Source organism: Panulirus ornatus, chromosome 41 (genome assembly GCF_036320965.1).
Source record: "Panulirus ornatus isolate Po-2019 chromosome 41, ASM3632096v1, whole genome shotgun sequence".
Classification (NCBI taxonomy): Eukaryota; Metazoa; Arthropoda; class Malacostraca; order Decapoda; family Palinuridae; genus Panulirus; species Panulirus ornatus.
Genome location: NC_092264.1, coordinates 13,624,775 through 13,829,774, shown reverse-complemented (window position 1 = coordinate 13,829,774; position 205,000 = coordinate 13,624,775). Strand labels below are relative to the sequence as shown.

The window sequence follows — 205,000 nt, the reverse complement described above, 5'->3', positions numbered from 1 at the left end:
CTAAAATTTACTGATATATATATATATATATATATATTCTTCTGTTTCCCATTTTAGAAAGTTAAAAAATACAAGGAGGGGAGGATTTCTGGCCCCCCGCTCCCGTCCCCTCTAGTCGCCTTCTACGACACGCGAGGAATGCGTGGGAAGTATTCTTTCACCCCTATCCCCAGGGGTAATATATATATATATACATACATATATACATACACATACACACGCACATATACACACACACACACACACACATATACATATATATACATATGAAAAAAGTAAGAAATAATTTAGAAAACTGAAACTTCTAGCTTGAAATGAAATGAGAAAATGAATGTCACATAATGGTTCAACCTCTGGCTATGGAAAAGGGAAATGTATAATTCATTTACACAAATGTCAATAGTAGTTCTCATCAATTTAACCACTGTATCAATAAGCTTCAATGTCTAAGCTACACTTTTTTTTTCAAATTTCACTATTTTCTTGTCAAAGCACCATGTATGAAAACTATCACTCCAGTAACACAACTATAAACATTTACTTCCCCTTTAAAAAAGTTCTGGGGAAGTCTGTCTCAATACACTGCGGGACACTCTACCACCTGGCGAGGTTTGTGTTGCAATGGTTCTTGATTCACAAATGTAGTAGCATCACTGGTGGGCGGAAGAACATTCTTGTAACCACAGCAAGGATCACAGTCCGTGCAACTCCATTATGATGCTTCTTCTCCTGCTGGCCAAATCCTGCTTCAGCAATGCTTGTTCACTAGACTTCCTGTGAGTGGCATCGAATCTGTTGAAGATATCTCTCGCCATCAGCAGTGAGCGGCGGAGGAGGAGTTTGCTGGTCGCTGAAACCATCCAGATAGCGTTGTGCAACCTTGAATACTGCATTGTTGGGGAGCATTTGGTTCTGAAGCCGTTGTAGGTAAATGGGAGTGAAACGTTTGGGCTGATTCCACCTTGCGGGAGTTGAAGTGAGGCAGACGACGGCGGGGGTAGGTGGATGGGGTTGTTAGGGAGGTGAATGCAAGAGTTTTGGAAAGAGGGGCAAGTATGAAGTCTGTTGGGGATGAGAGAGCTTGGGAAGTGAGTCAGTTGTTGTTCGCTGACGATACAGCACTGGTGGCTGATTCATGTGAGAAACTGCAGAAGCTGGTGACTGAGTTTGGTAAAGTGTGTGAAAGAAGAAAGTTAAGAGTAAATGTGAATAAGAGCAAGGTAATTAGGTACAGTAGGGTTGAGGGTCAAGTCAATTGGGAGGTAAGTTTGAATGGAGAAAAACTGGAGGAAGTAAAGTGTTTTAGATATCTGGGAGTGGATCTGGCAGCGGATGGAACCATGGAAGCGGAAGTGGATCATAGGGTGGGGGAGGGGGCGAAAATCCCGGGAGCCTTGAAGAATGTGTGGAAGTCGAGAACATTATCTCAGAAAGCAAAAATGGGTATGTTTGAAGGAATAGTGGTTCCAACAATGTTGTATGGTTGCGAGGCGTGGGCTATGGATAGAGATGTGCGCAGGAGGATGGATGTGCTGGAAATGAGATGTTTGAGGACAATGTGTGGTGTGAGGTGGTTTGATCGAGTAAGTAACGTAAGGGTAAGAGAGATGTGTGGAAATAAAAAGAGCGTGGTTGAGAGAGCAGAAGAGGGTGTTTTGAAATGGTTTGGGCACATGGAGAGAATGAGTGAGGAGAGATTGACCAAGAGGATATATGTGTCGGAGGTGGAGGGAACGAGGAGAAGAGGGAGACCAAATTGGAGGTGGAAAGATGGAGTGAAAAAGATTTTGTGTGATCGGGGCCTGAACATGCAGGAGGGTGAAAGGAGGGCAAGAAATAGAGTGAATTGGAGTCATGTGGTATACAGGGGTTGACGTGCTGTCAGTGGATTGAAGCAAGGCATGTGAAGCGTCTGGGGTAAACCATGGAAAGCTGTGTAGGTATGTATATTTGCGTGTGTGGACGTGTGTATGTACATGTGTATGGGGGGGGGGCCATTTCTTTCGTCTGTTTCCTTGCGCTACCTCGCAAACGCGGGAGACAGCGACAAAGTATAAAAAAAAAAAAAAAAAAAAAAAAAAAAAAATATATATATATATATATATATATATATATATATATATATATATATTTTTATGGATATACATATATGGATTGAACCAGGGCATGTGAAGCGTCTGGGGCAAACCATGGAAAGTTCTGTGGGGCCTGGATGTGGAAAGGCAGCTGTGGTTTCGGTGCATTATACATGACAGCTAGAGACTGAGTGTGAACGAATCAGGCCTTTGTTGTCTTTTCCTAGTGCTACCTTGCGCACATGCGGGGAGGGGGTTGTCATTTCATGTGTGGCGGGGTGGTGACGAGTATGAATAAGGGCAGACAGATGAAGTATGTACATGTGTATATATATGCATATGTCTGTGTATGTATATATATATATATGTTAAGATGTATAGGTATGTGTATGTGCGTGTGTGGACGAGTATGTATATACATGTGTATGTGGGTGGGTTGGGCCATTCTTTTGTCTGTTTCCTTGTGCTACCTCACTAACGCAGGAGACAGCGACAAAGTATAATAATAATAATAATACTAAAGATGATTGGGAATACCTGGTTTAAAAAGAGAGATATACATAAGTGTACGCATGTAAGTAGGAGAGATGGCCAGAGAGCATTACTGCATTACATGTTAATTGATAGGCATGCGAGAGACTTTTGGATGTTAATGTGCTGAGAGGTGCAACTGGAGGGATTTCTGATCATTATCTTGTGGAGGCGAAGGTGAAGATTTGTAGAGGTTTTCAGAAAAGAAGAGAGAATGTTGGGGTGAAGAGAGTGGTGAGAGTAAGTGAGCTTGGGAAGGAGACTTGTGTGAGGAAGTACCAGGAGAGACTGAGTACAGAATGGAAAAAGGTGGGAACAAAGGAGGTGAGGGGAGTGGGGGAGGAATGGGATGTATTTAGTGAAGCAGAGATGGCTTGCGCAAAAGATGCTTGTGGCATGAGAAGCGTGGGAGGTGGGTTGATTAGAAAGGGTAGTGAGTGGTGGGATGAAGAAGTAAGATTATTAGTGAAGGAGAAGAGAGAGGCATTTGGACGATTTTTGCAGGGAAATAATGCAAATGACTGGGAGATGTATAAAAGAAAGAGACAGGAGGTCAAGAGAAAGGTGCAAGAGGTGAAAAAGAGCGCAAATGAGAGTTGGGGTGAGAGAGTATCATTAAATTTTAGGGAGAATAAAAAGATGTTTTGAAAGGATGTAAATGAAGTGCGTTAGACAAGGGAACAAATGGGAACTACAGTGAAGGGGGCTAATGGGGAGGTGATAAGTAGTGGTGATGTGAGAAGATGGAGTGAGTATTTTGAAGGTTTGTTGAATGTGTTTGATGATAGAGTGGCAGGTATAGGGTGTTTGGTCAAGGTGGTGTGCAAAGTGAGAGGGTTAGGGAGAATGATTTGGTAAATAGAGAAGAGGTAGTAAAAGCTTTGCGGAAGATGAAAGCCAGCAAGGCAACGGGTTTGGATGGTATTGCACTGGAATTTATTTAAAAAGGGAGTGACTGTATTGTTGACTGGTTGGTAAGGCTATTTAATGTATGTATGACTCATGGTGAGGTGCCTGAGGATTGGCGGAATGCTTGCATAGTGCCATTATACAAAGGCAAAGGGGATAAAAGTGAGTGCTCCAATTACAGAGGTATAAGTTTGTTGAGTATTCCTGGGAAATTATATGGGAGGGTACTGATTGAGAGGGTGAAGGCATGTACAGAGCATCAGATTGGGGAAGAGCAGTGTGGTTTCAGAAGTGGTAGAGGATGTGTGGATCAGGTGTTTGCTTTGAAGAATGTATGTGAGAAATACTTAGAAAAGCAAACAGATTTGTATGTAGCATTTATGGATCTGGAGAAGGCATATGACAGAGTTGATAGAGATGCTTTGTGGAAGGTATTAAGAGTATATGGTGTGGGAGGCAAGTTGTTAGAAGCAGTGAAAAGTTTTTATCGAGGATGTAAGGCATGTGTACATGTAGGAAGAGAGGAAAGTGATTGGTTCTCAGTGAATGTAGGTTTGCGGCAGGGGTGTGTGATGTCTCCATGGTTGTTTAATTTGTTTATGGATGGGGTTGTTAGGGAGGTGAATGCAAGAGTTTTAAAAAGAGGGGCAAGTATGCAGTCTGTTGTGGATGAGAGAGCTTGAGAAGTGAGTCAGCTGTTGTTCGCTGATGATACAGCGCTGGTGGCTGATTCGAGTGAGAAACTGCAGAAGCTGGTGACTGAGTTTGGTAAAGTGTGAGAAAGCTGAGAGTAAATGTAAATAAGAGCAAGGTTATTAGGTACAGTAGGGTTGAGGGACAAGTCAATTGGGAGGTAAGTTGGAATGGAGAAAAACTGGAGGAAGTGAAGTGTTTTAGATATCTGGGAGTGGATTTGGCGCTGGATGAAACCATGGAAGCGGAAGTGAATCATAGGGTGGGGGAGGGGCCAAAAGTTCTGGGAGCGTTGAAAAATGTGTGGAAGTCGAGAACATTATCCCGGAAAGCAAAAATGGGTATGTTTGAAGGAATAGTGGTTCCAACAATGTTATACGGTTGCGAGGCATGGGCTATGGATAGAGTTGTGTGCAGGAGGGTGGATGTGTTGGAAATAAGATGTTTGACATGTGGTGTGAGGTGGTTTGATCGAGTAAGTAATAATAGGGTAAGAGAGATGTATGGTAATAACAGGAGCGTGGTTGAGAGGGCAGAAGAGGGTGTTTTGAAATGGTTTGGTCACATGGAGAGAATGAGTGAGGAAAGATTGACTAAGAGGATATACGTGTCAAGAGGTGGAGGGAATGAGGAGAAGTGGGAGACCAAATTGGAGGTGGAAAGATGGAGTGAAAGTTAGGACTGCTGGGTTTCTAACTTTCTGTCTCATCAAAACGGGACTACCAAGCTCATCCTTCCATCTTCTCCTTACAAGCACTATACACCTACTGAAACCTTACCAACTCCTGTTCACTCAAAAATTTTAGGTTTTATCATGACAGAGCCTGACAAATCTATTGCCTCTATTCCCCAGCATTATGGGGTGCTAAGAATCTCCGGGTTTCTGCCTGACTCTACTGCCAATGAGAGGGAGGGCTCTGGCTGTAGTAGCACCGGCCCCTCCCACGACCTCTCCCTCTCAGTCAGACCTTCCTCTTTTTCTGTTTACTATACCAACAATTGTCGTTTCTCTAGTAACCTATCCTCAGTTGACCACCATCTGTTGAGTACCTCTCCTAACATCTTACTTCTGTCTGAGACAGAGTTGTCTAGTCCCTCTTTTACATCCAACATCCAACTGTTTGTGCTAATTCCAGTCATCAACACACCTGTTCCACGCCTCAAGGACCTTGAGTCCCCAAAACTTTGACGTTATGAGGCTCATAATCTGTCTCCTAGCTTATACACTTTTCTTGTTTCGCCTGTTGCTCTCCAAAGTCTACACATTTCATATCTTTCTTCGACTTTCTAAACTCCTGCTATGAGGCTGTGACATCCTCTCACCTGCAAGCAGAGATCTTTTACTTCGGGGATTTCAACTTTCACCGTAGGGAATGGTTGAATTCCTCCCATACAGATGGTGGAGGGATCGAAGCCCTCACGTTCTCCATTCTCAATGATTCACAGCAAATGATCTACCCTATCTATTGTTCCTGACTGCTGTGACCACTCTCCAAATATTCTGGATTCGTTTTTTCACCTCTAGACTACCCCGCTGTACATACACACTTCTCGCCCCCCAAATGGTTCATGTGATCACACTCTCAAAAATGTATCAATTCTAATAGCACCTCCCCCTCCCGCAGCTCCTTCAAAACGTAAACATTTGCACCTGCACAAAGCTTACTGGAATAACTGATATAACTTCTTTTTGACTTTCCATGGGTAAATTACTCTCTTATGTGGTGATACTTCTGTCTCCACCAAACACATAGCAGAAGTTATTCTTCATTCAATCCATGGTTCAACCATTCCTGTTCTGAGGCCATTCAGGCAAGGGATCAGGCATATTGGGCTTGGAAAACTCCTTCCTCAGGCTCCCATTCTAGCTTTTATCACTGCCCATAATCACTGCAAGCACATTATCCAAGAGGCAAAGCGTTCCTTTATTCAAAGGAAGTGCGGTATTCTCTCCTTGTCATCCACTGGTAGGTCTTTCTGGTCTCTAGCTAAGGGTATCTCTAACAACTTCCGTCGCTCTAACTTTCCTACACTTTTCCGTTCTGACGGTACTATAGCTGTCTCTGCCATAGACAAAGCATTTCTCTTTGGTTCCCATTTCTCCTCTAATGCTACCTTGGATGACTCTAACATTCCTTCATCCCTTCACCCCTATGTCTCTTCCCGTAATCTCCTAATGATCCTGACGGCATCCATGCCTGTGTACTAATAAGTGGGTCTCTGAACTTGCACCTGTGCCTGCCCATCAGTTCCGTTTCTGTTTACGAGCCAAAATTTTTCCTTCTATCTAGGAAGGGAGACCGTTCTGACCCCTCTGTTGTATTGCTTTGACATCCACCATTTCCAAAGTCTCTGGATGCCTCCTCAGCTCCCATACCCTTAGACACCTTGAAAATCAGCCTTCTCTCTGATCACTAGTATGGCTCCCTTAAGGCTAGATCCACTGGTAATATTCTTTCCTATCTTACTAATGTTTGGTCATCATCCTTGAAAGGTTTGGGGAAGTCATGGGTAGTTGCCCTTGACATACCTAAAGCTTCTGACTGTATGGCATCAGGGTCTCATCTCTATGTTCCCCTCTTTTGGCTTCCCTCCCTCACTTTGCTCCCTCATATCTACCTTCCTCTCAAGCCCTCTGTACTCCCCTATTTTGGCTTCCCTCCCTCACTTTGCTCCCTCATATCTACCTTCCTCTCTAGCCAATCTATCGCAGTGGTTGTTAATGGATCGGCCTTCCCCCTTTCCTCCATCAACAGCGGTGTCCTTCAAGGTTCTATTCTGTCTCGTACACTTTCTATCTTTTTTTCAACGATTTCCTCTCCTCTACAAATAATCAAATGGAGTCACGCTGACGACTCAACACTGCATTTACTTACATCCTTAATTTCTGTTCCCTCTCTCACTTGATCTGCATCTCATCTTGACACAGCTTCCTCGATAAACTCAGGCTTGGACAGGATATCTTAAGAGGGGTAGACGAAATCTAGTTAAGTTTAATGCCTCTAGAACCCAGTTTCTACCCATCTTTCTGTTGAAAACTCCTCAAAACTCTAGTCTCTCCTTTGACTGTTCTGTAATTCCACCTCTTGACTCAATGAACATATATGGCATTACTGTAACACCCAATCTTTCTTGGAAACCCCATATTACGGGAATAGCTAAGTCTGCCTCTAAAAAAATGGCAATTCTGTTTAGATGTCGAAACTTCTTTTCTTCCGAACAGTTGCTCCGTTTATACAAAGGATTGATTCTTCCTTGTATGTACTGCTGTCCATCCTTACTTGACAGAGTTGAGTCAAAAGCAGTCCCTGGCTAACTTTAAAACTTGACGCTCTTACTCTACCCTGCAATGTGTTTCACTTTCCCTCTTCTTATTGGCATTACTTTGATTTTTGCTTCCAAGAGTTAGCTGCTTGTGTGTCCCCACCACTAGGTAGACCACACAATACTCGTCAAGCTGGTCCCTTATATGATAACTGTGTCGCCATCAGTAACTCAAGGGTGGGCCATTTTTATAACTGCTTCTTTTCCTACACGTCAAAACTTTGGAACACTCTACTTTCTCAATTTATAAGTTTTTCACTTCCTCCAGAATTTGTAAATATTTTCCCTTGTCTTTTCTTTTTCCCTTTCATTATACTGTCTCACTTCCTCCAGAATTTGTAAATACTTTCCCTTGTCTTTTCTTTTTCCCTTTCATTATACTGTCTCACTTCCTCCAGAATTTGTAAATACTTTCCCTAGTCTTTTCTTTTTCCCTTTCATTATACTGTCTCACTTCCTCCAGAATTTGTAAATACTTTCCCTAGTCTTTTCTTTTTCCCTTTCATTATACTGTCTCACTTCCTCCAGAATTTGTAAATACTTTCCCTTGTCTTTTCTTTTTCCCTTTCATTATACTGTCTAGATTGCAATTAAGGCCCGCCCTTGATGTGCACTTTCGCTGTGAATGGAGTCTTCCACCTAAGAGTCTTGGAGTGAGGGGAGGGTATGCATGCAGTCTGCCACGGATGAAAGGGCCTGGGAAGTGAGTCAGTTGTTGTTTGCTGATTCAGCACTGGTGACAGATGCTAGTGTGAAACTGCAGAAGTTGGTGACTAAGTTTGAAAGGGCGTATGTGTGAAAGGAGGAAGTTGAGAGTAAATGTGAATAAAGGCAAGGTTATTAGTATTAGATTCAGCAAAGATGAGGGACAGGTAAGTTTGGGGTGAGCGTTTGAATGGAGCAAAATTGAAAAGAAGTGTTTTAGATACCTGGGAGTGAATATGGCAGTGAATGGAAACAATGAAGCACAAGTGAGTCATAGGGTGGGTGAGAGGGGAAGGTGGTTCTGAGAGCACTGAAAAATGTGTGAAAAGAGAAACCGTTATCTGGGAAGGCAAATATGGATATGTTCAAAGGAATAGTAGTCCCAAAAATATCATATGGATGCAAGGCATGGGCTATAGGTAAGACTGTGAGGAGGAAAGTGAGTGTGTCAGAAATGAAATGTACGAGGCCAATGTAGTGTGATTTGATCGAGGAAGTAATGACAGGGTTAGAGAGAGGTGTGGTAATAAAAAGAGTGTGGTTGAGAAAGCTGAGAGGGTGTGTTGAAAGTTAAACATATAGAAAGAATGAGTGAGGAAAGGTTGACACAGAGGATATATGTGTCAGAGGTGGAGGAAACAAGGAGAACCGGGAGACCGAATTAGAGGTGGAAGGATAGAGCGAAAAAAAAATTGAGCAATCAGGGAATGAACATGCAGGAGGGTGAAAAAGCGTGCCTAGATTAAGAGTGAACTGGAATAATCCAGCGTAGCAGTCAGCGTCCCTAACCATAACACATTCACGGACCAGCCGGGGTTGAACACATAGGTCCAAATCCTGGTTGTTGCAATCGGTCCACAATCAACACAGCTGCTCATCTACTCCAAGGGGTTGGTCGATAAAATGGGTTACTGGCTCAGGCTAGGGTACATATATAACGAGATGGCCTTGATTGGGGCCTCAGTTGTCCATGCTGTCTCAGAAAAGAAAAAAAAAAAGTCAATGGATTTAACTAGGGTATGTGAAGCGTCCAGGGTAAACCATGGAAAGGTCTGTGGGGACTGGTAGTGGATAGGGGACTGTGGATACACATGACAGCTAGAGAATGGATGTGAACAGATAAGGCTTTTCTTGGTCTGTTCCTGGCGCTACTTCACTAACATGGGAAACAGCAATCAAACATGAAAGCAAGAAAGAAATGTAACCAAATAGATAGACAAACAGACAGATAAGACAGATCTTGCCAGAGGAACTAACCTGACTGTGGTGGCACTGGGACAGAAGGCTGGAGTGACAGCCAGTTCCAAGCAGCATCTACCCTACACTCAAGAAGAGAATATTAGGATGCAGCTGACTGGAGCCATGCCCTTTGAAATCTTCCTGCTGCAAAGTCTCTCACATTCTAGGCTCCCATGTGGAGTGGAGCCTCGAGTTGTCCCACACAGACATCCCAGACCATAGGTCATATACCCTGACATCTTGCTGATGATAAAAAAATAGGGGCCATAATTGACTCAGATGAAAATTCAGTGAATTTGCAGAGGGACTTAAATAGACTATCAGAATGGGCGAGTACATGGAAAAAGGAATTTGACAAAGATAAATGCACAACACTTAGTGTGGGTAAAGGCAGGAGCACTGATTACAAACTGGACAATATTACTATTGGTAAAACAGAGTGTGAGAGATTTAGGGGTACTAGTGAGCGAGGATCTTAAGCCATGGCAACAATGTATTAAAGTTGCCATAAGGCTAATAAGATGTCAGGATTCATTGATAGGACTGTTAGCAATAAAACTCTGAGAGTATTATTGCAACTTTATCTTGCAGTGGTGAGACCACATTTTGATTATGTGGTACAATTTTGGGCTCCATACTATGCAGTTGATATAGATTGTTTAGAGTACATAGGCGAATGACAAAAATTAACCCGGGAATTAGAATCCTCCCTTATGAAGAAAGGTTAAAAGGACTGAATTTACACTCACTTAAGAGGAGGAGGGGTACAGGGGATGTGACTGAAGTTTTTGAATAGGAGAAGGGTGTTAATAAAGGTAACATGAATAAAGTTCTTCGAATGGCACCACCGGATAGGACAAGAAATAATGGATTTGAATAAGAAAAACAAAAAGATTCAGGTCAGATAAGATTATTTACTGGTTCAGAAGATTTATGGAACCTAAGTGCAGTAGTGCAAGCTAGGTCTATAGGGGGAACAAAATACTTTAAACGAAAGTTGGATGTGTTTATGGGTTCAGGCAGTCGGTTGTAAGGTGGACAGACTCAGGACCTGCCTAGCATGGGCCAATAGGCCTCTTGCAGTGTCCGCACTTCTTATGTTAATTTTACACACATTTCTCCACTACTTGATGATGATGGCCCCATCATCATCATCCCTTCTACTAATGCAAACCAGAGACATTAAATGTGACCCTGGACTTCCAGCACACCACAGTGACAAGTGACTAACACCAAAAGCACTACGCCATCAGATGCTCCTTATGCGCCCAGTGGTATCACCTCCACTGCACATGACTGTCATCAATTAAAGATGACTAAGAACACTGGAAATGCAGCAATCACTTAGGAAGGATCAACCCCCCCCCCCCCCCCCCCCCCCCACACACACACACACACACACACACACACACACACACACACACACACACACACACACACACACAAAACAAACACCCCACAAACAAAGATCAAAGATCGCATGATCTTCAGCAAACAAATCCTTCTACCTCACAGATCCCCATTGACAAACAAACATGTTGCAACTCGAAGCCAATGACATCAGAATAAGTAAGCGAACTCAGAGACTATAACATCCACTTGGCCCTCATCCAAGAAATCAGACTCACCCAGATCTACTCTCCCACATTTCTATAGCTACATAACTGTTAGAAAAGAAAATGACAGCCACCAAGGACAAGGACTCATAACATTCATCCACCAAATCAAACCTTTCCCAACACCACTGACACTATAAAACAGCTCCTAGACACTGACAACATTGTAGAAATACAAACAATAAATATGTAACTCCACAGTACCAACTACAACCTAATCAACATCTACATACCTCCAGTTTCACACTCTCCTCCCACCCAAACCCCAACACCTGAGCCTAACCATCATGCCCAACACCTGCCTCTGGAGATTTCAAAGTCTCCCATTCCATTTGTCTCAGTGCTTACACCCATGATCCCCAAGGTGAATTACTTGTAAACAACTGCAGCTTTTCAATGTTCTCAACCTATGCAACCAATCACCAAGACTCCCTTCCCTCCATGTCCAGCAGCCAATCTTGCCAGCTCCAAAATTTAGATACTGATGATTTCTCGTCACTAGATCATGCAATCCCACACTTCATCAGTGTCTTCAACCAAGGCAGCAAAAGGCATAAACTAAAAGGGCACAGAAAGAAACCAGCTCTGGTGTAACCATTCACCATCGACAGAAATCAGAGAACAAATCCAGACTCTAAATAACATCACTTACCTAATCACTGAAAGACAAACAGAAAACTGGCACTCCTTCCCGAATACAATGAATCACAGAATCCAAAGCAACCAACTCTGGCACACAAAAAAGAAAATCCACTCATTTCCCACCAGTCCAGACCCCACTTATGAAGCCCTCCTGACTTACTCTAATGAAATCCCTTCTCCAAAGAACACACAAACATACTCTTTAAGCATTATTCAAAATCTGCCACAAACCAACCTTACACCAAAACAGAAAAATCACACACACAAAAAAAATCCATCCATAAATAACTGCCCATCCAACATTCACTCCAACTGATACAAGTAGAGCAATAAAAACCTTCAAGAAGTCTCCTGCTACAAGCCCTGACAAAATATCAAACTTTCGCATAAAAGACTATGGCCCACTTGCAATCTAAGCACTTACAGATACCCTCATATATTCATGGCTACACAGCAAGATCCCTAACATCTGAAAACCTGCCAACATAATCCTCCTCCTACAACCTCCCAAACCATCCAACTACTACTGCCCAATATCACTTTTATTCTCGGTATCCAAACTCTCTGAAAGTTAATCTATAACATTAAAAAACAATGCCAATTTCACTCACACAGCATGGCTTTAACCTAAACACTCTACCACCACACTACACACTGACCTCACAAAACATATCCTAGATAGTTCTGACCAACACAAACCCACTCCCAAATAGAAGTGATGAGAACAATTGGTTGACCAATTTCATAGCTTCAGGGCTTCATCTCAAAAACACAAACTCTAAAATGGAGTTCCACAAGAAGCAGCTCTTTTCCCAACAGTCTTCAATCTCTTCTTACATGACCAACCATTACCTTAAGCACATGTTAAGATGAAAGTCCTTTCATATGTAGACAACCTCAAAATCATATCACAAAACCTTGACACCAAAGTAACATAATCAAAAATGCAATACTACATTACACAACTGGAACAATGACTCTCCCAGATCAGAATGCCTGCAACTCCACAGATGTATTCAATCACTCTTTCAACCCCAGACATACATGAGGCCAGCTCACACCCACCAGTCATACTAAATGATCACTTACTCCCACTAAACAAAACACCAACCATCTTGGGCATCATTTATGACACATATATGACAATTAGTCCCCACCTCAATAACATCAACACAAGAACAACAAACTAAATGCACTCCAAACACTAACTGGCACCTGATTTCGACAAGAGAAAGAATCCCTCAGTGTCCTCAACAAACATTTCATATGCTCCACTTTAAACTATTCCTCACTTGCCTGGTCTTCCATCCTATGAAAAACATATATAATAAAGCTACCAACCACACAAAATAATGCATTCAGAATAATCACTGGCTGCCCAGCAGCCACAAACACACACCTTCAAATGAAAGAACGATCCTCCCAATACAATTCCACCTCAACATGCCTGAGACTCAGTTCTATGCAACAACACTAGACCCCTCCCATCCAAACCACTCTATAACTAACCAACAACCCCCAAGTAGAAATCAAAAGCTTATGCCTGCCTCACATTTCAATAACCTCTATTCACAGATGCCTCCTATCCCCAACAAACATAACATTGACAAAACACATGTAAAGTGAAGAAACCCGACATGTACTAAACAAACGACTTTCCAACTAAATCATAAACTCCAACCCATCTGAAACCAACTCCACAAACAAATGAGTCACTTTCCTACCTGTGCTCTAGACATCACTCATCACTACAAAGACTGTTTCGACATATCTCAAGGCCTTCATGCCTATGATGCAACTACTATAAGGAAAACAACTGCCCTGCACTCTCTGCATATAGACATATACACAACATACACAGATTTCCTAAAGACAGTATGTAGTTACACTGCAAGAGAAAAGTTACCTTCAGCAACACTGGAGTGTATAATCTCATCAAGGAGCTTTTCAGTCCAAAAAAGTCCATTACAGTATATCCCTACTGGTGGAAGTGAAGCCTAAAATTTGTAGGAGCCCTATAAAAGGGGTCTTGGGGATAATAACGATCATAATAACAATAATCCAGCTCATGGATTATTATTGTTATATAGATGACAATGTACAGAAGTGCATGAATGTGTTGGAAATGGAATGTTTAAGGACAATATGTGGAGTAAGGAGGGCTGAGCTAGAAAAGTATGGTTGAGAGAGCTGAAGAGGGTGTACTGAAATTGTCTGGACATACAGAAAGAATGAGTAAGAAGAGGTTGACAAAGAAGACGTGTTTCAGAAATGGAGAGGACAAGGAGAGGGGGTGACCAAGTTTCTGGCAGAAGGGTGGAAAGATAGGAGTTTGAGTGTTCGGGACCTGAATATACAGGAGGGTAAAAGGCATTCATGGGACAGAGTTATCCGGAGTAATGTGGCATATAGGGGGCAGTGTTCTGTCAATGGAGTGAACCAGGGAATGCGGGGTAGCCAGGGGAAACCATGGAAAGGCCTGTGGACCAGGTTGTGGTTTTGGTGCAGTATATATGACAGCTAGACAACTGACATGAGCAACTAAGGCCTTTTCTTTGCCTGTTCCAAGTGCTATCTCAATAATGTGAAAATGGCAAACGTATCAAATAATAAATGAAAATTAATAATAATAATAATAATAATAATAATAATAATAATAATAACACTAATAATAACAATAATAATGATAATAATAATAATAATAATAATAATAATAATAATAATAATAATAATAATAACAATAATAGCAATAATACATGATTATCTACTTGAAGTGAGGCTGCATTCAATGATACACCTATGGGGAGGATGTTCTACACTTGTACGGGACCATCTCTTGAATTTTATTGTCCTATGACATTTCTAACTTCTGTATGCTGTTCACATTCACAGTCTCATATCTCAGTTTATTTCATTTATCCACCACTCTTATACAGTGCTTCTTTACATCTTTTCTAACAAGTTCCTTACTAAATATCATGTCATGATATCTGGTTGCTGTATCGTTGCATATTTTGAACTATTCACTGTCTCCATCATCAAAATAGTGCTAAAACTTCATGTGTGTTTTTCCTCATGCTTCAACCTTTTCAAAAACATTTATTAGATTGTAATATAACTTAAATGCATAATCTAAATTTTTTTTACAAGCTAGTATCTGAGATCTCCATAGGTTAATATATTCTAAATCACAGCAATTAATGCATTGCATAAATACACAGGATGAGTATAACAGGTTTAATTTTTTGTTTCTGAAACCATGCCTGATGCCTGCTCTATACAGAAATGTGGTTTTGTATTTGGGACAAAGAACTTCATCTATTTCTGCTTTACAGAGTGAAAGGGCTTGGTTAAAGAACAAAAAAATTTCAGAAGAATCATTAAAAAAAATTGTAACAAATCATTTTGCTGTGAATCAAACTTTATCTAACTGCCAATCCACAACTCAAAAGCAATGAGGATACTACATTATAGTAATTTTGAAGTTTGACAGGTATTATCTAATACTGATTCACATTATCTAGAAACTGTATTCTTGATGATTTTTTGAATTCACAAAATGTTTCTTGCAATGAAAAACAACCTTTATTCTTAATAATAAATGCACCTTTGATTATGCAGCAACCCATGGTGGGTCTTCCCCTTTGAGATCCTGGAGGTATTCACTTACCAACTGATGTGGCTGGCTGCACTCACCTACTGTCCTATCCTGGCACCTAAGGGTCTACTGGCTACGATGACTGGTCTTGCTGGCTCCATCCATTACTCTCTAGGTTAGAATGTATTCCTCTCCAGAGTACTCTACTCTGTTGATTTGTCTGTCAAAATAAAACAGCTACTATTAATCTTCTCAAACAGTGTAATTTTCTCTTTTTTCTAGCATTCACGAATATGTTGAAAAACAGATGGAGCAAGTTTCTTGAAGGACTGCTGAATGTGTCAGGTTATATGGCAGCAGATGTGTATTTAGGATGGAGTGACATGCAGGATGAGAGTACCAAACAATGGTTTGGTGAAAAGCTAGAACGTAGTGAAAACCTTGTGTAAGGTGAAGTGTGGCTAAGCTCTTAGAGCAGATAGGATTGTAGTTAGTTTCTCAAGAAAAGGAGTTGAGTAGTTCAGGCTATTAAGTGTTTGCAAGCTCCAAGATGAGGTACCTGTTCATTGTGAGGCAGCACTGGGGACAAACAATGATATGGCTTCATTTCCTCACATCCACTCTCAAACTATCATGTGTAATGCATGGAAACCATAGACTCTTGTCCAAAACCAGGTCCCATAGACCTTTCTGTGGTTCCACCTAGCAACTTTATATGCCCTGGTTCAGTAAACTGATTGCACATTACCCCCTGTATACCACATTGCTCTTATTCACTCAATCCTGCGCCCACTTTCATCCTCCAGCGTGTTCAAGCTCCAAGCACTCAAAGCCTTTTCTGTTTCATCCTTCCATCTCCAAATCAGTCTTCCCCTTCTCCCTATTCCCTACATTTCTGACATATATCCTCTTTGTCAACTTTTTGTTACTCATTCTCTCCATAAGTCCAAACCATTTCAACACACCTTCAGTTCCCTCATCCTTACTTTTCTTATTGTCACACCCCTTTCTTACCACCCCCCTCTTACTTGATCAACCCTCCTCACACCAGGCATTGTCCTCAAACATTTAATTTCCAACACAATCATCCTCTTTAGGGCATTCTTACCTACAGTCCATGCTTTGCATCCATACAACACTGCTGGGACTATTGTACCTTCAAACATTCTTCATTGTTTCATCCTTCCACCCCACTATATACATGAAGGGAGGAGGGTGAGTATTTCCCAAAGAAGGCGGGTCTGTGTCAAGGATGCGTGACGTCACATGGTTGCTCAATCCACTTATGGACAGGGTTATAAATACTAGGGTCTTAGAGGAAGGGACAGGTTTAATGTATAGTTGGGTTTGGAGTATGGGAGGTGAATCACTTGCTGTTTACAGATGACACTGTTTTGGTGGCAGATTCCAGAGAGAAACTCAAGAAGCTAGTAACAGAGTTTGGCAGAGCATGTGAAAAGAGAAAGGTGTGAGTAAATGTGAACAAAAGAAGGTAATAAGGTGCAACAGGGGGATGAGACAGAAGGATTTCATTGCCAGTTTCAGTGGGGAGGACTTACAATCCTTTACGTACATGACAGCTCATGAGACCATGGAAGATGCAGTGAGTTAAAGTGTGGGAGATAGGGCTAAAGTCCTGGATGCACTGAGGTGTGTGTGGAAGGAGAGGAAAGTGACTGTTAGAGCCAAGATGGGTATGTCTGAAGTCCCAACAACATCATGGACACGAGTCTTGAGCCATGAATGCAGAAGAATGAATGATATTGAAAATGCTGAAAACGATATGCCCAAGGACAATGTGCAGTGTGAGGCAGGTTGGCCATTAAAGGAATGACAATGTTGGAGAGAAGTGTGGTAGAAAGTGCAGTACGAGTGACCAGGTTGTGCCAAAATGGTTCAGACATGTGGAGATGATGAACAAAGAAAGACTTGACTATGAAGATCTATAGTATGTGTTAGAAATGGAGAGGAAAAGGAGACCAAGAAGGGGATTGAATGGAGCAAAGGAGGCTTTTGTATATTGGCAACTAAACTTTCAGGAGGGTGAGAGGTTTGCATGAGACAGAATGGGTTGGAATGCTGTGGTATATCAGGAACAGTTCTGTTTGTAGGCTGAACCAGCATGTGAGGCATTCATGGTAAACCATGAAATAGTGTCTGAGGCTTGGCTTTGGATACTGGGCTCTAACATTGGTACAGTGTCCATATGTTTTCATAGATGATACACAGAGATGATAAAATAACTAACATATAAGTGTAACCACCTATGAAAATGTATGGGGAGGCAGAAAAGTTTTTTGCAGACACAATATAGTATACATCACGGATGTGTGCAAATGAGGCCCTTGTTTGTTCCTGATACAAGCTTGCTTGTAAGGCAGGGTAAGCAATTATAGAAAAAATTACATTTTTTTTTTTTTTGAAAAACAATCTTAATGTTACTCTTCATCCCATGTAAAAGTCTAATTATGGTTGGGTTGGTAGATAAATTAAGATATGACAATTAATGTTCTATATGTTGTGCCCTGGGCTAGGTCGTGGAGTCGGGTCACTACTTGGTGGCTTTCTCATTGCTTCATACGGAACATCCAAATCCTTCAGAATATTTGCTTACATCTCCATTGGCTGTGGTTTCTTCTATATGATCATCCACTTCTTTTATCTGAAGCACATAGTAGCAGAAAGAGGTGAGTATAGATGTCATGTTTTCTTATTGATTTCCACTGGAGTATTGTGTTTGACATTGTAGATGAGGCTATATTGCTTCCTTTGCATCACAATAATTTATGGTGCCCAAATTAGTATCAAAAAGAATTCATTATACTAAAAATTCTGACAATTATTCTGTTCAAATATCTTACACTCATATTTCCTTTCCTCAGCATAAACTGTTTTGCTTTTGTCATAAGTAAATGTACTGACGTCTATAGCTGTCCACATATCATATTCCTGGGAGATGGAATACAAAGGGTAACTACGAGGAGCAGGACTGGAAGGCCAAAATTCTCTGCTTTATAATAAAACTTTCTCAAAGTAGGTTCTGCCATCTGCTTCTTGCACAAACTTGCAAAAGCAGGAAAGGGGATAAAGTACAAAAAACAAAGAAAACTTATCTTTAACTTGTTCCAATTTACGTGGGACAGCATGTGTGCACAGCCTCTTAGTTTACTCATACTCACTTTTAACCTTTACCCACAGTATCAATATGGAATATGGACTTCAGCACTGCTGTAAGCAGTTCTTACTAGTCCACCGTGGAAACTAAACTGATGGATTACACGACACTTAAAACTACACCAAACTTCTTGCAAAAAGGCAATCCCTATTAAAATCACAAATTTCTTTGGCATCTCCGACTTATATATCTCTAGCTGCACTTGCTAAGCAACCACAAGCAGGGAAGTATATTACTGGTACTACCTGCCAGAATACTGGGAGCGTTAGTGATAACTGTGTAGTGCGCCTGCACTTCAGTGTTTGTTAAGTTGCATTCCTTTGCCCCAAGCAGCTGTCTTTTCTTTCTGCCTCACCCAAACATGGATTGCTCATATTCTACCCACAAACATACTATCTCTCCTTGTCACATATAACACTGGAAAACACTTAACTCAGCTCATTCTTTGCAACTCTAGATCTTTCTGCAGAGGACTTTGCACTAGCCCTGCCTTTTGACAAAATAGTAGGTGCAATAGATAGAAGTAGTAGGTAGGAACACTAGACTGGAGCTTTATGTAGAAGTAGTAGGTGGGAGCATTAGGTAGTAGTAGTAGGTTGTAACATTAGACGACAGGATTATTTCTTTTTTTATTTTTTATTTTTTGCTTTGTCGCTGTCTCCCGCGTTTGCGAGGTAGCGCAAGGAAACAGACGAAAGAAATGGCCCAACCCACCCCCATACACATGTATATACATACGTCCACACACGCAAATATACATACCTACACAGCTTTCCATGGTTTACCCCAGACGCTTCACATGCCCTGATTCAATCCACTGACAGCACGTCAACCCCGGTATACCACATCGATCCAATTCACTCTATTCCTTGCCCTCCTTTCACCCTCCTGCATGTTCAGGCCCCGATCACACAAAATCTTTTTCACTCCATCTTTCCACCTCCAATTTGGTCTCCCTCTTCTCCTCGTTCCCTCCACCTCCGACACATATATCCTCTTGGTCAATCTTTCCTCACTCATTCTCTCCATGTGCCCAAACCATTTCAAAACACCCTCTTCTGCTCTCTCAACCACGCTCTTTTTATTTCCACACATCTCTCTTACCCTTACGTTACTTACTCGATCAAACCACCTCACACCACACATTGTCCTCAAACATCTCATTTCCAGCACATCCATCCTCCTGCACACCACTCTATCCATAGCCCACGCCTCGCAACCATACAACATTGTTGGAACCACTATTCCTTCAAACATACCCATTTTTGCTTTCCGAGATAATGTTCTCGACTTCCACACATTCTTCAAGGCTCCCAGAATTTTCACCCCCTTCCCCACCCTATGATCCACTTCCGCTTCCATGGTTCCATCCGCTGCCAGATCCACTCCCAGATATCTAAAACACTTCACTTCCTCCAGTTTTTCTCCATTCAAACTCACCTCCCAATTGACTTGACCCTCAACCCTACTGTACCTAATAACCTTGCTCTTATTCACATTTACTCTTAACTTTCTTCTTTCACACACTTTACCAAACTCAGTCACCAGCTTCTGCAGTTTCTCACATGAATCAGCCACCAGCGCTGTATCATCAGCGAACAACAACTGACTCACTTCCCAAGCTCTCTCATCCCCAACAGACTTCATACTTGCCCCTCTTTCCAAAACTCTTGCATTCACCTCCCTAACAACCCCATCCATAAACAAATTAAACAACCATGGAGACATCACACACCCCTGCCGCAAACCTACATTCACTGAGAACCAATCACTTTCCTCTCTTCCTACACGTACACATGCCTTACATCCTCGATAAAAACTTTTCACTGCTTCTAACAACTTGCCTCCCACACCATATATTCTTAATACCTTCCACAGAGCATCTCTATCAACTCTATCATATGCCTTCTACAGGATTATTAGGTAGAAATATTAAGTAGAAGTAGCTGGTATGAACAGAGGTATGTCAGAACCTCTGAAAACACCGCACTAGTGAGGGACTAAAGACTAGGAAACAGCAGTGGAGCTCAACCATTTTGGAGACTTTTGCTGTGGCCACCCCCTTGAGGGAGTTCCCAAGGGGAACAGGCATCAGAAATATAGGCAGAGAGATAGTGATGAATTCTCGAACTGAACCTATCCATTTCTTCTGAAGTCTGCCTCTCTTTATACCCTCAATAATATACCTGCATATCATGTACCACACATTCCTTGTGACCACATCGTCATTAAAGATTCTCATCTAAATGCCTTTTCATGTTTTTCTCATACTGACTTTACTGTCTATTCTCCTAACCTCAGCTATATCATGTAAGTTCATAATCTCTGCTTTTCTGCTTTTAGTAGTGGTGGTGATGTTAGCAGCTGCTAACAGTATAGTATTTTGTGGTTAATAGTATTAGTTAGTGCATTATATATGACAGCTAGAGAATGAATGTTAGCAAATCTATTCCTGGAGCTACCTTGTAACAGGAAATGGAAAACAAATATGAAAAAAGTAGTACAGTAGTAGCAGTGGTGGTTAGCAGTTAGTACTAGTGGTAGTGTAAAGCAATTATTTGTGGCAAGTAGTAGTGGTAGTGTGTAGCAGTTATTTGTAGGATGGAGCAGTGGTAGTCCATAGACAAGGCTGTTTATTCATGTTTTTCTTACTGTCAAAGAGTGCAGAATATAGGCTAACACCCAGTCAAGGTTAGTGTCCATGAGAGCAGATATGTATTTGAGGAGAGAGAGGCATTCATTTGGTTCCTTTCTTTGGATGTAGACCTACAGGTGAAGCTCTTTGTCTCCATCTGAATGCCCTTTCACCAATCTGTCTGACATTCAACAAGAGGCAGTGACTACACTTATTCCAACAGCAGTTTGAAAGTGTTTAAACCAGGTCCAACTCCTTATCCATTAAATCTCATTGATATATTGCTCCCCAAAAGTGTTTAAACTTTCCAAGTTTAGTGATTTTGTATCCACAAGTGAGAGGGACATTTTTAGTGCCAAAACTACTTTAGTTGTTCAAATCCCTTTGGCTGATTCCTCCAGTGCTCCTAGGCTACCAAACCTGGAGTCAGTATCCCAATTCTGTAGCACCAGGTTTTGGTACTTCCATAAAAGGATTTTCTCAAATACTTCTAATGTTATAAATTTGGGAAATGAGAGATGGCAACTTGCTTTACAGTGTTTATGTGTCTGCTCAATGTCAATCACTTTGAAACCTTTTCAACTGTTTCTTAAAGATTCAAAGTCCTCTGGGATTTCTGAATCCCTCTGTTTCGTGTTGTTGCCATTCCAAGCTGCAGGGAAAAATTAGTCATACATTTGCCCCATACAAGAGCACCATTGGGTCCACGTCAGTGGCTTTGGGATTGGCCTGTTTGGGACCTCCCTAGGACAACCTCTCAGGTTGCATGCCCTATCATTCTATGCAACCAGAGTGGGAATTGACAAAGAGCTTGTTACTGTTGCAGTCAAGCATTGCATTTCTATGGCTGTCTAACCATAAGATTTTCCTGATTTGCTTATACCATATCTTGGGCTAATATCTCTCCAACCTGGAGATTTGGCAAAATTAAACATAGCAACCTCAAATACTCAAGTTGGTTCTTTAAAGACGACTACTGAAGAACTTCATGCCTTACATCCAGCTAGATTTCTTTGAAAAGACACTGGGATCCTCAGAGACTAACAAGGTAACTTATTCCATTAATTTCATCTAAAAGTAAAGGACCACTTTTGTTGGCTCAACTTAGCCTAAATGTCAGGACCATGATGTCTGAAGGGTGCTTCTACACTAGTCTTTCAAAGGAAGCTCTTCTTGGAGGTGATTTACACAGGTCTTTGACATTCCTCAGCACATCTGTCAAGCCATACTTTGGTAAAGATGTAATGGATCACTTCTGTGGACATTGGACTTGCCTTCTGCTGGGTGAAGGATTGCTGCTATACCACTAGATAATCTTAAAGTACTTTTATGTTTATGATAATATTTTCTCTTGGTTAACATTTTGTTTAACCCTAATCCTCTAAGCTGTTATGATTTCATAACTCAGTGGAAAAAAACATGAGAGAGATATAAGTAAATTCTGAAGAGTGCAATACTTTCTTTTAAGGGCAGGGTCCTACAAGCAAGTTTTCCATTTGCTGTTTCTAATCCTATTTTCCCCTCTCAAAAAAACTTTCTTTGAATCACTCCATCAGAAGTTTTTTCTTTGCAGTTTAGCCATATATTTTCATTTCAGTTTCAACCATTCAAAGTTCTGGTGACTTACCTGGTTTTTTTCCTTCACGTCTCATAGATCAGGCCTACAGAGCAACTTCATGGTTCCAATGACCACTTCATATGCACTAGTTCAGCTGGTTAACAGCATGTCACCCTCAAGTATCATATTACTCCAGTCTATTCTATCACAGTGACATCCTTTTTCATAAGAAATATGAGGTGGTCAACCTAATTCAGCCTGATGGGGCCAGAGATGATGACATCATCACTGTGTGAGTAGCTACTGACAGGTGGGAAGTGCACCTAGTCAGCAAGCTGGTTAAGAAACATTAGCCTAGCCAGAAGGTAGGGGTTTGAAGCTTCTTGCTCCAAAAAGAATCATGGACATCCTTTCATAGTTCCCAGGTGATATGATGATCTTAATTCACTCCACTGTATCTAGTTTCTGATGGGCTGGTGATCCTAGTATACCCCAATGTATCAGTTTCCTGGTGGACTTCAAAACTACCTTTTTAATACATTTCTCTGTATTTGGTTGTTAAGAAGGAATTTCAGTTTCATAATTTTCTAGCTCATGGTGAGGTGCCTGAGGATTGGCAGAATGCGTGCATAGTGCCATTGTACAAAGGCAAAGGGGATAAAAGTGAGTGCTCAAATTACAGAGGTATAAGTTTGTTGAGTATTCCTGGGAAATTATATGGGGGGATATTGATTGAGAGGGTGAAGGCATGTACAGAGCATCAGATTGGGGAAGAGCAGTGTGGTTTCAGAAGTGGTAGAGGATGTGTGGATCAGGTGTTTGCTTTGAAGAATGTACGTGAGAAATACTTAGAAAAGCAAATGGATTTGTATGTAGCATTTATGGATCTGGAGAAGGCATATGATAGAGTTGATAGAGATGCTCTGTGGAAGGTATTAAGAATATATGGTGTGGGAGGCAAGTTGTTAGAAGCAGTGAAAAGTTTTTATCGAGGATGTAAGGCATGTGTACGTGTAGGAAGAGAGGAAAGTGATTGGTTCTCAGTGAATGTAGGTTTGCGGCAGGGGTGTGTGATGTCTCCATGGTTGTTTAATTTGTTTATAGATGGGGTTGTTAGAGAGGTGAATGCAAGAGTTTTGGAAAGAGGGGTAAGTATGAAGTCTGTTGGGGATGAGAGAGCTTGGGAAGTGAGTCAGTTGTTGTTCGCTGATGATACAGCGCTGGTGGCTGATTCATGTGAGAAACTGCAGAAGCTGGTGACTGAGTTTGGTAAAGTGTGTGAAAGAAGAAAGTTAAGAGTAAATGTGAATAAGAGCAAGCTTATTAGGTACAGTAGGGTTGAGGGTCAAGTCAATTGGGAGGTGAGTTTGAATGGAGAAAAACTGGAGGAAGTGAAGTGTTTTAGATATCTGGGAGTGGATCTGGAAGCGGATGGAACCATGGAAGCGGAAGTGGATCATAGGGTGGGGGAGGGGGCGAAAATTCTGGGAGCCTTGAAGAATGTGTGGAAGTCGAGAACATTATCTCGGGAAGCAAAAATGGGAATGTTTGAAGGAATAGTGGTTCCAACAATGTTGTATGGTTGCGAGGCGTGGGCTATGGATAGAGTTGTGCGCAGGAGGTTGAATGTGCTGGAAAAGAGATGTATGAGGACAATGTGTGGTGTGAGGTGGTTTGATCGAGTAAGTAACGTAAGGGTAAGAGAGATGTGTGGAAAAAAAAAGAGCGTGGTTGAGAGAGCAGAAGAGGGTGTTTTGAAATGGTTTGGGCACATGGAGAGAATGAGTGAGGAAAGATTGACCAAGAGTATATATAGGTGTCGGAGGTGGAGGGAACGAGGAGAAGAGGGAGACCAAATTGGAGGTGGAAAGATGGAGTGAAAAAGATTTTGTGTGATCGGGGCCTGAACATGCAGGAGGGTGAAAGGAGGGCAAGGAATAGAGTGAATTGGAGCGATGTGGTATACCGGGGTTGACGTGCTGTCAGCGGATTGAATCAGGGCATGTGAGGCGTCTGGGGTAAACCATGGAAAGCTGTGTAGGTATGTATATTTGCGTGTGTGGACGTATGTACATACATATGTGTGGGGGTGGGTTGGGCCATTTCTTTCGTCTGTTTCCTTGCGCTACCTCGCAAACACGGGAGACAGCGGCAAAAAAAAAAAAAAAAAAAAAAAAAAAAAAAAAAAAAAATTCTAGCTCTATTTATCTATTATATTTGTATATTATAATTTGTGGCTGTCTCCCACATTAGCAAGGTAGCGCAAGGAAACAGACGAAAGAATAGACTAACCCACCCACATACATACGTATATACATACACGTTCACACACGCACATATACATACCTATACATTTCAACAGATACATATATATACATACACAGACATACATACACATGTACATAATTCATGCTATCTGCCTTTATTCATTCCCGTCGCCACCCTGCCACAAATGAAATGACAACCCCCTCCCCCTGCATATGTGCAAGGTAGCGCTAGTTAAGACAACAAAGGCCACATTCATTTACACTCAGTCTCTAGCTGTCATGTATAATGCACCAAAACCACAGCTCCCTTTCCACATCCAGGCCCCACAAAACTTTCCATGGTTTACCCCACACGCGTCACATGCCCTGGTTCAATCCGTTGACAGCATGTCGACCTCGGTATACCACATTGTTCCAACTCACTCTATTCCTTGCACGCCTTTCACCCTCCTGCATGTTCAGGCCCCGATCGCTAAAAATCTTTTTCACTCCATCTTTCCACCTCCAGTTTGGTCTCCCACTTCTCCTCGTTCCCTCCACCTCTGACACAAATATATCCTCTTTGTCAATCTTTCCCATTCATTCTCTCCATGTGACCATACCATTTCAAAACGCCCTCTTTGCTCTCTCAACCACACTCTTTATTACCACACATCTCTCTTACCCTTTTATTACTTACTCAATCAAACCACCTCACACCACATATTGCCTCAAACATCTCATTTCCAACACATCCACCCTCCTCCGTACAACTCTATCTATAGCCCATGCCTCACAAGCATATAACATTGTTGGAACCACTATTCCTTCAAACATACCCATTTTTAATTTCCAAAAAGTTTTCTCCTCTTCCACACATTTTTCAATGCTCTCAGAACTTACGCCCCCTCCCCCACCCTGTGACTTGCTTCCGCTTCTATGGTTCCATCCGCTGCCAAATCCACTCCCAGATATCTAAAACACCTCACTTCCTCCAGTTTTTCTCCATTCAAACTTACCTCCCAATTGACTTGTCCCTCAACCCTACTGTTAACTAGTAACCTTGCTCTTATTCACACTTACTCTCAGCTTTCTTCTTTCACACACTTTACCAAACTCAGTCACCAGCTTCTGCAGTTTCTCACATGAATCAGCCACCAGCGCTGTATCATCAGCGAACAGCAACTGACTCACTTCCCAAGCCCTCTCATCCACAACAGACTGCATATCTGCCCCTCTCTCCAAAACTCTTGCATTCACCTCCCTAACAACTCCATCCATAAACAAATCAAACAACCATGGAGACATCATGCACCCCTGCCGCAAACCAACATTCACTAAGAACCAATCACTTTCCTCTTACTACATCCTCGATAAAAACTTTTCACTGCTTCAAGCAACTTTCCTCCCACACCATATATTCTTAATACCTTCCACAGAACATCTCTATCAACTCTATCATATGCCTTCTCCAGATCCATAACTGCTACATACAAATCCATTTGTATGTAGCATCCATTTTCTAGCTCTATCCTCTAATAAATTGGTGCACATTAATGTATCACTGTATATGATCAATTAAATTTTCTTTAGATGCAGATTTCATATACTCCAGGCATTTTTTCATTATCATCTAAGATAAACAGATCACCTGTGTGAAATATAAAATGTCATGAAGGACATGATCAACATGGCATTTACTTAAAAAAAATAGAGGAGGGTGTTTCATGGTATACTTTTGTCACTTGCAATGTAACATTGTTATTGGGTGTGAAATATGAAAAAGTGGAAATAATGAATGGAAAATTTCAAAAAACATCAGTAAGAAGGTCATGGCCAAAAGTGGAATTTTCTAAAGTTATGTCATAAACTAGGTTATAATCCTGGTGAACCATTTTTATAAGGGGCCTTACTCTAGCAAAATCTTATCTAGGGGTATGGGCCTCCTGCCATTATATTTTTCTAGATGGTGGTAAATAATCATTCAAAGTTTCATAAGTATCTGATTTAGACTATCAAGTTATGGGCTAAGTTAAATTGCAGGTTTAACATTTTCATAAGTCCAAATTCAGACAAAATCCAAGCTAGTGTCATGGAATCTAATGTCATTAAATTTCTACGATTCTGGGGTGACAACTATATGTATTTTATGATTATCTGAATTTTGACTTTTCATTTATGAATACGGTTAAGATAAAGGTTTGATAGACTCCTGACAAAAAGCATTTGGAGGATGGTGATGGACAAAGCAATATGTCGGCCACAATAAAAATGAAAGCAGGGAAACTATAATTAACATTTCCTCTTTTGATCAGTTGAATAAACATTCTGACATCCTATAGGGTACTTGTCATTAAAATGAAAAGATAACCGTATCAAAATAACTTCAGTTCTGAAGGATTCCCTATTACAAGCAACTTCTTTCACAACACTGTTAAGTATTTGTGGTACTAAAAGTAGAAACATTAATGGTAAGAATAGTAGTCAAAAGTATTAAATGTTGTTGTGTAATAGTAGTAGCAGCAAAAGTGGCAGCAGATGTATTTCTTATGAGAGCAATGGTTCTAGAATGCTATCATCAACAGCAGCAATGACATAAAATATTATAAAGGCAGTGTCATCATTAGCAGCAAAATGTCTGGTACTAAGGTGTAAGTATGAGCAACAGCTACAGCACAATAACAGAAGCAGCAGTCGTGAAAGCAGTAGCAGCTTCAGCAGCAGTGATAATGACAGCAGTAGGAATTGCAACGGTGGAAGCAGAAACATAAGAAAGGCAGACATGGCAGTAGTAATGGCAACATCAGCACAGGTACCACAGCATGAACAGTAAGTGTAGTAGATGAAAAGGTAATAAAATCATTACAACCTGTGATAATCTTCCAACAGAGGCCCAGCATCAGGAAGAAGCACAGCTGGAGAAACCAGAGGAGGAGAAATCCATGTTGGAGGAGCAACCCCTAGGAGTCATCGTCAAAGACACCACTGCTGGCAGTGGCAGGAAAGAGTCGTCCCACTGAGACGATGTTGTTAAGTCTCGTGTGTGAGCCTTTGAGGAGTATCATCACTTGGCCCCGTTCTCTGTTCCTTATTTTGGAAAAGCAAAACACGGGAGGGGAGATTTTCAGCCCCAAGCTCCCTCCACATTTAGTCGCCTTCTACGACACGCAGGGAATACGTGAGAAGTATTCTTTCTCCCCTATATATAACATTCGTCCACGCTTAGTTCTAGCATCACCTAAACACTATAAGTACTTCTAATATATACATGTATAAAATACTAGATTACGATAATACCTACCACAGGATTAATGATTCATAAAAGAAAATCATATACAAAAATAGATACTGGTCAACACTGGTTTCTCCATATAAATGGTGTAATTGCCATAAGGAATTATATGACTGTGTTGCTGAGGGGACAGTTTTAGTTACTAATAATGGGCAAATAAGGGATAAATCTGGCACATTTTCCATTACAATGACCTTAGACACAAACTACAAAGGGAGAAAATGTTGAATTTTTTATGTATGATTACTGAAAAAAAAAATCACCAGAAAATATTGGCCTAGCGGAGCTCAGTCGCCAGGTCAAGCAGACGAAAACTAAACTTGTCTAGTATGGTGGTCATGGCAATTTGGTTCCTGTCTGTCTGAATGTACTACCACTGTCGTGCTTCCCTTGTATATTGCTAATATAAAATGTAATTGAAAGTGTGATGAATATACTACAAAGAAGTAAATACTAAGAAATGGAAAGTATACTTCTAGCATACTAGATTTATTACCAAAATTGTCCTTCCCATTGACACAATACCAAATGTACAGTTTTATGTCACCAAACTGTTTCTTCATTACAAATTTGTTTGTACCAAGTTCGTAATGAAAATGAGCAGTAAGCTACTGCACTGAGGTCCTTACTGTATAAACATTCCTCAGCAAACCAGTATCACTCATAATGTTCCCACGAGTTGCTCACCTCTTGTATGCTTCTGAAATAATCCATTCGATCCAAGATCACCATTAATACTCCCACATGATCAGCTTCACACAGGGTATGACTGAAATATTCCTGTGGGGTTTTTACTTTTACAATCCTACATGACTGATGCCGTAGACAAGTCGACTGAGAGATCCTCTTGAGGATGTAGACCAGGGTTATTCGACTGGCGGCCCGCGGGCCAAAGCCGGCTCTCGAGTGGTTTTTCATTGGCTCTTTGACAGAGTCAGAAGAATTAAAAATAAGTTAATGAAAGTTATATATTCAAGTACTTACGAAGTTTTACGTAGAATTTTTTTTTTTTATCGTGACTCTCAGTATTAACTAACTGAATGAAACGTGATCATTTGTAATGTTTCGTTTCTTTCTATGTATGTTTAGAAAGAAAAAAAAATGGAGGTAAAATAATTGTATGGCCCTTCCATCAATTTGAGTTTCATGATCCGGCACTACTTCTAAAGTAATTGAATAGCCCTGATCATGAACAACCTTGCACATTTCTACAATATATGTGCCAATCTCAATATGACTTAAACATTCCTAGGAAGTTTTTAACCCTCGTTCTGTCATACACGAACAGCGTGATTTATATCAATTGTAAAATATACACTGAAGTCCTTCATTCACAAATATCATTAATCACTTATCTTGGCTCTTACAGAACAGTGTTCTTATGTATATAAATTTTTCAATAACGCACATTAACCTCATTGTACTTGGCTTGAGGATGTAATCATATATATATATATATATATATATATATATATATATATATATATATATATATATATATATATATATATGATAGAGTTGATAGATATGCTCTGTGGAAGGTATTAAGAATGTATGGTGTGGGTGGCAAGTTGTTAGAAGCAGTGAAAAGTTTTTATCGAGGATGTAAGGCATGTGTACGTGTAGGAAGAGAGGAAAGTGATTGGTTCTCAGTGAATGTAGGTTTGCGGCAGGGGTGTGTGATGTCTCCATGGTTGTTTAATTTGTTTATGGATGGGGTTGTTAGGGAGGTGAATGCAAGTTTTGGAAAGAGGGGCAAGAGTGAAGTCTGTTGTGGATGAGAGAGCTTGGGAAGTGAGTCAGTTGTTGTCCGCTGATGATACAGCGCTGGTGGCTGATTCATGTGAAAAACTGCAGAAGCTGGTGACTGAGTTTGGTAAAGTGTGTGAAAGAAGAAAGTTAAGAGTAAATGTGAATAAGAGCAAGGTTATTAGGTACAGTAGGGTTGAGGGTCAAGTCAATTGGGAGGTAAGTTTGAATGGAGAAAAACTGGAGGAAGTAAAGTGTTTTAGATATCTGGGAGTGGATCTGGCAGCGGATGGAACCATGGAAGCGGAAGTGAATCATAGGGTGGGGGAGGGGGCGAAAATCCTGGGAGCCTTGGAGAATGTGTGGAAGTCGAGAACATTATCTCGGAAAGCAAAAATGGGTATGTTTGAAGGAATAGTGGTTCCAACAATGTTGTATGTTTGCGAGGCGTGGGCTATGGATATATATATATATATATATATATATATATATATATATATATATATATATATATATATATATATATATGATAGAGTTGATAGATATGCTCTGTGGAAGGTATTAAGAATGTATGGTGTGGGTGGCAAGTTGTTAGAAGCAGTGAAAAGTTTTTATCGAGGATGTAAGGCATGTGTACGTGTAGGAAGAGAGGAAAGTGATTGGTTCTCAGTGAATGTAGGTTTGCGGCAGGGGTGTGTGATGTCTCCATGGTTGTTTAATTTGTTTATGGATGGGGTTGTTAGGGAGGTGAATGCAAGAGTTTTGGAAAGAGGGGCAAGAGTGAAGTCTGTTGTGGATGAGAGAGCTTGGGAAGTGAGTCAGTTGTTGTTCGCTGATGATACAGCGCTGGTGGCTGATTCATGTGAAAAACTGCAGAAGCTGGTGACTGAGTTTGGTAAAGTATGTGAAAGAAGAAAGTTAAGAGTAAATGTGAATAAGAGCAAGGTTATTAGGTACAGTAGGGTTGAGGGTCAAGTCAACTGGGAGGTAAGTTTGAATGGAGAAAAACTGGAGGAAGTAAAGTGTTTTAGATATCTGGGAGTGGATCTGGCAGCGGATGGAACCATGGAAGCGGAAGTGAATCATAGGGTGGGGGAGGGGGCGAAAATCCTGGGAGCCTTGGAGAATGTGTGGAAGTCGAGAACATTATCTCGGAAAGCAAAAATGGGTATGTTTGAAGGAATAGTGGTTCCAACAATGTTGTATGTTTGCGAGGCGTGGGCTATGGATATATATATATATATATATATATATATATATATATATATATATATATATATATATATATATATATATATATATGATAGAGTTGATAGATATGCTCTGTGGAAGGTATTAAGAATGTATGGTGTGGGTGGCAAGTTGTTAGAAGCAGTGAAAAGTTTTTATCGAGGATGTAAGGCATGTGTACGTGTAGGAAGAGAGGAAAGTGATTGGTTCTCAGTGAATGTAGGTTTGCGGCAGGGGTGTGTGATGTCTCCATGGTTGTTTAATTTGTTTATGGATGGGGTTGTTAGGGAGGTGAATGCAAGAGTTTTGGAAAGAGGGGCAAGAGTGAAGTCTGTTGTGGATGAGAGAGCTTGGGAAGTGAGTCAGTTGTTGTTCGCAGATGATACAGCGCTGGTGGCTGATTCATGTGAAAAACTGCAGAAGCTGGTGACTGAGTTTGGTAAAGTATGTGAAAGAAGAAAGTTAAGAGTAAATGTGAATAAGAGCAAGGTTATTAGGTACAGTAGGGTTGAGGGTCAAGTCAACTGGGAGGTAAGTTTGAATGGAGAAAAACTGGAGGAAGTAAAGTGTTTTAGATATCTGGGAGTGGATCTGGCAGCGGATGGAACCATGGAAGCGGAAGTGAATCATAGGGTGGGGGAGGGGGCGAAAATCCTGGGAGCCTTGGAGAATGTGTGGAAGTCGAGAACATTATCTCGGAAAGCAAAAATGGGTATGTTTGAAGGAATAGTGGTTCCAACAATGTTGTATGTTTGCGAGGCGTGGGCTATGGATAGAGTTGTGCGCAGGAGGGTGGATGTGCTGGAAATGAGATGTTTGAGGACAATGTGTGGTGTGAGGTGGTTTGATCGAGTAAGTAATGTAAGGGTAAGAGAGATGTGTGGAAATAAAAAGAGCGTGGTTGAGAGAGCAGAGGAGGGTGTTTTGAAATGGTTTGGGCACATGGAGAGATTGAATGAGGAAAGATTGACCAAGAGGATATATGTGTCGGAGGTGGAGGGAACGAGGAGAAGTGGGAGACCAAGTTGGAGGTGGAAAGATGGAGTGAAAAAGATTTTGAGTGATCGGGGCCTGAACATGCAGGAGGATGAAAGGCGGGCAAGGAATAGAGTGAATTGGATCGATGTGGTATACCGGGGTTGACGTGCTGTCAGTGGATTGAATCGGGGCATGTGAAGCGTCTGGGGTAAACCATGGAAAGCTGTGTGGGGCCTGGATGTGGAAAGGGAGCTGTGGTTTTGGGCATTAGTGCATGACAGCTAGAGACTGAGTGTGAACGAATGAGGCCTTTGTTGTCTTTTCCTAGCGCTACCCCGCACACATGAGGGGGGAGGGGGATGGTATTCCATGTGTGGCGAGGTGGCGATGGGAATGAATAAAGGCAGACAGTGTGAATTGTGTGAATGGGTATATATGTATGTGTCTGTGTGTGTATATATATGGGTACATTGAGATGTATAGGTATGTATATTTGCGTGTGTGGACGTGTGTGTATATACATGTGTATGGGGGTGGGTTGGGCCATTTCTTTCGTCTGTTTCCTTGCGCTACCTCGCAAACGCGGGAGACAGCGACAAACCAAAAACATACATACATATATATATATATATATATATATATATATATATATATATATATATATATATATATATACATACATACATATAACTATATCCTCAAATGCTGTTTTCCCTAAAAAAAAATCTTTATTCTACATGAAATAGTTATTCATTTCTGCAAGTCAGAAACTGAAGACTTAAAATTTCAGTGTGTCTGTTAGCGAGTTAAATATTTTGCAAGTTCAAATTAAGATTAGATGTGTGTGTATCATATGGATCCAATATTATTGTCCTTTCAAACCTACATGTACTATTCGTGAAATAAAGTTTATCAACTATAATACTGTATCATAGACAACCATGAAGACTTTTCACTGTAATGTGTAATATCATGAACAATTGTACTATTATTTTTTTATTAATGTTTGCTAGTCTTTAAATTGCACCCCATGTGCAGTTTGACACAGCTCCCAGAATTACATCATATAAAAAGTTATGTATATAATCTATATTGTAACTAGTCTTGAAATAAATTCAAAACAACAGCTGTGTGTTACGTCAAATTCTTATTTTGAATTAAGAAATCTTTCACTTGAGCTTGACCCCTCATATTAAAACACTATGTTCATTCAGTTACTTCTTGAGTAATTTATTAGAAAGATGGCGCGCTTGTTCTTATTTTTGCAGTCTTGTCTTTACTCTGTTGGATTCCTTGTTCCTTCCATGAATCAATAATTAAGATTTCTTTTTACGCCAACTCTCATACATCTTTCAAGATCAAGTAATCCAACATCGTGAAGGGTTATTCAGGGAAAATGTGAAGTAACAGATGACAACAATGTCTTGTTCAAAGTATCAATACCTTTTTTATGTTGTACCCGCAAAAAAAAGGGTGTCTCTACTATTGTTGATACTTTGATGAGTGATACCAATCAATTATATGAATATTAAACTGTTGGTGTAGCGTGGTTTTAATCCAGAATATACCTCTAACCCTACGTATTTCAGCTCTTCTGTGAATGGAATTAATTGATATCTCGTCAATACTATATACAGTACGCACGTCCGCTTTTAGATATTTTACCTTTATTTTTTTCAAAAATGGTCATTGTAACTGACGTTGTTGGCCGAATTGATGTCATCCGCTGTGCTGGGGTGGGAGGGGTTGAGCGCGGCGACTGCCCGGTGGGGTTAGGGTGAGTGAGGGGTTGAGCGCGGCGACTGCCTGGTGGGGTTAGGGTGAGTGAGGGGTTGAGCGCGGCGACTGCCTGGTGGGGTTAGGGTGAGTGAGGGGTTGAGCGCGGCGACTGCCTGGTGGGGTTGGGTGAGTGAAGGGTTGAGCGCGGCGACTGCCTGGTGGGGTTAGGTGAGTGAAGGGGTTGAGCGCGGCGACTGCCTGGTGGGGTTGGGGTGAGTGAGGGGTTGAGCGCGGTGAATGCGTAGCAATAGTCGGGAGGAATGGATTTGAAGGACTACCGCTTCCTCCGCCTCCTCCTGGCACTTGAGCGTCTTTCCTAGACCCCTACACCGTCAGCCCACCTGTAGACCAAAGTCTTTGGCTGTAGACACGCTCCTTCAGATCGGCGTCAGCGTCACATGACGCCCTGGGCGCAAGCAGCGCCGTAAGTTGTGTCCTGCACTTGGGTCGTTGTGTGTGTGTGACCTGGTATACACAGTCGACTATACTAAGTACCGTCATAGTTTTCAGAACCTTTCGTCCTGATGGCGACATTTGGTAGCTATTCGATAGAGAGGCATTCGCTAATGGTTGGTAGTGAAGTAAGTCGATGTGTATGTGTTCCCTTCGAATTATTTTCCATATGACACTATAAAACATAATGTAATGTAATATAATAAAAGTATAATTATTACTCATTCATTTTAGAAATGCGATGATGAATGTCCATTTGTTTTTTCTCTAAACTTTGACAATGACGCGGTGACACCAGTCTCATGAACTGTCCATTAAACTCGATAAATTATTTTCTGGTCCAAGGCTTTCTCCACACCATTAACTATTTACTCTGATCATTAAAATAACTAACTACACACTCTCCACACCACTGACTATTATCATCAAAATAAGTAACTACACACTCTCCACACCATTAACTATTTACTCTGATCATTAAAATAACTAACTACACACTCTCCACACCACTGACTATGATCATTAAAATAACTAACTACACACTCTCCACTCCATTAACTATTTACTATGATCATTAAAATAACTAACTACACACTCATGAATATTCCTTGTGATGAAAAATATAAAAAAAAAACTTTTTTTTAGGAAATTGTGTATGGTCGTTAGACAAGCAGCAGAAAAGAATTAAACGTCTTTTAACTCTTCGTGGCCTATCAGTCACCAAGTGTCCAGAGATAAGGCCGTACCGACATTAATCTATATTTGTCTACTACAAAAAAAAAAGATAAATGAATAATATCGGCAATATAGACTACAATGCCAATACTACATTTTCACACACACACACACACACAAATATATTACCATGCGAAGCCTAGCTGCTCCTCTATGGTTTCGTCAGTCACGAACAGCTTGTTAGCAGGGATACTGTGATGGGAGTCCAGTAATTTGTGATATATTTCTCTTATTATCTGGAGACCAAACCGACCTTCTGTTCTGTTTTTGGAGTTCTACCGTTGTGGTAAAGGGGGTCTTCTTCGCCTGGCTTATGTTGTGGATGACTATTCTACGTACGTTTCCTCTTATGGGTGTCTTCTACCCTCTTCACCCAGTGGTAAACTGTCCTTTGGCTTCTATTCAGTATGCGTGATATCTCTCTGATGGTGGAATATCCGCAAATATGAAAGCCTCGATAGATTGTCGCTGTTCAAGGGTGATTTCACTTCCACGGCCGTGTCTTGCCTCGTCAGCTGAAGATGGCGCTTGATAAGGTCATCAAACGAAGGTTTATGTGTCGTCATTATTATTCATCTTCCTCATAAACAAAAAGCTTTAGCATTTTAAAAGCATTTTTTCCCGTCAAATTGAATACTAATTTCCCCGAATGATTAAATAATAATTTTTAAATACAATATAATGTTTCGAACGACTTGGAACTGTTCTTGATTAAAATTGAACGATACGAAAAATTCCGCCAGAAAGTTTCGACAGGGCCTAGAATAATATCCTAATTAAAGCGTTATCGACATAGATACATGATACATTTCTATAATATAAATCATATAGAGTGCATCTGTAGTGACAAATCACAATAGTCCCAATTCGATAGGATTTAAAGAAGTTTTAAGTCGCGGAGGAACTGCCAGATGTCGCTCTCTGAACGAAACTTACTGGAAAGCAAGACAATACATAGTTGAATAGACTGCACGTAAGTCTTCCTCACCTATACGCCTATTGTTCATAAGAAAAAGAAAAGAACACATTCTCTTTTCTGCATCAGAAAGCTAGTCCTAATATGTGGAAGCACAAAATGCTAGTTGTCATGGCAAACGCGGAATAGACTTACCTGTTAGGCCTGATTCACACTAGCGGTTTGACCCGCGGCGGTTCCAACCGCTAATGTGAACGGAGGAGGCAGTTTCACCAGGCGGGAGCCGCGACACTGATCAGCTGGGCAGGAGTCCTGCCACTGTATAGTATCAACATGGACGTAGAGGAGGCAGCATGTCTCTGGCTCTTGCATAGGTGCAATTGACGGGAAACATGTTAGACTAATCCAACCTTCAGGCACAGGCTCCATGTATTATAATTACAAGAAGTTCTTCTCCACTGTCTTGCTGGCTATGTGTGATACAAATTATTCATTTACAGATACCAGATACAGATGCCCAGATACCAATAAAAAATAAATAACAGTCAACTTGCACTTCCGTAGGTGTTGCCATACATCAGGATCATACTGCACGTGGATATCTGTGCTGGTTGTCATGACAACAGACCAGCGTTCTTCTGACTGGCTAGAAGCACGGGGTAAGCTAGCCAATGGAAAGCCATTCTGGCCTTCAAACCGCCTTGAAACCGCCAAGTGTGTACGCTCCCATTGGAACACATGTAAATCGACCCGCCGCGGATCCGCAGCGGGTGACTTTAGATCTCGACCCGCCGCGGTTCCGCCGCGGGACGCGGTTGTGTGTGAACAGCTCCATTGACTTACATAGATATATACCCGCCGCGGTTCGAACCGCGGCGGGTCAAACCGCTAGTGTGAACAGGCCCTTACGTTTGATCAGCGAGACTAAACGACTGAACGTATCTGACTGTCCATTGGACTCTCACCAGTTTATATCTTTACTGAGTTTATATGGAGGCAAATTCATGCAAGGAAATAGACGAAAAACGGCCCACCTACTCATATACATATAAACGTTCATATATATATATATTTTTTATTATTTTTTTTTTTTTTTTGCTTTGTCGCTGTCTCCCGCGCTTGCGAAGTAGCGCAAGGAAACAGACGAAAGAAATGGCCCAACCCACCCCCATACACATGTATATACATACGTCCACACACGCAAATATACATACCTACACAGCTTTCCATGGTTTACCCCAGACGCTTCACATGCCTTGATTCAATCCACTGACAGCACGTCAACCCCGGTATACCACATCGCTCCAATTCACTCTATTCCTTGCCCGCCTTTCACCCTCCTGCATGTTCAGGCCCCGATCACACAAAATCTTTTTCACTCCATCTTTCCACCTCCAATTTGGTCTCCCTCTTCTCCTCGTTCCCTCCACCTCCGACATATATATCCTCTTGGTCAATCTTTCCTCACTCATTCTCTCCATATGCCCAAACCATTTCAAAACACCCTCTCCTGCTCTCTCAACCAAGCTCTTTTTATTTCCACACATCTCTCTTACCCTTACGTTACTTACTCGATCAAACCACCTCACACCACACATTGTCCTCAAACATCTCATTTCCAGCACATCCATCCTCCTGCGCACAACTCTATCCATAGCCCACGCCTCGCAACCATACAACATTGTTGGAACCACTATTCCTTCAAACATACCCATTTTTGCTTTCCGAGATAATGCTCTCGACTTCCACACATTCTTCAAGGCTCCCAGAACTTATATATATATATATATATATTTTTTTTTATACTTTGTCGCTGTCTCCCGCGTTTGCGAGGTAGCGCAAGGAAACAGACGAAAGAAATGGCCCAACCCCCCCCATACACATGTATATACATACGTCCACACACGCAAATATACATACCTACACAGCTTTCCATGGTTTACCCCAGACGCTTCACATGCCTTGATTCAATCCACTGACAGCACGTCAACCCCGGTATACCACATCGCTCCAATTCACTCTATTCCTTGCCCTCCTTTCACCCTCCTGCATGTTCAGGCCCCGATCACACAAAATCTTTTTCACTCCATCTTTCCACCTCCAATTTGGTCTCCCTCTTCTCCTTGTTCCCTCCACCTCCGACACATATATCCTCTTGGTCAATCTTTCCTCACTCATCCTCTCCATGTGCCCAAACCACTTCAAAACACCCTATTCTGCTCTCTCAACCATGCTCTTTTTATTTCCACACATCTCTCTTACCCTTACGTTACTCACTCGATCAAACCACCTCACACCACACATTGTCCTCAAACATCTCATTTCCAGCACATCCATCCTCCTGCGCACAACTCTATCCATAGCCCACGCCTCGCAACCATACAACATTGTTGGAACCACTATTCCTTCAAACATACCCATTTTTGCTTTCCGAGATAATGTTCTCGACTTCCACACATTCTTCAAGGCCCCCAGAATTTTCGCCCCCTCCCCCACCCTATGATCCACTTCCGCTTCCATGGTTCCATCCGCTGCCAGATCCACTCCCAGATATCTAAAACACTTCACTTCCTCCAGTTTTTCTCCATTCAAACTCACCTCCCAATTGACTTGACCCTCAACCCTACTGTACCTAATAACCTTGCTCTTTTTCACATTTACTCTTAACTTTCTTCTTCCACACACTTTACCAAACTCAGTCACCAGCTTCTGCAGTTTCTCACATGAATCAGCCACCAGCGCTGTGTCATCAGCGAACAACAATATATATATATATATATATATATATATATGTGCTGGAAATGAGATGTTTGAGGACAATGTGTGGTGTGAGGTGGTTTGATCGAGTGAGTAACGTAAGGGTAAGAGAGATGTGTGGAAATAAAAAGAGCGTGGTTGAAAGAGCAGAAGAGGGTGTTTTGAAGTGGTTTGGGCACATGGAGAGGATGAGTGAGGAAAGATTGACCAAGAGGATATATGAGTCGGAGGTGGAGGGAACAAGGAGAAGAGGGAGACCAAATTGGAGGTGGAAAGATGGAGTGAAAAAGATTTTGTGTGATCGGGGCCTGAACATGCAGGAGGGTGAAAGGAGGGCAAGGAATAGAGTGAATTGGAGCGATGTGGTATACCGGGGTTGACGTGCTGTCAGTGGATTGAATCAAGGCATGTGAAGCGTCTGGGGTAAACCATGGAAAGCTGTGTAGGTATGTATATTTGCGTGTGTGGACGTATGTATATACATGTGTATGGGGGGGGGGGGGGGTTGGGCCATTTCTTTCGTCTGTGTCCTTGCGCGACCTCGCAAACGCGGGAGACAGCGACAAAGTATAATAAAAAAAAAAATAAATAAATATATATATATATATATATATATATATATATATATATATATATATATATATATATATATATATATCTTTTATTTTTATTTTGCTTTATCGCTGTCTCCCGCGTTAGCGAGGTAGCGCAAGGAAACAGACGAAAGAATGGCCCCAACCCACACACATACACATGTATATACATACACGTCCACACACACAAAAATATACATACCTATACATCTCAACGTATACATATATATACAAACAGACATATACATACATACACATGTAAAAATTCATAATGCCTGCCTTTATTCATTCCCATCGCCACACATGAAATAACAACACCCTCCCCCGCATGTGCGCGAGGTAGCGCTAGGAAAAGACAACAAAGGCCCCATTCGTTCACACTCACTCTCTAGCTGCCATGTAATAATGCACCGAAATCACAGCTCCCTTTCCACATCCAGGACCCACACAACTTTCCATGGTTTACCCTAGACGCTTCACATGCCCTGGTTCAATCCATTGACAGCACGTCGACCCCGGTATACCACATCGTTCCAATTCACTCTATTCCTTGCACGCCTTTTACCCTCCTGCATGGTCAGGCTCCGATCACTCAAAATCTTTTTCACTCCATCTTTCCACCTCCAATTTGGTCTCCCACTTCTCGTTAGCTCCATCTCTGACACATATATCCTCTTTGCTAATCTTTCCTCACTCATTCTCTCCATGTGACCAAACCATTTCAAAACACCCTCTTCTGCTCTCTCAATCACACTCTTTTTACTACCACACATCTCTCTTACCCTTACATTACTTACTCGATCAAACCACCTCACACCACACATTGTTCTCAAACATCTCATTTCCAGCACATCCACCCTCCTCCGCACAACTCTATCCATAGCCAACGCCTCGCAACCATACAACATTGTTGGAACCACTATTCCTTCAAACATACCATTTTTTGCTTTCCGAGATAATATTCTCGACTTCCAAACATGCTTCAACGCTCCCAGAATTTTCGTCCCCTCCCCCACCCTATGATTCACTTCCGCTTCCATGGTTCCATCCGCTGCCAGATCCACTCCCAGATATCTAAACCCCTTCACTTCCTCCAGTTTTTCTCCATTCAAACTTACCTCCCAACTGACTTGTCCCTCAACCCTATTATACCTAATAACCTTGCTCTTATTCACATTTACTCTCAGCTTTCTTCTTTCACATACTCTACCAAACTCAGTCACCAGCTTCTGCAGTTTCTCACATGAATCAGCCACCAGCGCTGTATCATCAGCGAACAACAACTGACTCACTTCCCAAGCTCTCTCATCCACAACAGACTGCATACTTGCCCCTTTCCAAAACTCTTGCATTCACCTTCTCTAACAACCCCATCCATAAACAAATTAACCATGGAGACATCACAAACCCTTGCCGCAAACCTACATTCACTGAGAAACAATCACTTTCCTCTCTTCCTACACGTACACACGATTTAATCCTCGATAAAAACTTTTCACTGCTTCTCACAACTTGCCTCCCACACCATATACTCATAATACTTTCCATAGAGCATCTCTATCAACTTTATCATATGCCTTCTCCAGATCCATAAATGCTACATACAAATCCTTTTGCTTTTCTAAGTATTGCTCACATACATTCTTCAATGCAAAACACCTGATCCACACATCCTCTGCCACTTCTGAAACCACACTGCTCTTCCCCAATCTGATGCTCTGTACATGCCTTCACCCTCTCAATCAATACCCTCCCATATAATTTACCAGGAATACTAAAAAAAACTTATACCTCTGTAATTGGAGCACTCACTTTTATCCCCTTTGCCTTTGTACAATGGCACTATGCAAGCATTCCGCCAATCCTCAGGCACCTCACCATGAGTCATACATACATTAAATAACCTTACCAACCAGTCAACAATACAGTCACCCCCTTTTTTAATAAATTCGACTGCAATACCATCCAAACCCGCTGCCTTCCCGGCTTTCATCTTCCGCAAAGCTTTTAATACCTCTTCTCTGTTTACCAAATCATTCTCCCTAACCCTCTCACTTTGCACACCACCTTGACCAAAACACCCTATACCTGCCACTCTATCATCAAACTCATTCAACAAACCTTCAAAATACTCACTCCATCTCCTCACATCACCACTACATGTTATCACCTCCCCATTAGCCCCCTTCACGGAAGTTCCCATTTGTTCCCTTGTCTTACGCACTTTAATTACCTCCTTCCAAAACATCTTTTTATTCTCCCTAAAATTTAATGATACTCTCTCAACCCAACTCTCATTTGCCCTCTTTTTCACCTCTTCCACCTTTCTCTTGACCTCCTGCCTCTTTCTTTTATACATCTCCCACTCATTTGCATTATTTCCCTGTAAAAAATCGTCCAAATGCCTTTCTCTTCTCTTTCACTAATTATCTTACTTCATCATCCCACCACTCACTATCCTTTCTAATATACCCACCTCCCACGCTTCTCATGCCACAAGCATCTTTTGTGCAAGCCTTCACTCCTTCCCTAAATACATCCCATTCCTCCCCATCTCCCCTTACCTCCTTTGTTCTCACCTCTTTCCATTCTGTACTCAGTCTCTCCTGGTACTCCCTCACACAAGTCTCCTTCCCAAGTTCACTTACTCTCACCACTCTTTTCACCCTAACATTCTTTCCTCTTTTCTGAAAACCTCTACAAATCTTCACCTTCGCCTCCACAAGATAATGATCAGATATCCCTCCAGTTGCACCTCTCAGCACATTAACATCCTAAAGTCTCTCTCTCTTTCGCGTACCTATCAATTAACGCGTAATCCAATAATGCTCTCTGGCCATCTCTCCTACTTACATATGTACATTTATATATATATATATATATATATATATATATATATATATATATATATATATATATATTTTATTATTATTTTATTATACTTTGTCGCTGTCTCCCGCGTTTGCGAGGTAGCGCAAGGAAACAGACGAAAGAAATGGCCCCTCCCCCCCATACACATGTATATACATACGTCCACACACGCAAATATACATACCTACACAGCTTTCCATGGTTTACCCCGGACGCTTCACATGCCTTGCTTCAATCCACTGACAGCACGTCAACCGCGGTATACCACATCGCTCCAATTCACTCTATTCCTTGCCCTCCTTTCACCCTCCTGCATGTTCAGGCCCCGATCACACAAAATCTTTTTCACTCCATCTTACCACCTCCAATTTGGTCTCCCTCTTCTCCTTGTTCCCTCCACCTCCGACACATATATCCTCTTGGTCAATCTTTCCTCACTCATCCTCTCCATGTGCCCAAACCACTTCAAAACACCCTCTTCTGCTCTCTCAACCACGCTCTTTTTATTTCCACACATCTCTCTTACCCTTACGTTACTCACTCGATCAAACCACCTCACACCACACATTGTCCTCAAACATCTCATTTCCAGCACATCCATCCCCCTGCGCACAACTCTATCCATAGCCCACGCCTCGCAACCATACAACATTGTTGGAACCACTATTCCTTCAAACATACCCATTTTTGCTTTCCGAGATAATGTTCTCGACTTCCACACATTCTTCAAGGCCCCCAGGATTTTCGCCCCCTCCCCCACCCTATGATCCACTTCCGCTTCCATGGTTCCATCCGCTGTCAGATCCACTCCCAGATATCTAAAACACTTCACTTCCTCCAGTTTTTCTGCATTCAAACTCACCTCCCAATTAACTTGACCCTCAACCCTACTGTACCTAATAACCTTGCTCTTATTCACATTCACTCTTAACTTTCTTCTTCCACACACTTTTCCAAACTCAGTCACCAGCTTCTGCAGTTTCTCACATGAGTCAGCCACCAGCGCTGTATCATCAGCGAACAACAGCTGACTCACTTCCCAAGCTCTCTCATCCCCAACAGACTTCATACTTGCCCCTCTTTCCAAAACTCTTGCATTTACCTCCCTAACAACCCCATCCATAAACAAATTAAACAACCATGGAGACATCACACACCCCTGCCGCAAACCTACGTTCACTGAGAACCAATCACTTTCCTCTCTTCCTACACGTACACATGCCTTACATCCTCGATAAAAACTTTTCACTGCTTCTAACAACTTTCCTCCCACACCATATATTCTTAATACCTTCCACAGAGCATCTCCATCAACTCTATCATATGCCTTCTCCAGATCCATAAATGCTACATACAAATCCATTTGCTTTTCTAAGTGTTTCTCACATACATTCTTCAAAGCAAACACCTGATCCACACATCCTCTACCACTTCTGAAACCACACTGCTCTTCCCCAATCTGATGCTCTGTACATGCCTTCACCCTCTCAATCAATACCCTCCCATATAATTTACCAGGAATACTCAACAAACTTATACCTCTGTAATTTGAGCACTCACTCTTATCCCCTCACCATGAGTCATACATACATTAAATAACCTTACCAACCAGTCAACAATACAGTCACCCCCTTTTTTAATAAATTCCACTGCAATACCATCCAAACCTGCTGCCTTGCCGGCTTTCATCTTCCGCAAAGTTTTTACTACCTCTTCTCTGTTTACCAAATCATTTTCCCTAACCCTCTCACTTTGCACACCACCTCGACCAAAACACCCTATATCTGCCACTCTATCATCAAACACATTCAACAAACCTTCAAAATACTCACTCCATCTCCTTCTCACATCACCACTACTTGTTTTCACCATTATGTGACATTCATTTTTTCATTCATTTCAAGCTAGAAGTTTCAGTTTTCTAAATTGTTTCTTACATTTTTCATATGTATATATATGTATGTGTGTATGTGTGTATATGTGCGTATGTATGTGTATGTGTGTGTATGTGTATATGTATGCATATATGTATATTATCCCTGGGGATAGGGGTGAAAGAATACTTCCCACGTATTCCTCGCGTGTCGTAGAAAGCGACTAGAGGGGACGGGAGCGGGGGGCCAGAAATCCTCCCCTCCTTGTATCAACTTTCTAAAATGGGAAACAGAAGAAGGAGTCACGCGGGGAGTGCTCATCCTCCTCGAAGGCTCAGAGTGGGGTGCCTAAATGTGTGTGGATGTAACCAAGATGTGAAAAAAGGAGAGATAGGTAGTATGTTTGAGGAGAGGAACCTGGATGTTTTGGCTCTGAGTGAAACGAAGCTCAAGGGTAAAGGGGAAGAGTGGTTTGGGAATGTCTTGGGAGTAAAATCAGGGGTTAGTGAGAGGACAAGAGCAAGGGAAGGAGTAGCAATACTCCTGAAACAGGAGTTGTGGGAGTATGTGATAGAATGTAAGAAAGTAAATTCTCGATTAATATGGGTAAAACTGAAAGTTGATGGAGAGAGGTGGGTGATTATTGGTGCATATGCACCCGGGCATGAGAAGAAAGATCATGAGAGGCAAGTGTTTTGGGAGCAGCTGAATGAGTGTGTTAGTGGTTTTGATGCACGAGACCGGGTTATAGTGATGGGTGATTTGAATGCAAAGGTGAGTAATGTGGCAGTAGAGGGAATAATTGGTATACATGGGGTGTTCAGTGTTGTAAATGGAAATGGTGAAGAGCTTGTAGATTTATGTGCTGAAAAAGGACTGATGATTGGGAATACCTGGTTTAAAAAGCGAGATATACATAAGTATACTTATGTAAGTAGGAGAGATGGCCAGAGAGCGTTATTGGATTACGTGTTAATTGACAGGCGAGCGAAAGAGAGACTTTTGGATGTTAATGTGCTGAGAGGTGCAACTGGAGGGATGTCTGATCATTATCTTGTGGAGGCTAAGGTGAAGATTTGTATGGGTTTCCAGAAAAGAAGAGTGAATGTTGGGGTGAAGAGGGTGGTGAGAGTAAGTGAGCTTGGGAAGGAGACCTGTGTGAGGAAGTACCAGGAGAGACTGAGTACAGAATGGAAAAAGGTGAGAACAATGGAAGTAAGGGGAGTGGGGGAGGAATGGGATGTATTTAGGGAATCAGTGATGGATTGCGCAAAAGATGCTTGTGGCATGAGAAGAGTGGGAGGTGGGTTGATTAGAAAGGGTAGTGAGTGGTGGGATGAAGAAGTAAGAGTATTAGTGAAAGAGAAGAGAGAGGCATTTGGACGATTTTTGCAGAGAAAAAATGCAATTGAGTGGGATATGTATAAAAGAAAGAGACAGGAGGTCAAGAGAAAGGTGCAAGAGGTGAAAAAAAAAGGGCAAATGAGAGTTGGGGTGAGAGAGTATCATTAAATTTTAGGGAGAATAAAAAGATGTTCTGGAAGGAGGTAAATAAAGTGCGTAAGACAAGGGAGCAAATGGGAACTTCAGTGAAGGGCGCAAATGGGGAGGTGATAACAAGTAGTGGTGATGTGAGAAGGAGATGGAGTGAGTATTTTGAACGTTTGTTGAATGTGTTTGATGATAGAGTGGCAGATATAGGGTGTTTTGGTCGAGGTGGTGTGCAAAGTGAGAGGGTTAGGGAAAATGATTTGGTAAACAGAGAAGAGGTAGTGAAAGCTTTGCGGAAGATGAAAGCCGGCAAGGCAGCAGGTTTGGATGGTATTGCAGTGGAATTCATTAAAAAAGGGGGTGACTGTATTGTTGACTGGTTGGTAAGGTTATTTAATGTATGTATGACTCATGGTGAGGTGCCTGAGGATTGGCGGAATGCGTGCATAGTGCCATTGTACAAAGGCAAAGGGGATAAGAGTGAGTGCTCAAATTACAGAGGTATAAGTTTGTTGAGTATTCCTGGTAAATTATATGGGAGGGTATTGATTGAGAGGGTGAAGGCATGTACAGAGCATCAGATTGGGGAAGAGCAGTGTGGTTTCAGAAGTGGTAGAGGATGTGTGGATCAGGTGTTTGCTTTGAAGAATGTATGTGAGAAATACTTAGAAAAGCAAATGGATTTGTATGTAGCATTTATGGATCTGGAGAAGGCATATGATAGAGTTGATAGAGATGCTCTGTGGAAGGTATTAAGAATATATGGTGTGGGAGGAAAGTTGTTAGAAGCAGTGAAAAGTTTTTATCGAGGATGTAAGGCATGTGTACGTGTAGGAAGAGAGGAAAGTGATTGGTTCTCAGTGAATGTAGGTTTGCGGCAGGGGTGTGTGATGTCTCCATGGTTGTTTAATTTGTTTATGGATGGGGTTGTTAGGGAGGTGAATGCAAGAGTTTTGGAAGAGGGGCAAGTATGAAGTCTGTTGGGGATGAGAGAGCTTGGGAAGTGAGTCAGTTGTTGTTCGCTGATGATACAGCGCTGGTGGCTGATTCATGTGAGAAACTGCAGAAGCTGGTGACTGAGTTTGGTAAAGTGTGTGAAAGAAGAAAGTTAAGAGTAAATGTGAATAAGAGCAAGGTTATTAGGTACAGTAGGGTTGAGGGTCAAGTCAACTGGGAGGTGAGTTTGAATGGAGAAAAACTGGAGGAAGTGAAGTGTTTTAGATATCTGGGAGTGGATCTGGCAGCGGATGGAACCATGGAAGCGGAAGTGGATCATAGGGTGGGGGAGGGGGCGAAAATTCTGGGAGCCTTGAAGAATGTGTGGAAGTCGAGAACATTATCTCGGAAAGCAAAAATGGGTATGTTTGAAGGAATAGTGGTTCCAACAATGTTGTATGGTTGCGAGGCGTGGACTATGGATAGAGTTGTGAGCAGGAGGATGGATGTGCTGGAAATGAGATGTTTGAGGACAATGTGTGGTGTGAGGTGGTTTGATCAAGTAAGTAACGTAAGGGTAAGAGAGGTGTGGAAATAAAAAGAGCGTGGTTGAGAGAGCAGAAGAGGGTGTTTTGAAATGGTTTGGTCACATGGAGAGAATGAGTGAGAAAAGATTGACCAAGAGGATATATGTGTCAGAGGTGGAGGGAACGAGGAGAAGAGGGAGACCAAATTGGAGGTGGAAAGATGGAGTGAAAAAGATTTTGTGTGATCGGGGCCTGAACATGCAGGAGGGTGAAAGGAGGGCAAGGAATAGAGTGAATTGGAGCGATGTGGTATACCGGGGTTGACGTGCTGTCAGTGGATTGAATCAAGGCATGTGAAGCGTCTGGGGTAAACCATGGAAAGCTGTGTAGGTATGTATATTTGCGTGTGTGGACGTATGTATATACATGTGTATGGGGGGGGGTTGGGCCATTTCTTTCGTCTGTTTTCTTGTGCTACCTCGCAAACGCGGGAGACAGCGAAAAAAAAAAAAAAAAAAAAGTCTTTGTTACTTAATAATAGAAAATTCAATGATACTTCTCGTAATAGAGTTAGCTAATAACAGATGGCATTACTCCATCTAATACAATGATCATAGTTTTTAACGTGATTATACAAGGCATTTGATTCTTGTCCCGTTCTACTATATTTATGTTGCTAGTGTCAAGTCTAACAGAATGATCCTTACCAGTCTGCCCAATATAAAACTTATCACAATTTTTACATGGCACTTTATAGATGCACCCAGAAGAATTTTCTGGTGAATTCCTGATTAAGATATTCTTTATAGTATTATTGTTGCTGAAGGCAACATTTACGTTAGAGGACTTCAGCAACACGGGAAGTAAAGTAAAATTTTTATTAAAAGGGAGAACTAAAAAATTCCTGGTGTCAATGGGAGGTTTGGGCTCAACTCTATAAAATGATTTCTTTGCTAAATTAGGGATTTATCAATGAAAGATCTAGGGTACTTTAACTTAGATCCAATAGATAATATCTTCTGAAATTCATCATCCATATACTCTGGACAGCAAATACATAATGCCCTACGGAACATAGATTGAAATGATAATTCACCTCTTGTCATGATGAGTAATAATGGATATATGAACATACATAGGTAGGTTTTCTGTATATGCTGACAAACTTGTTTCCTTGCCTATGGATCATACAGTCTAAAAATGGTAACACCATTATTTTCATTTTCTACGGTAAATTTGATGGAAGGTACTAAATTGTTAAGGGGAGAAATATTTGTAAATTTCCATTTGTTGGGCAGACACAAAGAACATCTACATTCCTAAACCAAATTGCATTAGAAGGAAAGATATCCTTTTGTAATTTTGTCTCAAAAATTCCTTATAAAGATGAAACAGGGTTACCCATTGCTATACCAAATTTTTGAGCATAATTATCTCCATTGAATTGAAATACACAGTCTTTTATACACAATTCCATCAGTTGAATGAAAACATATGTTGAAACAGGTATATGAATATCCAAGACATCAAATGAATATTCTAAAATGTCATCAACTTGAACTTTTATGAAAAGTGAGGAAACATCAAAGCTAACAAGTTTGAAATAAAAATTAACATTGATATTGTCAAGCTTGTTAACTAAATCTAAACTGATCATGATATTAGAATTTGATATCTTACCCACTAAGGGCTTAATAAAGATACTAACCATTTTCACAATTTATATGTGATGGAGCCTACTGAACTCACTACAGGTATTGCTGGAAAACTTTGTGTGTTTTGATAAGTCAATACATATATGGCAGTGAAGGGGGCAAAGATGACAGACTCTTGATAAGAAAACCATTACCTTTCAACAACTTCAATTCTTTCTTGAAATGGGAATTAACTGCTTCTAAGGGATTCTTACTGAGTTTAGAGTATGTTGTGTCATCATTTAAAAGATCATTCGTTTTAGATAGTTACTTCTGTCCATAATCACAACACTGTTAGCCTTATCTGCTTTAGTAATATGCATATCATTGTCTTTTTTACCAAATGGCATGCTAATTACGTCTCTTGGTTGTATATCAACTGACATATTTCTCTCGTGTCTCCCCTGATGATGTGATTATTACACGAGAGTGCACTTGGGACCTTATCGTGTTTCATTTTCCTTGTGGACTCTTAAGAATATATATACACACATATATTGGAACGATGCGGTATACCAGGGTCGACGTGCTGTCAATGGATTGAACCAGGGCATGTGAAGTGTCTGGGGTAAACCATGGAAAGTTCTGTGCGGCCTGGATGTGTAAAGGGAGCTGTGGTTTCGGTGCATTATTACATGACAGCTACAGACTGAGTGTGAATGAATGTGGCCTTTGTTGTCTTTTCCTGGCACTACCTCGCACACATAAGGGGGGATGAGGTTGTTATTCCATGTGTGGCGAGGTGGCGATGGGAATGAATAAAGGCAGACAGTATGAATTATGTACATGTGTATGTATGTATATGTCTGTGTGTGTATATTTATGTATACATTGAGATGCATAGGTATGTATATTTGCGTGTGTGGACGTGTATGTATATACATGTGTATGTGGGTGGGTTGGGCCACTCTTTCGTCTGTTTCCTTGCGCTACCTCGCTAACACGGGAGACAGTGACAAAGCAAAATGAATAAGTACATATATTCCAACTATATTACTTGGCTCCGAGGCACGGGCTACAGATAGTGTTGTGCAGAGGAGTGTGGATGTGTTGGAAATGTTTAAGGACAATATAGGGTGAGATGGTGTGATCGAGTAATTAATGAAAGGGTAAGACATATGTAAGTATATAAAATGTAGTTAAGAGAGCATAAAAGGGCGTGTTGAAATAGTTTAGACATATGGACAGAATGAGCAAGGAAAGGTTGATAAAAAGGATATACATGCCAGAGGTGGAGGGAACAAGGAGAAGCAGGAAACCAAATTGAAGGTGGAAGGATGGAGTGAAAGAGGTTTTGAGCGGCCTGGCCTGAACATAGAGGAGGGTGAGAGGTGTGCAAAAGGAATAGAGTAAATTGGAACGATGTGGTATACCGGGGTCAATGTGCTGTCAATGGACTGAAGCAGGGGATGTGAAACACCTGGGGTAAACCATGGAAAGGTCTGTGGGGCCTGGATGTGTATAGGAAGCTGCGGTTACGGTGAATCACACATGACAGCAACACTGAGTTTGAATTAACGTGTCCTTTTCTGTTTTTTGGTGCTGCCTCGCTGAAGAAGTGGGGAGCGATGCTGTTTCCTATGGGAAGGGGTAGCGCAAAGAATGGATGAAGGCAAGTATGCACATGTACATATAATACTGATTGAGAACAGTGCAGTGATCAGCATCAGTCGCATGTAGTGAGCAAACAGACCATAGTTGTACTTTCCTGTGCATGATAGTATCTCAAACGTTTTTGTTAGAGGATGTCTCCTCGCCCAATGTTATCCATAAATTGTACTTTGCAGTTTCCCAGTTTGGGGATGTTTCCTCGCCCAGTGTTGTCAATTGCGCATTACTGTTTAGGTAGGACATTAAAGGGTCACTGATAGGTAGGATTAGCTATTTGTTCTTTGTGTAACAAACGTTGTAATCATAATACTTGACAATCGCATCATGCAAACACTCTGCAAATGCTCAGGCACTTTACCATGAGCCATACAATGAAAATCCTAACCCGAACCAGTCAATAACAATTATCCAATTTCTCAAAATAATCAACTGCAACTCCATTCATTCCAACAGCTCTGCAACACAACATTTTCAGCAATCCTTTTAACATATCTTGTCACCAAATCACTTTCAATCTATCAAAACACTCAATCTTTTCTCATTTCCACATGCTAACTCTTCTTCATTTGTCCTTCATTCATATTCCTGTTAGTTCTCACTATTAACCTTCCATAATGTATTCTCCCTCAAATTTAGCAACATTTCCTCACCTCAATTTATACTTGCATTCCTTTTCACCTTCCTTTTGACCTTCTGCCACTTTCTCTTGTAAATCCAATGTCTTGCACTTTCTCCCTCCAAAGAATGCTCTACATAATTTCCGCTTCACATGTAACTTTATCCCTATACCCACTACCCTTCCTCAACCAGTCCAGCTCTCACATTCAGTATGGCATAAACTTTTCAAAAATATAAGCAGTGATTCCCTTTACACATCCCATGCGGATGACCCCAAAATCTAACAAAATAGCAACAATCTTCTCGCACTAATCACACAGTTGGAACATTAACTCACCCAAAACTGAATGTCTACATATCTACAGAAGTCTTCTCACTCTTGTGAACACAAATTAACATGAATTTTTCGTCCTCCATGGAACTTGAATGGAAAACCACTCACACTGAACAAAACACCAGCTGTTCTAGGCATCACAAGAAACATCAATGAAATGCCCTCAAAATACTGTCAGGTACAACATAACAACAATAATAATAAAAACAGCTACTTTCAACTATTGTTCACCTGCTGGTCTTTTAAAATGCAGATATAATAAATGCTGCATACTACACACAAAATGGCACCTACAACAATCACTGACAGCCTAGGAACTACTAACACAACATTTAGACAGTGAACCAAAGATGCTCCCAATATTATACCTCCTCAACGAACGTGGCACTCGATTCCAGGCAACCCCTCCCACCAAAACTACTCCATAACAACCCATCAAACCCTAAAGAAGAAAAAGAAAGCCTACTCCTGCCTCAAACTTCTGTAACATATACTTATACAACCCCCTACCCCTAACATATCTAACCGACAAAACACGTAAACATTGAAATAACCCCCCCAAAAAAACACTATATACCTGCCTACCCAACTCAATCATATTGAACACGACCCTCCACACATCATCTGACAAAACACACACACACTGAAATAATCCAAAAAGCACTAAACACCTGCCCTCCTAACTCGAAGTCTTGTATTCCTACCCTCCACACATCCATCAAAAGCCATAATTTCCCATCTATGCTCTCTTGATCACTCTTTCCTACAACATTACAAGCACCATTTTAACATAACTAAAAACCTTACATGCTCTATAAGCAACTACCATTGAGGAAAACATGGAGCACTTACTTATTAATTACCCTGGACTCTATAATAATCGCACTTAAATATCACAACAATTTATGACTTATGGTTCCCACTGGTGGATGTGGTTGGCTTCCTGAGTGCTGCAGGAGTCTTAAAGACAGAGGTGACTTCTGGAGTAGGCAGAAATAAGAATATAAAAACTAATTGAAATTGAGTGGGAGATGTATAAAAGAAAGAGACAGGAGGTCAAGAGAAAGGTGCAAGAGGTGAAAAAAAAAGGGCAAATGAGAGTTGGGGTGAGAGAGTATCATTAAATTTTAGGGAGAATAAAAAGATGTTCTGGAAGGAGGTAAATAAAGTGCGTAAGACAAGGGAGCAAATGGGAACTTCAGTGAAGGGCGCAAATGGGGAGGTGATAACAAGTAGTGGTGATGTGAGAAGGAGATGGAGTGAGTATTTTGAACGTTTGTTGAATGTGTTTGATGATAGAGTGGCAGATATAGGGTGTTTTGGTCGAGGTGGTGTGCAAAGTGAGAGGGTTAGGGAAGATGATTTGGTAAACAGAGAAGAGGTAGTAAAAGCTTTGCGGAAGATGAAAGCCGGCAAGGCAGCAGGTTTGGATGGTATTGCAGTGGAATTTATTAAAAAAGGGGGTGACTGTATTGTTGACTGGTTGGTAAGGTTATTTAATGTATGTATGACTCATGGTGAGGTGCCTGAGGATTGGCGGAATGCGTGCATAGTGCCATTGTACAAAGGCAAAGGGGATAAGTGTGAGTGCTCAAATTACAGAGGTATAAGTTTGTTAAGTATTCCTGGTAAATTATATGGGAGGATATTGATTGAGAGGGTGAAGGCATGTACAGAGCATCAGATTGGGGAAGAGCAGTGTGGTTTCAGAAGTGGTAGAGGATGTGTGGATCAGGTGTTTGCTTTGAAGAATGTATGTGAGAAATACTTAGAAAAGCAAATGGATTTGTATGTAGCATTTATGGATCTGGAGAAGGCATATGATAGAGTTGATAGAGATGCTCTGTGGAAGGTATTAAGAATATATGGTGAGGGAGGCAAGTTGTTAGAAGCAGTGAAAAGTTTTTATCGAGGATGTAAGGCATGTGTACGTGTAGGAAGAGAGGAAAGTGATTGGTTCTCAGTGAATGTAGGTTTGCGGCAGTGGTGTGTGATGTCTCCATGGTTGTTTAATTTGTTTATGGATGGGGTTGTTAGGGAGGTGAATGCAAGAGTTTTGGAAAGAGGGGCAAGTATGAAGTCTGTTGGGGATGAGAGAGCTTGGGAAGTGAGTCAGTTGTTGTTCGCTGATGATACAGCGCTGGTGGCTGATTCATGTGAGAAACTGCAGAAGCTGGTGACTGAGTTTGGTAAAGTGTGTGAAAGAAGAAAGTTAAGAGTAAATGTGAATAAGAGCAAGGTTATTAGGTACAGTAGGGTTGAGGGTCAAGTCAATTGGGAGGGGAGTTTGAATGGAGAAAAACTGGAGGAAGTGAAGTGTTTTAGATATCTGGGAGTGGATCTGGCAGCGGATGGAACCATGGAAGCGGAAGTTGATCATAGGGTGGGGGAGGGGGCGAAAATTCTGGGAGCCTTGAAGAATGTGTGGAAGTCGAGAACATTATCTCGGAAAGCAAAAATGGGTATGTTTGAAGGAATAGTGGTTCCAACAATGTTGTATGGTTGCGAGACGTGGGCTATGGATAGAGTTGTGCGCAGGAGGATGGATGTGCTGGAAATGAGATGTTTGAGGACAATATGTGGTGTGAGGTGGTTTGATCGAGTAAGTAACGTAAGGGTAAGAGAGATGTGTGGAAATAAAAAGAGCGTGGTTGAGAGAGCAGAAGAGGGTGTTTTGAAATGGTTCGGGCACATGGAGAGAATGTGTGAGGAAGATTGACCAAGAGAATATATGTGTCGGAGGTGGAGAGAACGAGGAGAAGAGGGAGACCAAATTGGAGGTGGAAAGATGGAGTGAAAAAGATTTTGTGTGATCGGGGCCTGAACATGCAGGAGGGTGAAAGGAGGGCAAGGAATAGAGTGAATTGGAGCGATGTGGTATACCGGGGTTGACGTGCTGTCAGTGGATTGAATCAAGGCATGTGAAGCGTCTGGGGTAAACCATGGAAAGCTGTGTAGGTATGTATATTTGCGTGTGTGGACGTGTGTATATACATGTGTATGGGGGTGGGTTGAGCCATTTCTTTCGTCTGTTTCCTTGTGCTACCTCGCAAACGCGGGAGACCGGCAAAAAAAAAAAAAAAAAAAAAAAAAAAAAAAAAAAAAAAAACTAATACACATATAATCTTAAAGGCTGTATTTTAGTTCAAACTTTCATAACCAACGGTACAATAAAAGTCAACATACATGAGGGAATTTATTTAGAACCGAAGCTTCTGGAACAGCCAGAGATTCTTGCCACTCTTGTATCTGAAAATGAAAAATAATGGTTAACAAAGGTGAATTGCAGAAAAGAACAATACATATTATTTACGTACTGTTTCACATTATATATTCAAGTACTGTAAAACAGTAACTCTACCTGCTGGTCTGAAATGAACTTTTACTGTTGTTTAATTAAATACATGCACCTAATTTCACTCATGGGAAGTTCTTGCACTATCATGTTCCAGTGCATAAGAGAAATAAAATGATCCAAACCCATTAATGAATTTCGGACAATACACCATCACTTTTATGATTGTGACTGCCTGCTAAAAACCATAATACCAGTCTCACAATCTTACATCTACAAACATGCTTATATAAAGCTGGGGAATAAGCACAAGATTACACAATCTTAAACAAAATCAACAGACAAGGAAAGATGCATTGGACATTCTTCCTGAGTTACAAACAACTTTGTTTAAGAACCCTTTCTTAAAAAGGACACTTTGCTTTCATATACACCATCACTTTTATAACTGTGACTGCCTGCTAAAAACCACAACACCACTCATGATCTTACATCTACAAACACGCTTATATAAAGCTGGGAAAAAAAGCACAAGATTACACAATCTTAAACAAAATCAACAGTCAAGGAAAGATGCAGTGGACATTCTTCCAGACTTACAAACAACTTTGTTTATGAACCCTTTCTTAAAGGGACACTTTCCTTTCATATGCTTCCTGAAATCAACACTAACACAAAAGGGGAGAAGAGTGAGTGGGTGATTGGTGCAGGGTACAGCCAGGAAGTTTTCTACCTAAGAGTACCTAAAACAAAACTTTGTTATGGTGGCAGGAATAGTGTGTTGTTATATTTTTTTTTTTATTATACTTTGTCGCTGTCTCCCGCGTTTGCGAGGTAGCGCAAGGAAACAGACGAAAGAAATGGCCCAACCCCCCCCCAATACACATGTATATACATACGTCCACACACGCAAATATACATACCTACACAGCTTTCCATGGTTTACCCCAGACACTTCACATGCCCTGCTTCAATCCACTGACAGCACGTCAACCCCGGTATACCACATCGCTCCAATTCACTCTATTCCTTGCCCTCCTTTCACCCTCCTGCATGTTCAGGCCCCGATCACACAAAATCTTTTTCACTCCATCTTTCCACCTCCAATTTGGTCTCCCTCTTCTCCTTGTTCCCTCCACCTCCGACACATATATCCTCTTGGTCAATCTTTCCTCACTCATCCTCTCCATGTGCCCAAACCACTTCAAAACACCCTCTTCTGCTCTCTCAACCACGCTCTTTTTATTTCCACACATCTCTCTTACCCTTACGTTACTCACTCGATCAAACCACCTCACACCAAACATTGTCCTCAAACATCTCATTTCCAGCACATCCATCCTCCTGCGCACAACTCTATCCATAGCCAACGCCTCGCAACCATACAACATTGTTGGAACCACTATTCCTTCAAACATACCCATTTTTGCTTTCCGAGATAATGTTCTCGACTTCCACACATTCTTCAAGGCCCCCAGGATTTTTGCCCCCTCCCCCACCCTATGATCCACTTCCGCTTCCATGGTTCCATACGCTGCCAGATCCACTCCCAGATATCTAAAACACTTCACTTCCTCCAGTTTTTCTCCATTCAAACTCACCTCCCAATTGACTTGACCCTCAACCCTACTGTACCTAATAACCTTGCTCTTATTCACATTTACTCTTAACTTTCTTCTTTCATACACTTTTCCAAACTCAGTCACCAGCTTCTGCAGTTTCTCACATGAATCAGCCACCAGCTGTTGTTATAACCAATCAATTCAAATGTTGGCAAGTGACGTTTCTCCTGACTGACTTGCCTTGTCCCCTCACTTGCCCTGCTTTAACTATTATGATCTTGTCAGCAGCTAATCCTCTGTCTTGGTTACCTAATCTAAGTATTGCTTTCAAACCATGAGTATAAATTTCTTGAAAATTTCTGTATTTGTACCATTTAAATTTCTTGGATCATCCGGTATTGCACTGAATAACTTCCAAATTCCCTGCATTGTTGTCATGTTTCCAGGAATTACCCTTGACTTAATGATTCTGTATTGTCCATTTTAGGTTGCTTTCAGGTTCATAACATTGGTCTCCATTCCCTCTATTTGCTAGCAAATGTTCAAATCCATAAAGTTCTAGTTCTTTAAGGTGTGCATGGTAATCCATATAGCTTCAAAATCCCAGACATGCTGATGACACACATGTGACTGGTGGTCCCTCAAAATTGTTATGAAGACTCAATGTCAGTAAATATTGAAAATATTTCTGTAATGGCCTCAAAAATATTCAGAAGATTTTAAGAAGCAATCAGAAAACTGAGGAGTTTACAGATATGTTTACACTCAACTCTACATGGTAACGGGTCTTCTTTGTATGAAGATGATGGGACTTTGTTGGTAGTCATGATATTGTGCAACATGAATACCTGACAATAAAGGAAGGTGCTACTGTAAGTCTGTTATGATTCAGAGCAGTCCTAGAATACAGAAAAGGGCCAAATAAAGATCCAGCTTCAAATAAAGAATGTTTTTAAGTACTCATATTATGCAAGGAGGTAAAAGTTACATCAGATTTGTTGTCAGGGAAGTTTAAAGCATTAGGCACTGTGCAATAGCTGTTTAATCTATTGTGCATAAATCATAGGACTATGTGCATCTAATTTGCCAAGTAGGAGGTTTACTGTCTCAATTTGGTTTCATGGAAACCAGAGTCTTCAGGTGACTGTTACCCTGATGTGTGTATGGGATGAGCCAGCTCTTCAACTCTGTCTTTGAAGGTCACACCAAAAATGCAGAGGCCAGCCACCTCGATAGGTTAGCTTGGAAGGAGCTTGCTTGTATCTTTGTAAGGAGTCAAAGTTCTTATTATTTTGTTGGCCTCAATAATTTTTATGTTCTGACTATTATAACTTAGGAATGTCTTAAAAATTTATAAAACAGGAAACTGACCAACTTCAGTTAATTTAAGTAGAATGAGCCATTAGTGAATTTGGATCTTCACCGGTTTTAGACACTGCTCAGGCTTCATAATTTTTGTTGCATTAACTGTAAAAGGTTGTAATTTTGCAAACTGCTGAACCTTTTAATTCTAGACAATATGCACATTTTGCAAACTAATCAAGAATTCAAAGGGCACAGTCTTCACAAATTTTGTAATTTTTAAAGATTTTCAAATTTCATAAACTAAAGCAGAATAAAGCACAGTATTTGGAACAGCATAGTATCAGGAAATGTTGAGTAATGCTTGATCAGTAAAGCTTACTGAACTGTTTTATACCTCTGGAACTGAAGCCATGCCAAAACCTTAAGTGTCCCTTAGGTCAGTAAACTTGTGAGTACATTTTCTATTTATAATATGGTACAAGTAGCGGCAAGGCAGCAGGTTTGGATGGTATTGCAGTGGAATTTATTAAAAAAGGGGGTGACTGTATTATTGAATGTGTGGAAGTTGAGAACATTATCTCGGAAAGCAAAAAAGGGTATGTTTGAAGGATTAGTGGTTCCAACAATGTTGTATGGTTGCGAGGCGTGGACTATGGATAGAGTTGTGCGCAGGAGGATGGATGTGCTGGAAATGAGATGTTTGAGGACAATGTGTGGTGTGAGGTGGTTTGATCGAGTAAGTAACGTAAGGGTAAGAGAGATGTGTGGAAATAAAAAGAGCGTGGTTGAGAGAGCAGAAGAGGGTGTTTTGAAATGGTTTGGTCACATGGAGAGAATGAGTGAGGAAAGATTGACCAAGAGGATACATGTGTCGGAGGTGGATGGAACGAGGAGATGAGGGAGACCAAATTGGAGGTGGAAAGATGGAGTGAAAAAGATTTTGTGTGATCGGGGCCTGAACATGCAGGAGGGTGAAAGGAGGGCAAGGAATAGAGTGAATTGGAGCGATGTGGTATACCGGGGTTGACGTGCTGTCAGTGGATTGAATCAAGGCATGTGAAGCATCTGGGGTAAACCATGGAAAGCTGTGTAGGTATGTATATTTGCGTGTGTGGACGTATGTATATACATGTGTATGGGGGTGGGTTGGGCCATTTCTTTCGTCTGTTTCCTTGCGCTACCTTGCAAACGCGGGAGACAGCGAAAAAAAAAAAAAAAAAAAAAGACTAATGGTGAGGTGCCTGAGGATTGACGGAATGCGTGCATAGTGCCATTGTACAAAGGCAAAGGGGATAAGAGTGAGTGCTCAAATTACAGAGGTATAAGTTTGTTGAGTATTCCTGGTAAATTATATGGGAGGGTATTGATTTAGAGGGTGAAGGCATGTACAGAGCATCAGATTGGGGAAGAGCAGTGTGGTTTCAGAAGTGGTAGAAGAAGTGTGGATCAGGTGTTTGCTTTGAAGAATGTATGTGAGAAATACTTAGAAAAGCAAATGGATTTGTATGTAGCATTTATGGATCTGGAGAAGGCATATGATAAGAGTTGATAGAGATGCTCTGTGGAAGGTATTAAGAATATATGGTGTGGGAGGCAAGTTGTTAGAAGCAGTGAAAAGTTTTTATCGAGGATGTAAGGCATGTGTACGTGTAGGAAGAGAGGAAAGTGATTGGTTCTCAGTGAATGTAGGTTTGCGGCAGGGGTGTATGATGTCTCCATGGTTGTTTAATTTGTTTATGGATGGGGTTGTTAGGGAGGTGAATGCAAGAGTTTTGGAAAGAGGGGCAAGTATGAAGTCTGTTGGGGATGAGAGAGCTTGGGCAGTGAGTCAGTTGTTGTTCGCTGATGACACAGCGCTGGTGGCTGATTCATGTGAGAAACTGCAGAAGCTGGTGACTGAGTTTGGTAAAGTGTATGAAAGAAGAAAGTTAAGAGTAAATGTGAATAAGAGCAAGGTTATTAGGTACAGTAGGGTTGGGGGTCAAGTCAATTGGGAGGTAAGTTTGAATGGAGAAAAACTGGAGGAAGTAAAGTGTTTTAGATATCTGGGAGTGGATCTGGCAGCGGATGGAACCATGGAAGCGGAAGTGGATCATAGGGTTGGGGAGGGGTGGAAAATTCTGGAAGCCTTGAAGAATGTGTGGAAGTCGAGAACATTATCTCAGAAAGCAAAAATGGGTATGTTTGAAGGAATAGTGGTTCCAACAATGCTGTATGGTTGCGAGGCGTTGGCTATGGATAGAGTTGTGCGCAGGAGGATGGATGTGCTGGAAATGAGATGTTTGAGGACAATGTGTGGTGTGAGGTGGTTTGATCGAGTAAGTAACGTAAGGGTAAGAGAGATGTGTGGAAATAAAAAGAGCGTGGTTGAGAGAGCAGAAGAGGGTGTTTTGAAATGGTTTGGGCACATGGAGAGAATGAGTGAGGAAAGGTTGACCAAGAGGATATATGTGTCGGAGGTGGAGGGAACGGGGAGAAGTGGGAGACCAAATTGGAGGTGGAAAGATGGAGTGAAAAAGATTTTGTGTGATCGGGGCCTGAACATGCAGGAGGGTAAAAGGAGGGCAAGGAATAGAGTGAATTGGATCGATGTGGTATACCGGGGTTGACGTGCTGTCAGTGGATTGAATCAGGGCATGTGAAGCGTCTGGGGTAAACCATGGAAAGCTGTGTAGGTATGTATATTTTGCGTGTGTGGACGTACGTATATACATGTGTATGGGGGTGGGTTGGGCCATTTCTTCATCTGTTTCCTTGCGCTACCTCGCAGATGTGGGGGAAAAAAAAAAAAAAAGTAGCCAGAGGGAAAATTCTGTAGGATCTCTAAAAAAATTGCACTAGTGTTACCCTTTGCCACAGTCCTGTTAAGGGTGAGGCACCAAAGACTGAGTGGCAATGTAGTTCACCAGTGAAACTCTTTTGCCGTGGCCAACCCCTTGAGGGAGTTCCCAAAGGGAACAGGTATCTGAGACAGATATTTACCTGTGAAATGTTTCTGTTTTCTCTTTACCTTGTTTTATTGGTTATCATACAAGACTGTAGTACTTAAGTTTACTTCTTGTATAAACAATCATTTCCATAACATTTTGTCTCGTTGCAAATATTCTAACTATCCTTGGCTTGAAAGAACCATCTTTTCAATATGAATCTTGAATTCATGTTCAATCATTTTCATAACAATTTGTCTCATGTTGCAAATATTCTATCTATCCTTGACTTGAAAGACCTATCTTTTCAATATAAATCTTGATTTCATGTTTTTTCAATGATAACTGCTCCTAATTCTTTGACATTTGCTTCAATCTCTGCTTGTTGAGGGAGAAGTCTATGTAGGATGTGCCATAGCGTTAGCAGTTCCAAGAAATCTGAATTAAATTTCTCTTCATTAAATTACCTAAGTTCTTATCTGTCCATCTGTAAATATTATCCTGGTATCACTTCAGTTTTCCTCAGTCTTCCACATTTTGAATTCTCTTAGGGACTGAGCTTTATACCATGGAGGCATTGGAAATGTTCCAGTTTCACACACACTGAGAATGTGATCAGCTAATTCAAAAAGGAGTTTATCACCCAATTTTTCCGTTTATTTCTTTTTCTTTTTTTTTTTTTAAACTATTTGCCATTTCCCGCGTTGGCGAGGTAGCGTTAAGAACAGAGGACTGGGCCTTTTTTGGAATATCCTCACCTGGCCCCCTCTGTTCCTTCTTTTGGAAAATTAAAAAAAAAAACGAGAGGGGAGGATTTCCAGCCCCCCGCTCCCTCCCCTTTTAGTCGCCTTCTACGACACGCAGGGAATACGTGGGAAGTATTCTTAATCCCCTATCCCCCGTTTATTTCTATCTTAAACATTTGATGTGCTATGACACCATTTATCGAATGCTTTAGAAAAGTGTCTAACTCATATTAACATTTTACTTGTTTTCCTGCCATGACATGATATCCAAGGAAGGGGAAATGGATAAAAAAACAATAAAAGATATAGATAAAAAGAAATGTTTCATGTTTTTCATCAGCAGTAAATCAAAATCAATTCTTATAAAAAAATTAAGTATATAAACCAACCTTTCTTCCAGCTTGGCCTTTACCAATCTGCGCGCTTTCCTTCTTCGGCCAGGGTCCTTCAAGATTTCCTTATTGATCTTCACTTTATCAAAAATGATGTCAGAGGCAGTATAACGAGTTGGCATCACATGCTTTAAATTTATTATCTGGCATAGTGGGAGTAGAAAACAACCATATCAATAAAAACATTCCTCAGCTGTCTTTATGTGAACATTTGTATAATACATCAAAATCAATCTTCTGTCCATAACATCGAAAACACCGTGACAAGTATTCATCACTTACGCTAGCTTAATAACCATAATTTAAAAGTCTACTTTGAATTTCAGAGATGCAAGACTTGAAAAATTAAAACACACATATGACAATATTATCTATTTGGGCATACAAAATAATAAACATGGCATCAAAAGTCTAAAAACTCACACTTTGTCAAAAAGCATGATGTGACAAATAAATTCTTTTTCCTATTTTCAGGGAGGGAGAGTGGAGGGAGGTAATGCAAGCTCAGTCTCTGAATGTGGTTTGCACAGCTACATCAAACAACTTCAGTTTATTCTAGAAATCAATGGGAATTGTTGAACCTAACAAACGCAAGCCATACATGCATATGGCATATGGGGAGAAAGAATACTTCCCACGTATTCCCTGCGTGTCGTAGAAGGCGACTAAAAGGGAAGGGAGCGGGGGCTGGAAATCCTCCCCTCTCGTTTTTTTCCCCCCCCCCCAAAAGAAGGAACAGAGAAGAGGTCCAGGTGAGGATATTCCCTCAAAGGCCCAGTCCTCTGTTCTTAACGCTGCCTCGCTATCGCGGGAAATAGCGAATAGTATGAAAAAAATATATATTTATATATATATATATATATATATATATATATATATATATATATATTCTTATATTTTTATGTTGGTCTCCCGCGTTTGCGAGGTAGCACAAGGAAACAGACGAAAGAATTGGCCCAACCCACCCCCATACACATGCATATACATACACGTCCCCACACGCAAATATACATACCCATACATCTCAATGTACACATATATATACACACACACACACATATACATATATACACATGCACACAATTCACACTGTCTGCCTTTATTCATTCCCATCACCACCTCGCCACACATGGAATAACATCCCCCTTCCCCTCATGTGTGCGAGGAAGCACTAGGAAAAGACAACAAAGGCCCCATCCGTTCACACTCAGTCTCTAGCTGTCAGGCAATAATGCCCTAAACCACAGCTCCCTTTCCACATCCAGGCCCCATACAACTTTCCATGGTTTATCCCAGAAGCTTCACATGCCCTGATTCAATCCACTGACAGCACATCGACCCCAGTATACCACATCGATCCAATTCTCTCTATTCCTTGCCCTCCTTTCACCCTCCTGCATGTTCAGGCCCCGATCACTCAAAATCTTTTTCATTCCATCTTTCCACCTCCAATTTGGTCTCCCACTTCTCCTCGTTCCCTCCACCTCCGACACATACATCCTCTTGGTCAATCTTTCCTCACTCATTCTCTCCATGTGCCCAAACCATTTCAAAACACCCTCTTCTGCTCTCTCAACCACGCTCTTCTTATTTCCACACATCTCTCTTACCCTTACATTACTTACTCGATCAAACCACCTCACACCACATATTGTCCTCAAACACCTCATTTCCAGCACATCCACCCTCCTGCGCACTACTCTATCCATAGCCCACGCCTCGCAACCATACAACATTACCTTCAAACCATACCACTATTCCTAGAAACATACCCATTTTTGCTTTCCAAGATAATGTTCTCGACTTCCACACATTCTTCAAGGCTCCCAGGATTTTCAACCCCTCCCCCACCCTATGATTCACTTCCGCTTCCATGGTTCCATCTGCTGCCAGATCCACTCCGATCTCTAAAACACTTTACTTCCTCCAGTTTTTCTCCATTCAAACTTACCTCCCAATTGACTTGACCCTCAACCCTACTGTACCTAATAACCTTGCTCTTATTCACATTTACTCTTAAATTTCTTCTTTCACAAACTTTACCAAACTCAGTCACCAGCTTCTGCAGTTTCTCACAGCAAACAACAACTGACTCACTTCCCAAGCTCTCTCATCCCCAACAGACTGCATACTTGCCCCTCTTTCCAAAACTCTTGCATTCACCTCCCTAAAAACCCCATCCATAAACAAATTAAACAACCATGGAGACATCACACACCCCTGCCGCAAACCAACATTCAGTGAGAACCAATCACTTCCCTCTCTTCCTACACATACACATGCCTTACACCCTCGAAAAAAATTTCACTGCTTCTAACAACTTGCCTCGCCTCCCACACCATATATATATATATATATATATATATATATATATATATATATATATATATATATATATGGATTTCCAGCCACCCACTCCCTCCCCTTTTAGTCGCCTTCTACGACACGCAGGGAATACGTGGGAAGTATTCTTTCTCCCCTATCCCCAGGGATAATATATATATATATATATATATATATATATATATATATATATATATATATATAGTCTGCCAGTGAACCATCATTTCTGTCCTGTACCAGCCCATACAACTGAGGCAATGAATCCTATTTTGAGAACATATTTGGTTCCCAGTGAATGTAGGTTTTCGGCAGGGGTGTGTGATGTCTCCATGGTTGTTTAATTTGTTTATGGATGGGGTTGTTAGGGAGGTAAATGCAAGAGTTTTGGAAAGAGGGGCAAGTATGAAGTCTGTTGGGGATGAGAGAGCTTGGGAAGTGAGTCAGTTGTTGTTCGCTGATGACACAGCGCTGGTGGCTGATTCATGTGTGAAACTGCAGAAGCTGGTGACTGAGTTTGGTAAAGTGTGTGGAAGAAGAAAGTTAAGAGTAAATGTGAATAAGAGCAAGGTTATTAGGTACAGTAGGGTTGAGGGTCAAGTCAATTGGGAGGTGAGTTTGAATGGAGAAAAACTGGAGGAAGTGAAGTGTTTTAGATATCTGGGAGTGGATCTGGCAGCGGATGGAACCATGGAGCGGAAGTGGATCATAGGGTGGGGGAGGGGGCGAAAATTCTGGGGGCCTTGAAGAATGTGTGGAAGTCGAGAACATTATCTCAGAAAGCAAAAATGGGTATGTTTGAAGGAATAGTGGTTCCAACAATGTTGCATGGTTGCGAGGCGTGGGCTATGGATAGAGTTGTGCGCAGGAGGATGGATGTGCTGGAAATGAGATGTTTGAGGACAATGTGTGGTGTGAGGTGGTTTGATCGAGTGAGTAACGTAAGGGTAAGAGAGATGTGTGGAAATAAAAAGAGCGTGGTTGAGAGAGCAGAAGAGGGTGTTTTGAAGTGGTTTGGGCACATGGAGAGGATGAGTGAGGAAAGATTGACCAAGAGGATATATGTGTCGGAGGTGGAGGGAGCAAGGAGAAGAGGGAGACCAAATTGGAGGTGGAAAGATGGAGTGAAAAAGATTTTGTGTGATCGGGGCCTGAACATGCAGGAGGGTGAAAGGAGGGCAAGGAATAGAGTGAATTGGAGCGATGTGGTATACCGGGGTTGACGTGCTGTCAGTGGATTGAATCAGGGCATGTGAAGCGTCTGGGGTAAACCATGGAAAGCTGTGTAGGTATGTATATTTGCGTGTGTGGACGTATGTATATACATGTGTATGGGGGGGTTGGTTCATTTCTTTCGTCTGTTTCCTTGCACTACCTCACAAACGCGGGAGACAGCGACAAAGTATAATAAATAAATATAAAATAAAATATATATATATATTTTTTGCTTTGTCGCTGTCTCCCGCGTTTGCGAGGTAGCGCAAGGAAACAGATGAAAGAAATGGCCCAAGTGGATCATATGGTGGGGGAGGGGGCGAAAATTCTGGGAGCCTTGAAGAATGTGTGGAAGTCGAGAACATTATCTCGGAAAGCAAAAATGGGTATGTTTGAAGGAATAGTGGTTCCAACAATGTTGTATGGTTGCGAGACGTGGGCTATGGATAGAGTTGTGCGCAGGAGGATGGATGTGCTGGAAATGAGATGTTTGAGGACAATATGTGGTGTGAGGTGGTTTGATTGAGTAAGTAACGTAAGGGTAAGAGAGATGTGTGGAAATAAAAAGAGCGTGGTTGAGAGAGCAGAAGAGGGTGTTTTGAAATGGTTTGGGCACATGGAGAGAATGAGTGAGGAAAGATTGACCAAGAGAATATATGTGTCGGAGGTGGAGGGAACGAGAAGAGGGAGACCAAATTGGAGGTGGAAAGATGGAGTGAAAAAGATTTTGTGTGATCAGGGCCTGAACATGCAGGAGGGTGAAAGGAGGGCAAGGAATAGAGTGAATTGGAGCGATGTGGTATACCGGGGTTGACGTGCTGTCAGTGGATTGAATCAAGGCATGTGAAGCGTCTGGGGTAAAACATGGAAAGCTGTGTAGGTATGTATATTTGCGTGTGTGGACGTATGTATATACATGTGTATGAGGGTGGGTTGGGCCATTTCTTTCATCTGTTTCCTTGCGCTACCTCGCAAACGCGGGAGACAGCGGCAAAAAAAAAAAAAAATATATATATATATATATATATATTTTAAATTTTCCAAAAGAAAGAACAGAGAAGGGGGCCAGGTGAGGATATTCCCTTAAAGGTCCAGTCCTCTGTTCTTAACGCTACCTCACTAACGCGGGAAATGGCGAATAGTTCAAAAGAAAGAAGAATGTATATTATATATTTTTTCTAAACTATTCGCCATTTCCCGCGTTAACGAGGTAGCGTTAAGAACAGAGGACTGGACCTTTGAGGGCTCACCTGGCCCCCCTCTCTGTTCCTTTAAATTGCACGGCATGCTTCATTGATATGAAATTGCATCCCCAGCAACTATAACTAGTGACAGAAAAAAATCCTGGTGCATCAGATACTTATAAAAATAACAATTACAGCAAGGTTCTGCCCTGGTGCGCTTGTTCAATACACCCTACACTACTTAGAGGCTAAATGATGATGATCTGATGATCTTCAGGCCACTAATCAGTGATAATGATTTGGTTGATGGTGGTGGTGGTAAAGAGTTGAAGACAGATGAGTCAGCAAGTATCAACATACACATGATAAGCAGCATGAGGATAGCATACTTGATTTAAACGTCTGAGCAAAAAAATATTGTTAATGTATCAGATTATCCTTTTTTCTAACTTTTCATGACATTTCATAATAGTAACATCAGAGTATTTTGTTGAATATTTTGATAAACTTCCATCTAGGAGACCCAACTGAGTTTTGTGGCACTGTCCTTTAGGGGTTAATATAGGTTTGTTGAATGTGTCTGATGACAGAGTGGCAGATATAGGGTGTTTGGGTCGAGGTGGTGTGCAAAGTGAGAGGGTTAGGGAAAATGATTTGGTAAACAGAGAAGAGGTAGTAAAAGCTTTGCGGAAGATGAAAGCCAGCAAGGCAGCAGGTTTGGATGGTATTGCAGTGGAATTTATTAAAAAAGGGGGTGACTGTATTGTTGACTGGTTGGTAAGGTTATTTAATGTATGTATGACTCATGGTGAGGTGCCTGAGGATTGGTGGAATGCGTGCATAGTGCCATTGTACAAAGGCAAAGGGGATAAGAGTGAGTGCTCAAATTACAGAGGTATAAGTTTGTTGAGTATTCCTGGTAAATTATATGGGAGGGTACTGATTGAGAGGGTGAAGGCATGTACAGAGCATCAGATTGGGGAAGAGCAGTGTGGTTTCAGAAGTGGTAGAGGATGTGTGGATCAGGTGTTTGCTTTGAAGAATGTATGTGAGAAATACTTAGAAAAGCAAATGGATTTGTATGTAGCATTTATGGATCTGGAGAAGGCATATGATAGAGTTGATAGAGATGCTCTGTGGAAGGTATTAAGAATATATGGTGTGGGAGGCAAGTTGTTAGAAGCAGTGAAAAGTTTTTATCGAGGATGTAAGGCATGTGTACGTGTAGGAAGAGAGGAAAGTGATTGGTTCTCAGTGAATGTAGGTTTGCGGCAGGGGTGTGTGATGTCTCCATGGTTGTTTAATTTGTTTATGGATGGGGGTGTTAGGGAGGTAAATGCAAGAGTTTTGGAAAGAGGGGCAAGTATGAAGTCTGTTGGGGATGAGAGAGCTTGGGAAGTGAGTCAGTTGTTGTTCGCTGATGATACAGCGCTGGTGGCGGATTCATGTGAGAAACTGCAGAAGCTGGTGACGGAGTTTGGTAAAGTGTGTGGAAGAAGAAAGTTAAGAGTAAATGTGAATAAGAGCAAGGTTATTAGGTACAGTAGGGTTGAGGGTCAAGTCAATTGGGAGGTGAGTTTGAATGGAGAAAAACTGGAGGAAGTGAAGTGTTTTAGATATCTGGGAGTGGATCTGTCAGCGGATGGAACCATGGAAGCGGAAGTGGATCATAGGGTGGGGGAGGGGGCGAAAATTTTGGGAGCCTTGAAAAATGTGTGGAAGTCGAGAACATTATCCCGGAAAGCAAAAATGGGTATGTTTGAAGGAATAGTGGTTCCAACAATGTTGTATGGTTGCGAGGCGTGGGCTATGGATAGAGTTGTGCGCAGGAGGATGGATGTGCTGGAAATGAGATGTTTGAGGACAATGTGTGGTGTGAGGTGGTTTGATCGAGTAAGTAACGTAAGGGTAAGAGAGATGTGTGGAAATAAAAAGAGCGTGGTTGAGAGAGCAGAAGAGGGTGTTTTGAAATGGTTTGGGCACATGGAGAGAATGAGTGAGGAAAGATTGACCAAGAGGATATATGTGTCGGAGGTGGAGGGAACGAGGAGAAGAGGGAGACCAAATTGGAGGTGGAAAGATGGAGTGAAAAGGATTTTGTGTGATCGGGGCCTGAACATGCAGGAGGGTGAAAGGAGGGCAAGAAATAGAGCGAATTGGAGTGATGTGGTATACAGGGGTTGACGTGCTGTCAGTGGATTGAATCAAGGCATGTGAAGCGTCCGGGGTAAACCATGGAAAGCTGTGTAGGTATGTATATTTGCGTGTGTGGACGTGTGTATGTACATGTGTATGGGGGGGGTTGGGCCATTTCTTTCGTCTGTTTCCTTGCGCTACCTCGCAAACGCGGGAGACAGCGACAAAGTATGAAAAAAAAAAAAAAAAAAAAAAAAAAAAAAAAATCTTCTAATCAACATATATGTTACAAATTTTCCAATAATATCAGCACTATCCAACAGCTTGATCTGTTGCCTTCCACACCCAAAGAGTTGGCATAATGCCAACTAAAATAGCATTTTGAATCAGTAGCCTTCTTAAAGATCAGGTATTACTGATGCTCCCAAACTTTGAAATATCCATCCATACGACCAAAATAAAATAAAAAACATATGCAAATATAAAAATTATGTGTACATATGTGTATATATGTGTATGCGTTGAAATGTATAGGTACGTATGTGCGTGTGTGGACATGTATGTATATATATGTGTATGTGGGTGGGTTGGGCCATTCTTTTGTCTGTTTCCTTGTGCTCCCTCGCTGACGGGGGAGACAGCGACAATGTATAATAAATAAAATAAAAATCACGTTTGGTCATATGTCTGCCACTGGTAATGGCTGTGTGTATACAAAAAAATGTCAGATGATTGCAGCACTGTATATATCACAGCATCTCTCTCAGTTCTTGTTCTGTTACCATTAAGTGCATTATTCAAGTGAATCTAACAAATTTTCATGCTGGATTAAACCATTTTTGTAGCAAACCCCAAAGAAGATGACAAGCAAGAGGAAAAACCCATCACATGTTGATAGATCTGGCAAACCAAGGAAGAAGCTTGACTGGGAAAAAAATGGGGTAATGAGATTGCATGTGATCTGCAGTTGTCCCATTCAATGATCTCCACAATTCTACAGGACAAATAAAAAATACACGAAGCAATGAAAAATTCGGCAAGTATGAAGTCTACAATAATAAAACAATGACAATGGCCCATCCATGAAATGTTAAAGTTGTTGATGCTGTGGATGGAAGATCAAATTCCAAAACATGTATCACTATGTTTACTAACAATCCAGCCGAAGGCTAGAGGTCATTTTGAGACTTTGAATGAGGGAGTGGGAGAGGATTACACCAAAATTTCACAGCAAGTCATGGTTGGTTCAACAGATTTAAAAGTAGATATAGCTTTCACAACATTCGAGTCACAGGTGAAGCAGCAAGTGCTGACAAAGGAGCTGCCAAAAAGTTCATTGAAAGTTTGAAAGAATCAATCCAAGAACTAAAAAATTTTTAATAAAAGGTAAGAAAAAGCAACAGAATCATATAAGAAAGCTGGTGAATAAAAAATGAGATAATCATGATAGAAATTGAGTGGGATAAAAGAATGCTGTACAGGTACATGAATTATACATGCCATGCTGACATACATCCAACTTACATCCATTCTGAGATATGACTGGTCAGTTAGAATGGAAAACTGACATATGTTGGGGGGGATCTGTAATCAATATCATTTTTTCAATTCCTAATCTTACAGCAGACAAAAGAATGGTATGTGGCAGTTTACATAACATAAATACAGTATTACTAACCCTGACAAAAGGCTTGATCTTTGACCTTTTGGCTATCTTTATCTTGCTCATAGACTTTGTTACTTTGCGAGGATAACATTCAATACCAGCAACCAGGGCATGCTCGTAAGGACGATCTTGCGTACCATCATCATTACTCTTAATGACAATGGCCTTTTTGCCAGCTTGTTTTCCAGCAAGGAGGATGACAACACGACCTGGTTTGTACACCTTCACCATTGTGCTGTAAATAGCCAATATACATACAGTTAATAGAGGAACAGGGAAAAATTCAAAAACTTAAAAGTATTATACATGCATAGAAATAAAAAGTTAAACCTATCTTCCACTTCTGTAAACTACAACAGTACTCACAAAACCCCCTCCCCAAGCAAAACTGATAGTTTCACACTGTAATGACTATACAAGTACTAAATAACCCCCCAACAAGACATTTTGAAATTACACTCCCAATACATATACATTTTCTTGTCTGCATTCTGGGTACAGTGCCACCCATTGCTCTAATACTACAATCATCAAGTAAACATAACAAAAATCTACTGATTTTTCAGCATAATTCATGAGATGCACACTGAACACCTCCTCCTCAACTCTTCTATACTCTACCCAAAAATACACATCTCATCCTTCTTGACCTGAAGTCCTGCCCAGTGAAATTGGCTAGCTTTCCAAGTGCTGCAGGAGCCCTAAAGAGGAGAATCCTTGGCAACAAGGTAACTAAGTACATACATTCACACCTTTTACAAACCTGTATTTCATTTTCCAACTTGGTAGGAACAAAGACCTAATCCTAATAGGAAAAATCCTGTTAGTCCCTTCCTCTATTCCTTTTCTTGGATGGGAATAATATATCAGTAGGAAAGGAGTTCTAGCCCTATGCTAGAGGACCTGAATGAAGTGGAGTGCTTCATGAAATTGAGTGGGTGCGGAGGGTTAAGGTCCTGGGTGCATTAAGCCTTTCATTATGAATTCTTAAAAAAAAAAAAAAAAAAAAAAAAAAAAAAAAAAAAAAAAATCCACTTGAGTGCATCTTAAATTAGATATTGTATACAAAAAAGTACCGTACACTTCTTTTTATTGGCGAGGAAGGAAGATGAATAAATGGCAGCAAAGATTTCATGTACTTACGCAATAACTTTTTTTTAATGATGTGATTTTGTTCTACATAAGCCCATAAAACTATTTTCCTTTTTAACAAGGCTTGATTTTAAAAATCCCATACATGTCTACTAATTTTATGCATTTGTATGTTCTATACATGTTCACATATCATTCACACCCACAGGACATTGTCTACACAAAATAAATTAATCTTACAGGGGAAAAACTGTACCCCGCACTTTCTAAAATGACGGTGCAGTTACACTTTCCTTGACGATCTCAAGGTATCTATGATGTATGATATTTTTTTCCAGCTGTGTTGTCAGTCCTCTTAAGACATCTATGGATTAAACTTTGAATCAAACATCAGCCGGGAATATCCGAGAGGTCCCGAAGGTCTACTCACAATGGTGTCCACCTGGGAACAAATGGGCATGTTTAATAGTATAGTAGCCCTGAGTGTGTTGTGTGGTTGTCAGACTTAAGAGAGTTTTTCTTTAGGTACTGGTGCTATTTCATCTGGGGGAGGGGGAGATTCAAAACACACATTAATCCATTCACAGCAACTGGTGTGTAACTGCAATTCAAGGTATTAAATTTTCTGTTCACTGATTTACATATTTTCACAATAACATCCCTCTGCTTCAGAGCCCATCCCATTTAGTGAAGAACCCTTAAGATTTTTCTAATTAGTATTTTGTACATCATACATTGGGGGGTGGGGGTCCCTAACAAAAATAAATATAGGCATTGGTGAGGCAAAATGGAAATTAAAGAATTACTTGTTTACCTATTTCAGATATGGAGTGGTGAAAAGGTGTAGGTAGTGTGCCCTGATGGTGGGGGGAAAAAAAAAAAAAAAAAAAAAAAAAAAAAAAAAAAAAGCACAGTGGGAGAAGGGGCCATTGAAGGGGAAGTGGTGGGAGTGAAAACACTGTAAAAGGCAGCATAAGTATTCTTAATAAAATTTCTTCACTTCAATTACATGCACTTGCTCTTCATGAATTTCAATTTAGTTTACCTTTTACACCAATATTTTTTCAGGGTTAATCATACTATTTGTGCAACTATGAATAAACCATTATGAGAGCAATATTTTACCACTGTAAATTGTTGTTATTTACACATTTACTAACTTGCACTTCAATTCATTTCAGATTTTTTTTTTCTAAGATTGGTAATCCCTTTAACTCTATACTACACCACATTTACTGCACCAGATAGTTTCTTTCCTCCTATTTGGTGCACATTAGGTAGTGTACAGGCAAATGTGGCACAGCAAAAGGTTCTTGTATACATGTTGGGCTACTAAGTTTTCTGCTAGGGGTACGTGTATAATAGCATAGTCCTTGGTTTGTGGAGGTACGTCTTTTGAACTTTTCCAGTATTCAGAACACCATATTCTAACTTTCTTAATCTCACTTCAAGTTTTCACAAATATTATATTGCAGTCATCGAGAGGTGTCACACCCATATGGTGCAAAAACCATTTATGGAACCAATATCATCTTCCATACACAAGATGCCAAATTGCAAATCACTCATCGATATGGTGGATATTTTCTTTACAGCCTAGGATCTCGACAGGCTTCATACCAGAATCCTTTGTTTTATGTTCCATCTAAACCATCTTGGTCTTATTGTTTTAAGTTTTCACAAATAAGTATGTTGTAGGCATTGAGAAAGGTCACATTCATAAGGTACAAACACCATCTGTGGAACCAATACAGTTTTCTGTTCACAATCAAAGGTGTCAATTTGCAAATCACATATAGATATGTTGCATATGTTTACCATAGTCTAAGACCTCAGCAGGCTTCATACTAGCATCTTTCATTTTATAGTATATCTTACTGCTGTGTATATGGTATACATCATCTGAAGAAAAGTCTGCCTTTGAAGATAACTAAGGACTCATCAATCTCTTTACAGACTGGGCAAAAGAATTTGCTGCCTCTTCTTGTTAGCACAAAAAACCTCTTTTAATGGGATGACTGTTATCTGCAATGTATATATGATATATAATAAGAGGAAAAATGGTCCCTACAAATTACATTGCAATCATTTTTGCGTGCCAATGAAAGTATAATTCTTCAAGTAATTACCGAGAATATTTCTTGGTAAGTGGCACCAATAACAGAAGACTGAAATGACATATACTAATCAAAGAAGGTATGGCAGTAAACTGTTTCTATAACATCATGTGGTGTCAGTCATCAGTAACAACACATTCTCTTGTTCCATATCATTATAGTCTGTACCACTGAACCAGACAAAGGAAGAAACATGAAACCAAATGGTAGCAATGTGGTTTCCTCAATCTCCATGTTTTCACCCATCTCAATTCCCTTTGCCACCACCACTAACTCCTCCACTACAGGAGTCCCAATCCCTCCCTGGTCTTAAGTATTGTTGTGTATGAATCATCCTTACTAAAACACTAGTCATTGGTAAAAGCATAGCAGTGGTCAAACTTCAGGTAGATCCAGCTTGTTTAGTTGGTGGGCAACAGCAGGAAGGTGAGGTAGGCCAAGAGGTTGTGGGATGGATGTGTTTAAGTCTCCCAATACAAGAGAAAGAAAGAGATATAGCGTGGCATCAAGTGGCAGCTGCGTGGTTTCCTCAAATCAATTCTGTTCTCCACTGGTTTTCCTTCACTACATGAGTCCCAGTACCTGTGCTTGAACACTGCTGAATATCAATCTTCCTTGATACTATCTAATATCATTCGTTAAAGCTTGGCAGTGTTCAAGCTTCTGGTAGATTCAGCAGATTAGGCTGGTTTACCAAGCCTCCCACCAGGAGTAAAAATCAGTGCCAACGTTGATCATCCATATCCTCCTCACTACTACGATCATATTCGTACGTATATGCTTCACTGAAATTATTTTCTTTCACTTGTAAAGTTATTACTGGGTCAGAGCCACTAAAAGATAATTTTTTTGTGTCCCCTGAGGCATGTGTCTGGGAATGCAGCAGCACTGTAAGAAAACCTACAGGAATATGGGGGCTAAGCGAGAGTTTGTCCCTCTAAGGCTCAGTCATCTGTTCATGGCGCTACCACATCATTGCGGGAAATGGTGAATATGTATGGGGGGTGGGAGGAATCGCAATTACCTTCCTTTTTAAGTTCTTAAACTGAAATAAACATAAGTTATTTTCATTAGTTCTTTCCTGTTTCATAAGAATGCAATGCATCTGGGTTTACATTTGAAAATACTCCTACTTAAAAATCAAGCCTATCAACAACTACACTGTCACACTGCTACAGTATAATATCTCCATAATATGCAAAAACTAACACAGAAAACACAGTAAAATGTTGACTGCTGGGGGAAGTTAGAAGTTTTTCTGTACTCTGTGTTTCTAGATTGTTTCTGCTACTTTTCCGTCTATTGAACACATTCTCTGGCAGGCTGAAGCAATCCATCAGAAGGGTAGCAGTACACACACAAAAGAAAACAATACAAGGAAAAAAATTTTCACAAATAAACACAGAGAAAATAAAAGAATGGTGTTTTAGTTTCATTTCTGTATCAATCATTAGCGAAACCTCATTTACTATACGCTGGTGTCATTTTTAATTTTTTTCAAATTTTGATTTCCCATTTTGAGAATAATCATCATCTCCATTCTGAATACACAAATCAATTTCATACGGTCCGACAGTCAGAACTAAATAATCATTAATGCCAGATAAGACTTCCATTTATTTCATCTATTTTCTCTATTACTTCTCAAGACGTGCAGATGCTTAGCAATTCTAACACTAGTTATGAAACTATTGGACTGTGCTGTGCACAAAAAACATATCAAAATACACTTTGTCAAATTTTAACTATCATATGTTGCATGTTTCGAACCAAAGATGATGTCTAGTGCTTAGTAAGGCTCCCAATTATTTCACTCAATTCTTTTTTTAATTTCGATTACTATTTCAAACATTAGGCAAGACCCTAGTGAGGAGAAATGAACAGAAAACTTATGTAATTTTTATGATTTGATAAGCTTTCAACCAAAGATTATCAACTAATGCTTGAAAAGAATTCCATTTTTCATACCTGTTTTCTCCTAAATTTTCTGATTATGTAAATAATTTGTCAATTCATGCGGTCGGTGTAAACCTACAGCACAAAACTTTGTTAAATTAAATGAAATACAATTTTCTGTATCACATTATTGTATCACATTATTGACTATAAATTTGAAGTAATGGCGGGTGGGTGTTAGTAGTACTCCATTTCCATGGTTGGGCAAATCCCTGGAAATAGTGGAAAATTAACAATGTATACTATCTAAATTGCCTAATTTGTAAAACTGAGCGAGCAGAACTATGATTCAAATTGAACAATTTGATGCCAATCAATGAAATATACTGTAAATGAAGAAATAACGTGAAAAAAATTTACTACTACAAAATGAGAAAAATCACATTATAATAAGATCACCACAAATTAAAAAGTGGTGGAAGTGTAAAGGTTAGGCATACCACCAATGCTCCCCAGCCATAAGTATACACATAACCCGACATGATGGTTCGACTTACAATTTTTTGACTATGCTAGTGAGATAACACTTTATGTTAAATGAATTTGCCCAAGTGTAGGCTACTTGAAGTGTCCTGAGAACATTCAAGGTAGGCTAGGATAAGCTATGATGTTCGGTAAGTTAGATGTATCATCTATAAATACCAAAATTCCACATGTCTTCATTAGGTATTCCAACGGACCATTTGCTATGTAATATTTCAAACTACTTTCAGGTACTGGTTCTGACGATTCAACTACCTCTTCTTGAAAGCCTCATATAAACCTTTCTTTTCCAATCAGTTACATGTTTTATAGGTAATAAAGTATGATAAAACGTCGAGGAGCCATTAGTGTCTCTCCTATTAATACTCTACTTCACTGACTTTGACGAAAATGATACCAACAATCTTTTTTTTTTTATCTCAATTAATAGCATATACTTTTCCTTTTACCCCACAATTTTCCTTTACTTCCAAGCACCTCAACATCTACAACTGCTATCAACTTCAAAAAGTACACTCCCCTCCAGAAAAAATATGACACTGCTAGACAGTGAGAGGTGCTACTTCAAAAATCCTACAGATACAAACTCTTACGAGAGTGTATGGAGTCCAATGGTTCAGCTTTTGGTCAAGACCTACCAAGTATATCACGTGCGTCCATCAACTGGGTAATGCCAAATGGTATTAAGCCCAGCCTCACGAGAGAGACTGCCTCGACACGTAACGACTCCGTAAACTTGCCTACTACGTGATATTTCTAAACAATGCCGTTCCTTAAAATCAAAGGTGATAACAGTAAATTTTCCAGTATTATCTTATTAAGGCGATGACAAGTAATGTTTACTATCTATTTACATTGCTTCGTTTCATATCAATCTCGTCCATAATTTCTGCCTTAAAGCCATTTGGAGTCCTTAACCAGCTGGATAACATATACTCAGAACAGTAATCGGTTTAATTCATTTTTATTCAGATAAGAGTAATCATCATAGTTTTCACTTGGATGTTCAAACTCATTTGTTTACATTCAACACCCGATGGGCACACACACGTTTGTAGTGTTTATCTTATGGAAGTTTCACTTTGTTATCCTCACTATCTCTCTTAAATCATACCCAATTCATAAACGGTCGGATAACGAAATCACACACAAGAGCGTCTGACGATGACAGAGATATTTGCGGACAAATAATCACTTTTCTTCAACAACATCGCATACTCACACGGTGTCCCGGTACAGAGAAACGCTCAAAAGGAAGATCTGGCAGCTATAAATTGACGGATCCGATGGTTCTTATTAACAATACAAACAATAACAGTGTTTCCAATTAATGTAATATATATTTCCCTGTAATTTATTTCATCATAGTTTGGAAAACTTGTATTAATCATTTTTTCGCGAGAAATAAAAGGTTGTAAGAAAAATTACTTTAGGTAGTATGCTGAGAGCGAACAGCTGTTTAAGCATAAACAAAACATCTTTTCAGACATGCCCAGCATCCGAGGCTGAATATATTTAAGCAACCTGCGGAAGCAAACTGAAAAAGAAGGAAATCTGATTTTGTAAACGTATAGAAGGTATTGGTGATAATAACTGAAGTAAAGTATTAGTTAAGCACCACGAGTCTGTTTCCTGTTATATATAGATAAGCCTGTATTTTAAACACTTGGTGTAGTTAGTTGCTCATGGTTTTAGACAAGTCACCATTATTAATCGTAATAATGTCACATGTTTTTCATGTTCATGTTTCAAGTAGAACTTTGCTATCTTGCAGTTCAATTTTTATATTCTCTGTAACGTCATTTTTACCATCCTTTCCTGAGATATAATCACCTTCCTCACTTGCATAAATCTCTTTATTTATCCCATAGATAACTCTGTCCTTTACTTCTTATGTTTTTCAATCTGAGTAAAGTCTGTTTTAGCTCATCATAATTAACTAAAAGAAATGGTTGCATACGTTTTAGTGGTAATTTGAGGCATTTTCTAGATCATATAATTTAACGAATGGAACGAAAGTGGTACCAATGGTTTCCTTATAATGTGATGAGTTGACATAAAGTTTGGAATTCTAGTTGTCGCACCTCTAACTCCATCATCTGCAAGTTTTCGTTAAATGTGCAGGGCTTAGAAGAGGAAGGGAGGATTTCCAGCTCCCTGCTCCCACCCCTTTTAGTCACCTTCTACAACACATTAGGAATATGTGGAAAGTATTCTTTTTCCCATATCCAAAACAAGGAACAGAAAAGGGGGCCATGTAAGGATATTCCCTCTAAGGTCCAGTCCTCTGTTCTTAACGCTACCTTGCTAACGCGGTAAATGGCGAATAGTATGAAAGAAAAAGATATATATGTATATATACATATTTATTTATTTTTATTTATTTTGCTTTGTCGCTGTCTCCCGCGTTAGCGAGGTAGCGCAAGGAAACAGACGAAAGAATGGCCCAACCCACCCACATACACATGTATATACATACACGTCCACACACGCAAGTATACATACCTATACATCTCGGTGTCTGCCTTTATTCATTCCCATCGCCACCTCGCCACACATGAAATAACCACCCCCTCCCCCTCATGTGAGCGAGTTAGTGCTAGGAAAAGACAACAAAGGCCACATTCGTTCACACTCAGCCTCTAGCTGTCATGTGATAATGCACCGAAACCACAGCTCCCTTTCCACACCCAGGCCCCACAGAACTTTCCATGGTTTACCCCAGACGCTTCACATGCTCTGGTTCAATCCATTGACAGCACGTCGACCCCGGTATACCACATTGTTCCAGTTCACTCTATTCCTTGCACGCCTTTCACCCTCCTGCATGTTCAGGCCCTGATCACTCAAAATCTTTTTCACTCCATCTTTCCACCTCCAGTTTGGTCTCCCGCTTCTCCTCGTTCCCTCCACCTCTGACACATATATCCTCTTTGTCAATCTTTCCTCACTCATTCTCTCCATGTGACCAAACCATTTCAAAACACCCTCCTCTGCTCTCTCAACCACACTCTTTTTATTACCACACATCTCTCTTACCCTATTATTACTTACTCGATCTAACCACCTCACACCACATATTGTCCTCAAACATCTCATTTCCAGCACATCCACCCTCCTGCGCACAACTCTATCCATAGACCATGCCTCGCAACCATACAACATTGTTGGAACCTCTATTCCTTCAAACATACCCATTTTTGCTTTCCGAGATAATGTTCTCGACTTCCACACATTCTTTAAGGCTCCCAGAATTTTCGCCCCCTCCCCCACCCTATGATATATATATATATATATATATATATATATATATATATATATATATATATATATATATATTTTCACACTATTTGCTATTTCCCGCGATAGCGAGGTAGCGTTAAGAACAGAGGACTGGGCCTTTGAGGGAATATCCTCACCCGGCCCCCTTCTCTGTTCCTTCTTTTGGAAAAAAAAAAATATATATATATATATATATATATATATATATATATATATATATATATATATATATTTTTGCTTTGTCGCTGTCTCCCGCGTTTGCGAGGTAGCGCAAGGAAACAGACGAAAGAAATGGCCCAACCCACCCCCCATACACATGTATATACATACGTCCACACACGCAAATATACATACCTACACAGCTTTCCATGGTTTACCCCAGACGCTTCACATGCCCTGATTCAATCCACTGACTATATATATATATATATATATATATATATATATATATATATATATATATATATATATATATATATTGATCGAGTAAGTAACGTAAGGGTAAGAGAGATGTGTGGAAATAAAAAGAGCGTGGTTGAGAGAGCAGAAGAGGGTGTTTTGAAATGGTTTGGGCACATGGAGAGAATGAGTGAGGAAAGATTGACCAAGAGGATATATGTGTCGGAGGTGGAGGGAACGAGGAGAAGAGGGAGACCAAATTGGAGGTGGAAAGATGGAGTGAAAAAGATTTTGTGTGATCGGGGCCTGAACATGCAGGAGGGTGAAAGGAGGGCAAGGAATAGAGTGAATTGGAGCGATGTGGTATACAGGGGTTGACGTGCTGTCAGTGGATTGAATCAAGGCATGTGAAGCGTCTGGGGTAAACCATGGAAAGCTGTGTAGGTATGTATATTTGCGTGTGTGGACGTGTGTATGTACATGTGTATGGGGGGGGGTTGGGCCATTTCTTTCGTCTGTTTCCTTGCGCTACCTCGCAAACGCGGGAGACAGCGACAAAGTATAAAAAAAAAAAAAAAAAAAAAAAAATATATATATATATATTATCCCTGGGGATAGGGGATTAAGAATACATCCCACGTATTCCCTGCGTGTCGTAGAAGGCGACTAAAAGGGGAGGGAGCGGGGGGGCTGGAAATCCTCCCCTCTCTCTTTATTTTTTTTAATTTTCCAAAAGAAGGAACAGAGGGGGCCAGGTGAGGATATTCCAAAAAAGGCCCAGTCCTCTGTTCTTAACGCTACCTCGCTATCGCGGGAAATGGCAAATAGTATGAAAAAGAAAATATATATATATATATATATATATATATATATATATATATATATATATAAAAAGATGTTCTGGATTCTGGAAGGAGGTAAATAAAGTGCGTAAGACAAGGGAGCAAATGGGAACTTCAGTGAAGGGCGCAAATGGGGACGTGATAACAAGTAGTGGTGATGTGAGAAGGAGATGGAGTGAGTATTTTGAAGGTTTGTTGAATGTGTTTGATGATAGAGTGGCAGATATAGGGTGTTTTGGTCGAGGTGGTGTGCAAAGTGCGAGGGTTAGGGAAAATGAGTTGGTAAACAGAGAAGAGGTAGTAAAAGCTTTGCGGAAGATGAAAGCCGGCAAGGCAGCAGGTTTGGATGGTATTGCAGTGGAATTTATTAAAAAAGGGGGTGACTGTATTGTTGACTGGTTGGTAAGGTTATTTAATGTATGTATGACTCATGGTGAGGTGCCTGAGGATTGGCGGAATGCATGCATAGTGCCATTGTACAAAGGCAAAGGGGATAAGAGTGAGTGCTCAAATTACAGAGGTATAAGTTTGTTGAGTATTCCTGGCAAATTATATGGGAGGGTATTGATTGAGAGGGTGAAGGCATGTACAGAGCATCAGATTGGGGAAGAGCAGTGTGGTTTCAGAAGTGGTAGAGGATGTGTGGATCAGGTGTTTGCTTTGAAGAATGTATGTGAGAAATACTTAGAAAAGCAAATGGATTTGTATGTAGCATTTATGGATCTGGAGAAGGCATATGATAGAGTTGATAGAGATGCTCTGTGGAAGGTATTAAGAATATATGGTGTGGGAGGCAAGTTGTTAGAAGCAGTGAAAAGTTTTTATCGAGGATGTAAGGCATGTGTACGTGTAGGAAGAGAGGAAAGTGATTGGTTCTCAGTGAATGTAGGTTTGCGGCAGGGGTGTGTGATGTCTCCATGGTTGTTTAATTTGTTTATGGATGGGGTTGTTAGGGAGGTGAATGCAAGAGTTTTGGAAAGAGGGGCAAGTATGAAGTCTGTTGGGGATGAGAGAGCTTGGGAAGTGAGTCAGTTGTTGTTCGCTGATGATACAGCACTGGTGGCTGATTCATGTGAGAAACTGCAGAAGCTGGTGACTGAGTTTGGTAAAGTGTGTGAAAGAAGAAAGTTAAGAGTAAATGTGAATAAGAGCAAGGTTATTAGGTACAGTAGGGTTGAGGGTCAATTCAATTGGGAGGTGAGTTTGAATGGAGAAAAACTGGAGGAAGTAAAGTGTTTTAGATATCTGGGAGTGGATCTGGCAGCGGATGGAACCATGGAAGCGGAAGTGGATCATAGGGTGGGGGAGGGGGCGAAAATTCTGGGAGCCTTGAAGAATGTGTGGAAGTCGAGAACATTATCTCGGAAAGCCAAAATGGGTATGTTTGAAGGAATAGTGGTTCCAACAATGTTGTATGGTTGCGAGGCGTGGACTATGGATAGAGTTGTGCGCAGGAGGATGGATGTGCTGGAAATGAGATGTCTGAGGACAATGTGTGGTGTGAGGTGGTTTGATCGAGTAAGTAACGTAAGGGTAAGAGAGATGTGTGGAAATAAAAAGAGCGTGGTTGAGAGAGCAGAAGAGGGTGTTTTGAAATGGTTTGGTCACATGGAGAGAATGAGTGAGGAAAGATTGACCAAGAGGATATATGTGTCGGAGGTGGAGGGAACGAGGAGAAGAGGGAGACCAAATTGGAGGTGGAAAGATGGAGTGAAAAAGATTTTGTGTGATCGGGGCCTGAACATGCAGGACGGGTGAAAGGAGGGCAAAGAATAGAGTGAATTGGAGCGATGTGGTATACCGGGGTTGACGTGCTGTCAGTGGATTGAATCAAGGCATGTGTATGGGGGTGGGTTGGGCCATTTCTTTCGTCTGTTTCCTTGCACTACCTCGCAAACGCAGGAGACAGCGACAAAGCAAAAAAAAAAAAAAAAAATTCATATTCAGCAATGATACTTAGTGCACCTACTTGTTGTTTGGAATTTAACAGGTGTGATGACGGAGAGGGAGGTTTCAGTCAATGTGTTATTCTTCGCTGGAGCTCGTGATCTTGCAGGTGTGGATTGCTCAGCCTTAACACTGACTGCAATTACAACACCAGAACAGCTGTTAGCTCAGGTTGTGCGTTCCTTTGGAGAGATTGCCAAGATCAGAGACAACGTAATTATTTCTCTCAACCAAGAATATTGTGAGCCAGGCCAAGGGTTGGTGCTCTCTCCTGGAGACGAGGTAGCTATCATCCCACCCATCAGTGGAGGTATGTTGTAGTGCTTCTGTACAGTTATTAACTGTGTATATTTCCAGTTACTCAGCAAGGCAGTTAGTAATAGATATGATCAAGAAGCTGTAAGACTTAGCTGATATTTTACAGAATAGCATGTTCAGTATCTTTATAAATAGTATTTTTCAGAATAATCTCCCTCTGATATTCTGTAAGTGTCCCAGTGTTTTTGCCAGTTTTGGAAGCAATGCTGTAAGTCCTCAGCTGTGAACTGATCAAGTTCTGCTTTCACATTAATATGGATGGTTGGATTGTCATCCAATTTTCTATCTTTTGGCTTCATTTTGACTTTTGGGAACAGAAAAAAATCACATGGGGTGAGGTCAGGTAATATGGAGGATGTGGCTTAACAGAAAAGTATGTTTTAGCCAAAATTTCTTGAATGGAGATGGCAGTGTGTGGAGCATTGTCACAAATACAGAAACTATTGACCATTTTCAGACAGCTGGTGGTGATATCTTTGACTTTATTCCTCACTTGAATCAGACGCTCTTTATAAAAGGCCTAGTTTACTATCTCACCACTCTGTACAAATTCATATTGAACATTACCCGAAAGGTTGTAGTCTTATAACTTTCTGATAACATCTCGTACAAGTATGGCAGTATCTTAGTTATTTTGAAAAAAAATTCCCTATTTGATTGCCGTTTTCTGTGTTAGCAAGGTAATGCCAGGAACATATGAAGAAAGGCCATATCTACTCAAATTCATTCTCTAGCTGTCATATGTAATGGAATGAAACCACAGCTTCCTGTCCACAACCATGCCCCTCAGAAATTTCCATGGTTTACTCCAGATGCTTCACATACTCTAGTTCATCCATTGACAGCATGTTGACCCCCAGTATCATAGAAATAACAAAAGTTCACATACATTGTATGCATACAACAAAGATTTTTTTTTGTATACATAAGCAGTGTTATGTCTTAAAAAATACAAACATAACACAGGTTCTACATATATTGTATGAATACTATGAAGATACCGGATTTTTGTTGTATACATACATGTGAACATGTGTTATGTCTGTATTTTATCTTTAGTTAAAAGAGTGTATCATGTGTTGACTTGGTCCACTGCTGAAGCAGTGGCGGAGAAGGGTGTTGAAGACACGATTTTTCTTTCCTTCTGTTGAGTGTGTTTTCTCACTGTACTCGCATATCAAGTGGTTGGCCGGGGTTGATGGTAAATAACACGAATATATATATAATAATATTATACCTTCCATATAATATCATATAGTAATATTATACCAATCAGTGTTGGTAAGTGTAGGGAGGACATTGAAGGATTTGATTTTTTCTTTATCATGAAATTAATTTCACACTCTACCCATGTCATCTACAGGCATATTATTAGTAGTGAATAACATGAATCTCTCTAGAAATATTACACATCACACTATACTACAAGTAGGTGTGAGGACAGCAAGTGTTGGTATGTGTGGGAAGGATATTGGAGATACTGATTCTTTGGAAGTAATCTTGCTCTCTATCTATCAGTTGTTACCAAAGCCCTCCCATCATCCAAGGATTACATATATAGAAAATGTCACATGTTGCATAATTTCTTCCACTACCAAGAAGTTAGCGAGAATATCTCCAATGCAGGCAGCCCTCCTTCTTGCTCAGTCTCCCGAAAATTACTCTCTTAGTCACTTATTTCTGTAAATATCTGTTTTTTCCTCTTAACTTTCCTTGCAGACTGACACAGATAATAAGCATCATCTCAACTGACATAAGGCATCCAACAGTCTATGTATTTTCCATGGAATCTCTGTGAATTCATGACCTGCAGGTCGATGGCATGCATTTAGCAATGGAAGAGACCTCTATAGGCTACTAATGATATGATAAGGCAGCTGGATATTGACACAAAGAAGGGAAAAGTTTCCTAAGAAATAATCAGTTGATGTTTTCCCCCCCCTGTGAAATTTAATTCCAACACTTACAAAGTAATTTTGTTGGGGGTAAGGTTCAAAAACCCCTCTTAACAAGTCCCTGTTTGCAGACTAAAGGTAACAATATGAAATTGAAGCCATTCCATGAAAACAAAGTTGTAAATCAGCCATATATTGTGCATGCATATTGCTCTGCAAGCTTACATTTTTATTGCTCTTGCTAACAGCACCATAATCTTTGTATACCATATGAACTGTTTGTAGCACAAAGTGTATTAAAGACAATGAAATCTTTTAGAATTGCTAGAAATAATTACTGCAGATAAATGTTTTCAGTATTGAATTACAGTAGAAAAGCAGTTTACTTAGATTTGGCTGTTTGTTATGCCACACAAGTGATGGTGATACAGCATACGTATAATGTTTTACATTATGTTTGAAAACTGAAGGACTTGTAATGGTATGTTGTGTACTTAACTTCTGTCAGTGAATGTTATCACATGATTCCAAACTAGGCTGATTTAGACAAAGGACAAGTGGTTTCTCGGGATCAAGTTAGACTGTCTGACTTTCAGTGTTCCTGAATAAGTTTGTCCCAGGTTAGGGTTAATATTATCAAGATCTTCCATCAAGTTGATTAGTGAAATGAACATTTTCAAAGCATTCGTCAAATTCTCAAACTATGTCCTCCATTTTTGTTCACCTCCAATGCTGAGTTCTTACATCGATGCACTTTGCTGACGATTTATATTTTCTTTAGTTTCTGATTTCCTACTCTTTGCTTCTGTATGTTATACCAAAACAGATATATCTCTATAGAAGCTCTTCATGCATTTTCTTTCTCAATATCTTTTGGCATATGCCTACAGCATTGTATTTTCTTTTATATTCTCTTTTTATCTGCATTCTAACTCTCTTGCTTTCATCATCTGAAGGGCTGTACACTTCTCATTTGACTACACTTTCTCCTTTTTATTCTTATGGTTCTCATTCCATGCTTCACCTGCTGCACTCAGCTCAACATTACAAGACTTCTTGATCTCTCATTTGATCTTTCAATGTCTTGTCCCATGGAGTTACAAATGTTTTCTTCGTGTATTTAATATATCTTCTGTTGTGAATTTTAGTTTTGTTTCATTGCATCATTACAAGATAGTTAAGTATGCCTTAACATTTCATGTTATTTTATTACCTTGTGTGATAATTTTTCTATGTAATCATTCTAATGTGGCTTTGTGTTCATTCAACCTTGATCTTTGTTAAGAGCAATATGAGTATGACATTCCCCAGTGTATTAGTTTGCATTTAACACACAGTTGTGCATTCTTTTTCCCCCTGGTCCATAATTCAGAACTCAGAAGAATTCACAAATTTGATATCAGTGACCCTCCTTGGAAGATATTTTGTTGCACTTTCATGCCCTTTATCAACATATGTTCCTGCTGTATATCAGTCACATATGTATTGTATTGAAGTGCATGAAATGCAAGTAAAATTTAACCCTTGCCCTGTGGGATGCCAAATTGCTGGTCTGCTGTGCAGCCTTTGATGTGCCAGTAGACTGTCAAAGATTTTGGTGGCAGTTTCACATTTCCAGCTAATGTAAGACTCCATATCTTATTCATGAATGTTATATATAACATAACAACACAGCTGGAAAAAAATTTCACACATTAAAGTTACCCATAAATTACACCATGAGTGCAGGAAGCCAGATTTATATGGCAACTGCTGTATTGTAGACAGTTGTATAATAAAATAACTAGTTTTCCTTGTATTTGTGTTTAAACTTTGATGGAAATAAAGTTATCTCTACACTTAAATATGTAAATAATGAGTATAGTGTAAAAGAAATATGTACATATATAAGAATTATATGCATTAGATGTGTCGTAGAAGGCGACTAAAAGGGGAGGGAGCGGGGGGATGGAAATCCTCACCTCTTTTTTTTTTTTTTTTAATTTTCCAAAAGAAGGAACAGAGAAGGGGGCCAGGTGAGGATGTTCCCTCAGAGGCCCAGTCCTCTGTTCTTAACGCTACCTTGCTGATGCGGGAAGTGGTGAATAGTTTGAAAAAAAAAAAAGAATGTGTAAAATCAATGATGGAGAGAAAACTATGAAGTGTGAAATGTGTTTAAGTGTATGAAGATATAAATCACTTCACATACCCTTCATCATGATATACTTGCACAAACAGAGCATCCATGCTGCTAGCTAAAGCCCTCCCCTATCAACTCAATACACTCCTATACTAATATTGAGGAAAGTATACTACTTTTTTATGTATTTTCTTCTATAACATATGATTTAGGGATATTTTACAAGTTTTTTCACACTGGGTGATTGTCATCTCAGATGTATGCCAGTTTCATGGTTAAAGATATACTTCAGAAGCATTTTGAGACCTTAGGAGTAATAAGCATAGATGTGAGAAGAAATTTTTTGAAGTTTAGCTGATACTGCTAGCATGCATGATAGAATTATTGAACTGAGTTGCCATGTGGATGCTCTTAGTAAAACCTTTCTTTGTACTTTTTTTTTTTAAATCATTTGAATGTCTAAGGGAATTTTATCTGATGATTTGCATCTTATATTTCTATACTTCTTTAAAAGTTGTCATATAGGATACCAAGTAGTATTGGTCAGAGATGTAAGACAAATAGTAATAAAAAGTCAGGTCAGAGGTGTAAGACAAATAGTAATAAAAAGTCCTTGCAAAAATGTCTATCCTAATTGTTTTCTGCAGGTTAAATACCATGGACTACTTTAAGTTAACCCAGGATGCTTTGTCAGTGGAGGAAGTTACATCACTTATCACTGACCCCTCCTGTGGTGCTATAAGTCTCTTTGTTGGAACTACACGTGACAACTTCCAGGTACAGCAATTTTTTTGTAAGGTACTTTTTCATTAGTGTGCAGGCATATGAATTAATACAGAAAAGGAAGATGCTGTTTTAGATAGAGTACATCTGAATCAGGCATAACATTTGATGGCTTCTACACCGCAACCTGTCTTTAATTAAAAAAGATTTTTTTTTTTTTTTTGCTTTGTCGCTGTCTCCCGCGTTTGTGAGGTAGCGCAAGGAAACAGACGAAAGAAATGGCCCAACCCACCCCCATACACATGTATATACATACACGTCCACACACGCAAATATACATACCTACACAGCTTTCCATGGTTTACCCCAGACGCTTCACATGCCCTGATTCAATCCACTGACAGCACGTCAACCCCGGTATACCACATCGATCCAATTCACTCTATTCTTTGCCCTCCTTTCACCCTCCTGCATGTTCAGGCCCCGATCACACAAAATCTTTTTCACTCCATCTTTCCACCTCCAATTTGGTCTCCCACTTCTCCTCGTTCCCTCCACCTCCGACACATATATCCTCTTGGTCAATCTTTCCTCACTCATTCTCTCATGTGCCCAAACCATTTCAAAACACCCTCTTCTGCTCTCTCAACCACGCTCTTTTTATTTCCACACATCTCTCTTACCCTTACGTTACTTACTCGATCAAACCACCTCACACCACACATTGTCCTCAAACATCTCATTTCCAGCACATCCACCCTCCTGTGCACAACTCTATCCATAGCCCACGCCTCGCAACCATACAACATTGTTGGAACCACTATTCCTTCAAACATACCCATTTTTGCTTTCTGAGATAATGTTCTCGACTCCCACACATTCTTCAAGGCTCCCAGGATTTTCGCCCCCTCCCCCCACCCTATGATCTGCTTCTGCTTCCATGGTTCCATCCGCTGCCAGATCCACTCCCAGATATCTAAAACACTTTACTTCCTCCAGTTTTTCTCCATTCAAACTTACCTCCCAGTTGACTTGACCCTCAATCCTACTGTACCTATGTGCTGAAAAAGGACTGGTGATTGGGAATACCTGGTTTAAAAAGCGAGATATACGTAAGTATACGTATGTAAGTAGGAGAGATGGCCAGAGAGCGTTATTGGATTACGTGTTAATTGACAGGCGTGCGAAAGAGAGACTTTTGGATGTTAATGTGCTGAGAGATGCAACTGGAGGGATGTCTGATCATTATCTTGTGGAGGCTAAGGTGAAGATTTGTATGGGTTTTCAGAAAAGAAGAGTGAATGTTGGGGTGAAGAGGGTGGTGAGAGTAAGTGAGCTTGGGAAGGAGAAAAAGAGATATATCCATACTTATTGCTAGGGACATCCAGTCTTCTCACCGTGTAAAACATAAGATATCTGAAGAGTACAATATTATGTGAGAACCAAGCAACACCAGTAGAGAAGTGGATTATTAGGCAGTTTGATGAACATTGCAAGGAACTGAAGTGAAAATTTTTACATATTATTTGGAAAGGAAAGATAAAAATTGCATACAGAAATGAGTGATGTATTTGGAAAGTGCAAAAAAGTAGAATTTGTGAAGGCTAATGAATTGGATCATGTAACCAAGGAGATGCTGAAATTGGTGTAGGTGGTGCAGAGGATTGTTGTATTATGCACTAAAATGTAATAATATGACTAGAGGTACAGTCCTGTAGGAAGAGATGGATGAAGTGATAAGACCTATAAATAAAGGAAAAGGTTTAGAATATTATTGTGCAAGATTTTGTGGTATTAGCTTAATAAGGTGCAGAGGTTTGTTGTATTATGCACTAAAGCGTGATAATGTGAATGGAGGTACAGTTCATTAGGAATAGGTGGATGGAATGATAAGACATATAAATAACGGAAAAGGTTTGAAATATTATTGTATGAGATATAGTGGTATTAGTGTAATGGAGGTAGTGAGGTGTGCAATAGAATAGCAAAAAATAGAACTGCAAACTCAGGTTGTCAAGTAATTCTTATTTGCTATCTGCTGAATCACTTTATAAATTAGTGGGCTCTCCATTTTCTTGTTACTCTTTATCATGGATGAGTTTTCTTATGATAAGTTTTGAAAAGGTGGTATTGGTGCATGACCATGTATTAGGTGTAGTGAATGGGGGATGTAGCAACTTCTGTGATTGTCACTGATCACCAAATACTAGTGTGCTGTTTATTGTCTGTTTTCTGCACTATGCTGGAAGTGGTGGGGAGGAGGGCAGTTATAGGAGACAAATCAATTGCTGTTTTTATGTTACCCTACTCAGGTGGTAGAATTCAGATACTCTAGAGGTCATGGATGGGCATATTTGAAGATACAGGAGTCCTGATGGCGTTGCATGGATGCAAGTCATGGGCTTTAAATACAGGGGATATGAATAGTGCGGGAAAGTGAATAGTTGAGGACAGTATAAGGCATAAGGGGTGGGGATGTGTCATCTAAGAAATGACGGTAACAGAAAAAGGCATGAAAATAATAAACTGTAGGCTGACCGAGGGGTCTTGCCAGGGTGTGATGAAATGGTCTGAGGATTGGTAGACCAAGGAGGATACGCGAGGATAGAGCAAAGGAGACTTTGAGGTATGGGACATGAACGTTAAGGAGGACAAAGGAGACTTTGAGGTATGGGACATGAACATTAAGGAGGGCACACCAAATTGGAGGTGGAAAGATGGAGTGAAAAAGATTCTGAGGGATCAGGGCCTTAACATGCAGGAGGGTGAAAAGCGTGCAAGGAATAGAGTGAATTTGAATGATGTGGTATACTGGGGTGGACGTGCTGTCAATGGATTGAACCAGGGCATGTGAAGCGTCTGGGGTAAACAATGGAAAGTTTTGTGGGGGCCTGGATGTGGAAAGGGAGCTGTGGTTTTGGTGCATTATACATGACAGCTAGAGACTGTGTGTGAACAAATGTGGCCCTTGTTGTCTTTTCCTAGCTGCTACCTTGTGCACATGCAGGGGGAGGGGGTTGTCATTTCATGTGTGGGGGGAGGCTACGGGAATGAATAAGGGCAGGCTATGAATTATGTACATGTGTATATATGTATATGTCTGTGTGTGTATATATATGTATACGTTGAGATGTATAGATATGTATATGTGCGTGTGTGGATGTGTATGTATATACATGGGTATGTAGGTGGGTTGGGCCATTCTTTCGTCTGTTTCCTTGCGCTACCTCGCGAACGCGGGAGACAGCGACAAAGTATAATGAATAATATTTATTTATTTATTTATTTTGCTTGCTTTGTCACTGTCTCCCACATTAGCGAGGTAGTGCAAGGAAACAGACGAAAGAATGGCCCAACCACCCACATACACAGGTATATACATACACGTCCACACACGCAAATATACATACCTATACATCTCAACGTATACATATATATACACACACAGACATATACTTATATACACATGTACATAATTCATACTGTCTGCCTTTATTAATTCCCATCGCCACCACGCCACACATGAAATAACCACCCCCTCCCCCAAATGTGCACGAGGTAGCGCTAGGAAAAGACAACAAAGGCCACTTTCGTTCACACTCAGTCTCTAGCTGTCATGTAATAATGCACCGAAACCACAGCTCCCTTTCCACAACCAGGCCCCACAGAACTTTCCATGGTTTACACCAGATGCTTCACATGCCCTGGTTCAATCCATTGACAGCACGTCAACCCTGGTGTACCACATCGTTCCAATTCACTCTATTCTTTGCACATCTTTCACCCTCCTGCATGTTCAGGCCCTGATCACTAAAAATCTTTTTCACTCAATCTTTCCACCTCCTATTTGGTCTCCCACTTCTCGTTCTCTCCACCTCTGACACATATATCCTCTTGGTCAATCTTTCCTCACTCATTCTTTCCATGTGACCAAACCATTTTAAAACACCCTCTTCTGCTGTCTCTGCCACACTCTTTTTATTACCACACATCTCTCTTACCCTATTATTACTTACTCGATCAAACCACCTCACACCACATATTGTCCTCAAACATCTCATTTCCATCACATCCACCCTCCTCCGCACAATTCTATCCATAGCCCACGCCTCGCAACCATATAACATTGTTGGAACCACTATTCCTTCAAACATACCCATTTTTGCTTTCCGAGATAATGTTCTCGACTTCCACACAGTCTTCAGCGCTCCCAGAACTTTTGCCCCCTCCCCCACCCTATGATTCACTTCCGCACCATTGGTTCCATCCACTGCCAAATCCACTCCCAGATATTTAAAACACTTCACTTCCTCCAGTTTTTCTCCATTCAAACTTACCTCCCAATTGACTTGTCCCTCAACCCTACTGTACCTAAAAACCTTGCTCTTATTCACATTTACTCTCAGCTTTCTTCTTTCACACACTTTACCAAACTCAGTCACCAGCTTCTGCAGTTTCTCACACGAATCAGCCACCAGCGCTGTATCATCAGCGAACAACAACTGACTCACTTCCCAAGCTCTCTCATCCATAACAGACTGCATACTTGCCCCTCTTTCCAAAACTCTTGCATTTACCTCCCTAACAACCCCATCCATGAACAAATTAAACAACCATGGAGACATCATGCACCCCTGCCGCAAACCTACATTCAATGAGAACCAATCACTTTCCTCTCTTCCTACACATACACATGCCTTACATCCTCGATAAAAACTTTTCAATGCTTCTAACAACTTGCCTCCCACACCATATATTCTTAATACCTTCCACAGAGCATCTCTATCAACTCTATCATATGCCTTCTCCAGATCCATAAATGCTACATACAAATCCATTTGCTTTTCTAAGTATTTCTCACATACATTCTTCAAAGCAAACACCTGATCCACACATCCTCTACCACTTCTGAAACCACTCTGCTCTTCCCCAATCTGATGCTATGTACATGCCTTCACCCTCTCAATCAATACCCTCCCATATAATTTCCCAGGAATACTCAACAAACTTATACCTCTGTAATTTGAGCACTCACTTTTATCCCCTTTGCCTTTGTACAATGGCACTATGCAAGCATTCCGTCAATCCTCAGGCACCTCACCATGAGTCATACATACATTAAATAACCTTACCAACCAGTCAACAATACAGTCACCCCCTTTTTTAATAAATTCCACTGCAATACCATCCAAACCCACTGCCTTGCTGTCTTTCATCTTCCGCAAAGCTTTTAGTACCTCTTCCCTGTTTACCAAATCATTTTCCCTAACCCTCTCACTTTGCACATCACCTCGACCAAAACACCCTATATCTGCCACTCTATCATCAAACACATTTAACAGACCTTCAAAATACTCACTTCATCTCCTTCTCACATCACCACTACTTGTTATCACCTCCCCATTAGCCCCCTTCACTGAAGTTCCCATTTGTTCCCTTGTCTTAAGCACTTTATTTACCTCCTTCCAAAACATCTTTTTATTCTCCCTAAAATTTAATGATACTCTCTCACCCCAACTCTCATTTGCCCTCTTTTTCACCTCTTGAATAAATGAATATATAAATATAGAAAGGGTTGGATTGACAAAGTATAATGAATAAATAAATATATAAATATAGAAAGGGTTGGATTGATGTGTATGTGAGGGTCAGTTCGCTGTGAATAGGCTGAAATCAGTGCATATCAAGCATTGAGGGTAAGCCATGGAGTGATGTATTGATGATAGATCATGGGTGTGACTGATTATACATGGTAGCTAGAAAGTGGATGTATTCAAATGAGATGGTTGTTTATCTATTCCTAATGCTACCCTGCTAAGATGGGAACAGAAATCTTATGAAATATCTGTCTAAATGAGATTTCAAATTCAGCTTGCTTCCTTGCGGACAAAGTGAGTTATGGTGGCTTTGGAGAGAGGAGACTACCATTTTTCAAACATATTTTATCCCACTTCCCTAATGACAGTGCTTCAGATTTTCATAACTTTTATATATTTTCGTTGTATAATGTTGCAAGCAGCTAGGCACTTTGTACTATAGAGTTTGATTAGGCAGATAACAGTTTTTCTTATTCATTATTTTTCAGGGGAAAATTGTTGAGAGGCTTGAATATGAGGCATATAATGAGATGGCAGAGAAAGAGATGCATAAGCTTTGTAAACAAGCCAGAGAAAAATGGTCCTTGAAGCACATAGCATTGTATCACAGGCAAGTTGTTCAGTATTTGTTAAAAGAAAGTGAACTTAGTTGAAACATACAAGGCATTTTTATTTCTCCCCAGGATCTATCTGTCTTGCTAGCTGAAAGATCTTTTGATCTCCAGGGGTCAGAATCCTCCAACCCCAATCCTTCTGGTGGGGTTGATAACTTCCACCCTTTGTTAATAACCCAATCAACGATAGTGGCATAGCTCACTTGGGTCTGCCATCTGTCAGTCAGCAACCTGTGCTTTGCTGACTACTTATAATCTGGCCACCTCATTATTCTCATATCTCCAGAATGTGTAAAATATTCCTTTAGTGGCATTCTTTGGCTTTAGTGGCATTCTTTATTTCCTACATTTTCTGGATAAGTGTCTTTCTAAAATGCTTAGCATGTGGCTTACATATTATTTTGTGTATAACAATTTTTTTTTCGTACCTGTTTGCAGTTTCCCATATCAGTGAGTTAATGCTAGGAACAGATGAAAAACAGGCCTCATTACTCACATCCATTCTCTGGCTGTCATATGTAATGCACTAAAACCACAGTCTCCTATCCACAACCAGGCCTCATAGACGTTTCTGTGGTTTCCACCAGCTGTTTCACATGCCCTACTTTAGTCCACTGCCAGCTTGTCACCCACTCTATACCACATCACTCCAGTTCACTCTATCCAGAGCATGCCTTTCACCTGCCTGCCTGTTCAGGTCATAAGTACTCAAAATCTAATTCATTTCATCCTTTCATCTCCTTTTTTGTTGCCCCTTCACCTTGTCCCCTTGACTTCTGACATATATCCCCTTTTTCAACTTCCTTACTCATTCTGTATGTCGAAACCATTTCAACACACCCTCCTTAGCTCTCTCAACCATACTTTTCATATTAATGTATGTGTATTTAATTGTATCGAGTTTACTGAATGTTTTTTATTCACCATAATATGCATACTGTAGTGAAGTATTAGTTTTTAATAGAATCTTTAAACTCATTAATTTTTGTATGAGGTTGTGTATTTAGCCACAGAGTATTGATTTTGAACTTTTTAAATTTATTTATTTATTTTGCTTTGTCAATGTCTCCCGCGTTTGCGAGGTAGCGCAAGGAAACAGACGAAAGAAATGGCCCAACCCACCTCCATACACATGTATATACATACACGTCCACACACGCAAATATACATACCTATACATCTCAATGTACACATATATATACACACACAGACACATACATATATACCCATGGACACAATTCACACAGTCTGTCTTTATTCATTCCCATCGCCAACTCACCACACATGGAATACCATCCCCCTCCCCCCTCATGTGTGCGAGGTAGCGCTAGGAAAAGACAACAAAGGCCCCATTCGTTCACATTCAGTCTCTAGCTGTCATACAACAATGCCCGAAACCACAGCTCCCTTTCCACATCCAGGCCCCACACAACTTTCCATGGTTTACCCCAGACGCTTCACATGCCCTGATTCAATCCACTGACAGCACGTCAACCCCGGTATCCCACATCGATCCAATTCACTCTATTCCTCACCCGCCTTTCACCCTCCTGCATGTTCAGGCCCCGATCACACAAAATCTTTTTCACTCCATCTTTCCACCTCCAATTTGGTCTCCCACTTCTCCTCGTTCCCTTCACCTCCGACACATATATCCTCTTGGTCAATTTTCCTCACTCATTCTCTCCATGTGCCCAAACCATTTCAAAACACCCTCTTCTGCTCTCTCAACCACGCTCTTTTTATTTCCACACATCTCTCTTACCCTTACATTACTTACTCGATCAAACCACCTCACACCACACATTGTCCTCAAACATCTCATTTCCAGCACATCCACCCTTCTGCGCACAACTCTATCCATAGCCCACGCCTCGCAACCATACAACATTATTGGAACCACTATTCCTTCAAACATACCCGTTTTTGCTTTCCGAGATAATGTTCTCGACTTCCAAACATTCTTCAAGGCTCCAAGGATTTTCGCCCCCTCCCCCACCCCATGATTCACTTCCGCTTCCATGGTTCCATCCGCTGCCAGATCCACTCCCAGATATCTAAAACACTTTACTTCCTCCAGTTTTTCTCCATTATGGATTGTTTTTTCATATTTGTTAGCCATTTCCTGCACTAGCGAGGTTGTTGTGAATATGGTACAGGAATTAAGTGTCTCTCCTGGGGAATGGTACACTTCCTCCACTTCTCCCACACATGCAATCAAGTTACTTTCCTCATTTTCTTTTTCGTAGGTTTTTAGTGTTTAGGCTTCTTACAAGGTAAATACGCAGAGGTAGGGACTAGAATAGTTCTGGTACTCGTTCATTCCCACATATTGTCATATCAGAAATGGTCATCAGAAGCCTGCATCTGCTGCTGGTTCAACCGACTTTGAACGATGGTATGACAGGCAATTAGAACCCTCAGTTCAATCCTGGGGGAATTTTTTTCAAATGCATAGATACTACTTTCTCTGAATTAGTTGCGATGGGACCTTCTTGCGGGTGAAGATCACCTTCCAAGTTATGATGGGAGGGATGGATCCCTACTGGTCCACACTCTAGGTGTTCCATGAACAGTGAACCAGATAATGTTGGACATTATACCTTTGGCAGGGCCAAGCTCTCATACAAAGAAAAGTAAGTACATATACAGAAAAAAGGTTTTTCGAGGCAATTTTTCAGTTGGGTTTCTCTACCTTCCAGTATGAGCATTTTTCAGAGTTCTCAGTTTCTTTTGAAATATGAGCATGAGATTTTTGGGACAGAAAATGAGACAAAATATTTAAGTCCCTGCTTGTATATATGATTAAATACTAGTTGACTTTTATAAAATGTTGGGTTCACCTTAGAAATATTTTGTGCCTTTAAAGGTTTCAATACATTTAATATGCACAAAAAGTTAGGGTGTGAGCTGAACATAAGAAATTATTTATGGTTAGGTGGCCTAAAAAACCATGATTTAAACTAACATTTTTGATACTTTTTAACTTTCCTTTTCCTCTTGATGCACTCCTGTAGCATTTGGGAATACTATCATGAATATTCTTGAGTAGTTCCATGGAATAACTACCCCATAGCTGCTTGAGTGCCACCTCAAGCTTTGATACTAAAGATGTATCCATATCAGGTAGTCAGTGGGCCTCAGGTTATCGGATGAGTTTAGGTCAGGTCAGGCCTTTGCATTTCTAAATGAATCAAGTACATTTAAGTACATTTAAGTGCTTTTCCCAGTTCTGTGTTACATTTTTGGGTTTATGTATTTATTTATTTTGCTTTGTCGCTGTCTCCCGCATTAGCGAGGTAGTGCAAGGAAACAGACGAAAGAATGGCCCAACCCACCCACATACACATGTGTATACATACACGTCCACACACGCAAATATACATACCTATACATCTCAATGTACACATATATATACACACAGACATATACATATATACACATGTACATAATTCATACTCTCTGCCCTTATTTATTCCCACCGCCACCTCGCTACACATGGAATAACAACCCCCTCCCCCCTCATGTGTGCGAGGTAGCGCTAGGAGAAGACAACAAAGGCCCCATTCGTTCACACTAAGTCTCTAGCTGTCATGTATAATGCACCAAAACCACAGCTCCCTTTCCACATCCAGGCCCCACAGAACTTTCCATGGTTTACCCCAGATGCTTCACATGCCCTGGTTCAGTCCATTGACAGCACGTCCACCCCGGTATACCACATCGTTCCAATTCACTCTATTCCTTGCATGCCTTTCACCCTCCTGCATGTTCAGGCCCCGATCACTCAAAATCTTTTTCACTCCATCTTTCCACCTCCAATTTGGTCTCCCACTTCTCCTCGTTCCCTCCACCTCTGACACATATATCCTCTTGGTCAATCTTTCCTCATCACTCATTCTCTCCATGTGATCAAACCATTTCAAAACACCCTCTTCTGCTCTCTCAACCACACTCTTTTTATTACCACACATCTCTCTTACCCTATTATTACTTACTCGATCAAACCACCTCACACCACATATTGTCCTCAAACATCTCATTTCCAGCACATCCACCCTCCTGCGCACAACTCTATCCATAGCCCACGCCTTGCAGCCATACAACATTGTTGGAACCATACTCATTTTTGCTTTCCAAGATAATGTTCTCGACTTCCAAACATTCTTCAAGGCTCCCAGAATTTTCGCCCCCTCCCCCACCCTATGATTCACTTCCGCTTCCATGGTTCCATCCACTGCCAGATCCACTCCCAGATATCTAAAACACTTTACTTCCTCCAGTTTTTCTCCATTCAAAGTTACCTTCCAATTGACTTGACCCTCAGCCCTACTGTACCTAATAACCTTGCTCTTATTCACATTTACTCTTAACTTTCTTCTTTCACACACTTTACCAAACTCAGTCACCAGCTTCTGCAGTTTCTCACATGAATCAGCCACCAGCGCTGTATCATCAGCGAACAACAACTGACTCACTTCCCAAGCTCTCTCATCCACAACAGACTGCATACTTGCCCCTCTTTCCAAAACTCTTGCATTCACCTCCCTAACAACCCCATCCATAAACAAATTCAACAACCATGGAGATAACACACACCCCTGCCGCAAACCTACATTCACTGAGAACCAATCACTTTCCTCTCTTCCTACACGTACACATGCCTTACATCCTCGATAAAAACTTTTCACTGCTTCTAACAACTTGCCTCCCACACCATATATTCTTAATACCTTCCACAGAGCATCTCTATCAACTCTATCATATGCCTTCTCCAGATCCATAAATGCTACATACAAATCCATTTGCTTTTCTAAGTATTTCTCACATACATTCTTCAAAGCAGACGAAAGAAATGGCCCAACCTCCCCCCATACACATGTATATACATACGTCCACACACGCAAATATACATACCTACACAGCTTTCCATGGTTTACCCCAGACGCTTCACATGCCTTGATTCAATCCACTGACAGCACGTCAACCCCGGTATACCACATCGCTCCAATTCACTCTATTCCTTGCCCTCCTTTCACCCTCCTGCATGTTCAGGCCCCGATCACACAAAATCTTTTTCACTCCATCTTTCCACCTCCAATTTGGTCTCCCTCATCTCCTCGTTCCCTCCACCTCCGACACATATATCCTCTTGGTCAATCTTTCCTCACTCATTCTCTCCATGTGCCCAAACCACTTCAAAACACCCTCTTCTGCTCTCTCAACCACGCTCATTTTATTTCCACACATCTCTCTTACCCTTACGTTACTCACTCGATCAAACCACCTCACACCACACATTGTCCTCAAACATCTCATTTCCAGCACATCCATCCTCCTGCGCACAACTCTATCCATAGTCCCACGCCTCGCAACCATACAACATTGTTGGAACCACTATTCCTTCAAACATACCCATTTTTGCTTTCCGAGATAATGTTCTCGACTTCCACACATTCTTCAAGGCCCCCAGAATTTTCGCCTCCTCCCCCACCCTATGATCCACTTCCGCTTCCATGGTTCCATCCGCTGCCAGATCCACTCCCAGATATCTAAAACACTTCACTTCCTCCAGTTTTTCTCCATTCAAACTCACCTCCCAATTGACTTGACCCTCAACCCTACTGTACCTAATAACCTTGCTCTTATTCACATTTACTCTTAACTTTCCTCTTCCACACACTTTACCAAACTCAGTCACCAGCTTCTGCAGTTTCTCACATGAATCAGCCACCAGCGCTGTATCATCAGCGAACAACAACTGACTCACTTCCCAAGCTCTCTCATAACAAACTTATACCTCTGTAATTTGAGCACTCACTCTTATCCCCTTTGCCTTTGTACAATGGCACTATGCAAGTATTCCGCCAATCCTCAGGCACCTCACCATGAATTATACATACATTAAATAACCTTACCAACCAGTCAACAATACAGTCACCTCCTTTTTTAATAAATTCCACTGCAATACCATCCAAACCTGCTGCCTTGCCGGCTTTCATCTTCCGCAAAGTCTTTACTACCTCTTCTCTGTTTGCCAAATCATTTTCCCTAACCCTCTCACTTTGCAGACCACCTTGACCAAAACACCCTATATCTGCCACTCTATTATCAAACACATTCAACAAACCTTCAAAATACTCGCTCCATCTCCTTCTCACATCACCACTACTTGTTATCACCTCCCCATTAGCCCCCTTCACTGAAGTTCCCATTTGCTCCCTTGTCTTACGCACTTTATTTACCCCCTAAAACATCTGTTTATTCTCCCTAGAATTTAATGATACTCTCTCACCCCAACTCTCATTTGCCCTCTTTTTCACTTCTTGCACCTTTCTCTTGACCTCCTACATTTTTGGGTAAGAATATGAAATCATCAATGACACAGCAAATGAAAAAGCCCCAGACCATAAGAGAAGAAGGATGTTTTCAGTCTGTTCTGTGTCCTGAGGCAAGTGCAGGTCTGAGTGGGGTGGCCTGTAAATCCTCTTTCTGGTGTTTCTAGTCACAGCAAATATTAACTCATCACTCCTAAACATGGTTCTCCATGTTTCTAGGTCCCAAATTCTGTATTTCTTGCAAAATTTCTTGTTTATCTTTCTGAGTGGCAGTCACTAGACGTTTATGTTTGGCACGAAAACTACAAAATCCCAAGTCATTATGAATAACTTTTGAACACTCTTTAATAAGATATGTTCAAGCAAGTTAGGGTTCTTTTGCTTGATTCTATGCACCGTTAGAGATGGCCAGGCCTGAGCTTTTCCTGCAATCTCTTTGCATGTCTTAGATATTAATCTTGGCCTTCCAGACTGGGGAAGAGGAGTTGGCAAAACTGACTCCTCGCAATTTCAGAAACTGCTTCATTAACCTTTGGACACTTTGCTAGCACACTTCTATATGCTCAGTGATATATTTCAAATTATGCTATGCTTTATATAAAACTGTCACTACTGCAATGTCCTCCTTTGTTGTAACTCCTAGGCATAATGGGATATCACAAGAGCTTGATAATTGTGGACAAATATCGAAAGTAAACACCCAAGTAGACAAACAAAGTAAACTATGAGCCTTATGGTTGCTCAACAAACTGATGGTTATGATGCACTATCACATTGTTGACAAATGTACAAATAGTGCAGTTAATGCATGAGTTAACATATTACAATTACCTAGGTCTCTCTAAAAGACATGAAATGATTTCCACAATACGTTAAGTCAATGGCCGTCTTACGCCTTACCTTTTGGTGCACAGTACACATACTTGAGAGCTTCCAAGAGGACTCTACTGCCATACCAGTAAAGTGGTAGGCATCAGCACTACTTGTATAAGATAGCGCTCGGTTATGATATCATGGATATAGACACAGGATGAGATCAGTTCGCATCCATATCATCGTAAGGGTATAGAGATAAACCAGTATTTCTATGTTACTGTGTCCATGTCCTGACTAATCCTGTTGATGATATGCGAAGGTACAAATGGAAAGGGTTTATCAAATGGTTTTTGATCCCAGTTTGCGTCCCATGTTCATGCATAACATGCTTCGCAGATGCACGTGGGAGGAGGTTGAGCCTCTGCCTGAGAAGAACTGCTAGTTCTTCTTTGAGAACTTCAGTTTTTTCTTTGATCCTCCACTGGAATAGAGTTTCTTGTTTTTTTTCTTTGAGCCTCCACTGGAGAAGAGCTTCTTTTTTTTTTGAGCCTCTACTTGAGAGAGACTGGTGTTGCTTTGTTTCTTCTGTCTTTCTCATTGTGTATGAGTAGAGAGTGTAAGGTATGTAGGAGATAGAGTGAACTGGGGTGATGTAGTACACAAGAGGGAAATGTGCTGACAGTGGGCTGAACCAGGGCATATGAAGAGGTTAGGAAAAACCATGGAAAGGTCTGTTAGACCTGGTTGTGGATATGGGGCTCTGGTTTTGGTGCATTATATGTGACTGTAGAGAGTGGTTGTGAGTGAATGAGTCCATTTCTTTCCCTATTCCTTTCCAACTACCTCAGTAACGTAGGGGAGAAGTATGAAAAAAGTTATAAAAATAGTGCCTTTATATAGCTTGAACCATGGCATTCTTTGTAAGCTCTCACATTTTTGGGAAGGAGTTTTCTAGTACAGATACTTCTCACCTTACGATGGGGTTACGTTCCGATAAACCCATCATATGTTGAAAATATCATGTCAAAAAATGCATTTAATGCTCTACATTTACCCTACCGAACATCATAGCTTAGCCTAGCCAACCATAAACGTCCTCAGAAAACTTTCATTAGCCTACAGTTGGACAAAATTATCTAACACAAAGCCTATTTTATAATAAAGTGTTTTTTTGATGTGAACTTCCTAGGTGCCTTGGGTATAACTTCATGCTGGACAGTTATCTTTAATTTCATCTCAAGAGCAATTGCCTTCCTCTTCTCACCAGAGGCAGGAAACATAGATGGGTGTGACGGTTTGTAAACATGATGGGATTGAAAAAACAGAACACAAAATCCAAAAAACTCTGGCAACACAGTACACTGTAGAGTAACGGTTGTTTACACGTGATCTCATGGCTGACTGGAAGCTGCAGCTCAGTGCCACTGCACAGCATCATGAGATAGTATCATTCCTCATATTGTTAGCCCGGGAATAGATCAAATTTCGGAGTAAGGCTCTACTGAATGCATATTGCTATTGCACCATTGTAAAGTTGAAAAATCGTAAGTCAAACAGTCATAAGAATACTTAATACCTAATGATAATGAAGTACATCTTTTTTCAATAGTATGAACTGTTTTGTTTAATTTTGAGGTTCTGCTGTGTTTTAAGCCTTAACATTAACCTCCAGGTCTCCATCCCATTTCACCAGAGGAGCTTGACACTCGTATAGGTCAGGCTTCGTCTTCGGTTGGAACTAAAGTGTGTATTATTGCCACCTGTTAGGAGCACACTGAACTCGACGGCCCCTATGTAAAAGCTATTCAGCACAAAAGTTACCCTTCTTTTTAAAAATCTTTTCGTTCCTGAGAGGTGTTTGCTGTGACCGATTTAAGTTAGGCAATAAAAACTTCTTGAATACCTGTTTAACAAAGTCTTTCACCATAGCATGCCTTGTTAAAGAAAAGTATGGGTATGGTTGGTTTCCACCATGTTTAGTATGAGTCAAAGATGGGCAGAATACCATCTTTTCCTTTTGGATTGGCATATTTATAATGCTGGATTTAGAACCACAGGTCTTCCACAGAGAGAATACAGATCTAGTTCTTCTCCTGTTTAAGTTTCAGGATTTCCAGATTCATTGTCTGTCCTTGTAGAGTAGACCCTGGTCTGGTAATCTGATCATTTGATGAACGTATAAGTTCATCAAATGAAAAAGGAGTCTCCTTCAAACCAAAAATTTTCAAAGTCCTGTATTGTCTTCCTTTTCAATGAAAAGAATAAAGTGAGATTTTCCTTCCAAGATTCAAAAGCATTTAACTGGGCCTAGTTCATCAAATCAAGAGTGTATTCTTCACCCTCTATTTGTTTCTGATGCTTTATTTCTGCAGTTTTCATTAGCAAATGTTGATGTTAATACCAGCACTCTATGAAAAAAGTAAGGCCTCTCCATTCTGTGAGTTTTGATGGTCATTCCTTGCTGCTCATAACTGGAGACCAATTATTGCCCAATTAAGTGCAGTGGCCTATAGCAAAGAGGGAGGTAAGAAGGGCAATAATGAGGCTAAAGGTATGAAAAGCTCCTGGAGTAGATGGGATTCCAGCTGAAATGCTGAAGTATGGAGAAAGTGTGACAGAGTGGATGCATCTTATATGCACTTTAGCATGGGAACAGAAGGTTGTACCTGAGGATTGGGTGAAAGCTATTATTGTTCCTTTACTCAAAGGAAAAGGTGTTAAGGATGTATTTTTTTTTTTATTATACTTTGTCGCTGTCTCCCGCGTTTGCGAGGTAGCGCAAGGAAACAGACGAAAGAAATGGCCCAACCCCCCCCCCATACACATGTATATACATACGTCCACACACGCAAATATACATACCTACACAGCTTTCCATGGTTTACCCCAGACGCTTCACATGCCTTGATTCAATCCACTGACAGCACGTCAACCCCGGTATACCACATCGCTCCAATTCACTCTATTCCTTGCCCTCCTTTCACCCTCCTGCATGTTCAGGACCCGATCACACAAAATCTTTTTCACTCCATCTTTCCACCGCCAATTTGGTCTCCCTCTTCTCCTCGTTCCCTCCACCTCCGACACATATATCCTCTTGGTCAATCTTTCCTCACTCATTCTCTCCATGTGCCCAAACCACTTCAAAACACCCTCTTCTGCTCTCTCAACCACGCTCATTTTATTTCCACACATCTCTCTTACCCTTACGTTACTCACTCGATCAAACCACCTCACACCACACATTGTCCTCAAACATCTCATTTCCAGCACATCCATCCTCCTGCGCACAACTCTATCCATAGCCCACGCCTCGCAACCATACAACATTGTTGGAACCACTATTCCTTCAAACATACCCATTTTTGCTTTCCGAGATAATGTTCTTGACTTCCACACATTCTTCAAGGCCCCCAGAATTTTCGCCCCCTCCCCCACCCTATGATCCACTTCCGCTTCCATGGTTCCATCCGCTGCCAGATCCACTCCCAGATATCTAAAACACTTCACTTCCTCCAGTTTTTCTCCATTCAAACTCACCTCCCAATTGACTTGACCCTCAACCCTACTGTACCTAATAACCTTGCTCTATTCACATTTACTCTTAACTTTCTTCTTCCACACACTTTACCAAACTCAGTCACCAGCTTCTGCAGTTTCTCACATGAATCAGCCACCAGCGCTGTATCATCAGTGAACAACAACTGACTCACTTCCCAAGCTCTCTCATCCCCAACAGACTTCATACTTGCCCCTCTTTCGAAAACTCTTGCATTTACCTCCCTAACAACCCCATCCATAAACAAATTAAACAACCATGGAGACATCACACACCCCTGCCGCAAACCTACATTCACTGAGAACCAATCACTTTCCTCTCTTCCTACACGTACACATGCCTTACATCCTCGATAAAAACTTTTCACTGCTTCTGTATACCAGGAAGAGTGTATGCAAGAATATTAATTGACAGAGTGATGGAAGTGACTGAATGCAGATTAAGTGAAGAGCAAGGTGGTTTTATGAAAGGTAGCGTATGTGTGGACCAGATTTTTGTAGTAAAGATGACCGTGGAAAAGTATTTAGTGAGAGGTAAAAAGTTGTATGCAGCTTTTTAAGATCTGGAGAAAATGTATGACAGAGTCAAATGGAATGCTTTGTGGGATGTGTTAAGGATATGGTATAGGGGGAAACTGTTAGGTGGTCTAAAAGCCTTCTATAGAGGAGCAATGGTGCTTTGGGCAATGATCCTGGACAACCTGGCCATCAACGCACCTCAGAGCAAAATACCTGTGCCTTATATCCCGGTGTGGACGGGGAGGGACGGGAGCAGGTCACCTCTGCAACTAGGCTGACCCAACACAGATATCGTCTGATGCTTCCTAACGTTGTGGGTATGTGTAAGAGTGGATGGAGAGCTGAGCAAATGTTTTAGGATACATGTAAGTGTGAGGCAGGGCTGTGTGGATACTGTGTTCTTTGGAAAGCTTGGGGTAAATTGGTGCACTCAGACAGATTCTTTTGGTTTCCTGAAACTAGAGACCTTGGACAATGGCAGTCTTGCTTCATCAGTATGAAATTATGTTATGGTGTTGCATCATCAGCTAAAGCACTGGTTGGGGAAGTTTGTACTGTACCTAGTACAAGAAAATGGCAAGTGTCTGTAGAAGTGATCTGGGTAGACCATGCCTTTTTGGCCTTATATAAAGACTGGCAGAAAGCCTTACCCCAAGAACTTTTAGATTCACTGATATGGTAGACAGATATGAAGAACCTCTTAAGACCTACTCTTTGGAGGGCTCCAACAACTTCTTTGAAGGTTTAGACAGATGCTTCCTGGAGAATGGCACTTCAAGTCTTTGTAAAGTCATGTAATTGCAGGTATTTGGAAGGAGTGATATAGTATACAGGGCTTTGTGCTGTCAGTAGACTAAACCAGGGCATATGAAGTGGGTGGGGGAATCCGTAGAAAGGTCTTTTAGGCTTGGTATAGGGGGCTGTGGTTTTAGTGCATTACACACATCATCTAGAGAATGGACACAAGCAAATGAAGCCATGTATTTGTCTATTCATGGCACTACCTCACTAATGCGGGAAACAGAAAATAAGTTTAAAAATTCAATTGTGGTGTTGCCAAGTGTGAGTTGGGAAAACTTGTATAAGCTCCCATCCAGTCCTTTTCTAAACTAAAGTAACAGATGAGAAATATATGAGACATACTGTTTATAGTGTATGGTGGTATTGTTCATCACTTGCTAGCAAGTTTTGGGTTTGAACCTCCAACAGGGAATGTTTTGATATGAGTTAAGCACTGTGATGTCTATGGGACAGGTTGTCCTCATAGTTCACAGGTCATTGACTTCTCTCCAAAGACATTACCATCTTGTCAAAATGCGAAATAATATATGGAAAATTAGTGTAGCAGAAGTCTGCTTTTGTTTATCTTCCATTTCATACATCAGTCCTCCAAAGTGAGTTCAGTCTGATATAATAATTGTTTTTTTATTACATGACTTTTTTTTAATAAGGCATGGTATTGGGCTTGTTTTCATGCCAATGCCATTGCCCTTCAAAAAGCATGCTTCTTCTAGTCTGATCATAAACCTCTAAGTTTACCATTTAGCCGTAGGGAGAGGGTAGTTAGAAAACTGCCCAGATATCTCCTACATTTTGTAGCAGAGTGGGAGCAGGAACTGGAAATTCTTTCCACCTTTATTTTCACTCTCTCAGTCCAGGAATATAAGGAGCAAACTAAGAATAATCTAAGACACTGTGCTACCTTGCTAAGGTGGGGAAGTGTCATGAATTAGAAAATATTGTATAATAGTATTTTCATACATATCAGGCATAACTATGGATTCCATGACTTAAACTTATGATAATCTAAGTATTGAACATAGTTTCACAAATGCCATGTTTTATGGGTGGAAAATCCATGCAAGGTATAGATGACTTGAACACTGAAACATAGAACTTTAATGTTTGTTATTTCAGATTGGGCCTGGTGCCTGTGACCGAGTCAAGTGTAATTGTGGCAGTTAGCTCTGAGCATCGTCGAGAATCTCTAGATGCCGTATCTTTCCTTATCGATAGCCTGAAAGCCAGTGTACCTATATGGAAGAAAGAAGTTTACAGTGATGGCAGTGGTGAGTGGAAGAAAAACAAAGAATGTGTGTGGGTGAAGAATGGTGGAAGCAGTGACTATAAAGTAGATGGAACCATCAGTATCAGGAAAAGCACGTAACGTTTGATTTATTACACTCTTAGTCTAGTAATAAAGTAATGATAGCAGCTAGTTAGCAATAAAAGGTATTTATATGGATTAATCACATGAATGCTGTAATTTTTTTTTTTTTTTGTAGAATGTTGAATTATTTTTCCTGAGTAGTGCTCACTTTTAAACATATACTGTATGGTGAATTTTTCCTCTGTGGTCTTTTGGTTATCAACCTGCATGTACAGTTTGAAGATTAATATTATTATTCTATCTTAAGTGTTGGCTACATTTGTTCAGGATAGAATGTACCATGAAATAGTTAAAGGTAGACAGCAGATAATCACTGTCTGGCCAGAAGCTGCTACTGTTTCTAATTAAAAACAAGATATTCTGTGATGAAATGAAAATTAGTATCAGACACTAATTTTGATTATGATTTTTTCTTTTTTCTATAAGCTTAATCAGTGCCTACAGCCTTGGTCACTTGTGAATATCAAAATAATTACATAGTTGATAGGAGTTTTGTGTTTTCCTTACTTGAGGCAAATTACTTTTTAGAAACATTAAAGAATGAATGATAAGAGCACCAGCATAAGGAGAGGTTGCTGTGACTGGAAAGGAAAAACTATAGTTATCTGGGGTCCACAGATCACAATGCTCGAAACTATTCATTTTATTTTCATTCAACTCAATATATCAGTATCTAACAGAAATTATGAAGCTTCCTTCCTTAGCAAGTTCTGTCTTTATATATGATGCACTCAAGATTAAGAAGTTACATACATGTATATATTTTAGTTGGGTTACTGAGAGGTTAGTGGCCAAAAATCTCTTTTATATTATCACTTTCATGGAAGGAATTTAACAACAGCATAAGAAAAAATATTGGCAGTCTTAAATAAAACATATCAAGGACATTGCTTAACATTAGAACATGTTTAAGGCAAGAATAATTTTAGCAAACTCAGAGAACATTGTAGACTTGAATATATATATTTACATTCAGTTACAAGTAATTGCAGAAAGTGTTTAACTACAGAGGTATAAGTTTGTTGAATATACCTGGTAAGTTGTATGGGAGAGTGGCAGTTGAGAGGGTGAAAGCATAAGCATTTACAGAGCATCAAATTAGGGAGGAGCAGTGTGCTTTCAGAAATGGTAAAGGATGTATAAATCAGGCATTTACTCTCAAGAATGTGTGAGAGAATTACTCAGATAAATAGAAAGATTTGTTTTTGGCATTTATGGATCTGGAGAAAGCATGTGATAAGTCTGATAGAGATGCCTTGTGGAAGAAATGAGTTTTTACCAATAGTATAAGGTATATTTAGGCACCCCACTCTGAGCCTTCGAGGAGGATGAGCACTCCCCGCGTGACTCCTTCTTCTGTTTCCCATTTTAGAAAGTTAATACAAGGAGGGGAGGATTTCTGGCCCCCCGCTCCCGTCCCCTCTAGTCGCTTTCTACGACACGCGAGGAATACGTGGGAAGTATTCTTTCACCCCTATCCCCAGGGATAATATACATATATATATATATATACATATACACACACACACACATACACATACATACGCACATATACACACACACACACACACATACATATATATACATATGAAAAATGTAAGAACAATTTAGAAAACTGAAACTTCTAGCTTGAAATGAATGAAAAAATGAATGTCACATAATGGTTCAACCTCTGGCTGTGGAAAAAGGAAATGTATAATTTATTTACACAAACGTCAATAGCAGTTCTCATCAAATTAACCACTGTATCAATAAGCTTCAATGTCTAAGCTACATTTTTCTCCAATTTCACTATTTTCTTGTCAAAACACCATGTATGAAAACTATCACTCCAGTAACACAACTATAAACATTTACTTCCCCTTTAAAAAAAAGTTCTGGGGAAGTCTGTCTCGATACACTGCGGGAAACTCTACCACCTGGCGAGGTTTGTGTTGCAATGGTTCCCGATTTACAAACGTAGTAGCATCACTGGTGGGCCAAGGTAGTTCCGTTTGCGAAGAGGCGCTCAAAGCTGATCTGTCCGTGGTTGTTATATGAAAGGAGGTACCATCCTCCTTGAGGCAAGATGTGAAAAAAGGAGAGATAGGTAGTATGTTTGAGGAAAGGAACCTGGATGTTTTGGCTCTGAGTGAAACGAAGCTCAAGGGTAAAGGGGAAGAGTGGTTTGGGAATGTCTGGGGAGTAAAGTCAGGGGTTAGTGAGAGGACAAGAGCAAGGGAAGGAGTAGCAATACTCCTGAAACAGGAGTTGTGGGAGTATGTGATAGAATGTAAGAAAGTAAATTCTCGATTAATATGGGTAAAACTGAAAGTTGATGGTGAGAGGTGGGTGATTATTGGTGCATATGCACCCGGGCATGAGAAGAAAGATCATGAGAGGCAAGTGTTTTGGGAGCAGCTGAATGAGTGTGTTAGTGGTTTTGATGCACGAGACCGGGTTATAGTGATGGGTGATTTGAATGCAAAGGTGAGTAATGTGGCAGTTGAGGGAATAATTGGTATACATGGGGTGTTCAGTGTTGTAAATGGAAATGGTGAAGAGCTTGTAGATTTATGTGCTGGAAAAGGACTGATGATTGGGAATACCTGGTTTAAAAAGCGAGATATACATAAGTATACTTATGTAAGTAGGAGAGATGGCCAGAGAGCATTATTGGATTACGTGTTAATTGACAGGCGTGCGAAAGAGAGACTTTTGGATGTTAATGTGCTGAGAGGTGCAACTGGAGGGATGTCTGATCATTATCTTGTGGAGGCTAAGGTGAAGATTTGTATGGGTTTTCAGAAAAGAAGAGTGAATGTTGGGGTGAAGAGGGTGGTGAGAGTAAGTGAGCTTGGGAAGGAGACCTGTGTGAGGAAGTACCAGGAGAGACTGAGTACAGAATGGAAAAAGGTGAGAACAATGGAAGTAAGGGGAGTGGGGGAGGAATGGGATGTATTTAGGGAATCAGTGATGGATTGCGCAAAAGATGCTTGTGGCATGAGAAGAGTGGGAGGTGGGTTGATTAGAAAGGGTAGTGAGTGGTGGGATGAAGAAGTAAGAGTATTAGTGAAAGAGAAGAGAGAGGCATTTGGACGATTTTTGCAGGGAAAAAATGCAATTGAGTGGGAGATGTATAAAAGAAAGAGACAGGAGGTCAAGAGAAAGGTGCAAGAGGTGAAAAAAAGGGCAAATGAGAGTTGGGGTGAGAGAGTATCATTAAATTTTAGGGAGAATAAAAAGATGTTCTGGAAGGAGGTAAATAAGGTGCGTAAGACAAGGGAGCAAATGGGAACTTCAGTGAAGGGCGCAAATGGGGAGGTGATAACAAGTAGTGGTGATGTGAGAAGGAGATGGAGTGAGTATTTTGAAGGTTTGTTGAATGTGTTTGATGATAGAGTGGCAGATATAGGGTGTTTTGGTCGAGGTGGTGTGCAAAGTGAGAGGGTTAGGGAAAATGATTTGGTAAACAGAGAAGAGGTAGCGAAAGCTTTGCGGAAGATGAAAGCCGGCAAGGCAGCAGGTTTGGATGGTATTGCAGTGGAATTTATTAAAAAAGGGGGTGACTGTATTATTGACTGGTTGGTAAGGTTATTTAATGTATGTATGACTCATGGTGAGGTGCCTGAGGATTGGCGGAATGCGTGCATAGTGCCATTGTACAAAGGCAAAGGGGATAAGAGTGAGTGCTCAAATTACAAAGGTATAAGTTTGTTGAGTATTCCTGGTAAATTATATGGGAGGGTATTGATTGAGAGGGTGAAGGCATGTACAGAGCATCAGATTGGGGAAGAGCAGTGTGGTTTCAGAAGTGGTAGAGGATGTGTGGATCAGGTGTTTGCTTTGAAGAATGTATGTGAGAAATACTTAGAAAAGCAAATGGATTTGTATGTAGCATTTATGGATCTGGAGAAGGCATATGATAGAGTTGATAGAGATGCTCTGTGGAAGGTGTTAAGAATATATGGTGTGGGAGGAAAGTTGTTAGAAGCAGTGAAAAGTTTTTATCGAGGATGTAAGGCATGTGTACGTGTAGGAAGAGAGGAAAGTGATTGGTTCTCAGTGAATGTAGGTTTGCGGCAGGGGTGTGTGATGTCTCCATGGTTGTTTAATTTGTTTATGGATGGGGTTGTTAGGGAGGTAAATGCAAGAGTTTTGGAAAGAGGGGCAAGTATGAAGTCTGTTGGGGATGAGAGAGCTTGGGAAGTGAGTCAGTTGTTGTTCGCTGATGATACAGCGCTGGTGGCTGATTCATGTGAGAAACTGCAGAAGCTGGTGACTGAGTTTGGTAAAGTGTGTGGAAGAAGAAAGTTAAGAGTAAATGTGAATAAGAGCAAGGTTATTAGGTACAGTAGGATTGAGGGTCAAGTCAATTGGGAGGTGAGTTTGAATGGAGAAAAACTGGAGGAAGTGAAGTGTTTTAGATATCTGGGAGTGGATCTGGCAGCGGATGGAACCATGGAAGCGGAAGTGGATCATAGGGTGGGGGAGGGGGCGAAAATTCTGGGGGCCTTGAAGAATGTGTGGAAGTCGAGAACATTATCTCGGAAAGCAAAAATGGGTATGTTTGAAGGAATAGTGGTTCCAACAATGTTGTATGGTTGCGAGGCGTGGGCTATGGATAGAGTTGTGTGCAGGAGGATGGATGTGCTGGAAATGAGATGTTTGAGGACAATGTGTGGTGTGAGGTGGTTTGACCGAGTGAGTAACGTAAGGATAAGAGAGATGTGTGGAAATAAAAAGAGCGTGGTTGAGAGAGCAGAAGAGGGTGTTTTGAAGTGGTTTGGGCAGATGGAGAGAATGAGTGAGGAAAGATTGACCAAGAGGATATATGTGTCGGAGGTGGAGGGAACGAGGAGAAGAGGGAGACCAAATTGGAGGTGGAAAGATGGAGTGAAAAAGATTTTGTGTGATCGGGGCCTGAACATGCAGGAGGGTGAAAGGAGGGCAAGGAATAGAGTGAATTGGAGCGATGTGGTATACCGGGGTTGACGTGCTGTCAGTGGATTGAATCAAGGCATGTGAAGCGTCTGGGGTAAACCATGGAAAGCTGTGTAGGTATGTATATTTGCGTGTGTGGACGTATGTATATACATGTGTATGGGGGGGGTTGGGCCATTTCTTTCGTCTGTTTCCTTGCGCTACCTCGCAAACGCGGGAAACAGCGACAAAGTATAATAAAAAAAAAAAAAATAAGGTATATATGTACAAGTAGCAAGAGAGGAGAGTGAGAGGTTCCAGCTGGTTAGATCTTGGGCAGGGGTGTGTAATGTCACCATGGTTGTTTAATTTGTTTATGGATGGGGTAGTGAAGGAGGTAAATGCAAGGATCTTGGTGAGAGGAAAGTATGCTCTTTGTAGGGGGTGAGGCACTATGGAAAGCGAGTCATTTGTTTGCTGACGACACAGCATTGGTGGCAGATTTGAGTGAGAAACTGCAAAAGTTGGTGACTGGTTTGGGAGAAGGTGAGAAAAAAGAAAGTTGTGGGTAAATGTGAATAAAAGCAAGGCTATTAAGTTTGGCAGGGCAGGGGAACAGATTATTTGGGATGTGAGTTTGAATGGAGAAAATTTGGAAGTGCTTAAGTGTTTTTGATACCTGGGAGTTGACATGGGAGAGAATGGAACCATAGAAGCAGAAGTGAAGCATGGGATGCATGAGGGGGTAAGGGTTCTGGGAGAATCAAGGAAATTGTAGAAAGAAAGGTCATTATCTAGGAGGGCAAAAATGGGAATGTTTGAGGGTATAGTAGTCCCAGCAATGTTGTATGGATGCAAGGCATGGGCTATAGATATGGATGTGCAAAGGAGGGTGGATGTGTTGGAAATGAAATATTTGAGGACCATTTGTGGTGTGAAGTGGTTTGATTGAGAAAGTAATAAAAGTGTAAGAGAGAGGTGTGGTAATAAGAAGATTGTGGTCAGGAGAGACAAAGAGGGCATGCTGAAATGGTTTTGATGTGAATAGAATGAGTGAGGGGAGGTTGACAAAGAGAATATAAGTGACAGATGTTAAGGGGAAAAGAAATTGAAGACTAAAAAATCTTTGAATGTGCAGGAAGGTGAGAGGCATGAATGGGATGAAGTGAATTGGAAAGATGTGGTATATAGAGTGCAATATGCTGTCCATATACTGAACTAAGGCATGTGAAGTGGTATGGGAAAACCATGGAAATGTCTGTGGGGCCTCGTTGTGGTTAGGGGGATGTGGTTTTGATGCACTGCACATGAGAGCTAGAGAACGGATGTGAGCGAATGCTATCTTCTTTCTGCTGTTCCTGGCACTATCTTGCTAAAGTAGAAAATTGCAGAAAACGATGAAAGAAAAAAATGTTTGAAATACAGAGATTGCATAACGTTAGAAAACGTTAGAAAAAAGATCAGAATAGTTTAGGAAAAACCAAGAAAATGTGTATAGCATTTTGCATGAGGGAATGAAATAACATATGATAGCTTTGTATCATCTCCATTTAAATTGGAAATGTTGCAGAAAAGACTAGAAAGTCATGATACATAATATTAATGAGTATGTAAAATTCAGTTTTTGAAGAAACAAAGTCATGAAGGGCATTATGATTCTAAAGAAATCAGACAAAACACATCTTGCCTTTCTGGCCAAAATGTTTAGTCAAAAAGTAAAATGATGTCAATGGATTGAACCAGAGCATGTGAAGCATCTGGGGTAATCCATGGAAAGTTTTGTGGGGCCTGGATGTAGAAAGGGAGCTGTGGTTTTGGTTCATTACACATGACAGCTAGAAACTGAGTGTGAACGAATGTGGCCTTTGTTGTCTTTTCCTAGCGCTACCTCGCACACATGCGGGGGAAGGGGGTTTTCATTTCATGCGTGGCGGGGTGGTGATGGGAATGAATAAAGGCAGCAAGTATGAATTATGTACATGTGTATATATGTATACGTTGAGATGTATAGGTATGTATATGTGCATATGTGGATGTGTATGTATGTACATGTGTATGTGGGTGGGTTGGGCCATTCTTTTTTCTGTATCCTTGCACTACCTCGCTAACGCGGAAGACAGCGACAAAGTATAATAAAAAAATAAATGTTATTCAATACCAAAGATGATCTACAGTGTTGTAAAAATGGGAGAATATGAAGAACAGTAGAGCATCTAGTCAGTTGTGGTTAAGTTGGATTAGCATACACCTTAAACAGGTACAATTAGTGATTATTTGAACTACTCAGGTACATTAAAGTGTTTCATTAATTTTTATGTTAAATAGCAGTCACACATAATGTTGTTAGTTAAATTGCATTCTTGTTAATTTTCAATGAATAAAATTAGTTCTTGACCAGCCCTGGTTTATGACTATAAGACTGTGCATTCAGTTCTAATGTTAAGTGAACTCCTTTCATACATAAATCAGTTCCTGATGAAACTTAAAATGGATAACCAGCAGTCATTTTTATAATCAGAAGTGAAAGGATGGTTGCCCTCTTTCACTTACAATCCAAGCTTCAAATTGTTCATTGTACCTTATCCTATGTATTATTGTAAATTTATGTCTGGTGTGAAAGATATTTTTTTTTTTTTTTTTTTTTTTTTTTATACTTTGTCGCTGTCTCCCGCGTTTGCGAGGTAGCGCAAGGAAACAGACGAAAGAAATGGCCCAACCCCCCCCATACACATGTACATACACACGTCCACACACACAAATATACATACCTACACAGCTTTCCATGGTTTACCCCGGACGCTTCACATGCCTTGATTCAATCCACTGACAGCACGTCAACCCCTGTATACCACATCGCTCCAATTCACTCTATTCCTTGCCCTCCTTTCACCCTCCTGCATGTTCAGGCCCCGATCACACAAAATCTTTTTCACTCCATCTTTCCACCTCCAATTTGGTCTCCCTCTTCTCCTCGTTCCCTCCACCTCCGACACATATATCCTCTTGGTCAATCTTTCCTCACTCATTCTCTCCATGTGCCCAAACCATTTTAAAACACCCTCTTCTGCTCTCTCAACCACGCTCTTTTTATTTCCACACATCTCTCTTACCCTTACGTTACTTACTCGATCAAACCACCTCACACCACACATTGTCCTCAAACATCTCATTTCCAGCACATCCATCCTCCTGCGCACAACTCTATCCATAGCCCACGCCTCGCAACCATACAACATTGTTGGAACTACTATTCCTTCAAACATACCCATTTTTGCTTTCCGGGATAATGTTCTCGACTTCCACACATTTTTCAAGGCTCCCAAAATTTTCGCCCCCCTCCCCCACCCTATGATCCACTTCCGCTTCCATGGTTCCATCCGCTGACAGATCCACTCCCAGATATCTAAAACACTTCACTTCCTCCAGTTTTTCACCATTCAAACTCACCTCCCAATTGACTTGACCCTCAACCCTACTGTACCTAATAACCTTGCTCTTATTCACATTTACTCTTAACTTTCTTCTTCCACACACTTTACCAAACTCCGTCACCAGCTTCTGCAGTTTCTCACATGAATCAGCCACCAGCGCTGTATCATCAGCGAACAACAACTGACTCACTTCCCAAGCTCTCTCATCCCCAACAGACTTCATACTTGCCCCTCTTTCCAAGACTCTTGCATTTACCTCCCTAACAACCCCATCCATAAACAAATTAAACAACCATGGAGACATCACACACCCCTGCCGCAAACCTACATTCACTGAGAACCAATCACTTTCCTCTCTTCCTACACGTACACATGCCTTACATCCTCGATAAAAACTTTTCACTGCTTCTAACAACTTGCCTCCCACACCATATATTCTTAATACCTTCCACAGAGCATCTCTATCAACTCTATCATATGCCTTCTCCAGATCCATAAATGCTACATACAAATCCATTTGCTTTTCTAAGTATTTCTCACATACATTCTTCAAAGCAAACACCTGATCCACACATCCTCTACCACTTCTGAAACCACACTGCTCTTCCCCAATCTGATGCTCTGTACATGCCTTCACCCTTTCAATCAATACCCTCCCATATAATTTACCAGGAATACTCAACAAACTTATACCTCTGTAATTTGAGCACTCACTCTTATCCCCTTTGCCTTTGTACAATGGCACTATGCACGCATTCCGCCAATCCTCAGGCACCTCACCATGAGTCATACATACATTAAATAACCTTACCAACCAGTCAACAATACAGTCACCCCCTTTTTTAATAAATTCCACTGCAATACCATCCAAACCTGCTGCCTTGCCGGCTTTCATCTTCCGCAAAGATATTTGTATGGCTGTTTTTACACAGAAGTTTACCAGGTATTTTCTAATGACTGGACATAGACAGAAAGGGGGTGTGCTGTCCATCTTGTTTTGTCTTTGGAAATTGTAAAGTATGCAATTTTGTGATATTTTGATAATCACTGTTGTTTTAATGATAGTAAAAGTTTTTAAAGTATCAGTCAGTAGAATATATCTGTTTACTACTGAAAATATGAAAAGTTCAAACATTTCTTTATTAATTTATATTGTCTGTATACAACTGCTTCTCCTGCCTTAGCAAGATAGTGTTAGGAAACGATGGACTGTGGCTTCATTTGCATATATCCACTGTCATGTATGGTGTACTGAAAACAGCACCGTTCATCTACAGCCAAACCCTAACAGCCGAACCTTATCTTCTTCATATGCCTTGGTTCATTCCTTTGATCCAATTCACTTTATACCATACATGGGTTTACACTCCTGAATGCTCAGGCCCTGAGACCTGAAAACTCTTTTCACTCCATCCTTCGATTTCCTTCATTGTCCCCTCCCTTCCCTTTCCTCACTCCTTTTCTGACAAGTGGATCTATTTAGTCTGCCTACCTTCCATTATCCTCTCCTTTTTGTCAAAATCATGTATAGATTTATTTGATTAGCAACAGCTGCCTAACCAAGCTAACACTATTGATCATCACTTATTGTAGAGTTTAATAGTACCTACAAAAATTAGGAAAAGAAAGTATGTATGCAATGCCTAATGTGAAACATAGACAATATACAACATTTACAGACACCTGTGGAGCCCTGATTAATTTCTACATTCTTCTGCTTTATTCTTTTTGCCTGAGGTGCATTTGATGGGAGTATGTTTTGCCCATGCCATGTCAGTCATAATAGAAAAAAAATGCGCTGCATTATACAGAACAATAGTAGTATCATATAACAAACACCAGAGTAACATGAGAACAAAATATATTACTCCTAGTAGTTGAATTACCTCACTTCAACTTTTTTCTAAATTTTGCTGGATGGAAAGCAAAATTTTATTTTTCTTATAATTGTTTACCATTTACTGCTTTAGCAGTGTAGCATCAGGAAAAGACAAAGAACAATTTCATTTGTCCACATTTCCACTTGAGCTGTTATGTATAATGCACCAAAAGTAGAGCCCCCATTCACAGCCATGTTCTGCAGACTGTTCATATGCCTTGGTTCAGCTCAGAACTTCAGTTCAGAACTTGCCTCCTGTATACTACATTGCTCCATTTATCTGTATCCTATGAATGCCTTTCACTTTACTAAATGTTCAGGCCCCAATAACTCAAGGTCTGTTTCAATTTATCCTTCCATCTCCCTTTTGGTCTTCAAGAGCCGATAACCTGATGGAAAACCAGCTATATTCCGAAAAAAAGACAAAGATAATAATGCCAAAACCTCTCATGAAGTTACAGAGACAGATTACAGACCAGTCCAGTTGCAGACATAGAGAAAAAGGCTTACATAACACCAGTACAAAAAGCAGATCCAAATTCATACGAAAACAGTACACTCCAGTCAGTCTAACATCACATGTACTATGAGTAGAGTATACAAAAGAGTGATAAAGAAACACATTCTTGAAAATGTTGTCAGCAACGATGAAGGAAAGCATAGACTTGCACCTGATAAAAGTACACAGATGCAAATGCAAGTTCATTATAATGATATACTGTATATGAAACTATAATGTAGGAAGGAGATGAGACACAATTTCTTTGGAATTTTCAAATGCATTTGACAGCAACACATTATCTATGCGTGCATAGTGCCATTGTACAAAGGCAAAGGGGATAAGAGTGAGTGCTCAAATTACAGAGGTATAAGTTTGTTGAGTATTCCTGGTAAATTATATGGGAGGGTATTGATTGAGAGGGTGAAGGCATGTACAGAGCATCAGATTGGGGAAGAGCAGTGTGGTTTCAGAAGTGGTAGAGGATGTGTGGATCAGGTGTTTGCTTTGAAGAATGTATGTGAGAAATACTTAGAAAAGCAAATGGATTTGTATGTAGCATTTATGGATCTGGAGAAGGCATATGATAGAGTTGATAGAGATGCTCTGTGGAAGGTATTAAGATTATATGGTGTGGGAGGCAAGTTGTTAGAAGCAGTGAAAAGTTTTTATCGAGGATGTAAGGCATGTGTACGTGTAGGAAGAGAGGAAAGTGATTGGTTCTCAGTGAATGTAGGTTTGCGGCAGGGGTGTGTGATGTCTCCATGGTTGTTTAATTTGTTTATGGATGGGGTTGTTAGGGAGGTGAATGCAAGAGTTTTGGAAAGAGGGGCAAGTATGAAGTCTGTTGGGGATGAGAGAGCTTGGGAAGTGAGTCAGTTGTTGTTCGCTGATGATACAGCGCTGGTGGCTGATTCATGTGAGAAACTGCAGAAGCTGGTGACTGAGTTTGGTAAAGTGTGTGAAGAAGAAAGTTAAGAGTAAATGTGAATAAGAGCAAGGTTATTAGGTACAGTAGGGTTGAGGGTCAAGTCAATTGGGAGGTGAGTTTGAATGGAGAAAAACTGGAGGAAGTGAAGTGTTTTAGATATCTGGGAGTGGATCTGGCAGCGGATGGAACCATGGAAGCGGAAGTGGATCATAGGGTGGGGGAGGGGGCGAAAATTCTGGGAGCCTTGAAGAATGTGTGGAAGTCGAGAACATTATCTCGGAAAGCAAAAATGGGTATGTTTGAAGGAATAGTGGTTCCAACAATGTTGTATGGTTGCGAGACGTGGGCTATGGATAGAGTTGTGCGCAGGAGGATGGATGTGCTGGAAATGAGATGTTTGAGGACTATGTGTGGTGTGAGGTGGTTTGATCAAGTAAGTAACGTAAGGGTAAGAGAGATGTGTGGAAATAAAAAGAGCGTGGTTGAGAGAGCAGAAGAGGGTGTTTTGAAATGGTTTGGGCACATGGAGAGAATGAGTGAGGAAAGATTAACCAAGAGGATATATGTGTCGGAGGGAACGAGGAGAAGAGGGAGACCAAATTGGAGGTGGAAAGATGAAGTGAAAAAGATTTTGTGTGATCGGGGCCTGAACATGCAGGAGGGTGAAAGGAGGGCAAGGAATAGAGTGAATTGGAGCGATGTGGTATACCGGGGTTGACGTGCTGTCAGTGGATTGAATCAAGGCATGTGAAGCGTCTGGGGTAAACCATGGAAAGCTGTGTAGGTATGTATATTTGCGTGTGTGGACGTATGTATATACATGTGTATGGGGGTGGGTTGGGCCATTTCTTTCGTCTGTTTCCTTGCGCTACCTCGCAAACGCGGGAGACAGCGACAAAGCAAAAAAAAAAAAAAAAAAAAACATATCTAATCATGAATTCACACTTAGAGAAGGCTTTAAGATGGAGTAAAGTCAGGTGTTTTGCAGAAGACATGAGAAGTAAGATGGCTTCAGATGTCACGAAATGCTTACATAGCAAGAAGGGTAACTGTTGCAAAGAAGTACAGGATGGTGTTGATAATACATAACCCTTCAGAGAACTTAAATGAATCAGAGGAAATATACAATTATAGTAACAAAGGAAGAATCAGGATGGTGCATGAAGTAGTAAATCAAGTACTTCTCTGAGATGATAGAACTAAAAATGGAGGATTTCAGTTATAAAAAGAAGGAATGGGGAAATTTGGATTCTCATGGAGACAGAGAGTCATAGTTTCTAAGAGTGCATAGAGGAAAATTCCTAAACTTGCCTGTCACTAGCACACAGTGATCAAAGGGACTGGTGCACCATCATTACTATATCTTATCATCACACACAGTTTCTTGGACGTTGAGAATATGAGAAATCATGTAATGATGCAGTTTATGTGGTAAATGAGATCTTAAGAGCAGCATTGATACGTGACCCAAAGTGGAAATGTAATCATGGAAATTATACTGAACTCAGTCATTTTTAAAGTAACATGAATTGGGAAATAGAGTTCAGTTGTCAAGAGCCAAGGCACTGTGATGAAAGGTTCTGTGAAACTTAAAAGCATGAATTACGAGAATGGGTACATTTAACCTCAGGTACAGAAAGAAGGGTGAAAAAAGGGGGCTGCTCAATAAGAAAATGTCATTAAGCAAAGGAGCTTAGTGATATGCTGTGTACAAGACACAGGTATCCAGTGAGCATTTGAAAGATAAGATACTGAGCAAGATATAAATACATAAGAAACGCTGAAATTTTGAGGACTATTGTGGACATGATAGGAGACAATCCAAAACTTACAAATTCACCAGGAGTAAATTGTAAGTTAAAGAACAACTAATATGGCTAAGGAATTAAAAGGAAAGTGCTGTATAGGGTGTAAAGATATGCAATAAACTGAAGGACAAGTTAAAAACTGTTTTATCTATCTATTCATATCTTTGATGCCTGTACCCTTTGGGAACTTCTTCAAGGGGTAGGCCAAGGGAAAAGTGTCTCCATAATTGTTGAGCTCTAGTGCCACCTCTTAGCCTTTAGTACCTCATCCTTAAGAGGCCACTAGCAGGGAGCAACTTTAGTACAATGTTTCAGAGGCTGCTACCTAATCTTCCTACCTACTACTTCTATTTGATTTTCCTGACTAATGTTCCAAACTACCTGATTCCCCCAGCTAATTCTCCTGCCTGCTACTTCTGTCTACTGTTCCTACCATTTTGCCAAAAAGGCAAGGCTACTGCAAAGTGCTAACCTCAGGAAAATGTAGAGATGTAAAGAATGAGATGTGTGAGTTAAGTGCTGTCAAGTGTTATTTGTGACGAGAGATTGTATGTTTGTGGACAGAATTTACTGTTGTCAAGTAAAAGATGCAATAGTTCTAACAAAAAAGAGATCAGATGGGAAGGAGGTCTTAGAGTGCATTGAAATATCTAGAAATATCTTGACCCATATAAGGCTCACAGTCTTGATGAAATATCTGTGTATGTGCTGAAGATGTGCACATATTCACCTTACAAATCATTGAATTCAATAAGTATATTGATAAGACAGTGTTTTCAAGTCAAATAATAAGTAGTATGATAGTGAGGGTATAAGGATTTTCACGAGACAAAAAGCAAACGATGAAAATGTTCAGCACATATGTATTAATTATTATATAATGCAAGAACCCCCTTCCAGGGCCTCCTGTAGCTTCAATGTTGTGTTGCAACCATCAGCAGGGAAAGAATGGACTTCTTTTAAGTGAGAGGTTCTTCAACAAGATTGCACTTTGATGGTACAACCTTGCTGAAGGTGACTTCTCATTCACATTGTAAACACAATCAAGCAAAGTCCAGTAACACTTCAGTGCATATATAAGAAGTAAAATACTTTTGTGTTGTATGGTCAACAGTTAAGCAGATGGAAATAAACAAACTGGATTGGAAACAGAAACACTTTTCAAGAAAAGTAGATGGTTTGGAGCATATGAATTTTCACAAGAGATTGAAAAATCTTGAACTCTGCAGTCTAGAAAGAAGTTAAAGGTACAAGATTATATATGCATGGCAGCTGATGAAAGACACAGAGAGTAACACCTTAAACCAGAAAGCACCTCGGCAAGGAGGATACAGAATTATCAAGTTGGGGGTGATTCCTGAGGCAAAAATTAATGAGTTTCCTACTAAAAAGCTTGAAAGATTATTTAATGCAGTACCATGAGAAATTCAAAACATTCTACAGGTGGCAACAGAAACAATTATTAGAAGATGAGAAGCATGGCTGATGTCAGTCACTAATAAACTTTGGATTGACAGTTATGGGAGGTGCATAGTGGCTGAGAAGTATAGTATTACTGTATTCAACAAGATGTATGATGTGTTTTTTATGTGCCAGCCTTGCCATCATGGCAAAGTCCTGTTTTATGTACTTATAGATAAGCACTCCTACTTGCTTCCTGCAAGTCTTTTTTTTTTCAACAATATGGCATGGATGAAACACCCTCAGTCAAAGGCCATATAAGATGAAGGAAAACAAAAACATGAGAGGTAAAGAGAGTATAACGTAATTAGAGCCTTGCAGATGTTTGTAGACCTCACTCTTAAAAGCAGAAAGGTTACGTGAAGAAGGAACAACAAAATGAGGAAAAAAATTCCAAAGCATAATTGTCAGATGGAAGAATGAGTTATTGTATCATGATGGTCAGTTCTTGAATTGCTGGTCTCTACACAGAAACTTTGGGAAGCAGTAGCCACACTTATGCCTTTTATTCAAATTTTAGGGACAGGGACACATGCAGACAGCTCACAAAAAGTGAACTAAATAATACCTATTGAAAAAAGAGAACATCACAGTGAAGAGAAAGGGGTAGTAGAAGAGAGGTGATGTGAAGAGCCCTAGAAGAAAGTGAAAATATCAATATCACAGTGTAGAGAAAGGGATAGTTGAAGAGAAGTGATGTCAGGAGAACTGATGAGACAAAAGTTAGTTCCACTCTGGTTAATAAAGAGGTGGAGGGAGAACCACCCCAGGTATGTGAGCAGCAGTTCCATCCTACATCGTATGAAACCCCAAGTAGATATGAAAAAGCTGCTCAGAAGAAAAATAATTAGGGCAAATTAACAGCAATTCTAGGTTTTGGGAAGCAGACTTTGTGATGTTGATTATGTGGCTTTCCGGCATAAAGTGGAAGTATGGTCATGTAGTTATGCCCAACATGTTTATGTTCTCATATGGTTGTTTTGTGGTGCTTTGTAAATGAATAAAGGGAAATGGATGATACTGAGACTGAGATATAAGGAGAAATTGCATTTCAGCATTATTAGATTTATTTATATTTTATCTATTTTGCTTTGTCGCTGTCTCCCTGCGTTTGCGAGGTAGTGCAAGGAAACAGACGAAAGAAATGGCCCAACCCACCCCCATACACATGTATATACATACATGTCCGCACACGCAAATATACATACCTATACATCTCAATGTACACATATATATACACACACAGACACATACATATATACCCATGCACACAATTCACACTGTCTGCCTTTATTCATTCCCATCGCCACCTCGCCACACATGGAATACCATCCCCCTCCCCCCTCATGTGTGCGAGGTAGCGCTAGGAAAAGACAACAAAGGCCCCATTCGTTCACACTCAGTCTCTAGCTGTCATGCAATAATGCCAGAAACCACAGCTCCCTTTCCACATCCAGGCCCCACAGAACTTTCCATGGTTTACCCCAGATGCTTCACATGCCCTGATTCAATCCACTGACAGCACGTCAACCCCGGTATACCACATCGATCCAATTCACTCTATTCCTTGCCCGCCTTTCACCCTCCTGCATGTTCAGGCCCCGATCACTCAAAATCTTTTTCACTCCATCTTTCCACCTCCAATTTGGTCTCCCACTTCTCCTCGTTCCCTCCACCTCCGACACATATATCCTCTTGGTCAATCTTTCCTCACTCATTCTCTCCATGTGCCCAAACCATTTCAAAACACCCTCTTCTGCTCTCTCAACCACGCTCTTTTTATTTCCACACATCTCTCTTATCCTTACATTACTTACTCGATCAAACCACCTCACACCACACATTGTCCTCAAACATCTCATTTCCAGCACATCCACCCTCCTGCGCACAACTCTATCCATAGCCCACGCCTCGCAACCATACAACATTGTTGGAACCACTATTCCTTCAAACATACCCATTTTTGCTTTCCGAGATAATGTTCTCGACTTCCACACATTCTTCAAGTCTCCCAGGATTTTCGTCCCCTCCCCCACCCTATGATTCACTTCCGCTTCCATGGTTCCATCCGCTGCTAGATCCACTCCCAGTTATCTAAAACACTTTACTTCCTCCAGTTTTTCTCCATTCAAACTTACCTCCCAATTGACTTGACCCTCAACCCTACTGTACCTAATAACCTTGCTCTTATTCACATTTACTCTTAACTTTCTTCTTTCACACACTTTACCAAACTCAGTCACCAGCTTCTGTAGTTTCTCACATGAATCAGCCACCAGCGCTGTATCATCAGCGAACAACAACTGACTCACTTCCCAATCTCTCTCATCCACAACAGACTGCATACTTGCCCCTCTTTCCAAAACTCTTGCATTCACCTCCCTAACAACCCCATCCATTAACAAATTAAACAACCATGGAGACATCACACACCCCTGCCGCAAACCTACATTCACTGAGAACCAATCACTTTCCTCTCTCCCTACACGTACACATGCCTTACATCCTCGATAAAAACTTTTCACTGCTAACAACTTGCCTCCCACACCATATATTCTTAATACCTTCCACAGAGCATCTCTATCAACTCTATCATATGCCTTCTCCAGATCCATAAATGCTACATACAAATCCATTTGTTTTTCTAAGTATTTCTCACATACATTCTTCAAAGCAAACACCTGATCCACACATATTAGATTTAACTAAATTAATTATTTACCATTTTTAGATGCTGCACAGGTCTGTATTGAGGAGATAATATGCATAGTACAGGAAAAAGAACAAGTATTTAAAGAAGGAGGGAAGGGAAAATGAGTTGAAGCAGTAAAGTGAAATCATTAGATAAGAGTGAATAGGATCAAAAGTAGAAAAGAGAGGGTCATTAACTGAGAAATGAAAGAGAGTAGGTGAAAGGACAGAATCCTGAGGAAAACCACTGTTGATAGAATAGGAGGGGGAAGTCAATCCATTAACTGTTACTGTGATGGAATGACCAGAGAAGACTGTTCATTTGGGAATAGGAAGGAGAAAACCAAAGAATTTAGAGAGCAAAGACTTTTATGCTCACCTTGTTAGATGCTGTGGGGATGACAAGGTCCAGAAAAAAGTTTTACTTATATCCCTGAGAGATCACCAGTAGACCTAGAACTGCAAAATCCATATTGTTGATCAGAAAGAAAGGAATAGAATTCTAAGGGTTTAAGAAAGTGAGAGTTATGGAGAGTTTAGGAGGCTCTGGAGATGGTAGAAGTTAGAGCAATGGGGAAATAGAAAGGATAGCAAGGTTTCTTTCCTTCTCATTTATAAATTCTCCTAGTCAGTCTTTCACAGCTAATCTTATCTAAACCATTTTGGCAAATCCTGTTCAGCTCCTTCAGTTTTACTCTGCTTACTAACACACCTCTCAATTACACAACCAACCCTCCTAACAAAACACATAGTCTCAGGATTTCATTTCTAGCATGTCCCTCCTCCTCTTTTGTTTTGCATTCAGAGTTCAAGACTTGCACTCATACAACATGGCAGGGACTACTATACCCATCTAACTGCCCTGACACAATGCATAATCCTCAGAATTTTATTTCCTACACTATTTGACCATCTTTAGGCAACAGTAATTCCTCATTGAAGATGAATTTCTGGTCATTTGCATCTTAAACAGCATGTTTTTGATCCTACAAGTGGCAAAATTTAATACAGTTTGCATAAAATTTACTTAGTCAGCATGATGGTAATATATTTAGAAAATGGAAATGATTGACTAGTGAATGCTTGAAGAGTGAGCCTTTACTTTTGATTAGATAAACTGACCCATTGCAACATTGTAGTCTGTCATAGAAATATGGAAATTATCATATATTTATAACAGTAAACATAGAGCATTTTTCTCACATGTGATGATGCTGATCCACAGACTAAAGCATAAAATAATATCTGATTGATGAATGAGGCTCACAGAGATTTTTTTTTTTTTTTTTTTTTTTTTTTTTTTTACTTTGTCGCTGTCTCCCGCGTTTGCGAGGTAGCGCAAGGAAACAGACGAAAGAAATGGCCCAACCCCCCCCCCCATACACATGTACATACACACGTCCACACACGCAAATATACATACCTACACAGCTTTCCATGGTTTACCCCAGACGCTTCACATGCCTTGATTCAATCCACTGACAGCACGTCAAACCCTGTATACCACATCGCTCCAATTCACTCTATTCCTTGCCCTCCTTTCACCCTCCTGCATGTTCAGGCCCCGATCACACAAAATCTTTTTCACTCCATCTTTCCACCTCCAATTTGGTCTCCCTCTTCTCCTCGTTCCCTCCACCTCCGACACATATATCCTCTTGGTCAATCTTTCCTCACTCATTCTCTCCATGTGCCCAAACCATTTCAAAACACCCTCTTCTGCTCTCTCAACCACGCTCTTTTTATTTCCACACATCTCTCTTACCCTTACGTTACTTACTCGATCAAACCACCTCACACCACACATTGTCCTCAAACATCTCATTTCCAGCACATCCATCCTCCTGCGCACAACTCTATCCATAGCCCACGCCTCGCAACCATACAACATTGTTGGAACCACTATTCCTTCAAACATACCCATTTTTGCTTTCCGAGATAATGTTCTCGACTTCCACACATTTTTCAAGGCTCCCAAAATTTTCGCCCCCTCCCCCACCCTATGATCCACTTCCGCTTCCATGGTTCCATCCGCTGACAGATCCACTCCCAGATATCTAAAACACTTCACTTCCTCCAGTTTTTCTCCATTCAAACTCACCTCCCAATTGACTTGACCCTCAACCCTACTGTACCTAATAACCTTGCTCTTATTCACATTTACTCTTAACTTTCTTCTTCCACACACTTTACCAAACTCAGTCACCAGCTTCTGCAGTTTCTCACATGAATCAGCCACCAGCGCTGTATCATCAGCGAACAACAACTGACTCACTTCCCACTTATCTCACAGAGATAAGTGACTCAAATTCCCAGAATATGTGACAGAAATTTTTCTCCTCGATATTGTAGCTTTCTATCCGGCTAGCAATGTTGACAGAAGAAGCATGTTAATGAGATCCACTGCTAGAAATAGCGCTAGGTTGTAGACTGCATTTTGAAGGCCCCATGTCAGTAATTTTACTTACAGATACCTACACCAAAAACCCATGGGTTGAGAATGTGTGTGTGAGTGATGTTGTTGAAGCTGTGTGTACCTGATTCACTCCATTATATTGTTTATGGTAATGATGATAGGCAGATTGATAGACAAAAGCTAAAAATATAGGTGAATATGCTTCATGAATGTACAAAGAGTAAACTCTTAACAGTAGACCTAGATAAGCCAGGGGTTACCTTAGAATATACCCTGCACCCAGTTTGACTGTTGCTAGTTGAAAGATAGTCACTTTCAACAATATTCCAATAAAAAGCTTTCTTTTTTAAATGGCAAGACTGACTATCAAACATCCTTGGCATTATTCCTCCCTTTGTGAGTGATATGTTGAAAGTGACTGGACCTTCTCACATTTTATAGAAAATGCCATATCTATTAGTCTTTAAATGATATTGTAGCATGACCACTGCACTGTGGTGCTTTTTTTTTTTTATTACAACTGGTATATTTAATAATATTCTGCAAATAGTTGTCATGTAAGTAAAGGAAAGTCTTGCGTTCATAACTCCTTTAAAATAGTTTGATGTCATCAGCCTCATAAAAAATCACTGGTGGACCACTTGATATGGTGTGCTTGTCCAGCTGAGGGTATTAGTTTGTTCATAACCCATTGGATGCACATTATGATTTCATAGGCAGTACCAACTGGGTCCTAGTTTATGCTTCATGATTTAGAGAATATGGAAGATAGTTGGAGTAAGGGGAAATATTTTTTGATGGCAAGAGTCTGAATTTGACTGTCACATTATTGTTATAAAGCCTGAGTTGATCAGAGGCAACAAGCGCATCCAAAGGGTTGTAGTAATTCACAAAATGGCTTTCATTCATTATAGAATGCTGAAAGCTGGTTCTTTACATCTCTCGACTAACTATAATAATCTATGACTAGAAAGATGCTGCTACACTCCCTTGGCCAACACATAACAGCCTGATCAGATAGTAGAATCTGAATTGGTATTATTCCTTGTAAAATAATTGAAAAATGCAGACATAACATGTCATTTGCTGACAATATTAACCAGAAGTATAGAAAATCTTATCATAATGTGATAATGCATGTTTTTTAAAGATATTTGTATGAATTCTTGTTTTTATGATGAATAAGTTTAAATAAGAAAGTGTATTTTAATCATCCCTCATATGCAGCAACTTTGCAAACAAATTTTTTTCAGTAACTTGAAAAAAATAGAATGTAGCACTGAAGGATATAAAATAAGTACGGGTAAAAAAAAATCCCTCTAAAAGTTGTTATTGCCAACAACTGTAAATGAGATATGCTATCATGCATTTCAGAAACACTGATATATGTATTTGCTTTGAAACATGTTGAATGATGTGCTTTGTTATAAATTAATAAATTCATAATGACACCACATTTTTTATTTCATAACCCTACACAATACCTCAGAGTTCAAAGGACAAGAAATAGCTGAATTCAGTTCCCGTACACTTGTATATTCAGATATGATATGCGAAAAATATGATTTCTGACAATACTTAAAGCTAAAGCAAAGAATTCACAGACAATAAAGTAAAAGGCTAAGGGAAGTACCATATATGTAAAAAGAATGACAAGTTATTACAAGTAAAAGACAAGATATTATGTGGCAATAACAAGCTTTTTGGCTAAAATTCATCATCCAGTAAACAATGATGACAGAGCTGAGTTCATTAAGATTTAGGGTTGCTGAATAATATGCGATCAGTCTGTAACAGTAGTTCCTTCACAAAAGTAATTCTCCAGATTAGGTCAGTCTTCATATCAAACTTTTTCATTCTTGTTTGTTGTGTCTCATGTTAGCAAGGTAGTCCTAGGAACATGACTCATTTGCTCACAATCACTCTCTAGTTGTCATGTACAATGCATGAAAACCAGAAACTCCCATCCACAGCCAACCCCAACAGACCTTTCTGTGGTTTCCCCTAACAATTTCAAATGCCCTTGGTTCAGCCCAGAGACAGAAACCCAACTACCCTGTGTACCAGGTACTCTAGTTCTTATTTTGTGCATCATTTACCTCGTCCTGTATGTTCAGGCCTTGGTAACTTAAAGCATCTTTCATTTATCCTTCCATCTTAACCACAGTTTTTGCCTCCTTTTCTGATGAATTATTCTCTGAGTCAGTCTACTCACTCATCTTCTTCATATGTTCCAGTCATTTAAGCAAAACCGTGCTCAGCTCTCAAACATACTCTACACACTACTTAGCACATTTCTTTCTCAAAATGTCATTGCTTACTCAATCACTCCTCTTTCCATCACTTATTGCCCTCAGGCATTTCATTCCCAATACATCCACCATTTCCTGCACAACTGGTTTTTGGGCCAATAATTCTCATCCATAGAGTACCATCAGGATTATTATAACATCAAACATATCCATCTTAGCCCCCACAAATAGTGACCTATCTTTCCACACACTCCTCAGTGCACCCAAGGTCTTTTGTGAATGGCTGAAAGTGGTATTGCTTGATACTTAATCAAAATTGAATAATATATTTGTAGTATCATCGTTACATTCTAAGGAAGACTGAAGTATGCGTTAGAAAAAATAAAAAAAATTATCTATTACTTGAGGCAGGATAATGGATCTCTTTGCAATGGAACAAGAGCAGTTAGTTAAAAACTTAACTATAGCTTCTATAAGGGAATGGATCTTAAGTCAGGGATGAGGTCACTATTGGTGCAGAATCTCATGTTAAGAACAAACAAGCTTTCTTTTATCTTTTAGAACTATACTTAGCAAAGTTCCTACCATATCACTGAGGTCCCACAGCACAAATGTAAAGAGCCCTTTACACTGAATTTACAACAGAATGGTTCTAGAACAGGTGCTGAGATGTCCACCACAGTCACTGTTGATAACACTGGTTCCTACTCAGTGGTTCCTTTTGGTATTAGAAGAGTTAGCAAATGGGCCTATGATTAACAAAAAAATGGACTTAAGATTTCTATAGCAATTTCACAGGCACTGCCATTCTCTTAGATTTAAAGTTCACAGAAGTAGCATCAGGGTTCTACTTCATTACAGCACATTTACTGGGGATGAATATGAGATTTTATGTGAGATATGTGCTAATTTATTTTTCACAAAATTACATCTTTTTCAAAGCCATCACAATATGACCAAAGGCACTGACAGTTTTGGTTCTTAAACTGCACCCATCTGTACAAGATCTTACCTCTTGTAGCAGAGGATCTAGGAAGACTGCCTAATAAATAAGGGTCAAAACTTATTTGTTTTTGTGCTGTACCATTACCAAATGAGTTAAGACAGATCATTATTCCATTTAATGATTTTATAAAGTTGATATGATATGAATGTACCTGACTATGAATGGACACATATCTCTTTTGAGTAGAACTTTGAAAAGTTTTGATTCCTTGGCTTTAATAACCCTTCTACTGTGAATCAATTCTTATTGCCATATGCAAATATCACACATCAAGGGGAAAAAACACTATGATGCACTGTGTCATTTGGTGGATGGAGCAATAAAAGGGTTGTTTTTGAGATGTTTAGGTAAAACCCATACAGGGCTTTTTGGGTTTTATGTGATTAGAATTACTACATAAAAACAATTCAAAGTTGAATATCATTATGATAGCAATATTCAGAGGACCACCCCATCTCTTTCAACCATATCAAATGATTTAGCAAGAACTCTTTTTATCACACCTTATGTACTAGTGAAAGTGAAACTAATCATATAACATTTTCATGGATAAAATTTTGATTTCAGGAGCTGTTACTGATGAGGGTAAAAGTATAAATGATGAACCAGCTCTCAAGAAGATTAAAAGAGAAGATGACTCTGACTCCCAGTGTGAAGAACCTTTTGCACCTGAGGAGAAGGCTTCAGTGCAACAAAAGGAACTTATTACACAGAAGCCAAAAGAAAAACATAATATGGACCCAGATTTTGTACAAATAGTTGCATCAAAGGAAGAGGTACAGCTTTCAAATTGAATTAAGTATAGTTCAAGGCAAGAGATAAGAGACTTTTGGATGTTAATGTGCTGGGAGGTGCAACTGGAGGGATGTCTGATCATTATCTTGTGGAGGCGAAAGTGAAGATTTGTAGATGTTTTCAGAAAACGAGAGAATATTGGGGTGAAGAGAGTGGTGAGAGTAAGTGAGCTGGGGAAGGAGATCTGTGTGAGGAAGTACCAGGAGAGACTGAGTACAGAATGGAAAAAGGTGAGAACTAAGGATGCAAGGGGAGTGGGGGAGGAATGGGATGTATTTAGGGAAGCAGTGATGGCTTGTGCAAAAGATGCTTGTGGCATGAGAAGTGTGGGAGGTGGGCAGATTAGAAAGGGTAGTGAGTGGTGGGATGAAGAAGTAAGATTATTAGTGAAAGAGAAGAGAGAGGCATCTGGACGATTTTTGAAGGGAAATAATGCAATTGAGTGGGAGATGTATAAAAGAAAGAGGCAGGAGGTCAAGAGAAAGGTGCAAGAGGTGAAAAAGAGGGCAAATGAGAGTTGGGGTGAGAGAGTATCATTAAATTTTAGGGAGAATAAAAAGATGTTTTGGAAGGAGGTAAATAAAGTGCTTAAGACAAGGGAACAAATGGGAACATCAGTGAAGGGGGCTAACGGGGAGGTGATAACAAGTAGTGGTGAGGTGAGAAGATTGAGTGAGTATTTTGAAGGTTTGTTGAATGTGTTGCAATGGAATTTATTGAAAAAGGGGGTGACTGTGTTGTTGACTGGTTGGTAAGATTATTTAATGTATGTATGACTCATGGTGAGGTGCCTTAGGATTGGTGGAATGCTTGCATAGTGCCATTGTACAAAGGCAAAGGGGACAAAAGTGAGTGCTCAAATTACAGAGGTATAAGTTTGTTGAGTATTCCTGGTAAATTATATGGGAGGGTATTGATTGAGAGGGTGAAGGCATGTACAGAGCATCAGATTGGGGAAGAGCAGTGTGGTTTTAGAAGTGGTAAAGGTTGTGTGGATCAGGTGTTTGCTTTGAAGAATGTGTGTGAGAAATACTTAGAAAAGCAAATGGATTTTTATGTAGCATTTATGGATCTGGAGAAGGCATATGATAGAGCTGATAGAGATGCTCTTTGGAAGGTATTAAAATATATGGTGTGGGAGGCAAGTTCTTGGAAGCAGTGAAATGTTTTTATCAAGGATGTAAGGCATGTGTACGTGTAGGAAGAGGGGAAAGTGATTGGTTCTCAGTGAATGTTGGTTTGTGACAGGGGTGTGTGATGTCTCCATGGTTGTTTGATTGGTTTATGGATGGGGTTGTTAGGGAGTTGAATGCAAAAGTTTTGGAGAGAGGGGCAAGTATGCAGTCTGTTGTGGTTGAGAGAGCTTGGGAAGTGAGTCAGTTGTTGTTCGCTGATGATACAGCACTGGTGGCTGATTCAGGTGAGAAACTGCAGAAGTGGGGACTGAGTTTGGTAAAGTGTGTGAAAGAAGAAAGCTGAGAGTAAATGTGAATAAGAGCAAGGTGAAGTGTTTTAGATATCTGGGAGTGGATTTGGCAGTGGATAGAACCATGGAAGCAGAAGTGAATCATAGGGTGGGGGAGGGGGCGAAAGTTCTGGGAGCGTTGAAGAATGTGTGGAAGTTGAGAACATTATCTTGGAAAGCAAAAATGGGTATGTATGAAGGAATAGTAGTTCCAACAATGTTATATGGTTGTGAGGCGTGGGCTATAGATAGAGTTGTGCGGAGGAGGGCAGATGTGCTGGAAATGAGATGTTTGAGGACAATATGTGGTGTGAGGTGGTTTGAGATATGTGGTAATAAAAAGAGTGTGGTTGAGAGAGCAGAAGAGGGTGTTTTGAAATGGTTTGGTCACATGGAGAGAATGAGTGAGGAAAGATTGACAAAGAGGATATATGTGTCAGAAGTGGGAGACCAAACTGGAGGTGGAAAGATGGAGTGAAAAAGCTTTTGAGTGATCGGGGCCTGAACATGCAGGAGGGTGAAAGGTGTGCAAGGAATAGAGTTAATTGGAACGATGTGGTATACTGGGGTCGAGGTGCTGTCAATTGATTGAACCAGGGCATGTGAAGCGTCTGGGGTAAACCATGGAAAGTTCTGTGGGCCTGGATGTGGAAAGGGAGCTGTGGTTTCAGTGCATTATACGTGACAGCTAGAGACTGAGTGTGAACGAATGTGGCCTTTGTTGTCTTTTCCTACTGCTGCCTTGTGCACATGCGGGGGGAGGGGGTTGTTATTTCATGTGTGGCGGGGTGGTGACGGGAATAAGGGCAGACAGTATGTATATGTATATGTCTGTGTGTATATATATATATATGTATGTGTTGAGATGTATAGGTATGTATATGTGCGTTTGTGGACGTGTATGTATATACATGTGTATATGGGTTGGTTGGGCCATTCTTTTGTCTGTTTCCTTGCGCTACCTCGCTAACATGGGAAACAGCAACAAAGTATGATTAAAAAAAAATAGTATATATATATATATATATATTTTTTTTTTTCTGCTTTGTTGCTGTCTCCCGCGTTTGCGAGGTAGCGCAAGGAAACAGACGAAAGAAATGGCCCAACCCACCCCCATACACATGTATATACATACGTCCACACACGCAAATATACATACCTACCCCAGATGCTTCACATGCCTTGATTCAATCCACTGACAGCACGTCAACCCCAGTATACCACATCGCTCCAATTCACTCTATTCTTTGCCCTCCTTTCACCCTCCTGCATGTTCAGGCCCCGATCACACAAAATCTTTTTCACTCCATCTTTCCACCTCCAATTTGGTCTCCCTCTTCTCCTCGTTCCCTCTACCTCCGACACATATATCCTCTTGGTCAATCTTTCCTCACTCATTCTCTCCATGTGACCAAACCATTTCAAAACACCCTCTTCTGCTCTCTCAACCACGCTCTTTTTATTTCCACACAAATCTCTTACCCTTACATTACTTACTCGATCAAACCACCTCACACCACACATTGTCCTCAAACATCTCATTTCCAGCACATCCATCCTCCTGCGCACAACTCTATCCATAGTCCACGCCTCGCAACCATACAACATTGTTGGAACCACTATTCCTTCAAACATACCCATTTTTGCTTTCCGAGATAATGTTCTCAACTTCCACACATTCTTCAAGGCTCCCAGAATTTTCGCCCCCTCGCCCACCCTATGATCCACTTCCGCTTCCATGGTTCCATCCGCTGCCAGATCCACTCCCAGATATCTAAAACACTTCACTTCCTCCAGTTTTTCTCCATTCAAACTCACCTCCCAATTGACTTGACCCTCAACCCTACTGTACCTAATAACCTTGCTCTTATTCACATTTACTCTTAACTTTCTTCTTTCACACACTTTACCAAACTCAGTCACCAGCTTCTGCAGTTTCTCACATGAATCAGCCACCAGCGCTGTATCATCAGCGAACAACAACTGACTCACTTCCCAAGCTCTCTCATCCCCAACAGACTTCATACTTGCCCCTCTTTCCAAAACTCTTGCATTCACCTCCCTAACAACCCCATCCATAAACAAATTAAACAACCATGGAGACATCACACACCCCTGCCGCAAACCTACATTCACTGAGAACCAATCACTTTCCTCTCTTCCTACACGTACACATGCCTTACGTCCTCGATAAAAACTTTTCACTGCTTCTAACAACTTGCCTCCCACACCATATATTCTTAATACCTTCCACAGAGCATCTCTATCAACTCTATCATATACCTTCTCCAGATCCATAAATGCTACATACAAATCCATTTGCTTTTCTAAGTATTTCTCACATACATTCTTCAAAGCAAACACCTGATCCACACATTCTCTACCACTTCTAAAACCACACTGCTCTTCCCCAATCTGATGCTCTGTACATGCCTTCACCCTCTCAATCAATACCCTCCCATATAATTTGCCAGGAATACTCAACAAACTTATACCTCTGTAATTTGAGCACTCACTCTTATCCCCTTTGCCTTTGTACAATGGCACTATGCACGCATTCCGCCAATCCTCAGGCACCTCACCATGAGTCACACACACATTAAATAACCTTACCAACCAGTCAACAATACAGTCACCCCCTTTTTTAATAAATTCCACTGTCGCTGTCTCCCGCGTTTGCGAGGTAGCGCAAAGGAAACAGGCGAAAGAAATGGCCCAACCCACCCCCATACACATGTATATACATACGTCCACACACGCAAATATACATACCTACACAGCTTTCCATGGTTTACCCTAGACGCTTCACATGCCCTGATTCAATCCACTGACAGCACGTCAACCCCGGTATACCACATCGATCCAATCACTCTATTCCTTGCCCTCCTTTCACCCTCCTGCATGTTCAGGCCCCGATCACACAAAATCTTTTTCACTCCATCTTTCCACCTCCAATTTGGTCTCCCACTTCTCCTCGTCCCCTCCACCTCCGACACATATATCCTCTTGGTCAATCTTTCCTCACTCATTCTCTCCATGTGCCCAAACCATTTCAAAACACCCTCTTCTGCTCTCTCAACCACGCTCTTTTTATTTCCACACATCTCTCTTACCCTTACGTTACTTCCTTGATCAAACCACCTCACACCACACATTGTCCTCAAACATCTCATTTCCAGCACATCCATCCTCCTGCGCACAACTCTATCCATAGCCCACGCCTCGCAACCATACAACATTGTTGGAACCACTATTCCTTCAAACATACCCATTTTTGCTTTCCGAGATAATGTTCTCGACTTCCACACATTCTTCAAGGCTCCCAGGATTTTCGCCCCCTCCCCCACCCTATGATCCACTTCCACTTCCATGTTTCCATCCGCTGCCAGATCCACTCCCAGATATCTAAAACACTTTACTTCCTCCAGTTTTTCTCCATTCAAACTTACCTCCCAATTGACTTGACTCTCAACCCTACTGTACCTAATAACCTTGCTCTTATTCACATTTACTCTTAACTTTCTTCTTTCACACAGTTTACCAAACTCAGTCACCAGCTTCTGCAGTTTCTCACATGAATCAGCCACCAGCGCTGTATCATCAGCGAACAACAACTGACTCACTTCCCAAGCTCTCTCATCCCCAAGACACTTCATACTAGCCCCTCTTTCCAAAACTCTTGCATTCACCTCCTTTAACAACCCCTTCCATAAACAAATTAAACAACCATGGAGACATCACACACCCCTGCCGCAAACCTACATTCACTGAGAACCAATCACTTTCCTCTCTTCCTACACGTACACATGCCTTACATCCTCGATAAAAACTTTTCACTGCTTCTAACAACTTGCCTCCCACACTATATATTCTTAATACCTTCCACAGAGCATCTCTATCAACTCTATCATATGCCTTCTCCAGATCCATAAATGCTACATACAAATCCATTTGCTTTTCTAAGCATTTCTCACATACATTCTTCAAAGCAAACACCTGATCCACACATCCTCTACCACTTCTGAAACCACACTGCTCTTCCCCAATCTGATGCTCTGTACATGCCTTCACCCTCTCAATCAACACCCTCCCATATAATTTACCAGGAATACTCAACAAACTTATACCTCTGTAATTTGAGCACTCACTCTTATCCCCTTTGCCTTTGTACAATGGCACTATGCACGCATTCCGCCAATCCTCAGGCACCTCACCATGAGTCACACATACATTAAGTAACCTTACCAACCAGTCAATAATACAGTCACCCCCTTTTTTAATATATTCCACTGCAATACCATCCAAACCTGCTGCCTTGCCGGCTTTCATCTTCCGCAAAGCTTTTACTACCTCTTCTCTGTTTACCAAATCATTTTCCCTAACCCTCTCACTTTGCACACCACCTCGACCAAAACACCCTATATCTGCCACTCTATCATCAAACACATTCAACAAACCTTCAAAATACTCACTCCATCTCCTTCTCACATCACCACTACTTGTTATCACCTCCCCATTTGCGCCCTTCACTGAAGTTCCCATTTGCTCCATTGTCTTACGCACTTTATTTACCTCCTTCCAGAACATCTTTTAATTCTCCCTAAAATTTAATGATACTCTCTCACCCCAACTCTCATTTGCCCTCTTTTTCACCTCTTGCATCTTTCTCTTGACCTCATGTCTCTTTCTTTTATACATCTCCCAGTGATTTGCATTTTTTTCCCTACAAAAATCGTCCAAATGCCTCTCTCTTCTCTTTCACTAATAATCTTACTTCTTCATCCCACCACTCACTACCCTTTCTAATCAACCCACCTCCCACGCTTCTCATGTCACAAGCATCTTTTGCGCAAGCCATCACTGCTTCCCTAAATACATCCCATTCCTTCCCCACTCCCCTTACCTCCTTTGTTCTCAACCTTTTCCATTCTGTACTCAGTCTCTCCTGGTACTTCCTCACACAAGTCTCCTTCCCAAGCTCACTTACTCTCACCACCCTCTTCACCCCAACATTCTCTCTTCTTTTCTGAAAACCCATACAACTCTTCACTTTCGCCTCCACAAGATAATGATCAGACATCCCTCCAGTTGCACCTCTCAGCAAATTAACATCCAAAAGTCTCTCTTTCGTGCGCCTATCAATTAACATGTAATCCAATAACACTCTCTGGTCATCTCTCCTACTTACATACGTATACTTATGTATATCTCGCTTTTTAAACCAGGTATTCCCAATCACCAGTCCTTTTTCAGCACATAAATCTACAAGCTCTCACCATTTCCATTTACAACACTGAACACCCTATGTATACAATTATTCCCTCAACTGCCACATTACTCACCTTTGCATTCAAATTACCCATCACTATAACCCAGTCTTGAGCATCAAAACCACTAACACACTTGTTCAGTTGCTCCCAAGAGACTTGCCTCCCATGATCTTTTTTCTCATGCCCAGGTGCATATGCACCAATAATCACCCATCTCTCTCCATCAACTTTCAGTTTTACCCATATTAATCTAGAATTTACTTTCTTACATTCTATCACATACTCCCACAACTCCTGTTTCAGGAGTAGTGCTACTCCTTCCCTTGCTCTTGTCCTCTCACTAACCCCTGACTTTACTCCCAAGACATTACCAAACCACTCTTCCCCTTTACCCTTGAGCTTCGTTTCACTCAGAGCCAAAACATCCAGGTTCCTTTCCTCAAACATACTACCTATCCCTCCTTTTTTCACATCTTGGTTACATCCACACACATTTAGACACCCCAATCTGAGCCTACGAGGAGGATGAGCACTCCCCGCGTGACTCCTTCTTCTGTTTCCCATTTTGGAAAGTTAAAATAGAAGGAGGGGAGGATTTCTGGCCCCCTGCTCCCGTACCCTCTAGTCGCCTTCTACGACACGTGAGGATATATATATATATACATATATATATATGGGTGAACTCATTACATAAGAGTTATGTGCAAAGCAGTTTAGTTAGTTAATTTTATTAATGTACTATTCATCAGTGCTTATTAATTGAATTTCACACTCTGATGATAATCATGTTTATACAATTAACTGATACTAGGACATATACATATAGATATTTTTTCTAAGAAAAACGGAAAAGAATTTAGAAGTGTTGTAATAATACGAGTATATTATAGGAAGCTGCGATGGAGGTGGAATCTCTCCCTCACTCCCATTTCTCTATACATCTTAAATCTCTCAGTATACTCCTACAAGGCATGAACCTGTGGTGATATCCTTCACTGTCTTACTAATGTCTGGTCATCATCTGTGAGAGACTTTGTTGAATCCTGTGCTGCAGTCTTCATCATAAGTTTTAATTGGGTATGGTATTGGGGTCTTATCTCCAATCTTTCCTCCTTCACCCCACTTCCTTACATCTAGCTTCCTCTCTGGTTGATCAGTCTACATAACTGTAGATGGATCCATTGCTCCCCCTCCCATCAACAGTGATGCCCTTTAGGGTTTTGTACTGTCTCTTACACTCCTCTTCAATTCAATTAAAAATTTTCTTCCTTAAAGATAATCATTTGCACTTATATTCTGAAAACACAACACTAGTCTTCTTCCACTTCTTTCAAATCTGTTCCATCCTATCCTGTTTGATCTTCATCCTGTTGCACCTCAACTCTTAAGACAAACTAAGGCTTGGACAGGATTTCCAGTAGGGCATATGGAACCTGGTAAGTTTAATTCCTTTAAATCCCAGTTTCAGCCCATTTATCTTTCTAAAACGCCTTGCAACTTTCTTATCATCTCATTTGATATATCTACAATTCCACCTCTGAAATGATCATTCAGTATCACCCTAACATCCAGCCTTTCTTGGAAACCCTACATTATCCTGGATAGCTAAGTCTTCATCAAAGAAGCTTGTGATTCTGTTCAGATGCCATGATTAGTATCTCCTGAATAGTTCTGATTATTCAAAGGACAGATCAGTCATTTTTCGAAGTACTGCTTTTACTTCTATCGAGGTTTTATCCCTATATGCTCATTAAACAGAACGTCTGACCTCAGAACCTTACACTAATGCCCTACATTGCACTGTTGGTTTACCTTCTCCTCCATAGATATAACTTTGATTTCTACTGCCATGAACTAATTACTTCCTTGCCCCTACCATCTGCTAGACCATGTAGCCCCTGCAAGCTACTGCATTGCATGATTACTGTATGGCCATTGGCAACTCATGAAGGGGCTGCTGTAATATATATTCTTTATCCCTTCATGTCTTTCCTCACAGTCATGACAACATACTTAATATTTTTTTCTTCTTATTTCTCTCTCTTTTTAACCCTTTTTTATGTATAATCTAATGTCTAACCTTAGAGCAGATTTTTTTCTGTGACTGGACTTTCCAACATAAAGAAAAAAACATAATGGATAAAAGTTTATTAGACAATTCTTGGTGAATACAGGTAAGAAAGCATGAAGCTTGTAAAAGAGAGATTGTTTTAAAGAATGGAATGCAGATAATGAATAAAGAGATGCATCTCTTGTTACAGTGGGATAAAGATAACACAGAGAGAGAAATAGGTATTAGGAAGAGGGAGCTAATCCAAAGGAAGAAGTATGCAGTACAAGTAAGATCTTACAGAATGGAGAAACTGGGAGCATAGGAGTGGTGAGCGAGATGATCAAGAAGGGTAATGAAACTGCTGTGAAGTGGATTTGGAAAGTGTCAGTGGAAGCACAGAAAAGTAGCTAAATGTCAGATGATGAGACAAAGTAATTGTTCCTCTGTAAAAAAAAAGGAAAAAAAAAGAAAGGGGAGTAAATGTGAAACTTGAGGGAAACATATCTCCTTAATCTATCATCTAAACAGATATATATGCAAGCCAAACGACACCACTCATTGGATAATGATGCACTGAATTTTGTGCCATAATTTCAAGGCCATGATGGCTGAAGTGGCAGTACATGACTGGACCTCCCTGTAGTCAATCAATCACAGCACATTTTCGGGAATTTTCCTGGGAGGAAATCAAGTGGCTTTAAGCTAGACTTAGAAGATCAGACAGATGATCCTCAATTACTTGACAATAATGATCAGTCATTAGATTATGTGGAGAATGAATTTATGGACATCTGACTCTTTTGGCACTGAAACTTGACCAAGTGAAGCATGAAAAGGATTTCTATCAAAAATAGAGGCACTTTTGCCAGTGCTTTACCGGTAATTTTACAAACTTTTATAGTTCGGCCTTTATGAAAATAATATCAATTCATCATATTGATTATAATGAGAAAAGAATTATTAAATAGAATAACATAATAATAATCAGTAATGAATTTTTAGGCGTGATGAGGTAAAACAAACGATAAAATGTGTGCAGTAGTAACTCACTTGACAAATAGGACTTACACTGGCACTGTTTAGTGTCTTGGACTGACCATCGAGTCTACGTAGTCCTTCAGTTGTATCACCTTTCATGGGAGATTCCTGAACCATCTCTCTCCTTGCAAATGTTGAATTATTCAGAACCTGTTCCAGTTTGTCTTCAGGCTGACCCTTCCCCTTATGTGTTAACAACTGTGATCCTCTTCAGGCAGGCTCTCCTCACTGTAAAGATAAGGCCTCTTCCAAATTTTCTACCAATACTAAGACTGTCCTATTAAACCCAACTCACTTTGAGTTTTGTAAAGCATCTTGGAATCATGCCTCACAGTCTCTGAACTCTGCTTGTTTCTCCTCTGAGGAAGTGTCTGAGCACCTTTCTAAGGATCAGGTGTCCTTGACAGGTACTGGATGACTTTGAGTCCTAGCTTCATCTCTTTCCGTAGAAGAGTTTAATTCTAGGGCCTTTTATGATGAAGAAGGCTTTGGAAAAATAAATTCTAGAGTCCAGCTCAGCTTGGAAGAAGTTGAGCCTCCATACTCCTTAAATTCTGATAATCAGTCTTGGCTTCTTTACCATAGACATCATTTATTGCCTGCAGTTTCTTATATGCTGTATATTAATTAATAGGAAGAATGATTTTACTTGTTTTGGATTTATCTCTTACACAGCCTTCTCTCTAGAGGAAGAACATGTTTTCTGACAAATAAGCCTCACGGGAATCAGAATTTTTGGTATTAATTTATTCATCTATAATCAACCTAAGAGCTCCTACTTGAAAGAGTGCTGGTGTTACCCAAGATGTCTTTGCAGAAGCTCTTCCATCTAGAAGCTGTACTACTTTCAGTAACAAGGACATATGGACAATTTTGGAGTGAGAAGGTCTTTGGAGAGACTTCAGTCCTTGTTATCTCAGTAGCAGTGCAGACAACGGGCTGCAGCCTTTCCTGATATGAGCGAGCAGTTGGAATTATTACACGTGTCACCATTCTGTGACTCCCTTTTTCTAAATGAGATCAGCCAGAGGGTTCTTAGATTCAGATCTTCTAGAACTGTCAATGTTAAGAAAACTTTTTTCATCAATCTTGTCTCATCTTCCCCTAGTCTGACGAAGAAATAGATGTTATTCCTTATTGATATGAGCGAGCAGTTGGAATTATTACACGTGTCACCATTCTGTGACTCCCTTTTTCTAAATGAGATCAGCCAGAGGGTTCTTAGATTCAGATCTTCTAGAATTGTCAATGTTAAGAAAACTTTTTTCATCAATCTTGTCTCATCTTCCCCTAGTCTGACGAAGAAATAGATGTTATTCCTTATTGAAAATGAAAACCTTTACTACATCTAAACTTCAGTCTGCCAGAAGCAGAGTTACCCTTTCAAGGCATCCTTTTTGAGGCCATCTTACTAGAGCTTCAGTTGAATTTACCACACAATAGCTATTAACCAATTAGGGTTGTCTCCATACATACAAAGAGTTTGAAAGCTCAACGCTTGGGCATATCTAATATTAAGAACAGGTCTGGGATGGCAATGAAAATCTCAGCCACCCTGTCAATGATATCTTTTGGACAACCTCAACTCTAATTTTCTTCTTAATATTTCTCTTCTTAACTCAGTATGTAAAATTCTATTTCCACAGCTAGAGCGACGGATTGCTGCATTTCAACAGCGTAAACGTGAGGAACTAGATGTTCTCAATGTACAAGAATTTTGTACCTTGTCAGGAGGTGGTTCATCCCTCAACTCATGTGCACGGACATCAGCAGTTGTTTTAAGATCCAAAGGATCAAGAAGCCACTTGAGATGTAAGTTGCCAAAATTAGTTTTAAATCTGTTCATAGCAATGTATAGAAATGATGTGAGGTAATGATAGTTGATAGAATGGTTGATCTTAAGAGTTTAAGAGAAACATGATTAGAAGAGTGTAGTTCAGTTGAAAAAGTAATGCTTGAATGTGTGGGAAGATGTGTTGACTATAACCTGTAGGGTGGATTTGAGTAAGGTGATTGAGTGATGGTGAGGAGTAAAATTATATTGGGAGGAATGAGGTGAGGGGGTAGTTTTGCAAAAGGGATCAGATTTGGATTATTGTGTGGAGGGGAGAGATAAACACATTGTTGTGGAGATCCTGTAAGAACCACTCAGCTGTGCGTATAGGAAATCATGTACTTGATAAAGATACATTTTGATTAACTGATAGCATGTTGTAATCAGTGATTGAGGTATAAGGTATCTACATTATAGTGGATTTTTTTGTAAGGGAAGCATATCCAACTGAAAAACACCGGAAATGCCTTTTGACACTTTCAGCAAAGACTTTCAAGTGTTCTTCATGCTGATTCTTATTATCATAAATGGTGGAAGTGCCAACATCATACACCTCACAAAGATGTTTTACTGTTGTACATTCATAAATTGTTTTTGATATACATGCTTACTTTAACAAGGGTTCTATCAGGAACTCATCATTGATAAACTCTGAGTTTGAGAAGATATATTCTATTTGATCCAAGTTAAAGTATCCTAGATCCTTCATCGATACATCCCTTTAGTTGGCAAAGAAAGCATTTTATAGAGTTGAACCCAAATCTCCCCTTGACACCAAGAACCTTTTAGTTCTCCCTATTAATAATATTTTTACTTCCCATGTTGCTTAAATCCTTTAATGTAAATGTTGTCTTCAGCAACAACTATACTATAAAGAATATCTTAATCAGAAACTCACCAGAGAGTTCTGCAGGATGCATCTATAGAGTACCATGTAGAAATTGTGATGTTGGGCACACTGATGAGGCTCTTCTTGTTAGACTTATGCAAGGGCAACATAAATGTAGTTTAAGAACAGGACAAGAATCAAATGCCTTGTTTAATCATGTTAAAAATCATGATCACTTTATTGACTGGAGTAATGCCATCTCAGTTATCAGCTCTTAACTCCTGCACCATGAGAAATATCATTGAATCTTCTATTATCAAATACACAAAGAATTGTAACATTAATATCAGTGAAGGTCTGTACAAATTGGATAGCTTTATTGTTGATAGAATTAGTAAATGGTTCCCCTTCTTGTCCACATAATAAATTCATGATACACATGTTGCCTGACTTAGATGCAGCAGAACTCCATTCGGGTAGTCACTTGTTTACTAAATAGCGTCCTAGCTACATCTCTTTATTGTATATGAATTGACTGTTATAATTCTTTCTTATGTCTCCCCAATGATGTGATCATTACATGAAAGTGCACTTGGGAACTTATTGAGTTTCATTTCCCTGTGGACTCATAGGAATGTGAATAAGAGCAAAGTTATTAGGTTCAGTATGGTTGAGGGACAAGATGACTGGGATGTAAGTTTGAATGGAGAAAAATTGGAGGAAGTGAAGTGTTTTAGTTATCTGGGAGTTGAATTAGCAGCGAATGGAACCATGGAAGTGGAAGTGAGTTATAGGGTGGGAGAGGGGGCGAAGATTCTGGGAGCAATGAAGAATGTGTGGAGGGAAAGAACATTATCTCAGAGAGCCAAAAATGAGTATGTTTGAAGGAATAGTAGTTCCAATAATATTATATGGTTGCAAGGCATGGGCTATAGATAGGGTTGTAAGGAGAAGGGTGGATGTGTTGGAAATGAAATGTTTGAGAACAATATGTGGTATGGGGTGGTTTCATTGATTAAGTAATAAATGGGTAAGAGAGGTAGGGAAATAAAAAGAGTGTTGTTGAGAGAGCAGAAGAAGGTGTGTTGAAAAGGTTTGGATATATGGAGAGCATGAGTGAGGAAAGATTGACAAAGAAGATATATGTGTCAGAGGTAAAGGGAACAAGGAGAAGCAGGAGACCAAATTAGAGGTGGAAGGATAGAGTGAAAAAGATTTTAAGTGATCAGGGCTTGAACATACAGGGGGTGAGGCGTGCAAGGAATAGAGTGAATTGGAATGAGGTTGTATACTAGGGTCAACGTGCTGTTAATGGACTGAATAGGGCTTGTGAATAGGGAGCTGTGGTTTCAGTGCATTACACATGACAACTAAAGACTGGGTGTGAACAAATGTGGCCTATTTTGTCTGTTTTTCCTGGCGCTACCTTGCTGAAGTGGGGGGTCGTAATGCTGTTTCCTGTGGGGCGGGGTAGCACCAGGAATGGATGAAGGCAAGTATGAATATGTTCATGTGTATATATGTACAAGTTGATATACATATGTGAGTGTTCAAATTACAGAGGCATAAGTTTGTTGAGTATTCCTAGGAAACTATTTGGGAGGGTATTGATTGAGAGGGTAAAGGAATGTACAGAACATCAGATTGGGGAGGAGCAGTGTGGTTTCAGAAGTGGTTGAGGATGTGTGGATCAGGTGTTTGCTTTGAAGAATGTATGTGAGAAATACTTAGAAAAACAGATGGATTTGTATGAAGCATTATGGATCTGGAGAAGGCATATGATAGGGTTGATAGAGATGCTTTGTGGATGGTTTTAAGAGCATATGGCATGGGAGGTAAGTTGCAAGAAGCAGTGAAAAGTTTTTACCAAGGATGTAAGGCATGTGTATGACTAGGAAGAGAGGAAAGTGACTGGTTCCCAGTGAATGTAGGTTTGCGGCAGGGGTGCATGATGTCTCCATGCTTGTTTAATTTGTTTATGGAAGGGGTTGTTAGGGAGGTGAATGTAAGAGTTTTGGAGAGAAGGGCATGTATGCAGTCTGTAGTGGATGAGAGGGCTTGGGAAGTGAGTCAGTTGTTGTTTGCTGATGATACAGTGCTGGTGGCTGATTCGTGTGAGAAACTGCAGAAGTTGGTGACTGAGTTTGGGAAATTGTGTGAAAGAAGAAAGTTGAGAGTAAACGTGAATAAGAGCAAGGTTATTAGGTTCAGTAGGGTTGAGGGACAAGTTAAATGGGAGGCAAGTTTGACTAGAGAAAAACTGGAGGACGTGAAGTGTTTTAGATATCGGGGAGAGGACTTAGCAGCAGATGGAACCATGGAAGTGGAAGTGAGTCACAGGGTGGAGGGAGGGGATGAAGGTTCTGGGAGCATTGAGGAATGTGTGGAAGGCAAGAGCATTATCTCAGAGAGCATAATGGGTATGTTTGAAGGGACAGTGGTTCCAACAATGTTATATGGTTGCGAGGCATGGGCTGCAGGTAGGGTTGTGTGGAGGAGGGTGGATGTATTGGAAATGAAATGTTTGAGGACAATTTGGGGTGTGAGGTGGTTTGATTGAGTAAGTAATGTAAGGGTAAGAGATATGTGTGGAAATAAAAAGAGTGTTGTTGAGAGAGCAGAAGAAGGTGTGTTGAAATGGTTTGGACATATTAAGAGAATGAGTGAGGAAAGATTAACAAAGAGGTTATATGTGTCAGAGGTGGAGCGAACAAGGAGAAGCAGGAGAACAAATTGGAGGTGGAAGGATGAAGTGAAAAAGGTTTTGAGCAAACAGGGCCTGAATATACAGGAGAGTGAGAGGTGTGCAGGGAATGGAGTGAATTGGAATGATGTGGTATACTGTGGTCGACATGCTGTCAATAGATTGAACCAGGGCATGTGAAGCGTTTGGGGTAAACCATGGAAAGGTCTGTGGGGCCTAGATGTGGACAGGGAGCTGTGGTTTTGGTGCATTACACATGACATCTAAAGACTGGGTGTGAACAAATGTGGCCTTTTTTTATCTGTTTTCCCGGCGCTACCTTGCTGAAGCAGGGGGCAGTGATACTATTTCCTGTGTGGCAGGGTAGTGACAGGAATGGATGAAGGCAAGAAAGTAGGAATATATACATGTGTATATAAATATATGTGTGTGTGTGTGTGTGTGTATGGGCATTTATGTATATGTTTTTTTTTTTTTTTTTTTTTTTTATACTTTGTCGCTGTCTCCCGCGTTTGCGAGGTAGCGCAAGGAAACAGACGAAAGAAATGGCCCAACCCCCCCCCATACACATGTACATACACACGTCCACACACGCAAATATACATACCTACACCGCTTTCCATGGTTTACCCCATGTGTATGTGAGAATGTATGTGAGAAATACTAAGAAAAGCAAATGGATTTGTATATAGCATTTATAGATCTGGAGAAAGCATATGACAGAGTTGATAGAGATGCCCTGTGGATGGTATTAAGAATATATGGTGTGGGAGGCAAGTTGTTAGAAGCAGTGAAAGGTTTTCATCGAAGATGTTAGGCATGTGTACGTGTAGGAAGAGAGGAAAGTGATTAGTTCTCAGTAAATGTAGGTTTGCGGCAGGGGTGTGTGATGTCTCCATGGTTAATTTGTTTATGGATAGGGTTGTTAGGGAGGTGAATGCAAGAGTTTTGGAAAGAGAGACAAGTATGCAGTCTGTTGTGGATGAGAGAGCTTGGGAAGTGGTCAGTTCTTGTTTGCTGATGATACAGCGCTGGTGGCTGATTCATGCGAGAAACTGCAGAAGCTGGTGACTGCGTTTGGTAAAGTGTGTGAAAGAAGAAAGCTGAGAGTAAATGTGAATAAGAGCAAGGTTATTCGGTAGAATAGGGTTGAGGGTCAAGTCAATTGGGAGGTAAGTTTGAATGGAGAAAAACTGGAGGAAGTGAAGTGTTTTAGATATCTGGGAGTGGATTTGGCAGTGGATGGAACTATGGAAGTGGAAGTGAATCATAGGGTGGGGGAGGGGGCGAAAATTCTGGGAGCGTTGAAGAATGTGTGGAAGTCGAGAACATTATCTCAGAAATTAAAAATGGGTATGTTTGAAGGAATAGTAGTTCCAACAATGTTGTATGGTTGCGAGGCATGGGCTATGGATAGAGTTGTGCGGAGGAGGGTGGATGTGCTGGAAATGAGATGTTTGAGGACAATATGTGGTGTGAGGTGGTTTGATCGAGTAAGTAATAATAGGGTACGAGAGATGTGTGGTAAAAAAAGTGTGGTTGAGAAAGCAAAAGAGGGTGTTTTGAAATGGTTTGGTCACATGGAGAGAATGAGTGAAGAAAGATTGACCAAGAGGATATATGTGTCAGAGGTGGAGGGAACGAGGAGAAGTGGGAGACCAAATTGGAGGTGGAAAGATGGAGTGAGAAAGATTTTGAGTGATCGGGGCCTGAACAAGCAGGAGGGTGAAAGGCATGCAAGGAATAGAGTGAATTGGAACGATGTGGTATACCGGGGTCGACGTGCTGTCAATGGATTGAACCAGGGCAGGTGGAGCATCTAGGGTAAACCATGGAAAGTTGTGTGGGGCCTGGATGTGGAAGGGGAGCTGTGGTTTCGGTGCATTATTACATGACAGCTAGAGACTGAGTGTGAACGAATGGGGCCTTTGTTGTCTTTTCCTAGTGCTACCTCGCACACATGAGGGGGGAGGGGGATGGTATTCCATGTGTGGCGAGGTGGTGATGGGAATGAATAAAGGCAGACAGTGTGAATTATGTGCATGGGTATATATGTATGTGTCTGTGTGTGTATATATGTGTACATTGAGATGTATAGGTATGTATATTTGCGTGTGTGGACGTGTATGTATATACATTGTGTATGGGGGTGGGTTGGGCCATTTCTTTCGTCAATTTCCTTGCGCTACCTCGTAAACGCGGGAGACAGCGACAAAGCAAAATAAATAAATAAATAAAATATATATATATATATATATATATATATATATATATATATATATATATATATATATATATATATATATATTATCCCTGGGGATAGGGGGTTAAGAATACTTCCCACGTATTCCCTGCGTGTCGTAGAAGGCGACTAAAAGGGGAGGGAGCGGGGGGCTGGAAATCTTCCCCTCTCATTTTTTTTTAAATTTTCCAAAAGAAGGAACAGAGGGGGCCAGGTGAGGATATTCCAAAAAAGGCCCAGTCCTCTGTTCTTAACGCTACCTCGCTGACGTGGGAAATGGCGAATAGTTTAAAAGAAAGAAAGATATATATATATATATATATATATATATATATATATATATATATATATATATATATATATATATATATATATATATTTTTTTATTATTATACTTTGTCGCTGTCTCCCGCGTTTGCGAGGTAGCGCAAGGAAACAGACGAAAGAAATGGCCCAACCCACCCCCATACACATGTATATACATACACGTCCATACACGCAAATATACATACCTATACATCTCAATGTACACATATATATACACACACAGACACATACATATATACCCATGCACACAATTCACACTGTCTGCCTTTATTCATTCCCATTGCCACCTCGCCACACTTGGAATACCATCCCCCTCCCCCGTCATGTGTGTGAGGTAGCGCTAGGAAAAGACAACAAAGGCCCCATTCGTTCACACTCAGTCTCTAGCTGTCATGCAATAATGCCCGAAACCACAGCTCTGTGAAAGGTACTAAGAATATATGGTGTGGGAGGCAAGTTGTTAGAAGCAGTGAAAAGTTTTTATCGAGGATGTAAGGCATGTGTACATGTAGGAAGAGAGGAAAGTGATTGGTTCTCAGTGAATGTAGGTTTGCGGCAGGGGTGTGTGATGTCTCCATGGTTGTTTAATTTGTTTATGGATGGGGTTGTTAGGGAGGTGAATGCAAGAGTTTTGGAAAGAGGGGCAAGTATGAAGTCTGTTGGGGATGAGAGAGCTTGGGAAGTGAGTCAGTTGTTGCTCGCTGATGATACAGCGCTGGTGGCTGATTCATATGAGAAACTGTAGAAGCTGGTGAATGAGTTTGGTAAAGTGTGTGAAAGAAGAGAGTTAAGAGTAAATGTGAATAAGAGCAAGGTTATTAGGTATAGTGGGGTTGAGGGTCAAGTCAATTGGGAGGTAAGTTTGAATGGAGAAAAACTGGAGGAAGTAAAGTGTTTTAGATATCTTGGAGTGGATCTGGCAGTGGATGGAACCATGGAAGCAGAAGTGAATCATAGGGAGGGGGAGGGGGCAAAAATCCTGGGAGCCTTGAAGAATGTGTGGAAGTCGAGAACATTATCTCGGAAAGCAAAAAAGGGTACGTTTGAAGGAATAGTGGTTCCAACAATGTTGTATGGTTGCGAGGCGTGGGCTATGGATAGAGTTGTGCGCAGGAGGGTGGATGTGCTGGAAATGAGATGTTTGAGGACAAAATGTGGTGTGAGGTGGTTTGATCGAGTAAGTAATGTAAGGGTAAGAGAGATGTGTGGAAATAAGAAGAGCGTGGTTGAGAGAGCAGAGGAGAGTGTTTTGAAATGGTTTGGGCACATGGAGAGAATGAGTGAGGAAAGATTGTCCAAGAGGATATATGTGTCGGAGGTGGAGGGAACGAGGAGAAGTGGGAGACCAAATTGGAGGTGGAAAGATGGAGTGAAAAAGATTTTGAGTGATCGGGGCCTGAACATGCAGGAGGGTGAAAGGCATGCAAGGAATAGAGTGAATTGGAACGATGTTGTACACTGGGGTCGACATGCTGTCAATGAATTGAATCAGGGCATGTGAAGCATTTGGGGTAAACCATGGAAAGTTCTGTGGGGCCTGGATGTGGAAAGGGAGCTGTGGTTTCTGGCATCATTGCATGACAGCTAGAGACTGAGTGTGAACGAATGGGGCCTTTGTTGTCTTTTCCTAGCGCTACCTTGCACACATGAGGGGGGAGGGGGATGTTATTCCATGTGTGGCAAGGTGGCGATGGGAATGAATAAAGGCAGACAGTCAACCAGTCAACAATACAGTCACCCCCTTTTTAAATAGATTCCACTGCAATACCATCCAAACCTGCTGTCTTGCCGGCTTTCATCTTCCGCAAAGCTTTTACTACCTCTTCTCTGTTCACCAAATCATTTTCCCTAACCCTCTCACTTTGCACACCACCGCTACCAAAACACCCTATATCTGCCACTCTATCATCAAACACATTCAACAAACCTTCAAAATATTCACTCCATCTCATTCTCACATCACCACTACTTGTTATCACCTCTCCATTAGCGCCCTTCACTGAAGTTCCCATTTGCTCCCTTGTCTTACGCACTTTATTTACCTCTTTCCAGAACATCTTTTTATTCTCCCTAAAATTTAATGATACTCTCTCACCCCAACTCTCATTTGCCCTCATTTTCACCTCTTGCATCTTTCTCTTGACCTCCTGCCTCTTTCTTTTATACATCTCCCACTCATTGGCATTATTTCCCTGCAAAAATCGTCCAAATGCCTCTCTCTTCTCTTTCACTAATAATCTTACTTCTTCATCCCACCACTCACTACCCTTTCTAATCTGCCCACCTCCCACGCTTCTCATGCCACAAGCATCTTTTGCACAAGCCATCACTGCTTCCCTAAATACATCACATTCCTCCCTCACTCCCCTTATGTCCTTTGTTCTCACCTTTTTCCATTCCGTACTCAGTCTCTCCTGGTACTTCCTCACACAAGTCTCCTTCCCAAGCTCACTTACTCTCACCACTCTTTTCACCCCAACATTCTCTCTTCTTATCTGGAAACCTCTACAAATCTTTACCTTCACCACCACAAGATAATGATCAGACATCCCTCCATTTGCACCTCTCAGCACATTAACATCCAAAAGGAGATGTATAAAAGAAAGAGACAGGAGGTCAAGAGAAAGGTGCAAGAGGTGAAAAAGAGGGCAAATGAGAGTTGGGGTGAGAGAGTATCATTAAATTTTAGGGAGAATAAAAAGATGTTTTGGAAGGAGGTACATAAAGTGCGTAAGACAAGGGAACAAATGGGAACTTTAGTGAAGGGGACTAATGGGGAGGTGACAACAAGTAGTGGTGATGTGAGAAGGAGATGGAGTGAGTATTTTGAAGCTTTGTTGAATGTGTTTGATGATAGAGTGGCAGATATAAGGTGTTTTGGTCGAGGTGGTGTGCAAAGTGAGAGGGTTAGGGAAAATGATTTGGTAGACAGAGAAGAGGAAGTAAAAGCTTTGCGGAAGATGAAAGTCGGCAAGGCAGCGGGCTTGGATGGTACTGCAGTGGAATTTTTTAAAGGAGGTGACTGTATTATTGACTGGTTGGTAAGGTTATTTAATGTATGTATGACTCATGGTGAGGTGCCTGAGGATTGGCGGAATGCTTGCATAGTGCCATTTTACAAAGGCAAAGGGGATAAAAGTGAGTGCTCCAATTACAGAGGTATAAGTTTGTTGAGTATTCCTGGAAAATCATATGGGAGGGTATTGACTGAGAGGGTGAAGGCATGTACAGAGCATCAGACTGGGGAAGAGCAGTGTGGTTTCAGAAGTGGTAGAGGATGTGTGGATCAGGTGTTTGCTTTGAAGAATGTATGTGAGAAATACTTAGAAAAGCAAATGGATTTGTATGTAGCATTCATGGATCTGGAGAAGGCATATGGAGTGTATTAAGAATGTATGGTGTGGGAGGGAAGTTGTTAGAAGCAGTGAAAAGTTTTTATTGAGGATGTAAGGCATGTGTACGTGTAGGAAGAGAGGAAAGTGATTGGATCTCAGTGAATGTAGGTTTGTGGCAGGGGTGTGTGATGTCTCCATGGTTGTTTAATTTGTTTATGGATGGGGTTGTTAGGGAGGTGAATGCACGAGTTTTGGAAAGAGGGGCAAGTATGCAGTCTGTTGTGGATGAGAGAGCTTGGGAAGTGAGTCAGTTGTTGTTCGCTGATGATACAGTGCTGGTGGCTGATTCTTGTGAGAAATTGCAGAAGCTGGCGACTGAGTTTGGTAAAGTGTGTGAAAGAAGAAAGGTGAGAGTAAATGTGAATGAGAGCAAGGTTATTAGGTACAGTAGGGTTGAGGGACAAGTCAATTGGGAGGTAAGTTTGAATGGAGAAAAACTTGAGGAAAGTGAAGTGTTTTAGTTATCTGGGAGAGGATTTGGCTGCGGATGGAACCATGGAAGCGGAAATAAATCACAGGGTGGGGGAGGGGACGAAAGTTCTGGGAGCGTTAAGAAATGTGTGGAAGTTGAGAACATTATCTCCGAAAGCAAAAATGGGTATGTTTGAAGGAATAGTGGTTCCAACAATGTTATATGGTTGCGAGCCATGGGCTGTAGATAGAGTTTTGCAGAGGAGGGTGGATGTGCTGGAAATGAGATGTTTGAGGACAATATGTGGTGTGAGGTGGTTTGATCGAGTAAGTAATAATAGGGTAAGAGAGATGTGTGGTAATAAAAAGAGTGTGGTTGAGAGATCAGAGGAGGGTGTTTTGAAATGGTTTGGTTGCATGGAGAGAATGAGTGAGGAAAGATTGACCAAGAGGATATATGTGTCGGAGTTGGAGGGAACGAAGAGAAGTGGGAGACCAAATTGGATGTGGAAAGATGGAGTGAAAAAGATTTTGAGTGATCGAGGCCTGAACATGCAGGAGGGTGAAAGGCGTGCAATGAATAGAGTGAATTGGAACGATGTGGTATACCGGGGTCGACATGCTGTCAATGGATTGAATCAGGGCATGTGAAGCATTTGGGGTAAACCATGGAAAGTTTTGTGGGGTCTGGATGTGGAAAGTGAGCTGTGGTTTTGGTGCATTATACATGACAGCTAGAGACTTAGTGTGAATGAATGTGGCCTTTATTGTCTTTTCCTAGCACTACCTCATGCACATGCGTGGGGAGGAGGTTGTCATTTCATGCGTGGCGGGGTGGCGACAGGAATGAATAAGGGCAGACAGTATGAATTATGTACATGTGTGTATATGTATATGTCTGTGTGTGTATATATATGTATACGTTGAGATGTATAGGTATGTATATGTGCTGTGTGTGGATGTGTATGTATATATATGTGTATGTGGGTAGGTTGGTTCATTCTTTCATCTGTTTCCTTGCGCTACCTCGCTGATGTGAGAGACAGCGACAAAATAAAATAAATAGAATAAATAATATCAACATATACACATATACATACAAATATATATATCATTATCATTATTATACTCAATTGCTGTTTCTCGTTTCAATGAGGTAGCGTCAGGAAACAGACGAATTATGGCCTATCCACTCATATATACATATATATACATAAATGCCCATACATGGACACATACATATTCATTTATATATTCATTATACTGAATTGCTGTCTCCTGTGTCAGCGAGTTAGCGCAGGGAAACAGACAAGGAATGGCCCAACCCACCCACATACATATGTATATATATAAACGCCCGCACACGCACATATACATTTCAACATGTACATACATATACATACACAGACCTATACATATATATATACCCATGTACATATTCATAATTGCTGTCTTTACCTATTCCTGTTGCCACCAAGCCACACATGAAATAGCATTCCCCCAAGTGAGGTAGCACCAGGAAAAGACAAAAAGGCCACATTCATTCACACTCAGTCTCTACCTGTCATGTGTAATGCATCGAAACCACAGCTCCCTTTCCATATCCAGGCCCCACAGACCTTTCCATGGTTTACCCCAGACGCTTCACATGCCCTGGTTCAATTCATTGACAGCATGTCGACCCCAGTGTACAACATCGTTCGAATTCACTCTATTCCTTGCATGCCTTTCACCCTCCTGTATGTTCAGGCCCCGATCGCTCAAAATCTTTTTCACTCCTTCCTTCCTCCTCCAATTTGGTCTCCTGCTTTTTTGACTAAAATGTTTTGATGCACTGGCCTCCCTTGAGCTATTATTAGGCTACTCTTCTTAGATGCTATAATGAAAGTACATGTTACCAAAGACCTAGGCAACTCTTCTTAGATGCTGTGATGAAAGTACATTTTACCAAAGACCTATGTCCAAAATGGCTCAGTGTGAGTACAGACAACAATGGCTTATGAATTTTAGAGGGTTTGCCAAATGCCAGAGATTTCCATTCTTTTAAGAAAATTTCTGGACAACTATTGGAGCTAGAGAGAAGATCTATGGATTCTCAAGGTTGCAATGTATCAGGTTAAGATTTACAAATGCACAATATACAAAGTAAAGCTAATAATGAAAAAAGTAAATGCACTGTTTAAATTGCACTGTTTAGTATTATCAAATAAAGTTATCATTCATGGGAACAGGGAATCAAATCCACTCAACAGTATTATCATATAAAGTTATCATTCATGGGAACAGGGAATCAAATCCACTCAACAGAACTGGATGTCTCTTTCCATTATTGTGTTAGCTTGCAGAGTTGGGGCTGAGGACCCCCATTGTGTAAAAAAAAATTTCATACAAATGTCATACTTGATAACCATTTACCATGTTAGTGAGCTAGTGTCAGGAATGGACAGAGAGAGGCCACATGCGCTCACATCTATTCTTGAGCTTTCATATGTAATGCTTCGAAACCACAGCTCCCTATCCACATCCAGGCCCCACAGAACTTTCTATGGCTTACCCCGGATGCTTCACATGCCCTAGTTCAGTCCACTGACAGCATGTTGACCCCTGTATACCACATTGCTCCAATTCACTATCCTGTGCACACTCTTCACCCTCCCGCATGTTAATGTCCCATTTGCTCAAAAACTTTTTCACTCCATCCTTCCATCTCCACTTTGGTCTCCCTGTTCTCTTTGTTCCTTCCACTTTTGACACATATATCCATCCATAAACAAAGTAAACAACCATGTTGACATCACACTCCTGCTGCAGACCAACCTCCCTACTCGTACACAAGCCTGACACCCTTGATCAAACTTTTCACTGCTTCTAACAGCTTTCCTCCCATCATATAGTCTTAAGACCTTCCACAAAGCATCTCTCAACCCTATCATATGCTTTCCCCTTATCCATAAATGCCTTACACAAATCCATTTGTTTTTCTAAATATTCCTCACATGCATTCCTTAGAGCAAACACCTGTACCACACATCCATTACCATGATGCTTCTTCCCCATCTGATGGTCTATACATGCCTTCACCCTCTCAATCAATACCCTCCCAGACAACTTACCAGGCATACTTGGTAGTTTGAACATTCACTTTTAACTCCACTGCCTTTATACAATGGCACTATACATGCATTCCACCAATCCTCCAGCACCTTACCATGATCCATACATACAGTCAACACCTTTCTTTATAAGTTCATCAGCAATACCATCCATTTGAACTGCCTTGCCAGATTTCATTTCATGCAAGGCTTTCACCACCTCTTCTCTCCCACTAAACCACTTTCCATGACTCTCACTTTGTGAACCATCCTGACAATAACACCCAACATCTGCCTCTTTATCATCAAACGCATTTAACAATCCTTCAAAATACTTACTCCATCACCTCCTTACTTCATCATTACATGTTATTGCTTCCACTTTTATCCCTTTCATCAATGTTTCCATTTAATCTCTTGTCATTTTCATATTATTTACCTCCTAAAACCTCTTATCCTCCCTAAAGTTTACTGATACTTGCTCAGCCTAACTCTTAGGTGCTCTTTTTTTTCAACCACTGCACGTTCCTTTTGACCTGCCACTTTCTCTTATACATCTCCCAACCATATGCACTCCTTCTCTGTAAGTACCACCCAAATGCCTCTCTTTTCTCATTCACAAGCAACTTTACTTCTTCATCCCACCACTCACTATTGTTTCTAATCTGCCCATCTTTCACATGCCACACACATGTCTTGCACATGCCATCACTGCTTACCTAAATACCTCCCATTCCTCACCATTTTCCCTCACTTGATTTATTCTCACCTTTTGCCATTCTACACTCAATCTATCCTGGTATTTTTTCACGCAAGTTTCTTTTCCAAGCTCTCCCATTACACTATCTTCTACCCGACATTGTATCCTCTTTTACAAAAATCTCTACAAATCTTCACCCTCACCTCCACAAGACAGTGATCAGACATATCACCAGCAGCCCCTCTAAGTACATTTACATACAAAAGTCTCTCTTTAACAAGCCTAACAATTATCATGTAATCTAATAATGCTCTTTGACTGTCTCTCCTACTCACATACATATTCTTTTTTTGATGTTGAAGTCTCCAGTCACAGACAGAAGTCCACATCAAGGCTGGGCCTTAAATGAAATATAAGGAGGAATACGAAATGAAAAAGAAAATTCAAGGGAAAGGTTTTATGAATTTTGGAGGATGTGAAAAACCTGTCTTTTAAAATGTTCCAGGTCATGGTTATTAGGAAAAACATGAGAAGGTAGAGAGTTCCAAAGCTTTGATGTATAGGAAAAAAGCAGTTATCAAAACAGTCAACCCTTGAGTTGCCAATGGCCATACAGGAATCATGTGATGCAGTAGCTTGCTGAGTATTGCATGGTCTAGCTAGTGGTGTGGACACACAAGCAGCCAGCTTTCAGAAGCAAGAACCAAAGCAATACCTATAGAAGAGGGAAAGTGAAACAACATTGCAGAGTAGGGCAAGGGGTTAAGTTTGGAAGTTAACCTGGGACAGTTAATAGTTAATAAGTCAGACTGCTTTTGACTCAACTCTGTCAAGAAAGGATGCACAGCTAAAATCACCCCAGATGTGAAAGCAGTGCTCCATCCAAGGACGAATCAATCCTTTCTATAAACAGAGCAACTATTCAGAAGAGAGGTTTCAACATCTGAACAGGACACCCAGTTTCCTATGGGCAGACTTAGCTATTCCTATGGCATTTCCAAGAAAGAGTGGATGTTACAGTAACATCAAACATGTTCATTGAATCAAGAGATGGAATTACAGAACCATCAAAGGAGATACGAGAGTTTTGAGGAGCTTTTGATACAGAGATGGGTAGAAACTGGGTCTTGGAGACATTAAACCTAACAAGATTTTGTCTACCCCACTGAAATATCCTATCCAAGTCTGAGTTTACTGAGGAAGCTGTGTCAAGACAAGATGCAGAGTGAGTGAGAGAAGAGGGAGCAAAATTGAAGGATGTGGATGAATGCAGTGTTGAGTCATCAGCAAATGAGTGCAGTGGATTATTTGTGAAGAGGAAATCTTTGAAAAAAAAAGGAGAAAAAGTGTAGGGGACAGGACAGAACCTTAATGGTCACTGCTGTTGATGGTAAAAAGTGGGGAGGCTGATTCACCAACAACCAGAGATAGACTGGCCAGAGAGGAAGCTAAGAACAAAGGAGTAAAGTGAGAGAGTGAAGCTTAGAGATGAGACCCTAATGCCACACCCTGTCAAAAGCTTTGGATATGTCAAGGGCAACTACACATGACTCTTCAAAGTCTTTCAGGGATGATGACCAGACATTATTAAGTTAAAAAAGAATATCACCAGTGTATATTCCTCTTTTTAAACCAAGTATTCCCAATCACCAGTGTTTTTTCAGCACACAACTCCACAAGCTCTTCACCATCTCCATTCATAACGATGAATACCCCATGTGCCCCAGTTAAATGCTCAACTGCCACATTACTTACTTTCACATTCAAATCACCCATCACTAATACCCAGTCCCTTACATCAAAACTACTGACACACTCACTCAGCTGGTCCCAAAATAATTGCCTTTTATGATCTTTATTCTCATTGCCAGGTGCATGAGCCCAATTATCTCCCATCTCTCGCTATCCACTTTCAGCTTTACTCACATCAATCTAGAATTTACTTCCTTATATTCTATCACACACTTCCACAACTCCTACTTCACTAGTAGAGCTACTCCTTCCATAGTTCTTGTCCTCTCGGCAAACTGTGACTTTACTCTTAAGACATTTCAAAACCATTTACCCTTAAGCTTTGTTTCACTCAGAACCAGAACATCCAGGTTTCTTTCCTCATACTTACTACCTATCTCTCCTCTCCTCTCATCTTGGTTACATCCACACACATTTAGACACCCCAGCCTGAGCCTTCGAGGAGGATGAGCACTTTCTGCCTGGCTCCTGTTTCCTTTAAGAAACTGAAATACAAGAAAGGGGGATTTCCAGCCCCCTGCTCCCACCCCCTTTAGTCGACACACAGGGAATACGGAGTTAGAATTCTTTTTTCCCTACCTCAGGGATTATCTACAAAAGTTTTTTTTTTTTTTTTTTTTTTTTATACTTTGTCGCTGTCTCCCGCGTTTGCGAGGTAGCGCAAGGAAACAGACGAAAGAAATGGCCCAACCCCCCCCCCCATACACATGTACATACAAACGTCCACACACGCAAATATACATACCTACACAGCTTTCCATGGTTTACCCCGGACGCTTCACATGCCTTGATTCAATCCACTGACAGCACGTCAACCCCTGTATACCACATCGCTCCAATTCACTCTATTCCTTGCCCTCCTTTCACCCTCCTGCATGTTCAGGCCCCGATCACACAAAATCCTTTTCACTCCATCTTTCCACCTCCAATTTGGTCTCCCTCTTCTCCTCGTTCCCTCCACCTCCGACACATATATCCTCTTGGTCAATCTTTCCTCACTCATTCTCTCCATGTGCCCAAACCATTTCAAAACACCCTCTTCTGCTCTCTCAACCACGCTCTTTTTATTTCCACACATCTCTCTTACCCTTACCTTACTTACTCGATCAAACCACCTCACACCACACATTGTCCTCAAACATCTCATTTCCAGCACATCCATCCTCCTGCGCACAACTCTATCCATAGCCCACGCCTCGCAGCCATACAACATTGTTGGAACCACTATTCCTTCAAACATACCCATTTTTGCTTTCCGGGATAATGTTCTCGACTTCCACACATTTTTCAAGGCTCCCAAAATTTTCGCCCCCTCCCCCACCCTATGATCCACTTCCGCTTCCATGGTTCCATCCGCTGACAGGTCCACTCCCAGATATCTAAAACACTTCACTTCCTCCAGTTTTTCTCCATTCAAACTCACCTCCCAATTGACTTGACCCTCAACCCTACTGTACCTAATAACCTTGCTCTTATTCACATTTACTCTTAACTTTCTTCTTCCACACACTTTACCAAACTCAGTCACCAGCTTCTGCAGTTTCTCCCATGAATCCGCCACCAGCGCTGTATCATCAGCGAACAACAACTGACTCACTTCCCAAGCTCTCTCATCCCCAACAGACTTCATACTTGCCCCTCTTTCCAAAACTCTTGCATTTACCTCCCTAACAACCCCATCCATAAACAAATTAAACAACCATGGAGACATCACACACCCCTGCCGCAAACCTACATTCACTGAGAACCAATCACTTTCCTCTCCTCCTACACGTACACATGCCTTACATCCTCGATAAAAACTTTTCACTGCTTCTAACAACTTGCCTCCCACACCATATATTCTTAATACCTTCCACAGAGCATCTCTATCTCTACAAAAGTACATGCCTTTTTTTTTTTGAGGGCTCCTGTCAGTAACAAAAGTCCTCATTAAGGGCAGGCCTTAAGTGAAACAGAAAAAATGGCTAAAAAGATAGAGAAATAAAGATAGAAGAACAGCTTAAATGCTCAGAAAGTGGAAAACCTGCTTTTCAAATTGCAGCAGGTTGTGAATGTTCACCCATTCTTTGCAGACAGGACATATACATAACAGTAATTTTCTTTCTGTTCACTCAGGCTTGGGCATATATGTTATCAATTCTTGAATCAACCACCCCTATGTCACAGTGATATATATGGCAATTAATGCTTGTGGTGGCAGCCCACACTCTGTTTCCAGACACTTCAACCTAAATATTTTCCATACACTAATGAGCATATATGAAGAGTTCAAGGAAGCCTGTATGGAATGAGCATCCACATTACTGATTTCTGAAATTACCACTCTTATGAGATAGTAGATTTTATTGATGAATACCCTTAGTAATCATATTTGTTTGTTACATAAACACACAGAATACCCCACATCTCAATGTGTATGCCTGAAAATACTCCTGGAGTACCTAATATGCCTGGCAGTGAGGTAAAATGAATAAAAGAATTCAAAGAAGATATAAACCATGTCTTGCCAGGTTGAGTTATCATTTTATACAGAAAATTATGATCTTGGTAATAATAAAAACAAGCTTAAGGAGATACTTTTATAGAATATTTGAAAGTATCCAAAGAACAGAATGACCTTGGATATTATGACTGCTGCACTGAAAGGCTTAAGAAAGAAATGAGAGGGTAATGAGATCCAAAACTTTAGAATGTAGGTAGAGAAAGAGAAAGCACCATGGCCCATGCTTGAGGTGCCAGTTGCTACAAAGCAATCATGTAATATAGTGTTTTGCCAAGTATTATGTGATTTAGTTACTGATGGGCACATAAGTTTCCTCTTTTCTGAAGCAGATGCCAGAGAAACATCAGTAAAGTGATAAAAAGAATGAACATTGCAGCATAGGGAAGTGGATCAAGTTTTTCATGAAATTGGGAGAAAAGCTTGATTGCTGTAGACTTGACTCTATCAAGTAAGTTTGCAAAGCTAAAACCTCCCCAGTTATGACAAAGATTTATACAAAGAATGAATTTCCTTTTGTAATTAGAAGAACTGTTCAGAAGAGACATCAGCTTTATCAGGATACTTTTCCCTAGACAATGCCCATCTGAAGAGTTCCCTTAACGAATTCCTCCCAAGACAGTGACAGACAAATGGAGAATGTTTATGTTAGGTTAGGTTGTAATATGTCATATACATATTTATATAATGAGGGGATTTTGGCTTAGGGGAATTGCCTGAGGGGTAGAGTTGCCTGGTAAGGAATTGTCTGTTAGAATTGTTGCAGAGCCATCTTTGACATACACTTGATTTAATGTATACTTGTTAATGGGAATGGAGTTAAAGGAAATAAAAGCAGAAGAGATGTATTTAAAGATGAATGTGTAGTGCAACAAAACTTTAGATCAGTAACCATGCAGAGCTGTGCTTACAATTTGAATATTTTCAGTAGACATGCAAATACACTCTGAAATAACCCAACAAGCACTAAACAGCTGACCTCCCAACTCAGTCTTAAAACTTCATCCCACCAGACACATACCCATCTGAAACCACACTCCCTAGACAAACATGAGTCACACCATCCTGCTTATGCTCTGGAAATCACTACAAACACCATTGTGATGCATCCCAAAACCCTCCATGCCCACGATGCAGCTACCATAAAGAAGACACTAAACACTTACTACTCAATAGCTGTAAACTCTCTGCTGCATATAGAAGCATACACAACATCACAACTCTTTATGACTTGTGGTCCTAACCACTGGATGTGGCCAGCTTCCTGAGTGCCACAGAAGCCTCATAAGGATAGAAGGGACTCCTGGAGTAGGAGGTAAGATTTAACTTTTAATTATAATGAAGAGAGGGTATTGTGATTAGTTTTTATGTCTGCAAGTCTGTAGAGGTAACATACATATTTAGGTGTAAGCAAAGCAGGTTTTATGTTGCCATCTGAATGGCTTGAGCATTGGCTTACTTCTCATAAAGTTTTTAAACTTCACTGCAAAAAAATTATCTGACGGGATTCTGTGCTTCAAATACATGATGTTAGCATGCATATAATCGTCACACAAATGTGCTGTGGTAAAGGTATGCTTTGAACCAGTGCTGCTGCCAGTACTGTACTGATACACCTTAGTCATATATTCATATCATTAACTGGATTCATTATCATTTATGATTTACATCATTGTTACCATTTACAGTAACTCATGTGGTCAATGACTGGGGACCTCAGACAGTTGGAATGGACCTATACTCTGTACCTCATAATCAAAATATAACACAAAAACAAGGTAAGGAAGAGCTACTTTCTTTCCAGGATTGGTTTTTCCTGTGGATTATGAGGGAATCTCCCATATCCTTTAGAGGTTAGAGTCCTAACTCTAAACACTCTGGTGAGATGAAAGCCTCTTAACCTTTGCTAACCAGTCAAAAGTGGTAATGGTACTCCAGAAGTGCTTCCCCAGTTATCAGTCACTATCTTGTGGTGGCTTCATCATCTCATCAGCTGTCAGACTACACCAAGATGTCCACCTCATAATGCTCTGGATCTCCATGCCTGTCTAACATAATAAAAACACTTATGTGCAAGAAAAGTCCTTGATTAAAAATTACACAAAAATGTTTGATGTCATGAGCATTGACAGATGAGTGAGACATAACATTAGAACACGAACTTCATGTACCTTGACACACACACACACACACACATACACACACAGGAGAGAGAGAGAGAGAGAGAGAGAGAGAGAGAGAGAGAGAGAGAGAGAGAGAGAGAGAGAGAGAGAGAGAGAGGGGTCTGTGTAGGGTAGGGACATGGGAGGTCAGTGGTGGGGATTATGGAGGACTTGGGAGAGTGTCAGAAGAAGGATATATGTGCAGTGCAGATTTGTATGTTTGTTTACAATACTTATTTACTTCCTGCCTCAAGAGTCCCTTCTATCCCTATGAGGCTCCTACAGCACTCAGGAAGCTGACCATATCCACCAGTCAGGACCATAGGTCATAAGTGTTATGATGTTGTGTGTGCATCTATATGCCGAGTGTGCATTACAGTAAGTGTCTTCTTTTTTGTCATTGCATCATGGGCCTGAAGGGTCTTGAGATATGTTGAAATGGTGTTTATAGTGATGTGGTGATGGGTATTGATGGGTTTCATTTGGAGCAGGTTTGTATGTGTAAATCTGGGAAGGTGACAACTTCCTACTTTGTTGATTTCAATCAAAGTACCTGATTTTCTTCTCTGTAAGGTTTTCTCTTCTGTTAATATTCAGTAACTAGGTTAAGTGTCTTCTTTTTGGTAGTTGCATCATGGGCCTGAAGGGTCTTGGGATATGTTGAAATGGTGTTTATATTGATGCAATGATGGGTATTGGCCAGAGCATAAGTGGGAGACTGTGGCTAATGTTTGTCTGGCAAGTGCAGTTTCATTTGGAGCAGGTTTGTATGTGTAACTCTGGGAAGATGACAACTTTCTACTTTGTTGATTCTAGAGGACCTGATTTTCTTCTCTGTAAGGTTTTCTCTTCTGTTAACGTTCAGTAACTAGGTTAAAAAGTTTTGATAACTTACATAGTATTAGTACAAACATTAGTGAGTCCCTTACTGCTCAACATATTTACTGTAAAACAATCATATGTTGTTTCTGGCATGAAATGTGTGTTACTTTGTTTTAAAGAGGGATGCAGTAGGATATATAAACAGGCTGCCACCTCCACTTCATTCTTAGTCAGATTACTACATGTTCCCTTGATATGTTTATTGATGGGTTAATAGAAAATACACATTCCTATATCAAAGGTTTCATGCCCTAGAACAACTACATATTTCAATATCCTTAGGATCTTAAGTCTGTTTTCTCTATGATTCAGAAGGAGGAAGTAGCAGCAGTGGCAGTAGTAGGGAAGGATCCATAGAACCAAGCTTTCTTTCGGTGAAGGAAGCTGGACCGGAAACCAAGTGTAACAAAGAATCCGTGGGCATCCAAGGCCAAGAGATTGTATCCTCAGGTGAGAAACAAGGCAGTTACCTTTAAGGTTGAATTCTGAGTGTGAAAACTGATTAAATGTGACAGGTAGAGGCTTGGACATTTTTGATATCTGGGTAACATAGTAGTAAGGTAAGCAGTATAAGGGATGATGAAACTGTAGATGAATGCTCTAGTAGACAGAATAAATGGGCATGAAGAAAAGTATACCTATCCATATATCTCTGATGCTTGTTCCCTCTGGGAACTCCTATCAAGAGGGTGGCCACAGCAAAACAGTTTCCATGTATCCCTGTCCTTACTTATCTCCTTTTGCATACACCATACTACAGTGTACATTCTTTCACCAATTTTCTCCTTCCAGTACTCTTCCACTTTATTTCCCTATGTCACAGGTGGTCTTCCTCTCAAACCAACCCATTTAATCATCCTGTCATATACTCTTCCTGTAAACTCCATCTTGCATTCTTTCTACATGCCAATACCACCTCAAAGTATTACATTTTAGCCATTCTACCACTCCACAATTCATTCCCTTTGCATTTCCTGCCATGCCAAATCTTGCATACACCTCTCATTTCTTTCTTCACTCCATCTACTCATAGCCCATGCTTCTCTGAAAAAGTCTATTTCCACAGTCTGGATTTTTGACCTCTGTGACTCATTCCATGTCCATGTTTTGACTGCATAAGTCAGAGTCTGGAGGACTATGCTGTCCCATAATCCTTTCTTCACTTCCATACTTACATTCCTCCCCTTCATTATTCTATCAAGGGACCTAATCACTCTTCCACCCTGTACTGTTTTCTCTCTTATCTCTTCTTCCATATCAGCAAACCTAACCAAGATACGTTCCCAAATACTTAAATTCTGTCACCTCTTCCAGTCTTTCTCCCCCTGTATCGATAACAAAGTTTAGTACACTTTCTTTTCTCACTCTATAGGGCTTTGGAAAATCTATACTTTCACTCTGTTTCCTTTTAAACATCAGTATTCAATTTTACTCATATTTACCTTCAATTGCTGATGCTTGCATCATAACACATTTACAACTTTCTGCAACTCCTCTCACTGCACACAAAACAGTATCATCTGCAAACAGGCTTGTCACTAGCCACCATACCTCACCACCACACTCCATCTCTGCACCCCCTTTTCCTAGGTTTGCTTTCACATCTCTTACACTCCATCCATATTTATGTAAAAATGCCACAGTGACATCACACAGCCCTACCTCACACCCACATGTAAATCAAAACTTTTGCTGAATTATCCATCCACACTTACATGTGCATTTGCTCCTCTATAAAAAGGCTTTCACACCAGCCAACAGTTGTACCCGTACCTCATACATCATTGACAGATTCCGTAAAGCATTCCACTCAACTCTGTCATACACTTTCTTCAGATCCATAACAGCTGCATACAGCTTCTTAGCTTTCACTAGATACTTTTTCATGGTCATTCTCTGCAAAATTCTGATCCATTCGTCCTCTACCTTACTTGTCACTTATTCTGCATTCAATCTCTTCCATCACTCTGTTAATCAACATTCTTGCATGCACTTTTCCTGGTATACCCAACAGTCTTATTACCCTATAGCTGCTATATCCTTAGCACCCTTTTCTTTGAATAAAGGAACAATAATAGTTTTCATCCAATCCTCAGGCACAACCTTTTACTTCCATGCTAAATTACATGTCAAATGCATCCACTCTATCACACTTTCTCCTTCACACTTCAACATTTCAGCCATAATCCCATCCACTTTAGGTGCCTCTCCTACCTTCAACCTCATCATTGCCCTTTTTACCTCCCTTCTTACTGTTGGCCCCTGCTCTTGTATTCTTTTCCTCCCATCGACCATTCCTATGCATGTACTAACTGCTGCCTCACCTTCTCCCACATTCATTAGTTCTTCAAAATATTCTTTACATCTTCCTCTCACTTCCTCCAAGAAAAGTAGTCGAGAGAAATAGGTATCCTTTCAGAGTATCATCAGATTTCATGAGGTGAAACCCATGTGAAATGTACATGTTTTTGATAATTAGTGATTGAGTCATACCTTTGTGGTACTACTGAAACATATGGTACACATTCACAGTGGCCCAGATGATATCCTAACATTTAACAAAAACAAAACATTTTTTTACGCTATGCTATATATGTTGCTTATAATGAACCTGTCCATTTGTAGCATTATGAGCATCTGAGACAGCACTTTTTTAGCAGGGTAAAACATACTTTTTTTTATCCCCAAATGAAGTGTATTCACAAGGATTCATCCCTATTAACCATCAGAAAAAATTATTTATCTATCTATTTATTCATTTTGCTTTGTTGCTGTCTCCTGTGTTAGCGAGGTAGCGCAAGGAAACAGACGAAAGAATGGCCCAACCCACCCCCATACACATGTATATACATACACGTCCACACATGCAAATATACATACCTATACATCTCAATGTATACATATATATACACACACAGACATATACATATATACACATGTACATAGTTCATACTGTCTGCCTTTATTCATTCCCATCGCCACCCTGCCACACATGAAATAACAACCCCCTCCCCCCCATGTGCGTGAGGTAGCGCTAGGAAAAGACAACAAATGCCACATTCGTTCACACTCAGTCTCTAGCTGTCATGTAATAATGCACCGAAACCACAGCTCCCTTTCCACATCCAGGCCCCACAGAACTTTCTATGGTTTACCCCAGACACTTCACATGCCCTGGTTCAATCCATTGACAGCACGTTGACCCCGGTATACCACATCGTTCCAATGCACTCTATCCCTTGCGCGCCTTTCACCTTCTTGCATGTTCAGGCCCTGATCACTCAAAATCTTTTTAACTCCATCTTTCCACCTCCAATTTGGTCTCCCACTTCTCCTTGTTCCCTCCACCTCTGACATATATCCTCTAGGTCAATCTTTCCTCAGTCATTCTCTCCATGTAACCAAACCATTTCAAAACACCCTCTTCTGCTCTCTCAACCACACTCTTTTTATTACCACACATTGCTCTTACCCTATTATTACTTACTCAATCAAACACCTCACACCACATATTGTCCTCAAACATCTCATTTCCAGCACATCCACCCTCCTGCGCACAACTCTATCCATAGTTTACACCTCGCAACCATATAACATTGTTGGAACCACTATTCCTTCACTTTGCTTTCCGAGATAATGTTCTTGACTTCCACACATTCTTCAACGCTCCCAGAACTTTCGCCCCCTCCCCTACCCTTTGATTCACTTCTGCTTTCATGGTTCCATCCACTGCCATATCCACTCTCAGATATCTAAAACACTTCACTTTCTCCAGTTTTTCTCCATTCAAACTTACCTCCCAATTGACTTGTCCCTCAACTCTACTGTACCTAATAACCTTGCTCTTATTCACATTTACTCTCAGCTTTCTTCTTTCACACACTTTACCAAAGTCAGTCACCAGCTTCTGCAGTTTCTCACATGAATCAGCCACCAGTGCTGTATCATCAGCGAACAACAACTGACTCACTTCCCAAGCTCTCTCATCCACAACAGAATGCATACTTACCCCTCTTTCCAAAACTCTTGCATTCACCTCCCTAACAACCCCATCCATAAACAAATTAAACAACCATGGAGACATCACACACCCCTGCCGCAAACCTACATTCACTAAGAACATATCAGAAAACATATACAACATATAACATCATAGTGCAATGTAAGGAAGCATCAAACAACCATTCACCCACATTCATTTACTCTTGCTTGCAAGCACTGCTCAGGCCTCTTGACCAATGCTTGACATCAGCTTGCAGTTTTTGTATTAGGTGCTGAAAAGTGTGTCCTGGCAATTCTCAAGATTAAGATCATCATGAAGAATGGTTCCAAGTTCGAGTTTGGTTGACAGAGATGTCAGATGGGTATTGTTGTTTTTTATTTGAAAGTTTTCCATGAAACAAAGCTTCAGTATTCCATTGTATCGGAAGTACTGTGTATAATTTTCTTAAATTGTCAGAACTCTGTTTCATGATTGCATTTTGCTCTGCTTTTTTTGATACTTGTGGAGTCTTTTTTCTAATTTTATTTCTTGTTTCTTTCTCTCCTTTTCCTGCCTCCTGCATAAGCGCTGCCCAATGCCACTCAATAAAGCCCCAAGCATATGGGGCATTACTTATGGTGCACCCTGACATTCACTCCCCACACCATAACATGAACACAAAGCCATAAACAAACCAAGTGCTCTCAGAACAGATTCAAATGGAGAAAAGAATTCCTTAATGCCTTTTGTAAACAGTTCATCTTCTCTGTCCTAAACTATGCTTTACCTGCCAGGTCACCCACCTTATAAAATCAAATATAACAAAGCTGCAAACCACTTAAAACAAGATGCTTGGAACAATCACCAGCTGTCTAGCAATCACAAACATACAACACCTGCACATTGAAACTAAAATACTTCCATTACAGTCTCTTTTAAATATGCTGAGCATTCAGTTTTTTGCAGCAGCACTAGACCCAACTTAACGTAACTGCTATATTACTGACCACCAACCCCTAAATAATAATGAAAAGTTTACCCATGCTTTACACTTCAGAAACCTATACTCAAAGATACCCCTTCCCCGACAAATGCTGCAATGACAAAACACAAACGCATACTTTACATCCATAAAACAATGCTGGGACTACTATGTCTTCCAACATACCCAGTTTTGCACTCCCAGGTAATGTCCTCTAAACATTCCTCAATGTTCCTAGAACCTTTGTCCTTTCACCCATCCTGTGACTCGCTTCCACTACCATGGTTCCATTTGTTGCCATGTTCATTCCCAGGTATCTAAAACACTTCACTTCCAAAATTTCTCCATTCAAATTTACACCACAACTAACCTGTCCCCCTGTGCTAATAACCTAGCTTTTATTCTCACTTACTCTCAACTTCCTTCTTTCTCACACTTTTTCAAATTTAGTCACAAACTTCTGCAGTTTCTAACTCAAAACTGCCACCAGTGTCGTGTCATCAGTAAACAATAAGTCTCACTTGCTAGGCCCCCTTTACCCCCTACAAACTCCAAACTATCTCCTCTCTCCAAGACTCTTGTATAAACAAATTAAACAACCATGGTGACACCTCACATCTGTGCCACAGATTCAACTTCACTTAAAACCATTTGCCCTCCTCTCTACTTGCTTGCACACATGCCTTACACTCCTGGTAAAAACCTTCTCACTGCTTCTAGTAGCTTTCCTCCTACACTATATATCTTTATATATACTTCCTGCCCTAGGAGTCCCTTCTATCTTCATGAGGCCCTTGCAGCACTTAGGGAGCCAGCCACATTTACTGGTCAGGACCATAGGTCTTAAAGTGTAGTATTGTTGTGTATATGTGTCTACATGCAGAAAGTGAAGGGCAGTTAAGTGGTAAGTCCTTGGTGTCTTCGTTGTGGCAGCTGCACTGTAGGCATGTAGAGTCTTGCGATATACTGAAGCGGTGCTTGCAGTGTTATTCCTGAAACTTTCAGGAGGGAAAAAAAAAGTTTAGGTTGATTTAGAAAATGAGTAATCATTTTCAGGAAGGAAGAAAAAAGTTCAGTTAATTTAGAAAATGAGTAACCATTTTGATCAATTGGAGAGTGTCAGCCATACTGAAACATATGGAGTATACACAGATGGAGGTATTTAGATGTCGATTATATTGTAGTTAGTACTGAGAAATTTCATTCTCATAGATTGTATTTCTAGGGTGTTGTCATTGTTTGTGAGCTGTTTTGTAGTGTCACTGTGCTGGAGAATGGTATGGCAAGTACATGGAAACAAAGCACTAAAACTTCATTACATATGGCTTCCCATCCCTCAATCATTGTCTCACCATTTTAACGTCAACCTAGCCAGCAAAAGGCACATATCACAAGGGCATAGAAATATAACCCAAACTTCTCCCCATAAGTTATACACAGTGTGAAACAGAGAAAGCAGCTCAGACAGGACCATTCACCATCAACAGAAATCAGAGAATAAATCCAAACCCTAGATAACACCTTTACCGTTCTAACCAATGAAAGGCAAAATACAAACCAGCATTCCTTCATCAACACAATGAACTACAAGACACAAGGTAACCAACCCACACTTACACTTACCGAGTTAAACTAACCCTAGGTCATGATGCACCTTGACCCCGTTCCGGTGACATTACTTTTCCCAAAGAACACACAAACATATTCATGAGACCCTAGTTAAGAATCAGCCACAAACCAACCTCACCCTAAACAGGAAAGTCATCAAATAACAACATAAAATCCGTCCAGAAACAACTGATACAAACAATGCAATGAAAACCTTAAAGAACAATCTTGCTACAGACTCTGACAACACATCAAACTTTCTCATAAAACTCTCTGGACCAATTGCAATCCAAGCACTTACAGACATCTTGGAATTACTCCTTGCTATACAATAGATTTCCTAACTCTTGGAAACTTGCTAATACCAGTCCTAAAGCCCTCTAATCCACAACTTCTGTCATCTATATCACTTTTGTCTTCAGTATTCAGACTCTGTGAGAAACTGATCCACAACAGAATGAAGCAAAATGAATATCCTGCACTCACTTACTCAACATAGCTTCAGACCCAACCACTCCACCATCACTAACCTCACAGAATACATTCCAGATGAAATCAACCAACCACAATATTACTCTGCAATAGTAGTGGCAATAGACATCAACATGGCATTTAACAATATCCCTTGGCACATTCACACAAAAGTTACATGACACCAACCTCTACAACACTGAAAAAAAGAAGAAAAAAGAAGGGAGGTTGGCCAGTTATAGAGCCAGCCACTATGCCATACACACTCACAATGGCTTAACCTCTAAATCCCTGAAACTCTACATTGGAGTACCTCAAAGTGCATTTCTCTCTCCAACCCTCTTTAATCTCTCTGTACACAACTTCCCATCACACTAAGCAAAACACAACATGAAGGGCCTCTTATATACAGACGACCTTCCAATAACATCACAAGACCGTGATGCCATAATAGCATCAACAAATATGCAGGACTACATAATTTCATCTATTTGTATCTCAGGTGCCTATTCCAATTGGAGCTGCCTCAAAGGGATGGCCACAGCAACAGAGTCTCCATAACTAAAAGACTCTAGTGCCACTTCTTAGCCTTTAGAGTCTCACCCGTAACAGGCCACAGGCAGAGGGCAAGTCTAGTGCAGTGTTTGCAGATGCTCCTAATGACTCCTTCTATCTAATACTCCTACCCACTGTGTCTTCCTAATAATTCTCCGTAAATGTTCTATCTACTACTTCTATCTACTGCTCTTACCATTTTGCCAAAAGGCAGAGCTAGCGCATAGTGCTCACTGCAGGAAAATCTAGAGTTACGAAGAATGAGCTGCGTAATTTAAGTGTTGTCAACTGTTACATATGACAAAGAGAGAATGTATGTTTGTGGAAAGAATGCCAGTAGTCCAAATGTTAGTGAGGCAGAAAGAAAAGACAGCTACCTGGGTCAGAGGAGTGCAAACTGACAACCACTAAAGTGCTGGCTCACTAAGTAGATGTCACTAACCCTCCTGATACCCATGTGGGTAGTACTGGTAATATATCTCCCTGGGTGTTGGCTGCCTACCAACTACTACCTACATAGTTCATCTCCGCAAAAGTCTTCAGTTACTATCTTAACCCCAGAAAGCCATGAATCCTACTTACACCCTTGAGTCACCTTGTATAGACAATCAATACCACTGAACAAAACACCAGATGTTGTAGGTATCTTGAATGATACACACATTTACTCCTCACACCAAAATTGTTAACTTAAAAGCAACATACAAACTGAATGCTACAAGAACAGTAGCTGGGTAAGCAAAACAACTACTCAGCATCCTTTGCAAACAATTCGTCTGCTCCCTTAACTATGCCTCATCTGCCTTGTCATCACCCTCTCATATGGAATTACAAAAAAGTTACAAACTACATAAAACAGAGCACTCAGAACAATCACTGGCTGCCAAGCAACCATAAATATTCAGCAGCTACACAGTGAAACAAGGAGCTTCCCAAATACAATCCCATCGTAAGATACTTAGCACTCAAATCCTTGCAGCAGCACTGGACTGCATCCAGAGCACTGCATAACTAACCACTAACCCCCAAGTAGAAATAAAAACTTTACCCCTATCTCACACTTCAGCAACCTCTACTCAGAGATCCTCCACCTCCAAAAAACAAAACACACACGCTGAAATGACCTGACAAGCACTAAACAACTGCCTCCTAAATCAGTCTTAAACACCATCCCACCAGACATACATCCATCTGGAACTAAACTTCCCTGACATACATGAGTCACGTTCTCCCATCTACAGTTGAGACATGACCCATCCCTACATGAGTACAAATAATGATTCAAAATATCCCAGGACCCATTAGACCCATATGCAACTACCACAGCAGAGACACTTCAGTTGCTCTGCAGTCTCTCAGTGTGGACACACACATCACCACAGCTTCCTGGGTGCTGCAAGAGCACTGTAAAGATAAGGGGAACTCTTGGAGCATGAGGTAAGTAATATTTCACGACATGCCAAAAAAAAATAAGTGGGAGGAGGGAATGTTGCTTACCTATTTGTGGTGATCCTTCCTTCCCTTGAGATAAGAGAGGACTAACACAGGATCAGTACTGCTGATGAATATCATGAATACATTTGGGAATACTGAATTATTTTAGGCACATTAAATGATACATCATGCACTCCTGTATAAATAATCATGGTCAAAATATGGTTTTAAATATTCTGGCTCTCACTATCATCTGTTACCAAAGTCCTCCATCACTCTAAGATTACATCAATGCAAATTAGGTGCAGCTGTTCCATAAGCTGCTCTCCCTGACTAAATAAAAGCTGAGTGCAAGGGTGGTGGGATCCCATGTTGGCTTCACTCCTCCTTGGTCTCTGAAATCGCTCCCTGACTCTCTTATTTCTTCATGTTTCACCAATGGATAAATGGATAATGATAAGTGTTTCTCTTTATCATTCAGGTTATCCAACATTAGGCACTTTCATGGGAAGACTCTAAGCACAGCCTGAGAGATCGATGGATGTGAACTTACAATGGTTACTACAGGGGTAATGAGAAGTGAATTTTTTCCTTGCCTGTCTGGTATTGGAAAGGGCCTCTATAGACTGGTGCTGATATAGGATGGCTGGATATGAAACCAGAGCTTCTGTTATCTGAGGGATCATTATATGATGATGTTTAATGTTTAAGGGTCAAAAGAAAGGGTGATTGGTTGATATGATATGTGTTGTGAAGAAATCATTAGGAGGGCACTTAAATGAAAGTTTCTTTGAATTGTATGGCTGTGTAGAATTTATGATTTTTGAGAAGCTGATCAAGAAGAACTATTGAAGTAGAGCTGAGAGTACAAAGAGGAGAGGCAGACTTGAAAAGAAATAGATACAATGAGTCAGTCTAACTGGACTAGAGATATTTCAGGTATGTTTTTTAAATGAATGAATTGGGACTGGACACAATTGAAGTGTTACATGTACAGAGGTGTTGTGAGTGGAAACATATATCTCATTTGAAGATTTACCTGAAAGTGCAAAGTGAAAAAGTATTGTCTCATATACAGTAAGTGTGGAGGTACAGGTTTCAGTTTGATGTGCTGGGCATGGGTGAAAGATGTGTGTGTAATCTGAGAGGCTGTATGTAACACCTGATACACCCCTTGGAATTGGGAACATAGTTACTGAAAAGAGACAGAAAGACAGAAAACATTATAATGTCATATAAATCAGGGTGTACTGTATCCCAAACAAATTTTAATCTACCTCTCATCTGCAAGTGAAATCTGAAATGATGCTCCTGTGTGCATTGCACTTTTGTGACTTTTAGGCTCTGTATCACTTTCTTTTCAGGTATTGAGGAGCGTATTCATAACTTGGAGAGCCACCTCAATTTCCTTCCTGGACCTCCAGTACCCAGAGATGTTTACAAAAGACTAAAGTTATTAGAGGACAGAGTGCTCCACTTGGAAGGAATGTCACCGGAATACTTCAGAGATAAAGTAAGTCATTTGAGGTACAATTTCAAGGTAAATTTTATCTGATAACATTTTAGTTTAATCATATACATGGAAGATTCAACATGATCTCCCCTTATTTGACTGTGGCAACTGGCAGTAATTATTTGAAAAGACAAAGACAGTCCCTCATTATCTGCAAAAAATAAGGCTGTGTGTGTGTGTGTATATATATATATATATATATATATATATATATATATATATATATATATATATATATATATATATATATATATTGTTTATGGATGGGGTTGTTAGGGAGGTAAATGCAAGAGTTTTGGAAAGAGGGGCAAGTATGAAGTCTGTTGGGGATGAGAGAGCTTGGGAAGTGAGTCAGTTGTTGTTCGCTGATGATACAGCGCTGGTGGCTGATTCATGTGAGAAACTGCAGAAGCTGGTGACTGAGTTTGGTAAAGTGTGTGGAAGAAGAAAGTTAAGAGTAAATGTGAATAAGAGCAAGGTTATTAGTTACAGTAGGGTTGAGGGTCAAGTCAATTGGGAGGTGAGTTTGAATGGAGAAAAACTGGAGGAAGTGAAGTGTTTTAGATATCTGGGAGTGGATCTGGCAGCGGATGGAACCATGGAAGCGGAAGTGGATCATAGGGTGGGGGAGGGGGCGAAAATTCTGGGGGCCTTGAAGAATGTGTGGAAGTTGAGAACATTATCTCGGAAAGCAAAAATGGGTATGTTTGAAGGAATAGTGGTTCCAACAATGTTGTATGGTTGCGAGGCGTGGGCTATGGATAGAGTTGTGCGCAGGAGGATGGATGTGCTGGAAATGAGATGTTTGAGGACAATGTGTGGTGTGAGGTGGTTTGATCGAGTGAGTAACGTAAGGGTAAGAGAGATGTGTGGAAATAAAAAGAGCATGGTTGAAAGAGCAGAAGAGGGTGTTTTGAAGTGGTTTGGGCACATGGAGAGAATGAGTGAGGAAAGATTGACCAAGAGGATATATGTGTCGGAGGTAGAGGGAACGAGGAGAAGAGGGAGACCAAATTGGAGGTGGAAAGATGGAGTGAAAAAGATTTTGTGTGATCGGGGCCTGAACATGCAGGAGGGTGAAAGGAGGGCAAGGAATAGAGTGAATTGGAACGATGTGGTATATCGGGGTTGACGTGCTGTCAGTGGATTGAATCAAGGCATGTGAAGCGTCTGGGGTAAACCATGGAAAGCTGTGTAGGTATGTATATTTGCGTGTGTGGACGTATGTATATACATGTGTATGGGGGTGGGTTGGGCCATTTCTTTCGTCTGTTTCCTTGCGCTACATCACAAACGCGGGAGACAGCGACAAAGTATAATAAAAAAATATATAAAAATATATATTGTATGTAGCATTTATGGATCTGGAGAAGGCATATGATAGAGTTGATAGAGATGCTCTGTGGAAGGTATTAAGAATATATGGTGTGGGAGGCAAGTTGTTAGAAGCAGTGAAAAGTTTTTATCGAGGATGTAAGGCATGTGTACGTGTAGGAAGAGAGGAAAGTGATTGGTTCTCAGTGAATGTAGGTTTGTGGCAGGGGTGTGTGATGTCTCCATGGTTGTTTAATTTGTTTATGGATGTTGTTGTTAGGGAGGTGAATGCAAGAGTTTTGGAAAGAGGGGCAAGGATGAAGTCTGTTGGGGATGAGAGAGCTTGGGAAGTGAGTCAGTTGTTGTTCGCTGATGATACAGCGCTGGTGGCTGATTCATGTGAGAAACTGCAGAAGCTGGTGACTGACTTTGGTAAAGTGTGTGAAAGAAGAAAGTTAAGAGTAAATGTGAATAAGAGCAAGGTTATTAGGTACAGTAGGGTTGAGGGTCAATTCAATTGGGAGGTGAGTTTGAATGGAGAAAAACTGGAGGAAGTGAAGTGTTTTAGATATCTGGGAGTGGATCTGGCAGCGGATGGAAACATGGAAGCGGAAGTGGATCATAGGGTGGGGGAGGGGGCGAAAATTCTGGGAGCCTTGAAGAATGTGTGGAAGTCGAGAACATTATCTCGGAAAGCAAAAATGGGTTTGTTTGAAGGAATAGTGGTTCCAACAATGTTGTATGGTTGCGAGGCGTGGACTATGGATAGAGTTGTGCGCAGGAGGATGGATGTGCTGGAAATGAGATGTTTGAGGACAATGTATGGTGTGCGGTGGTTTGATCGAGTAAGTAACGTAAGGGTAAGAGAGATGTGTGGAAATAAAAAGAGCGTGGTTGAGAGAGCAGAAGAGGGTGTTTTGAAATGGTTTGGTCACATGAAGAGAATGAGTGAGGAAAGATTGACCAAGAGGATATATGTGTCGGAGGTGGAGGGAACGAGGAGAAGAGGGAGACCAGATTGGAGGTGGAAAGATGGAGTGAAAAAGATTTTGTGTGATCGGGGCCTGAACATGCAGGAGGGTGAAAGGAGGGCAAGGAATAGAGTGAATTGGAGCGATGTGGTATACCGGGGTTGACGTGCTGTCAGTGGATTGAATCAAGGCATGTGAAGCGTCTGGGGTAAACCATGGAAAGCTGTGTAGGTATGTATATTTGCGTGTGTGGACGTATGTATATACATGTGTATGGGGGTGGGTGGGGCCATTTCTTTCGTCTGTTTCCTTGCACTACCTCGCAAACGCAGGAGACAGCGACAAAGCAAAGAAAAAAAAAAAAATATATATATATATATATATATATATATATATATATATATATATATATTTATTTATTTATATTTATATATATATATATATATATATATATATATATATATATATATATATATATATATATATATATATATATATATATTTTTCTTTTCTTTCAAACTATTCGCCATTTCCCGCATTAGCGAGGTAGCGTTCAGAACAGAGGAGTGGGCCTTTGAGGGAATACCCTCACCTGGCCCAATTCTCTGTTCCTTCTTTTGGAAAATTAAAAAAAAAATATATATATATATATATTCATGTGGCTGATTCATGTGAGAAACTGCAGAAGCTGGTGACTGAGTTTGGAAAAGTGTGTGGAAGAAGAAAGTTAAGAGTAAATGTGAATAAGAGCAAGGTTATTAGGTACAGTAGGGTTGAGGGTCAAGTCAATTGGGAGGTGAGTTTAAATGGAGAAAAACTGGAGGAAGTGAAGTGTTTTAGATATCTGGGAGTGGATCTGGCAGCGGATGGAACCATGGAAGCGGAAGTGGATCATAGGGTGGGGAGGGGGCGAAAATCCTGGGGGCCTTGAAGAATGTGTGGAAGTCGAGAACATTATCTCAGAAAGCAAAAATGGGTATGTTTGAAGGAATAGTGGTTCCAACAATGTTGTATGGTTGCGAGGCGTGGGCTATGGATAGAGTTGTGCGCAGGAGGATGAATGTGCTGGAAATGAGATGTTTGAGGACAATGTGTGGAGTGAGGTGGTTTGATCGAGTGAGTAACGTAAGGGTAAGAGAGATGTGTGGAAATAAAAAGAGCGTGGTTGAGAGAGCAGAAGAGGGTGTTTTGAAGTGGTTTGGGCACATGGAGAGAATGAGTGAGGAAAGATTGACCAAGAGGATATATGTGTCGGAGGTGGAGGGAACAAGGAGAAGAGGGAGACCAAATTGGAGGTGGAAAGATGGAGTGAAAAAGATTTTGTGTGATCGGGGCCTGAACATGCAGGAGGGTGAAAGGAGGGCAAGGAATAGAGTGAATTGGAGCGGTGTGGTATACCGGGGTTGACGTGCTGTCAGTGGATTGAAGCAGGGCATGTGAAGCGTCTGGGGTAAACCATGGAAAGCTGTGTAGGTATGTATATTTGCGTGTGTGGACGTATGTATGTACATGTGTATGGGGGGGGGTTGGGCCATTTCTTTCGTCTGTTTCCTTGCGCTACCTCGCAAACGTGGGAGACAGTGACAAAGTATAATAAAATATATAAATAAATATATATATATATATATATATATATATATATATATATATATATATATATATATATATATATATATATATATATATATATATTCTCTCCATGTGCCCAAACCATTTCAAAACACCCTCCTCTGCTGTCTCAACCACACTCTTCTTATTTCCACACATCTCTCTTACCCTTACATTACTTACTCGATCAAACCACCTCACACCACATATTGTCCTCAAACATCTCATTTCCAACACATCCACCCTCCTCCGCAAAACTCTATCTAAAGCCCACGCCTCGCAACCATATAACATTGTTGGAATCACTATTCCTTCAAACATACCCATTTTTGCTTACTGAGATAATGTTCTCCACTTCCACACTTCAACGCTCCCAGGATTTTCGCCCCCTCCCCCATCCTATGATTCACTTCCACTTCCATGGTTCCATCCGCTGCCAAATCCACTCCCAGATATCTAAAACACTTCACTTCCTCCAGTTTTTCTCCACTCAAACTTACCTCCCAATTGACTTGTCCCTCAACCCTACTGTACCTAATAACCTTGCTCTTATTCACATTTACTCTCAGCTTTCTTCTTTCAAACACTTTACCAAACTCAGTCACCAGCTTCTGCAGTTTCTCACACGAATCAGCCACCAGTGCTGTATCATCAGCGAACAACAACTGACTCACTTTCCAAGCTCTCTCATCCACAACAGACTGCATACTTGCCCCTCTTTCCAAAGCCCTTGCATTCACCTCCATAACAACCCAATCCATAAACAAATTAAACAACCATAGAGACGTCACACACCCCTGGCACAAACCTACATTCACTGAGAACCAATCACTTTCCTCTCTTCCTACATGTACACATGCCTTACATCCTCGATAAAAACTTTATAAAAACTTTTCACTGCTTCTAACAACTTGCCTCCCACACCATATATTATTAATACCTTCCGCAGAGCATCTCTATCAACTCTATCATATGCCTTCTGCTGATCCATAAATGCCACATACAAATCCATTTGCTTTTCTACATTTTTTTTTTTTTTTTTTTTTTTTGCCGCTGTCTCCCGCGTTTGCGAGGAAGCGCAAGGAAACACGAAAGAAATGGCCCAACCCACCCCCATACACATGTATATACACACACGTCCACACACGCAAATATACATACCTACACAGCTTTCCATGGTTTACCCCAGACACTTCACATGCCCTGATTCAATCCACTGACAGCACGTCAACCCCAGTATACCACATCGATCTAATTCACTCTATTCCTTGCCCTCCTTTCACCCTCCTGCATGTTCAGGCCCTGATCACACAAAATCTTTTTCACTCCATCTTTCCACCTCCAATTTGGTCTCCCACTTCTCCTCGTTCCCTCCACCTCCGACACATATATCCTCTTGGTCAATCTTTCCTCACTCATTCTCTCCATGTGCCCAAACCATTTCAAAACACCCTCTTCTGCTCTCTCAACCACGCTCTTTTTATTTCCACACATCTCTCTTACCCTTACGTTACTTACTCGATCAAACCACCTCACACCACACATTGTCCTCAAACATCTCATTTCCAGCACATCCACCCTCTTGCGCACAACTCTATCCATAGCCCACGCCTCGCAAACATACAAAATTGTTGGAACCACTATTCCTTCAAACATACCCATTTTTGCTTTCCGAGATAATGTTCTCGACTTCCACACATTCTTCAAGGCTCCCAGGATTTTCACCCCCTCCCCCACCCTATGATCCACTTCCGCTTCCATGGTTCCATCTGCTGCCAGATCCACTCCCAGATATCTAAAACACTTTACTTCCTCCAGTTTTTCTCCATTCAAACTTACCTCCCAATTGACTTGACCCTCAACCCTACTGTACCTAGTAACCTTGCTCTTATTCACATTTACTCTTAACTTTCTTCTTTCTTTACATTATATATATATATATATATATATATATATATATATATATATATATATATATATATATATATATATATTTTTTTTTTTTTTTTGTCGCTGTCTCCCGCGTTTGCGAGGTAGTGCAAGGAAACAGACGAAAGAAATGGCCCAACCCACCCCCATACACATGTATATACATACGTCCACACACGCAAATATACATACCTACACAACTTTCCATGGTTTACCCCAGACGCTTCACATGCCTTGATTCAATCCACTGACAGCACGTCAACCCCGGTATACCACATCGCTCCAATTCACTCTATTCCTTGCCCTCCTTTCACCCTCCTGCATGTTCAGGCCCCAATCACACAAAATCTTTTTCACTCCATCCTTCCACCTCCAATTTGGTCTCCCTCTTCTCCTCGTTCCCTCCACCTCCGACATATATATCCTCTTGGTCAATCTTTCCTCACTCATTCTCTCCATGTGCCCAAACCATTTCAAAACACCCTTTTCTGCTCTCTCAACCACGCTCTTTTTTATTTCCACACATCTCTCTTACCCTTACGTTACTTACTCGATCAAACCACCTCACACCACACATTGTCCTCAAACATCTCATTTCCAGCACATCCATCCTCCTGCGCACAACTCTATCCATAGCCCACGCCTCGCAACCATACAACATTGTTGGAACCACTATTCCTTCAAACATACCCATTTTTGCTTTCCGAGATAATGTTCTCGACTTCCACACATTCTTCAAGGCTCCCAGAATTTTTGCCCCCTCCCCCACCCTATGATCCACTTCCGCTTCCATGGTTCCATCCACTGCCAGATCCACTCCCAGATATCTAAAACACTTCTACGTATTTCTCATATACATTCTTCAAAGCAAGCACATGATCCACACATCCTCTACCACTTCTGAAACCACACTGCTCTTCCCCAGTCTGATGCTCTGTAAATGCCTTCTTCCTCTCAACCAATACGGACCCATATAATTTCCCAGGAATACTCAATAAACTTATACCTCTGTAATTGAGCACCTACTTTTATCCCCTTTGCCTTTGTACAATGGCACTATGCAAGCATTCCACCAATCCTCATGCACCTCACCATGAGTCATACATACATTAAATAACCTTACCAACCAGTCAACAATACAGTCACCCCCTTTTTTAATAAATTCCACTGCAATACCATCCAAACCCGCTGCCTTGCCAGCTTTCATCTTCCACAAAGCTTTTACTACCTCTTCTCTGTTTACCAAATCATTTTCCCTAACCCTCTCACTTTGCACACCACCTCGACCAAAACACCCTATATCTGCCACTCTATCACCAAACACATTCAACAAACCTTCAAAATACTCACTCCCTCTCCTTCTCACATCACCATTACTTGTTTTCACCTCCCCATTAGCCCCCTTCCCTGAAGTTCCCATTTGTTCCCTTGTCTTACGCACTTTATTTACCTCCTTCCAAAACATCTTTTTACCCTCCCTAAAATTTAATGATACTCTCTCACCCCAACTCTCATTTGCCCTCTTTTTTGCCTCTTGCACCTTTCTCTTGACCTCCTGCCTCTTTCTTTTATACATCTCTCACTCATTTGCATTATTTCCTTGCAAAAATCGTCCAAAGGCCTTTCTCTTCTCTTTCACTAACAATCTTACTTCTTCATCTCACCACTCACTACCCTTTCTAATCTGCCCACCTCCCACGCTTCTCATGCCACAAGCATCTCTTGCGCAAGCCATCACTGCTTCCCTAAATACATCCCATTCCTCCCCCACTCCCCTTACATCCTTTGTTCTCACCTTTTTCCATTCTGTACTCAGTCTCTCCTGGTACTTCCTCAAACAAGTCTCCTTCCCAAGCTCACTTACTCTCACCACTCTTTTCACCCCAACATTCTCTCTTCTTTTCTGAAAACCTCTACAGCTCTTCACCTTCGCCTCCACAAGATAATGATCAGACATCCCTCCAGTTGCACCTCTCAGCACATTAACATCCAAAAGTCTCTCTTTCGCACGCCTATCAATTAACATGTAATCCAATAACGCTTTCTGGCCATCTATTCTACTTACACATGTATATTTATGTATATCTCTCTTTTTAAACCAGGTATTCCCAATCACCAGTACTTTTTCAGCACATAAATCTACAGACTCTTCACCATTTCCATTTACAACACTGAACACCCCATGTATACCAATTATTCCCTCAACTGCCACATTACTCACCTTTGCATTTAAATCACCCATCACTATAACCCGGTCTCGAGCATCAAAACTACTAAGACACTCACTCAGCTGCTCCCAAAACACTTGCCTCTCATGATCTTTCTTCTCATGCCCAGGTGCATATGCACCAATTATCACCCATCCCTCTCTATCAACTTTCTATATATATATATATATATATATATATATTTATATATATATATATATAGGGTGTATTGAAATGCTTTGGTCACACTGAGAGAATGAATGAGGAAAGATTTACAAAAAGGATATATGTGTTAGAGGTGGAGGGAACAAGGACAAGTGGGAGACCAAATTGGAGATGGAAGGATGGAGTGAAAAAGATTTTGAGAGATCGAGGCCTGAACATGCAGGAGAGTGAAAGGCCTGCAAAGAATAGAGTGAATTGGAATGATGTAGTATACTGGGGTCGACGTGCTGCCAATGGATTGAACCAGGGCATGTGAAGCGTCTGGGGTAAGCCATGGAAAGCTTTGTGGGGCCTGGATGTGGAAAGGGAGCAGTGGTTTCGGTGCATTATACATGACAGCTAGAGACTGAGTGTGAACGAATGTGGCCTTTGTTGTCTTTTCCTAGCGCTACCTCGCACACATGCGGGGGGAGGGGTTGTTATTTCATGTGTGGTGGGGTGGCGACAGGAATGAACAAAGGCAGCAAGTATGAATTATGTACATGTGTATATATGTATGTCTGTGTATGTATATATATATGTATACGTTGAAATGTATAGGTATGTATATGTGCTTGTGTGGACGTGTATGTATATACATGTGTATGTGGGTGGGTTGGGCCATTCTTTCGTCTGTTTCCTTGCGCTACCTCATTAACGCAGGAGATAGTGACAAAGTATAATAAATGAATAAATCAATACATTCATTTATATTTTATATTCATCATACTTAATTGGTGTTTTCTGCGTCAGCGAGGTAGTGCCAGAAAACAGATGAAGAATGGTCCATCCACTCATATACACATATGTAAATGCCCATACATGCACACATATATACATATACATATGAACATATACATACACAGATATGTACACACCTACACATGTACATATTCATACTTACTTGCCTTCATCCATTCCTGTCACTACCCTGTCACACAGGAAATAGCATCACGAGTATAAACTTTCCTTATAACACACATATAACAATCACAAATAGTAATCACACATACATACATACATATGAAGTTATAGTGAATACTAAATGTCTTGCATGTTTTAAGATCCATTTTACAGTAAAGATGGTATTTGTTCTGGGACTATGCAAATATGTAACTACAGGGTGAAAAAAGATTTCCTTGCATTTCCTACTCCTCTCACTGATTTACTATTGTTTTTTACAGACTGTTAAAATACCAGATAAATCATCAAAGCAGAAAGAAATTAAAGCTGTTGAAGATGATGTAAGTAATTTTTTGTAACCTTAAGACTCAATCTTATGAAAATTCTTATGGTGAAGCTGTAGATGAAGTTACAGTCAGATTTCTCTCTTTTTTGTGAATCAAGACAACTCTGCTAAATTCACCAAACTGCAAATTATCATTCATTTTGTAAGGCACATTAAGTGTTCATGTCATACTTTTTTTAAATTTGTCATATGTTTTTCAACTTTTACACGAGTCATTACCCTTGTGTACTGCGCCTTCATTAGAATTTAATCATTGCATTGAACTCCTCGTGATCACATATACAAACTCTTTAATATTTGAAATTTTTGCAGAAATCATTGTCTTTTTATGTAAGATAACATTTTCTAACACCCATATGTCTTTCAGATATCAGTTGATGAACTGGATGTGAAAATTTACCAGCTCAAGATGAAGCTCAAGCAAAAGCAAATCAAACAAGTATTCTAATATGTCTAAAGTTTCTCAAAGCATGTTTTAGGATTTTCATTCCTGCCAGTAAAAGAAAAATACTTAATACTGTAGTTTTTTTACATTACATTAAAAACTGTGCATAAGATTCCAGAACTTAAGAAAGCTGGAAAAGTGTTCAAGATACATATATATGTTTTACCTTTTCTGGAAGAAGGAGCAGAGGGGGGCTAAGTGAGAATATTCCCTCTAAGGCTCAGTCCTCTGTACTTAAAGCTACCTTGCCGACGTGGGAGATGGTGAATACGTATGAAAAAAATATCTATATATATCTCAACTTTCTAAGAGGGGAAACAGAAGAAAGAGTCATGCAGGGAGTGCTCATCCTCCTCGAAGGCTCAGATTGGAGTGTCTAAATGTGTTTGGATGTAACCAAGATGAGAAAAAAGGAGGGATAGGTAGTATGTTTGAGGAAAGGAGCCTGGATGTTATGGCTCTGAGTGAAACGAAGCTTAAGGGTAAAGGGGAAGAGTGGTTTGGGAATGTCTTGGGGGTAAAGTCAGGGGTTGGTGAGAGGACAAGCGCAAGGGAAGGAGTAGCACTACTCCTGAAGCAGGAGTTGTAGGAGTATTTGATAGAGTGTAGGAAAGTAAACTCTAGATTGATATGGGTAAAACTGAAAGTTTATGGAGAGAGATGTGCCTGTGCACATGGTCATGAGAAGAAAGAACATGGGAGGCAAGTGTTTTGGGAGCAGCTGAGTGAGTGTCTTAGTAGCTTTGATGCACATGACCGGGTTATAGTGATGGGTGGTTTGAATGCAAAGGTGAGTGAGTAATGTGGCAGTTGAGGGTATAATTGGTATACATGGGGTGTTCAGTGTTGTAAATGGAAGTGGTGAAGAGGTTGTAGATTTCTGTGCTGAAAAAGGACTGGTCATTAGGAATACCTGGTTCAAAAATAGAGATATACATAAGTATACGTAGGAGAGATGGCCAGAGAGCGTTATTGGATTACGTGTTGATTGATAGGCATGTGAAAGAGAAACTTCTGGATGTTAATGTGATGAGAGGGGCAACTGGAGGGATGTCTGATCATTATCTTGTGGAGGTGAAGGTGAAGATTTGTAGAGGTTTTTAGAAAAGAAGAGAGAATGTTGGGGTGAAGAGAGTGGTGAGATTAAGTGAGCTAGGAAAGGAGACTTGTATGAGGAAGTACCTGCAGAGATTGAGTGCAGAATGGAAAAAGGTGAGAGCAAATGACGTAAGGGGAGTGGGGGAGGAATGGGATGTATTTAGGGAAGCAGTGATGGCTTGTGCAAAAGAAGCTTGGGGCGTGGGAAAGGTGAGAGGTGGGAAGATTATAAAGGGTATTGAGTGGTGAGATGAAGTAAGATTGTTAGTGAAAGAGAAGAGAGAGGCATTTGGACGATTTTTGCTGGGAAATAGTGCAAATGAATGGAAGATGTGTAAAAGAAAGAAGCAGGAAGGCAAGAGAAAGGTGCAGGTGAAAAAGAGGGCAAATGAGAGTTGGGGTGAGAGAGTATCATTAAATTTTAGGGAGAATAAGAAGATGTTTTGGATGGAGGTAAATAACATGTGTAAGACAAGAGAACAAATAGGAACATCGGTGAAGGGGGCTAGTGGGGAGGTAATAACAAGTAGTGGTGAAGTGAGAAGGAGATGGAGTGAGTATTTTGAAGGTTTATTGAATGTGTTTGATGATAGAGTGACAGATATAGGGTGTTTTGGTCGAGGTGGTTTGTGAAGTGAGAGGGTCATGGAGAATGGTTTGGTAAACAGAGAAGAGGTAGTGAAAACTTTGCAGAAGATGAAAGCCAGCAAGGCAGTGCGTTTGGATAGTATTGCAGTGGAATTTATTAAAAAAAAGGGGATGACCGTATTGTTGACTGGTTGGTGAGGATATTCAATGTATGTATGGTTCATGGTGAAGTTCCTGAGGATCGGCGGAATGCATGCATAGTGAATTGTACAAAGGCAAAGGGGATAAAGGTGAGTGTTCAAATTACAGAGGTATAACTTTGTCTGGGAAATTATATGGGAGGGTATTGATTGAGAGGGTGAAGGCATGTACTGAGCATCAAATTGGGGAAGAGCAGTATGGTTTCAGAAGTGGTAGAGGATGTGTAAATCAGGTGTTTGCTTTGAAGAATGTATGTGAGAAATACTTAGAAAAACAAATGGATTTGTAAGTGGCATTTATGGATCTGGAGAAGGCATATGGTAGAGTTAATAGAGATGCTCTATGGAAGGTATTAAGAGTATATGGTGTGGGAGGTAAGTTGCTAGAAGCAGTGAAAAGTTTTTACCAAGGATGTAAGGCATGTGTACAAGTAGGAAGAGGGGAAAGTGACTGGTTCACAGTGAACGTCGGTTTGCAGCGGGAGTGCGTGATGTCTCCATGGTTGTTTAATTTGTTTATGGATGGGGTTGTCAGGGAGGGGAATGCAAGAGTTTTGGAGAGAGGGGCAAGTATGCAGTCTGTTGTGGATGACAGGGCTTGGGAAGTGAGTCAGTTGTTCGCTGGTGATGCAGCGCTGGTGGCTGATTCGGGTTAGAAATTGCAGAAGCTGGTGACTGAGTTTGGTAAAGTGTGAGAAAGAAGAAAGCTGAGAGTAAATGTGAATGAGAGAAAGGTTATTAGGTTCAGTAGGGTTGAGGGACAAGTTGATTGGGAGGTAAGTTTGAATGAAGAAAAACTAGAGAAAATGAAGTGTTTTAGATATTTGGGAGTGGACTTGGCAGCGGATGGAACCATGGAAGCGGAAGTGAGAATGTTATCTCAGAGAGCAAAAATGGGTATGTTTGAAGGAATAGTGGTTCCAATAATGTTACATGGTTGTGAGTCATGGGCTATATATAGGGTTGTGCAGAGGAGGGAGGATGTGTTGGAAATGAGATGTTTGAGGACAATATATGGCATGAGGTGGTTTGATCGAGTAAGTAATGTAAGGGTAAGAGAGATGTGTGGTAATAAAAAGAGTGTGGTTGAGAAAGTAGAAGAGGGTGTATTGAAGTGGTTTGGTCACATGGAGAGAATGAGTGCTGAAAGATTAACAAAGAAGATATATATGTCAGAGCTAGAGGGAACGAGGAGAAGTGGGAGACCAAATTGGAGGTGGAAGGATGAAGTGAAAAACATTTTGAGCAATTGGGGCCTGAACATACAGGAGGGTGAAAGGCGTACAAGGAATAGAGTGAATTGGAATGATGTGGTATACTGGGGTGGACGTGCTGTCAATTGATTGAACCAGGGCATGTGAAGCATCTGGTGTAGACCATGGAAAGTTTTGTGGGGCCTGGATGTGGAAAGGGAGCTGTGGTTTCGATGCATTACACATGACAGCTAGAGACTAAGTGTAAACAAACATGGCCTTTGTTATCTTTTCCTAGTGCTACCTCGCACGAGCAAACAGGGGGTGGGGGGGGTCATTTCATGTGTGGCAGTGTGGCGACAGGAATGGATGAAGGCAGCAAGTATGAATATGTACATGTGTAATGTCTGTGTATGTATATGTTGAAATGTATAGGTATGTATATGTATATGTGCATGTGTGGGCGTTTATGCATGTACATGTGTATGTGGGTGGGTTGGGCCATTCTTCTGTCTGTTTCCTAGCACTATCTTGCTAACACGGGAGACAGCGACAAAGTATAATAAATAAAATGATAAATATATAAATTTATTTTCTTATATATATTATCTATTCATTATACATAATCACGTCAGTGGGGTAGCGACAAGAAACAGACGAAGAATGGCCAATCCACTCATATACACATATTCATACATAAACGCCCACATACGCACTTATACATACATATACATACACATACACAGACATTTCATACATACATGTGTACATATTCATACTTGCTTGCCTTCATCCATTCCTGTTGCTACCCTGCCCCACAGGAAAACAGCATCACTACTCCCTGCTTCTGCGAGGTAGCGTCAGGAACACAGACAAAAAGGCCACATTCATTCACACTCAGTCTCTAGCTGTCATGTGTAATGCACCAAAACCACAGCTCCCTATCCATACCCAGGCCCCACAGACCTTTCCATGGTTTACCCCAGACATGACCTGGTTCATTCCATTGACAGCATGTCAACCCCAGTATACCACATCGTTCCAATTCACTCTATTTCTTGAACACCTCTCAACCTCCTTTATCTTCAGGCCCTGATCACTCAAAATCTTTTCCACTCCATCCTTCCACCTCCATTTTGGTCTCCCGCTTTTAATTGTTCCCTCCACCTATTACACAAATATCCTCTTTGTCAATCTTTCCTCACTCTTTCTTTCCATATGTCTAAACCATTTCAACACACCCTCTTTTGCTCTCTCAACCACACTCTTTTTATTTCCACATATCTCTCTTACCCTTTCATTACTTACTCGATCAAACCCCCTCACACCACATATTGTCCTCAAACATTTCATTTCCAACACATTCACCCTCCATCCTATCTATAGCCCAAGCCTCACAACCATACAACATTGTTGGAACTACTATTCCTTCAAAACATACCCATTTTTGCCCTCTGAGATAACATTCTCTCCTTCTACTCATTCTTCATTGATCCCAGAACCTTCGCCTCCTCTCCACCCTGTGACTCACTTCTGCTTCCATGGTTCCATCCGCTGCCACGTCCATTCCCAGATATCTAAAAAACTTCACTTCCTCCAATTTTTCTCCATTCAAACTTACATCCTGATTAACGTGTCCCTTCACCCTACTGAACCTAATAACCTAGTTCTTATTCACATTTACTCTCAACTTTCTTCTTTCACACTTTTCCAAACTCAGTCATCAACTTCTGCAGTTTCTCACTCGAATCAGCCGCTAGAGCTATATCATCGGCAAACAACTACTGACTCACTTCCCAAGCCCTCTCATCCCTAACAGACTGCATACTTGCCCCTCTCTCCAAAACTCTTGAATTTACCTCCCTAACCACCCCATCCATAAACAAATTAAACAACCATGGGGACATCACTCACCCCTGCCGCAGACTGACATCTACTGGAAACCAATCACTTTCCTCTCTTCCTACTCATACACATGCCTTACATTCTTGGTAAAAACTTTTCACTGCCTCTGGCAACTTACCTCCCACACCATATACTCTTAAGACCTTCCACAAATCACCTCTATCAACCCTATCATATGCAATCTCCAGATCCATAAATGCTTCATACAAATCCATCTGTTTTTCTAAGTATTTCTCACATACATTCTTCGAAGCAAACACCTGATCCACGCATCCTCTACCACTTCTGAAACCACACAGCTCTTCCACAGTCTGTTGCTCTGTACATGCCTTCATCCTCTCAATCAATACCCTTCCATATAATTTACCAGGAATACTCAACAAACATATGCCTTTGTAATTTGAACACACCCTTATCCCCTTTGCCTATGTACAATGGCACTCTGCATGGATTCCGCCAATCCTTAGGCACTTCACCATGATCCATACATACACTGAATCTTTTTTTTTTATATTTGATTCATTATTTCCATTCATCCTGCTCAGTTTATAGGCACTATGAGATTATTCTTACACCAAATATGAGAAAACTTGGCTGCCCTCTGTGGAGGCCTCCACAGCCCCCATCAGAAGTATGTTATTGTATCAGTGTGATAAATGAGAGAACTTTATGCATGGCCAGTTAGATTCTGTTATATATTAATCTATTGCACTCAGAAATCTAAATTATTAAATGAAATTAAAGATAATGTCCAGATTCAGGCATTCTGGACATCTAATGTATGTGTATTCTACAAACTGAATTTACGTAACAATTGTATTTTGGTTCAGTTTCATGCTGTAGTTCATTTCCTGGTGGCATTTAAAAAAGCTGTTTCAGAGTTTTCAACATATCCATACAACTGATAAATGTAAAGATTCCCAGTTCAACAAATTCTGCACATACTTCTATTGTCTGACACAAGATGAAATATTTTCCCACGGATGTGTGGGATCTTCACTGGAGACCACATAATTCTACCCTTTAGAGACAGGCTGCCAAATGTATATTTTGTAGAATAAAATTCAAGTTTCCCCATCTGAGAATCCTAAATTTTAATCAAATAATGCCATTACCCCTTTTAAAGGGCTCCTGCAGCTTCAGTCTCTGCTACAAGCATCAGAAATTAACTCCTTTAAAGTGAAAAGTTCCCCAATAAGACTGCACTGCTTGTAAATCACTGACAATAATATACCTTCACTTCAAGAGACTTTTTCACTTGAAGTGTAATCATGTGCGAATGACCGGGAGATGTATAAAAGAAAGTGGCAAGAAGTCAAGAGATGAAAAGGAGGGCAAATAAGAGTTGGGGTGAGAGAGTATCATTAAACTTTAGGAAGAATAAAAAGATGTTTTGGAAGGAGGTAAATAACATGTGTAAAACAAGAGAACAAACAGGAAAATCAGTGAAGGGGGCGAAGGGGAAGTAATAACAGGTGGTGATGAAGTGTGAAGGAGATGGAGTATTTTGAAGGTTTGTTGAATGCGTTTGATGACAGAGTGGCAGATGTAGGGTGTTTTGGTCGGGGTAGTGTGTGAAGTGAGAGGGTCAGGGAGAGTGGTCTCATTAAGAGAGAAAAGGTAGTGAAAGCTTTGTGGAAAATGAAATCTGACAAGGCGGTGGGTTTGGACGGTATTGCAGAAGAATTTATTAAGAAAGGAGGTGACTGTGTTGTTGATTGGTTGGTAAGGATATTCAATGTATGTATGGATTATAGTGAAGTGCCTGAGCATTGACAGAATGCATGCATAGCGCCATTGTACAAAGGCAAAGGGGATAAAGGTAACTGTTCAAACTACAGATGCACAAGTTTGTTGAGTATTCCTGGGAAACTGTATGGGAGGGTATTGATTGAGAGGGTGAAGGCATGTGCAGAGAATCAGATAGGGGAAGAGCAGTGTGGTTTCAGAGATGGTAGAGGATGTGTGGAATAGGTGTTTACTTTAAAGAATGTATGTAAGAAATACTTAGAAAAAACAGATGGATTTGTATGTGGCATTTATGGATCTTGAGAATGCATATGATAGGGCTGATAGAAATGCCTTGTGGAAGGTCTTAAGAATATATGATGTGGGAAGTTAGCTACCAGAAGCAGTGAAAAGTTTTTATCATGGATGTTAGGCATGTGTACGAGTAGGAAGAGAGGTCAGTGATTGTTCCCAGTGAAGGTCAGTCTGTGGCAGGGGTATGTAATGTCTCCATCGTTGTTTAATTTGTTTACGGATGGAGTGGTGAGGGAGTTAAATGCAAGAGTCTTGGAGAAAGGGCGAGTATGCTGTCTGTCGGGGATGAGAGGGCCCAGGAAGTGTCAATTGTCGTTTGCTGATAATATAGCACTGGTGGTTGATTTGACTGAGAAACAGTAAAAGTTGGTGACTGAGTCTGGAAAAGTGTGTGAAAGGAGAAAGTTGAGAGTGAATATGAATAAAAACAAAATTATTAGGTTCAGCAAGTTAATTAGGATGTAAGGTTAAAATGAGAAAATATTGGAGGAAGTGAAGTGTTTCAGATATCTGGGAGTGGACTTGGTAGTGAGTTATAAGATGTGGGGGGGTAAAAAGGTTCTTGTAGCAAAAATTGGTATGTCTGAAGTATTAGTTGTTCCAACAATATTATATGGTGGCAAGTCATGGGCTATAAATATGTTTATGCGTAGGAGGTTGGATGTGTTCGAAATTAAATGTTTGAGGACAATATGTGGTGGGAGATGGTTTGACTGAGTAAATGAGGAAAGGGTGGTTGAGGAAGCAGAAGAGGGGTGTGTTGACATGGTTTAGAAATATGGAGAAAATGAGTGAGGAAAGGTTGACAAAGAGGATATATGTGTCAGAAGTGGAGGGAACAAGAAGAAGAGGGAGACAAATTGGAGATGGAAGGATGAAGTGAAAAAGATTCTGAGTGATTGGGGCCTGAACATGCAGGAGGGTAAGAGGTGTGCTTGGAATACAGTGAACTGGGTCGACGTGCTGTCAATGGATTGAATCAGGGCATGTGAAACGTCTGGGGTAAACCATGGAAAGGTCTGTGGGACCTGGATGTGGATAGGGAATTGTGGTTTCAGTGCATTGCTCATGATAGCTAGACAATGAAAGTGAATGGATGTGTAATTTCTTTGTCTGTTTCCTGAGATTATATTCCCACAGTGCTGGCTGACCTCACCATTCCCACAGTGCTGGCTGACCCTTCCATTCCCACAATGCTGGCTGACCCTTCCATTCCCACAGTGCTGGCTGACCCCTCCATTCCCACAGTGTTGGCTGACACCTCCATTCCCACAGTGCTGGCTGATGCCCCCCCCCATTCCCACAGTGCTGGCTGACACCCCCATTTCCACAGTGCTGGTTGACCTCTCCATTCCCAAAGTGCTGGCCGATCTCCCCCATTCTCACAGTGCTAGCTGACCCCTCCATTCCCACAATGCTGGTTGACCTCTCCATTCCCAAAGTGCTGGCCGATCTCCCCCATTCTCACAGTGCTAGCTGACCCCTCCATTCCCACAGTGCTGGCTGACCCCTCCATTCTCACAGTGCTGGCTGACCCTCCCTATTCTCACAGTGCTGGCTGAGCCCTCCATTCCCACAGTGCTGGCTGACCCCTCAATTCTCACAGTGCTGGATGACCCCTACATTCCCACAGTGCTGGCTGACCCCCCATTCTCACAGTGCTGGATGACCCCTACATTCCCACAGTGCTGGCTGACCCCTCCATTCCCACAGTGCTGGCTGACCCCTACATTCCCACAGTGCTGGCTGACCCCTCCATTCCCACAGTGCTGGCTGACCCCTCCATTCCCACAGTGCTGGCTGACCCCTACATTCCCACAGTGCTGGATGATGCCACCTTTTCCACAGTGGTGGCTGACCTTTCCATTCCTACAGTACTGGCTGACCCCTCCACTCCCACAGTGCCCACAGTGCTGGCTGACCCCTCCATCACTACAGTGCTGGCTGACCTCTCCATTCCCACAGTGCTGGATAATGCCACCATTCCCACATTGCTGGCTGACTCCACCATTGCCACAGTGCTGGCTGACTCCACCATTCCCACAGTGCTGGATGACCATTCCATTCCCACAGTGCTGGATGACACCACCATTGCAACAGTGCTGCCTTACCCTACCATTCCCACAGTGCTAGCTTACCCTACCATTCCCACAGTGCAGCCCGACCCTCCATTCCCACAGTGCTATCTTACCCTACCATCCCCACAGTGCTGCCCGACCCTCCATTCCCACAGTGCTAGAGTCATTCAAGATAATCATTCTCGCCTGTAATTAGGTGCCATTATGAATCATGCGTCAACACAACGTTAATGCATTCGCTAGGTTGTCGCCATCACCGTGTGCCTCCTTCGGCCTTGGTAGTTGCAACGGCCAGCGTACGGTAGTCCTGGCGAAGCAGCTGCCAGCACTAAATATACACCACTAACCTCGCACCAAAGTCTTCCTACTTTCCTCGTCCCTCGCGTCCCCAAAGCCTTCCTACTTTCCTCGTCCCTCGCGTCACCAAAGTCTTCCTACTTTCCTCGTCCCCTCGCGTTATCAAAGCCTTCCTACTTTCCTCGTCCCTCGCGTCACCAAAGTCTTCCTACTTTCCTCGTCCCCTCGCGTTATCAAAGCCTTCCTACTTTCCTCGTCACCAAAGCCTTCCTACTTTCCTCGTCCCTTGCGTCACCAAAGCCTTCCTACTTTCCTCGTCCCTCGCGTCACCAAAGCCTTCCTACTTTCCTCATCCCCTCGCGTTATCAAAGCCTTCCTACTTTCCTCGTCCCTCGCGTCACCAGAGTCTTCCTACTTTCCTCGTCCCTCGCGTCACCAAAGCCTTCCTACTTTCCTCGTCCCTTGCGTCACCAAAGCCTTCCTACTTTCCTTGTCCCTCGCGTCACCAAAGCCTTCCTACTTTCCTCGTCCCTCACGTTATCAAAGCCTTCCTACTTTCCTCGTCACCAAAGTCTTCCTACTTTCCTTGTCCCCTGCGTCACCAAAGCCTTCCTACTTTCCTCGTCCCTCGCGTCACCAAAGCCTTCCTATTTTCCTCGTCCCTCACGTCACCAAAGCCTTCCTACTTTCCTCGTCCTTAGCATCACCAAAGCCTTCCTACTTTCCTCGTCCCTCATGTTATCAAAGCCTTCCTACTTTCCTCGTCACCAAAGCCTTCCTACTTTCCTTGTCCCTCGCGTCACCAAAGCCTTCCTACTTTCCTCGTCCCTCACGTTATCAAAGCCTTCCTACTTTCCTCGTCCCCAAAGCCTTCTTACTTTCCTCGTCCCCAAAGCCTTCCTACTTTCCTCGTCCCCAAAGTCTTCCTACTTTCCTCGTCCCCAAAGCCTTCCTACTTTCCTCGTCCCTAGCGTCACCAAAGCCTTCCTACTTTCCTCGTCCTTCGCGTCACCAAAGCCTTCCTACTTTCCTCGTCCCCAAAGCCTTCTTACTTTCCTCATCCCCAAAGCCTTCCTACTTTCCTCGTCCCTCGCATCACCAAAGCCTTCCTACTTTCCTCGTCCTTCGCGTCACCAAAGCCTTCCTACTTTCCTCGTCCTTCGCGTCACCAAAGCCTTCCTACTTTCCTCGTCCCTCACGTTACCAAAGCCTTCTTACTTTCCTCGTCCCCAAAGCCTTCCTACTTTCCTCGTCACCAAAGCCTTCCTACTTTCCTCATCCCCAAAGCCTTCCTACTTTCCTCATCCCCAAAGCCTTCCTACTTTCCTCGTCACCAAAGCCTTCCTACTTTCCTCATCCCCAAAGTCTTCCTACTTTCCTCGTCCCTCGCGTCACCAAAGCCTTCCTACTTTCCTCGTCCCTCATGTTATCAAAGCCTTCCTACTTTCCTCATCCCCAAAGCCTTCCTACTTTCTTCGTCACCAAAGCCTTCCTACTTTCCTTGTCCCCAAAGCCTTCCTACTTTCCTCGTCACCAAAGCCTTCCTACTTTCCTCGTCCCCAAAGCCTTCCTACTATCCTCGTCCCTCGCGTCCCCAAAGTCTTTCTACTTTCCTCGTCCCTCACGTTATCAAAGCCTTCTTACTTTCCTCGTCCCCAAAGCCTTCCTACTTTCCTCGTCCCCAAAGCCTTCCTACTTTCCTCGTCCCCAAAGCCTTCCTACTATCCTCGTCCCTCGCGTCCCCAAAGCCTTCCTACTTTCCTCGTCCCTCACGTTATCAAAGCCTTCTTACTTTCCTCGTCCCCAAAGCCTTCCTACTTTCCTCGTCCCCAAAGCCTTCCTACTTTCCTCGTCCCTCACGTTATCAAAGCCTTTCTACTTTCCTCGTCCACAAAGCCTTCTTGCTTTCCTCGTCCCCAAAGCCTTCCTACTTTCCTCGTCCCTCGCGTCACCAAAGCCTTCCTACTTTCCTCGTCCTTCGCGTCACCAAAGCCTTCCTACTTTCCTCGACCCCAAAGCCTTCTTACTTTCCTCGTCCCCAAAGCCTTCCTACTTTCCTCGTCCCTCGCGTCACCAAAGTCTTCCTACTTTCCTCGTCCTTCGCGTCACCAAAGTCTTCCTACTTTCCTCGTCCTTCGCGTCACCAAAGTCTTCCTACTTTCCTCGTCCCTCGCGTCACCAAAGCCTTCCTACTTTCCTCGTCCTTCGCGTCACCAAAGCCTTCCTACTTTCCTCGTCCTTCGCGTCACCACAGCCTTCCTACTTTCCTCGTCCCTCGCGTCACCAAAGCCTTCCTACTTTCGTCGTCCTTCGCGTCACCAAAGTCTTCCTACTTTCCTCGCGTTGTGTGGCGGGCTTCACCTGAGCAGAGTATATGATAACCGTGTGATCACGTGAAGTTGGTCTGGCCTGCATGTAGGTGAGGTGAGAAAGTTAATAAAGAAATGGAAAGAGGATACAAAATACGTCTCTACGATTCATCACAGACGAAACATAACACTCTATGAAAATCCAATGCAACAGCATGAGCGATGTACAGATTAAACCGATCGGTTCATATCACAGAGAAGCAAAACCCATGATGTATGGCGGAGAATTGAAGACGACAGCTATGCAAACTACTGTCATGTCTGAGATCTGGACCACAGCATAAACATGGAACCCACTCGGTTCCTTCCAAGCCTCAAAATACCCAGGAAGGCTCCAGCCATCCACCGACGTACATAATGAACAATCTTTAGCTTAACTTAGTAAGAAAAAGAAAAAAAAGATACAACACGAATATATACACATCCCAATGCTATCGGGGATATATATATATATATATATATATATATATATATATATATATATATATATATATATATATATATATATATATATATATTTTTTTTTTTTGCTTTGCCACTGTCTCCCGCGTTTGCGAGGTAGCGCAAGGAAACAGACGAAAGAAATGGCCCAACCCACCCCCATACAATATACATACGTCCACACACGCAAATATACATACCTACACAGCTTTCCATGGCTTACCCCAGACGCTTCACATGCCCTGATTCAATCCACTGACAGCACGTCAACCCCGGTATACCACATCGATCCAGTTCACTCTATTCCTTGCCCTCCTTTCACCCTACTGCATGTTCAGGCCCCGATCACACAAAATCTTTTTCACTCCATCTTCTGCTTCCATGGTTCCATCCACTGCCAGATCCACTCCCAGATATCTAAAACACTTTACTTCCTCCAGTTTTTCTCCATTCAAACTTACCTCCCAATTGACTTGACCCTCAACCCTACTGTACCTAATAACCTTGCTCTTATTCACATTTACTCTTAACTTTCTTCTTTCACACACTTTACCAAACTCAGTCACCAGCTTCTGCAGTTTCTCACATGAATCAGCCACCAGCGCTGTATCATCAGCGAACAACAACTGACTCACTTCCCAAGCTCCCCCATCCCCAACAGACTTCATACTTGCCCCTCTTTCCAAAACTCTTGCATTCGCCTCCCTAACAACCCCATCCATAAACAAATTAAACAACCATGGAGGAAGTAAAGTGTTTTAGATATCTGGGAGTGGATCTGGCAGCGGATGGAACCATGGAAGCGGAAACCACAGCTCCCTTTCCACAACCAGGCCCCACGCAACTTTCCATGGTTTTACCCTAGACGCTTCACATGCCCTGGTTCAATCCATTGACAGCACGTCGACCCTGGTATACCACATCGTTCCAGTTCACTCTATTCCTTGCACGCCTTTCACCCTCCTGCATGTTCAGGCCCCGATTACTCAAAATCTTTTTCACTCCATCTTTCCATCTCCAATTTGGTCTCCCACTTCTCGTTCCCTCCACCTCTGACATATCCTCTTGGTCAATCTTTCCTAACTCATTCTCTCCTTGTGACCAAACCATTTCAAACACCCTCTTCTGCTCTCTCAACCACACTCTCTTCATTACCACACATCTCTCTTACCCTATTATTACGTATTCGATCAAACCACCTCACACCACATATTGTCCTCAAACATCTCATTTCCAGCACATCCACCCTCCTGCGCACAACTCTATCCATAGCCCACGCCTCGCAACCATACAACATTGTTGGAACCACTATTCCTTCAAACATATATATATATATATATATATATATATATATATATATATATATATATATATATATATTGGAAAGGATCACAATTTTGCGCGTGATCAAGTATATGCTACGTCTCTTCGTTGTATATCAACTGACTTATATTTCTCTCTTGTGTCTCCCCTGATAATGTGATTATTACACGAAAGTGCACTTGGGAACTTATCGCGTTTCATTTTACCCTTAACAGGCCACTGGCAAAGAGTGAATCTACCGTAGTGTTTACAGAGGCTCCTACCCAGTGTTCCTCCAACTTCTACCTAATACTCCTGCCTAGTGATATTTCTCACCATGAACATGGTTGCAGTGCAACCAAAACAAACTGAAAGCTTAAGTTTCATTTTAAGCAGACCTACAGTCTATATCCTGACTCATATCTTCTTCCCCTTTCTTTGCCTATCTTTCTATATTCTTTTATTTATTATTTATTTTATTTTGCTTTGTCACTGTCTCCCGCATTAGCGAGGTAGTGCAAGGAAACAGACGAAAGAATGGCCCAGCCCACCCACATACACATGTATATACATACACGTCCACACACGCAAATATACATACCTATACATCTCAACGTATTCCCTGGGGATAGGGGAGAAAGAATACTTCCCACGTATTCCCTGCGTGTCGTAGAAGGCGACTAAAAGGGAAGGGAGCGGGGGGCTGGAAATCCTCCCCTCTCGTTTTTTTTTTTTTTTTAATTTTCCAAAAGAAGGAACAGGGAAGAGGGCCAGGTGAGGATATTCCCTCAAAGGCCCAGTCCTCTGTTCTTAACGCTACCTCGCTATCGCGGGAAATAGCGAATAGTATGAAAAAAAAAAAAAGAATATATATATATATATATATATATATATATATATATATATATATATATATATATATAAGGCACTTAAAACATGCTTCCAGAAACACCCAAATGTATCAAGAATATTACACCATAAAACTGCAAACAGTTCAATCTTCTCTTCCATTTCCACTTACCTCTTTCTCCTGTCCCGCCTCTTCTTCCTTTCCTTCAAGCACCCTATAGAAGAAAAAATAAAGGTAGGTTACTCTTTTCAGATGGCAGATCTGTGTAGGGCACTGCTGAAGTTATCAATTTGAGTATGAGTGAGTGAAACAGGAGACAGGTGATTGTAATTGTGAATAAAAGCAAGATTTTAGATTCAGCACTGTATAAAAAAAAAAAAAAAATAGGCTAGTTGGGGGTGGGGTGAGTTTGAACGGAGAAAACTGGGAGGAAAAGAAGGGTATTTTGAGACCTGGGAGTGGACATGGCAGCGAATGGAACCATGAGGGTTGAAATGTATCAGTGTGAGTGACGGGACGAAGGTCCAGGGCGCACTGTGGAATGAGGAAGTCACTGTCTATAGGAGGTAAAGACGGGTAAGTACCAAGGTGTGACAGTAGTAATCAAGTGTGTGTTGTATGGTTGTGGGGGTGTGGGTAGCGTGCGGGCCCACAGATGAGGAGAAAAATACGGTAGAGAGAATCTCTGTTGGAAATTATATGTTTGAGGACAATACATGGCTGGCGCGAGGGAGGTTAAATGAATGAAATGAAAAAAAAAATGATAGGATAAGAGAGAGAGAGAGAGAGAGAGAGAGAGAGAGAGAGAGAGAGAGAGAGAGAGAGAGAGAGAGAGAGAGAGAGAGAGAGAGAGAGAGAGAGAGAGAATGGTTGGACAAAGGGTGTGTGTGTGTGTGTGTGTGTGTGTGTGTGTGTGTGTGTGTGTGTGTGTGTGTGTCCAAAGTGGGAGGGGATATGGAGAAGGAGAAACCCAACTGGAGATGGAAGGATGGAGTGAATAATATTTTTCAGGGCATATGAACTGGTCACGAGAAGCAAAGGAAAAAGGTCTGTGTGTGGGGGTTGGGGTCTGAGTATGAGGTCTATGGTCTATGGTTTCAATGCATTATACAAGACAGCTAGAGAGTGGGCCAATGAGGTCTATGGTCTATGGTTTCAATGCATTATACAAGACAGCTAGAGGGTAGATGTAGGCCAATAAGGTCTATGGTCTATGGTTTCAATGCATTATACAAGACAGCTAGAGGGTAGATGTAGGTCAATAAGGTCTATTATCCTCGCGTGCACTTGATATAAAAGGCCTCCTCAATGCTTCGAGCAACTTTCCCCCTTACAACCCTGTGTTCGTCTAACCTACACGTTGTTAGAAAACATTCTCAACATAGAGTAGAGACCGGGTGGTGGCTGGGCTGGCCAACACGACTGTAAAACTCTCTTTCCCGCCTTAAATAGTAAATCACACACACACACACACCTTGGCTATGAGTGTCCTTGTGAGTAAAACATACGTGGTACCCTGATACATCACATCTGGGCTACTGCTGCGAGACCGGAAACCTTTCACATGAACTCGATAACTTGACAGTGAATTGCTAACTTCAGCTGACTGTGCTAGTGAATGGCTAACTTCAGCTGACTGTGCTAGTGAATTGCTAACTTCAGCTGACTGTGCTAGTGAATGGCTAACTTCAGCTGACTGTGCTAGTGAATGGCTAACTTCAGCTGACTGTGCTAGTGAATGGCTAACTTCAGCTGACTGTGCTAGTGAATTGCTAACTTCAGCTAACTGTGCTAGTGAATGGCTAACTTCAGCTGACTGTGCTAGTGAATTGCTAACTTCAGCTAACTGTGCTAGTGAATGGCTAACTTCAGCTAACTGTGCTAGTGAATGGCTAACTTCAGCTAACTGTGCTAGTGAATGGCTAACTTCAGCTGACTGTGCTAGTGAATTGCTAACTTCAGCTAACTGTGCTAGTGAATGGCTAACTTCAGCTGACTGTGCTAGTGAATTGCTAACTTCAGCTAACTGTGCTAGTGAATGGCTAACTTCAGCTGACTGTGCTAGTGAATGGCTAACTTCAGCTGACTGTGCTAGTGAATGGCTAACTTCAGCTGACTGTGCTAGTGAATGGCTAACTTCAGCTGACTGTGCTAGTGAATTGCTAACTTCAGCTAACTGTGCTAGTGTATTGCTAACTTCAGCTAACTGTGCTAGTGAATGGCTAAGCTGTGGTGGCACCACTTTAGTTTGTAGGAGTTGTGTGTTGCTGTGTACGTGTGTGTTATATCTATGCTGCTGTGTATGTGTGTGTTGTATCTATGTTGCTGTGTACTTGTGTGTTGTATCTATGTTGCTGTGTACTTGTGTGTTGTATCTATGCTGCTGTGTACGTGTGTGTTGTATCTATGTTGCTGTGTACTTGTGTGTTGTATCTATGCTGCTGTGTACGTGTGTGTTGTATCTATGTTGCTGTGTACTTGTGTGTTGTATCTATGCTGCTGTGTACGTGTGTGTTGTATCTATGTTGCTGTGTACGTGTGTGTTGTCTCAATGTTGCTGTGTACGTGTGTGTTATATCTATGTTGCTGTGTACGTGTGTGTTGTATCTATGCTGCTGTGTACGTGTGTGTTGTATCTATGCTACTGTGTACGTGTGTGTTGTATCTATGTTGCTGTGTACTTGTGTGTTGTATCTATGCTGCTGTGTACGTGTGTGTTGTATCTATGTTGCTGTGTACTTGTGTGTTGTATCTATGCTGCTGTGTACGTGTGTGTTGTATCTATGTTGCTGTGTACGTGTGTGTTGTCTCAATGTTGCTGTGTACGTGTGTGTTATATCTATGTTGCTGTGTACGTGTGTGTTGTATCTATGCTGCTGTGTACGTGTGTGTTGTATCTATGTTGCTGTGTACTTGTGTGTTGTATCTACGTTGCTGTGTACTTGTGTGTTGTATCTATGCTGCTGTGTACGTGTGTGTTGTATCTATGCTACTGTGTACGTGTGTGTTGTATCTATGTTGCTGTGTACTTGTGTGTTGTATCTATGCTGCTGTGTACGTGTGTGTTGTATCTATGCTACTGTGTACGTGTGTGTTGTATCTATGTTGCTGTGTACTTGTTTGTTGTATCTATGCTGCTGTGTACGTGTGTGCTGTATCTATGTTGCTGTGTACTTGTGTGTTGTATCTATGCTGCTGTGTACGTGTGTGTTGTATCTATGTTGCTGTGTACTTGTGTGTTGTATCTATGCTGCTGTGTACGTGTGTGTTGTATCTATGTTGCTCTGTATATGTGTGTTGTATCTATGTTGCTGTGTACGTGTGTGTTGTATCTATGTTGCTGTGTACGTGTGTGTTGCATCTATGCTGCTGTGTACGTGTGTGTTGTATCTATAACAGTAGGACCTGAAACGCCACAACAGACTCATCACTAGTATGTATGTACACATACTGAATTTAGCTTCAAAAATGACTTGGAGTTAGGTTAGGATAGGTTAGGTTAGATAGTTACCCTAAAGGATAAACCTAACTTCCACCCTAACTTAAAGATGACTCACTCAAGCAGTAATTTCCGATGATGGTCGAAACGACATTAGTTTCATTCACTATATGCTAAGTGTAATTTCCAAAGGAAGAAAACCGATTCTTCCTTCATCATATCAATACATACCAGAACAGGTGATCAAAGGGTAAATAAAAAAAGTTTTTAGAATGTTGTATATGAAATATGCAAGATCATACCCTGCCCACTAAACCCCAAGAAGAAGAAGAAATAAATAAACTTTTAGATTAACTTGTACCCTAACCTAACCTAACTAACCTAACCTAACTTAACCTAACTAACCTAACCTAACTTAACCTAACTAACCCAACTAACCTAACCTAACTAACCTAACCTAACCTAACTTAACCTAACTAACCCAACTAACCTAACCTAACTAACCTAACCTAACTAACCTAACCTAACCTAACTAACCTAACCTAACTTAACCTAACTAACCCAACTAACCTAACCTAACTAACCTAACCTACCCTAACCTAACCTAACTAACCTAACCTAACCTAATTTAACCTAACCCAACTAACCTAACCTAACTAACCTAACCTAACCTAACCTAACTAACCCAACTAACCTAACCTAACTAACCTAACCTACCCTAACCTAACCTAACTAACCTAACCTAACCTAACTAACCTAACCTAACTTAACCTAACTAACCCAACTAGCCTAACCTAACTAACCTAACCTACCCTAACCTAACCTAACCTAACCAAACCTAACCTAACCTAACCTAACTAACCTAACCTAACCTAACCTAACCCAGCCTATAATAAGTGGTTCAATTTTCTGACATTGTGGTAGATGAAATTGATGAACGTTGAAGCGAATTTTGGTTTATCAAAAGAGCTGCGACGTTACATTTGTTTATGGTCAAGTGAAGATGGGCCCTTTCTTTCTTTCTTTCATCTTTTTTTTTTTTTTTTTTGAACTAGGATGGTATTGGAGCCTTTGATATGAACCATAATGAGTAGCGAGTTGATAATATTGTGAGGATGTGAGTGTGTGTAGTGAAGTTGGGGATTGTACCGAATACTGGGCAAAAAATGATGATGGAATTTTGTATCGAATACTGGGGAAAAAAACGATGATGGAATATTGTACCGAATACTGGGGAAAAAAAATGATGGAATTTTGCACCGAATACTGGGCAAAAAATGATGGAATTTTGTACCGAATACTGGGCAAAAAACGATGATGGAATTTTGTACCGAATACTGGGGAAAAAATGATGATGGAATTTTGTACCGAATACTGGGGAAAAAATGATGATGGAATTTTGTACCGAATACTGGGGAAAAAATGATGATGGAATTTTGTACCGAATACTGGGGAAAAAAATGATGATGGAATTTTGTATCGAATACTGGGGAAAAAAACGATGATGGAATATTGTACCGAATACTGGGGAAAAAACGATGATGGAATATTGTACCGAATACTGGGGAAAAAAATGATGATGGAATTTTGCACCGAATACTGGGCAAAAAATGAAGAAATTTTGTACCGAATACTGGGCAAAAAACGATGATGGAATTTTGTACCGAATACTGGGGAAAAAATGATGGAATTTTGTACCGAATACTGGGCAAAAAATGATGGAATTTTGTACCGAATACTGGGCAAAAAATGATGGAATTTTGTACCGAATACTGGGCGAAAAATGATGATGGAATTTTGTTTCAGTTAAAAACAGCTTCGTAGCGGTATTCGCTTTACATTGTTAGCGAAATATTTAGAAAAATATACGAGTTTCATAGTATGATCTGAGGCAGCATTTGCTGTAAAATGATATTAGATAAAAAATATAAAGTTATGCTTATCTGAAACAATTTGTGGTTTCCTAATGCAACAGTAATACGCTTGTAATAAACTGACTGATCAATATATGACCAGTAAGTGAAATGATGGTAGAAATGATCAATAATATAATCGTCTACTTGTGTGTTGGCCTCCTGGCATATCATGTCGTCAAGTGAATCTTGGGCGTAGAGAGAGAGAGAGAGAGAGAGAGAGAGAGAGAGAGAGAGAGAGAGAGAGAGAGAGAGAGAGAGAGAGAGAGAGAGAGAGATTTTAGGTGAAAGTTTCCCCTTGATATGCTCCTGTCTTGTAACATTAAGTTTCCCCTGATATGCTCCTGTCTTGTAACATTAAGTTTCCCCTGATATGCTCCTGTCTTGTAACATTAAGTTTCCCCTGATATGCTCCTGTCTTGTAACATTAAGTTTCCCCTGATATGCTCCTGTCTCGTAACATTAAGTTTCCCCTGATATGCTCCTGTCTCGTAACATTAAGTTTCCCCTGATATGCTCCTGTCTCGTAACATTAAGTTTCCCCTGATATGCTCCTGTCTCGTAACATTAAGTTTCCCCTGATATGCTCCTGTCTCGTAACATTAAGTTTCCCCTGATATGCTCCTGTCTCGTAACATTAAGTTTCCCCTGATATGCTCCTGTCTCGTAACATTAAGTTTCCCCTGATATGCTCCTGTCTCGTAACATTAAGTTTCCCCTGATATGCTCCTGTCTCGTAACATTAAGTTTCCCCTGATATGCTCCTGTCTCGTAACATTAAGTTTCCCCTGATATGCTCCTGTCTCGTAACATTAAGTTTCCCTGATATGCTCCTGTCTCGTAACATTAAGTTTCCCTGATATGCTCCTGTCTCGTAACATTAAGTTTCCCCTGATATGCTCCTGTCTCGTAACATTAAGTTTCCCCTGATATGCTCCTGTCTCGTAACATTAAGTTTCCCCTGATATGCTCCTGTCTCGCAACATTAAGTTTCCCCTGATATGCTCCTGTCTCGTAACATTAAGTTTCCCCTGATATGCTCCTGTCTCGTAACATTAAGTTTCCCCTGATATGCTCCTGTCTCGTAACATTAAGTTTCCCCTGATATGCTCCTGTCTCGTAACATTAAGTTTCCCCTGATATGC

At 40.9% G+C, this 205,000-nt stretch overlaps 3 protein-coding genes across 5 annotated transcripts in view; 2 read left to right on the top strand and 1 right to left on the bottom strand.

The window, feature by feature from the left end:
- The window catches only part of LOC139761685 (major facilitator superfamily domain-containing protein 6), a 119,493-nt gene extending 86,172 nt beyond the window's left edge, over positions 1 to 33,321 (top strand). The window contains exons 11-13 of the mRNA XM_071686019.1: positions 15,356 to 15,507; positions 17,867 to 18,019; positions 27,836 to 33,321. Coding sequence (XP_071542120.1) covers positions 15,356 to 15,507; positions 17,867 to 18,019; positions 27,836 to 27,966 — 436 coding nt within the window. The 3' untranslated portion in view covers positions 27,967 to 33,321. The remainder of the gene's footprint in view (positions 1 to 15,355; positions 15,508 to 17,866; positions 18,020 to 27,835) is intronic.
- A 21,246-nt stretch (positions 33,322 to 54,567) lies between these two features.
- Positions 54,568 to 198,712, bottom strand: RpL27 (ribosomal protein L27). Of its 2 annotated transcripts, none has more exons than XM_071686018.1 (4): positions 198,675 to 198,712; positions 70,165 to 70,387; positions 61,609 to 61,754; positions 54,568 to 54,633 (listed from the first exon to the last, which is right to left on the bottom strand). In XM_071686018.1, exons 2-4 carry the CDS (start codon positions 70,381 to 70,383, stop codon positions 54,585 to 54,587), a joined length of 414 nt encoding a protein of 137 aa, XP_071542119.1. In that variant the 5' UTR covers positions 70,384 to 70,387; positions 198,675 to 198,712; the 3' UTR covers positions 54,568 to 54,584. The 2 variants fall into 2 exon arrangements, with proteins under 2 accessions (XP_071542119.1, XP_071542118.1); XM_071686017.1 differs by lacking the exon at positions 198,675 to 198,712 and adding an exon at positions 77,023 to 77,164.
- Mocs2B (Molybdenum cofactor synthesis 2B) lies at positions 82,445 to 184,209 on the top strand. 2 transcript variants are annotated; one of them, XM_071686016.1, is made up of 11 exons: positions 82,445 to 82,580; positions 87,250 to 87,379; positions 93,411 to 93,532; positions 106,685 to 106,836; positions 130,781 to 130,989; positions 142,481 to 142,646; positions 162,312 to 162,401; positions 163,980 to 164,117; positions 174,064 to 174,212; positions 183,630 to 183,689; positions 184,062 to 184,209. In XM_071686016.1, the coding sequence occupies exons 2-11, from the start codon at positions 87,260 to 87,262 to the stop codon at positions 184,140 to 184,142; spliced, it is 1,287 nt and encodes a 428-aa protein (XP_071542117.1). In that variant the 5' UTR covers positions 82,445 to 82,580; positions 87,250 to 87,259; the 3' UTR covers positions 184,143 to 184,209. The 2 variants fall into 2 exon arrangements, with proteins under 2 accessions (XP_071542117.1, XP_071542116.1); XM_071686015.1 differs by having other exon boundaries at positions 106,685 to 106,926.
- Positions 198,713 to 205,000: the final 6,288 nt, after the last annotated feature.

What these genes read in the sequence shown, in the direction of transcription:
- RpL27 (XM_071686018.1), bottom strand. Translation starts at nt 70,383, where the DNA reads ATGGTGAAGGTGTACAAACCAGGTCGTGTTGTCATCCTCCTTGCTGGA. An exon ending in AGATCAAGCCTTTTGTCAGG is followed by an intron (nt 61,755 to 70,164) that starts GTTAGTAATACT and finishes CCACTATGCCAG; the next exon opens with ATAATAAATTTAAAGCATGT. An exon ending in AAGGCCAAGCTGGAAGAAAG is followed by an intron (nt 54,634 to 61,608) that starts GTTGGTTTATAT and finishes TTTCATTTTCAG; the next exon opens with ATACAAGAGTGGCAAGAATC.
- Mocs2B (XM_071686015.1), top strand. Translation starts at nt 87,260, where the DNA reads ATGGACTACTTTAAGTTAACCCAGGATGCTTTGTCAGTGGAGGAAGTT. An exon ending in CACATAGCATTGTATCACAG is followed by an intron (nt 93,533 to 106,684) that starts GCAAGTTGTTCA and finishes TTGTTATTTCAG; the next exon opens with ATTGGGCCTGGTGCCTGTGA. An exon ending in AAATATAACACAAAAACAAG is followed by an intron (nt 162,402 to 163,979) that starts GTAAGGAAGAGC and finishes TCTATGATTCAG; the next exon opens with AAGGAGGAAGTAGCAGCAGT.